This window comes from Bactrocera dorsalis, chromosome 3 (assembly GCF_023373825.1).
Source record: "Bactrocera dorsalis isolate Fly_Bdor chromosome 3, ASM2337382v1, whole genome shotgun sequence".
NCBI lineage: Eukaryota > Metazoa > Arthropoda > Insecta > Diptera > Tephritidae > Bactrocera > Bactrocera dorsalis.
Genome location: NC_064305.1, coordinates 68135905 through 68424262, shown reverse-complemented (window position 1 = coordinate 68424262; position 288358 = coordinate 68135905). Strand labels below are relative to the sequence as shown.

The 288358-nt window shown below is 32.5% G+C and overlaps 15 protein-coding genes across 38 annotated transcripts in view; 10 read left to right on the top strand and 5 right to left on the bottom strand.

Annotated features, from left to right (window-relative positions):
• Positions 1 to 51785, top strand: part of LOC105228901 (inactive serine protease scarface) — a 68587-nt gene extending 16802 nt beyond the window's left edge. Inside the window, exons 1-7 of one of the 2 annotated variants that reach the window (XM_011208906.4) lie at positions 10062 to 10212; positions 17817 to 18188; positions 35251 to 35418; positions 47747 to 48640; positions 48711 to 48865; positions 48930 to 49198; positions 50649 to 51785. In XM_011208906.4, the coding sequence (XP_011207208.2) occupies positions 17868 to 18188; positions 35251 to 35418; positions 47747 to 48640; positions 48711 to 48865; positions 48930 to 49198; positions 50649 to 50947 (2106 nt within the window). In that variant the 5' untranslated portion in view covers positions 10062 to 10212; positions 17817 to 17867 and the 3' untranslated portion in view covers positions 50948 to 51785. Of the gene's footprint in view, positions 1 to 10061; positions 10213 to 17816; positions 18189 to 35250; positions 35419 to 47746; positions 48641 to 48710; positions 48866 to 48929; positions 49199 to 50648 lie in introns of those variants that run through there. The other variant, XM_019991315.3, reaches the window with a different exon arrangement.
• Positions 51786 to 53039: 1254 nt separating this feature from the next.
• Positions 53040 to 54411, bottom strand: LOC105228902 (probable GDP-L-fucose synthase). Its single transcript, XM_011208907.4, has 4 exons — positions 54216 to 54411; positions 54033 to 54147; positions 53406 to 53963; positions 53040 to 53335 (listed from the first exon to the last, which is right to left on the bottom strand). Exons 1-4 carry the CDS (start codon positions 54335 to 54337, stop codon positions 53168 to 53170), a joined length of 963 nt encoding a protein of 320 aa, XP_011207209.2. The 5' UTR covers positions 54338 to 54411; the 3' UTR covers positions 53040 to 53167.
• A 2290-nt stretch (positions 54412 to 56701) lies between these two features.
• On the top strand, positions 56702 to 95408 carry LOC105228903 (zinc finger protein 608). Of its 6 annotated transcripts, XR_007422076.1 has the most exons (15): positions 56702 to 57120; positions 63354 to 63908; positions 65237 to 65344; positions 68800 to 68897; positions 70062 to 70217; positions 71116 to 71247; positions 71301 to 71537; positions 71615 to 71743; positions 72388 to 72517; positions 72991 to 73113; positions 73537 to 73626; positions 75424 to 75547; positions 76100 to 76407; positions 77171 to 79494; positions 80811 to 80997. XR_007422076.1 is itself a non-coding variant. In XM_049450935.1 (14 exons), exons 3-14 carry the CDS (start codon positions 81003 to 81005, stop codon positions 94741 to 94743), a joined length of 6915 nt encoding a protein of 2304 aa, XP_049306892.1. In that variant the 5' UTR covers positions 78143 to 78427; positions 79272 to 79494; positions 80811 to 81002; the 3' UTR covers positions 94744 to 95408. The 6 variants fall into 6 exon arrangements, 4 of the variants coding, with proteins under 4 accessions (XP_049306892.1, XP_011207213.2, XP_011207212.2 ...); XR_007422077.1 differs by lacking the exon at positions 56702 to 57120 and having other exon boundaries at positions 63271 to 63908; XM_049450935.1 differs by lacking the exons at positions 56702 to 57120; positions 63354 to 63908; positions 65237 to 65344; ... (8 more) ...; positions 75424 to 75547; positions 76100 to 76407 and adding exons at positions 83286 to 83463; positions 83612 to 86213; positions 87521 to 87638; ... (6 more) ...; positions 93401 to 94599; positions 94670 to 95408 and having other exon boundaries at positions 78143 to 78427; positions 79272 to 79494; positions 80811 to 81053.
• A 15364-nt stretch (positions 95409 to 110772) lies between these two features.
• LOC105228910 (longitudinals lacking protein, isoforms F/I/K/T) lies at positions 110773 to 237419 on the top strand. 13 transcript variants are annotated; one of them, XM_049452372.1, is made up of 7 exons: positions 110774 to 111545; positions 123292 to 123726; positions 123799 to 124222; positions 124475 to 125032; positions 125152 to 125232; positions 190700 to 190876; positions 191522 to 194289. In XM_049452372.1, the coding sequence occupies exons 2-7, from the start codon at positions 123553 to 123555 to the stop codon at positions 193021 to 193023; spliced, it is 2916 nt and encodes a 971-aa protein (XP_049308329.1). In that variant the 5' UTR covers positions 110774 to 111545; positions 123292 to 123552; the 3' UTR covers positions 193024 to 194289. The 13 variants fall into 13 exon arrangements, with proteins under 13 accessions (XP_049308326.1, XP_049308329.1, XP_049308323.1 ...); XM_011208922.4 differs by lacking the exons at positions 190700 to 190876; positions 191522 to 194289 and adding exons at positions 175165 to 175470; positions 177775 to 182006 and having other exon boundaries at positions 110775 to 111545; XM_049452374.1 differs by lacking the exons at positions 110774 to 111545; positions 190700 to 190876; positions 191522 to 194289 and adding exons at positions 114355 to 114746; positions 175165 to 175470; positions 177775 to 182006 and having other exon boundaries at positions 124478 to 125032.
• LOC105228909 (ras guanine nucleotide exchange factor Y) lies at positions 125239 to 145482 on the top strand. Its single transcript, XM_011208916.4, has 2 exons — positions 125239 to 129563; positions 143786 to 145482. The coding sequence occupies exons 1-2, from the start codon at positions 129530 to 129532 to the stop codon at positions 144856 to 144858; spliced, it is 1107 nt and encodes a 368-aa protein (XP_011207218.2). The 5' UTR covers positions 125239 to 129529; the 3' UTR covers positions 144859 to 145482.
• LOC105228907 (uncharacterized) lies at positions 169687 to 173487 on the top strand. Its single transcript, XM_011208914.4, has 2 exons — positions 169687 to 171960; positions 172560 to 173487. The coding sequence occupies exons 1-2, from the start codon at positions 171924 to 171926 to the stop codon at positions 173075 to 173077; spliced, it is 555 nt and encodes a 184-aa protein (XP_011207216.2). The 5' UTR covers positions 169687 to 171923; the 3' UTR covers positions 173078 to 173487.
• On the top strand, positions 212132 to 213878 carry LOC105228906 (longitudinals lacking protein, isoforms A/B/D/L). The gene is made up of 2 exons (XM_011208912.4): positions 212132 to 212609; positions 212955 to 213878. The coding sequence occupies exons 1-2, from the start codon at positions 212606 to 212608 to the stop codon at positions 213581 to 213583; spliced, it is 633 nt and encodes a 210-aa protein (XP_011207214.2). The 5' UTR covers positions 212132 to 212605; the 3' UTR covers positions 213584 to 213878.
• A 749-nt stretch (positions 237420 to 238168) lies between the features above and the next one.
• LOC105228913 (peflin) lies at positions 238169 to 239645 on the bottom strand. Of its 2 annotated transcripts, none has more exons than XM_011208925.4 (4): positions 239488 to 239645; positions 239229 to 239436; positions 238737 to 238880; positions 238169 to 238666 (listed from the first exon to the last, which is right to left on the bottom strand). In XM_011208925.4, the coding sequence occupies exons 1-4, from the start codon at positions 239497 to 239499 to the stop codon at positions 238440 to 238442; spliced, it is 591 nt and encodes a 196-aa protein (XP_011207227.1). In that variant the 5' UTR covers positions 239500 to 239645; the 3' UTR covers positions 238169 to 238439. The 2 variants fall into 2 exon arrangements, with proteins under 2 accessions (XP_011207227.1, XP_011207228.1); XM_011208926.4 differs by having other exon boundaries at positions 239229 to 239355; positions 239488 to 239627.
• A 538-nt stretch (positions 239646 to 240183) lies between these two features.
• On the top strand, positions 240184 to 241473 carry LOC105228912 (translin). Its single transcript, XM_011208924.4, has 5 exons — positions 240184 to 240348; positions 240413 to 240500; positions 240557 to 240653; positions 240732 to 240847; positions 240913 to 241473. The coding sequence occupies exons 1-5, from the start codon at positions 240274 to 240276 to the stop codon at positions 241251 to 241253; spliced, it is 717 nt and encodes a 238-aa protein (XP_011207226.2). The 5' UTR covers positions 240184 to 240273; the 3' UTR covers positions 241254 to 241473.
• A 3857-nt stretch (positions 241474 to 245330) lies between these two features.
• Positions 245331 to 254014, top strand: LOC105228914 (carnitine O-palmitoyltransferase 1, liver isoform). 3 transcript variants are annotated; one of them, XM_011208928.4, is made up of 10 exons: positions 245348 to 245534; positions 249089 to 249268; positions 249336 to 250073; positions 250143 to 250681; positions 250793 to 250858; positions 252180 to 252239; positions 252661 to 252793; positions 252860 to 253108; positions 253209 to 253568; positions 253639 to 254014. In XM_011208928.4, the coding sequence occupies exons 2-10, from the start codon at positions 249128 to 249130 to the stop codon at positions 253783 to 253785; spliced, it is 2433 nt and encodes an 810-aa protein (XP_011207230.2). In that variant the 5' UTR covers positions 245348 to 245534; positions 249089 to 249127; the 3' UTR covers positions 253786 to 254014. The 3 variants fall into 3 exon arrangements, with proteins under 3 accessions (XP_011207231.2, XP_011207230.2, XP_011207232.2); XM_011208929.4 differs by lacking the exon at positions 252180 to 252239 and having other exon boundaries at positions 245331 to 245534; XM_011208930.4 differs by lacking the exon at positions 250793 to 250858.
• LOC105228915 (pre-mRNA-splicing factor 38) lies at positions 253906 to 255589 on the bottom strand. The gene is made up of 2 exons (XM_011208931.4): positions 255160 to 255589; positions 253906 to 255093 (listed from the first exon to the last, which is right to left on the bottom strand). Exons 1-2 carry the CDS (start codon positions 255480 to 255482, stop codon positions 254454 to 254456), a joined length of 963 nt encoding a protein of 320 aa, XP_011207233.2. The 5' UTR covers positions 255483 to 255589; the 3' UTR covers positions 253906 to 254453.
• A 551-nt stretch (positions 255590 to 256140) lies between these two features.
• On the bottom strand, positions 256141 to 258150 carry LOC105228916 (charged multivesicular body protein 4c). Its single transcript, XM_011208932.3, has 5 exons — positions 257831 to 258150; positions 257137 to 257314; positions 256975 to 257072; positions 256718 to 256909; positions 256141 to 256653 (listed from the first exon to the last, which is right to left on the bottom strand). The coding sequence occupies exons 1-5, from the start codon at positions 258006 to 258008 to the stop codon at positions 256610 to 256612; spliced, it is 690 nt and encodes a 229-aa protein (XP_011207234.1). The 5' UTR covers positions 258009 to 258150; the 3' UTR covers positions 256141 to 256609.
• A 481-nt stretch (positions 258151 to 258631) lies between these two features.
• Positions 258632 to 260030, top strand: LOC105228918 (exosome complex component RRP42). The gene is made up of 5 exons (XM_011208934.4): positions 258632 to 258837; positions 258892 to 259088; positions 259165 to 259330; positions 259386 to 259674; positions 259724 to 260030. The coding sequence occupies exons 1-5, from the start codon at positions 258781 to 258783 to the stop codon at positions 259903 to 259905; spliced, it is 891 nt and encodes a 296-aa protein (XP_011207236.1). The 5' UTR covers positions 258632 to 258780; the 3' UTR covers positions 259906 to 260030.
• On the bottom strand, positions 259917 to 260962 carry LOC105228917 (ER membrane protein complex subunit 7 homolog). Its single transcript, XM_011208933.4, has 3 exons — positions 260396 to 260962; positions 260203 to 260331; positions 259917 to 260144 (listed from the first exon to the last, which is right to left on the bottom strand). Exons 1-3 carry the CDS (start codon positions 260834 to 260836, stop codon positions 260028 to 260030), a joined length of 687 nt encoding a protein of 228 aa, XP_011207235.2. The 5' UTR covers positions 260837 to 260962; the 3' UTR covers positions 259917 to 260027.
• Positions 260963 to 262510: 1548 nt separating this feature from the next.
• Positions 262511 to 287824, top strand: LOC105228920 (putative ferric-chelate reductase 1 homolog). 3 transcript variants are annotated; one of them, XM_049451062.1, is made up of 11 exons: positions 262511 to 262666; positions 279998 to 280382; positions 283249 to 283406; positions 283476 to 283801; positions 284781 to 284932; positions 284997 to 285153; positions 285219 to 285445; positions 286531 to 286774; positions 286839 to 286951; positions 287061 to 287198; positions 287280 to 287824. In XM_049451062.1, exons 2-11 carry the CDS (start codon positions 280077 to 280079, stop codon positions 287406 to 287408), a joined length of 1950 nt encoding a protein of 649 aa, XP_049307019.1. In that variant the 5' UTR covers positions 262511 to 262666; positions 279998 to 280076; the 3' UTR covers positions 287409 to 287824. The 3 variants fall into 3 exon arrangements, with proteins under 3 accessions (XP_049307019.1, XP_049307021.1, XP_049307020.1); XM_049451064.1 differs by having other exon boundaries at positions 262512 to 262666; positions 287079 to 287198; XM_049451063.1 differs by having other exon boundaries at positions 262617 to 262766.
• Positions 287825 to 288358: the final 534 nt, after the last annotated feature.

The following is a 288358-nucleotide window of genomic DNA, read 5'->3' as shown; positions in this document are numbered from 1 at the left end:
TTTCTCTCGAAAACTCGTAACGACGACTCATCAGATGTTGTCATCGTCCTTTCCTCGGCACGATATAGCAGGACGGGAATACTGACTTATAGTATCTGGTTTCTATTAGACGAAAGAGGACTTTACTTCTCAATTGCCCACTCAGTCCGAAGTAGCAACTGTTGAAAAGAGTTATTCTGCGTTAGATTTCGAGGCTGACATTGTTGGTGGTGTTAATACTGGTTCCAAGATAGACGAAATTATCTACAACTTCGAAGTTACGGCTGTCAAGAGTGACCAGAGAGCCAAGCCGCGAGTGCGACGATTGTTTGTTTGATGACAGCAGATACATATATCGTCTTGTCCTCGTTCACTACCAGAATCATTTGCTTTGCTTCCTTATCCAAAGCAGAACAAATGGCGCGGTTGTTGAGGCCAGCGATATGAATATCATCGGCGTACGCCCACAGCTGTAGACCTTTATGGAAGATAGTAGCTTCTCTATTAAAAATCGCTGCTAGAATTATTTTCTCAAGGAATAAATTGAAGAAGTCGCACGATAGAGATTCGCCGTGTCTGAAACTTCGTTTGGTATCGAATGGCTGGGAAAGGTGCTTCCCGATTCTGACTGAGCTTTTATTACTCAACGTCAGTTTAAACAGCCGTATTAGTTTTGCGAATGTTAGAATGCTATTTCTTTCATTATCTGAGTCAAAGCAAGAAAAGAGACGAACTATTATATAATTTTCTTCAGAAGTAACCATAGCACCATGTGACTAACCGAAAAGGAAGATCGATCAACATAAAAAAAAATCATTCTGCGTACAATTGGTGAGAACTCTCTACAAGTAAAAATAGTGTTATTTTCGAGATAAGCGTACAAGTCAACCCTGTCAAGATAAGATAATACACATATAAACCTCAAAAAGTAAGTACGATGCTTAGGCAAAAAAATGTGTGTATGAAATCTTTAGAGAAATTAAAAATTTGAGTTGTAAAACGGTAGAAATTGCTCAAATGGTTTTCGACATGTTTCATTGCAATGTTTTAATTCTGTAAAATTAACGGGTTGCGTAAATCTGGTGTTAAAAGGCTCTCTGTCTCTCTCTCATTAAACCGAACCGTTATCATTTCAGACGTTTATTAGGTCAGGTTCGCCTCTATAATCTATTTTTAATGAACTTGTTTCGCTTGATTGGAAAATCTCCGAAACAGTAAATTACCGGATGCATTTTAAAATGGTAGTGAAGAAAATATTGTCTGGGCATTTAACGAAAACATCTGAAATTATGTACTTACCATACAATACCTTACCGTTAGGTGCATTTCTGTGTTCGAGTGTTTGAGCAAAACCAAAACAGAAGTAAACACGTACGCTATGGGCGAAACGTCAACGAATGTCCATGTTGATATGGTGAATTAATTAAAACTTGTTTAACTAGTCTTTTTTCAAATAGCAAATTTTACATTACCAATTTCACAGAAATTAGTGGTAATTATTGAAGCTAGAGCTAGAGCTAATATGATTCAACATAAATTTTCAAAAATAACCACAAAAATACATTAGTAAATGTAACACTTTTCATATTCCCAAACAATGAGCGCAACCGTGAATTTACTAGGGTGATCTAAAAGTTTTTCAATAAAGTTTAATATGTGTGCATCCCTCTAGCTAGTTAAAGTTTTCTGCTCCCTAAAACTGTGATTTTTCCGATTTTTATACTCTTGCAACTTGTTGCTACAGAAATTCGGGTGACTATCTGCCTGTCCGTCCGTCCGTGCAAGCTGAACTTGGGTACAATTTGAAATATCTTTATGAGACTTGGATATAATCAAGCCCCTAGATACCAAATATGTGGGCCCTAGTATCAATAGTTGACTTTTGGCCGAAAATATCGGTCAAGGTATGGGAAATACAATTGAAATTCAGACAGAATCCTCTCTTTAACTCATTCACTCAGCATGATTCTTCAGAAAGAATCGATCAATCTGGCAAAGGCATCAAATGTGGTAGTTACACTGAGGAACATTTTCGATCCATTTATTTAGACATGAAAAAATAGCGGCAAAACTTAAAGTTGACAAAGAAAAACAAAGAATCTGCGGCTGACAAATAAAACGCGAAAATTTCTGCGTGAGAACTTGCGAAGAATGCTACAAGATCTCAGTGCTTATTCCTCTATTACATACAATCGGCACAAATTTGAAGACGCGCTTTTCTAGAGAAGTATTGGATGGATTTCAACGCGCTTTTCTAGAGAAGTATTGGATGGATTTCATGAGTTTGCTGTTTCTAGAAAAAGTATATGCTTTGAAAATCAAAGAAATGGAAAATCTTATTGACTGCTTAATAGATAAATTCAAAGGCCTTTTGAATAATAATAACGTCGTGCGACGTTTGAAACTCAAAGGTGAGCTTGATTACTGGCAGTGTCATTGGAGGCAGAAAGAAAAGTCAAAAGACAACAAGTTATCGACTATTGCATTGAAAAATTTGAAGATGCAGGCCTATACCTCATATTTCATACTTTTCTTTGCATATTCTGCACACTTCCTGTGAGGGATGCGAGCTCTGAACACTCTTTTTCGACACTTCGCCGCATGAAAACGTGGCTGAGGATGAACATACTTCAAGAAAGATTGATCGGACTGGCGTTGCTGCACGCGCATCATGACATTGATGTCACTGCAAAAGAGTTCTCCAAAGATTCTAAAAACTTGGGCCACATTGTTTTGTTTTGTGAAAATTTTCTATTCAATAAACAAACTGACTACGGTATTATACATTGCAATAAGTGAATCGTACCCGCACTTCTATGATTTATAATTTTTTTTTTTTTTAATTTAGTAGGTAGGATTTCATATTGGATGGTCGATTTTTCTACGATCACCCTAATGAAAATGACGGTACTAAAAATATGCATTCGCTAGTAGCATACACACGTTCACACACTCAGTTACAAGCTCATAATGGTATATTTAATTGCAAATGCATGATTGTATAACAAAATTAAGGGCGCTTTTGATTTTCACCTTCGGCTGCGGGCTCTTATTTTGCTGTATGTATGTTAAGCGCTTTACAATGATCACCACAATGCTCACTTCAAATTGGATTGATTTTGCATGCCCTCAGTCATACGTTCAATACATATTTACATATACATATGTATAAAGCTGTATATTTAAGTTGCATTTGGTCGTGTGTGATAAGGTGAAGCAAAATTTTGAAAAATAAACTATTATACCACTATGATCAAATTGAATTTTTTAATTTATACTACGCGTGTTTCACGTCAAAATATTCATTAGTATTAGTCTCCTAAGCACCTTTCGGGTTCTTACATACTTCGTGGCAAATTCTAAGTACTCACTGTGATTGAGACGATTTTATAATTATTTGACAAAAAAAAAATTCCCTGAAATTTGGGCCCACATTAATGTGCTCGAAAGCCTTGTCTATTGTTATGGGTACTTAGTTTGCTATTGCTGTAAACCAGATATCTTCAAATAGTTGATTTACTTTGATTGCAAACTGTTAATCCGAAAACAAGAAATTATAGAAAAAAACCGCACAAATAAATGATTCGAAAAGAAGACGGAAGAAACTTGTGGTAGAAGAAACCACGAAAGAGCAGCGTCGCTCAAGACGACTGATTCATTCAAAAATACTTAGAAAGCTGTTGGCTAGGTGGATTTGCAAAAGTCGTCTGAAGCTCTGATGTATCATAATGCTCTCAATAAAAGCGTTCTTAGTATGATTTATGCGCCCACATATTTCTATATTTCTGTGTATATGTATGTATGTATGTTATGAATAATTTTTATTTTCTAATACTATATAATGTCAGGCATAAAATATGAAAGCTCTTACACCTGTTTAACATGTTTATTTTAATAAAATTCTACAAAGCAAGCCAGTCAGAGTTGGGCCCCTTCTTCGATGACGTCTATGGACGATGCACTTTTTAATTTTTTGTGATTCGACAAACATGCTGACTTCTTCTTTTATTTTTGCTATGAAACATTCAACGTATCACCATTCAGCATTTCGCTGTTAAACGCTGTTAAATATTATTATTTAATAATTAATTAACTGGTAATTCAGCGCTTATGAAGCTGGCAGCAATTACTTAACTCGTTTTTTTTTTTATTTATGAGTTGAATTTGCATTATTTAACAAACACATATGTATGCATTTAGATATACTGAATAATTTTTTTTTAATAATCGAAATATCTTTGGAGATAGTCCTGATACATATTTTATAATATTTTGTTGTTATTTCGGTAGAAACATAATCAGAACATCATGGAATTTGACTTGTTTATATAGACGTGAATTTAGTGGTTCGTTAAAAGTATCTTTTGAGGCCAACTTAGCATGTTTGGAATTGTGTTGCGAGTAACTACAACCTGAGTTTGAAAGGTCACGTACTAAATGCAGGACTTTCAAATTAAGTCTTTTCGCCGATTCATTAAGTTTTTGTAAGTTTAGTTGACCATTATCATTTGAAAGCATTTAAATTTTCTCTCGAGATATACTATACTCAACTGAATAAATAAGTTAAATATTGTCCGCAAACTTCATCCCTACTGATTGAAAATGCTGATTGATTCTTAATTCACTCTGGATTACTTGAGACACTTCCAAAGCTTTCCAAAGCTATTTTAACAGTTTTGTAATACTTACGTCGGAAGTCAATTCTCTCAACTACGACATCAAAGAATCCATCCACAGTTTTTTTTTTGTAAATAACATAAACAGGGGTTTAAGAGGCACATTTAGTGTGAATACCTAAATCCTAATATTAGTTATACAAGTATAGAGACTAGGTCAACTTTCCGACATTTTTTTTTTAATTTACGCACAAAGATACATCGATTTTGTCCGATATATGCTGTATAAAGTCACCAGGAAGTTTGAAAATCTTTATATTGGTTATATGGGAGCTCAGGGAATTATTGACACGATTCAACCCATTTTTTAGAGTTATTATTGTCAGGAAAGGATTCTCTCTGAATTGCAATTGTAATTCCCATACATTGACCGACATTTCCGGTCAAAAGTCAACTATAGATATTGGGGTCCACATATTAGGTACATAGGGGCTTGAACAGATTTGGTTGGATTTGGAAAATTTTTGGTCATGAGGTGACATATTTTATAAGAATTAGTAGATTACAATTTTATCCCGTTAAACTAAGTACTTCTTGAATTGTGTACAAAAATTGACAAAATGGTTCACGACACCAAGTTAAGTTTTAGGCAAAATTTTGGTAAATTTTTTCCTAGTGATCCGATTTGAGTAATTTTCTCAGTATCTTAGAAAATAAACCATGCCAAATATTGTTAAGATATCTTATTAGGTTAGATCGTAGGGTTAATCTAAAATCGATGGATCTCAAATGGACAGATATTTGTCTTTTGTGTTATCCATAAACTCTAAAAAATGGATCACCAGATCTTCATTAGGAGATAGTGAATGATGATTCCACATTTATTTTCTTCACACAGCTTTGGCCAAAAGCGTCCGACAAAATATTTAGCCAATCAGAAAACCAATAATTGAGGCTAGATTGGCTTTAATAAGAGCCAGTAGTTTGGAGGACTTACGGTTACTCTGGGCCAGAACGATGTCGCAGTTGCACAAGTTTTCTCGACCAGCGCTTGCTGAGCTCATTGGAGGATCAAAGACCCAACGCCAGAATGCAAGAAGACAACGGAGAACCGAGTCGCTTCCAATCTGATGAAATTATTTAAAGGGTGTCCTCCTTAGCAAACTTATCGGCTTTGCAGTTACCGCCGATTCCGCTGTGAAGGGACATCTATGCAAGTCTAATATGGAAGAAGCTTTAAACTATTCCTAATGAGGTCATGCACACTGTATGAGCACACAGTCAGCGAGCTCAAGGTCAGTAAAGCCGCTTGGCTATCTGAGTGAATGCCCACCTTTTTGAAGAAAACTGCACTTCGGAGCAGTACATCTAATGCTACCTTGATGAGTACTACAGTGATCTGGTAGACTGAAATAGAGTTAATGGGGAGCTCCCGACAGAAGACTTCTTATCTTCGCTCCATCCGTTAAGGAGCTCACTGTAACTCTTTCTACATAGAATGACATTAAATACCATTGTTGGGTTAGTCCTTAGTGTATAGCAGGCGCCGGTTGAGCACCATTCTTTGAGCTCGCTTTAGCTACTTTGCTAATATGGTTTTACCGAGCCCCCTCCACCAAACTATGACCCCATAAAATATTATTGGCTTGATTACGGTTTAAATGAGTCAAAACACTACTTTTGGTGAGCGGCCCATCTCTTTCCAATTGCCCTTCCACAATAGTAAACGGCTACCGACGCCTTCTTCACTCTCTCTTCGATGTTTGGCTTTCATAAGAGCTTGCTATCCAGGATAAGCCCCCAGTACTTCACTCTGAGAATAGAGTAACCTCAGCGGTTTTGTATCTTCCAGCTTTTGGTCCACTTGGTAACCACATTTAGACACTCTTGTGTTAGATAGTAAATGATGTTCTGGAATGTTCCTTACCAAAAGAACTAGTACATCGCCAGCATACTCGTAAGCAACCACCAAGCAGCCTCTTTTCTTTAGTTTCTTCAAAAGATCGTTCACCACTAAGATATTTTATCAAAAGAAGAAGTTCTCCATACAGGCACTTGATTCCAATCGCTCAATTTGTATGGCAGCCGTATGCTGTAGTGATCTGGGGGTTGCGACAATAGAGTATTTTCTTAGGTATAAAAAGGACGAAGAAAAATTTCAGATCGATGAAGAGTATTATAGCTTTGGTTCAGTTGAAGTTAACGTTCTTTCTTGTTTCTTTTTATATTTTTTTCGTTGTAGCTGTTGGAGTAGTAGAAAATATTTCTCCAAATAATTTTGGAAAAGCTGCCTAGTTTACAGACCTAAGCCATATATAGATAATGGAAATCCGGGTGCGTTCCGTTTACTTAGAGCCAAATGTAGTAGTATGAACCGTTACTAAACGGTTCTTTACCAATACTTTCAATTAAAGTAATCGAGAAATCTCTAGCATTTCATACTGTCTTTGAGTTATAAAATGACTGACGCGCCGTCATTACTGATTACATCTGACTGCGACAACATACTGAGATTTTAAAGTGATGCATGTACCTACATAATGAGTTTACTGAGCAACTAATGCGCTCGCTTTTAATTAATTATTATTTTCGTATTAGTTTTAAGTGTGTTATAAAAAAGTAAATTGCTTAAAAGAAACCGTCGTTGGCAGTCTTAAGTAAATTACGAATTCTTTATATTGTAGCCTTGGTTGTTTGCCCCAAGAATTAATTTAACCAACATTAAATTTAATAAAATGTCTGCAGGCGACTTTTTGTTGTCTTGTAGAAATTAAGTCCGAACAAAATTACAATTAAAACCTTTAATCATTTGTTAAGCTATAATTTTTAGTTAGTTTTACATGGCTTTAGTACAACCACATAGCAGGTAAATGTCGAAAAGCTGTTCTGTTTTAGTTCCGGATATTAAATTAAAAGCAATTGGCGACGAAAAGAGAAGTGTTGCTATATCACATACATACAAATAATATTTATATATAATATATATATAAATATGAAATTTTTTAAATCTCGCATTGAAAATAATTAGATAGCTACTTCTTTTTTCTAAAGGCAGTTTAATTGACGTTTGTTTTTAATTGTTTTATAATTTCAATTCAATTATGTGCTGATGCTCACCTAAGTTGAACAATTAATCTCACCTTAGCTACTGAATCGACTAATAATTTAATCGAATAAGTACCGCAAATTATTTGCGCATACTTGCAAACCGATAGCATTGTTGCTCCAAAAACGTTCCAAAACATTATCGATAATTATTTTCAACACATAATTGTATGCCTCACACTAATTAATTGTATAAAAAAGCATCCGTAGTTACAAAGAACATATATGATTTATCAAATATAATTGATTAATCAATAATTTTTGTCAGTTTCTTAGCAGAATTATTCAGTGAATGATATTAATGACTATAAAAACTAATTATTACTTTACTAATAGTGGTTTTATGCGAAACTATCAGTCATATGCGCATTTAACGTACATAAATTTTAGTTAAGAAAAAAAAAAAAACACTTAAAGCCGACGTAATTATTAATAATACTTTTAAACATATATTTGTTAATTTAAAATTGAATTGAATCAGCAAATATATGTATTTTCTCAATTATTTCATTTATTGTTGTAGTTATGTTTTTTAGGGAGTAAAGGAAATGTAATAGTACAAAAAATCGAAAAATTTATCGGTTAAAGTGACGATACATCCTTAATATAAAAATCTAAATATAGAATAAAATTGGTCGAGAAAATCTGTAATCCTAACGCCACGTTGAGTCAATTTCGCTATATCCTATATCCGTCTAAATATATGCAAACTACTCTATCAACTTATGACTTACCGACCAGATATTTTGCACACGTCCTTTTCTTCTCAAGAAACTGCAAATTTTGATCCGCCGACATCGAGGAACTATAGCATATATGTAGCTGCCGAACGAACTCAAGCTCTTGTATAAAAAACCTTTTAATTTGACAAAGTATCTTTACCAAAATTTGGCAAATATTACAATTGAAGTCATCGCTATAATCTTCAAAGAAAATATTTAGATCGGTATGTTCACGATATTCGGCATAGCGTATTGTCTAACTTACCACCAGACTAAGTGAAATGATTATTAAAGGGCTATTATACAGATAGAATTTTCAAAAAATCGGTTTTTTTTATTTTCACAGTGCTTAGAAGTACAAGACCAAACTTTAAACGCGGTTTTCTCAAAATGGTGTTTTCAAACTGGGTGACCAACCTTTAGGCAACGATTAGTCTCAAATTATAACACGAGCGTCTTACATATTTTTTTAGTAATTAAACCAAATTTTTCTTACCGATAAATATTTGTTTATAAACAATTTAAGCCCGAAATTTTGGCCAAATTTTGAATTTTTTTTAGAAACCGCCATTTTGTCAAAAATTTATTTTACTTATTCCTTCGATTAATTGCTAGATTTAACATTACTTTAACGAATTCTGTTTGGTTTTTTAATTTCAGAGGATCCAATTCAGAGATATAGTGAACACTGTAAAACATCTTTTTTAAGAGGAGTTCCCGGAGTTGCTCCTTTCCAAATAAATATTTTTATTAATACTAAGTCTTATAATACAGTAAAAGATACCATAACATGAATACAAATTCTTAGAACAATAAATTTAAAAGTGTTCGCAGAAAAAATTTTGGAAAATCTTCTGCTACACTAACAACACTTCTACTACCATAAACAAAAAATAGTTTAAAGAAGCAAGCAAATAACAATAAAGTTGGAATTTTAAATAACTTTACATTTGTATTACATAAATTTACACAAATGTATGCATGTTTACATGTAAATATTATTGAGAACTGATACCACAGTGAGCAGTTAGTCCGCCAATATTTGTTGACATGTTTAAATTATAGCAAGCTGGAATCGGAATCAATAGCAAACTTCTATTACAAAGGAGTAAAAGAAACCCACAAACACAAAAACACACGCACACAAACGTATGCGCATCTTCTTTCGTATACATATATGTGTGTGTGTATGTAGCTGGTGGAATTTGGCTAGCAAAGCATCCGTAAAACAGATTAATTAATGTAAATAGTTTGCTCAACGAATATATTCGCAGGTAAGCACACAAATATATACGAAGCATATCTAAGACGCTCACAAAGAGCGCGATAATGCTCCAAAGCCATACACTAAGAGAGCGCGAGAGCGACTTTCAGTTTCAGATTGTTAACGATCTGTCGCCAACAAAGCTTGGAGCGAATAATTTTCGTTGACTGAATAAGTGGTCTATACCACTCAGTTGTGTTGTTGTTGCTGTTATTTTGTTTAAGTCTCCCAGCAGTGGTATTTTCGGCGCCGTAAACTTGTGGCATGTCAACCGCTGCCGCTGCCGTTGCCGCTGCCGCCGTTGAAGACGATGATGATGATGATGTTGTTTGCGATGATGATGCAGACGTCTGTGCTGTGAGCGCTGCTCACCCACAAAATTCCGGTGTGGCGTATAAAAGGCAGATCTTACGAAAATATTGATACAAACGAAAACAAGTGGTCTGTTTGTACGATCGTGTCATTTAGTTGAAATCAAAAGTATTTTCGCAAAATCAAGAAAAATTTCAAACAAACACAACAACAAGTGAGTTTAAAAAAAATTTCTGTTTTTAATTCGCCCAACACAATTGTGTGCATATGTATATGCAAAAGACTTTGATTAAACGAAAATATTTTAAGATTGATTACTGAGTATTTAATTACAAAAATAACAACAACGAAATCAAACGGATATCAGTGTTTTAGTGCAGCAGATCCGGTAGAGGATCCACACAGTGGTTACATCACAACAGGAGTGCATTCATACATACTTGTATACATATGTATGTGTATAATTGACGAAGGACATGCGATTATGACATTATCGATACGCACACATATAACATATATCTCTGTTTTGTATAGTGAAATTGTTTTTATGGCTTTTGGTGATTTATGACCGTATTCATAGTTGTCGAAATGTTTTATAATTAGCGCTGAAATAATCGTGAGCTTCAAATAAAATTAAATGTGGTTCATAAAATAGTAAAAAACAATATATTTGCATTTATCTATGTATGTATGCATGTGTGGAGATTTTGTTTAGGTGCAGTGTTCCTCGAGCACAATTATTGCAACGTTTCTTTGCTGTGACCTATTAACCATGAATTATTCGATTTAGTTTTGTTTTTGTTTTCGTGTAAAAGTGGTATCAGCGTAAGAAAAATGCAACAACAGTTCATTAAGTGTTGTATGTATGTCCTTGCAGTACAATTTGTTGACAAAAGCGATTTGATTAGAGTTTGAATTGCGAAGCATGCTCAACTCAGGATCTGAAGAAATTTAGTTACTTTCCAAAGTATTAAATATGCATGTGTTTGTATGTATTGCTCAATATGAAAAATATTAAAATATTGTGACCTACAGTATTGAGAATATGTATATATTTTTTTTAATTTTTGTTCCTCGTTCAATAAATCTTTTGTTTTTCAAAGATTTTAGTTCTAATTGGTACTTTCCATGACTTCTATTCAACAAAAACTTTTGCTCTTAAAATCACGATTCGAAGAAAATATGTCTTCAATAAATGTATTCTTCTGCATTTAGTACACCTTTAAACAAAATATTAAAATTCTTACTTGAAAATTGTAGCAAAATAATATTTGAAAATAATTGTAAAAGGGTTTTAAAAATATACAATTTTGTTATTTTCTTGTTATTGTTGTCAATAGGTTTTATTTAACAAAAAAAAAATACAATTTGTTAAAAAAAAATTTTACTTATAAAAATTTACTTTTGAAAATAATAATATAAAATGGTAACGAATTTGGAAACAATTACTACTCTTAACGCCTTGAATTAAAAAAACAAATATTTTATCTATAAAAATTTATTTTTGAAAATAATAAAATGGTAAACATTTATGAATTTTTTTTTTAACCGAAAAAAGGTCTTAACGCGCTGATCTTTAAAATTTGAATATCTAAAAATACAAATATAATTGAAAATTTTTAAAATTGTTTTGATAGACTTACATAAATTTGAAAAAAAAATTGATAGACTTACTTCATAACAAAGAATTAATAATTATTCATATAAAATTTGTTTTTAATATTTCAAATTTGTGTTAAAAACATAATTTTTTAAGAAACCTTTCTTTGTTTTTACATTATTATTCATTTTTGAAAATCTTAACTTTTTAGTAATATTTTTTTTTTATTTTCTGAAGTATAAATTTTTATGTGATAAATTTACAAATTTGTTTTTTTTTTTAATTTTACTTTACATTTTAAAATGTATGTTAAATGTATGATTTAAAACATTTATTAATTTTTATATTTGAAATATTTTTTGAAATTCTTGATTTTTGAATAATACATTTATCTTGAATTTTAATATTTTCAAATTTTTAGATATAGATAAATTTTTAAGGAATACAAATTTTAGCATTCATTATTTTTTTTATTAGTAATCATTTTTGAAATCCTTTATTATTTAATTATTTAAATTAAATTTTTTTTATTTCAAAATTGCTAAGTATATTTATTTATAAATTTTTTATTTTTTTATTTTATGAAAAATGCATTTATTTTGAATTTTTATATATTTTAATTTTTATATATAATTTTGAGTAAAACTTTACATTTTAAAATATTTAATAATTTTTGTTTATACATTTAATTTTTTTAATTATTATTTTTTTAGTAATTTTATAATTTTTTTAAATTTTTAATAACTAAAAGATTAAGACTTTCAAAAACAATCAATAATTTAAAAATTAATAAACGTTTTGCCTTTTTTGATAAGTTTTTAATATTTTAATTATTTTTAAAATATTTATTTTTAACAATGAAAATCCTATAAACATTTGTAAACTAAATTCTTGTGTTATACCATATAGTAATATTTTAAAAATTTCAATAATTTTTGAGATAATGAATTTTTAAATATAAAAAGAACATTTCAAATTTTTTATTAATTTTAAAATTTTTTTTAGTGATGAAAATGTATGAATTTTGTTAACTAATATTTTAAATTATATATTAATAATTAACATTTTAAAATTGCTATAAATTTTTATGTAACAAATTTTTCTCTATTAAAATATGTTCATAATTTTCATGAGGTTAGGTTATGAGCTCGATCATAGCAGGGATCTCACTTGTTACAATTTCCTTTAAAAAATTTATAATTATTATTTAATGAAGAAAACTTCAAACATTTACTAATTTTTACATATTTTAATAATTTTGAAATTCTTAATTTTTGAATAATACATTTATTTAGAAATTTATAAATTAATTTTCGTAGCATACTTTGCGCACACACACACAAAGTGAATGGTTTTATTTATAATAAAATTCCAGCTAATATTTTTCCTATCTGTAAAAAATCGGTAATTTCTATTCTTAGGTAATTTCAAAATAAAACTCAGTAGTCGATGATCTAACATAAATTAAATAAATGTTAAAGACAAAAAGTAAATATATCGTATTTTAAAAGAAAAAAAGCAATGAACTTTCAGTTGTGAATGAGTCAACGTTAAATAAATATTTAAAAATTAAATATTAATAAACCAAGAAACATGCGCATGAGTCAAAAGAACACGCATAGTAGAAAGTCACCAAAGTCGCGGTCAAATACCTAAAAAGGTTAAAAACAACAAATAAGCTTTTGTAATTCTATAAATCCAATAACAAATGTCATATTTGTCCCATTTCCAACTTATTGCTAAAACAAATAAATAAACCAAATTATCTTGCGCTTATAACGGTCTTTACAAAATAAAACCAAATACATATAAACTTATTTATATTAATTTGTTTATATATATATATACTTGTATATATACAATATGGCATAATTGCCTAAATATGTTGTTTTAAATGAAGAGGTTTTCCCTTAAAGCCATTTTAATAGAAATAGAAAGTTGAAATTTTTGCGAAACTGGAATTAAAAAAATTTGAATTCTAATTTAACTCAATAAATCAAACGGCAAAAAATATTAACAAATTGTCATTCGCACACTCACACACGCACACACTCAGCGTGGCTTATAAGTTTGTAGTTGTGTTTGTAGTAGTTGAGTAATATGCTTAATAGTCAAGTGTGTTGTCGTTGTTTTTGCATAATTTGTTGCTAGAATAGCTGCGCATCGTAAACAATATTTGATTCCTACTCATTTTAAATAATCTACATTCAAGCGTAAACATTTTCGAGACAATCACACCAAATGTAGTAATAACTATGGTATTCTCTTTTATTATACACACACAAAAGCACACACACCTGTTTATGCATGGCTATTTTTAAGTTTGACTTAATAAGAAATTTAACACTCTTTTCGCATTTATAAGGTTGTCTGTCCGTCCATTTATCTTATAGTCTGTCGGTTCGTCTGGTCTGTCTGCCCGCTCTGCCTGAATCCAATCTTGTTTTTTGCCAGTTGCTTTGAGATAATGAGGCATTGGTAGAACAGATGATTTATATATACGTATATATATATATATATATTGTGTATTCTTTTTGTGCGCATATATATGTTTGCGTCTGCGTTTGTACTTGTGTGTTTAAGCCAATTAATTGTTTATTGGTGATTATTATTAAAATACTAAAAGTATTCTAGTTGTGGAATTTTTTCCTTTTGTTATAATATTTAAAACCGCACATACATACATACACATACATAAAAACTTCTAACAAATGTAAAAATATAAAAAATACAGTTATATATTTACAAGTATAACAGTGAGTGGCATTTTTTGGTAAAAAATTTAATTTAATTCCAGAATACAATCTAGTTTGGTTGATCTAGTGCTGGTTGTGCTAGATTTTAATGGAATTAAATTGTTTTTAATTAATTTTTGAGTTTTAGTTATTATTGTTAAAATATCATAAATAACGTTTGTGGCTGATAAAGTAGGATAGCACAGGCTGTAATTAGTTTTTAATTATTTCTTTCATAAAATGAGGAAAAGTAACTGATTGCAGGCTTTTTTCACATGAGCTTAAGTATGACTGTGTTTTTGCTTCATTTTGCCGCTTAAAATATATGTAGTTTTGTATTTTAATTTTAATTTAATTATTTGCAAGATTAATGTACATATTTACCGCAATAAAATATTTTTAATTATAATGCAAACATTAAAAAGTTAATAAGCCAATTTGATTATAATAAATGACCACTCAGTTCATTAAAAATTAAAAAAAAAAAAAATAAATAAATATAAACATAAAATAATGAAGACATACCGATGGGTTACGATAATTATGTCATAAAGTTTTTATAAAGTTAATTAACAAAGCATACATTCATCAATTTTATTAGAAATACAAGAAACTTGTGGATTTTTGTTTGAATAAATAAGCAGAGATTTTTTATTATTTTACCCAATTTATTTTTTCCGTTATTTTTTTATTTATTTTATTTTTTTATTGAGCTTTCACTTGTGGATTTTTTTGAAAAAAACTAAAAAAATAAGCAGAAATTTTTATTATGTTTTCGTGTTTTTTTTTTTATTTTTTTATTTTTGTTTTGTTTTTAGAAATACAATAAACTTTTGGATTTTTGTTAAAAAAAATAAAATATAAGTAGAGATTTTTATTGTATTTATTAAATAAAGTTTTTTCGTTATTTTTTATTTATTCAATTATTTTACTTATTTTTTTTTATTGAGCTTTCACTTGTGGTTCAAGAGATTGTACATACTTGAGGTTTAATTTTGAATATGTTCATAGAAATAAATTTCATTGGAAAAAATAACGAATTTAAGGCTGCTTTCTCAACGTCTGGTTACCAGCCATTCTGTCTAGTTAATAGAGTTGTCCGCTTAATATAGCGTCCATTTAATAGAGCTTTCACAATATTTTTTATTTTTATGAATGGTTTTTACTCAGTAGCTTAGGAGTCTATCGCAGACAAACAACGTGACACGTAATTTTATTAATTATTTTTCCCAATCCAATAAATAAATAGTGAGACAAATTAAATATCAAACGTAAATATATCAAAATCGGATGCTATATTTGTTCTAAACTCTAATTTTGGGAGATAGTTAAAATAACGCAGATTTTTCTAACATTTTATTTTTCATTAAGAATAAATTATTACATATTTATTAATTATTAAAAATCTATTAAAACTTTATTAAATGAAAAAATTCTGGCAAAAGGTTGCTAAAATATTAATACACACCCTACTACACATACACATCAGGCGTTATTTCTGATTGATAACGATCAAAATGTTTGGAAATTGTGAAATTCTTGTTTAACACCAGCAACGCTTGACTTTTACAGCGGTGTTCACACCTTATTTGTTACTCCACAGCATGTATGGTTCCTCCTGCCACTTTTAGTAGTTAATCTGTCACTCAATGATGTAGTGGCTGCCAGAAGTGCTCACTCAAAACATAAATAAAAATAATAAAACAAAATTAAGGCATAAAAGAATATAAAAATACAAGAAATCGCGCACACTTGTCTTGTTAAGTGCGTGTGGAATACAGAGCGCTGACAGTTTTAGGCCGCACTTATGTGCTCACCAACGTCCCACTTTTTCCACAAAGCCACTTAATTTGCCCAACTTTCAACTTGCAGACTCACTAACGATCATTTAATCGATATTTCATTGCCAATAGATGAATTGTAGGTACCCCAAACACCTTCCGTTCACTAATCATTATTAATTACACACTCACTCAACTATGCGCCTGAGCTGACTATGCACACAATCACTTACATACATCACAGCGGGTTGGGTGAAAATTAGCTGTGGGGCATTTCGGGTATATTTATTAGCTGAACCATTCAATTAATACTTTGAAAGTAAAAACAAGAGGGAAAAACCCAAAATACTTTAATAATTTATTAACTTTTTGTGCATTTCAAAGACTTTCACGGCACAACTTAATTTCGGTGCGATAACAAATTAATTTGTTTACCTTTTATTTCACTTTCGAAAAAATCTGCTGTAAATTATGGCCTTAGAGATTTCAACACAATTCGCCGCGTTCATTTATCAAATCAACTGCTTAGTCGCTAAATTGAATTTCGATTATCCGGGTTATGTCTAGATCCAGTTTTCATACGGTAGTATATAAATTTAATTAAGGCAATTAATGTAAAATTAATATGATAAGCGAACCGTTACATAACTGTTACAGCAACAGAAAGGGCGCTTGGCGTACGCGTATTTTGTACGTGAATATGCAAATGTGCATAGGTGTTGGAATTTAATAGAGGAACTAATAAAATAAAATAAACAGTTAAAAGCGGCATAAAATTATTTACAACAAAAGCGCACACATACAAACTTTTTGAACCAACAAAAGGTCGTACGCTGCCTAATTGAAACATTTGTTTGCACATTTTTTTAAAAGTTGCCAACTGTTTGAAAATATAATTTACAATCGTATGCAAATAAGGAAATAAATATAATATAAAATTGAATAAATGAATGCTTAATCGCGGAAAATATAATTTTACCAGACTTGCCACCTCACGGAAACGACAAATATGAAAATATTTTACGAAATGAATATTTTACAAAATAAATTTTTTTAAAATATTTTTTTTTTTTCAAAAATTATTTAAAACTTTAATATCAAGTTTTTCTTATTTTAATCAGATGGCAAAATTCCAAAAAATTACTTGGAAAAAATTTATTTTGTAAAATATTAATTTCGTAATATATTTTCCTATTTGATAAATAAAAGTTTTAGTATTTAATTTTTCTTATTTCAATCAGGTGGCGACTTTTGAAAAAAAATATTTTGAAAAAATTATAAATTTTATAATTTTTAAATTTTATAAATTTTGAATACTTCAAAGTTACGTCTAAATTAGTTCCCGAATATGCAAACTTTCAGCTTGTAATAGTTCGGCTTATCGAGGTCGTACTGTACTCTAACACCACAATAGACAATCGCTAAAAGATAAAAGCATATAATTGTTTACCGTTATGTACGAAGTCTTGGATAAATAATTAAGATTCAAACAACTAGTTGTTGTAGCACTAATTTGCATTTTTATGGGTAAATAATAGACCACTTTGAATTTTTAATTGGATTCCAATGTGATCATAGCCTAACATTGTCAAATAATTTAGCTAATATTTTATTTGTTTACTTAAATCTTAACCTTATTTCAAAATGTAGCAAAATATATTTATTTTTCCCATCTTTCTCTCTCTCTCTCTCTTCATTACAGTCTCTGCATTTGTATTTAGTCGCCTTAAATTACTTAACCTAGAAAACTACAATGTTGCGCTGTCAGCATATTTTGCTCGGCCTTGCGGTCACACTGTGTTGTGGCGCCAGCTTCGCACAGTATTCGTCGAATATGTTCCTCAATGGTGAATATCAAAATGGCATTAAGGCGAATCCAAGTAAAACGAACGCAATAAATCCGGCAACAAATATCTTTTTGGAGCATGCAATTATCAGTCGGCAGGCATCACCGTTCCAAGGACCCACATATTTACCACCTGAGGAGATTCTCAAATGCTCCGCTGGCAAACAATGTGTTTTGCAGGGGCAATGCTTGGATGGCTATTTTTCGAATCCATCGTTGAAGGCACAAGTAAGTTATTAGAAAATAATTCAGATACAAATATCGAAAAATAATTTAGATTAAAATATAAAAAAATTATTGAAAAGATAGATTTGATATATATATAGCTATTTATATATCGACAAAACAAAAATTACATCACTCCAAACAAAAAAAGTGTAGAGAGAGAGGTTTTGAAAAAAAAAATTAAAAGGAATCTTACCCTATGTGCAGTGGGGAGCAAATGAGTATAAGTCTGTGCTTCGTGTCTTTATATCTGCATTAGTATAGAAGCAGCAAAAAAGTTTGAAATGCCTTACATGCCTTTAGTTCATGTTCCGAAAAAGTGGTTAGTAATATAAAAAAATAAAATATCGAATTCTAAGAAAAAAATAAATAAAACCAAAACAACTGATATGTACTCAATTTTGCACATTACAGAAACTTTCAGAAAATAGCTTATTTCTAGTATAAATCCTTAACCCTTTATCACACAAAATGCTTTGTACAAAGTTTGGTATACTTTCGACCAATTTCTGTATAAATTCATTTAGAAGGCTATGTCATTATTCTGTACCCCTTGCCAGAGCTCGTCCAGATTCGTTGGGGTTGATCGGTATTGTTCTAACCTTCATTTGACGATTGACCATATATACTTATAAAATTTGATGTAAATGTGCCTTCTTGCGTTCCAAGCACATGGTATTTTTTCTATTTAAAGTATGAAGAAGGCAAAATTGTTTCGAATAAAACAACCTAATTTTCAATCAAAAATTCTCATGTCAAAATATCACATTGTTTTAAAAGGTTAGTAGAATCCATAATTTTTTAAATTTTGTACTATCTGTTGGCTTAAATATAATAATATATACAAAATTTTTTTGTTTTAGTTTTTGTTTTTAATTATCTATCCTGGGCTAAAGACAAATTGATAATTTACTCATCTATTCTGTTCTGGGAGGATGAACGGTATTTTCAACAGAGTTCTATAATCTATTTCCCATATGTTTTATGGTGCTATAACAAGAAATACAACAAAAATAGTCCATATTTGTTTTCAGCTGATCTCAAAAAAGTAATCTACTTATTTGTTTTTGTAATTTGAAAAGGTCGACAGTTTGTTGGTCTAAAATACGCGCTGAAATACAAAAGAACATTTTATAAATTCGTATACAAACAATAGATTTGTATATCCATGCATATAATATACATGTCTAAGGTAGGTGTTTCATATGTTAAAGCAAGCCGTAGGAGGGAAATAGATACTTCAAAAACCACAGAAATCATCTAAAATGCTCACGCCGAACTAAGTTGTTCAAAGGTTACTATTTATAATTTATTTAATTGTTTTTCAAACCAAAAAACATTTAACAAAAAACCAAACTGAATTCCATTAGCATGGCTCATAGTTTTCGGAAGCAAAACAATACTTAAAAATTATAAACAAAAGGGGATAAGCGTGTAGTTATGAAATTCCGTGATTTACGCATTGATTTTTAATCAGAAATTTATTTAAATGCTGCTTTCGCAACAAATCGCAAATGTCTACGTGCGTCGTGTGTGCTGTGTGCGCATACAATTTGATCGGTCACTGGCAAACGAAAGACTTAAGCAACGAACTTGTTCTGTATGCAAACGTCTGCAGCGACTTGTGCACATACTTACATACATTTTAAACATATGCATGCTGCGGTAAATACATATGTTTATATTTATGCATGTAACCAATGTTGTTATTGTTGGTTTTTGTTGTAAAAATTTGAATCTACAAAGAATTCGAAGAAACCCAATTGCCGCACGCTTGTGAACTCGCCAAACGGAGGCATACAAACATCAAAAACAAACACATAAGCAACAACAACAAGGGCGCAAGCGTAATGTAGTAAGCAAATGCATGCATAAATGAGTATATACAAATGTAACTGGTGTGCGCTGCTGAATATTACCCTCGACGAGTGCATATATTTTGAGCAAATACCGCAAACACATGTGAGCAAGCATGTTGGTGGGCATTGTCGTAGGCGCTGATGATGCTTTGTTGCTGTTTTTTTTTTTTGTATTATTTTGTTTCTATATATTTTTTATATATGTACATATAATACTTTATATATTGCTACCTTTTTTGTTTTAGTATTTAATTTGATTTTGTTACGCTGCCACTTATGGGAATTGGCTGCCAAGCTTCAAGTGTGTGTAGAGTCATGGTTTGGCTTTTTGTAGCAGGCAATTTGCCGAGCAAACGAATATAATGTGAACAGGGAAGTTGGCGAGAATTAAACTTGACTTTGTAATGAAGCAATTGCCATTGTTGTTAAAACGTAATTTGCCTTTAAATTATTGCATTTCAAATAAAAAATGTTTATATATATAAATATATAATACAACAACACTAATAAAGCCAACAACACTAAAAATGGCAACAAAACAAGCGTAAAATTACAAAAAAAAAGACAATAAAAGAAGTTCACTTTGATTGCAACGAAGCTATAATACCCTGCATAGGCGTATTTTTTAATGCAATTATGTATATAAATAAATCGCCATGCAACGGTAAACGTTTTGCTAGCTCACTCTAAGCACGTTGTTCGATTTAGATAACCTTCAAGTCGATTTAAGACGAATAAGAAAAGAAAAGAAATTTTTATGAAGATCTTTTAATGATTTGGATCAGTCAATTTGTACGGCAGCAATATGCTATAGTGATCCGATCTGAATAATTTGTTCAGAGAATTTAGCAATATCTTGGAAAGTAATCTGTGTCCAGTTTCGTAAAGATAATTTCTCAAATATGAAAGTTTTCCATATTTGAACTTAATTTGGATTGGTCGATTTGTATGGAAGCTATATGCGATAGTGATCCGATATGAACAATTTATTCAGAAAATGTAGCAATGCCTTGGTAAATAAACTCTGCCAAATTTCGTGTATATATCTTGTCAAGTAAAATACTTTTTGATATAAAGAATTGATTTTGACCGACCGGGTTATATGGCAGCTGTATGCTATAGTGTTCCCATAAGTGGCAGCTCCTTGGAGTAAAAAGGACATGTGCAAAATTTGAGAACGATATCTCAAAAACTAACAAAACCCACATAGACCAACATGCCAAAATCGAAAACTTCATAATGCCTCCCACATTTCTTTCTGTGTTGTTACAAAACTTGTGACAAACTTAATGTACACTGTTGAAGGTATAAAAATAAAATAATATATCAAATGAACAGCACCCCACCAGCACCAAAAGTGGGGGTTGTTAAGCGCAAGCAATGCCTTAAGAAAATGCCAAAGTGTTGTATTTTGTATTTTGCAATTTCATTGCTAATTCCAACTGTGTGTTGTATCTGATTCACACGTTTAATTTGTGCGAAACACATTATTAGACGCTTACACAGTCGGCACTGTGAGAAATTCAATTCATTTGGCTTTTGTCTACTGCAATTGTGTTCCAATTCATGCATTAGGAAATGCCCACAGCCCACGCCATGCGGATCACAAGCCACGGCTGCTGCTGCTGCTGCTGCGAGCGCTTGCCAAGCCGTTTCTAATGCAATAGAAATTTATTTGTGCGATTCTGTTGCCACTCAAGCTTTTTTAATGGTCTATGACGAATGTTGAGAAATTTCTAAACCCACTATAAGGTTTTGCATATGCATATATCTCTCAACCGCAGTCCGTCTCTACAATATGAGAATTATGTAGATGTAAAGAAAAAAAAGATTTTGAATTCAATTCTCAGCGCATTTTAGCTCGTGTCAAATTCAGGTTTTCTCATCACTCAATTTTTTTGCCGCTGAAGGTCCAAAGTATAAAAATTCATATTTGATTTGGATCATCCGGCTCATAGGAAATCCGGAATGTGATTTGGGGTTTTCCTTTAAGACATTTCGTGTTTTTGGTATTATTTTTAACAATAAACAGTGATTTGTTGCCAAGAAAGCAAAGACAGAAGACACGCAATTGTCGTGATTGTTGCGGTTTACAAAAGAGCTGACATTTTTTAAGAATTGAATAGAAATTAAAATTTTTGTTTTGTGTGCTGAAGGAGTTTTTTTCTTTTTCCCCTTTTGTATGTTGTTGCGAACTACTGAAAGAAATCAAATGCTGGCAAAGCAGTTTTAACAATTGTTAATTTACTTCAGTTGTTAACACAGCCGAGTTTCACACCCAAATCACTCAGCTGTTGTGGTTTAAGACTAGGATTAAGACGTCTTCTAGGAAAAATTAAAAGTTTTCAGTTTTATCATTTCAATGCTTATTAGATAATGAAGATAATGAATAATAAAGAATATGCAATTTCTAGCTCATCTAGGTTTGTAAAATATATTTTAACAATGTAAGTTCCAATTATTGAGGCTAGAATTGGAACTCTCAAAAATATTAAGAGTTCCCACAAAAATTTTGAAAAATTTAAGGTTAGAATATAATTTTTAAGCAGAAGGAGTTCAACTGATAGATGTTAGCTAATAAATGATCTAACATATTACATCATAAGACCTCAATATTTAAAATCTATAATTTTGAGATTAAGATCTTACTTTTGACTGAGGTTAGAATATACATTATCTAATATATTAAGACCAGCCTTCAAAACCTATAATTTGAGATTGAATTATGATTTTTCAGGAAAGCAAGTGTTAACTAATTGATATCAGAAATTTGATTTTCTAAGTTCTCAAGTTTGAAAGCTGAAAATTAATCAACCAAAATTATAATTTGACTTTTAAGAAATTTTAAGTTAATTTATTGAGATTATCAGCCATATTCTATGGCTAATTTGGATTTTTAAACCAATGTTCAAAATTTGTGGCAAAAATAAGTTTCTTTCAGATCATAATATCAATTCTCTTTAAGCTAAAAGTTTTGAAAATTAATTATTTTAGGTAAGAATTTTAATTTTCAGAAACTCGAAGTTAATTTATTGAGGTTAAAGCCTAGATGATATAGCTTATTTGCATCTTACATTACCAATTTTATGGGAGAATACATATTTTTTTTAACAAATCAAGTCTAACTGTTAGAATCTGAATCCTGTAACAAATTAAGCTTTAGGCCCCTGAAAATACAAATTTGAGTCGGAAATATGATTTTTCAAGAAAACTGTTTTGAATTTTTGAAGTTAGGATAATAACTTTTATTAGCTTAATGGAAGTTAATGCTTTGGTTGCATGTTGAAGTAGAAAATTTGCTGCATTTCCTAACAAAAACATTTATTCGAAAAAAACTGCAAGCATTACAGCAACTATTTATATATTTGTTTCTTTAAGTGGATTTTTGCGGTTTTGTAGCTTTTTTTCTTATACAATTACTATCTCAAGGTCATTCAAATAAACGTCTATTTCAATGATGACCTTAATTGACCTTCTGCAAGAAGCAAATTCACCCTGAATGCCAGTGCTTAGTCACAATATTTAAATTGACCGCTCAACACAATGTCAAATACTGTTTCAACGTGCCCACAAGATTGCACTTATAATCAGGTGTCAGTAGTTATGACACTCAACACACGAATTTCCACTTCATATTCAAAGATTTATGTAAAATGTGTGGCTTCCGCTTAAATGGAGCTGCCAACTCACGCATTTTCATTTTACTAACGACCTCATTTCAGCGACCTGTTCATTTGACGTCATTTATGCTGACGTGACCTCAACAGAATTTAGTAAATCACACTTTTAAACAATAAAATGAATGGTGCAGCCGCACCTGTCCTTGGTGGTGATGATGGTTTTTCTTGCACAAAGCAGAGTACTTAATTAACTGTTTTTATTTCTCACTAAAAATTTGAGATAATGTAGGTTTTCGACGTGATTTCAATAGGAAAAATAAATTGTTCGCCACTTTAGTTTTAACACGTAATAAATTACGTTTGAAACCAGGAAACTAGCAGCGTCTACTGCATATTTGCTATCGAAGCTGTTCAAACTCCTTTGAGGCACTTCAAACGCTGAATTATTGTAATTACTTTGATTTTTATTGAAAGGTAGTTCACCTATTGCTTATGCTACTATATTTCAATGGCACTTAACCTCATATTTCGGTGGCAGAAAACGTGATCACTTCAATTTGAATGAGGCGCGCTTAAAACTCAAGAAAAGTAGAAATAAAATTGTATGCCTTTTCGCTATTTTCCTTTGTTTTGTTTCGCCAGTAAATATAGCGATGAGCACATGTATTTTCAAGGTCGTATAATTAGTGTCCGTTTGTAATACCATATTTGTTGTAAACAATAACAGGATTTGGCAAAATATAAATAGTTTAGAACTATTAAAATTCCGTTTCGTTTGCAGTTAGTCACCGAGATAGCGCGCTCTAGTGGCATACTGCCAAAAATCTACCCCAAACATATGCCTAATGCATAATAATTACTAAAACAATACTTTTTTCTAATGAATACAAACGCTAGCTGTCATGCCGGACGTGTTTTCATTTTTTCTGATTTTTTTTTTTTAATAAACATTTCGTATTACATCATAAATTAATAACGTATTAGAGAGCTAATCGTTCATTACCTCATAGTTGTATTACCAGTATCTCTTCTCGACCGCGTGTAGCTAACGCTGTTGCTGGTTGTTGCCGTTGTTGCTGGTCAAAAACTGGATGGTAACATACTCTATTAAGTCAGTGAGGCGTAGGTTCTAGCAAATAAATATTTTAATTAGCATTAGAGATTGGAGATTTCAAAAGTCATAAATCATCAAGTCTACTATCTACCTAGAACTTGTTGCTTGTTGTCTGCTAATCGGCAGTTGTCTCGAACGCTACGCGTATAATCACAAGTGGACATTTTGTCTGTCAAGCGCTTGTCAAGCGACAAAGCACGGCATAAACTTGATGATATCGCAAAGCTTAGAATGATACCAAATTTGAAGCGTCAGAACAACAGTTAAGCCGACATTTGAGAGAGCCGAAAATGCGTGAAAATATAACACAACGCATGTGTGTGTTGTTGTATTGTTGCTTATGTGCAATTAATATGTCTGAACAGCATTAGTTTTACGCTTATAGTAGTAGCGTTGCCTAATTTTTAGAATATGCGCACATGATCGATTCTATTGACGAATATAACTAGTCGCTCATTTTATTTTAGAAGTTTGCATAAATTTCGAGTTTTCACTGGTGAACGAGTAGCCAGCGAAAGAGAGTGCTGACTCAATTTAGTAAATAACCGGTTCAATTATTTTGATTAATCACACGTCTTCCTTAGTAATAAAGCAACACTAATCATAATTTAAATAAATTTTTATCAAAAATTTTAAATTGGCATTTAATGCTATTATATTCATCCCTAAAACTCAATATCAAAAACAAAAAAAAAACAAAGAATTTAGTTAATCAAAAACTTAATTAATAAATATGAAAACAATTTAGTGAAAGAATAATATGCTTTTCAAACAGGCGCTTAATTTAGTCAATTAATAATTTATGTTTATAGATACCCTGTAAACGAATAATTTATTGACTAAATTGATAGAACATACATACCTATATGCAAATTTGATTAGCCACCGAGCTATGCCCCAAGGTTCTATAATGTATAGCATATTATTAGTTATTGTTAGAAAACTTGTACCTATGAAGAATATTTTCGGTGCAGCCGAAGTTTACGTTTATTTTGTTTTAAAATCTTTTTTACAATGTCAAGTATTTAGACTAAATTTAAAGTAATTTCCAGCATGCTTTTGTAATCACGAAACTTTATTGTGTCAGTTATTGATTATAATGATGGATAATATTTTGTGATTTTTCTACAAAAATGAACAGAAGTCTCATATTTATTTTGACGATTATCCAAAATAAAAAAGTTATGAAAAACACATGTTTATTTAGAAAAATTTCCCTGAAAGTTATAGATCCAAACAATACACTTATATATCAATACTTTCACGTCCATTGATAGTATTTTATAATTTTACTCTAATTGAACTAATTTGTGGAAGATCATTTTTGTGACATATTTTAACCTTTTAACTTTTCTGCATATGTGACCTGGTCTACGGAAAGGGGACTTAGGTGTCAAAAAATCAATTTTTCACTTTTTAGTAGATTCGGATGTTGAGTTGAGTTGTTTATTTTTAACATTTTTTTTTCAAAAAAAAATTTTTTCGCACGTTAGCTCTCTTTTCATAGACCAGGTCACATATATGTTTTTGGCGCTTCCCCAAACAGATGTACCACAAAATCATATGAAAAGGTTATAACTGAAACATATTACCTTATATAACATATTGTTAATTCCTGTTCCGAATCTTTGGTTAAACCAAGTCACAAAATTCGACTTATCTACAATTTTAAACTGAATAAGTACTTTCACAGCTCACCCAAATTGGTGCTAAAAATATCAATTATAAATATAATAAAATTTTAATAAGCTTGTTCCCACGCTTTTCCGACTTTACTAAGCATTAATTACAAGTTTTCTCACAGATAATTGTTAATGGAAAATGATATGAAAATACTTTCTAATAAAAACAAGCATTTTATAATTATTATTGCCATAAAAATATAAACAATACATATAAGCAGCAGATAACATGTGAATTTTATATCGTAAAGTACATAAAAGTCACGAGCGATGAAAATTGAACATTTAAATATTTATGTATATGTAAATATGAGTGCATCAGCTTAATAATTACAAATTCATTCTCCTAATTTTCACTCTACTATTTATTGAAATTTAATATTGTAACTTAAATTTCATATTTTAACTACAGTAAAAATCTCTCAAGATAATTATGTGCTATATAGTATCGTATATTTATATATATTGGCTAGTCGAAAAAGTCTTTTCGTATTTCTAATCAAACTTCAACTTATTTTTTTATATTTATAATAATAAATAAATAAACAAATATGTACCACTTTTTACCATATTTCCGCTATAGACATTATTCCATCAGTGTAAATCGAAATTTCGAAATTTCCAGATTAGTGGCTTGCGTTGCATTCTTCCCTTTTTTATACAAAAATTTCAAAATATAGCGGATTTCTTCATTTTTTTTCTAGTTAGCCGCAATTATATTAAACGTTTTTTTGAGAAAATGGCGAGAACATATTTCCTACAAATCTTCTTTAGAGAAATTGTCACCTCTACTCTCAACTGCACTCATAAATGAAGGGTGATTCCGTTCGTGGTTTTCTACTTTTCAAAGCGGGACTGTTCGCAAGACTTTACACTTTACGTATCCCCACAGGAAAAGCTTTAACTGTGTGATATCACATGAGTTTGGTAGCCATAAACGTGAAATTGTTTGCTTACCGAAGTGTTCTCTCAATAAATCCATTGATTGATTGTGGGAAGTGGCGCGGGTTTCTTCTGAAAATGGCAGCTCTTGAATCTTTTCAGATTTCTCTTCCTCCCAAATGCGCCGTTTTTGCTTGTTTACATATCCATTGAGCCAGAAATGGGCCTCATCGCTGAACAAAAATTTGACTTTAAAACGTAGGATTTTTTTGGAACTTTTCAAGAGTCCATGGGGAGAAGCGATTTCACTTGGGAAGATCGAGCGGCTTCAGTTCTTTCATAAGCTATAGTTTGTACGCTATCAATTTAAGATCTCGACGTAAAATGCGCCAAGTCCATACATACATACATATGTACGTCAGTCCGAGTTGGTGCGAACGGCGCCGAATCGACTCTCCACAGTCTTCGTGGACACTCTCAGCTACGGCTGCGATATTTTCTTCACTGCGTGATGGACGTGGTCTATTCGATTGAATATTATTCAATAATGAATGCTGGTTCTCAAGATGGGTGATGGTGTTGCGAATAGTATGCTCAATAGTCCATTTATGTTGATCATAAGTTGAGCGAAGCGCATTGTGTACAGAACGTGTAAACGTTGTCAGCCGTAAGTCTTTCTACGATGAAACAATAGTGAACAAAAGCAACATGACAACTTGACACGACTCAAGCGTGATCTGTCAAAAAAGGCTATTGAAAAAACACATCTACATGGATCCCACGTTAATTTTGTTCAGAGAAATTGGCAATTCCTCCGAGAGCTATACTCTCAGAGCAATTCTGTGTAGAGAAATTGACTTATACATATATATCAACACTCCCATTTCTTATTCATATGTATAAACTTTTTGTGCCTAAATTTTGGTTGAAGACTAATAATTTCTGTACAGCACATGTAAAATATTCCTAAATTAATTTTAAAAAGTTCAAGTTTAGAAAAAAATATCCACGTTTAAAAAAACATCACGAAAAAAGATAATATACCCATAACATATCTCTCGAAACACTCTAGATTTCAAGTATATAATTTTTTTTTAGTTCAAAACAATTGTCAAAATTGTCTTCAATCCATATTAATCATAAGTTTACATGCCAACAAGTGGTATAACATGACTTGTGCACCTTCACACGCTTACACGCGTAACTTTGACACTAAATATGAGCGCTGTCAAATGTATTTAGGCGTGCAACTGTGAATTTAGCGGTATTTAATCATATAAGCCATAATAAATTAAAAACCACGGGCCTTACGGACAACTCATTTAAAATGTAAACAAAAAGTCAAGAGTACGTGTGTGTGTAACAGTGTGAGTGTCAGTGGTCGAATCGATCATACAATAAATCAAAAAGCAATTAGAGTTATGACTTCGATTATTTGCAGACGAAATATGTAAATGCAAATGTTTTATTGTAAATACATACAAATCACAAGAGGGATTAAATTAATATTTTCGTCGCCGCATGCAATTTATCGCTGGCGCTGTGGATATCTCATTTGATTTGCTGCAGATAAATTTGTATCGATTTAACAAGAAAATTGGAAAATTAAAAGCATCATACCTATCATGCATATACATATGTACATATACAATATATATGCATATAGATCGATAAATATTTATACGAGTATATGCTGATGCATTTAAATCTTTATGCAATACAATTATATAATATACCGTATATATGTACATACATATATATGAGTCTAGTCTGCACACCGGCATCCTGAGGCATGTCATCGCGCTTTAATAGCATTTTTAGAATAAAGAAGCAATAGCTTTTTCTAAAAATCTGACATGTGCCAACACCAATGGCAATTGCCCATTAATCGTTGCTCATTCAATTACACTAGCAGCAACATTTCTGGTCACAAGCTGCTGTACAAAATAGTTTTCTGGGGTCAATGTGATTGTGGTAACTTATTTACATAACTTGTCAAATATGTAGATGCACAAATGGTAAAGTGATGAACTCAAAAGTGAAAATGGCAGTACCAAGTTAAAATAGGACTAATGCGAAAAGCAACTAGTTTGGAAATAGAATTTTTGGTCTGAATATGAACTAAAAGCGACTAGTCTTGTACTTCTTTGTAGTAAACTTCCTAAGCAACAATAGGCGCCTTTCACCCGTAATAAAATACATTTTGGTATATTTATAATTTTATTTTCTTTATTTCTCTTTGCCGGCAATGTGTCTTAGCCTACGGTAAAAATTTGTTGAAAGCAAAAAAGAACACAGTAGCTTGAAACGCATTTTAAACAAAAGTTAAAATAACAAAAATGATATCAAAAATAATTTACAGGCGATTTGAGGTCGGGAAGAGAAGGTTGAATTTTTAAGCATTTAAAACGATCTATCTCGAGTTCCGGCAAAACTACGAAGTTATATGGCAAAGTTGTAGGTAATGAAGGGATCTACAACTCTGGGATTAACAAATTTTTCACATAACCTCAAAATCTATATGAAAATTTCAAATATCCCAAGCCTGTGGTTTTTTTCTTTGTATAAAAAAAAATTTCTTTGACGAAATTTAAAGAAAAGTTAACTGCTTATGTCTCAAATACAATGTTTTATTAAAAATATTAAGAAAAGAAACGTTACTTTATTTTAAAATTGAAAAATAACTTAATTTTCAATAAAAAAAATACACGACATATTATCAGTTTTTTTTTTTTAAAGTCAGTTGATCCTATGTCTTTTTAATCTCTACTTTCTGTATTCTAACTTCTTGGTTTAAGTTGAAGTAGTCTACTTTTGACCAAAGTATTACCATTGACAACATCATATAGAATATATAAAAACAATTATTTTGCATGGCAGAAGGCTTGTTGACCAAATAGTTGCACGAGCGCTTCATATTAGCTGTACGATACCTTACAGTTAGCTCATTTTATTACTGGGTTAATATAAACAATTTCATCCAACCAACTATTTGAAATAGGATATATGCATTTATAGAGACATACATACATTTTTTTAAGGCGGGTCTTTTTTGTTACATATTTATAAAATTTGTATACTCTTGCAACCTATTGCTACAGAGTATTAAGTATAGTTTTTAATAAATCGTTCTAGTTGTAAAGGCGGGTATTCAAGTATTATATAAAGTAAATTAAACTTTTTAATAAATGAAATTTATTTACTAAATTTAATATATCTATTATTAATATTAAAAATATAAATAAAATTTTTAGCTTATAAATGTGAAGCATACTAAAGCATACTAAGCGTTGAGATGATTAGTTGATTGGTTTTAAAGGGAGACGGCTTACAAGCAATCATTCGGTATATTGTCCACCCAAGTCGTAACCAATTAAGCCTTATTCAGTCACTCTGTGGATTTGATAAAATACCTTTTCTTTCTACTCAAGTTGACCAATGCTCTTTAAGGTGTTATATACAGTTAGAAAGCGAAAAAAACGATTATTTTCTGAGGAAACTTTTAAATTTATTGATCCAAAAACTTTTACACAAATTATGGTATCTTTTATCTGTACTTTAGGACTTAGAATTAGGAAAAATATTTATTTGGAAAGGAACTACAGCTGATCTCCGGGAGCTCTCCTCAAACAAGGCGTTTTGCGGTGATCACTGTGCTCTGAAATTAAAAAACCAAACAGATTTCGTTAAAGTAATGTTAAAACTAGTAAAGCAAATCGAAAAAATCAGCAAAATAAATGTTTTTGACAAAATTGCGATTTCTAAAAAAAAACGATTTTCGAGCAAAATTTCGGCCTTAAATTGTTAAAAAAAAAATATTTATCGGTGAGAAAAAATATTTAAAAAGCTCGTGTTAAAATTTGAGACTAATCGATTTAGCCGTTTTCGAGTAATGTTGGTCACCGACTTTGAAAACACTAATTTGAGGAAAATGCATTTAAAGTTTGGCCTTGTGCTTCCAAGTACTCTGAAACGCCTTTACGAGTATATATGCCCAGGAACGATATAAAATTTACTTTGTGTATTAAATATATGTATGTACGTTAAGAAAATAAAATAAAAATATACATTTTTGACCAAAATTCTAACTAAATATATATTTATAACCCCTTACGTTCGAATATTGGGATCCATGGAAAATATCCCTATGTCCTACAATCATATTTAGTTCGCTATTAGCATAGGTTAACAATTTTAATAAGCAGTAGTTAATTGATGTTTGAATTTTGAGCTATTTTATTAAAAATTCACTGTGTGTCGGAAAATTTATAAGATGGTTATGCATTTTCATGAGAGCTCTTACTGCCTTCTATTAAATTCAACTCCATAAAACCGCATCGAAGACGCCTAAATACACAACAAAATTTAATTATATTGTGACATCGAACACTTGGTAGCTTACTTTTATAACATTTTTTGTATTTTACATTTGACCCACCCTAATGCGCATATAATTTTATAATAAATTTACTTCCACACGTATTTAAATGCTTAGCAATCGTTTGCCAAATGCCTTGCAACTTGCAGCTATGCAGATGCAAATGCTTAAGCAACATTTTGCAGCATATCTGACAGCGGTAATTTGTGCATATACAAATATGTATTTGCAAAAACAAAGAACTAAGCGACGAAGTAATAAGTAAATGCCATTTTTGTGTTGGAGACCTCGCAGCGCTAGATAAAGAATCAACAAGAGCGATTTTTATGCCTCAAGGCAGTGTTTCGCACACAGGGTGTTATTGATTTGTGCATAGAATAGTTATTTCAAGCGTTTATGTGATCAAAGTGGGAAGATTGATGAAAGGAAATTTTTCTACTATATTAATGCTGACAGATTTATGAAATATACATATGCTTATATATAATACATATACATATTTGGAACCACATATGTAAATTTGAACTACATAAATCAACAGAGTGTTTTCTTATTCCTTAGCTAGTCTAGGCAGTCTAGAGATGCCGTTTAAACGTGTTAAAACGAACATTTATGTTTTACTCAAGTAAGTCAAGTCAGCTTTCCTGATTGTTTTGCAAATGCTGTAAGCTTCCTCGTCAATATTTTCCTCTACAATTCAAGCTTATACATATGTATGTGTACTTATGTATGTAAAGTCTGTAAAGTATTAATTTCCTCAAGATAGCCATTACTTCGAACTCCAATCGTTAAGTATACAAACATAATTGTCTACAAATTTTGCAAAATTATGATGCTATATAAATATGTATTTGTGGACAGCGCGCAAACATTTCATAATCAAAACTTGTAAATTAGTTTTCTGGAAATTTTATTTTTCCACAGACTGCAAGAAAAGAAGAAGCTATCAAGTATATTTTAAAGCCTTTTGGTAATTTGAAGAGGCGCTACTAACTTACAAACAAACACACTTAAGTGCTTATGAGTTTTGCCAAATTCACCATCGGACAATGAAAAAAAAATTGTTTTTGAATTTTAGCATCACGGTGGCAAAGCTATAAAATTTCCGCACATTTTCATTAATGCAAGCCAGAATACTGCGTAATACACCCTGGGAGAACGCTAGTGACCCCCAAGACAATTTATCAGGTAGTCAATAAATTGAGTAAAGGAATTTTTACTTTTCTTACAGTATCCATATATGTATGTACATATATATTTTGAATATATTGTAGATAAAATGTATTTTTGTACATATACATCTATGTATGTATGCTTTGTAAATTCATAATCGAGGAATATGGTTATTTTGTGTGGTAATATGTGAGGCAATGCTTAAGGTGTTGCACTGTGCATTGCAACAGCGCACAGTAGATCTTAGGTCGCAGTGCAAACCTCATTTATTATCTATACTTGTATATTATCTATACATTGCCACATATTGAAATCGCCGTTATATTGCAGCCCTTGACAAAGTAATTCTGTAATCATAATGGTGTTTATTTTTACCATAAAAACTATGAAAGTATGAGCTTTTCAGATTGATCTCCCTTCCAAAAAAAAAATAAATAAATAAATAACAGCAACCATGGCACCTTAACGCCGGAAGTTGCGTCGCCACGATAGTTGCTATCAGACTCAGAGAAACGGAGTTTCTGAAAATAATCGAAAATCTTTAGAAACGTGAAGTCGCCAAACCCAACTCTGGTAGCTTTTTCCTGCGTAATGAGCTTCTTTACCGATAGATAAAAGTTTGAGGGAAAGTTGGTGGAGCAGTATGCTGTCCATCAACTTCAGTTTTAGACTGTTTCAGATTGAGAATCTGCAGAAGCTGTGTGAAAGAATACGAGGTGAAAAATCTAAACACTTCCTGCATGATTGCACCGCCTTTGCGGAATCAATGTTTAAAAATTAAAAACCTGGGAACTCAGACTTTCAGATATCCTACCGAAAAGGTGGGCATAGAAATTAAACTGCTGATCAAATTTGTGTTGGCCACAAGCCGCTTTGCTAACTTATGAGGTGGAACACAGGAATTCTATTTTTATGGCATTCTTTGGTTCAATAACACAATGGTAACATGTGGTACATATATTTGAATTCAAAAGAAGGGATTATGAGGATTCGTCATTAAGTTAGTATTAACTTTAACTATCGCAATATAATGCATTTATACCAGTAATTTGTTTGATTCAGCACTACCCAAGGTCAGCCAAATCGTAGTCCGCTAAGACTTACGTTCATCGGCATATTTTAAATTATTTTCACCCACAAATATTCAATAATAATTCTAATTTATACATAATTTTAGTAGCATTGCTTGAAAAGCGTAGCGTTGCCCCACTTCGATCAATAAATATTATTGAACAATAAAAAAGATTGAATAATTGCAAAATAGCTAATGCAACACTGTTGAAAATTAAATTCACACTTGATTAAAAAGTAATTATTTATTTGCTTTTTTTTTTTTAATAAGTCATACCTCAAGATGATTAATACTCCCTTTTTGTGTTATTCAGTGTTTAAATTAGTTGCTTCTGTTTTTCACTTGTATTTTGCTTTGCGAGATCGCTTGTTATGCAATTTAATGTAGATTATATGTTCAAGGAAAAATGTGTCATCAATTTAATAAACTTATGTCAGTATAAATTAGTTTTTAATAAGCGAACATAATTAGTTTTGAGACACAACATAACTGCTTGGTTATGATTTTTAGCGGTTTTGAACATAATTGATCGTTTATTTTGTTTACAATGATGTTTTTTGTGTAAATATTGCAATATACTGTATATTTTTAAACATTGATTGGTATTTACCAACTTAGCGTTTTAAAAACATAAAAAATAGCCCTTTTAGGACGACGCTAATACTTAACAAATTATTTGAAAATATTTTAAGACAAAAGATTTTCGTATTTCGTATAATTACCGTATATTTTAAAATATTGTTTGGTATTTCTTGATTTGAAAAAAGAGTATCCTCTTTAGGACGTCCCTAATGCTTGACAAACCATTTGAAAATATTTTAAGATCAAAATTTTTCGTTTAACACGCTAATTTTTTTATATAAAAACTCATCATATAATGCAGTTAAATTATAATTTTTTTTTATAAAATGTGGCAACACTGATACAAAATTTTTGACAACAAAAGTGAACTATTTTTAAATATATCTCGAGTGATACCAAGGTTATAGTAAATCTTTGAATATTACTGTAATTTACTTGAAATTTTATATTAGGTGGCAACTGTTGTCATGATTTAGGCTGAATAAAAACTAATTATTTTAAAATTTATCTCGAGTGATGCCTTTGTATATTACCGTAATATAATTGAACTTTTATATAAGGTGGCAGCTCTTTTCATAATCTGCCTAAATATGAACCCATTTTTTCTGCTTTATACATAATATTTAATACATACTTTTCTACATATAATAGTTTGATCTAATTACCAAAATTATGTAATAATTATTTTTCCCTCCCTTTGCAGAATTGTAAGACATCAACACACACCTGCTGCATATACCGCCCACCACCACCGCCACCAACAACAACTGAACGTCCTTACGACGTTTGCGCAAAGGATTACGACTGTGTGCCAACACGTTACTGCAATAACGGTGAAATCGATTCGGCTGATTATGTACAAAAGGGCAAGGTGAGTGCTGAATAATCATTTTAGAATATTTATAAATTTATCTTAAGATTGGCGACCGCTATATATTGCTTACTATATTCGTATGGAAGAGAGAGAGGGAGATTATAAAGAGACTAAGTAGAAAATATTATTTATAAAATAGTGAAAAAATTCAAGGGAAAAGTTAGGGCTCATTACAAGTTTTGTCCTAATATCTTTCAGCACCTGGTTTCCAAAAAAAGTTTATGGAAAGCTCTGTGAAGCTCAGTCAAGCTCATGTTTATATTAAAAGCGTACATAGAATTTTAGGTTTTTTTATTTTTATTTTTTGAATGTTATTCAAAGTAAACAAAGTACATGTATATATACATACATATATAAATATTAATCAGTTTCAAAGCCAAACCACTTCAAAATAAAATATTCAGCATATTCAGCAATTTTTGCATATGCAAATCGACTTGTTGAATCGGCAACTCGCGAAAATAATTTTGTTTTGCTTTTGACACACAAAAATACGGTAAATAAGTGCCATTACATGTATGTATATCTATAAATTTATATATGTATAAACACATGAAAATGCCCTTACATATACGTATGTATGTATGGAGCAACTGCTGTAAGCGCTACCACCTTGCTTTAGTAACCCAATAGCACAAATATAGTGGACGCAGCGTGCTCTTCACACACCAATACATATATAAATACAACTATATGGACTAAGTAAGTCAGCGCATGCGCAACTGCGCTTAAAAGCGTCTTCTCGCATTACTTTGCTGGTGCTCGTATATTTGGTTGCATAATTTCGCCAGCCCTTTGCTACAAAGAGTTTTTGCCCTTTTCCGGTTATACAGATTGCTTGCGCTGTTGTTGTTGTTGTTTTAACATGCTGTGCTAAGTGCATTCGTACCTTAATGACCAATGCGCCAAGCAAAATCTGCAAAATATATACACGTATGTATGTATATTTAGTTGGCAGCGTACATACATACATTTATAGTTACTTTAGTGCATACAAGCATGCATATATGTAGTATATAACTATATGTATGTACAAATATGCATATGTAGTTGTTAGTGCAATTGCAGCAACTGTGCTGCTTGCAACAATTGCTTGGCGATATTTTGGCAGCGTGCTTTCTTAGTTATGCAGTCATTGACGCCATGATATAAATATTAAATGAGGTTGATGAATACCTTGATACCGTCATCACTGGCCAGCAGTTGTTAAAATGTTTTGTTTTTCTGTTATTGTTGACTTTTAGGATGCACATACAAATATGCATGTATAATATATGTATCTATGTATGTGTGTGCCGCGCAAGTAATGTTTTCATTTTCTCCCGTTGAGCGGCGGTTACGCAGGAATCATAAGAAAAAGAAGAGAGAGAGTGAGTAAATTTAAACAACAACAAAATAAAGGAAATAAACAAAAAGCACTACAAAATTATAACGCCAGGATGCTTGTGGCGGCTATTAAGGCGATCAAGTTTTGTTGGAAGTCATCCAGACCGAACTGTGAAAAGTGTGAAGCGGGTTAAATTCCAAATTACTGAAGAATTTCGACAATGTATAGCCGTTCGACAAGCCACCGATCGGCATGTCATGCACTGCTGCAACCAACAAGCTGCGCGATTTCAACCTACAAACACAGCTAGGAGCATATCGACACGCACACACATATACACATTCCTCCATATTTGTGGAAAGCATTATGCAGGTTAACGAAATATGCGAAAAATGCGCGGCAAGGTCGTTGAAAGCAATGTCCAGTGCCAGGCTGAAAGTCTTACCGACGACTTTGACAGCCCACACCCGTGCTTACGCACTTGTATGCATGTGCGTGCATGTGTGTATGTTGCATAGGTGGTCAGCTGTGTAACGCACAAATATTTATCCATGTCCGCTCGCACTTGCCAATGCCGCAATAACATTATTTGCATTTTTGTTGCATTTTGTGCGCAGTTGACGAACTTATTTGTGCAACGCAGTGTGCTTTTTTTTTACACACAAATGTAATTACTGGGGAGTTTGTGGCAACATTTTTAAGATTCTTTATTGTAACATCGCTCTTGTTCTTGCGAGAGCAATGCTTATATCGAGTTCAAGTATTTTCTTTTTGGAGTTGAAATTCTTTGAGGTTAAATCTAACGTTCTTTCCTTTAACCTCAAAATTTTGAGGAGAATAAACTCCCCGATTTCCAACATGGGTTTCGGGTCGACACAAACCTATGCTTCTGTTTGACTGCAAACAAGCATTCGACCGTGTCTGGTATGATGGACTCATTTATAAGCTCATAAAGCTAAACTTCCCGCAATACCTCATCGGCTTAGTCAAATCCTTTTTGTTTGGCCGTAAAATCACTGCTCGGATGAATAGGGAGCTCTCCGAAGCTCACTACAGTGCTGTTCAACAATTATTGTTACGACATCTCAAACGAGGAAAAAAATCTCACGGCACAATACGCGGACGATGTCGCTTTCCTGTACGATTCTTCATCAAATGGAGTCCTTCCACGAAACATCTCGATGTTGTCTTCGACAGGCGGCTCACAACGGCAACTGTCGAAGCTACAAGCCCCATAAATGCGTCTACTAAAACCACTCCTCTGAACTTCCCCAAGTATGTTAGAAACAAACAGATCCTAGCGAAAACCAGTTTCCCCTGTATCCAATCGCTAGTTATCTCCTACACTGGATACCTCCGCGCGCCAGTAGCGTCCTACACAAATACAGCATCAACTGTTTGCCACACTAAGGTTCAGGTTCAGCTATTCCAACTGAATAAAAATTCGTGGTTCGCTTTTTAGCGTCAGTTTCCCTTGGGGACTTTTTCCCTTCAACAGAATCTTCCTCATTTTTCTCCATCTCCTTTCCTAGGTTCAGGTACTAAGGTTATTAAATGAATCACCCAGTTAAAGTTGCTTAAATTTGGTTCACCAGCCCATGTGCTTTTCAAAAATAAATATAAAAGAAAATAATATCAAAAGACTCTTCCCTGATATTCTAAGACCTGTTTTGAAGCAGCTGGCTACAAGTAACATATTAGACTCATTATTCATTCAAATTTTATCAGTTTCCTTACTAATAATCTCTATTAATGACGGTAACGCATACTTTATACATAATTCCGGCTTTAAGTCGAGCTCATTCAGTTCTATTTTTAATACGCTTTTATTAGCTTCACTTGTATGTATGTATGTATGTATGTATGTATGTATGTATGTATGTATGTATGTATGTATGTATGTATGTATGTATGTTTGTAACTTTTTTAAGTGGTACTGAAACGTAGAATATTTGAGAGACACTGTAGGAAGGCGACAGTAAGTTTAAGCAGCTCACCAAAAATATGCAACATCTATATAAAACTAGTTTTGGTGGCATTTGAATAGCATATGCATTTACTGAAATGTATGTATGTATATCCTTAAAGAAAGTATACTTTATATACATATGTAGATACATATATGTACATACATATAACCGCGCACCAGAAGAAATAATATCAAATAATGCAAAACATGTGACTTTTAGGTAATAAAAAAATTAATACTTATAATATAATTATTGTAGTAAAAAAAAATCCGGTAATAGTTTTCAAAACGCCTCTGAAATCAACTGCAATAGAAAACTCCTTTTTTTAAACTTTGGCTGTCACGTCGATGTGAGCTTTTTAAAAATTGTCACCGAATCTAATGGCGGAGAAAACGATTTAAGTTATGTTCGTTTATATTTCACAATATTGGCAAATCTCATAGAAGAAAAACTAAAAAATTAAAAATAAATATAGTTTAAAAAAATTAAAAAACACGCTTTTAAAGCATATCAAACTAAAAAGTGGAAAATAATTCTTTGTATAAACTAACAATAATAATGAAGGAAAAATTCCTGCATTATTGTGAAATAAGCGTGGGGTGCGTTGTGTCATATTTTTCATATATGTATCGAGCATGCCACGCTATTTTCACAATAATGCAGGAATTTTTCCTTCATTATTATTGTTAGTTTATACAAAGAATTATTTTCACTTTTTAGTTTGATATGCTTTAAAAGCGTGTTTTTTAGTTTTTTTAAACTATATTTATTCCTAAATAAATTTAAAAGCGAATATAAAGGAACTATATTCTAAATAAAAGAAGAACTTGTTTTGTATTGTTCTTGATGTTAGTTGCCATAGGGCATATTTTTATTTTCCGAATATTCTATTGCTTCCATTTATAAGTTGGCTACTGTCACGTATCTTCCAAATATTAGATAACAATTCGTTTATACTACAAAGAAATTGAAACCAGCTTCTCAGATTCTTTTATTATATATTTACATATGTTAAATAAAAGGCGTTAAAAACGATAATCCATCTAGGCAGCGAAAAGAATTTATTGGTTGTGATAATTTGTTTTGTTAGTTTTGCCTTAAACTAGTTTTACGATCATATACACGTAGATTATATGAAAATTGAAAGGAAATTATAAGTATATATATATATATATGTATTAGCATACATACAAATGGACTTTTTGCATATTATTTCTATACATGGAAACTGACTTGAAAAAATGAGCTAGTTATAAAGTGAACAATTCTATTCGTTATCTAGAAAAATGGGATATGAATGCATATACCTTTTATTGAAGATAAAGATTTCGTTTGTTAAAATACCATTTTGCTAGAAATGTCGCTTTTCCTTTTCTTTGGTCAATTTAAATAGTTTATTAAGCAAATTCATTGGTCATTACTTTTTTGTCCATAAAAAAATTACAAAAAATTTATTACTTAATAGTAATAGGTCAGTAAAATCTTTCGTTATGTTTTCATATAAAAATTAATATATAAAAAATGGGGATTGTATAATTATAGCACTTTAAATCTATATCTACTTTTTGAAACACAATCAACTATGTTTTTAACACCCAAAAGCAAGGGAAATACAGTACATTGTGACAAAAAATTGGAATTTGTAAATAAAACCATATATTTGATTATTTTTCACCTGATGTAATACACTTATATCAACGATTTTTCTAGCCCTCGAAACACTTTTCATAAGCACTTTTTTGGATGGTCTTCAGCTCCTTCAGCGATTTTTTTTTTATCTCTTCGATCGAATGAAAACGCGTTCCACGGAGCAACAATTTCAGTTTGGGTAAAAGAAAAAATCACACAGAGGGAAATCTGGTGAATACAGTGGTTGATCGATGATATTCATTGCGTTTTTGACTTTAAATTCACGGTCACAACCGTAGTTCGATACAACGATGTATTATCGTCGTGTAAAATTTATGAATTGTTCTTCCACAAGTCCGGCCGTTTTCGACGGACGTTCTTACGTAAACTTCTGAATACGGCCAATTAGAATTCCTCCAGAACAAATTCATGATGCACCATAATACCAATATCGAAAAAAACACTGAGTATCAACTTGATTTTTTAGCGGCTTTGGCGTGTTTGTTTTGCCTCCATTCCGATAATTGTTGACTTGTTTGCATGTCAAACTCATAAAACCATGCCTCTGCGACAGTTATAATGCTCTCCATGAATGTGGAATCGGAATTCGCACGACCAGGAATGTCTAAAGAAAGCTATTTACGGTACTCCTTTTGAAAAAAAGTTTTGCTTTATGGGGACGAGTAGAGCAAGAAGGCGTTTTATATCCAAAATATGCATCAAAATTTTTCATTTTGCAAGGATTATAATAGATTAGCATTGTGTTGAGAAGAATTCTATTTGACCACTTCACGGTTCTTCGTGAGGATGTAAAATTTAATTATTACTATTATAAACCTGGTTGTTACTATTCATTGGGGGTGTTTTTTTACGTAGCTGGTTCCAAACCTAGTGTACAACCCTATGTAGGGGATATTTCGCTTTCTCACTTTAGCTCGCCTTCAAACGGATGTTCTTAGGCTACCCTGAGGATACTTGGTCAAAAACCGGAAGTCGTGAGCTGCTTGAGTCATATGTAAAAGAATCGTCTCTGGCCACTCCCAAGTGAATGGCGATCAGAGAACTTTCCTCACTTGCGTGCACCTCTACACAAGACTCCATCCTCCATACAAACCTACTACGTTCAAATATTTATGAAAATAACCTCACTTTTTTAAAACTATTACAATATTTCCTTTGCTTTAGTTAATTTGAATGTCTTCAATTAAAAAGTCAGATTTACCACTAAGCTAAGACCTTTTATAAAAAGATGCGGTTATATAAGAACATGTTTTTTGCCCGAATAATAGATTATAGGGGACGATATCGCTCATTTGGGTACTAAATCTTCTGGTGACGACAATATTGACTGACAATACAATAAATAAACGGAACTATAATGCTAAAGCACTTTCATATATACATATTTGTGTTTAGTATATTTGTATACAATAAAAAGATATTCCTTATGAAAAAGACAATAAGCATAAATTTTGTTCTGTCAGAACACACCGCTCAACACCGAATTGCTCGAGTTCAACAAAAGAAAATTATTCTATAGAAATCGAAGACCACTCAACTGGCACGAAACAGTTTTCCAGTTTCAACTTCTATTTCCGCATCAGCAAAGTTACTTTAAGTTGAATTTTTTATAACCAACAACAACAGCAACGGTAATAACAAATGAGTGATAACTTTATGCTTAAATACTCATCAATTTAGATTGCTTTTGATAGGCGACATAAGGCACAATGGCTATGCAAAACGGTATGTTTGCACTAAGTACAGCGGTATAGTATACGCATACATGCATGTCAGTTTGTATTTGTGTCATCGCATGTAACAGGTGTCTTCATATGTAATTAAGATTTGTAAGACATTTTCATTAGATCATCACATCATCAGCAGAAGGTTTAGTATGCATATGATTATATATATACACACATATATTATACATATATATACATATGTAAATAATGCAAATTCATGCGTTTCGTGCGTCGTCATTCTGAATTACTTTGTCTTCGAGCGTCAAAGCGCCACAGACTAAGTCGATTTACTAAAACTAAAACGAGTGAACTTTTTTACCAACAACCAACATGAGACTACATAGTCTAACAAACGACGTCATAACTCAAGGTCTAGGTCGTTTCTTGGCCTAGCGAGTGCATACACACACACACGCACCACAGTAGACAAAAATATGTAAATGTGTTTGTAAGTGCGACTATGCGATCTTCAAAATCGCTGAAGGGGAAAAGCGACTCGCCACATTGATGGCGCCAACGCTCAAGTAAATTAAGTAAAATACCACAACAACAAACCACTACAATAATAAAAAGCCAAAACAAAACAGTCAACAAAAAAATTCAGTGTTAAATATGGCATATTTAAAAAAGAATCGGTTATTATAAGAGTCATTAGGAAGTCATGCTGCGCTCGGCATAATCATCGCTCATCAGTTTAAAGCTTAAACAATTAGTCCAATGATCTGCAGTTGTAGACAACGGTGCGTACATGCATAATAACATGGCACAGCATGGTAGCGCAGCAATTTTTTTGGTCGAGATTTTCCGGAATAGGCCGTATGGCATGGCAATTATATAATAAATATAACATTTTTATTGAAATGAAGAGCTTAGATTGGTTTTCTTTGTTGAGCATTTTGAAAGCGTGACCTTCGCAACGTGTTACAACACGACTTCTTGGACAATTATTGTAATGTGCAGCGAATAAAGCTTTGTAATTCCGTTGTAGATGCTAAAGCATGTAGGCTCAATTCAAACTAGACAAGTCAATAATTTTTGGTTGGTTGGATAAATCGCTTTATCTAAGTAGTAGCACTTTTAAATACTTTATTGAGTTATACCGTTAGCATGAGCGAAATAGAGTCAAAATACTAGGCTTCCTCGATAAATCAGTGTTTTTATGGGTTAAAATATTATCTGGATAAAGCATTGTTTTGAATAATACTTTTAGTTTTTAACTCTGTCAAATACATATTTGTGGTTAAATGAATTCGTCTTCTAAAATACCCTCAAGATCAAAAACTTCTAACGAAGCTCCACAGATTTATGTATAGTATGTATGAAAACTAGATATGCCTAGTTGTGTGAACAAAATATCGTCGTTTAATTTTTACCTGTATTTTTGTTGTTTACCCTGTTGTTATTATTGTTGTACCGCCTTAAAACATTTCTTAAGTAATTTCTAGGAATAGTGCTCAGTTGAGAGCCCTTGGCCGGATAAAATTCTAGGTCCGTTCCGGTTTCTTAGACCCAACTGTCGACTCTCGGGAGGTTAGGTTCCACTTTAACGTAGAGAAAACTAGCTAATTATCAGTACTTGCTCGATTATAAGATTCCTATGGTGCGGTATTAATGACAAGAGTGTTTTTGAGCTAACTTCTTGAGCTGAACAAAATAAATATCCGTGAAGAACTGCAATAACTCGTCATAGAATACCACTACCTACCAATTCTTAGAGTTCATGTGCACAGAAAGCACAACCCTTCGCTGGATAAAATTCAGATCCATTCGACTAATGTAGAATCGGCTGTCATCGGATTCTCAACCTATATTTTTTGACTGTTGTGCTTTTACGGGACAAAAGTTCAAACAGCTTGGGTTTCACTTCTTTAGTCATCCATATTATTATATGAGATATACAAAATTTTATTCAAAATAGCACCCTATTGCTTTCACACAAGCTCTCAAACGAATTAGCCATTGATCCATCACAGCACGCTCAGTTTCTAGGGACGACGCTGCTCAAAAGCAAGATTTTTAGAGACTCTTAAAATTTCTGTGGGGATTTGGCAGGCCATGTTCTCCAACTCTGGATTAAAATCTGAACTTCCATCAGCAATGAAGCCTAATATTGCTTTTAAGCCACTGCTGAGTGATTTGGTCTTGTGTGCTGGAGCAGAATCTTGCTAGAGGATCCAATGCTGTCCATTGTAGAGATTATTGCTGAACTGTTTTACCACGCCTTCTAAAACATCCTGCTGTTACACTTTTGCTCCAATTGTAACCCCTTTTTCACACAATTGAATCGGTGTAATTTTACAAGAGACTCCCCTCCAAACCATTAGAGCAGCTAAATGGCAATAGCATATTACGAGGACACTTAATCAGGGGATTTAGGCTGTTGAGAAGATTATCTCACCAATCTTTTAGGTTGAGCAAGATTTATCCATACAAACATTTATGATATCAATATCATAAGGAAAGTTTTCTGAGCGCCATTCACTTGGGAAAAGCCTGTAACGATTTATATAAGGCCCAAGCTGCTCTCGACTTCAGCTCTTAGACCAAGTATCCTCTAGGTAACCAAGAAACATCCGCTTGAAGGCGAGTTAAAGTGAGAAGGCGAGACATCCCTCCCCAGGGTTGTGCACTGTCTTTGGGACCCGCCAAGTCAAAAACACCCCCAAAGAAAGGAAAAATTACTCTTGCGAGAAGGTCTGAAGCTAATTTACTTGAAATTTTTCTGTGCGACTCTGGTTTAGCGTCATCTGTTTGTCAGTATCACATTATCGCAGCTGTTTTAGACATTACAAAATGTAAACAAACAAAAAAATGTTAACAAAGAAATAAATTAAAAGCAATGAATCTGAATTCACTTTGCAATCAACTTCCCAAATCAACAAATGCGTCCATTATTTCCACAAAATGGAAAATAACTATTTAAATAATAAAACAGAACTGCTCCGATTACACAAAAGCGACTTAAGTTAAGTTTTTTCTAAAGCTTTTTCTTAAAGTTTCCAGTGCGTTTCCGATATCAGAATATGTATTTTAAAGTAAGATTTAGAAGGTCGGTCAAACACCCAGCAAAGGTTTTACCGCAAAACTTATAAGCCTAAGTTGAAGTTTTCCATTTAATTTCAAGCGTTCGACCAATAGTAACGCCCACTTAAATATGTAGGTGGACATGTATACGGATATCTATGTTTGCCTATGCATACTTGGGCCAATTTAGCCATACACGGCCACGGGTCAACCGAAACACCGCACTTTAATGGAATTCACATCATATTTTCGCAAATACACAACAATTATGTGCACACCTATGTATTTATATACTTATGAATGTATGTATGTATGTAAGATTGTAAATTTGTAAATATGTATGCAGAAGTAGCTGACAGATAAGCATAAAATTACTTAATATGCGATTATATGTGCATATGCATATTTGTATGTCCGTTGTATGTACGTATGTGTGTACAGCTAACCAATATGCCATTGTACACCTTCTGAACAACTTCATTAAGCAGCTGGATGTCATTTAACAATGCCATTAAAAATAACCCCTATTAACAAATTACCTTAAAATGCCTACTTCAATCTTGTCATTCGTACATATGGACAGACAGACCGACAGACAGCGCACAGTGGCTGACATGGCCACTTACTTATCACATACATACATACAATTGGCAAGTAAATTATTGTAAACAAAAAACTAGTCGCAGAACATGACAAAACGAAAAAACGGTGAGAAAATTAACAACCTTTCTTAAAGTCATTACTGCATTTGTTATCTGTCCCCAAAATGATGGATCATTTATTAAAAAAGCTCTATGCCAAATGCCAAGGAGGTAATTTTTATTGTGCTCACCTACATGTGCATACATACCTGACATACGAGCGGGTGTCCAGAAATGCTTACAGCAGCAACATATTTGCATTGAAAGTTTATTCAATTAAGATAATATGCTTATGAAGCTGGCGCAGGTGCTTACAGAAATTATTTATGAAATACTCGTAATAATCAATCCCTTTGTGGCATATTTGCCCATAATGATCAGTCAAACATTTTGATTAGTTGAATGCTATTCGATTAAACATTTCATTTTTAACGAATTTTCGTCGGAAATATAGAAAGCTTGATGGAAATCGTAGTATGCAATCCTTAATTCTCTCATTGGTAATGCAAGTGGGTGGAAACAACAAATCTTTGAAGCAATTCAAACCAAACAATTAACAAAAAAATCGTTGACTTCGATTGCACTGAAGATATAACATCCTTTATCGGTGTATTTCTACCAGCATACGAGTAAAAGGGAAGAAAAAGATTTATGTATGTCTTGATTTTATTCGGTTCTTTGCTATTGCAGCTTTATGTTATAGCAATATGACTAATGTGGTCAAATATCTTAGTCTCACGCTAGATTCCACTTTGCGATAGAAGTAGCATATTGACCCTGACCATGGTCAAAGCTACTAAAGAACTAATGGGGTGTAATCGATTGGCTGGTAAATCCTGCGACTGCAACCTAAGTATTGTCAGGCTGCGGCCGATAATCACGTATGAGGCAGTGGCTAAGGTCTCAAAAGCACCGCAGACTTCGGTAGGGGTCCAACTACAGAAGCTACAACGACTTGATTGCATCTACATGTCAGGTGCTCGCCAAATAGGGATCACATCGCCTCACTAGCACCTAGCAGTATATTGGAATTTGTCAATATGCAGGGACTAGGTGGGTCGTTGTGACTTAAGAGAGGGCACAATAGACGTAAGGTCGCAGTACAATCCTCATCTATTTATATTACCTCTGCCACATTTCGTGACGATACCTTAGTAAACAAAAAGGGTTTCCATACAAGGACTGAACTGAGACCGATCAATTGGTATAACAGCTATATGCTATAGTGGTTCGACAAATATGCTGCTTCTTGCTGAGAAAAGGAAAAAAATCACGATTCGAATGGCTAGCATTTCGGCCAATCGACAAGATATCTCCACGGAGCCATGTCTTCATGATTATTTTCACCAAATAAAACGAGATTGCTTTCCAACTACTCATGCCTCTGCGTACCTGTTCTAAAAGAAGCTAATATTTCCTATCATTCAGATTTAAATTACCTTCCTAAATTTGATGTTGCAAGTGATTTGGCGAGGTGCTATTTGGTGAAGTCTTGACGTTGTTCTTTTTATTTTAAGCCGTCTCCGATCGTTTGATTGGTATATTTATTTTTTTGAGGTCGGGATTTGGATCAAGCGGGTAATAAAGTATAAATAAGCTGTTATAATTAATAAGCTTCTATGAATAGCCATGCAGGAAATTACTCCATTCATGAAGATATGCATGCTTCTTAAGGGATAAAGAAAAATACTCTTAGAAATCTAGTGAACCTTCAAAATTATGAATGTCTTAGGTTCTTCGAACCAATAAAAACCTATATTTGGATGAACAATACAAACCATTTCAATCAAAAAACGTCCATAACAAGAAACTTTGAATCTTCCGTCAGATTTTATTACTTTTCATTTTTTGAACCAGAGAACCTATGGTACAATAAATCCATATCAACCACATTTAAGTGCAATGACAAAAGAAAACAAAAAAAACGACGAAAGTAAAGTTATAGTAAAAACCTCTAAAATTCGTGTCTTCCTTCTTTTATTACAGAGCGATCGCTGTTATTCTCCTGATGTTTGCTGTCGCATACCTTCCACCACACTGACCGATGATGGTTATGTACTGCGAACTCCAACAGTGAAATTCAACATTCCCACAACAAGTAGACCCGCTCAATATCCATCTACACAACAACAGTTCTCTTCGCCACGTTTACCAGCAACGACACCACAACGTGAATATTTGCCACCAAGCACATATCCAACCACACCAAAACCACAAACTCCACGCAATGAATATCTACCACCCACACCAACTACACCCCCGCGTCAAGTATACACACCATCTTCCTACAAGCCAGTTCCAATCCCAAGTAGGGCGCCTCCAGCACCACAACCACAACCTCAACCACAACCACGTCCACAGCCGCAGCCACTGCAGCCTGTGCAACCTCGTCCACAACCACAGCAGCCTCTGCAACCACGTCCTCAACCTCAGCCACAGCCACAACCACGTCCCCAACCACAACCTGCTCCAAGACCACAAAATGAATACTTACCGCCACGCTCTGAAAACCTACCGGGCGACTATCATGTCACTCAACCATCGAATACTGTCACCCAAACTGTAACCGCATCACCACCAAGAGTACCACAGCCTACGCCACCACAACGCGGTGAAGACATTCTCTCGCTACCACTTGACAACCGTCAACACTTGTCAAAATGTGCCTCGGCTTTGGAATGCACACCGGAAAACTTCTGCAACAGCATTGGCGTGATAACCGATCAGCCCGTCGACATTAGCCCTGCCGAAGCCGCTTTCCGCGTTCCTCTCACCGATTGTCTGCTTGAAAACGGCGCACCAGGCAAATGCTGTCGTGACGCCAACTACGTTGATCCATGGCCTATCAATTTGGCCGGCGTATGCGCCGCCAGAAATAGGGTTAGTAACACACTCGTGAATCATTTTTGAGTTTAGAAAATTAATTTTATGTATTTATTATTTATTTTAGAATACCAAACCGCAAGGTATTCAAGATATTGATGCCAACTTCGGTGAAATTCCATGGCAAGCAATGATCCTCAAGGAATCAACCAAGACTCTACTCGGTGGTGGTGCAATTATTGGCGACCAAATCGTCTTGACAGCAGCGTCCGTGGTTAAAGGGTAATACTTGAGTTTAAAATATTTGCAAGAGAACTTGAAATTTATAAATTTGCCTTTCATGCAGTGTGTCGCCAAATGACGTGAAAGTTAAGGGTGGTGAATGGGAGTTGGGTCGTGATAGCGAGCCATTGCCCTTCCAAATAGTCGGTGTCAAGTCCATTGATATACACCCTGAATACAATCCCTCAACCGGTTCGAATGACATGGCCGTATTACGTTTGGATAAGAGAATTGAATACGCTCAACACGTGAAACCCATTTGCGTTACTAATGAAGATCCCAAGCCGAATGAGAAGTGTATTACCACTGGCTGGGGTAAACAAGCGATTAAATGTAAGTATCACTTTTGGTTTTATTGTGTATTTTATTGATGCAAAGGAAATGACAGACGGGTAGATAGGAATAGAAAATGGAAAAAAGTAATGGAGCAGAAAGAACATTTGAATAATAGGGTGTAATCACCCTCCTTTTCTTCTTTATTGGCATAGACACCGCTTACGCGGTTATAGCCGAGTTTACAACAACACGCCAATTGTTCTTCCTCTTCGCTGTTTGACGCCAATTGGAGATTCTAAGCAAAGTCAGGTTTTTCTCCATCCGATCTTTCCAACGGAGTAGAGGTCTTCCTCTTCCTCTGCTTCCGCCGGCGGGTACTACGTCGAATACTTTCATAGCGTTGGCGTTTTCATCCATTCGAACGACATGACTTAGCCAGCGTAGCCGCTGTCTCTTAATTACCTAATCCTGAAATCTCCCATAAGTGTACACTAACTGGGCGAGCCTTTATGTTCGGTTAATAAAGTTGTCCGCTTAATATATTATTTTTAATAAACATCAAAAAATGTGAAGAGACTCATCATTGTGCACAGTTCATGCCGATGATCGCTTAATAGAGCGTCCATTTAATGTAAATTTCACTGAAATAATTACTTTTGTGAATATAAGATACAGATAAATATAAAAATCACCTCTTTTACCGAGACATTTCTGGTTTTCGTGTATCTGACTTACTTAATAAAACCTGCATTGATCAATGGGAATATCTCCCATCTAAATACAAGTATAAATATTTTAGTAAAGTTCGTAACCAACCAGGTATCATGATATACTAATTCTCATCCATTTTATAGAGATTGTCGAGAGAAAGATCTCGAGAAAGTTGCTAAAAATCTTTGTCTGATATCAACCTATAACCAGCCAAACTTGGTATTGGTATGAAGCCACCGCTTTTCTCAATAGATTTTTATTTTTCAACGAATTTCTTTTTATGGTTTCGGTCAACTCGTGTGCCGACCTCGGTGTAGTTAACAGTTTGATGTATCAAAAGTTCCGTATAAAGTAGTTGAACCATAACTTTTATTTGAGCTTCTTAGGCAAGTTTTTGGTTTGGGCCCCTTATCGAGATCGTTTTGAAAACATATAATAAAACGTTTTCATACTATCAGTCGTGCTTCATTATAAGGACCTCACGCATAATGCCTTGAGTCATTCCATACAAGTAGTTGGTAGCCTCCATAACCGTTCGAAAGTAAACGCTTCAATTTTTCTCTTTGCATTTTTAATGTTTTTGCGGATAAGCTATATGATTGAGGAATAAGACCTCACCCCACCTTATGTTTTTGCGGAAGAATAAGACCTCATTATCATCAGTGAATGTCTCAAATACTTGATACAAAATACTGCCTTAAACTAATACGTTTTTATTCTTCCTATTCTATAGGAAGCACAAAAATCCAAACGAGCTCTTTAATCATCTCATTAACATTAAAATATCTTCTTCCAGCTCACGAGGAGGGCGCCGTCATGCACGTCTCGGACACAATAGCACAATCGCGCGCAGATTGCGGTGCTGACGACAGCAGCGTTTGCAGTGCCGTCGTACACGATCCATGCCTATTTGATGTCGGCAGCGCTTTGGCCTGCGGCAGCGGTTCCAGTGTCATGCTCAAGGGTATATACGCCGCCGAAAATGCCTGTGGAGATGGTCAAACTGTACGCTTCTCGAAACCCGATCTCAAATGGGTTAACGGTTTCTTTACACTACAAAACAAAGACAAATTGCTCAAAAAGCGACGTGTGTAAAAAGTGCTTTAGGTGAAAAGACTTAAGAAATATTGAGTGACCTTAGTTTAGCAAATATCAAACGACATTATACACCCAACATCTAAACATGAGTATCACATTCACACCACCACCACCACAACAAAAACAACAACACCAATCATACATACACACATATGTATATGCGTGTTTGTGCGCCTACAGCATTTAACCTCTTGCTTTAAGCATTAAAAACGAAAATCTCAATAGTTTTAACCCGTCATATTCAATTCAAATTGGTGAAATGTGTCAAATGCGACTCTTTTAAGGTTTTAAGTATAAAATTTATTTTATTTTATTTTCGTTCTCCACGCGTAACTTCTCATTGATATTTTCTTTTATTTTAATTATTATATAAAACAAAAACAAAATTAAATAATTATGCTATCGTAACCTTAGTTATATGCCACTATCGTGTAATGAACTTAAGTGTATAGGAAAATTTACATTAAACGAATACCTATTAGAGTTTTCCGTGTAGGCATTGAGTTCAGGACACTTTTTCGCTTTTTTGTTTAAATAAAATATAATTTAGTAAGTATGTACATAACTATTATGTGCCTGATTCAATGATTAAGCTCTTTTATAATCTTGTTTCAACAACGTTTTGCCCTTTAACGATTTCCCTAAAGGCAAAACAAAAACAAAAAACAAAAAAAAAACACGAAAAACAAAAAGCAAAATGACAAAATGACTCCTATATAAATAAAATATTTATAACTAATATTGTATGTATTGTATGAGATTATGTAAAATTTATGTAAAATATGTATATGATAAATGTATTTAAATAAAACATGTTATATAATAATAAAATATATACGAAAAGTGTTTTATGCTAGTGATGAGGGCTAGAAATTAAAGAAGGCAAGGTTAGGTTAGGTTTGGTTAGATGCCTGATCAAAGATCGCCATAAAAAAGAAGAACGCCTGTGTTCAAACTATAACTTAGCAGAATGTTTAATAGCCAATAAAAAGAAGAACGCCTGTGTTCAAACTATAACTTAGCAAAATGTTTAATAGCCAATACAAATTTGCACAGAAGTTTAATTTCCGTTCCTGTCAGCTCGGTGGGATGACTGAAAGTATGCCCTCCAAAGTGTTTAAATCTTGACCTCCAGAACGCGGTGCAGTCAAAAAGGAAGTGTTGAGTTGTTTCCACCTCTTCTTCCATACATTTTATGCAGATGACATCTGATAGGCCCTATGACGACTGGAAAATTCGTTGTCATAAGTGTATTGCAGCGAAAGAGGAAATGAGGAAATGAGATGAAATGGACAAAATTCACCTTTCAATTTGAGTATGCTGTAAAGTGAAAGAATCAGCTGGAATTTATTGTTACTGGATTGTTAATATAAAATTTAATACTTTTGCACATTTATTCAGTAAGTTATCACACTTTTACGAATTTTCAACATAACCGTTAGTGGGCTTGGTTATTATATAATTTTACCCTTTTTCAGAGTATATGAAGAAGTATTATAAAGAACTCTTCTCAGCAAGATTCGTTTGTTAGCTTCATCCGTTTGGAAGAAATGTACATATAACCATTTTTATAACCACTACTGCGATCCCATGTACTTAATTACACTTCAGTATTTAGAGCTTAGTTAAGACATTTTATGGGTTTTCGTTAAATTGCGTTTTGTAAGCGTGGTCCTATTACGCCCATCGGAATGACTGAAATTTTTATGCGGCAAAGAACTGTCAACTTCGTAGCAGTCCTCAAAATTATGCGATTTCTGTTGTAGTTGTAGGAGTCATTCCTACTTTATATAGGAAATATAATCACACCCGAAAGCTAAAGATTTTGACGAAGAAGAACCATAGAGAAAGACGTTCCCACAACAATCGGATCTAAGTAACCGGAATGGACCCGGATTATTATCCGACCAAGAACTTTCAACTCGGCACCATTCTTCGAAATTATAGTTTTTCAGGAATTTTTTCTGCCGCTACAACAGCAACGTTACGTGCAAATAGGTTTTCAATATTGTACAAAGACCCGTAATATATCGAAGTGAAGCCTACATAGGCAGTGGTTCAATGTGTCATAGAATCAAGAACGCATTAATTATGGAAGCATTAACTTGTTTATTTAGGTAAAAGTTTCTTTGTGTATAATATTTCTCAGAAAAGTAAAAATGTGCATAGACAAAATAAAGGCTTTAAAAAGAAAAAAAATAAACAAATAAATTGTAATTACTTCCTAACTTTGTCTATATTATCAATATACCAATAAACAGAGGCTTTAACGCCTTTCTCAAAATCGGTGAATTGGAAATCTGGTAATAGACTACGCAACTTCCGATTCGAAGCGGTCTTTTTATGTTGACCATCAGCTTTGCTGGTATCACAAATAAGTTTGCCCTAAAAATGGAAAACAAAAAATATATAAATAAGTTGTATGACTAATTACTCGAGGTAAAAAATGACTTACTTTAAAATCAAATGCCTTCGCCACAGCCATTGCTGCTTCGTAAATTGTCACTTCATTTTCTTCATCCACACTCAAAATCAGTGGCTCTATACTATCATAATTATCCAAAACCCAAATTATTAGTCTCGCCAAGTCCAGTGAGTATATGAATTGTCGCAATGGTGTACCACTTCCGTAAACAGTAAACACTTTTTCACTTTCGGGCACGTCCGTATTTTCATGTATCAAACTATACATGCGATTGATCATGCCCGGTATAACATGGCTCACTTCAGGTTTGTAATTATCGTGCGGACCGAAGATATTGCACGGAATAATTGAAGTGAACATGCAGCCGTGTTTATCGTGATATGCATGATTTTGTATATCGATGAGCCTTTTCGCATAGGAATAACCATAATTGGAAGGATGCGGCGGGCCATTGTGCACCATTGTCTCATCAATTGGATAACTGGTTTTATCAGGAAAAATGCATGTGGAAAGGCAGGATATTACTTTCACACAGCCATGTTCATAAGCATTTTGTAGCACATTGTCGTTTATTTGCAGATTTCTACGCTAAATTAGTATTACCAACTATTAATAAACATTGTGCATTAAAGCAGTATACATATATGTTGTAATTACCAGAAAGTCCAAGTTGTTGTTCATATTATGGAAGAGGCCACCAACCATCGCTGCCAAATGCACGACATGAGTGGGTTTCACACGCTCAAACAGCGATCGTGTTGCATTGTTGTCACTAGAATTGTTAAGACATGTATGTATGCTTAAGTGATAAGATTGCGAGTCAAATGTCTATGTACTTACGTTAGATCGGCTTGTGACGATCCGACAAATATCCATTCATCTCCACTTGCACTTTGGTCAATAATTGTTTTAAGGGCATTCCCCACTAAGCCAGTGCCACCTGTAACCAAAACTTTCTTCATTTTTTGTCGCTGATAAAATATTAATGTTTATTTTTTATCAAAGTGTTATAATAAAGATGGAACACCGGAGGAAAGCATTTATCGATTATACAATGTTGCCGTACATAATTAAAAATATATTGTACTCATATCTTTTAATTTATTGTTTTTATTTCGGGCTGAAAACTATTTCAATAAAAGTGTATCTCATATACAATTTTATATAATATGTGTTATAAACAACAAAACCTGTTTTAAAAACTTTTACGAAATTTCACGAAACGATTTCACAAAAAATGGCAGCACTGTTGGCTATTTAGTGCTATTCACTGCTCACAACAGATGTCGCTAAACTTAATTTCACTTGGACATGAAAATTTGGTTCAAATTTAAATCCGTTATTAATTTTATTAAAAAACAAAAAACATGTATGTACATTTTTGGCTACAGAAGCTCTAATAATATTCACATCCTGATTGCACTAAATTGTTAAGTAAGTAAGACTAAAATAGATAAAGAAGATTCGATAACAGCTTCACTTCTTCTGAAAGTTATCACTGTTGGTTATACATACATATGTATGTACGTAGATTTGGAACAAACACTAATACGTACTTTTATGGTGCGCTCACCTCATTATAAAACTACTTTCTGCCCAATTTAAGTTTAATTTTTTTAATATCATAAACTAACTTTAATAAGAATTTAAAATATGATATATGTATATAGCTGAAAAATTGAGAAATATCAAATATATGTGGTGAAAATTAATCTTTGTAGAATAATTAGTTGTTATTTCTTCTTTTCATTGGTATTGCTTTTGACGTAGAGGGTCTCAAACCCAGTTCACAACTCTGGGGAGTGGATGTTTCACCTTTTCACTTTAGCTCGCCATCAAACAGATGTTTTTTCGCTACCCGGAGGATACTTGGTCTAAGAACGGCAGTCGTGAGCTGCTAACCTTATGTAAAAGATTATTTTCTGGTCATTCCCAAGTGAATGGAGCACAGGGAGCTTTCCTCACTTGCATGAACTTCTACACATGGCTCCATGTCGTCTGAATAGAATAAAACACTCCAGCTCAGAAAGTATTCGACGCAGTATCCGCCGGAATAGCAAAGGAAGAGGAAGACCTCTACTCCGTTAGGAATATTAGGTGGAAAATGCTACACGAGGAACCTCCATTTGGCGCCAAACAACAAATGGGAAGAACGACTGGCGGACTGTTGTAAATTCGGCTATAACGCGTAAGCGGTGTCTACGTCAATAAAGAAGAAGAAAAGAATCTGTTGTCATACATTTTCCGAAAAATATCTATCTATAGGTTCAGATCTTTAAATGCTTATATACTTGCAACATTTTGTAACTGAGTATAATAGTTTTATTCACCTGCAAGTTGTTTTTGACATCTAAAACTAATAGTGTTATATATGGGGTATTCCATATAATATCGACCACTTTTGAACCCGACCCCTTTAGATTTTGCTGAAACTTATCCATCCTTTTTTACCCTTTGAAAAACATTTTTGAGAATTTTTTCAAATTTTCTTGTCCAACTTCAAAAAAGTTATGAATTTAAAAAAAAAAATTGCTTTTTTTATTTTCAAATAGCCATAATTTTTGTAGAAATTTACTTTTGGGGACCTTTTTTTTAATTTTTGTTTTTGAATGAACTTTCCGAAAAAATACAAGAAAAAAATTTAACACGATCAATTATATAAAATAATCGGTAAAATCGTCATTTTTTGTAAACACACAAACCGCCATTAACCGAAAACCTATAAAGTGCCATAACTAAGCACTTAACCAAGATATGAAACTCTAATTTGGCACAAGGGGCACTAAAACCACTACAACCAAATTTGTCTAGCGCATAAATCATAAGAACTCCTACCGTCAGTGTGAAAATGGATGAAATCGGGAGATAAGCCTGCTCACTCCCCAATATAACTACAAAAGCTACTAAAGGCGCAAATAAACCAATAACCAAATTTTCCAGAGACTTTAAAATTTAAACTTCGAGATGTCATGAGAGGTCCCATAAAGCGGTTGTGAAAATTTGACAATGGGCATGGCATTACTTTTTAGAGAAACCACACATCTCAGGACCCGACCGACCGACCAATTTCGACTAAATTTAGTACGTACACAAATCAAAAAGTTATCAATATTACGGGAAAAATTTTTATTCTTATAATTCCTTTAAAGTATGCCTCCTTCTAACTAAAAATCCAATCAAAACTGTTCAAGCTCCTAGGTACCTAATATGTGGACCCCAGTATCTAAAGCTAACTTTGAAACGAAAATATCGGTCAATGTATGGGACATATAATTGAAATTCGGAGATATTATGGTTATAACATAAAATAAACATAAACCAAAAATTATCCACAAATTTTCTTGATTTCGAATTCCGAAATACAAAAAACAAAAATTACCATTACTATATATGTATGTACATACTTAAAATTATAACACATTTTGTTTAATAAAAAAAGTGGTCCGCTTTGTGTCAAGTGTTGTAATTTATACCCAACACACACGTGCTGATTGTCAGTGGTGCGTGTGTAGCTCCAACCAGCATTATCCTTTGCGTATAAATTGAAAAGCGCAACAAGTTCATCCTCAGTTGCTGTCGTGTCCTCTTCGCGTGTGGTTAACAAAAAATAAGGAAAATACTCAAGTGGAAAGTTTTAGAAATTATTGATTTGAGTGTGTAAATTTTGGACAAATATAAGAGTGGATTTATACAAATATTTTCTTGGGTGAAAAATGGAAGGATAAAAATGAGAGCAATTAAAGCAGTAATACTATTTTGCCCGAGAGCAAAGTGTTGTCAATAAACATGCAAAGGATATAAGTATTGACAATTATACATTGTTAAAGAACTCAAATATTTTTCCAAGCAACGGAACTATTTGCGGCGATTAATTACCGTACATTTTATTTCAAATCGAAATTATATTGTAAATAAAAAAATGTAGTTGAATTAGTTTACATAAAAAATTAATACTTGATGAAATTAAAATAAAAATCAAAAATTTTTTAATCATTTTGTCGATGTCATTTGTGAAGAAAGAAATGTAGGGACTTCAGTTACATACATATAAGTATATACTTTTTTATATAAAACAGAAACAGATTTTGAAAATATATACTTGATTTTTAGAAATATATAAAACAAACGGATCAGAAAATAGTTATAGAAAAATAAAAAATATACATAAGTGGTCAAAAACAGTAAATATCTAAAATACTAAAAAACTAAAAAACTTAATTCAAGTCAAGTTCTGAGAAATAGTCGAGGAAAGCTTTCAACCATATAATTGATGAATAAAAGCAATGAATTATATATTTAAAAAATATATTGTTATTTAGCAGCAAAAATGATGCCCAAATAAATGCCGTGTTGACCGCATTTGATGAAAAAATCTGGATTCGTCAGGAATACGTATACCCGACTGTTGTGAGAGTTTTTAGCATTGATAGCCAATATTTATTGCCTCGCCTATATCTGTGTAACGACTATTTAAATTTTTTGTTTTAGTTTTTTTATTAATTATAAGTTTATATTTTCTTTATTTATTTTTTATTAATAGACATTTTAGAATTATTAATTAATTTATTTTCGAAATTTCAACATTTCTAATTTTTTAATAATTTTCGAAATTTTTGTTTAATATTTAAATTATATAAATTCGGTGTTTAATTTGAAATGAAAATTCAGTAATCTTTAAAGAAAGTAAATAATTAATAAAAAAGGTTGAAGTCAAGGAAAAAATTCAATATTTTAAATTAAATTATGATAATTTATATAAAATCCTATTTTTAAACAAAATCTGAATAGTCCGATTTCTAGCCATACCCTCAACCTACTCCAAATTATATTAACAGAACTCATTGGGGTCGAGTTGCTATGCGAGCAACATCATAAAAATGTCTTCAAAATGGCAACAAATTATCGAAAAAATGGCATACTCATGTAATCATATGATAAAAAACCGATCCAAATAAAAACCCGTTTAGAATGTTCTAAACTTTTCTGCAAAACTCGTACATTTTTAAGGATTTTAGCTTATGTTGTAAATCATTTGTTGAAAAAGTACGCCAGTGTTTCACTCATCCAACATTTATAACTCGATTCATACTTTCAATGAGATTGGAATGTATTATTCCACAATTAATTTAATATAATTAAATATTTCAAAATATTTTAAAATAAAGGAAAATGCAGCGACGAGAATTTTTGAAACCAAAAAAGCATAGTTGAATGAAACCCATTGATTAAGGAAAAAAAGATATGAAAAATAACACAGCTTTATAAAACTCAATTTTTTTGTTGCTCTAGCTGTCTTATCAAATTTTGATGCTTTCCAAGTGTTCATATTACGGCCTTGTTCATGAAAGTAATAATCTAAGCTCCACTCTTACAAAAAAATATTGGGTCTATTGTGCCTTCTCCTAAATCACAAAGACTCGCCTAGCTCCAGCAAATTGATAAAATCCAAGATACTGCTCGGTGCAAGCGAAACGACGTGATCCGTATTTGGAAACATGGATCCAAGGGCCCTCAAGCTGCGTATGTAGATTGTTATGTAGCAGGTGCTCTGGTTTCAGAACCCCCAATTTACGCAGGACGCTAGGTTCATGTTGTATAAGAGCTTTTTCAGCTTGCAGTTCCAGTATAGAAGGCGATAAGTAGCCGGAATTTATCCCTTGGATGGTTGATTACATATTTAAACCAGCTGAAGTTGTAACCCTCCATTAGCTCTCTCTGCCTACTCCTTCTTCCTTTCGGAGCAGCTCCTTTATGGTATGGGAACCCAACGCGATGAAGGGTTCAGGTCCTATAATGTTAGTGGATGCTGCGGAGCGGGTGAACTCATCAGCCAATTCATTCCCAGGTATACCTCTGTGACAGGGCACCAAGATGAGATGCACTTGATTACGTTCCGCTAGGCAATCCAGCCATTATCTACACTCCTACATCAGTAGGCAGAGATTGCTTTAAGTGCCACTTGATTAACGCTCAGAATGCTAATACGTTCGTTGCGATAGTTGCGTTGGAGGTTTATCTCTATGCATTGATTTATGGCAAAAGCTTTTGCCTGAAAAATACTCGGAAAACTTCCCATAGGAATGTAGAGTTTGGTACGTGTCCTGCGTCTCCTGCATCAATTCCCTTCAATGCTTTCCAATACTTTCAAGCCATCAGTGTACCACTTGATTGCAATATCCCTAAGCAGTAGCTCGAGTGTGGAGTCATTCCGCCTTGCTGCTAAGGGTAACCTTGATCTTCTCATGCGAGTCGTTGTAGCTTCGATAGTTGGAGCCCTACCAAAGTCTTTGAAGCTTTTCAGGCCCCAGGCACCGCATCATTTATGATTATCGGTCTCACGATCATGGTGTACAACCACCTGGCAATCCTTGGCTTGCCCCCTATTAATGCTTTACTCGCTTTGATCATTGTCATCGAGTTAAATGATATTTGGACGTGAAAAATTTCAAAAATTTGGGTCGTTTTCCGATATTAAATCAAAACGGGTTAAATATTTTGAGTAAAAAATACAGTGTGTTTGATACATAAAAAAGTTAATTAACCCGAAATTTGGTGAAAGAAAAAGGAAGAAGAAGAGAAATAAAGGACCAATCCTTTTCCAAAATAAAAAGTAAATCGAAAATATGGTACAGGATACAAATAAATATGTACATATGTGCCTCAAAGTCGGCTTAACACAAGCACCAAAGCAATTGACATGAAATGGCGAACAATAATAACAAGCAGCCATAAAAGCAGTCGACGCGTCACTTGGCATTGCGAAAAAGTGCAGAAGTGCAAACGGGCTAAATGTAGCTTTCAATGTAATTCTGTTTTTAATCAAACGAATTATCACGCATTCATATGTATGATTATGATTATAAATAATGACACACCTAAGTATATACGACATGTGTCCATATGTATACGCGCCCACCCCACGAAGAGTCAATAGACAAGCGCCGAGAAAAAAACAACATACTATTTGTCTAACGTTGTGTTTTTACGCACAAATATTGATATATACATACATATGTATAAATATCGACATATATGCATATATGTATGTGTCACATGTGGATAGCTAAGAGCAGAATTCACCATAATCACCTTGATGAGTTGATTGGTTGGAAGAAAAACTAGTCATCCTGGCAGTAATACTATGTACATACATACATATGTGTATGTATTAAAAACAAATATATATATATGTATATGTATGCTTATATATTCAAAAAGAGTTTGCTGTTTTTATAAAGGGCAATACACTTTAGATAACCTTCCATCAAATAGATCGCTTGCGGCGGCAGCGTCAGGACCAATCACTAGGGTGACCCGTAGATTTGACAGGCAAAAAAATTACACCGAAATTTAAAAATAATTTTTTTTTGAATTTCAGTCAATCCAATCTCAAATTAAATATCAAAAGCAAAGTTCTTCTAATTGAGCTCATAAGGTTAGTTTGGGTTAGGTTAGATTAATCTGGTAGGACAATAAGCCACGCTTAGACCAGTTTTGTTCCTTTGCGATATCAGATGGAGTTCAGTTGCTATGTCCATGAGGAGTAGTCATCCTTTAAGGTACCTGCGATTAACGCAGATTTTAACAGACTCTGGGGTCTCACTATCGATACTTTCTTAAGTGTATCATACTGTGGGGACCATAGATGCTTACAACGTAGTCTTACCTATGCGGGACAAGTGGTCAAGAGATGCTCCATTGTTCCCCTGCTGTCTTGCTCTAAAGATTTCCCGTAGTGTTTTCGATCTGTCAGCCCCATTCTGCGGGCGTGTGTCGTCACAGGAGCTCACAAGAAGCTATAAAAGCTTTCAAAGCGAACCAAAAACTGAAATGTGGATCGCATTTTAGAATCCTTCAAAGATGTACATTCATGTTTGAATGACACATATAGTACATAGAAATATATTACTATATATGTCAGTAAGTTTTAGGTTATGTTACATTGATTGATAACCGCGACGAATATTACAGTAATCTCACTTAGACAATTGAAACATCGGTCCTTTGTGATGCCAAAAAAAAACTCATAAGTATCAATAAAAAGATGCTCATGCATTGACTAAGCATTTGAAGCCGATTACAAATTTATTGAGACGACTAATACCGAGTCCAGTCAATTATTCCGATGCATGGAATGTGTAAGATTTAAGATATTTCAACCTCAGTTTGCCAGGAAGACACATGTTTACAACTTGCCTCCAGATCAATTTGACATTTGGAATCCCGTTTTTAGCATCAGTGCTTCAATGGAAAGAATTCGGTTCAAACGCCTGCAACTGTAAGGTCAAACTTGCTGAGTATAAATAGTTCTTTGGATTTCTAACCAGAAGGGTTCTTCCAAACTTTTTGACCGCTAAACAAAAGTGGAGCTCCTTCCTACAGGTTCCCAGTCTGGATTTTCGGGTGAGAATACTCTTTCATACCAGTTCAACGACTTTAGAGTGTGTAGAGATAGCCGAGTTTAGAGCGTCAGTCGTTCTTCCTTTTCGGTGTTTCGCGCCAATTAGAGATTCGAAGTATAGCCAGGTCTTTCTCCACCTGGTCCTTCCAACGAAGTAGGGGTCTTCCTCTTCCTCTGCTTTTCCCGGCAGGTGCTGCGTCAAATACTCTCACAGTTCGAGTGTTTTCATCCATTCAGGTACGGCCTTGGCTTGTTACTACTTTGTATTTTCACTCCGTCTTGACATTTTATCGCTAAAATAAATAACCGTCGGCAGTTTGACACTACCTTTTGCCGTTATTCGTTTTTTCGAAATTCATTTGAACCAGTTTCGAACACATGACGTTGCGGAAGTTAATAACACACCGTTAGAAGGTTTCTCAGGGAATTTAACTTGTCTTACCATATAATAGCAGCAAACGGTATTTACTTTATATCAGCACATATGAATGAATGTTTGTGGCTGCGCGCCACATTCTGCAATTCTTTCAATTTGTATAATTGATACTAACTGCACATGCACATCTACATATAGTACAAAAATACGCGCTAGATAGAGCAGCGTGCTAACCTATTTGACAGGAATTCATCACATAATAAACATATGCGTGCATATGGCCATGCACTCATTCATACATGCATACATACATATGTATATCTGGGCAAGGGAATGTGCAACAAAGTTGATTTCTACAATGGAAAGTGGCTATCAAGTCTTATCCGACGCATTCACACGTTTTCTCCATTTCCGCGAAATTTATAAATAAATATTCGATAGCTGGGGAATTATTAGAAGCCTAACATGGAGGGTAATAGATGTCATTATGCTTAATTAATAGTTGGTGAGGTTGCCCTTACTAGAATAATAGGGTGGCGGATGGGGAATCAGCCCGTAATCTAACTTAACCAATTTAGCAGTAACTATGGGCGTGGTGTGAACCGGAGTGTTATTATGGCAGAACAGTACTTTTATACAATTCGGATTCGAATCGTGCCACTAATACAACATGGTAGAGCGCTGTAACCGTTTGGCCCTACTTTAAGTCGATGGTATAGATCACACCTTTCTGTCCAAAAGGACAGTATTCGCCTTTTTCGTAGCAGGTTAGCCGGGCGAGGTTCACTGTTCCGACTGGACGTTTAGAGGCACCTGAATGTGACTCGCCACTTTGAAACTCGAACCAATTTTTAACGATCGCCAGCGAAGGAAAAGAGTCAACAAACAGTCTTGATTTTCACTGTGCGAGTTTCGTTCCAAATACAAGAATAGAATCTATATTGGTCGTTTTTCATTTCTCTAAACCACATACAAGCCACTTTCCCCCGCGGTAGAAACAAATCTCCGAGTCCGAGAATGCACTACTGGATATTAAATATCTCTAGCATTAGTTACCCCATTTCTATCATTCTTTAATTGTTAATTGTCTGTCATTTCCGTTGTATTTAAGAATATCCTACGTGGCCACCAATATTTCCGGACTTAAAAATTAGATCGACCGGTACCAGTTATGCAACAAGTTCTGTTTATTTTCTTACAGGATATAAACAATTTCGAATTAGTTTAAGACAGCATACTTCCGCATTTCCAGCATCACAAGCGTAATTACAATTGTTAGAAATCAAAAGTTAATCCACATATTAAGATGGCAACGCCACCAAGAACCCAAGATCGTCATCCACGAAAAGATATGGAGGTCGCTATTACCACCTCTGCTGATGCACAACGAAAATTGGCACGAAATGACGCTGGAGCAGGGTTATCAAGTATCAAAATTGACATAACCGACAATAGTTTTTTTCAAACTCCCACCTCGCTGCCTGAGGGAAAAACGCTTAATACGAGCACAAACTCTAGTTTAAAGCAGTATCATCCTAACCACGACAATATGCTAACTGATAACACTTTACACAATAACATACAGCACAAGCATCTGCACATCCAGCCGAATCTACAAGTGTCCAACCATTTGGATAAAATGTCCATACGATCGGTCAGTTCGGAGGATGTTTCGACCGCGGTGGAAGGCAAATGCTGTAGTGCAGCTGCACGTAATCCGGCAATAAAAACGGGACGACGCATACAGCTGATGCAAGTAAGTGCTCCCAAATAATGATTTACTTTTAAACTTAGTATAAGGTGTGCTTAAATTCGTCTGAACTTCGTTTTGAGTGATACTTCTTAAGGCGCGGTGTTTTTGATATTGATCATTCAAGTTTTTATCGTTATGAACTTCAATAGGAAGTTAGGTTAATTTGTCAACAACTTTCATTCTTCTTCTTTATTTGCGTAGACACCGATTATAGCCAAGTTTACAACTGAGCGCCAGTCTTTCTTCCTTATCGCTGTTTGGCGCCAATTGGAGATTCCAAGTATAGTCAGGTTCTTCAGGTGCTTTCCCCGGCGTGTACTGCGTCAAATACTGGCAGAGCTGGAGTTTTTTTCATCGATTCGGACGACAGGACCTAGCCAACGTAGCCGCTGTCCCTTAATTTGTTGAACTATATCATTGTCGTTGTACACTATACCACTATCTCGTACAGCTCATCGTTCCATCAAGTGCGGTATTCGCCGTTGCCGATACCATAAATCTTCCGCAGAACTTTTCTTTCGAAAACACGAAACGCCGACTTATGAGATGTTGTCATCGTCCATGCCTCTGCACAATATAGCAGGACTAGTTGGCAAGAACTATTCTGCGTTGGATTTCGAGGCTGATGTGGTTGTTGGTGTTAATAATGGTTCCAAGATAGACGAAATTATCTACAACTTCGAAGTTATCACTGTTAACAGGACGTGCACAGCGTTATTTTGTCTTGGTCACCACCAGACCCATTTGCTTCACCTCTCTGTCCAATCTACAGAAACCTTTGTCAAAAGCTGCTTGGAAATTGACGAAAAGGTGGTGTGTGTTGATCCTCTTTTCACTGACCTAGTTCGGCTATAAATGGCTACGAAATTAATATCAAAGCTCCGTACCTCCTTGACTCAAAATCCACGACTTTTGGTCGAATGTGAAGTTTTTGCTTACTCTTTTCTTCGTATACATGTACATAATTTATTACTTTAAGGATCCAAAATAATATAGATGAGACAAAAATAATTAGGAGAGCAAAAAATAAAAGACAAACCTCTTTCTAAGCAAATTTTTGTACGAAAAAAATTCCGAAGAAAAAAAATAGAAGTCGAGCCTATCACCGACTCATGACAATTGCCTATAACGGCTTCCACATGTATTAAAAAAACTCTCAAACACATAACCGCTTATAAATTCTCCCATTACAGTTTTTAGTGTTGCCTCTTTATTTGACTATTGTATTTTCTTTAGAAAATTAAAACGATTTCTGTCTCTCTCTCTCTCTTTTGGATATTGAACTAATTAATGAGAATTTATTACTGATTTTATTTGTTTGTGTATTTCAGATGATAATTTTGCCATTCATTCCAATACTTGCGCTGATTGTTCAAACATCAGTTATTTTGCGAGAAATTCTTGACTACAGAGCAGAAGTGGCTGACATTGAGACGCAGGTGAGTGTTACCTTGTCGCAAGGTCCTACGTGTTTGTATGTTTATATGTATGTACCATATAAAAAAATGTGGTAAGAAGTTAGTGGTAATGGCTTTTCTATCACTCATTGTGACTGCAGTATGCTGCCGACTAGACGTTTGCCACTTGTAAAGTAAATGTCCGTCTGTCCAAACTTTTTTTTATATTCTCGCAACTTGTTGCTACGGGATTTAATAGTTTTGTTCACCTAACGGTTATACGTATAACTTTAAACTAAGCGAGATAGATATAGGATTACATATATATAAAAGATCAGGATGAGGAGAAAAGTTGAAATCCGGGTAACAGTCTGTCTGTTTTTTCGTCCGTCCATCGTCCGTCGGTGCAAGCTGCATTTGATTAATAATTGAAATATCTTGATAAAACGTGGTAGGCGGGTTCTTTAGTACAAAAAACTACGAGTTCGTAGATGGGCGTAATCGGACCACTGCCACGCCCACAAAACCGAATTATTAACCAAAAAACTATAAAGTGCCATAACCAAGGACCAAATTATGATATAAATCTACATGATTAGTACCTTTGTATGAAATCGGAAGATAACCCCATTCACTCCCCATATAACGGTTGTCTTAAAAACAACTAGCCAGAGACATTAAATTTTACCTCGGATATGGTATTAGAAGGCTTAATGGAAGCCGGTGTGAAAATTGGACGATGGGAGTAGCACCGCCCACTTTTTGGTGAAATCCCATATCTCGGGAGCCAACCAACGGATTTCGACAAAATTATAACATTATTCTCTTATTCTTATGTCTCACTACGAAATTGGACGAAATCGGACAACAACCACGCCTACTTGCCATATAGTATAATACAATGATTCTTTCATTTTCCACTATACAAATAACGAATAAATTAATAAAATAATATAAACTTTGCACGAATAATACCTTTAATGTATGCCAACTTACGACCAACAATTTTTTAAATCCGACATAAATTATTCCAGCCCCTAGGTACCGAATATTTAGACCCCGATACCTATAGTTGATTTTTGATCGAAAATGTCGGTCAATGTGTGATATATATAATTGAAATTCAGGAATAATCCTTCTCTGACAATAGTATGTCTGTTTGTCAAAAATGGGCAATCAGGCTAATACTTCCCTAAGCTCCCATATATCTAATATAAAGATTTTCGAACTTCCGGGTGACTTTGTACCGCATAAATCGGTCAATATGTGAGTTATCTCAATGAAAATTAGAGAGCGTGTTTTATTCATAACAGTGTGTGCCTAAAATAGATAATTTTGAGCGAAAACTTGGCCTAACCCCTATGTAACTAATATCAGGATTTACGAACATCCGGCTGGCTTTACTCTACAAGTCTACTTATGATTGATTTTTAGTAAATAGCATGTTAATAGTAGGTTATATTGGGAAAAAACGCAAAATCCGGTCGATACTACCACAACTTCCATAGACTACATATAGTTATATAGAGTACATATCGCTCATTTGCTACAAGACCGGCATAAATCAAAAAACGTGATTTTTGAGTTAATGCTGCAGAATTGTTCGTTATATCATACTTCATGTTGAGTGAAAAATTCATATGAATACCTCTTATATGCTCCGCTTGAGAAGAGGTGTAAGGTTGGAGTCACCGTGTAAGGTTGTAGTCAGTTGAAAACTTTAAACGCGTTTTTTGGAAAAGCGATTTTTTTGACTTATGCCGATCTTGCAGCAAATGAGCGATATACATATGTATATAAAAAATTGCTGGGATTTCGATCCTCTGGTTGACGTTTTAAGTATTTCACTTTGATTCTTGCATGTGTATAAAATGTTCTTTTGCACCGGACTTAGCTCTTGCTTAACTGTTTAATATAAACGATTGGCGAGAACTGGTGGAGATAAGCAAACGGAGTCATAGTCACTTTGACCAAATTTGAATATTTTTTTTTTCCATTTTAACATCACGTCGTTTTCGTTGGTAGACCCTGTCTTTATACTCGAAAAAGTTATTCGAAAAATGTGTACGTAGCGTAAGGACGTTGAGACTGTAAAACAGTTTCTAAAATATCCTATCCTACTTTGTAGGTGCTTTAAACCGGTTAGTACTTAAGACTAAACGTCTTGCAATTGTCCCTACAGAGATTTTTCCTCTACAGTTTTTATCTTCATTAGTATTGTACAAAGAATGATGAGGCAATACAATCAAATTAAAATTTATCGCTCCAATCGCGCCCTTCTGTACATATAGACATAAGTATTCTTCTTTGCATTTATGTTTGTAACTTAGACTTTGCCTTACAGCAAAGTTAAATAAGACTGATTGAAGATTAATTAGAAAATCAAATAGAAAGGTTAACTACAACTTGCAGCTAAACACGGAGAAGTAGTAGATATACATACATTCTAATATTTATATGTAGGTATAGTAAAAAAATCAGTTATTTTTGCAGTAAATTGAGTGTTAAATCAATGTAGTTTGAATGATCACTTTGTGCCAATTGAATGTATAAGAACCTCCCAACTTTGCTTCTGGCTAGTCACTATCGATGTGTGCCCTGGTGCTGTCCAGATGGAAGACAATTACTCGCCTAAGCTTGCCGGTCCTGAACGATTATTTCTTTAAGACGATCCAAGTTCTAACAGTACCGGACAAATTAAGAGTTTGGAGTTGCGGTTTCCCTGCTAATCCCATCAAACACATAGCACAACCTTCATGACTTCGTCATCGTTTTCGCGGCCTCAGCGCGTTTCGGACAACCGTTTTGGTTTCATGTCGAAAGTGATCCACTTATCATCACCACTAACTAACCGCTTCAGAAATAGATCGAATTTGTTGCGTTGAATCGCGATTCGCAAGTGGAAATTCGGTTCATGACGTTTTAAGCACTTTTTTTATGGATCCAACCTTATTTAAATAGTTACAAACGGTTCTTGTGCTTTAGCTCAACACAATGCTGACATGATGGTCGGACGCGACGATTTTCAATCTTTTATCGATTTTCGACAACTGGCTTTACAGAGCGTCTTACCTCTTTAACATATTATCAGAACCATAGATCCTATTCACATTTTTAACCGCCATTCTTGCGTTTACTCTCTTATCGAAGAAATACTTTCTCTTTGTTGATGTCCATTTTTAGCACGTACCCAAACAATACTGAGTCAAGTAATCACAAAACTATCTGATACGTTTTTTAACACGAAATCTTATCTTTCTAATATCATATGTAAAGTGTAACCTCATAGCACTTATATATATAAAACGGGATAAAGGTTACATTCGAGCAGCGATCTCGGACTTATGAACCAACCCAAATTAGAATAAAAGTATGGACAAATATCTACAAAAATCATATTTCTACTCTTTTCACAATTTCTTTTTTTTGTTTATCAATAATGATCTTAACATTTCTCATATTTATTTTATTACATGCTTAACTTTTGTTTTTGAAAGGTAACAATAGCTACAAACTTGGGAAAAGTTGTGACTCGTCTACAGCTGGAGCGTTCAGAAGTGTCCTTTTATATCTTCACCAATGGCAATATAGAACGGTGAGCTAATTTTTATAGGGTTTTTATCGTACTATAGACTTTATGTATAATATAGCTGCCATCTGAACTGATCTATAAAAAAAGTCCTGGTGTGGAACACTTTTGTATTTGACAAATTATCTTCAAGTAATTTTGCATAGATTTTGTTCAAAACATCATATGAGATCGGACCACTATAGCATATAGCTATCATACAAACAATTCATTCAAACTCAAGATAAAGATGCGTTTCAGATTAGCTGCTAGTATATGCCAGAATGAATGGTCACTCATTATCCGCTTTCTACAAGATGCAGAGGCATGAACGACGACAACATCTGGTGAGTCGGCGTTACGAGCGTACGAAAACCTTCTGCGGAAAAGACTATAGCGCATTGGCAACGGCGAATACTGCAGTCGATGGAATGATGAGCTGTAGGAGATATACGAAGACAGGACATAGTTCAGCGATTTCAGAGACAGCGGCTACGCTTGCTAGGTCGTCGTTCGAATGAGTGAAAACACTGAAGCTCTGAGTAGTACTTTGCCGGGGGAAGCAGAGAAAGACCTCCACTTTGTTGTGAAGGATCAGATGGAGACGGACCTGGCAAATTTGGAACCTCCAAATTGACGCCAAACAGCGAAAAGGAAAAACGACTGGCGCGCTGTTGTAAGCTTGGCTATAACCGCGTAAGCGTTGTCTGCGTCAATAAAGAAGAAGAAGATATCTTCGTGTTCGCCCTCATAGCTCAAAGTAGTACCTGTTGGCAAGTTTTCGACAGACATTTTCCCGCCCCCATTATATAATTGAGAAATAAATATAATACGAGTATAGTATTCTTAATTTCTAATGATATCAATAGACACCAGTGGTTTTATATATGTACATGCATATTGTATGTGCTAGATATATGATCTCTCAACCTTAGAATAAGAAAGAGTTTAGTATCAAGAAACTCGGGTTGTTCCAAAATGAGTATCAAAAGCACTTATCAGATCCAATCTGCCAATAGACAGTTTTTATGTGTTAAAAGGATATTGCCAGCCTTTCGACTTAATCAAACTATAGGACGTCAATTTGAGCCTTGAGACTGCAATGAACTGATAGTTTAGTCAAATCTTACATTCATTTGAAAATATTTTCATACCAAAACTTAATCAAGCTGTTATCAATAATTTTAATAGATCAAATTTAACACGGAGATTCGCTATAACCGACAATGCTCTGAATAATCTGACAACATGGAATGAAGTTAGTGTACCCACATTGCCAGATGAAGATGAAGATTTTGAGGTTATGCTTAATCGGACGGAATTTCAAAATCGTTTAAATGAATTCAGGTAATTCTATCAATGAAGATTTATTATTATAAAAATATCTTTGAGAAGTGCTTGAAACCTGTTTTCTGTCAAAAGACGTTAGCCGGGTCATTAGCAACTTATCGCATATTATTTTATATCTGCGACAAATAGAAAAATATATAAAAAGATGGGTTCAGAAAAGTTTTCATTTAAATAATTTTAGAAAATTAAATAGTTTGAGTTACCTATAAGGTTGAAAATCACAAAATCTTTTCGAATAGGAAAAAGTTTTTATGACATTTCATTGGCCAAACCTATAGCTATTCGTAGTCTCATTTAGATACTATTTTTCTATCATAAAAGTAACACACGCTGAGTGATTTGTACCTGAGAATAAATGAGCCATAGCTCTCTCATTAAAATGAAGGTTTCTGCTTTTAAGGATTGCTCTAGTCTCTGTAATCTGGTTGACCACGAATTACTCGATTTGAGCACATACATTTTAAGATGTTTGAAAATCACCTAACTCGGGAAGTCGTAATGGTAAACACGCGAGTTTTAAATCTTCCTTGGGTAAGTTCAATTGCACGCAAAGCCTTCCAACAAATTCAGTAGCACTCAAATTCTCAAAACAGTTTAAAATTACCGTCGGGGGAGTCAGTCTGTAATTCCTCGAAATAATTGTTAATAATAACACCTAAAATAAGTTACTTCCGAGTTCAAAAAACATAGTAACGTTGACGTAGACAGGCCTAACATTTAACATTTTCCGAAGACAAAAATCCACCATCGGTCACTTGTTTGGGGACTCAATAGATAGAAAGGAGAGCACCAACCGAATGTTCAAGTTAAACCCACTAACACTTTAGGATTTCATCTGAAAAAATACTTTTTTTTTCTAATATAACTTTCTTTTTCGAACGATTATAACGTTTAGAGATCGTGTGCGCTCAGAACCCGAAGATAGTTCAATAACGGATGTTATGAATTGGTACACGGCAATAAATCGCGCTCTACTGCATCACCTCACTGAACAAATAAAGGAAACGGATAACAGTGGCGTTTGGCGGTAAATAACATCAATACAGTTATCTATCATAAAAAAAAATTTATTTTCATTAGCTACCTGATTGGTTTCAAAAATCTCTTAAAAAGTATTGAGTGTCAGAACATTGCTGCTTCTTTTGGCACTAAATATTATGGACGCGGTTACTTGGGCTTGGATGCGTTGGTTTCCTTCATTCGCTACGAGTTTTTATCACGTGAACTTATCAACTCAACGCTAAATTATGTGCCCAGTTTGAGGCCAATGTATATGAACATAACCAGGACCGACAAATACAAGAGGCTGAAAGCGATGTTAGTATTATAAGGGCTGCAAAATGTACATATAATTAAAATATTTAATGAAATATATGCTCTTAATTCCTTTACAGGAACATAAATGTTTTTAAAAACAAACAAGGTGTTTCAGACGAACGGAATGCTATACAATATTACGATACTATGCACAATTTTACGGATGATTTACGGATATTACAGAAGGCGCTACGGATCAAAATCAAGTAAATATATTAGTTAAAGTAAGGCGGGTCGTAAAAAAGTTATATTTAATTCTAAAAAAATAAATCCAATCTATTACATCGAGACCGGATTTGATTCGATCGCATCGATTAAAAATTTGCTGACTGATCGCTGGTAAAAAAAAAGAGGTGTTTAGGAAAATTTTTTGCGTTACGTAAAACTGTTTGAAAGAGCTCAAAGCTCTGCATTGCAATTTGATTCGGTTCTTAGATCTTAGAATCAGCTCGATAATCTTCAGCGGCAGCGATATAAACGCAAGAGATATGGATATACGTACTACCCTACGTACCAAATAGAAGACCACACATTCGTTATTTTAGCACAAAATTAGAAGAGACATGTCTTTGGATCTCAAGCTTTCTTAAGTCGTTGTATTCAATCACTAGTCTTTAACTTTTCTGATTCCTATTAGGATGGATATACCTAGAGACTGTTTGGAACAGTAGAATATAATATTATCCATAGAGACTTCATCTCTTTAAACTAAGGATAGAACTGAAACAACCAAAGACTCGTTAAATTTAAGTTATTTTGGATTCTTACTTCGGTTATGAAGTATGTAATAATTCTACAGAACTATATTATATAATAATAAAAATACAAATATAATTTTTTTAACCAACAGAGAATATGTCGATACAACACTCGCGGAGGCTGCTAATAAAGAGGCGGTGGGCATAGCTATCTTGGTCGTCGTTCTATGTGTTTCGCCAATTATTATAATCTTAGTCAAGAATGCTGCCGCAACTATACAGGTAAAAAGATATAGTTAGTAAAGTGATAATCTTTTTCCTCATAATACTAGTTTTTATCACGAAAAGGATGTATTAAGTTTGCCACGATGTATATAACATTCGAAATGATACGTCAGAGACCCTTTATGTACATATGTATATAAGTGATCAGCATTATGAGCTGAGTCGATTAAGTCAAGTCCGTCTGTCCGTCCCTCTGCCTGTATATATGCGAACTAGTCCCACAGTTTTTGAGGTATCTATCTGATATTTTGCACCCGTCCTTTTGTCATCAAGAATCTGCTCATTTGTCGAATCATTTTTGTGATATCGGACAACTATAACTTGTATGTATCAGATTAGACCACTATTGTATATAGCTGCCATACAAACTGACCGATCAAAGCTCTTGTAATTTTTTTTTTATATTTGCGTTTTTTCTTGTTTTACTGTCATTATAACCGTTATATTTCTTGTTCGATATTTTCTACAAGATGTATGCCGTCAATCTCGCACAGAAAGCCAAGGAATTGAAAAGGGAGAAGCGGAAAAGTGATTCTCTACTATTCCAAATGCTCCCGCCCAGTGTTGCCATGCAGCTAAAACAAACACAACAGGTAAAACTATCATTCGAACAGCCGTACACAAAAGATGAAAGTATGGTAGTCATAAACAATACCTACATATATATCATGTATGAATTGTTGATAAATTGAATTGATACTGACGCTGAAGGATAGACTTTGACATTTGCGGAACAAAAAACATATTATTTAAACCAATTATTATTTATATCGAAGCAAGCTTCGCTGAAAAGCGGAAACAAAGTTTTTTTTATGATATTTGAATGTCTAAGAGAATCAAATCACGAGAAACATGAAGTTGAACTAGAGATCCAAGAGAAAAACTCCAAAAAATCAATTAGTTATGTTAAATTAAGCTAAGCTAAGTTAATTTATCTGATAAGTCATAATTTATAGTTAATTGCTTAAATAACAAATAATTTTATATCTTACGTTGCTATTTTACTCCGCTCTCAGGTACCCGCTGAAATGTATGAAGCTGTAACCGTTTACTTCAGCGATATCGTCGGTTTCACAGAGATAGCTGCAAGATGTACACCTTTGGAGGTTAGTGGTAACTCCTTCTATGATTTCAGTTTTTATGAGGGTTATTCAAAGGGGGTGAGTTTTCTTCAAAAATATTTATGTGTTCGGCAAAAGAGTTCCTTCAAAGTCTCATGACGATGCTATAGCCGAGTACTTTTAAGTGTATCTATAGTATTTTCTTCATAGATCAGAGATAAAAATTTTGGTCGAAGCTAAACTCATAAGTTTTGGAAGTATTGCTGAACTTTATTCTAAGGTGAAAATTTTTATTATATGTAGAGCCACCCGGTTTTCTAGTACAGCGCAGATCCTAATCGGCTTTAAGTATTTCAACCATTAGTAATAATGATACTTTCATATTTCGCCACCTCATAAGATCTTAATAGCTATAATTCTAAGATTAGATCAGATCAAATTCGAATGACTGTCTCAGGCATAAAAAATACTTTGTGCCGTTTAAGACAAAATTGGATAAAGTAATAAAAATAATTGTTGTTGTTGTAACGCTTATTTAGTCCACATTGGGATGGTAAGGTTCAGATAATATGTCATCGATGTCATCCAACGGTAGGCCCATGAAAAGTGCTGTTTCGGCAGGGTTGGTCCATTGGAGGTGGAGTGTCAGGTGTGAAGGCTTAGCTGGGCATGCAAAGAAGTGGTAAGTGTCTTGCGGGTACTCGTTGCTGATGCATTTCACTCTGCACGCTGGACATATATATAATATGTCGGGGTCGATTCTGGATAAGTAGGAGTTTAAATTGCTACAGTATACAGAACGAAGCTGAGCAAGGGTCATTATCGACGGCAACTCGAGTTCGCCGTCTGCAATTGATGGTGGTTTGATTCCAAGTACCCCATACACTGAGAGGAAGTCGGTGAAGGTGTTTATGGCTCCGCTGTGAATGGCGGTCAGTGCCTGTCGAAAGTCAGTTGCGTCCGAAGTCTGGTCGGCATATTGTTTTGTGTCGTCGACGTAGTTGACGTGGGACTTCTTGATGTTCCTAGGAGTTTAACTAACTAAGCTATATAAAACTGGTCCATAGCTTTATTACTGTTTTTATAGCGACAATAAATATTCCTCAAATGATTTGTCGTTGAGTCAACTCAACAGTGACAGTACTTACAAAGTCCGTGTCCGTTCCGGTAATATAGGCTTGACTCACGTGAAAACATATTTTCATATTTTCTGATACCTTTCCTTGGAATATATTATTACTAATTAATGAAAACCTTAAGGTAATGCTCAAACGGAAAACGGAATCTCTGAAATAATTATCTAGTTTCAAGCTATCGATGATAGGTTAGCAGCATATCTACTGCTCCGGAGTGCAGCCTCTTTCAGAGAAGTAACCATTCACTCATATGGCAGAGCTGCGATACTAGCCTTGAACTCTTTAACAGTGCGTTCAGTGTTGGTCGAGGAGTACCTAACCTCGCTATCAATAGCATCGAGTGGCTTTGTGATAAGACTGGTATGCGTGCCAGCGTATAGTGTAATCGCAAGAAATTGTAAAGCTGATGAGCTAGCACTACTAAATAGATAGCTGGGCTTCGCGGAAGCCCTTTGAAAGAGCTCTTCAATTAATAAATATATATGTGCATTAGGATGGGTCAAAAACATTGATTTTTTTTCTTTTCGTACTTTATTTTTCAAATATCAAGCGCAAAGAACATTATTTTTCTAAATCAACTTGAAAACTCATCATTTCTGAACTAATCCCACTTTTTCGATCTAACCTAATACATTTATTTATAGAAAGATAATTTCACATATATCTAGGTACCTATATATTATATAACCGAATTAAAATATTTTAGGTCGTCACTTTTCTGAACTCAATTTATCGTGTTTTTGATGAGCGCATTGAATGTTATGACGTTTACAAAGTGGAGACAATAGGCGACTCCTATATGGTAGCATCAGGACTGCCAGTCAAAAATGGTACGTAACTGTTATAAACATATTGGCATATGTATTTACACACACTCTGACGTACATATGGACAAATTTATATAAATTGCATCACAAGCAAACATAACTTTCAGAAGTTTATAAAAAAGTTAACAGTAGCATAATTTAAGCTTACAACAACATACTATATTATGTATTTGTAGACATGTCTATACATATACAGTTAATTTACATTCTAATTCAGTTCAAAGGCACCAAGTATCATATGCTCACATAAATTGGTAATTTGTACATACATACATACATGTGTGTATGTGCGCTTGATGTGCAAGTAATGAACTTGTTGGAAAAATTGTCACTTTCTGTAGAGCGAAAATTATTATGCACTCAGCAACACCCCTTTTTCTTCTTTCTTCTTGATTTTTTCTTGTTTCTTGTTTCGTCAACACTTCACGTTTGCCCTGACAACCAACTATAATCTCCGCATCCGGCTCGCTGTCTCCACCAATGGCGGACCACACATACACCTTTGCTTATATACACACACTTACATACATACATACATATATGTGGGTTGTGCAGGCGAAAAGCATGTTTCGGAAATTGCCACAATGGCGCTTGATTTACTAGACGCATCGTCTTTTTTCAAAATTCCGCGGTCAACGGGGACGTTACAAATACGCTGTGGCATCCACACTGGTCCGGTGGTCGCTGGTATTGTCGGCACGAAAATGCCGCGCTACTGTCTATTTGGTGACACGGTCAACACAGCGTCACGCATGGAGTCTACCGGTGAAGCCCACAAAATTCACATCACGGATGAATTGAACGATGCACTGCACAGGATTGGTGGCTTTCGTACAGAGCACCGCGGACTCATTGATGTAAAAGTAAGTAAATCACAGTTTTTTGCATTAAAATCTAAAGGACTAGGAACAAAATCACATATACAATACATATGTAATCGTAAATTAGGATGTCCCTCCCTACAAGAATATCTTTTTTCAGACAAATAGTGGTTTCCACCAATTCGAGGAAACTTCATTTCATTTTATGTTGTTGTGAGAAGCAAATTTATTAGTCACACGTACTGTAGAGAAAGGCGGAAAAATTGCCAAAAGTTTAATAGATAGTCTCCGTTTCTGTTAAAAATTATGTTTCTGTTATGAATGCCGTAAAAATGCTAGTGTTCATTGAAATCCGTAAAAAGTATTTGATAACTCTTTTAAGTATTACATTAAATGTAACTATTTTGTTTCTGGCTAAAAATCTGCTCTGTTAAAAAATAGGTTTCTGTTAAAAAAAACCATTTCTGTTTAAAAATATCTTTCTCTTATTGGTTTTCTGTTATGAATTGGATTCCCTTAAAGGAAGTAACTTCTCAGGTTCTGTTATAATTTCTGCTTCTGTTAAAAATTTAGTTTCTGTTAAAAAACTGTTTCTGTTATAGGTTCTCTTTTAGTTTTCATTGAACTTCCAAAAAGCAGCCTAATATTAGAATTATGTACTGAAACCAAAGTAAATGGCAGTACCCTACCGCACCAGAAGTAGAGTTAGATTACTGTTATCAGTATTTTTAATAATTATTTTTAATAAATATAAAATCGTATAAATAAATATAATATTAGTAATATAATATTTATCTTATTTTAGGGCAAAGGTCTCATGAGCACTTACTGGCTGACTTGCAAAGATGGTCCGGTGAAGGCTCGTTGTGAAGAGATTTCCTGGTTCACTGACATGCAACCAGTGTTTTTGGAAAAACTGAAGTCAGAACCTCTGCTAAAAAGCGATAGCAAGCGAAAATAATGTCACGTGTTGTAGTTTTATTCTACATACATACATAAGTATGCATGTTTAAATGTAAAAGTACATACAACATTTAATCTCCATAAAAAATAGACATATTTTGTTCGATAAGAACTACTTATATAATAATAAAAAGTACAATATTTATCTCAAATATAATTTCGTGGTAAATATGTTATTATAAGGGGAAATACAAATAAATCAACGTGCGTAAGTACATACTATGTATGTTAAAACTTTTGAGCTCAAGCGGTTCTTTTTCGCGTTCTCATTTATGTTTTCTCCAGTGGTACATCCGCCAGAACAGAGTTGATGAAGCAATGCTGTTTTTAACAGTTGTATTTGCTCGACAATTTATTTACATTATATGTATACGTTTTTTACTTCTAATGACGTATTATTTGCTTAGTAAAATGTGCACATTTATGAAATTATTATGAATAAATACTTTTATACACACATGTTTGGTCTTTCCAGTTCTGCTCGATAGGTGCTTCCTTCGGTAGAAAAAATATTGATGCAGTGTTTTTGTATACTCCAGGCGGTGTATTCCGCATTGTTTCTTGTATAATATTTGTTTGTTTACCAGCTAAAGTGTTAATAGTTCATGGAAATTTTCTTTAAAGTATTATTTATTTTATTCAGTATCACTATAACCAATGATATCGCATTAAATTCTAATTTGAACTAACTTATATCTAAAGATTTCTTCATATGGCCATATTGGACGAAAATGAACTGTGGACAAGGCACCATACAAAAAGCTGACTAGTGTGAAATTCACAGTAACGCATAAATGAACTTGCATTGTATTGAAAAGATTTATATCGAAATTAAGAGAGTTTCGCCAATTCGCTGCCAATTAAAACTATTTACGGTGCCGAACATATAAAATTGTGCAAGTCTATTGACTTTACACTTAATTTAACTACGTTAAAGCAAAATATATTAATAAGTTTGCAATCATATAACTGTTTAATTCTGCAGCTTTAATTAAAAACTCTAAGTTACTACCAGCATTTTGGCACACTGAGATATTTGGCAAAACTTATGTCCTTGAAACTAAACTAAAGCAAGTGAAGTTGGCGAAATGTTATGAAGGTTTGGACGACTTATGCATTAATTTATGTGTTGTTTTGTCCAAAATAAAAGTAATTCACCTTACCTTATATTGCTGCACATAAGTGAACCCTAAACATCTGAATGTGTTGGAAAAGAGAAATCGGTAATTTTTCGTGTGTGCAATCAAATTGTATCGTAATTTTCAACAAAATGTATCCTAAATCCAATGAATTGTAATTTCAAAACTTACAACGTTATAATATTAGTAACTAACATCAACAGAATTAAACAAAGTTTATTTAAAAGAAATCGAATTTTCCATAAATACGCCACCTAAGTCCACATACATATATCGGTGTTTGCACATACATATGTACTTACATAAGTATTAGGGTTAACATTCAATGGAATCATACCGTATAATTGCAAAACACGTTAATTGCATCCTCAGCGCTTTGCTGCAACAAAATGGCAAGAAATGTGATATGTCGTCAGCGTATAGTGTATTGATTATATTGATAACGGAGCCAGCTCGCTGAATGTAAATAATAATAAATATATTAACCGCATATTTCGTTTGTTTCGCGTTTAATATGCAAAAATACAATACTCTAATTGGTTTGCTTTAAAATTCAAAAGTGGCAGCTCTGAGATTTTCTCTGAGTAATTGGTAGTGGGAAAAGAGAAATTTTATGTTGTATTCAGTGGCGGCTTTTGAACCTGAATATTCTACTGAGCCTGAATAACTGCTCTATTCATACATTCACAAATTAATGGGAGGCGAACATTACGTGAGTGTGTGATTGGTTCATTTGATCTATTAAATATAAAATAATTTTCAAAAGATTATCAAATAATTAAAGTGATTCGTATTTTATAAAAGTGTACTGTGTTTTTGTCGGTTGAAATGAATATTCAGACTAAAGTTTGTGTTCAGTAAGTTAAACTTAAACAATGAACGCGAAGAGTGGAATCGCAAACACACACATTCAGAATTAATTAAGACGAAAAGTGAAAAATATCCACAACCACATAGTTATGCGAATTAAATGTAAATTGAAATTGGAATAAATTGTGGTACTCGGATTCGCAAATAATATTGAAATGTAAGATATATACTTATTAGTTCGCAAAATAAGAAAGTTTTTTCTTTTCAATTGAGACACATAGTTGAATAGAATTTGTAGAGTTTAATCTATCGTGTGTGTACATACATATATTTGTATGTATATGTGCATATTATGTTTAATTTTAATGTAAGAGCTACCTCAAATCGGTAAAAATTTGGGTTTCAATTATTGTTTGGAAAAAATTCTTATACAATAACTGTATACATATGTGCCGAAGTACGAAAAATTTGTGACAAAAGGGCGTCAAAAAATAAAGTGCTAGTTCAGAGAATAAAAGCTCCTATTGTCTCTCTATTGAAGAGAATAAAAGTTCCGAAATTTGAAAAAAAGGTGGAAACTTCACAACTATATTATTCGAAAAATTAAATGCAAATAACGTATGTATGAACAGATGTATATATGTATATTATAAAGTGTAAATTTTATGTGTGCACGAGTATTCGGGAATTATTATTATAATTCAATTTGATTTAATTAAGAATAATAAAATACGAATATTTCCCAAAGTGTAGTTGTTTTTATATTCACTTTTCAACCTTCAATGTTACTGCGCTTTTAATTAAGCGTATCAACGATTTTCCTTAATATACATCGATAAATAAAATTTATATTTTAATTGCTATAAGATATTGAGATGTATAATGTAGCTCCCAAAATCCTTCTTACATTCTAATTTAAAGATTTTTCCACCATACACTATCAAAGTCAAATTGAACATCCAGTCAGGCTATGCATAATCTCCGGCAACGAGGAAGAGTTACCGTTCATGACCCGCATTTTTATCCAGCCAAGGATTGTCAACTCGGCACTATTCCTCGAAATTTCTTCAGGAATGTTTTCTGCCGCTACAGTTAAAGCAAAGCCAAATTTAAAAGAATTACGTAAAAAGCCGGTGACGGAAGACGGCGAGCTTAAGATACATATGTGTTAAGGGCATTCATACATATGTATAGTATATGATCTTCAACTCGAATAAATTTTGGTATATTGTTGGGAAGTAAGGACGAGAAGATCTGTAACTTTGTTTCCGAAACTATCAGTTCACCCAAAATGTAAATGGTGTCTGTAACAAAAAAAAAAAATTATTTAATACTATCGAATGTCTTAGAGAAAATTTATTAAATTAAAATAATAATTTTTATCGAATGGGATATTCAACAATAAAATCTTTTCGAATAACGTTCATTTTCGATAATAATATGATGCCCACACACCAAATTAGTATACTTTTTATTTTAATGTGTTTAAATTTAAAAAAATATATAATTTTCATAAATTTTTTTCTATTTCAGATTAAAAATGAATAAATTGGTCACTGGGCCAAGGCCCAACTCAGTTAAAATTCAATGGTTTTGCAATGATTTATTGTCAGAGTTAAATTATACCTCGAAATATTTGAAATATTATCAATACATTTATGTGGATGAGGGAACGTTGCATTGTGGGAACCCGCAGCAAGCAACCACCCTCACTTCTTGGACTGCATGGAATCAATGAGACGCAGTGAGGTGAACGTTAGCCACCACCCGAATAAGGTAAATATGGGTTTTAAAAGTTATTAGTTCTGATTTTATTAAATAATGTTTCACAAAGTTGAGGTATTACAGAAATGTATGATTTTTTTTCGATCAAAATAGTTTTCCCTATACTGTGTTGTTGAAATTTTAAATTGTTCATTAAGTATTTTTTTTTTTTATTATTTTTTTATGAACAGGTTTATTTTAATTACAAAAACGAATTATTAGACTTAGAAAATTGTTGCAACTCTGTGCATTGTTTTCGTGTTCTTGCATTCTAATGTCATTCTGACATGAAAAGGGAACACAAAAATAACGAGCAAACACTCTTCCAACAGAGAACATCTCTGGTTTGATGGCGCAGGCAGATTGTATCGAAAGAAATACGGGAGTGAACATTATTAATTGGTTGATATAAAATTTTAATTGAATATATGCATAGTGTAATTAAGAAAACTCTTTGATTTGTGTATTTGTGTTAAATGCGACGAAGAAAAAAACCGGCATTGGCCGGACTTTAAAGTGGGAAAAATTTAAAAGCTGAAATCTATAAAAGTGAATAGAAGAAGCGTCGCAGTAGCAAAAACGAAAAGAAGTGAAAGCAGAGAAGCGTGTGTTTGCGCAGCAGAAGCAGTGATGACTAGATACTATTCAGGTATCGATACATTAAATTGAAAATTATATTTATTAGATTGTTTTGCAAATGCAAACTTTGCAATTTTTTATGAAACTTTTGCAATATGAACATTTTCATAGATAATTTCTATTAGTTAGTAAATGATGGTTTTGTAAGTGGTTTCGGCAAGGATATTTAAAACAAAATTCGAACAATGGTTTCGCGAGAACAAGTATATTTGCTACTTCGCTGCTTCGGTCGGCGTAACATTGGCATTCATTCGCTTTCGTGCGTTCATCTTGGGCCACTTATGTTCGGCTCGTTTGTAAATGCGAGTTTTTGTTGTTGAAATTTCTATATGCGTATTTATGTGAATAGTGTTATCGACATCCCCTTGCATCGTTGCGCCGGTTTTTGAGCGTCCCTTGGGCTTTTTTAACATTTATCGGTTGTTCGTTGCGTGCGCCTGGCACCGATGCGAGCCTTGATGTATAGAATTTATGAGTACTCGTTTATGAAAAGATTTCTACATATCATACCTAACTCTACTCGTATATATGTTTATATAAAAGTGTATGTGTGTGTGTTTTACATCAGATAGACAATGATACATATTGGCTATAGATCTATATATAATAAGGAATTTAATTAATATATTGCCTATTTAACTATTTATTAGTAATTCGTTCATATCAATAAATTATTATATGCAAGTATTCAATTAAAACGAAAATGTTAACGTGATAAATGAGAGAAAAACAAAATATATTAGCTGTTTATTAATTAACATAAAAATGAGAAACAAACAAAGAGATTAAAAATGTTTATATGTTAAGTGCACAATTACAAAATGTCATAGATAACTATTATATATTTTTGTTTCATATCGGTTATGGGGTTGTGTTGTGTATGACCCAAAAATTGGAGCCAAATTTGCTCACACACAGCATTTGATTTCCTAATGCAATATTAAAAAAGTAATGGTAAAATATTTACATTTTAAAAATGGTTCCGTTAGTCCTGGTGTCAAAAATAACAATTCAAAGTAAGGAGTGTAGATTTGTCATCATAATGGAATGTATACTTTATAAAATATTTAATTGAATAGAATATAGAAAATTTACTTTCAGAATTGTAATTAAACGCAGCCGATATGGTTAATCATACAAAACTTTTTATTCTAACAACTATTATTTACATACATATGTAAATATAACATTGCGGCGCCAACAAAAATAATGTTTTTTTTATAAAGGTTTTTAAAGCCTCTTCATTAAAGTCTGCATATCGTATTATATATGTATGTATATTTCAATTATTTCTTTATAAGGAACCCACTCTATACATCATATATTTTTTTTATAACTCTTGAGTAGATTTTCGCTGCATATTTCTCTCCGTCTACCAGATTGCTCATTTTGATAATTACAAAAACTATAGTATATAAAAAAGCCGCAAATTCAGAAATAGTGAAAATATAAAAATATACAATATTAATTGTTCGAAAACAAACTGAACTCACTGATACAGCGACGAAGTATGCTTATATAATTTTTGTTCCAAAAAAATTATAAATCATATTATTTTTAGTTTAATATTTCCAATATCTAATGAATCCAATTTTTTTTTATAAGGTGGCCACTAATAAAAGCGTAGTTACGGATAGTAATAAACACAAGTTGGTAGGAAGCACAAGTAATACTTTGGTTTCACCTGCCTCAGATTTAAATAAAAAATTGTCATCGTCTTCGCACAAGCATCATTACCAAAATTATACAAAACACAACTCAAATAAAAAGGTGGCAAGTTCAAGTAAGTACAAACAGATAATAATAAAAACTTAATTTATTTGCTTTTACAATTATTATATTATAATTAAATAGAATGAGCATTGTATTGCAAATACTTTACAATTATTTCAAAATATCCAGATAGTAATAATATAATTTATAATCACCAGAACATTTTGGACAATCGAAATCGCATTCAACACAGTCCAGTGGAGGTGGTAGCTTAAGCAATAGAAGGGCTAGTTTCCCAAAACCATCTGGGAAAGGTGTTATTGTAAATGCAGTAGCCAGGAATAGCCCTGTAGTACAAGAAGCAAATTGTCCGCCATCATCAATTTCCAGCGAATCAAAGGATACAAATTTTGAATACGAAGACGAATGGGATATTGGTGGAATACCTGAGTTGCTGGATGATCTAGATGCTGATATTGAAAAATCTTCGACGGCAGCACAAAATTTAACAAAAACTTACAGTTCTGGTGGTGGCATCAATGAGCTTGGAATAATATCATCCAATATAAAATCGACATCAAAGTCGTCATCAGCAAATAAAGCAAGTTTAAAATCAGAAAAAGGCAAATATGCAAACTTGCCATTGTCAAGGTCGTTGAATACAGCAATAACAGCACCGTCAAATGCGACTGCTACAAATTTTCCAGTTAAAAGTTCTAAAAGAGTTGCAAGTCCCAATAACTACAGCACAAACCCAAGTAAACGTTCAGACTTAGCCGTTAGCAAGAACAGTAATAGTTCCCAACAATTAAAGAATTTCGAAAGCAAGTATCAACAATCACGCGAACATATAAATTACAAAAGTCAACAGTCCACCTTTGAAGAGCAAAAGGCGGATGGTGGCTTTAGCAAAAAAATTGGTTCTGTTGCGACTAAATCATTACAATCGTCTTCCCCATCATATCCATTATCGTCTTCTGTATCTCTTCACGCCACACCTGCTACCTGCACAAGTGAGGGTAGCCAAAAAACTAATACATTAGCTGTATCGACCTTTGCTGGATTTTCGAAAGGCGGTAATCTTGTGTCGTCATATAAAAATTCCCAAATACCCAAAAATTTAGTTGGCGGTTCTTCGCTTCTACTTTCGGCATTAAAAAACGATTCACTATCGAATTCATCAAATCATTCTGCAAGCGGCATGTCATCGCAATCCAGTGGTAGCAGCAGTAATAACAGTAGTGCGGGCGGTGGATCTGGCGGTGGTCAGGGTGGAGCCCAAGGCATTGGCGGTTCCGGTGGTGGTAAATCGAACTCGAAAATGTCCATTGATCATCAAGCGACACTTGACAAGGGACTTAAAATGAAAATAAAGCGTACCAAGCCGGGAACCAAAACGTCAGAAGCCAAGCATGAAATTGTCAAAGCCACAGAACAACAACAACAAAATGGTTCCTTAGGTGTCAATAATCCAGGTAACTTGGATGATAATAACAGCGTCAATACTAGTTCGCATTCCTCATCTTCATCAGGTGGTGGTAGTAACTCAAGCGGCTCATCACAAAATGCAAGTAGTGGCAGCGGTTCGGGATCAAATTTAACCAATATAAGCGGCAGCAATAAAAAGCATCTAAGTAATATTTCCAGTAGTAATAGTAGTAGTCAAGGCAATAGCCACAACAGTATGAACAGTAATAATTCGGCCTCTGGTGGCGGTTCCACTGGTTCCGGTAACAGCGGTCAGGGTACTCCTCAAAGCAACAAGCGTGGTAGTTCAGGTCACCGGCGGGAAAAAGCTAAAGAGAAAACCACACATTCCAATCGTTTAATAGCGGATAAAAACGCTTCCACTTCGGCTGAAAAAGATGGTCTCACCAATGTGAATGACAAAGGCATCGCATGTCATTGCAATATTGACACTACAAATGGAGCTGCGACTAGTGCTTGCACCAACCATTCGTGTTCACGCCGCTCAGAAAGTGCTAATAGTTCATCAATTAGCGTTTTGTCCCAACGTATGGGCAACAATACAGCCAATAGTAATGTTAATAGTGGTTCTGTGCCACCAGGCGTATTTACACCATCAGTGGGCTCAGCCGCTGGTGTAGTAACTGCTGCTGCAGCTACAGCGGCCACACTACTAGCAGCCACATCGGCTGCCACGACTACTACACCACAATCAATGGGTAGTAATAGTACACCAAATGCACCCGGTCCACCGGGTAAGGATGCAACTAATTGTGGCAACATTAAAATCTCCTCACACATTGCTGCACAATTAGCTGCAGCAGCAGCTTCCACCACCTTTAGTAATAGTGCAACAAATTCGTCTGCGAACAATTTGAGCGGAAATAATGATAGTAAGTCAAACACTTCAATTGTTCCTGTTGCGCAAGCAAAACTTATGGCTCCCGGTATGATCTCAGCGACTGTGCACCACACTATTTCAGTTCCCGCGAATTCCTCTTCCAGTACAACAACACAATCGTCCAGCAATAGCGGCCCAAACAGTAGTAATGCTGGAGATGATGGCATCAAGTCACCACCCGCCAAGCGGGCAAAACATGGTGACCCTTCCTCGAATGCAGCATCGAGTACTTTAGCCAAAGAAATGGTTGATATTTGTATTGGTACCTCAGTGGGAACTATAACGGAGCCAGATTGTTTGGGCCCCTGCGAGCCGGGAACTTCTGTAACGCTTGAGGGCATTGTTTGGCATGAGACAGAAGGCGGTGTGCTTGTGGTGAATGTTACATGGCGCGGCAAAACTTACGTTGGCACATTACTGGATTGCACACGTCATGATTGGGCACCACCCAGGTAAGTTGTGTAGTGTTTAAGTGCGCGTAAATCTATATATCATTTCTCTATAGTCTGTTATATTAGGCAAAGCGATCTGAATTTATATTTAAACAAAATCTATCACCCTCTAGAATTTCTTAAAAATAATTTGCGCTTCTTTTGTTCCTCTTACAACAACAAAAACTACGTATACATAAGTAAATACATAATACAAAAGTTAGCTGTGGCAGTTGCTTTGTTATATTATTTGTCATTTATGTCACCATGTGTGGGGAAATTCCATTTTATGCATAGTGACAACCTACCTTAGTACCTACAAATTCTATTCAATGTCGAGTTGCATAGTCAAACACAAAATTCAGCCAAACAACTGCCAAGGACACTTAGCTAGGTTACTGTTTTTATGGTCTAACAAAAAGTCTCACTGTGCCGGTAATCACGTATATATTTCAAAGGCTGTATTATTGGTAAAATGGCTACAATATGTATGAAGATTTACTAGGAAAGTTAAAACAACAAATATGTATTTAGTAAAATAAATAATTAACGTATGTTGGGTTGTTTGATTATAATTTTTGGCTTGATCGATAAAATATATTTTTTAAGCACTAATGACACCTTTTCAAATTTGCATCCAACAAACGTCTAGGTTATTCTTTTATAACAAGCAAAATAGAAATAATCAGATTTTTTATATTATTATTAATAAAACGCTTAAAATTTCAAGAAGAAATTGTGTGTTCAATTTGCTTTAATTTAAAACATATAAAAATAATTAATACCTGTAGTTGATGGCAACGCTGCCGACCTTTATTCCTTTACCAGCTGATGTTCGTTCACATTTTTAAGATAGTTTTTTGTTTGTTTTTTAATTAAAGCTAAATGTAGCCTAATCGATATTATGTTGTAGTTTGTGGTAAAATTCAGAAATATTTTATTAATTTACGGTTTAAAATTAGCGGAAATTTTAATAATTTTCAATTTGAATAATAACTATTACTGTTAACTGATACAGAGGTCCTTGATTGATCTGTATCCGAAAGTTATTTTTGAGCAACTTTAAAGCATATTGTTATTGTTGTTAAAGTATCCTTAAATAATTTAAAGCTAATTTGTTATGTAAATTCTGCTTACCTAGATACAAAACCCAAGTCGGCTCCCATTACATAAAGCCGATAGTTTGGAAACAATCACATAATACCCACTTGTTTTAAATAAAATTCCCAAATAGTTAAAATGTTTAATCACATTATCATAAACAACAATTGAACAATAAATAAATTTTATAATAAGCTTATTTTTCAAATGGAATGTTTAATTCTTAGATTCTGTGATTCACCAACCGAGGAATTGGACTCCCGAACACCCAAAGGTCGTGGAAAACGAGGACGAAGTGCAGCGCTAACACCAGATTTAAGTAATTTCACCGAAACAAGAAGCTCGGTAAGCACTCGCCTATAAATTGTATTTGTCACCTCTAATTGAATTTTAATATCTTTTATAGATATATTTTTCACATGCGCAGGTGCATTCGAAGTTGCGTAATGGTACAACGAAAGGTGGCCGCGGTGCATCACGTACTTCAATTAGTGCAACCAGCACATCAAATACCACAACGACAACAAGTAGCTCTTCGTCGGGGAATGGTGGTGGAGCCACACCGAGCACATCGCCAACAGCATTTTTACCTCCACGTTCTGAGAAGAGGAAATCGAAAGATGACTCACCGTCGCCCATTAATGGCGACACCGAGTGTACTGCAAATGTAGCAAACGCTAGCGGTATACCGATATCGGCGAGTGGAGGTGGTCTTGCTACGCAGCCTCAAAGTCTTGTCAATCCTGTGACTGGCCTTAATGTACAAATAAGCACGAAGAAATGTAAGACTGCCTCACCGTGCGCCATATCGCCGGTGTTACTAGAGTGCCCGGAGCAGGATTGCAGTAAAAAATATAAGCACGCTAACGGACTGCGTTACCATCAATCTCATGCACATGGTAGCTCATGTTCCATAGACGAAGATTCTTTACAATTGCCCGATGAGCCACCCACACCAACCTCATCACCGGTGCCGTCGGCACAAAACAACCGTGCTACAACGCCAACTCCTGCAGAAAGCTCGACATTGGCAACTGGGGCTATGGCGATAACATCACCGGTAACACCGCCAATTAATGTAGCTCCAATGCCAACGGCATCCTCTACTGAAACACCAACGCAACCAGCTGCTATTTTGCCGCCATCGACGCAACCCACAGTCACCGATGGTGTCGGGGAACCAGAACCTGTGATTGGTGCTGCCACCACACCCACACCCGGCACACAAACTATTTCTGTTGCGTCGCTGACTGCATCCACTCCATTGTCTACTGCGTCATCTAGTTTATTGAGTGCGTCTCTTGGCGCTGGTGGCAGCGGTGGTGTTGGTGGTGTTCTAGCAGCCTCTACCGCACAAGCGCTCATGCCACAAACACAACAGCAGCAACCACATCCTGTTGCCGGTGGCAGCATAACAACGGGCATTTCGGGGCAAGTTCTTTGCCAGCAACAACAACAGCAAACGCTTGGTATGCCAAATGCTGGCAATCCACCTGCATTACTTTCCGAAACATCTTCGGCATCGGCACTTGCACAGCAGGGTGGACGTGAGTATATCAGTATTTTTACAAAAGTCAAACAATTATACTTATTCATTTATTTTCGTTTTACAGTAAAACCGGGTGTATTGAGATTTGGTCCTCAAAGCGATGCATCCAATTCGGGTGCCCCACCGTCAATATTAGCATTGCAACAACAGGCAACGCAAGGAGTAAACCCGCAGCAGAGTGCTATATCGGGACAGAGTCCTCAACGTGCACCACCGCCACAATTATCGGCGAATTTGGAAAGTGTACAACAACACCCATCGGCAATAAGTACTTATACCAGCTCGCCGGTGTCCAGTGGACAAAATTTACAAGGTGACATTTTTTAAAGCGCCCCTCTCTTTACTAATGGAGCTAATTAAATTATTTTCAATTGAAGGCATTTCATTAACCACGAAAGGCACATCTGGCTTTGCAGCGGTGAAGCAAAAGAAATGTCGAAAGTCGCCCGGACCTGTAGAGTACGACGGTGTTGTAACAAGAGAAAATGTGCAGAGTCCTGCCTACAGTGACATTTCGGATGATTCCACACCAGTGGGCGAACAGGATATTTTAGGTAACTGTATTTGTTGTGAATTTTATGGTTTACAGTTATATAACGTTATTCTTATATACACCCCCACAGATAAGTCACAACCTAAGCTCATGGACTTGCCAAACAAGAAACCAACTGAATTGGGTTCTGTGGGCTTGGGAAGTGGTGCGCCGGGTATACCACCCTTAGGCGGCTACGGCATGTATCAGTTTTATCAGCAGCAGCAATATTTGGTGCCTCCCACTTCTTCCGATCAGCAATCGTCACAGGCGGCCAATAAGGGCTTGTTGCCCTCAGCTCTAGTACAGCCAACGTTAACGCTTCCACCGTCACAGCAACAGCAACAAGGTGCAATACAGTCCTCCCATTTAATGCAGCAACAGTCACATCAACAACAACAGCAATCACCACATTTGTCCGACTACAGTAACAAAAGTAAAGATCCGCCACTAGATTTAATGACGAAATCATCGCAACAGCAGCAGCAGCAACAACAGCAACAAGCTGTTAGTCTTCAGCAACAATTGCAGTCGCAAGATGGCAGTGGTAATCAAAAAGATAACCCCACGGGCCAACCACCACAGTCTTCGGTAAATTTAAGCAATATCGGTCCGCCGAATAATGGCTTACCACCAGGTATGGGCTCCATGTCATCGTTGGGACCATCAGGTGTGGGACCGGGCGGGTTGCCAGCACCTACACCCGCCAAATCCTTATCACATTTTTACCCCTTCAAGTAAGACTTCACCTTCTAACCGCATTAAAAAGGGACAAAGCGTTGAAAAAACATTTAATTGTTTTATTTTCCAGTTACATGGCTGCCGGTTATCCTTATAATGTAGAACCCAATTATGGACCTGTATCGATTGTATCGTCACAAGATGATCCAGTGAAATTGAGCGCCCACGGTGGTTTACCCACGTCACAGTCGCAAAGTAATGCATCTCCACATCCAAATTCCGGTGTCATTAAGGATGAACGCCTCAAAGAAAGTCCCAGTCCACATGAAATATCCAAGCCAACACCTCAGCAGCAACAAGTAAGTTCACAACAACAACTACATTGACAAATACATTGAATATACATATATGTTTAATGTGAAGAGTCCCCAATTGTAGTTAAAGAAAGCTTCTAGTCTTTCTTATTCCCATTTCTGAGGCTTGCACCGCGACCTAAGGTCTATTGAGGTTTCGCCTCTGTTATATTTTATATACTTCAGAAAGACAAAGTTATAGTATACTGAATACTAATGATTATTTTGATGTGACATTTAGCACAGATGTCACTGACGGTCATACCAACCTAGAAAAATATATTTCGACGAATGAGTTTTCGCGCGAAATTTAAATTAAAAAGTCTTACCCTCCCCGAAAAAACAATTTTTATGGAACGTGACTAAATTGGAAATCGTCATATGACTGGTTTATTGTGGGTTGTTATGCTTATGAAGATGACTTTTGTCAGTGACGCATGTCGATTCCTCTGAATCAGCTCTTCATTCAGCTAATTTATCGCACAATAATAACGGTTAAACGGTACACTATTGAATTAATTAATTGCGATTGTGAGTCGACTATATTTATATATTCTGAAAACTAGTTTGCATCTCAATTGGCTTCTCAGTTCCAAGTTTGGCGTTTATAGTCAAAGTAGACAACCTAAAATTTATGACACTCATGAGTGAGTTCGCCATCAAGCTTAATTGCTTTGTTATTTATCCAACTGGATACTTAGATATTTTACAACAATTAAAAACAATGCCAGGACTACTGATAATAGTTAAATTAACATTTATCTAAAATTCATCATAAGGTGAAATCAATGACGAAGCCGAAAAAAAGATTTCTGTGAAAGTCATGAATTCTTTGAATACTTGCTCCCTGTGCTTTTTTACTGTTTTCGAAATGGAAAAATCTGCTTCGGGGAACGCTCAATGAGTCTATTGATCCAATAGTTATATAAAATACGACCTATGAATATGAATGATAAGATACCGCTCATTACACCCGCTTACGTGGGCTGCTATATATATTTCTGGCCTAATAATGAAAATAGGCATTTGGCTCGTCTTGGAAGACCCACACGGTCGATTGCTGTTTTGTTTCGGGCTCATACGCATAGATCCATGATTCGTTATCTGTGACGATCTTATAAACGTCTTTTGAAGCACCGCGATCGTATTTTTTCAGCATTTCTTTACACAAATCCACACGAGCCTTTTTTTGAGCGATTGTCAAATTGTGCGGGATCCAACGAGAACAAACCTTTTTTACGGCCAGGTGTTCATGCAATATCGAATGTATGCTGGTGGGAGAAATGCATAGGCATGCCTCTATCTGAAGGTATGTTACATGACGGTCTTGCATTATCAGTTCACGTACGGCATCGATGTTTTCTGGCACAACGGCTGTTTTTGGACGACCTTCACGGAATTCGTCTTTGAGCGAGCGTCGGCCACGATTGAATTCGTTGTACCAGTTTTTCACAGTGCTATAGGATGGTGCTTCATAGCCATACAAAGATTTTAGTTCATCGATGCACTCTTGTCGTAATAATCCACGTCGAAAGTGGTGAAAAATAATCGCACGAAAATGTTCAAGAGTTAATTCCATTTTTTGGCCGAGATGAATTTTTTAATTCCCTGTAAATAAAGCAATTCACGATTAAATGACAAAACGTTCTGAGTGATGTTATGCTAAAAAAAATGTCAAACTTTCCAATGCCTAGTCCAGAAATATATATAGCAGCCTATGTACTTCAGTAGGAAATTTATTTGGAAAGTATTTACAAAGATTTTGCGCAATGTTCAAAGGAAAATATTCGGAACTTGGTCATTACGTCGCCATTACCGACAGTCCCCCGTAAAAAGTTGCATCCGGGTTGATAGCAAAACTTCTTACTATGGGATCATCCGAAGTAAAAAGGAGAGAAAACCAAAATGTGAAAATTGTATTTAGTACCCGTAAATTGTAAATATTGTTATTTTATCGCCTTCAAAGTTATCCTCGCGAGATGTAATGCACTTATGCCAACGATTTTTCCAGTCCTCGAAACGTTTTTCATAAGCACTTTTGGAATGGCCTTGAGCTCCTTCATCGAATTTTGTTTTATCCCTTCGACCGACTGAAAACGGGTTTCATTCCGTTGATTGCATGTCAAACTCATGTCTCATTGGCAGTCATAATGCTCTCCATGAATGTGGGATCGGAATTCGCAGGATCAAGCATGTCCAAAGAGAGACCTGTTTACAGTACTCTTTTTGAAAATAATTCAGCTTTATCGGGACGAGTCGAGCAAGAACACGTTTCGTACCCAAAATCATTCGAACGGATTTGCGAGAGATACTTTGCCAGACAATTTTCAAGCACCAAATCCTTCACTTTTTTAATGTTTTTATCAGTTGAAGAAGACGAAGTTCGTACAGTACGAGGCATAACTTCAATGATCCTTTGACCGTCTTTGAAGGAATAGAGTAAAATATTTATTTTTTTTAAGCCATAAAACGAAAGATAGCGAGATCACAGTCGTTCGTTCTCGCGACAATCGGGTCTAAGGAGGGCCCGGACTTGTATTAGGCCAATACATGTTACCTTCGAAAAATATTTTATTAATAAAATAATTTTAATAAATTATTTTACCAATTAATATATATTTTATTAGATTATTTACAACAACTTTGGCTAAACACAAATATCATTTTAGTTGGTTTCGACGAAACACATCAAAAGCGAGCCAATGACAAAACAGGAGATAAAGCAAGAGCACAATCCGCCTCCGCAGTCTCAACAACAACAGCAACAACCGCCACCGCAGCAGCAACAACAGCCGCAACAACCACACGCACTGCATCCGAAAGATTTGCAAAGCTTGGGCACATATCCGAATATATATCAGCGTCATCCCATGACCTTGGCCGCACAGCAGCACTTGTCACGTGAGGAGGAATTTAGGAGGTAAATTATTCGAAAATTCGCATGTTGTTAGATATCACATATTAATTTTATATGCACCCCCGTTGCCTTCAGGTACTATATACTCTCGGACGAGCAACAACGTCGCCAAAATACAGTCGCAGCTCTACGAGCGCAAAATCCCTCCAACAGCGGACCGCATGGCTCGCTGCAAGCACAAGTCATGGGACAGCATAAGGATGACACAGGCCCATCATCACAGCACCAACAACAGATGGCAATGGCACAGCAACAGCAGCAGCAACAACAACAACAGCAGCAGCAGCAGCAACATCAACAGTCGCAAAAAAGTAAATCACAAAGTTGCTCGAGCAGTAGCGGCGGCAATTCCGGCAGTGGTAAAGCAACAAATCTCACCAAGGAGAGCTCTAAGCAAAAGCAACAAGAAGAAGAAGTCAAAGTTAAACAGGAGGGACAGAAACCCACAATGGAGACACAAGGACCACCACCACCACCGACATCACAATACTTCCTGCATCCATCATACATAGCGCCAGCACCGTTCAGCTTCGATCCCAACCACCCGATGTATCGTAATGTATTGATGTCTGCCGCCGGCCCTTACAATGCGGCGCCGTATCATTTACCCATGCCAAGATATCATGCGCCTGAAGATCTGTCACGTAACACCGGCACAAAGGCACTCGACGCGCTACACCACGCCGCCAGCCAGTATTACACTACGCATAAAATACACGAGCTAAGTGAGCGTGCACTGAAATCACCGACGAGCGGCGGTGGTGGTGGTGGCGGCAGTGGCGGTCCGGGTGGCGCCGTCAAAGTCAGCGTATCTAGTCCGAATGTGGGTATGCAGCAGCAGGGTGTTAGTGGCGGTGGCGTAACTGGACCAGGCAGTGGTCCGAATACGGTACAAAATGCACCCAACAGCGGCGGTCATTTGCCGCCAACAAATCAGTCGTCTGTGGGTGGCGGCATGCCATTAAATCTTCAACCGCCACCTACGGGCATGAGTGGCCCGCCAAATAAGTCTGATGTGCTGGGCCAAAAGGTGTTGAGTGGTGGACCAGGCGGTCCGGGTGGCAGCTTGGCGGGCGGACCGCTAAATATCGATGCACACAAACAACAGGGTGGTCCCAGCGGGCCGAATAGTGGCGGCGGTATTGGCGGTGCTCCTGCCGGTGGTAATAGCAACCCGGCAGATTCACGTAGTCCGCCGCCACAACGACATGTGCACACACACCACCACACCCATGTGGGGTTAGGCTACCCCATGTACACGGCACCCTATGGTGGTAAGTTCAATAAACTATGACATATTCGGTTATATTGTTTAATACCTTCAATTTTTATATTGTCCTTTAGCTGCAGTATTGGCAAGTCAGCAAGCTGCTGCCGTAGCTGTGATAAATCCTTTTCCTCCCGGACCAAACAAATGAGAAACACAGAACGAAAAGAATCCATATAACATGAAGACATAATGCATTTGTCTTGCTAAACAAATACCCGCATTTATTGGCAAACACGTTGGCTATGATGGATTCGTGATATTGCGTGCGTTCATTGCAGTTGCAGTTGTGAAGAAAAATAACTTCAAACAGTTTTAAATCAATCAAAATTGTGTAAAGTCTAACTACCAACGAGTAACGAGTGCGGGTTGGAGTATATGAAACGTATATGGATTATTGGTTTAAAAACCAAAACAGGCGAAAACATGTGAGGACTAACGTAAAGGAATACTTATGTATTTTAAGCATTTAAAGAAACCACAAAATCAATAATTTTGACATTTGTTTAATATTTTAACGAATCTGACTAATTACATACTGACTAACACCATACAACTAGGCAGTAATGTTTATAGCAGTACAAGAGGGTGCACAGCCGAGAATTAGCTATAGAGCGTTAGAGAAAACAGAGAGGGCGTGAGAGCGTGTGTGCGTAAGCAATGCGGTGCACATGAAAAGAGAATAATTCGTTAACTAATTTGAAAAAGAGTTTTAGAAATTAATAAGTTACATTACCAACTTTAATTGTAATAAGCTGCACTAAACTATTTAATTATAACGTACCGAAAAAAAAAACAAACAAAAAAAAACACAAACACACTATTATAGAAAAGTTAAAAATAAATCGTTAGATATATTACAGATAAGGTAGTATATATATGTGCGATAAATCACTGTAACCGAGAACTTGATAATTAGAATTTAGTAAAACCACACAAATATAACTATATATACTTGGAAATATATATACATATATATATATATGTATATATAGCAATATATACTATATATGTATATTACAGTAGTTTTCTAAAGCAATGCACGCGAACAATACCATTTGTAGTTAAATTATTTCACAAACTTGTAGCTTAAGCCAGCTGATAAGAACTGTTGGGAAAAAAAGCAGAAAACAAAAAAGCAAACACAAAACAAACAAAAATTATAATAATCAAAATACAGTTCAAGCAGTAATGTAACACACTCGCATTTGTAAAAATTTATTATTTAAAAATAACTACAACAAAAATACATTTAACAAAGCGACTTTATTTTTAAGCAAAATTTTTGAACAAAGTTACATTAAAAAAAAAATAACATGTAAACATTTTTTTTTATTAATTTTATTTTATTATTTCTTATTTTTTTGTGTCGCTTGGCGCTCATTATTGCACACAATGTATGTATACTATGTGTATGTGTGATGCATAGTAATAATGCATTTTCATTTTCGAACACACGCCCCATAAAAAATATATTTTTCAAATATGAAAGCAGAAATTTCACAAAAAGATGCCACTTCAGCAGAAATGTGATCGTATCGGGTTGCGAAGAGAATTGTAAAAGCAGGGGAAACGAGATATATAGAGAGATAAGAAAACAAAAGGTTTTTCAAAAAGAAAAAAAGGTTCAATGCCAGTTAACAACATCCAAGCAGGGCATAGATAATTGGTGCAACAACAAAAATGCTATGTGGGCAACAGGGTTGTGTATGTGTGCGACGTGTTTTATGAATTAACGGTTGTTTTGTACGTGATTTTTTTTTATAGTTAACTTTTCCTAATTAAATCAGTGTGCAACAACTTCATTTTTGTTCAGCAAAACTGCATTTTAATGCCACCTACCACCCACATGCGTGCATACACATATTTCTTTTACATTTGAACATTTGTGTATGTTTGTTAAAGAATTTCCAATGCAAATTTTCGCTTAGCGATCGTAACGTTATCAATTAAATGCGACCCCTCAATAAAAAGTAAAATAAAAACAAAAAAAATATACCACCCCAAAATTATCTGACTAAAAGTACTCATAGTTGTATATTGCTAATATTAAATCCTTATTACAATGATATATATATGTATGTATGTATATGTACACACAAATATATATATAGTATGTATTAAACCTTTACTCGTTTTAGAGCTTATACATAGATTGATATAAGTTAATTTGTTAGTAGCCTGTATGTATGTAAGCTTGTGTATAACTTTGCCACCCTTTAAATTTTTATTTAAGTTTTTTTTTTTAAATCGTTTTGTATGTACATTAATGTTAACTAAATAACGCTGTGTATTATAAATACTAATTAGAGAAGCTACACAACACACATTAGGGGCAAATTGAGCAAACAGGATGAGAGGGGAGGGATTATGTAAGAAAGCAAGATAAAAAACTAACTTTTATTAAGGAAATTGTATATTTTTTGTTTTTCATTTGTTTAATAATTTTACTTTTTTAAGGATTCTATTTATTTTTTTTATTTTACTTTGTATATTTTTTGTTTTTAATTTGTTTCATAATTTTACTTTTTCAATGACTTTGTTTTTTAAAAATTGTAAGTATTTTATTTTAGTTTTGCTATTTTATTTTTTTTTTTTAATTTTGGCTTCTTTTTACCATTTTAAATTTTTTACCAGAATTTTAGTTGAGTTTCTTATTTTATTTCATTATTATTTTTTTTATTTTATTTCATTATTATTTTTTTTATTTTACTTTTTATATTTTTTTAAATTTTTTTTATATATTTTAATTTTTTTATTTTATTTATTTTATTTTAATTTTTTTTTATATTGTTTTTGCGATTTTAATGTTAATGTAATTAATGTTTTAATGTTGCTGTTTCCTGTTAATTTTCGGTTGCTAAAACCGAAACTGAGAGTAAAAATGTTTAACACATGTTATTTTTGCGTTGTAGTCATGGGATAGAAGGGGTCAAACAACCACCATTTACTAAAATGACAAAAATATCTGTACGCGATGCAAAATTTTTGATTTCAAATTCGTAATCAGGAACTTCAAATACCCCACATATCTCTTAACACATCAGTCGCAAATTTTTGTTCAGATTTGTTGAGTGGTGATATTTAATTTTTTTGTCAATTAAATCATTTTAAATTTTTTTTTTTAATTTTTTAAGAATTGTATTTTAATTTTTTGTAATAATTTTTATACTTTTGTAATTATTACAGAGTTTTTTTTTTAATTTTTGTTTGTAATATTTTTTTTAGTTTTTTTGTAATAACTTTTTTATTTTTTGTAATATTTTTTGTTTTATTTTTTTTTTGTAATAATTAGTCTTAATTTACTGTTTAATAACTTTTAAATATATTTTTTTATTGTTTTTTTTTTTAATTTTTTTTATTTATTTTATTTTTAGTTACGTATTTATTTTTCTAAATGTGTTTTTTTTATAGATTTCTAATAATTTTGTAACAATTAGTTTTTTAATTTTTTTTATATTTTTTTTTTAATTTTTTTTTTTAATTTTTTTTTTTAATTTTTTAAATATTTTTTTGTACCTTTTGTCTAGCACCGCTTTCATATATCATGTTAATAGTTTATCTGTTCTAAATGTATAGGATCCATATATAGTATATATTTTTTATTTTTCGTACTTACTGTAATTGAATTTAATCATTGTAAGCCCTTATACCAATGCTTATAAATGTATGTAAAAATATAATTACGCGGTAAGAATACATTCTACAATTCAGATATATATCTAACTCGATTTGTGTAGTGAATAAATGTTAAGATTACAAATTACTTATATACAAGCAAGTATATACATACAATATATGTATATTGGACGTAAATTATGCGCATATAAATGTATTACCTAACTATTTATATTAATAAGTTATTGACAAAGAAGCAAGTAGCGATCACATTTATGTGAAGAGCCTAGATTTAGACACTTATGTAATACCCTAAGATTCATTATACACGTTAATCCAAGCAGAATGGCAAAGTGTGTTAGAGATGTAATGCTTAAACCGCTACAGTAATATATATATATATAGAAGTATAGTTTTGAAAAGTAAAAAGAAAAAATATTATATAAAAAAAACAACAAAAAACAAATGAACACAAAATCGCAAAAGATTATTGAAGTTATTTATTTAAGCAAGAAAACAAATCCACACTTCTATCACAGTTCATTGACAAGCAAATGAATATTGATATGAAATAAGTAACACTATATATTAAAGTAAAACAAACAACAAAAAAAATATATATATAAAAAGGAAATAAAATTTTTTTATTATAGCCAAAAAAATGTAAGTTTGTTTATATTTTCTACATACATACATATACATGCGTATGTCTATTGTGCACATAACTGTCAAATTTAATGGCGCTGATTTCTGTACTATCAAATCATGAAGCAATTAAGTGAAGTCTATTTTATGTAAACATCATATGTTCGATCACTGAAGCTGCGAACTGTAAGACCACTCAACAGAGCAGTAAATGTTTGAAGAGTAGCATTTATTCAGTTCTGCTATCGTTCAATTTAAGAACTGCAAGAGAGTGGGAGGAAGAAAGAGAACCGTTCCCCATACAAATGGTTGTGCATAACCGGATTTTTATACGGTTAAGAACTGTGGCATCATCCAAATTACTTCATCGTTACTTTCTGTCGCTACAATGATACTTTATTTTAGAAAGCTATGCTATGTATAGGGTTTGTCCGAAATGTAATAGGATTGAGTCGATTAAAAAAAAATTTTTTTTGAACCAATCGTTACAATTCTTTAATAACTTTCAAAATAGGCTCCTTCTCGATGTAGCGCTGCCATCGCGACCTTCAAGCATTGAAGACGTCACGGAAGGCTTTCTCCGGAATAGCCTTGAGAGCCGAGGCACGTACATGCTGCTTGGATCACCTCTGTCGATAAAAAAGTTTGCCTTTTATCGGCCTTTTCAGGCAAGGAAACAAAAAAAGTCCAGGTGTTACATCTGGGCTGTGGGCGGCTGCGGCGGCTTTGGGATGCCGGCCTTGGTTACGTAGCTGCTCACAAGAAAGGCGGTGTAAGTTGGGGCGTTGTCGTGGTAGAACTTCCATAAGGCTACGATGTCTTGTCGAACCCGATTGACCCCACGTTTTAGTCTCTCAAGCACTTCCACGTAAAACTTGGCATTGACGGTTTGTCCAGGTGGAATAAATTCATGGTGGACGATGCCTTTGATGGCAAAAAAGACAATGAGCATCGCATTCACTTTGGATTTGCTCATTTTTCCCTTTTTTGAGTGAGGAGACGCCAACGTGTGGCACTCGGAAGATTTTTTCTTTGGGTAAGCCTGCGTGATCATATCAAACGTCTCTGTCGCAGATTTACCGAGTTTCACACAGAAATAAATCACGTACCTCTGCTCTAACGAACGCTGCATTTTCGGCTTGCACCACTCACAGAAACACGTCGCGCGAAAATGTTTTTCCTGACTCTCCAGGTGCTCGGAGATAACTGACCAGCCGCTCGTTCGTTAGCTAGGAACGACCTCTACCGGATCCAGTCGGTGCGTGCATGCTTCGAAGTAAATACAATCGCGGCGGAAGAAAATCAGTCCTATTACTTTCCGGACAAACCCTGTATATACATCTTTGAGTTGTTGTTTTTGTAGCAGCAGAAAACTTCTCTGAAATTATACATATTGGGAGAGTTGAGTCTTGAGTTGACAGTCTTTCGTCTGATAAAAATCCGGGACCATGCCAATTACGCAGATCCGTCTGCCGGGAAACGGATAAGCATATCTTCTTCGAGATCACTGATGGAACATTTTATGCTAAGCACACGACAATCACGACCGAAGAAGAAAAACCGTGCCCATTCGCTCGAAGGTGTACACCTTCAGTCTTTCGGGCGCTAATTGTCAAAGCTGTATGGAACTTCGTCTTACATAGTCCAGCTTTTGCAAGATATGTAGGAACATCTCGACGGTCATATTTTCGCCGAATCTGGGGATGGAATGGCTATAAGCCCCCTCAACAAATTGGTGACAGTCGAGTATGTAGGGATCACAATGGACGGGCGTTCGCAGCTATACAAGTGGGATCTTTATTTTGGACCCACTTTTTAAACTAATGTAAACCATGACCGCCGAATCTTCTCGAACATGAATTTTTATCTGACCAAAAAGAAGAAAAAGAGCGAAGACATCCTCTAAATTGGTAAGTCACTACGTTTAGTCGATGATCAAGTGACCATTTATTTGTCACAAATTCTCCAATCAGTCTTGTCAGTCCTTCACTCACTTTCAAAATTCATGATGTGGAGTTACCACGATCAAACAGTGCTATATACCTCGAAATTTGGTTCATTGTTCGTCAAATTTTCATTTTCCGATCAGAAAATAACATCCGTCGTATATCTCGTACAGCTCATCGTTCCATTTAATGCGATTCTCGCCGTTGCCAATGCGGAAAGGTCCATAAATATTTCTCAGAACCTTTCTCTCGAAAACTCATAACGTCGACTCATCAGATGTTGTCATCATCCATGCCTCTGCACCATAAAGCAGGACAGGAATAATGAGTGACTTTATTTGTCGAAAGAGGAATTTATTTCTCAATTACCTACTCAGTCCGAAGTAACATCTGAAGGCAAGAGTTGGATTTCGAGGCTGACGTAATTGTTGGTGTTAATGCTGGTTCCAAGATAGACGTTAATTTTCTACGACTTCGAACTTATGACGGTCAACAATGGCGTGGGAACCAAGTCGCAAGTGCAACGACTGCTTAGAGAGGTCCTTCTCAATCTTGACGAAGCTTTTGGTATTGCTCAACATCACTTTTCACAAGCGTATTAGTGCAGAGACAGCAAATTCAGACATAGCAGTAGCTCCTTTTCGTGCTGTCAGAAGCAGCTTTGAAATCTCGAAGAGTTGGTGTGTGTCGAACCTTTTTCCCGGGTGAATATCTGATCAGTTGTAGATTTTCCAGGCCTAAAGCCACTCTAATAAGGTCTATTCAGTTTGTTGACGGTGGGGTTTAATCTTTCACACAATACACTAGATAAAACCTTACATGCAATGTTGAGGACACTTATCCCACGGTAGTTTGCGCAGATTGAGGGGTCTCCCTTTTTGTGGATTGGGCAGAGCACGCTTAAATTCCAATCGTTGGGCATGCTTTCGTCCGATCATTTTTTTACAAAGAAGATGATGCGTGCTCCTTATGAGTTTTCGCCGCCGTATTTGAATAGCTCGGCCGGTAATCCATCGGCCTCGCCGCTTTGTTGTTCCTACTTATTGTTAATCCAAACTTATTGTACATGTTTCAAAGCGGCATCATCAGCTGAAGGATGCGTTCGATATCGATTTGCTGCTGGCAAATTTGAAACCTTCAATCCTCTTTCTCTAGCAGTCACATACTCTTAGCAACGGGGTTATGGCGTTCTTAAAGTCAGCTGATCCGCTGAGGTGGTGGGCATGACTTGTGGCTATTGAAGGTCTTTTTGTCCTAGAATATAAAGCAAAATGTTCATTAAAGTATTTTTTCTCCACAAGGCTCATCTTGCCGCAGTTGTAAGGCGATGGGGAACAGGTCATCTTACGCTAGACTAAGTTTAAGACATTTCTGATATCATACCTTCGGAGAAACGAGCAGTGTGATATGTTGAAAGCGTTTCGTCGAACAGTGATGATATTTTAATCGGTAGTTAGGAGATTTTAATTTTAAAATGGACAGATTTTTCAAGTGTTCAATTAATTGGCTTCGCAACCTAACCAACTTTAAATTGGCAACAAAGAAAAACAAAAACTCACACACCATCGAATTAAAAGGATATTAACTGAGAATCCTCCTATGGCTTAGAAAATGGTAAAAAGCAAACGCTAGTATATATAATTGTTACGTGAGTTATGGACTATATTCCTTAATTTTTGTCTAGATCTCTTTAAATACCATAGCCTGTGGTACAACTAAGTACGCAAAAATCTTGAATCTGAACCACAGGAAAATGAGAGGTTTGTACTTATTCGAACAGTTTTAAAAGCTGCTGTGACTTTCTTCTGTAAAACCAAAGTCCAAAGGACTCTGAAAACTTTTAAGCTCCACATTCTCAAAGGTCATTAAACGCCTCTTTTATTCAGGAGAAAACTGCACCTAGTTTTTGGTTTTCCAAGTTGTTTAAGAGAGAAGTTTTACAAAATGAGCTCGAACAACAAACACTCCCCAGCGGTCAATAATAAAATTCTTCGTAGCCATTGCATGCATGGAAAGCTTCCAAAGCTTGCAGTCCTTTGAACGCCTTCCGAAATTGCGAATGATAGTTGCAAAGCTAACGGCAAATACTTTAAGTTAAATTGCCATACACTACATGTGTATAAGTAGATATGCATGTGTATATTACACGCATACAATGATCGCACGTCAATATTTGTTATCGAAAGCTCTTTATCTGTGATCTCTATGAAATTGTAGAATTCGACAAGCAGTTGAAGAACACGCCGGCACAACCTGTTCGACAAGCACAACTCTCAATAAGATACGGCTATAACTGGCTTCTAATGGACTTGTGAATATAAAGCTTTTTTTTAACTTTCTAAATTTAAATATGTACATATCGCCTCTACGCTAAGCTTCAACACAACAATCTTCCCAAGAGAGCGGCATGCGCGTCATCTTACATTTTTTTTATAATATTTACTTTTTTTCTAAACTTGTACAGTCTCAGCAGCATACATACATATGTACATACGATCGGCGCACGTAAGTGATTGGTAAAAGCACTGCTATCCAGTATTGGACCCAGTCGAGCAATGTGTGCTAAGCAGGCAAATATGTGTTGTTGGGAATTTCCAATTTTTCTCTTTCAGGTTTTCGCTATTTGCTGTTATTTGTGGCGATTTTTATATCCATCAGCGCTCACTTTCGTATAACATACATATGTGTGTGTATGCTTATGTATGTGCTTATGCAAACAGTTATATAAAAATACACATAACGACGAAACGTAAAAAAAAAACTATGCAATTTTCAATTCGAGATTTCATACAAATATTTAACAAAATATCTGAATTCGACTTACTATATTTTAAGTATATGCAATATGCTTTGACCCTGTAAGCTGCAAAATCACTAAAAGCTCTTTTAGCGATTTTAGTATTATTTTGTTAAGTATTTTTTAATTATGCTAAAAATAATTTTTGTGAATAATTCGAGAAGTTTTCATGAAGCATACATACGAGTACATTTAGCTTTATCTGATTGCGAACATTACTTGACTGGTAGACGAAAACACAGCTCAACCAACTGCCTTCCGATTATTAAAAGCTCGATATGAGACAGCAAATTCAGGACTTTGTATTCCTAAAACAAAATATTTTAATGGTTAGGCGCGCTCAATCCAAAATCCATCCAAATTATACAGTGTGTTCCAAAATCTCGACAGTGTGTTACATATGTATTTGATCTTACTCTTTTTTTTAAGAAACTCACCTCATTTTATTAAAATTAATGCGTCTTGGTTTAATAAACTAACAGATCCAGAGGCAGTTTCAAACGAAGCGTCATCATTAAACCAGCTAATCTTGTTAATCTATTTTTATATGTCTAATTATATTCAAGGTTACAGAAGGGCTCATACACTTCTTCATTTCAGCTTTACTGATGCTTACAGCTTCACGAACCTATTCACAGATCTTTCTTAAAGTAGTTCGCTGGAAGTCTGATCACATCTCAGCAGATTCTACATTTAAGTTTCACCCATACTTGCAGCTTCACGAACTGGATCACATCCCAGTAGATTATGTCAAATATTCACGTAAAGCTCGACAAAGCTTCTCGAGCGCAACCAGGAGGGCAGAGGCACCTTCTCAATTAAAGACCGGAAATTCCAGGTGCATGCCTTCAAATCGTAATCTTTAATGCGCTTGCCGTGGTCGTCATCAAAAGGGCGTCTCTCAACCGAGGCTGTTGTTTCCTTTTCATTAACTTGGCGGGCCCCAAACCCATCGCACAACCCTGAGGAGGGACGGTTCGCCTTCTCACTTTAGCCCGCCTTCAAATGGATGTTTTTTGCCTATCCAAAGGATACTTGGTCTAAGACCGGAAGTCGTAAGCTGCTTGAGCCTTGTGTAAAATAATCGTTTCTGACCACTCCCAATTGAAAGCCGCTCAGAAATCCATCCTCCGGTTATGCTGGCTAGATCATGTCGTCCGAATGAACGAAAACACTCCAGCTCTGAAAGAATAGGGTGTCTCCCAGCTTCAAATGTTAAATCAGCACAAAGCTGGGGAATATCGATCTAATTCTTATCGTGCATTTATTGAGTTTGTTTTTATTATTTAAGATATTCACTTAATCAGGACTAAAACGACGACGTTCAATCAGCCTGAAAGCGAAAGCTTGATAAATTATTATATCGATTGGAAGAAGTATTGAAGATCGTACAGAGCTCAACTAATTCGGTTTAGCTAATTTTTCTTTTGTTCTAATGGAAAAATTGGGAACAACAATTCCAACGTGCAGTAATTGGCGGTCTAGTCTTATCTTCTGACCTAATAAATCGTTTATTGGTTCGAATATTGGTAACGCATAAAAAGATCACCAGACCTACCAGAAAAATTCCTTCTATGACGCATTGGATATAGATTTTTATGTAGATATTGTTGTTGTTGTTATAGAGGCAGAATTCTACCGAGTTGACAGTCCTTGGCCGGATAAAAATCCGAATCCTTCCGCTTACGTAGACCTGACTGTCATGGGAAAGGTGTTTATGTACATAAATCGTTAAACGGTGTTTAAGGTATAGAATTTCGGCCTCGAAAAGGAAAGTGATCTTAGCAGCTTTTGACCTATTCATATATTTTTTAAACTTTTTGAAGCGGTCTTGCGAAAATAATAATTCCATCGTCCTTCCGACGCGGACGATTTCCTCAGCTCATATAGTTTTGAAAGAAATTGAACACTTATGGTAAGACAAACTTAAAATGTGTATCAAATAAAAAGAGCTGGTGGTTATTTGGGACACGTCCGTATGTATTTGGGTATACTATTAACACTGGAAATTACGGCTTAAGTTTGAATGCTTTCAGTGAAGCGTGCATTCGACTTCCTGCTTCAACGAACCAAGCGAATAGTAAAGCTGCTGAAACTAGATAATGACCGCAACGAAGATTCGAGCTCCGGAGAGTGTCTTAAATTCTAGAAATATATCTCAGATCTGTTTACATAAATACAAGTTCCTAAAAGTTCGAAACTTTTGATTGGACTTTTATAAATGAAAGTGTCATTGGAAATACTCTATGTACATATGTTCTCTATGTATGTATGTACGTATGTATGTTCTCCAGTAAGTGCATATGGTATGAGCATTTCATTACGACTAGCAACCCTTATGAAAACAACCTTTTTTCACATTTCGGTGTTCCATTTCCGCAGCAAGGATCAACGCCAAAACCCCTGCGAAGCGCAAAGCTGGTGGTGGGGTTCTCAAATTGCGAAAGCAACAAAAACACAATAACAACCAACCTTTCAATGATGCTTTTGATGTAACGAAAACTAGAGATTAAACATATTTTTAGGCGTAGCAACCGTACTCAAAGTGCACTGCTTACATACATATATACGTGTGTGTGTGCACTTATAACACAAACTTCAGATCGTACCCTGAGTTAACGCACTTATTCACTTCACCCCCAACGCCATGCGACGAACCCACCCTTTCGTGCAACGTCAGTTACATACAGATGTCTGCATTGAGAGGGTGTACTGGCCACCCTACGTGACAAAAGGGACGTGATCTGGGCAGTGCGCTTGATTCGTGGCATGAGCGGACCCCTTCCGCTTCCATACATTGCCTCATTGTCTGCGTCATCGGCAACGGTTCGCTTTTATGTTCGTTTTGTTGTCAGCTTATTCAAATGGGTGTATGTGTGTGTGTGTACGCATTGTTGGTAGTGCCGAGCAGACGGCGCTCTACGTGTGGCACGTCTTTCGCCCCTAATAGCTTGGGTTATTATTTCCAGCACTTTGGGTATGCTTGGGGGTTTATTCGGTTGCAGCTGTCATTGTGCCGAACCAGCAAGTAGCAGCCCAAAGAACGCATGCGTTGAGTTACAAGACTGCAGTCGCGTCGTTTTAGTGAGGGGATCACGCTATAAACTCATCGCTCGATGCGGTCGTTCATATACATGTACATATGTATATATGTACATATGTACTAAGGTCGGTGTTCTCCCCTTGCAAGCGTTCAGGCTTTCGTTGGCCTCACCGCAGCGGGCAAAATTTCCAGTTAACACACAGTGCGTCGGTCGTTCGGCCGTTCGTTCGGCCGGTTGGTGGTGGCTTTTGCTGACATATGCACTCGGGCGTTGCGACTGATGTTGTTCATCAAACGAATACATACACGAATGCGATTGTTTTCAACCCCCTCACTATGTAGATCCGAGCGCTTGATGATTGCTTGTTTGCTCCCATTATTGTGTTTGCTCCCTTCTTAGGCCGTTCGTTACATGAGCCAAGTCAGCCAGACCAGACCACTGCTGTCCCATTATTGTCCCTTGTGTTTATTTAGTTTTTCTCTTATTTAATGTTTTTTGTTTTTGTTGTTTTATGCGGAAAATCAATAATAGGGGTGGATCACGGTTATGTTACTGTTCGTTATTTTATGTGCCAAAGAAAAAACGAATTGGTAAATGTCATTCAGCTTAATATTTTCAAGTATAACTGTACCACGATACTTGTAAAAAATTGCGATCTTTTTACTAGCATATGTACGTAATTATAATATCACCCTTGCAAACCAAGTGGAGAATAAATATACATATGTATGTATAACCTCAAAAGTTCCTCCTGGCATTTTCGCAAATTACAACTAAATTTTTTTTACCGCTAAGCCAGCTTTTGCTGCTCAAGTTCATGCTGACGAAGTTCTGTTCCATTCTAACTAGTCTGGAGTACGTGGTTTATTGTTGTTGTAGGATCATAGAATCTACTTCAAAAATATTTTGAGAACGATCTTGGCCTGACAGCGCTTAAACGAATATAAAATCGAATTCCTTCCAGTCTACAAATCGCACATTTCTGGAAAGTGAACTCTTTTATGCCCTTATAAGATACCCCCGAACGTTGAATGAATATTTTCAGAAGGTTTAACATGAAAATAAGATAAGTTCCCACCGAACGTTCAATGAATATTTACAAGAAATGTTATCAAAAACACACATCCCGACCTTTAATCAACTTTGACTACCGGCAGTAAGCGATTAAGAACATAGTCGTTGATTTGTTTTCCTAAACTTTTCCCTTGGATACCAGACATTTATGTATGTATATCTAACCCTAAGTAGTCGAAAACCTTATTTTAATCAAGTTTCAGCCCGTGTCATCAAGAAAGCCCTGAAAGACCTGAAAGTAAAGCGTATGGCTATTTCCATTCGAAGAGGGATCAAGGTTAAACAAAATGACTTCGGTCAACAGTCAATCAATCTCACGCAAAATCTTCTCATAATTTGATTATGAAGAGAGAGTAAATAATTTCACAATTCTGGACGTCCGTCTTATCTGCTCTTATCAATTTTGGGTAATCAAGCAGCTAATAAATTAAGTATATTCTCAGATGCAAGATGCAGAACTGAATATACCGTCTCAGATCAAATTAAATTTTGAGATACATTAAAGACAAGAACCTAATTAAATTTTTTTAGCAGGCTCAGTATATTACCTTCAGTTTACCCATTTATTCATAAGCAAAATCAACACATTTTTCGAAAATGAGCCGATCCTGACTAATGTAACGTGGACAAGCATTTATTGGAAAGCAATATCAAAAAATGTCTCGAAAATTAGCCGATCCTGACTACTGTAATGTTGGACAAGCAAAAATGGGTTCTTAAAGATCAATAAAGATTTTGTTAGATTTGCACACTGCCACTTTGCAGAATATGGCTTTCATCCCCCTTCGGAGCGCATATCAAAATTGTTACTTTTTTACAGGAGTTTCCTTTTGATCAACGTGAAAAAATATGCTGCCATGAAAAAACTTCTCAAAATCTCAATCGGAAGAGGTCTTTAACATGTAGAACCCTCGATTTAACATTCCTGATCTTGTCTCAGTAAGTCTGTAAGAACTTTCTTAATGGATTTTGGGATCTCAAGGGCCACTGGCCGGTATTTAATCCCTACATCAAATCTACTGAACTTAATAACTGTAAAATCATTGAGATTCCGAAAGCTGGTAACGTTCTTAAATTACTTACTAGTTGTACGTCAAATCACAATGTGATAAAATATTGTATCTTTCTATAAACGAAGATTGTAGTTAGCAATAAATACTGGCAGGGTTATATACATACATATATAACTTGCGAGAATTCAAATAATTTTTAGTTATTTTTTTCAATTTCGAGTTTACAGCATAAGTACTCATGTACATATATTTGTATGTGGGTGTATTCAGCAGCGGTTATCAGCTGAACTCCGCTAGTTCCGCTAAAAATATAAAATACAGATTTAATTTTGAGTGTGCAGATGTTATACGCTATATGTATGTACATATGTAGTTTAAAAGCTATCAAAGCGCGTATCGGTTAGTTGTTGTTGTTTCATAAGTTGTTGTTTCTAACGAGTGACGAATTAAACTCACTAATTGCTCAACGCTGACGTAGGAAAATTTAATCTTTGAACAAAAAAAAACAAATACAATTCCCGACGTGCTTTTCGAGTGTGCCGATGTACTTCGTGTAGCTTTTTGCGCATATTTGTTTTTTTTACATATGTTTATAGATTTACTTAACAACATGCCAGCAAGAGTTCTTTCAAATAAATTTATGTTATCGGTGAAGTGCTTAGTGAAAATTTTGTTACTGGCGCAGTATGTGCTCATAATTCTAAACAAAGCTTAATCAAAGCTCTATCAAGCGCTTTTTTCTTAGCATTATATAACAATTTGTACTGAGTTTGGCTTATTTTTATATTTTATTCGATATTTTCATTTTGAAACGATTTTGCAATTTCCGCTGCATTTACGCTCATTTCGGCCAGCGTTGAAAATGGCGTCGCTTAACAAAAGCTCATCACGTATAAGCTCAAAAGGATATTACTGACAAATAATCTACGCTGATTATATAATTTATAAAAAAGTATATATGTATGTATGTACATATGTAATAATTATGTATGTACAATTACACGAAATTAAAATTTTCCACATATTATATACTCATATAAACATACATACATATACATATAGTAAGTATGTACATATGTAAATTTCTAATTGTGAAATTATAGCCAGTTGAACCTGTAACCATCGTCAAATTCGTAATAAAATATATTTTTATAATGACTTCGTTGATCTACATAATACATAATGTCTACACATGAAATATTTATTGTATATTTACACACATGCATACGTAAGTATGTGTATACTCACCCCCTCTATGGCTGCTCGAGTAATGGTGCAACTTTCAAAGTTATAAGAACATGCTAAATACGAAAATGAATATGTGTACATATGTATGTATAATTAAATATATCTGTACGTGTGTTTGTGTATATATGTGCGTGCCTGTCCAACTCGCAGATACATTAATAAACCAGTACATATGCTCATAAAATTACATACATATATACGCTTGTAAAATTACTTTTCACATACATACATATATACATTACAACCTAGTGCACACTTACAAACATAAATACACATTGTAGATATGTGTTCACTTATGTAGGCTGTGTATTTCATTTTTGCTCGAATGTGGGTGTGAGATTTCTATTAAAACTCTGAAAGAGATTTCGTAGCTTTTGACGATCAATATGTTCGTCACACATAAGTAGACACATACATACATGCATGCATACATATGTACATATGTGCTTATGTATATTCATACAAACAACAATTCATTATTCATAGTTTTGGGGATATTATGCACACAGGCAGACATACACATGCACAGAGCAACCTTTCAAATTGAGAAGAGAGTTGCCGCGCTACCGTGAGAGCGAGCGAAATCTTGAGTGTTGAGGTGGTAGGCGCCTTTACCTACACCTATTGGGGTGGCTTTAAGCCACATTCATCTCGTACAATATTGCATGTAGTTGTTGTTGTTACTATTACAATTGTGTTAACGTCGTGTATATCGTGTGCTTTTGTGCCCCTCAAATGTGCAAAGTTGTCGAAATGCCTGGCCTGACGCATTGGAGGGTTCGGACGATATTGTGCTCAACTGGCTGCCGCAGTAACAATACAAGCTCTCAGGAATACGGTCGGTCCAGCGGGTGGACGATAGTTGCTTACATTTTTACTAAGTAACTAAGCAACACCAATATTGTTACTAGCGTACATATACACATACATACATACAAAACCACAAAAGAAATATACAAACACACACGCTCTAAAGTATAGAAGGAAAAAGATTATAAACGTGAAAAGCGCAAATTGCACGTTCGTTCAAAAAGAAATAATAAAAAAATAGAAATAGAAATACTTACATGCATACATATAGTATACAATATAAACGTATTAAAGCTAGTGTGCGCTACTTATTTATGTGTGTGTGTGAAATTCATAAAGTAAAGAAAAACTGAGAAAAATTAACAAAACAAATGAAAAAACGAAGAAATATTTAATAATAAAATTAAACAACATGACCAAATGCATAACCATTAACTGCTAAGTGTTAAACGTTTTCGAACATAAGTATCTGTGAAATCGGTACGCTTTTTCGCTTCTGTATGTATTATGTGAGGTATATTGGAACCAGAAATTGGGGAAAATTCGTGCATGTCAAGCAAAAACAGTTGGTGTTAAGGTCGTGCGGAAAGTGTGACAGTCAGTGAAGGGTGCATGACAAATGCACACATACGAGCATATTGTAACAACAAAAATAAAAAATGTACGCAAGTTTGACAGCTTAAGAAGTGCAGCGCTAGAACCATAACATTACCTGATGCATCTCTTCGCAAGAGAACTGGAGAGAGCGTGCCTAAAAAGTAAGTTTTGAAAGTTCTATTTTTTTTTACTTTTTTTTAATATATACATATGTATGTATGTTTGCATATAACTGCATACAAATATGTAGGTATATATAAACGTGTATGTTTTTAAGTAGCTACAAATTGAAATATACCAGTTTAGCAACGTTATTAGTTAGTAATTGCAAGCCGGTACCGCGTGACACCAAATACAGTTATTTTTTCGCGATGTCATAACCGAAAAATATTTCAAATATATTTAAAATACGTTTTTAAATAATAAAATAATGCCAAAAGTAAATGTTTTTTAATATGTACATAAACATGTATTCCTTTACGAATAAGAGAAGTAAAAACTTATTTTTATACTTAGGTATTATTATTTTTAGAACATAGAGTGACATGACACCTGACTAAAGTATTACAAAAAAATTTATTTACTTAAATACATACAACTCGTATATGGTATACTATTTTTCCTCTATGAGTGCCCTTTTATTTTATAAAGTATAGTGCCAGAATGGTACCAGAAATCTTAAATTACTATTAACTCCATATTAAATAAATAATAAAGCTGTTTTCTCAACAAGCAATTCCAAAGACGCGTACCAACTTGGGATTGAAAATTCGGCAACAATTTAGAAAACTAAAAATTTAGGAAGAGCTTGGGTCTTTATAAAGACAACAACAAAACCGAAATTTTTGCGTTTATTGTTGACAAAACTAGTCCCATATTCGATGAAAAACCTCATACTTCGAAGGGTAAATATTTCTGACATAGAAAGATTTTGTTTTCAAAGAACCAGCTAATTGTCGAAAAACATTTATATGGACACGCAAGTAGAGGCCAATATATAACAAGTTTACATTACATAAAAAAATACCTTTCTCCAGCATCCCAACGTGTGGGTAATCAGGAAATCACTTACTCTATCTCTTACGTTGTAGATTCAAAGGAATCATTTCCTGTTTTGGTTTACATGTGTACGTAAAGTCAAATTCAAATCAAAATTGTAGCGGAACACTATTGGTATTTAAAAAAGATATACATAGTTCCGGTTTAATAAATTTCTTTGTATTGAAAAAAGACTATTACTATATTGCTATTCTCTCGAATACTATATTGCTATTCTCTCGAAATTATCATGAAAAAATGAACTAAGTTGGTCTAAACCAGTACCTTTCATTAGTTCCCTTTAGCACACATAAAACGCTGTGGCTCAATTCCCAGAAGCCTTGTATTTTTGGATAAAAAAAAACAATATTCAAAATCATACCATAAGCACTGAATTGCGCCGACGCCAACTACGTACCTCTCTTTGGTTCAACCGAAGCATGGCGCATAAAAATCGATCACATTAGCTCAACCGTAAAAGACACATTTGGTTTGGTTGGCGTTCACATGAAGTGCAAGTACAAATTCTGCTTTGGATCTATGGCCATAGTTCTAAGAGCGATGTTGTTGTAATTTTTAATGAAAAAAAAAATATTTAAGGAAATTCACGTCACTTCGTTATGTTTGCCTGTTTCGAAGAAGACAGTGACAGGATTGTGACTCGCAACGTCATGAACGAAGCGTACTAACATGTAATTTAAATAAGGCTGTTTAACGCCACACGTCACGTGTATTTTTCTGTTAAATATAGTCCAAGAAGAGTACCGGAATGAAATCGTCGTAATTAGTATTTTTCTCATTCTCGGTTTCCACCAATTTAAGAGATATCTAACTGATTGTGCAATGAAATTGTTTGTTCAGATGTGTGTTTTTCTATAACAAATCCCTTAATTTAATAGATAAGAGCACGAAAGCTTCTAAACCTTATGTTAATTCTAATTAAAATAGCTTTGAGTAAATGTTTGTTATCTAATTATTTATTTTAAAGGACTTTCTAAGCTTTGTTCTATCAACTGTAGCGATTTATATAACCTGAATAAGGTATATAAAGTGTAGCACCCAGAAGGACACGTCGGAGATAGGGTCTCCCTGACCAGTGTGACGAGCCGAGTCGTTTCAGCTACATATGTATGTCCGTCTGTCTATCCGTCTGTATATTTGCGAACTAGTTACTAAGTTTAGGAAATATCGATCTGACGTTCTTTTCTCCCCAAAAACTGAATGATCGAAATCAAGTGCTTTTTTGGAAAAGCTATCTTGACGAAATTTGCCACGGGTTATGATCTAAAGCAATAATGCAATCACCAAAGAAATGTTTAGATCAGATCACTGTAGCGTATAGCAGCCATACAAACTAAACGATCGGAATTCGATCCCACGACAGTCGGGTGTACATAACCGAAATGGACTCGGATTTTTATCCGTTCGAGGACTGTCAACTCGCCAGATTTCTTCCGCTACAACAACAATAATAACGATCGGTATCCAGTTCTTGCCTGAAAAAACTTTTTCATTTGGCGAAAAAACTTCAAAATCAAGTTATTGTAAGGAAACTATGTTATAACTTCGGTGCAGACGAAGTTAACGTTTCTTCTTGTTTCTGGTTTTTACTTACATGTACTTTGTACATTGATTGCTAAAGATGTTTACAGTTCTTTCTGACACTACTATAGAAAAATTAATAAAGAGTTAAAACACAATATTATTATATTATCAATAAAGTTGCAGAATATTTTTCTCAAAAATTAACAAAAACATATGTGCATATGTATGTACGTACTTGTAAATAAATTAAACATTCCGTAAATGTTTCAAAGTTTTGTGAAATATGTATGTAATGTGAACATGGACCTGTCATCAAATACAAATGCACTTACGTATGTTTCTACTTACATACATACATACATACGTACATATGTAAATGTTAATGTTAACAATAACAAAATAAATTATTTCGTTGCTTAGCACCTTAGCGCCCGCATACTCGCACTTTGCTTTTCCTTACCGAAACTTTACACATAACGCTTTCAAGTGAGTTAACTGAACGTGTTGGTGAGAGCGCCGAACAGGTGTCCATGTGTGCGTGGATTTTCTCTCATACATAAACACACACACGGAAGCAAGCACACTTGACAGTGTATTGAATTTTTCGAAGATGGAAACGAATTTGAAGTTCTCAGGTCGAAGCTCGTGCTGGCATGGCGAACTTTTGCAGTTGAAGCGACGTCGTGCATGATTAAAAGCGTTTGGAGTCTCAGCTCCGCAACGGGCGTTGGAAAAACTTTCATACACTTATGGATACAAAAATAAGGAGCTAAAAAGAAGTAAATTTCTGTAAAAATTAAAAATATTTAACATATTTGTTTCTATTTTACATACATACATCTGTATATGTGTTAATGTATGTATGTATATAATGTTGAAAAAATTGAAAACTTTCACGAATTTGTGCGGGTTTTGTGCAGGACAGTGAAAAGCAGTAGCAAAATTACTGGAAAGTTTCACAATAACCATGAAAAAGCATATTTAAAAAGATGAAATCGAAAATTATGTATATGCATGCAAATATGCCATGTACATATGTGTTTGTGAATTTATGAAAGTGTGTGTGTGAATGCAGCTGGCGAACATGGAATAAAAATTTTGCAGTGCCGAGTTTAAAAATTACACATGCACAAGCATTTTTACTTACATACATTAATAAAAAAAAATATGAAAAAGTAACAAGTAAAAGCCAAAAGCTGATGGCATTCGAAAAATTTCTGTGCGCAAGTAAAACATGATCACTTCAAATTAAATTATTGGGTGTGCCAATAGGTTTTATGTGGCATATCTATGTAGATACTTATATATATTTATGTACGTGAGTGTATGTAAATGATGACCTATGTGGTTTTTATGTATGTGAGCACTTACAATTATACAAAAAATTATACTAAAATACGTATACTTGCATATGTATGTATTTGAAGCAGGCAGCTGTACTTTTTCTCTAATTGGTACATTTGCACATTTATGTACATTTGTATGTAGATATGTAAATATTTGCATTTTCTCTGCGCCCGTGTATTGGTGCAATGAGCTAAATTAATGTGCATGTGTGTGGGTGAAATGAGAACTTAACCAGTGGATTCCCTCATACGTATGTATGTACATATGTGCAAAGCATACTTGAAAAAAGTAATAACAGCAACAACAAAACAAAATATGTGTATTCTGCATAAATATTTAAACAAACATTCATGCAATCATATGTACATATATATGTATGTACATACATATGTATTTTCGTAAGTTTGTGACTTATTGACGAACAACGACAGCGAATGCATGGAGCAGCGCAACGTGCGCTCATATGTTCATACAGCGAGTGAATCCCACAATAAAACAGTATTTCTCATGAATAACAGAACGCATGTGCATATTTATGTATGCACGTGTGTACATTGTATGTATTGCTGTGTGCAAATTTGTAAATGCAGTGCAAACAATGAAGTGTGACATTCTTAAATGCTTTTTGTTTTTTTTTTTTCATTTTTGCTCTCGTTTTCAAACAGTATTCCAACCAGTGCTACTAATTTGTTTAGAAAAAAACACTTGGTTTTGGTGCCTGTGTGTTTCGGAAACAAGTTAATTAGTTGAAATTACAAACGGTTCTTAATGTTCGAAACGCTTTTCAAATCATCATTACATAAGTGTACGTTTTGACGACTGCACTTGCGTTTTGTATGCAGATACACATGCATATGCATACAACAAACACACACATGAGCGCACACAAACATACATTTAAATGACAGTGCGTGCGTGTGTGCGCTGTCTCCTTGCTCAATAGACGCGAAGAGGAAACTTCTTAAAGTTTCACTTCGTAAATCTGATCTTAAAATAGAAGTTAATAAGAATTACGGGGAAATTGGAGAGAGACCTTATTTATTATTTTCCTTTTTTTTTGAAATTCGGCCAGTAGCGGAGACAAACAATGGAAATGGCAGCCATTTGTAAATTGTCTGCCACCGGTGCGACGGCAGCCATTTTGATTTTTCCGCGTACCATTTTCATCATTGCGAGTCTGTTTGTATGTACATACATACATACATATGTATGTGGTGAATGTACACTGTCATTGTCAAATAACCCACAAAGCTATGCTTGTGCATTTATAAATGTAAATGTAACTTTAAAATATAAATAAATGCAAATTTATTTAAAGTTTTTAATGTTTATATTACAAATTGGATATACTTATGTACGTGAAGCTTTCTCCAGTTGAAAATTTGCGCTTTTATAGGATCAGAATTAAAAATGGTGTGCGTATTACAGTGCTATTTTCGGTGTAATTGCATGGATGTACATGCATATGTACATATATACATACATACATATGTTTATTTGTATCTTTTGTTTTATGTACTGTCAAGTGTACAAATTAACATGAAATAGGTAGGAAAAATCGATTTCATGCTTATGTGTGATCGATACATAATTTGTATAACTATTTCCAAAGCAATTTAATATAAGTATGTATGTACATATTTTAAATATTTCTGTATACATATGTACATATATGTACATACATTTATGAACAATTATGTTTATGTTTAATTATCGAATGAAAGTGCAGCCACTACTCATTGCAAGTTAAAACTTAATTATTAGTGCATTTTAATTTGTAGTTGTGAAGGAGGATATCGAGAGACTTGAAATAATTTGAATTTGCAAGTTCTAAAAGTTTTTTATTTATTTTTATAATCTTGTTATGGCTTAGGGAAAGGAGATTGGTAATGTAGTATAAACTAACTAAAAGCAGCGCTAGGAATATTGAAATATGCGATATTTTCTCACTTTTGTCCGTATTACTCCTTTGTTTTTTAGCCACTTGGTTTACATTATCTAAATTCAAATCGAACTCCTAACCTAACTTTAGAACCTTAAGCTTTCAAAGCCATAAAAAGTCTTAAAATATCGAGTTCTACGATTTTTAGAAGTTTTGTACGAAAAATAATATAATAACTTATCGATAAATAGACAACTCACGCCCATAAAAACAGAAACCAAAAGTCGCATCCCTAATTTGGTACGTACCTTGAAGTTTATTTGCTATAAATAAATAAATTAATGCTTATCCTGAAGTTCTGTTACAGAACTTGACTTGGAAGCATATTTTAACAAATTCTTTTCAAAATAACTGAAATCAACCTTTTTGTACATACATACATACTTATGTATGTAAGCAAGTATATTCCCAAATGGCCTTGTATCCAAAATCTGTTCTCATCTGTATATGTATGTGTGTATTGTATATCTCTTCATATTTTTAATAATAAATATTTTTTAAGCGGACCGTTTTGACTAAGTCGATAATTGTTGAACTAATATCATAGTATTTGGCCTTGAAAATAGGAAAAATACTTGGTAGTGCATTTGAAAAACGATCTTTGTAGAAAGCCATTATCTGGACTCATGGTCAAATGAATTCGTATATGGTATTTGGAGGGCACAAATGCGCACACATATTTAAATATCTTTATATGTACATATGTCCAAGTGTACGTTGAAATCGCGATCTTAGGTAGTTAGATTTTTTCAGGTACCAACGTAAAAGTTTTTTTGTTTGCTCCACGCAGAAAAACAATTTCTCCAGACAAGCGGAGATATGATCTTTGTTGGGACGGTATTTACATACATACATATGTACATGCATATCAATCGCTAACGCAAGTCTCCAGCTGTCTATATTTCCACTATATAGAACCACAACAACATGAAAATGTTTGGTAAATTATTCGTGCCACTATTGTGAAAAAGCTTGTTCAATTGTTCACAGAATATACATATGTATGTACATATGTACATACAAGATATTAGATTTGCCACCACTTTATATTAGTGTGGCTAATTCAATAATTATACACAAAGCAAATACACATATTCATTAAATTTTAAGCAAAAATATACATATGTATGTATGTATATGTACGTACATACATATGTACATTCATAAATAAACAGCTGATAAAATCGTTAAAAATTTATTGAACTTCGTAAATTTTAAAGGTAGTGATGTCATAATAAATTTGAATGATATGTAGATATCAAATGACATTTATTCATGCAAACATGCATACACATGTATGTATGTAAGTATGTATAAAGCATTCCGCTTTTAACATTTTCTTTAACTTTTCTGTATGAGAGTTAGAAAAAATGTTAAAAGGGAAACAAAAACTAAATTGCTTAGTTGATCTCTCATAAGTGCAAGTATCTCCATACATAAGTATGTATGTATGTATGTATCTCTGGAACATGCATGCATACATACATACAATCACGTTGCAACGCTCTCCACACTTTCCAGTTCAATCTCGCAAATTTATTGAAACTCATTTAAATGTTTTTAAAAAGGAACTGCATGCGCTCACCAGCGATGGTAACGTCAGAGGTCTGTCTATGCGTAGCCTTGACGAACTTTCCACGTACATACATATGTACGTGGCAATTTTTTTATCCGGTCGTAAATGGTCATTACATAAATAACACATGTATGTATATATGTACATGCATTTGTATGTAAATAATATACATATATACATGTACCAATGGTTTGAAAACTACCCTAATCTCGCGAAATTCTCGCAAAACTTCAGGGTGAATTAAGGCTTCTTTTAAAGATCCCCATGTACACATAAATACAAACATACATACATTCATGTAAGCACGAGCATGTGTAAGCATAACGACGGCTCTTTATATTGATCGACGCTGTGTAGGCATATACAGACATACGCACGTACGTTTATACGTTCAGATACAGCTAAGTAAGCATGTTCTCAAAACGAAAATGACTGCAAGGGTGCTTAAATTTGTAAATAGGTTCGTATATACATACATACATATGTATATGTAGGAGAGTTTGTAAAATAATAGCATGGGGAGAGAATTTAGAACTCTGCACACTACAAGAGGGGAAATGTAATAAAGTAGGGGTAAGGAAGAGAATTTAAGGCAATAAATATAGCTCATATGATTACACACACATATCCGTCCATTTGTCGTATGCATACATATTTGTGTAGATGTTGCAAGTTGTTAGTGGGTTGATATTTTAAAATAAATTTGAAGCATAAAAATGGAAAATGACTGCTGGAGAGTTGAACTTCGCAACATTTTGTATGTATGTATGCTTCATTGATGGCGATAGCATACCTAAACGCAGAGAACTTGAAAGACTTTTCGTGTTCTCCGCTGAAAAAACCCCAACTTGTTCGTTACTATCGTTTCATTTTCAACAGTTTCGTCGTTTGCGGTTGTTTTCCCATCAAAATTTCGTGTAAGTGGCCAGATTGAAATGCGAAATTGATGGAAAATTTCAGAAACATACGTTGAATATGACAATATAATCCTGCTTTAAGACGAATTTATAATTAAAACGGATAGCTTTAAAAATCTGTCACTTGTGTAAGTAAATTTTGGAAAAAACGTTTTTTCCGGATATATATGTACATACAATTATAAAAGACTTTGCTTTACAAACCACGATCATTGGCACTTATGTACATATGTCCGCTGTAAGAATATATAGTGTTTTTATTAGCAAAAATCAAGAATGAAAATTTTATAATTATGCTTATTATTATTATAAAGCTAAATTAATTAATACTATGATCTTTTTCTAAATATGATCAATCCACCGATTTATCTAAGAAACTTTTAAATTTTTGCTATGAAGTAAAAAGAAAATTCGAATATGTTATCGTTATCCATGTTTTGATCCTTAATTATTTTTATTCGCTTAGCAATTCTTTTTTCAAAATGTTGGTCGGGCTTATGTTTTTCGCTTTAATGTGTTCATTTTGATATCAGCTAAGCTACTTACAGATTTTCAGTTTTCCATGTATGATGGCAACCTTGACGGAAATTCATGATTTTCTTTTTGATTCTCTTCGTGTTCACTTCTGTTTCAATTCCACCAGTAATAAATATGTTTGCATATATTTATATATGTGTATATATATGTTTTTTTTTTAATATTTCTACATTAAATAATAGCAGAGTTGTGCAGCAGTTAGCAACCGGAGGGTAAACATACATACTTACATGTAGAAAAAGGTATATAAATTTACATGTAGATAAAGTAGTTAGTACATAATTGTGTACCTGAATATAATATAGATGTATGCAAGTGTAGAGAACGAAACGAAAATTCCCCTTACTCCATTTCTTCCCTCGTTTGCGATCGTGTTCATATTACGTACCTGAGTATGCTGCTTCAGTAGGAGAGAGAATCTATGATTTCCCTTAATATGTTTCGCACGTAAAGCTGAGAAATTGAGGGACAGCGGCAAACTCGTTATTATATTATATGGCGTCGGCTATTGCTATTGCTGTATTGCTGGCTGGCCTGTTTACCTCTCGTTTGTGGATTGTCGTTCGTGATGCGCCAGTTGAGTTTAGGCTGTTGGAGCTTTTGTTTGTGTCTGCTTAATTTTTCGCGGTTGTTTTGGTGAAAAAGAAAGTTGAAGTCTGGAAAATGTGAGTTATTTAAACATTTATGTTGTACTTAAATACATACATATGAAGTGTATGTGTGCTGCTTTGGTTTTTTTTTTGATAAGGAAATATGTGTTGATAAAAATATTTGTATTTGAAGAAATACTTTACATCTTCGTATAAAAATAATCATAAGTATATATATGCATATATGTATGTGTGTATATGAGTACAATATCGAAAAGTACAACGTGGAGTGTTAAAGAAAATCAAGTGAAATTATGCCAACTAATTGATATGTGTGTGTATACGTGCATCAGCATAATAGTTTCGCTGCTTTGCATGATATTCTGAAGGTGTTTTTTCTCTCCAACTATGGATTATTTCACAAAATATATATGGACATTTATGATAAATAATTATTAAAAAATCATTTTAAAGAAACTGTAATTGAAAAAGATCTTTGCATGATGTTTTAATTTTGAAGTACATAATTATGTCCATAGAGACTTTCGGACACCACAGTAGTGGTAAAAAAAATCGTTGGTTGGTGAATTTCCTCAAGGAAAGGAAAGTGCAGAATAACGGGCGTTATTGGCAAAACAGGCAAAATTGCTTGCTTAATGAAGAGAATAAAAAGTAGCAGTGGCAACACTGTTGGGGAGGAAAAGTAACGAGCGCAAACTGTACGCTAGCTACGAAATCGAACGTCGGGCGGGAAGCCGAACAATAATTTCGCGCGGTGGTGACAGCAAAACGAAGTCGAGACATGTTGGTTGTTTAATCTATGCTATTTGTTGTTGTGCTGGTCGCATTTGAGCTGTTAACGGTGGTAGTAGTAATTTATCCCCACATTCATATTAACGGTGCTTCCATTTTGTTCGAATTTTTCTTCTACTGTTCTCACAACATGTTATTGTGTTATACATACTAGCTAGCTGACTCGGCTGTTTGGCTGCTAATCATAAGTTTGTCCTTTGAAGATTGTATATTCTTTTGAGTTGCTTCTATTTTTGATATATTTAGCATATATTCCTCAACTATTCGTAGAGAAAGTGCATTTCAATCGATACAGTGAAGAGTGAACTAACATAGTGACTAAAAGTATTGAAGGTAGATACTTATACATATAAAGAAGGTATTTGTGTACAGAAGTTATATATTTTGCTGTTGCATACGCTAATGCAAATCAAGTTTACATATCTGTTGCCAATATTATCGTATAACAAACAAAAAACTGTGTGAATGTATTTTTTAATAACAAATGGTGTATTATTTAAACAAAAATATTGAAGAATTTTCGTTCATAAATTTTTGTTGGTGTGAACCGTGGTAACTTTGGGCCATGCTTGCATTAGAAAAGTGAGAAAACATTGCCTTGTGTTAGAAAGTCACATGCTGCGCCACATGCAGATACATTTATGATAAATATTAAAACGAGATAAAGCAAACATTAAGTTTGGTTCGATGTACATACATATATTATATATGTACAAACCTTTATTGACAGAATATATTATATACAACATTGTTATTGTAGAACAAACAAGATATAATATATATTAATAATTTAGTATTTCTGGTTTTTTAATAAATGTTAGATTTTTAAAGATCAGTATACAATTTCTGGTTAGGTAGCTGGGCGGTCAGTATATGCAAATTAAAATAGATCTGCACATAAATATAGGATAAATATTGTTGAGCTCCCATGGAATTGATTGAATCTTACTTCACTTTTTCAACATGATCAGCTGTAATTCTAAATTTTTCAGAGGAACATAATATTTTCTTAAATCATATTTCATTACATGCTGAACAGGGTATATTGACTTTGCCACGAAGTACATATGTTACACCCAGAAGGGCACGACGGAGACCCCATAAAGTACCTAAGGAGGTACATTTATTAATGATGAAATATAAATATGTATCAGAGTAACTAATTGATTTAGCCATGTCCGTCTGGTTATATGCAAACCTAGTCTCCCAATTTTTGAGTTTATGAACGTTCAAAAGCATGATCCTCTGTAGAAAACTTTTTAATTGACAAGATATCTTCACCAATTTGACATGGATTATTGGTTAAAGCAATGGTACGATCTCCAATGAATTGCTCAGATCGCAGTATTATTATAACAAACTCGCTCTTGTATCGTAGTTAACGCTTATTTTTAATATTAAATAATTCGGATATTCCGAAATTAAATAGAAGTTATTAGGGTAGCCGGTCGAATATTTATTTACTCTACTGCTTTGCGGAATAAAAAACAAAAGTTTATATGATATTGTTGTGTATATACAAAAAGTAAAGAATAATATTTGAAAATAAATACTAGAAAAAAATCAATATTTTAATCTTAATTTATTCTTTTTATATTTCAGTTACAATTACTGTTGCAGTTTCAATATTGTGAAGGAATTCTCTAGTTATAACATTTTGGTATTACATTTCTAACTACATTCATTCAAAGTCTACAAAAACAGAAAATTGAGAAAACACTAAAAACTGCAAAATTATAATCTGTTGCGGGATTGGTTTCCCCATATAATTTTCACCATAAATTGCCCATCATTAAACAATACTGCTTTTAACATTGGCGTCATAACTACATCCTCGTGGGACCATCGCTGTCAGTTGGCGCCATGGAGGACGATCAGCAGTTTTGTCTTCGGTGGAACAACCATCAGAGCACGCTAATTAGCGTATTCGACACTCTGTTAGAAAATCAAACACTTGTCGATTGCACATTAGCCGCTGAGGGAAAATTCCTTAAAGCTCATAAAGTGGTGCTGTCTGCATGCAGTCCATTTTTTGCCGTAAGTATATTTATATACCTTAGAAAATTGCAATTTTCAATTGATTAATGTGTTTGTTTTGTATATTTTTAGACTTTACTGCAACAGCAGTATGATAAACATCCGATATTCATTTTGAAGGATGTCAAATACCAAGAATTGCGTGCCATGATGGACTATATGTATCGTGGGGAAGTTAATATTTCGCAGGATCAATTAGCTGCATTGCTTAAAGCTGCGGAATCACTGCAAATCAAAGGTCTGTCAGACAACCGCAGTGGTAGTACGCCGAAAACAGAACAACACCGTGGTTTAAATGTACCTGGAAGTGGTAGTAGTATCGGTGGTGGTGGTAAATTGAGTGGTTATACACTCGAGCAGACGCAGTCGAAACGTCCTCGTGTTGGACCATCCCCCATGGAGACTGCCGATATATCAGGTTCCCGCGAGGGCTCATCTAGTCCATCTAGACGTCGAAGGAAAGTTAGACGCAGGAGTGTGGAAAATGCTATGTCCGGTAAGTATCTTAAAAGCAAAATTTGAATATAATATTGGTTTTCATAATCTCAAAATTCCAAACAAAAAAAAATTAATGAGGAATAGAAAAGTTTTATTTGGATTTAACAATATTGCACTCGATTTTAAAGTATTAATATATTTGTGAAGAATTCTTAAGAATTATTTTGACACAATTTTAAAACCCAATAAAATATCTGTATATCATACTTAAAGTAACATGAATTAATTCGAATATTTTTAATGTTTACAGCAGACATACATGACAATTCCAACTCTTCTCAAATCAATCAATCGTCACTTCAACCACAACAACAACAGCAACCACAAACTAATGCAAGTCTAACTGGGGTTGGGGCCTTAGCGGCAGCCACCTCTTCACTTCCAGTTTCGGCATCCGCACTATCGACCGGTTCAAGTGGTGTTTTAGCAGCAACTGGTTCCATAGTTAGCACACAAGGCACTACTCAGCAAATGACCACAAACATTACCAAAAAGACTGAAAGCGTTAAGGGAGCAAGCGATGCCATGAATTCAGAAAATATACCAACAGTGGGTGTAGTTGGTACCGGAGACGAACAAAATGTTGAACATCTTAAGAGTGAAAAGTCCAATCACAAACAAAAGTCATCGGCACCTGGTGTTGCTGGTAAAGAAACTGCCGAAATGGTAATCGAACCGAAAAGTGAATATGAAGAAGAAGGCAATGAGGAAACCGTTGAAGATTTAACATTAGACGATGAGGAAATGGGTATGGATGATTTAGATCAAAATGCCGGTACAAGTCAAGCTGGTGAAGGATCGAGTCAAGGTGAGACAATGTCAAATTTAAATGAACTACAAAAATAATTGCATGCAATTTTACAATTTTGTAGTTTTGTAAATTATACGTTTGTCTATAATCTGTTTTTGTGTTTTTCTTATTTAAAGGATATGCACCGTGGCAACATGACAGATCTCAGGACGAGTTATTATTGGCGCCACAAGAAGCACAGCAACGGGATCCACAAGGTGAGCTAGTGTAATAAGTCAAAACAAAGCATATATGAAAAAAGCAAAGAAAGCTAAAAAGAGCACGACAGATAAAATGCCAAAGATTGAATGAACAATATTTTTTTACAAACACTATTAGTTGCAAAGTATTAATGCGAAAATGGATGCAAAATGAAAACTTAACATCCACAAACAATAGCAATTAGTGTAATACGGAAAAATGGGCAACTAGTGAAAAGTGAAAGTTTACATATTTGTTTATATTTTTTGCTTTAGTTTTTGTTTCTTTGATTGTTTAACATTTTTTCTTTACATTTTGCTATGTATGTACATGCGTAAATGTACTTATACCATATAATTTATTTGAGTTTGTAGCTTAAATGGTTTAAATTGATAAAACAAAAATATTTAAAATTAGGAGTTACAAAATTTATTAGTCGTGCTCAAAGAAGCTACTATTGCTGTGTCACAGTGACAGTAAATTCTAAAAATCTAGTAGATACATATAACAACGAAATTTAAGAAAAGCGTTAGAAAAGAATTAAAAACAAGCAAATTAATTTTGATTATACTTTAAAGTACATAGAGCAGCATGTAAGATGCGAAGAAAGGAAGAGTGGTGCTGCTAAATATAATGAGTTTAAAATTTAATACTTACATTAACTAAAACCAAAAATGTGCTACATATATATATACAACATATATTTGAAAACACAAATATGTTTATTTAGTTAACATTTGATGTGAATAGCAACAGCTATGCAATGCAGCCCACTTCCACTGTCTTTCTCTTTCTTTGTTTAGTTAGTTTTGTTAAATAATGTTTTTTTTTTGTATTAACTTTGCAAGTTTTAAATTATTGTATTTGTTATTGTTCTTTAACACCACACAACTGTGTTTACTTACTTCTTACTTACTTACACACACAATATAGTACGTCTGATTTCATTTTGCTTGACAAACTTACATATATACATATTTATGCTAATTTTTGTTCGTTTATTGTACTAATATCGTTTACTTATAGTAGTTTTTCAGTTTTTGACTTTGGTGCTGGTGTAGAATTCGTTTTGTTTTATCATTTATATTTGAACAAACATGCCCTTAAGTTATTTACTTATACATATATATGCTATTATTATTTATATATTTTTTTTCGAAATCATTTACAAAATATGTACATTTGCCGTTTAACGAAGTTGTTTAGTCGAGTATTAGTTTTTTTCGTTATGAATACCAGCTTTGATGCAAGTAGTATTGTCACATTTTTCACTTCATACATACATACATATGTATCGAAATTCATATATTCATTGATATTTATTATATGTTTTATGTATCTATGATACATACATACATTTATGTATAATTGAATATTAGTGATCATATATTAGTGCAGTCAGTCTGTCCGTCGTACGCGCACAGTAACGAAAATGTGTTTTTTTTTGTTTCTGATTTCTATACACATTTTATATATATACCCTTCATGCTCACGTCCACTACATATACCTGTAAATCGCTTACATTCAAAATGTCACTCTCAAAAACTCATTTCATGGCTTCTCATATATAATTGTATATTTTTTTTGCTGTATTAACACAAAGCATTTGATTAGCTGGTAACTAAGCTGACATTATCACCACATATTTTTTTGTTTTTAGTATATTTTCTTTTGGGTGAATATTGAGATTTTGTTATTTGAAGTGCAGGCTTCATTTGTAAGAATTGAATTTTTTATGGCAATTGCCTTTGTTTCATATGTTTTAATGTACGTAAATAAGCAGTAATGTGTGTAAATTGTACCAACACACACTCTCACACACAACACACAAGCACACACGTGTTTATAGCGTTGTGTACGTGCGCAGGCGGATGCATGCTAACTCTTCCTGTGCATATACACAAGCTTAGCTATGGCGTAAGCCTTGTCAGAGATACAAAGTGTTATATAATTTTATTTTATTTTTTACATTTTTGTATTTAAGTTATATAATTTTTATTTTCGTTGGTTGACGGGACTCAATTGTTTAGTTTATTTTCTATATATCGTACATAAATATTATTTTAAGTGGCAATTTAAGCAAAGTATGCGCTAAAATCTTAGGACACGTGCGTTGATGGACGCTGTGGTCGTGCTTAGTGCATGGCACAGTGCTGTCAAATACTCGTTACTCTTTTCGGCTCGGTACACTCGTGCATTTGCTCGCGTTTTATTTTCAACTACGCGACTTTCTGCTTCAAAAAGTCGTGTAATTTTTTTTAAAGTTTTGTTTAACGGTGTTGAAAGTGTAAAAACAAACAAGTGCTAAAAAAGTGTTGATATGTGTGCGTTAGAAAATTTGAAGTTCTGTTACCTGCACAATTTGGCTGGCTGTTTTGTTGGACATCTCGTTGCCGTGGCTGCCGTAACGTTTGGCTGAAACATGTAGCTGTGAGCATGCGTAAAGCATGCTACAGCGAGGTACTGTGCGTTTCATGCCACATCGTCATCAACATCTTCATCGCCACATCGTTAACAAACATTACTAGCAAACAAGCAAGCTGTCGCCAAATCAGGTGAGTATTCTTTGTTCAACGGTATCGGTTGGACAAGGTGCACATTTCAATGGAATATTAATGTATATTAAAATTTCATTATTATGCTAATGCATCCTGTCACACACTGTCTGTATTTTGAAACACCAGCATATATACAATATAATTCCTTGTATGCCATTTTCAAGTACCTGTAATCCTTGCTGCTACCTTCCCTACTACATCATATCCCCTCTTTTCATACATTCATACATACATACAAACATACGTACATATCACTTCACCGTTCATTTGAATGTTGCCAGTTACAGTTTTTGCAACACTTTATGCATATTTTAAGTACAAAATAAGCGAAACCGTGTAATTTTAACGGTGCATTTATAACATTAAGTTTATAGTCATGAACAAAATGACGTTTGGGTTGTAAAATACGATTTTCTCTTCGATGAATTTTATTTTCGCGTTGTAAACCTCATTATCGACGTTTGGATTGGTTGATTTAAAGCTTCCCCAACTATTATGTTATTATATAAAATAATTAACCAAAACATTTAAGATTGCAGTACGAAATAGGTATTTTTCGCGTGGGAATTTTTCTCTAAATCGTCGGAAATGTAAAATTTTTATGAACAGGTTGGTAAATCTTACGAAATCCTTATGCTGTGAGAAGTTATGACGATCATGTAATGTTAGACACCACCAATACTCTTTTTCCGGTCAAATACGATAAGCAAAACCCTGTTTTGGTGCCTCATGTTCGAAAATGAAAAAAAAAGAATCGAAAGATTTTGAGTTTTGATAGCTTGAGGATTATCTATTTTTTTGTTTTATAATTTTGAAGAGCAGAAATCGTTCCAAACATAGAAACTAAGAACTATTAATTTTTTCGACAATTTTCGGAACATCTAAAACTATTTTTTTCGAAATTAATCAAATTTTATAGCACATTTTCAAAAATTTTGAAACGCAAAAATTGTTCCAAACATTGAAAGAAAGTACTTCAATTAATTTTGGTTTCATTATCTTTCTTAAACTATTTAATAACTTTTTCAAAAGTTTTGAAACTAAAATATTTCTGAATTGTGAAATCATGGCATATCTAATAATTAATTTCTATTTTGAATATTCTACCAAAAATATTATAACTCAACTCATTTTCGAATTTTCGAAATTCATACAATGATTCTGAACATGGAAAGTATGAGGAACAATTTTCGTTCCTATGCAGTTAATAAAATATGAAGGATTTTTTTTAATCAGCTTTCGAATATTAAAATGCATTTAATCAGCAATTAATTTCGATTTAAAAAATTTTTTTTTTTTGAGATATTGAAATTAACTTTAGACAGATCAGCTTATAAACAAAGTTGATAAACAGCGCTGTATCGTGTATATTATAACCTCAAAGCTTTTTTTCTTTAATACAAACACAGCGATATTTTTCTATATTTATTCAACTCTCTTCGACTCGTCGCTGTAGCAAATTTAAAAATAGATTATTTTTGAAAATACAGCCTCGTTATCTTACATATACATGTAGCTCATAAATCAATTGTTGAAATTACTGCCTTACCATAATTTCTGTGAGGGGGGCGGTGGTTGGTCACTATATGCGTTCATTATATTTTTGAAAAATCTTATTTACGAATTCTGCGTCGATACAAATGCCAAAACTGAAGCTGCATATAGAAACGCGAGAGTTGCACATAATTGCAACGCTGTCAAAAACTACACGACTGCTGGTCAAATGTGACTACTGCGCGACACGACGCCGGTGTTATGACGAAGTATCGTCATGTACTCAACATAATATGTAAGTAGCTTATATTTATTTTATTATTAAATGTAGACCTTTTACTTATAAGTAATATCAAATATTTTAAATATAAGTGAGCTTCAAAAGCATATACATATGTGTATGTATATATACATACATTTGTGTGCATATGTAGTTATGTAAAACTAAAGGATGTATTTTGTGAAGGGAATGCCGATGATGACTTGAAGTGAATTTCAAAACCCGTTTTCGTTTTTCGTTTCAATTAGTATTTAACAGTGTTTAACATACATACAAACATATACTGCTATGCATACATATTTGGAGAAATTTAAGTTGGAGGTTGGTTAATATATATTATTTGATTGGTATAACTGGTTAAGCCAGGCTATACATAAACAACATACATACATTTGTATGTGTGTATGCAGCAGTTAGAACCGGCCGAAAATCATATGGAATCAAAATGTTCCACACACACTATCTGTGTCTATAGCTATCTATCTTTTCATTGTCTGCGTCATTCGAGTGTCTTGTATTGTATTCGAATTTTAATTTTAATTTATCTACGGACGCATAGTGAATGTCGCTTAATATTCAAGTGCTTTTTGTTGTTATTTTCGTCGTTGTTGGTGTTGTTTTTTTTCGTTGTATGTTTGTGCACATGCATAAAATGTGTTCGAGACAAGTTTAAAGACGGCCAAGTTCAAGGTCATGGTTTGTTGAAAAATTGCTCCAAGTGCGCCGCGCTTTGCCTCCTCTCCGCTCTCCCTTACACACAACACCACACAAGCAATGTTTAATCGACTCTAAGCTCATCGCTTAAAACATCAAGTTCTCTTTTATTGCCAAAAATATTGAATATGCTATGCGCTAGTAGTGCATACAACGCAACAACAATTCTTCAACTGTATTTCTATTGCAGTCATTTACTCATACATAAATATGTACATACATATATGCATATATTTGTATAGCAAATCTATGCCGTTATACAAGTTTGTCTCAAAATTGACGCATACATGCGATTTTTGGTGAATTGAGTAATGTAAAAGCGTTTCAGTGACGGAACCAGCGCATAATTTGCTATGAGAAATTTGCCTGTAACAGCTGACGTTTAGTATTGTAACTAAAATTATGCAACTAACGGTATGCAACTACTGGTAAGAAGACAAACGCGAGTCCTCCTAAACGGAGCGATGCAGATTCTGTCCTGCCAAATCGGCTGCATTTTATTTATTATTTACAACAACCACAACAACTAGTTTAAGCTGTATTTTCAGATATTCAAACCACAAATAAATTGCAAAGGACTCAATTTTCGACCAGTTCGAGTCTAAGTAACCCTAATTGTACCTTAACTTGTACTCGATTAAGAACTGTGTAGGCTCTGGGCATAATCAAGAACAGTAACAACAGTAACCTAACTATGAATAACTTTTTTTGATCAATTTTATGTCTTGTAAACTGTAAGCACCAGCAACTATGCATTTTTGTACATCTCCCGACCCCGTCGAAACAGCACGTTTCCTGAGCTTAGCGTTGGTTGACCTCGATGGCATCCTATCTGAACCTTACCACCCTAACGTGGACTAGCTAACCATTTCAAAAACAATAATTTGTATTTTTGTACCGTTTCCACCATAGTCGGGCCTAAGTAACGGGCATGGAACCGAATTTTTATTCGGCTGAGGATTGTCTATTCGGCACCATTCTTTGAAATGTTTTCTGTCTTTGCAACAGCAGCAACATTTTGTTTTTTTTTGTAACTCCAAGCCAAATAATACATAAAGTCTAAATGGTTATCATTTTCGGTCTAAGTAATCCTAATGCAACTTCATATTGATGCCATCTAGTACTACGACGTCTTGAAAAACTTTTTGCTTTGTATGTTTTACACTGTTACAACAACGACAACAACGTGCCAATTTGTGTGCCATATTAAACATAACCTATACATATTAAGAGATTTTCGTCTTTTTTTAAACAATTTTTTACCATTTTGTTTATAATTATATATTTGTATAAACCTATACACATACATACATATACATGTGCTTTACAACAAAAATATTGTTTTTTGTCGTGTGCAGTCTTTGCTGAAATTTTGAAAAAAAGAATAGGTTTTCTGTATACTCTTATAAATCAAGCATTATTTCTCTAATATTTATTTTTATATACATACATATGTATTTACGTATATACTTTTCGTTAAGCAGTTGTATTTATTTAATACGGTGGAAGTGTGCAGCAGCAAGCTCTTAGGTTTTTCTCATTATAAATGAATATGTATTGTCTTTCGAATTTATGCCACTAGTTAGCCCAGTGTTAGTTAAATGAAAGCTCAATAACGGTTGAAAGTAGCTTTTGAGCATGTACATAAAATTCAAAATTCTTTTTTGCTTGTTTTTTTTCGAAAACTTTTCAAATACTTTTTTTTCAAAACTTCTACACAGTAAATTTTTGATAAAAAAAAGCCCTTTGGTCCGTTAAACAATTAAAAAATGTCACGAAAAATAGCGTATATTTGTCTTTTCCCTCCTTCCTATTTGCTCCGTTTTTGAATGGACAAGTCTGAAAATTTAACAAATTGAAAAATGAATATGACCAACATCTGCGCTCTTTCTCTCTTCTTTCTTCTGCAGAATTGCGTGAGTCAAATGTTAGACGTACGAAGTCGAGAAGAGCTAAAAGATCTGTGAAGAGGAAGAGCTTTGCTAATCAACCGGAATTAGGCACCTCCATTAGAGCGCAGAGGTAAATAATAAAACGTCCCTTTACTTCTTACGCTGAAATATTGATTCTCAATGCACAAATGAATAATGCGCTTTTCTTTTCCTCTCCTCCCTCACTCTCCATATGATATATAAATAGAGCTGTTTCTGCTGCTGCCGCCGCCGCTGCAATTGGTAACTCAGCTAACCCGTCAAACACCCGTTTGAAATGTCCGTTTACGTGCTTAACTTGTGGCCGTGTCTATCAGAGTAACTTCACACTAAAGCGTCATTTGACTATCGAATGCAATCAGCCAAAACGGTGCAGTTGTTACATTTGTGGGCGTGGCTTTCATCATAATTTCAAATTGAACGAACATTATAGGCGCATGCATAGAATGTTGCCACCAGAATAATTAGTTTAAATTATATTTTCCTAAATGTACTATCTATACATATAGTTTATGTATGTAAACGTGTCTAAATATACCGTTTTGTGCGTATATTGAAATTACGAGTTTTTTTACATTTATTTTTAATTTCTTGAACTCCATAAGTAAGCATATGCACCCTTTTTAAGAGTACTTTAAACTTATTAAGTTGTGTTAAAGAAACTAGTAGCCACTGCTGCTCATCGGGCGACATTTATGAGAACTTGCAGCATTTCAATATATTCCGTTACCACTCAATACTTTAGTTTTCGATTCGTTCATAAGATCTCATTCAATTTTGTATGGAAGTCTGCTAAATTTAAGTCATTTTAGCTTGTGGATAATATTTATAAAGGCGTTAATTGGCATTATTTTGCATAAATGAAGTACAGCGAGGCTCTCCGTATACATACATACATATGTATGTATATAGATTCATACGGAAATTATTTTTTGAATAACATTCTCTTTTTTTGTTCATTGAACAAGTTGATATGCTAAGTTTTTGTATAACACTTCAGTGAATGCTTCTTAAAATGTTGAGACAAAATTTTATTTAACAAATTTTAAATCCCGCCAAGGCTACTCGAAGGCTTTTAAAAGTATTAGGCATTTATTTTTGCATTATTATCTCTTTTAAATATTGGCCGCGGCTACGTCTGAGGCGGTCCATCCGTTGAGTCCAAGTTTCGATGACCCGTTCGAGCATTTCGACTGGTAACTGGCAATGACACGCATGAGGTTTTGCTCCAATGCCTGAATCGAAGCGGGATTGTGTGCGTAAACTTTAGACTTTACATATCCCAACAAGTAAAAGTATAACGGTGTGATATCACATGATCTTGGTGGCTAAACGACCGGCCCAAAACGTGAAGTTATCTGCTCATCGAAGTGTCCTCTCAATAAATCCATTGATTAATGCGATGTGTGCGAAGTGGCGCCGTCTTTATTGAAACTTAATGTCGCTGAGATCACGAGCTTTCATGTTTGTCATTAAATAGTCGGTTATCATGCCACAACAACGGTTGCCATTGACGGTTACGTTTTCACCGTCCCACAAACCACACAAAATCGTTATTTTCTGGATGAAATGGCAGCTCTTGAATCCCTTGGGCCTCATCGCTGAACAAAATTTGGTTCGCAAACAACGGATCTTAGAACTTTTCAAGAGCCCATAGAGCGGAGCGATGTCGCTTGAGAAGATCGAGCAGCTTCAGTTCTTGCACAAGCTGAATATTGTACGTTTTCAATTTAAGATCTCGAATGTGCCAATTCGTTCCATACGTCAGTCCGCGTTGCTGCGGACGGCGACGAATCGACTATCCCGAAGGCCCTGGACATCCTCAGCTATGGCTGGTATATTTTCTTTATTTTCTTCATTGCGTGCTGGACGTTGTCTATTCGGTCAAATATGGGTGATAGTGTTGCGAATAGAACGCTTAGTAGCCTCAATACGACGTTAACCATAATTTGAACGAAGCGCACGATATACAGTCTTTACAGAACGTAAATTTTCGTAATAAAGTTGTACGATTTGTAAACGTTATTCGGGCGTAAGTCATTCCATGCTGAAATGCCAAACAATACTGAACAAAAGTAGACAGCTTGACACGACTCCCCGTAATCTGTCAAAAAAAAAAACCTATTGAAAAAAGTACCTCTACTTGGATCACCCGTTAGTATTTTAGCCATATCGCCATCGATTAAAAAAAACCGACAATCTTAATGCTTATTTTGGAAGGTCACTTTATTCAATAAATAATTTGTTCCGTATTATCAGTTCATAAAGTATTCAACCAATCTGGTACGTTGGATTTCCTTTCTTTTCGTTGCGAAACAAAATTTCGTGTCCATTTAGTCGAAAAGCTTATACAGTTCAACTATTAGCAAAATTTGTCTTTCGAACGACCTCAGAGCCACTTCAGCCGATTTTGTTAAAGCTGACATTTATACACTCTGGAGGGCTTATACTATTATTAAAGTCTTTTGTCTTTCAACAACTCTTGAGTTTTGGGCATTGAAAAAAGTTACAGTTGATATCTTTAGAGTATCAGCTACATCGACTGACTTTTACGTAACCAGAATGGTTTTTATCTGGCCAAGGACTGTCAACTCGACAGCATTTTTCAAAATTATTTCAGATATATTTTCTGCCACTACAGCCACAACCTAATTAATTTTACAATCAAACAAAAACATTCCCTGGATTTTCTTTTTGATGTTTTCATTCATAACAGATTAATTTAGACGTCATTTTTCTGCTTATTGTTGTCAGCAGCACTTTTATGTAAATAATAGCGTTAGATTTAGTGCGAAAGAACTCCAAGCATCCTTCAAAATGCTGTAATTCGTGAACCAATCACCTCAGTTGCGAATTTTTTCAAGCGCATTTTGAAGGTTAGGTCTAATGACAAATAAAATGCATTAGCTCTACTGGTAGAAGCCAATCGTAAGTGATCTGTTCTGTGTGAAAATGAGATTAGTCACTTATTTTTATTGCATAGCACTGTAAAACACTTTCAGTGTACCCTAACCTCAAATAAAAAACTGCAAATATTCAACAAATATTTTAAGTCCTTAGTGAAATATTAAAATAAAAATTGCCTGAACTGTTTTTGGGGTTAAATTCAGTCACTATCGTACTCTTTTTGAAAAAAAAAAAAATCAGCTTTATCGGGACGAGTCGAGAAAGAACGCGTTTCTCACCCCAAATATCCACCAAAATCAAAATCGAACGGATACGCGAGAGATGTCGAGCTCTCTTGCCATCTCTCCAACAGCTGCCTGACTACTTTCAAGTAGCATATCCTTTACTTTTTAAATATTTGCATCAGTTGAAGAGGTCGAATATCGTACAGAACGTCACATATCTTCAACGATCTCTCGATCTTTATGAGGGCTTTGGTATCACTCGTAGGTTGTGGTTTTGATAAAACTGAATCAGCCTTTTTAACGATTCCGCACACAAAATTTGAGACAAATTATTTGATATACATATTTATCCATTGTAAAAATCGCAACGTACTACTGAGGTGTATCGACTTGAGCAAGCAGCTGATGTAAACACTGGTTGACAGATCGTGCTCATATTTGGCATAGTAATTAAGAAATAGCAAAATATATTTTTTTGAAATATTATTTACCCGGGAAGTTTAATTGCCTAGACAGTTTGTGCGCTGTTTAAATTCGCTAACACGAGCTCATAATAATATGAATTTTTGATAAAAATAATACCAAGACCACTATAGTATTTTTGATATAAAACATAATACATACATACATATATTACTAGAAAGCATGTTAGGTACTTTTTTATTGTTGTAATATTTATTACAATTTAAACAAATTAGTTTTGTTGATCTTTGGCTATGAAAAATCTGCTCTTTCTGCTTTTAACCTTGCTCTATTCTATGTGCTGTGTTTGAAAAATAAACAAGAAAAACTAGACTTATACCAAAAACAAAACACCCTGTTTTCGCAGATCTGCTTCATCCCGCATTCGATATTGCGCGCAGCTTAAATAGTTTCCTCGATGCCACAGCCACAACTGCCAAATCTAGGTAACAACAATACACAACTATTCTCGCCTATATTTGTACATAATGTAGAATAATTGCCAAAAACATTTTCAGTCCCTTTACTACCGGTAACGATGCTTTACCGACTTGCCCCCACTGTGGAAAAGTTTACTCGCACGTATCCACCATGCAACGGCATTTGAAAAGTGGCTGTGCCTCTGGCAAAATCAAACGTTTCATGTGCAAGATGTGTAGCAATAAATACGCGCGCAGCGACACCCTCTCCCGTCACATACGCACCGTGCATGCCAGGGATACGGAAAAGTGTCAATCGCGCGCCTAAAATGGACTGCAAGCCTTACGACGAGCCTAGTGCATAAATACATACATATGTGTGTGTATATATCTTAAGCTGCGCTTAGCTGCTTGCATTGCTTGAAACCACGTGTTAAAATGCATAAGTTTGTATTGTCTGTAGTTCTCAAGCGTATTTTGTACATAGAACCAATTCAGTTTGTATTGCGTAACATATTAGATTCAATCATTATGTCCTTTGTCAATGTGTAAAAGAAAAATAAATAAAAAAGTATGTTAAAAATTTGATTTTGAAGTTAGTTTTGGAGATTATGTTGCCTCAGAGAAGGATCTAGGCATACTGTAAGACTTTTTGTAACAAATTTTCCAAGAAACATTTTTATAGACCGTTGTATGAACTGATAAAAAGTTTCAAAAATATTTTTTTTTCTAAAATTAAGGATGTATGAAGATTTTCGAAGAGTTAAATAACTTTTTACGTTATGTTGAAACATTGCTTTTTGGAACAGATATAAATATTCTTATAACACTACACAATTTAAAAAAAATCGTAAAAAATTTTTAAAGACAAAAGAACAAAAAATGTTATATTGCGCTCGCAATGTCCATTACTTTTACTTGATCTGCTTTGAAAAATTGGCTCTTAAGATTTCTAAGCCATGTTTTCAATAAAAGCGCTACAAAAGTTTTTTTTTTAATATTCGATTTCTTTGGCATGGCCACCACGGGCACGCTTGCAGAAGTCCAGGCGCTGAACCCAATTTTCGAGCATAAATCGGCCGATACTGCTCCAATTTCTCGCTCAGTATTCGTACGAAGTTCATCAATTAGCCCTTGCTTTTTGGCATAGACTTGTATTCCCACAGGACATAGTCTAACGGCGTCAAATCGAATGGCCGAGGCGGCCAATTGACTGGGCCATTTCGTGAGATAACACATTTACCAAACTTGGGTTTCAGTTAAATCGATTGTGACATTCGTTGTGTGGCTTGCGGCGCTGTCCTGTTGGAACCACATATTGTCCAAGTCCATATCATCCAATTCGTCCCAAAAATATTCGGTAATCACTGTGCGGTAGCGATTTTCTTTCTCAGTAACGTGCCGGTCTTGATCATCACGGAAAAAGGTACGGCCCATAAACGGCACCAAACCGTAATTTTTTCGGGATGTAATGGTGACTCGTGGAGTACATGTGGATTGCTGCCTGAGCAATAACGCATACTCTGTTTTTAACGAAGTCATTTTTCGATAAAAATCCGGATAATTTTCAACTGTTGCTGAGCCCAATTCACGAACATACGACGATTTTGGTGGGCAAGTGGCTTCAGTTCTTGCACCAATTTGATCTTGTAAGGATGTAGGCTAAGATCTTTTCGCAAATAAAGACGTCGCAGAGAACGACGTGTGATGCGCTAGCGGCAGCAATATTCTCGACACTGTGGGCACTTCTTTGTCTCACTGGCACGGGAACATTTTGTAATGTGCCTGTGGATTAAAATTTTTCCACTAGACGCTCAATTGTTGATCTGAAACGACGATTATGACGATTAGAGAGAATTTCTTTTGCGTTCGCTTAATGCTCGACATATTCAAGTCGACGAAAAAGCTGTCGAGATGAAAAGTTTAATTAATTTTGTAAGTTTCTTTCGTTTTGTATTTATATAGGTTAGGTTAGGTTATACCGGCCAGCTTGCACGCCTTACATAATGATTCTATGAATATATTCTAGAAAACATTTATTAAAAAGTATGTTAAACTTAGCTGACTGACCATATACAAGATTTTCTAACCCAAAAAATAATATTCTTATTTTTCTCCAAAGCCACTGGTATGAACATGTTTTAATATTTTGGTTTTATTTTTATGTAATCAAAATTCAGCACAATCTTCTTTATTTGAACTGTGCTGTTCCTGGAAATTTGTACTGCCCGCGATGTGGATCTATACTTACAAGGTGTGTTCCAAAGTAAATAGGACTTAAAAAAACAGAAAAAATGGTTTTTTCGGCAAAATCAATTTATTTTATTCAAAGCAGTCTCCTGCTTCAATACATCTTTTTGCATGGTCCAAAAGTATGTCGAACGAGTGTTTTAGCTCGTCTGGCCGGTATGGCCGCCAGTATGCCGGTGCAAGCCTTTTGAATTGCCTCCTTTCATGGGCAAATGAATTTTTCCCAACAGGAAGAAGTCGCACGGTGCTGTGTCAGGTGAATACGGGGAGTGGTTAATGGTTAAAATGTGATTTTTGGTCAAATAATCGGTCACAAGCGTCGATCGTAATCCCAAATGTTCGGTCGAAATGCGATAAATCGATGTTTTGAAGATGTTCAATTCCATTTCCATGAATTTCAATGATGATTTCGACTGATTTTTGATGAATTCACGCACAGTTTCGATGGAGTTTCCGCTGATAACGGATTTTGATTGGCCCACATGTTGATCGTCATTTATGTATGTCCTCACGAACACTTTGAAAACGTTGAAACCACTCGTGCACTCTGCTACGGGATAGGCAATCATCGCCATAAACTTGTTTCATCAATTGAAACGTTTCGGTAAAAGTTTTACCAATTTTAAAACAAAATTTAATGTTGGCTCTTTGTTCGAAGCTCATTTTCGCACCGATAGCACAAACATACTGACACTTAAAACGCAATAACTTCACTTCCAATCAATGAAATGTCATGAAATTCTCACTGAACAATCGATAAAGATAGCAGATTCTAACGTTCCAGTCGACATATAGATGGCGCCAACAGGAGGCGCTGGATTCAAAAAGTCCTGTTTAGTTTGGAAAGCTCCTGTATATTAGACCACTCTTTCATGATTCTTTTTGTTTTGTGAGAAACCAATGTCTCGATTTTAATTCGATTTTAATATTTTTATTATGGAGAAAAATATTCTCAAAGCCCAATTTTTCAATTTTGATTATGACAAGACCTGAAACTTATTTTGAGAATTATCGGCTTGTTAGTAATTAATTTAGTAAATTTTGTTTTTCGGCCTTCACGTGATCCGCAATCTTAGATTCCTTACCGAAGATATGCAAAAAGTTGAAGGTTTTATTAAAAATCGTGGATATATGTAGAATAACAGTCTACAAAATGTCTCGCTTCCGTTTGAAAAGTAATTCGCATGGACTACTAGAAACAAAGATGCCGCCAAATACCTAGATAGGTACAGTCTACCAATGGTTGTAAATAAGAGCGAAGTTATTTGCCCAAAATGAACTCAGGGATTTAATACATGATCATGTTAGAAATGATAAAACAATTTGTCAAAGCGGTGGGCGTGGAAGAAGGATACTGTTTTAGTAACGTTTGTAAACAATTTAAGAACTTAGGAAAGCAAAATACGGCAAGTAATGACTATTTGATTACATCAATGTTATAACTGTTCCGGAAATTCAAGCTTGGAAAACTTTTGTGTTATAAAAATTTCCCAGACAGCCAATTTTCCAAATTGGAAGTAAATTTCTTCAAATCTTTAAAAACATATTTCTTTGAAATCGATGGACCAATTGAATATGGAAAAGGGTTTCAAAAATGGATAACCTTAGAAATGTGTTATGTTTTTTTATCATTCAAATATTCTTTAGTGGATTGAGCTTGAGGCAGGTTTTGCTTTCTGAAAAAGCTTCTCTAAAATTATTATACAATTACATTATTATTGTCCTGAAGAGTAGTTCACTCAGTTCGTTAATTCCGTACATACATAAGTGTGTTTGAAGCGAATTATGTCACTCGCAATGCTTTTCCAATGAGTTTTTGTAGAACATTTACGCCTTGCAACCGCTTTACTACATTCACTAATAGCTCGACAAATATATGCAGACCGAATCCACCACAGCTTGGTGTAGACGGTTTAACAAAAAGTAGCATTTTAACACATATAACCTTATTAACCGCAACTAAAACGTTAAATGATAAAAATAAAGCAACAACAACAACAACTTATTAACACAGGCGGCTTGTGCAACCCAGAAGAGAATGTGCATTGTGATTGTAAATTTGTTTTCGGCCACGGCGAACGCTCTAGTAGCAGTTCCTTTGTGGAACGGAGGCGGCGCTCTGGCTTTTTAATACATACACATATACATAAATAAATATTATTTATAATAAATATTGGCATGCCTAATATACTGACCAAAGCAAACTATACTATGCTAAATGCTACAACAAATAAACACACGCACGCAACTACATACATAGATATTTCGTAAGATTTCATTCAACTTGTTCCACTTCAATTCAAATATATGTACTTGTTTTGAGATTTTCAAAGTTTGAAAAAATGCAGAAATGTTTTTGAATAGCTCTTACCACAAGGCAAATTTGCAAAATAATCAAATAAAAAATACAAAAACCAAAATAACTAAAAGAAAAACTCAAACAACTAAACAACAACAAATTTCAGGATATTTCCCCTCATACGTTCATTCAACTAATACCACAAGCATCGCCAACACCGACAACTCCAATTCAAATTTACGCCCAACCGGCAATGCATTTACGAGACAACAACAACAACAACCATCCCACCATCACTCACAACAAACGCTAACCGCCGCGAATATACTCCTAGATAACAACAATAGTAACATGTTTACAAATAATCCAACCGAAGACAACCACCCACACGACAACAACAGCAGCAACCACAACACAGTCGAATGCACCGATGCCCTCTACAGTGGCAGCCTTGCATTGGCCGGCACGCACTATCAGTTGCACGAGAATTCCGAAGAAAATTACGAGTGTCCGCAATGTTTTCGCACGTATCGCCGTCACGGCACCTTGCGCCGTCATCTGCGTCAGGAGTGCGGCAAGGGCAAGAGTATGGTGTGTTCGGTGTGTGGCCATCGCACCAAGCGCGCCGATCATTTGCGCCAACATGTGCGCAAGAAACATCCCGAAATGGCGATACGTTCGTTTTTTCGCCGACCCACCGCCGTAGTGGACAGCAATCATGGTGTACGCGCACATGGTTACGCACATCATCGCCTCTCGCCGCAACAGCAACAACGTAGCGTTGACGGTATGCAACTATTGTCATACGCCGTTACACGCCCGCGTCCACAAGCGTCGCCGGACGCTACAAAAGCGCTGACTTACAATGCGACTGCAACGGCGGCAGCGTCATCGGCGGTCAGGTTTATGGGTGTTGATGATGTGGTCGATTTGGATGCCGAGGAGGACACAAGAGATGCTGATGAGGATGACAAAAGCGTTTCCGATAAGTTCGATATCGATAACGAGGACAATGATAATGATGACAATAATGTGCTGCGCACAGCAGCGGATGCAAATGTTGTTGGTGATAACACTGTAGACATCGATGTCGCTTATAGGCAACATTTGCAGTCCCAGCAAGCCTTATACCACTTTCGACATCAATTTCAGCATCAGCGCCAACAACAACAAGTCGATGCGTTCAAGTCGGAAAATACGGATTAAATGTATTGATATTTAACTTTTTCTCCTAATACGCAAGCACCGTACGTCAAATTAGCATACATTTGCTTTAATTTGTATTGTGGTAGCATTTTTGTGCAATATTTACGTAATTCATCGGCCATTATTATCTAACCAAAGAATTCAGTTTATCGACCAAAAAGCAAAATCGCCATTTTCATTTAATTTTTTCCTCTTTTCATTGCGTGTTAACAAACCAAGTTTGTGCTTTATAATAATACTCGAAAATGTACAACAAAGTCAATGTATGTAAGCAGTGTAGTTTTAAGGTTAGAGTTGTTGTTGAGGTTAGGTTAATTACTTTTTTTAACTCTTATTATATTTTAGTACATACGTATATACGCGCTGATTTGTTTATGTGTGTATACATAACAGGTAAGCTTTTCGGCAACGCGAGACTGTTCTAACTTTAGAATTCCAACGTTTTGTTTACTACTAGTGGCATATAACCTGCATTTTATTTATGTATACGAGAAAAGTTTGCATATTTTTATGAAATTCGTTTTACATGAAAGTTTTATATTTAATTTTAATGGCAATACGTATTTGTTTTTATGACAAAAGAATTATATGTATATATATTTTTATAATATACATATTTTTATGAATATATAATTTATCTATAAAAATAGTATATATATGTATATAAATAAATATATATATTTATATATACATATGTGTATATTTATATTTATTTTAATATAAATTTTTATTTACATTGCCAAAGTAATCAAATTTATATATACATATGGTATATACATATGTATTAGTATATATGTACATATATTATATATTGATCTTAAAAAAAATATGGAATTTGTTAAGCTCATCTTTAACTAAATAAATATATAAGTTTTTGTGCATCTATATATAATAGAGTTTTTAATTTGGTGTTAGCATAACTGTATAAAATGGGCTGCTTCGTGTCTAAAAAGTAAGGTTTTCTTGTTGGAATTTTGGCATTTCGTGCGTAATTCAGCAAAAAAAGTACTATATTATATTTATTTTTACCATTATGGCTATTGTATATAATTGTTTATACATAACTACATAGTACATATGTATATTAGTGACTACATATGCTATATAAACGTGTAACAATTCAAGTAAGTTTTTTTATTTTTTGTATGTATTTATGTATACACATAAGTATATGCATAAGTCTGTATATACATACATATATGTCCGTACATAATCTATATTTTATTAAGTTAATGCGTTAATAGTGTAAAGCATACACGTGTCAAGGGCGGTAAATAACATTTTCTGTTTAATTAAATTGTTGCTACAAACAAATATGTACATACATACATATATAAAGCAACATGTGCATACGTAATTGTATGTTTAATGATTGAGGTTTATTAAGCCGCTAGCTGCTGGTATGTATATACATATGTATAGTACATGTTCTATATAAAATCTCGTAATCACTAAATCTGCTCTACTACTGTGTTATTAATTAGGGTTTAACGGCATTTGTGGTTAAGAAGTGTGTGCTCCACAGCTGGGTTGCATTCATTTGTGGGTACTTTTGAGGCGCATTTTTACAAACTGCTACTTATATATGTATGTACTTATGTGCTATAAGTACATATATACCGTTACTATGTATGTGTCTTGCCATACTTATATATTTCATTATCAATTTATTACCTATATATATTGATAAGTACATATATACATATGCATAATAGTATTGAATTAAATTCTTAGCGCAATGCAAAAATAAGGGGCGTATTACACCCAGCAAAGTCTAAAAATAACTTAAAATCTCGTTGCCAATGCGAAATCATCAATTTTTCAGATTTACGGACATTGTATAATATTGCCACCGCAGCGGCAGCGGTCGTCGCAGCAGCCTCTGCAAGCAGCAATGCGGTCCACATCCACAATAATATCAATAACAGTAATAATAATAATAATAACAACAACAACAATAGCAATTACAACAAACAGCGCCAAAGTAGTATTAGCAAAGAGCGCAATGAGTGCGCCAAGCATAGCGAATTATTAGTTGCCAAAAATCGCCTATTAACTGGCCTGACAGCGGCGGATGTAACTAGCGCGCTGCCCGCCGCCTACGCGCCCGTTGGCGCAATGTCCAGCGCATCGACGCCGCCCACGCAAAGCCCCGCGCCGCCGAACGTAAACAAGCTGCTGTGTGATGTGCTTGAGCCGGAAATATCGATACGCTCCATGTACAAGTGTTGTGGTGGTGGTGGTAAGCGGTTTCTGCAACAGGCGCAAACGCAACAGCATCAGCAACAACACCAGCAACAGCCGCAGAAACAACATTTACACATCATACAACCGCATGCTATGACAAATGCCGTCGCAGTAGCAGCAGCAGCAGCCGCAACAATAACACCACCACCGCTAACAACAACAACAACTAGCCAGCCAACGCATGCAACAACGACATGCTGCACACCAACATCGTCCAGCCATCACAGCAATTGTAGTGGTTGCCAAATAACAGCGGCCGCCTCCATACAGTTGGCCAATTTGATAGGCAGCACAATGTTGTTGCCACAAACAGCCGCAGCAATGCAAGATGTTGCCACGAAAGCCGTAGTAGCAGCCGGCGCAACGGTAAATGTAACGTCCGAACATAATGCTAGCAAGAAATTACATGCCGCCAACACTGCAGAGAATCTGCTGTGTAGAGGAGGCGGCGGCAACAGCGTATTGGAAGCCGTGAGCAGCGCCAGCGCCGGCTCCTCCTCAAATTTAGTGTCGCCACACACGGTGGCCGCAACAACAAAGAAGGCCAACGTGCAGTTCCACTGCGAGTTCTGCGCTTTCGCCTGCTCGTGGAAGTACGACTTGAAGCTACATTTGCGGCAAAAACATGGCATACACAACAAGAAAATGTGAACTGTACGCGCTGCGTGCCGGCAATGACGTGCCAAATGCAAGCAGCATACGCGCTTTACTGCATTACAGTTGCAGTAAGCTGCGGTTGCGGCCTATTTGTGTGTTTATTGTTAAACAGCTTTTTTGGAAATCAACTTTAAGTGTGCGCGCGTTTGCTTTTCAGCCTTTGAATTGTTGTGTTCAGCTATTAGGCTACTTGAAGTTAGCTGTAGTTTACGGTTAGGCGCGTTTATTTAAATATTTATTATTATTATTATTATTTTATTATGTACTGTATAGCATAAATTGTACAGCTGTAAGCGCGTAATTGTAGTTTATAATGCTATATGCCTATGAAAATGTTATAATAAAGAGCCCAGTGTGATTGAATATCTGTGTATGTAAGCATTTAAATTTAATTTAAACGTCATGCAACGCAAAGTGCATACACGCATGCATGTATATGACATATATGCAATTAACTAACGTATTTTTTAATGTATGTACAGCAGTGTTAGCGTCATGTTAAAGCCAGGCAACTGCAGCATATATATGTGGCAGCAACAAGGATTTATGGCATTCAAAGCGTTGCTGCAACCAAAAAATTGTATTAATTAGCCGAACACACATGTACATACATATATATAAATGTGTGTAAAAAAAATAAAATTTGAAATTCGAATTCGAATTCGAAAAGTAATGTACAGCGTTTACACCTACGGTTTGTTATAATTAATTGCTCATAACTGATATTAGTTTAGTTAGCTTTTAGCGTTGCAGTTGTTTTTGTAATGTAGTTTGATAATATTGCTGAAAACACAACAATATTTTTGTAGTTTCATAGTTTAGCAACACTTTGAATTACGAAATTTGTGCACACTTGTATGTAGGTGTACATATAATTACATTATTATTGTAAACTTTAGCTAATTGATCCTAAAAACATTATATAAACAGCAGTACAACGTAATGTACGTAGTACCAGTATGTAAGAGTAGTACTCCTGCCGTCGCAAGGACTTTGGAACCAGTAATTTACCTTTTTGTCGTAGACAACAATGATTTGTGAGTAAAAAAAACAACAATTATGCTTAACTTGTATTTTATTGTATTTATTACTTGTAAAAAAGCAGAAAAAATTGTTTAAAACTTAATGCACATTAAGATACAAAAAAAAAAAACAAATTGAATAATAAAAATAAATGTTTTTACAACTAAAAGTGTTTATGTAGTTATTGCAATGTGTTCTCTATTACATTATATAATTTTTTTTGTTTCCCCTTTTTGTTTTCATTTCATACATCACATAAAATCTCATTACACGCACGCACACACACTCATCAACGATGCATTTGCAACAACCGTTACGTCCACATTAAACCACAAATAAAAAACGTATAACATAAATTTCAAAAATAAACAACAACAAACACGCCGCAAAACAAAACATTAAACAGATTTAAAGTACGACTTCAAAACCACAATGCTGATGACCAATGAAATGTTCGTTGATAATCCACATGAGCGTTTCCCCTGCGCTGTCTGCGGCAAAAGCTATTTGCGCAAGCGTCACCTGCAGCGTCACATGCGCGACGAATGCATCGGCATACCGCCACGTTTCAGCTGCGAATTGTGCCCTTCACGTTTCCGCCGTAAATATCACATGGTGCGCCATCTAACCTCGAAGCACGGCATACCGCCGGCCGTAGCGCAACAGGCAACTAGCAATAGCGGTGGCGGCGCTAGCGGTTACCGCAGCAGCGGTGAGAATAATGTGAGTCACACCAATGACACGTGTAATGGCGCCGTACCGGAGAATTTATCATTGAAAAGGGAGCCTTACGACTCGGAGAACATGCCACATAGCCCACAGACCGCCACCGCACCACCACAAGCACATGCTGCCAATGGCACGGAAGTTGATGGCGCTGTAAATATGGAAGCGGCTGTGTTGGACAAGAAGCCAATTTATGGTTTGACTGGTGCCATAACTGCCATATCGGCCGCAACAGTGATGAGCGAGAGTAATGGCCCGGCGGTCGTTAATGAGGCCGTTAATGAGGATATCGCCCGCTCGTTGACCGCCGCTAATGCTGATAATAATGGTGCTGCTGGACAAATCGCGGCCAGCAAGGCTTTGGATGCTATTGGTGAGGAGTGGAAAATGAAATTGGGCATACAGCTGATATCGAATACGTTGTTGAAGGAGCGTCTTATCAATACGATGCCATTTGCTTACAACAACAATTAAGCAAGCGCTTAATTGTCATACAAGGATTTTTATTATGTATTCAACATGCCAAGGATATTTAGCATAAAATAATACTCATTTTATCTATTTACTTATTTATTTATTTATTCACTTATTCACTTATTTATTTAATAATTCATATACATATATATACATACATTTGCATACAAAAGCGCAAGCTGTATGGCAAGAGTCACCGATACGCACAATACTTTGTTTAAAGCACCAAATGTGCACCCTACATTTACATACATATGTATATGTACTATATATACATATATGTATAATTACGAAACATTTACCAAAAAGTATTAACATTTGACAACTTTTTGTTCATAAATTTTTACACACAATTTTATTTTACTCATATACATATGTATACCTAAAATAATTTTAGTAATTATTTATTATTTATTTGAAAAGTGATGCATTATCACTACCACTACCAAACGAAGAAGCGACACGAAAGCCGACTTTGACGGTATTTTAATGATTTTATAATTTACATTTTGTAAGCAAACATACCAAAAGATATTTTTATTTTTTAACGCATATTCATCTAGTATTAACTATACAAAAGTTAACCAGATCTCCAGGGAACGACAGACAGTCACAGTTACTCCCAACTAGATTATAAATTATTTATTTACTTATGTATTTTTCGTCTAAGTCATGCGTTTTTGTGGACATGTTCATTCCAAAACGCCTATGTGGCGCGGTTAGCGTCGATCAGGCAAGAAAGCTATATAGTTTAGCGTTGACTACCGTTAGAAATTTAGTGCGCACGAAAAACAATATTTTGAATTAAAAAAACTTGGAAATATGCTTCAAATTTGCAAAAGTCGCACCTACTTCGGATATTGAATTAATAATTTTTAGATTAGTGTTTTTTAATTAACTTTAAACAATTTTTTAGTGTGTCCAGCAGCATATAGTTGAAAGCTGTTTAAATATTTAAGAATTTTATTGATGAAAACAGGGACTACTACAGAAAGACAGCCAGTTATCTTCATGGCACCCAAATTTAGTTTAAGAGCTGCAAAATTTGCATTTTTAATATTTTTATTTGCTTGATTTTAAACATTTGACCATTTACCATATACCATATAAGTCCTACCTATGCCAAAGCATATACAAAAAAAAAAAACATAAAACATATCAAAACAAAAACACCAAAATAATTATTAATATTATAATATAATATCATCAGTAAAAAAATAAATAAATAAATAAGTGATGACAGTTAAAAATATATAACAATATAACTAAAAGTAAAAAATAATAATGTATTAGAAAAATTAAGCCACATAAAAGATATAAACACTAATTATATATAAATTACAAAATTATTACCAAAATGAAAGTATGAAAAATAAATAAGTGAAAATTAAAAAAAAACAAGGATTAACAAAATAATAAAATATTATATAAAAACAAAAAAATAAATTAAAAAAGTTACGATAATTAATAATGCAAATAAAATTAAAAAAATATATAATAAAACATAAATACTCACATAATAAGTAAATATAAAATACTAAAAATTAATATATTAAAAAAAATAAAGTAAGAAACATAAAATAAATAAAAGAAAAATAATAATAAATAAGTTCCCAAAACATGCCTAAACAAAATAAAAATTTATGAAAAATATAATTATAAGAACATTTAGAAGAAAATTTAATAATAATAGAAAGTAAAACACCACAAATCAAAGAATATATTAATCATAAAAACGCTGTAATAATTACAAATAAAAATAAAACTTACAAACAAAGCACAAAAAACTAATAGATATTTAAAACTAAAAATTATGAATAGATTAAAATATAAAAGAATTTAGTAATTGTTACCACAAGGATAAAAAAATATTGAAAAATTAAATTTAATTAAAAAAAAAGATATAAAAAAAAAGTAATAAAAAATAACGAATAATAAACATAATAAAATATAAAAATAATAACAAAATATAAAAATAAAAGTATTGAAAATAAAAAATAATAATTATAGTAAAATATAAAAAAATGATAAAAAAATAAACGTTATAAACAACTGACAAACAACAATAAATGAAAGTAATACACTATTTGAAAACAAATCAAATATTAAAAAAAAATGAAAAAATAATAAAAAATAAAATTAATTAAAAAAATTATATTAATTAAAAAAAAAAAGAAATTAACAAATTAAAACAAAAATAATAACAAATAATCGTAAAACAATAAAAGCAAATAACATACTATTTTAAAAAATGTTAAAAAAAAAAAAATATTTAACCTATCAGGTACCGTGTCGTAAATTGATGTTATTTAACATTCTAGTCTGGCGCTTATGTATATGTAGACATATAAACGTACACATAAACGACTGTAGAAATATTACAATGTTACACTTTCTGATAATTACATGTGTATACACATATATAAAAGATGTATATAATAGCTATACATATTTTTTATATAACACCTACATACAAACACAATATATACGTGACAAAATTATATTTATACATAAATGTTAACCAAAAGATTACGAATTTTCCACATACATTGTATTGTAGTTATGTAAGTTGATGGATTTGTGTTGTGAACATGCTGAGAACCAAAATAACATGCATACAATTTAGTATATGTGTATTACCAAAAAAAAAATATATATAAAATTATTATACATATATATTATTTAATTACCTATTAGTATAACAGCTATTCATTGTTAAACCGCGAAAACAAAATGCCATGTTCTTGTACATTAAGCGTTGCATGAATTTACATACATACATATATACACATAAATGAGAAGTATATATACATACTATATACGCATATACCATATAAAAACACAAAATGATAATATATTATTAAATAAATACTTAAATGCAATAATTGTATTCTTCTTTCAGAAAATGTTTTAAAAATGGTTTGTTTATCTACACTTTTTCTCTACTTATGTTATTTCTACTGTTAAACTGTGTCAATTGCGTGTGTGTTTCTACAACAACTTGCGTTTGTATGTGTCATCGGCAATGGTTTGTGTTGCCTATAGGTTGCAATAACCGTTATTATTTGCAATTTTTAAATGTGTTTGTATCAATTTGACTAATCGATTTGCAACTAAGTCTCTTCTAGATCTACTATATAATATCGTCTATCACAACTTTACACCTACCGTTAGTGCTACTATATCCACTACTCCTACTACCACTACCACTATGTACTCTTCTACTACTACAACGTCTTTAACTGTAATGCGGTGTGCAGGGGTTTCGGTGGCTCTTCACAAAAATGAAAGTAAAAAAAGGAAAATATTATTATATTTAAAAACAAATACAAACGCACGTCAACTTCTTCTCTTTATTTTGTTTTGTCAGGATAACTGCAAACCGCTTTCTTCCATCCACTGCTAAATCACGCAATCATTTTCTCAAGTTTATCCAAACTACTACTGTGTTTCCATCAGTGCCTTGTGTCGCATTGCCTCTTGGTGTTTTGTGCTATCGTCATTTGTTTGAGCGTACATAAATATATATTTTCGACATACTGCATATGTATATTTTTAAACATATAAAACAAAAAAAAAAGAATAATTATAATAAGCGATTGTAATGTTTATACAAATACAAATACAAACATATATAGTTTAAATTGAAAGCAAAAACAACAAAAACTGGCTGTTAATTTACTTTATGTTTTCAGGACTTTATGGCATTTATTATGCACTGCATAGTTATGTCTCATGTTTTTGTTTTTGGTTTCCGTTTGGGGTGCTTTTTGCGTTCTTTTAAAAGTGGCGCTTGTTTTCCTTTTTTTATGCCTTTTGTGGCTCGTCAATCTCGCTTGCAGTTTTTTCATGTTTTTTTTTTGTTTCAACACTTTGGTTACCTTATGTACGAGTATGCTAGATTTTAACGGTATACATATGTATGTATGTATGTAGTTAGGTATATGTATGTATTTGTATACAATATATATGTATTTATTGTGCCATAATGCTTGCTATAATTTTTTTCAATTACAGATCTTTTTTATAATTTGAAGAGACATTTTTACGTATCTATAATTATAGCGTGTATGTTCGAAACAATTTTATTTTTAGCAAAATTTGGGTTTTAGTCACAATTCTGTGCATTTAAAAAATTATTAAGAAATAAATTATCGTTTATAAGTAATTATTTTAAATTTTTATGTTTTTAATTTATGTTAATAAGAAAAATATTATTTTGTTGTCACTGTAATGACATAAAAAGGTTAAGGTAGTTTTCAAACAACTGCGGAGTTAGAGATTTACTATTTAACGAAAAATATAAATAAATGGCAATGAAGAGACGTGTTTGTCAAAGAAACTAGGTGAAATATGTTAAAATATTTTTTTAAATTAATAAATTGTTATTTTTTTAATAAGCAACCAGAAATAGCCGCGGCAATTAATATAATTTCTTATGTGTTATTATTTTTTTTAAATTGTTTTTTTTTTTATATATATTTTTTTTTATATGTATTTTTTTATACATATATATTTTTTAATTGCTTTTATTTTTTTAATGATTTTTATGTTTTTTGTTTTTTATTTATTTTTCAATTTTTTTTAATTTTTGTTTTTTGAATTGTTATTTTTCATTATTTTTTAATACATTAAATTTTTTTAATAAATTAAATAATTCATACAAAACTCGGCGCGACTGTTAAAAAATAACTATTTCTCTTTATATCTTGTATTTTTTTTTAAATAATGCATACATACATATGTATGTATGTATTTTAAAATATGTATGTATAATTGTAAAGAATAAAATAAAATAAAAAATATTTTTATTATTAGTTTTTTAATACATACACGCGACTGTCGACTATGCAAAAAGTTCTTAAAAACATATTTTTTTTATTTTTGTGTGTATTTAAAATATTTTTTTTTTTATAATTTATTTAAGTATCGTTTTTATTTCTTTTTTAAACATTTTTGTAAATATTATTTTAATACTTTTGGTTTTGTTTTTTAATATTTTTTATTTGAATATATAAAAATTTTTTTTTTTAATATTTTTGTTTTTAAAATTTTTTTTTTTAATAATTTCGTTTTCCAATATTTTTCTAATATGTAATTCTTTCATTTTTTTATTTTTTTAAATATATTTTTTCAATATTTTTTATTTTTTTACTTTCTTATTTTTCAAATATATTTGTTCAATATTTTTCGAAGCGTGATTGTCGCAGAAAAACATTGAATGTTTCTTAATGGTTTTTTGTGTGTGTTTAAAAAATTATTTTTATAATCAATAAATAATATATTTCGTAAAGCGCAGAGAATTGAGCGATTTGTTTAATTATTATTACGGCTATTGTTATTATGTAGTACCAGCACTATATCTTTTTGTTAAAATTTAGATTTATGTTTTTAAATTTTTTTTTCGATAAACATGTTGACATATTAATTATATAAGCTAGTAGTTTGATGAATTAAGTATGTAGTATTTTTATAGAAATATTTATACATAAAATCAATGGAAACTGCAATTTTGGTTTTTGTAAACTTAATTTAAAAAAAATAATTTCTTAGCGTAAAATATTTTTTTCTTGTTGTTTTAAGAGAATTTCTTGGCGTAAAACTATTTTTTTTTTGTTGTTTTTTAAAGCCATACAATAGTATTATATGTTTTTTTGTTACGTTTATCTATTTTGTAAATAAAAATTTCACTATTGCTCATCAATCCATCATTGTTCATGTGTATATAGTCGCTAGTTACTTCAATCAACTGCAAAAAAAAAAACAATAAAAATATATAATAATATTTAACATCGGTTTAAGGTATATAAATTGTATCATATTATCTTCTTCTTCTACTCCTTGTTTGAAAAAAATCTCACCTCATTTACACCACATTCAACCATTCATCACGTCACAACAACAATACATACACATTCTCAATGGACTAACAACAACGCAACAACAATATTTTGCCGCATCGTCAATAAATTTAAAAAAATATCTCTTATATATACACAAATATAAATCGAAAACGGGCGCATTCTCTCGAATATATAGATTTCCTATTAACCTGGTATCAACACGCTTGCGATCAATGCGGCAAATCGTATAAGACGCGCAAAAGTTTGAGTCGTCATCGTCGTTTCGAGTGTCGTTTTACCACCGAACGACCGATATTCCAATGTCCCTCATGCAATTACGCAGCCAAACGTAGCGATAATCTCACCAAACACATAAAGACACATTTCGCTAAAATGCAAAAGGAATTTTTGCCGTTGGCGGTGAAGATGCAAAGCGCCATACAGAATCAGCTCGAGACCGTATAAAGAAGATGAACTGCAGTGAAAAGCATCCGTATAGGCATGACATGCTCTGGCATGCACACTTTTTGGAAGACCAATGCACCGGAGAATAGAAGAGAAAGAGATGAAAAATCGAAACTTAAAGTTGCTTACAATTACTGGATCCAAGTATTTTGTAATCTTGAGAACTTGAGGAGCTACTAAACACTGGATCCAAGTATTTAGTATTCTTGAGCACTTGAATTTTTGTTGAAAACCGTTATACGGTTTTATTTTGAAATGACAGCGAAGCTTACGCGCTAGTTCAAGCTTTTCAAACTTGCATAAGCATAGCCACAATCTACAAACAAGCGAATACCACTCAAAGCATTCAAAAAAATGTATAAAATGTGTAAGCCAGCGCAGTTTGAAACAAGCTTGTTGCAACTACCTCAGCGAAGGCATCGGAAAAAAATATAATTTTGAATCGCCAGAAACGCCAAAAAGGCCATTCAAGCACGGCTTTTTACGGCAATTATTAAAAACTATTGCTATAAAAATCAAGCTATAATTTATTGAGCGTCTAATTTATGTCAACTATGTATGAATACTCGTATAATTTAAGTAACTATTTATTATCAAAGCGATTTAGTACTTTGGTTGCATACTAATATTGATAGTTTTGTAGAAATTCTCCTCATTTCTAATACCAAAAATTATTTCATAAGTCAAAAACTTTAGCAATACTATAATCGTATACATATATAAATATGCTTTCGTTAGTTTAAGTTAAAAAATGTAATACATGCTATGCAGAAAGCAATGATTACTAGTACCAGTGACTCGGCTAACCGAAAATTCATAACCAGTAGGGTGTATTTTTTAATCAAAGCAAGTATTATATTTTAAGGTAGTTATGATATTTTTAACGTTCAAAATCTTACTATAAAGATATCTATCGGCTATATGAATTAAGATAGTGCTCATAAAATAGTTTCAAACGGCTCGTAGCACGGAGCAGGCAAGCCAATTTTGTGCTTGTGAAGCAGCTCAGGCATATTATATTATATTGAAGAGGTTAGGGTAGGAGGTATTACATATTAGTTATTTAACTTATTTATCTATTTTGATCGTATCTAGTCATACTCATACATAAATTCAAAGCTTACCTAACTTTATAGCTTAGTAGGCGCAAGCGAAAATTTACATAAATTGGTGTTATTGGTAAAAAGAAATTGTTTAATTGCTTTAATTCTTAACGCGTAAAAAATTCGTATTCCATCTTACTAAATGATTCACTTTCCCATTTGCTTATAAGCTCATGAAAGCACTGAGGCATTTACAGAACAGAAAATATTGATAGCACTTAATAGATGGAAATTTGGATAACTTATCGAAGCTACGGAGTCTAATCGTATATTAAAGTCTGTTTCTTGAATTAAAATATTTAAGTTTTTAATGACTAAAACTTTTCTAAAAATATTACATACGTTTCGAATGCAATTCACCGCAAAAACATAATTTAATTACAAGTCCTAAGTCTTAGAAATCTATTTATAGAATTAATAATTTTTGTTCATAAATTAAAACAACTTTACTCATTTATCGATAAATAACCGTGTTTCTGCAATTATAGTTGTCTTCGATTCGCCACTTCTCAGCTCGCTAAGTTTGAATTTGTCGGAAAATTTGATAGCTCACGTGTCAAAACCGCTTGTATTCCAGCTTCAAGCTAGTCTCTTAAAATTATACAAATTTATAAATTTGTATACCAGTTTATTGCATTTATACCAATTTATAAATTTTCATACCAGGCGTATTGCATTTACATATATCGTTTCGATGCCAATCTACTGCATCTATACCAATTTACAAATTTTATACCAGTTCATTGCGTTTATACCAGTTTATAATTCGTATACCAATCTCTTACATTTATACCATTTTCATGCCGGTGTATTGCATTTATATCGGTATATTCCTTATACCAGTATATTAAATTTATACCAGTTTTTTTCGATTCACCACGCGCTAAGCTTTTGTGCGTTGGTTAGCGAGTTTGTTCATTTCGATATGGATAATTTCTTTAATTTTTTTGATAGTTTTCATAACACATACTGTGTCTAGCTTTTATGAGACCTAGCGTGTGAGCCGAGTTCACAGTGGATATAAAAATGCGATGCGTTTAACCTAAACAAATTTTAAATTGGTTATTGTATTAGAAATATTCTACGTTTTTTAGGCAAACGATTATAACGATCACGCTGTTGACTTTCAAAATGCATTTACGGGGTTGCCACTGTACGAAAAAGTTTTCCATAAGAAAAAAGTCGAAATAGTTTTCCAAATTTCATGATCATCACCGATATTATCTATTGAGTGTTGAAACTATTAAGAAAAAAACCTTAAAAGTGTATGTAGAGTGCTAACACTGATAGATCCTTTTATTTATTTTATTTTTTTTCTTTGTTTTTGTGAAAATTATGTCGAAGAAACTTTCATTAAAACAATTTTTGTTGGAATGGATCTCTTCAGTTCTAAAACTATAAAAAGTCAATTTATACTATTTAAATATTCAAATAATTTAATAATTACTTATTCAAAAACAGGCTTGAGAACTTTTGCCGATCTCCTACTTATTGTTAGATACTCAAAAATCCAATTAAAAATTACTAAAATTATTTCCCAATACTCGCGATGCGCTTAATACTATATCTAGAATTGATTTTCCTTGCGTCACAACAGAAACTAAACAAAATGAGTTCCTGTCGAAAATAAACAAAGTGCATTTGTCCAAACACTTTGTCTATATCCTTTCGATATAGTGATATAGAAATATAAGGCATGCGTTTGAATAAGCTCTATAAAACATAACCATGACAAAAGCATAATGAAGGTTATGATAAAAATCTCGTACCCTACTCGCATACAAATATGCCTAAACCGCACAGCATCCTTCGTGAATGCACGAAGTATACCGATATTTTGACTAAAGTACAATGAAAGCAACAAAACCAACTGATATACAAATACATACCTACAAACAACAATGCATAAATACATATATACATAGAAAGTTAAGTTTGTTGACATAAAACTATTTTAAACACTAACTAATACTAGAAACAACAACAACACGAACCTAAATAAAAATAGTTGCAAGCGAATGAAAAGTCAGTATTTAAAGTACATATGTGTGACTACAAAACATATTCGATACCATTACATAAGCGTTTTTTCATAGGAGGATGCGGAAACTGCCTAAGTGCACTTTTAAAGGGTATGGTTTTTGCCAAAGTACCGTTATTTTGGCTGCTAAATGCGACATAACGGCATATTATATATGTAAGCAGCTTGGCAAAAGCGAATACTAACGAAAACGGGAACTTTTGAACTCAAACCACTCACCTAACCTCAAAACCTCCGCTGACACCCTTTAAAGCGCTTAGCGAGTTTTCTTGTCACCCTATAAAGCGCCAAAAATTTGAAAAATACTTAATTATTAGATAGTATGGCTGGTCTGTGTTAAGTTTAAAGCGTATATATAGTTATACTTAAGGCAAAACATACAAATATGTTATATAATAAGCAGCTGAGTATATACTGCATACATACATATAACATTATAAGTATGTACATATATACATGTATTTAGGTACATAAAGTATTTGTAATTGAAACTTTTCGTATTTATATTTGCCAACAAGCATTTTTTACATACTATATACATATATTTACATACATACATACATATTGGAAAACTACATAAATAATATTTATATTTTTATACGGTAAATATATACTATATATATATTTTTATACTTGAATAAAAATTGAATGTCCTAACAGAAAATTTGTACTTTTTTGCTTTTCGGCCGCACAATGTACATACATATATACTGTAATAAAGTATATTATATATACACATATATAAATATAACTATATATGTATGTACATTACAGCACCAAAGACACATAGACTTAAAAACCAAATTTTTTTCACTAAAATTAACAATTCTTGAAAGCTTCTCTTTGAAGGGCTATTTACAGCGGCGACGTGTGAATCGTTCGGGAATTTTGGGCAAAGTTGTTTAAGAGAGGGAAAGAGGGAGTGAGAAAGAGAGATAGAGAGGGTAGTGTGCAGTGAAGTGCAGCAGGAGAGTGTGTGCAAAAAGTCAATTGGCAACTCGGCTAAAAAAAAGAAAGTTAACCGCACACACACACATACACACACCATGTGTACATATTGTATATGATAATCATCTGTAACGCATAATCAATCGCAATTTCATCATCACATAGAATTGGTCCTTAATAATAATCGTATGTATTGCTATGAATGAGTATCGCATCATCATAATAGTCATCATAATCACCATATATAACTACTATCACCACTACCAAAAACCATCACTACCACCAACAACCAACCAACCACCACTACTACTACTACTACTTCTACTACCATCACCACCACAGTTATCAGTCAGTCAATCAGTAGTCAGTCAGTACTAGCAACAGGAACAACAGTAACACCAGCATTCAGTCCAACAACAAACACAGCCATAATCACAAGGTCATCATCTCCAACTAATGCTAGTCGTCTGGGAGTCCTTACGCACGCCAAATCACGGCCGCATATATACATACATACATATGTAATAGATACCACCAGCCTGTTTGTGTCGTTTGCTCACACACACACATGTACTACTACTACTACTACTACAACCGACCGCCTCCTAGCCGGTTCTAGTGCCCACAAAACGTAATTGTAAATATTTCTCATTCATGTTGTTTTTGCTTTTTTTTTTACATTTTGTTATTCAATACATTTTGACATAGCTACATACATGTATAAAAATTTCGAAAAATAATGTTGCAATAAGTTTTACTAGTTGATTTTGCAAATTACTTGCTTGTTTTGTTTGTTGTTGCATATAATAATTATTTTTTTATTAAACAAAAATGTTTCATAACGCAACGCTTTAATTTGCTTCTTCGCTAATTAAAAATAAAAAACAAAATATCAAAAACAAAATTAAAAAATGAACTCCAAATAATTTTGAAAAATCTTTTATTGTATTACTTGAATACAAAACTACAGTTACCACGCAAGTTAAATATTATACTCGTATCTATAATTTTCAAAGTCGCCACTTGCAATACCATACCTACTCACATACATATGTATGTACATATGTGTTTGAATAAAATTATTATAATATTTTTTTAAAAAGTGCTGTATTTATTTTACAAAATTGTATTTTTTTCATTTTTGCTTATTTATAAAGGCTGTACGACCAGCTCATCGACAGCATCCAGCCAAACGCCGCCCCCACCCCAACAAGCTCTAATACGTGACTACTGGTACGAGTTGAAATTCTCCGATCTATTCAAGTTTATCAATCCGGATGGACGCTATCAATGCCCGAGATTTAATTGTCTTAAGAGCTACAAGGATGCAAGTTCACTTCAGAGACATATCAGGTGAGTCAGCCAAAGCACAATTTTCAATAATTTCAGTTGTGTATAATACATTGTATACATACATATCTACATACATATAGAGAAGCGTTATAAATGGATTGTAAACCGTTTGCTTTTTTGGTAGAGAAAAATACTTGCACGAGAAGTATACATTTTGTCAAAGATTGACTTTATAAGTGTTCGAAAATGTTTACTATATCAATAAACAAATAAAACAATTATCATCGAAACACCGAATTAGTTACACCATTTTAACTCAAGTATGACTTGACCGATTTTGATGATTTTTGATCTGTAGGATTAGTGTTCATTCCAAATAGCAGAATTACTGTTAAAGTATTCGTAAGATTCACATAAAAGAGTACCAAAGAAAGTTATGCGAATACACAGAAAATGCAAGAATCGAAACGGAAAATAAATTGAAGGGAAAATTCTCAACGATTCTTAAATCGATTTGTCTCAATAATTGCTGCAGCAGACGATACAAAATTCTACATAATTTCAAATAATACTTGTTGGTCTCAAATTAAACTTAACTTTATTCATTTATCGATAAATAACCATTTCGCCTTCGATTCGCCACTTCTCAGTCCGCTAAGTTTGAATTTTTCAGAAAATGTGATAACTCATGTGATAAAACCGTTTGTATTGCAGCTTCAAGCAAGTCTATTGCAATTAAACTAGCTTACAAATTTTTATACCAGTTTGCAAACCCCAAAACCAACTTAAAAAATTTATATCAGTTTATACATTTTTATTCCAGTTGATTGCATTTATAAATTTTGATACCAGGTCATTGTGTTTATACCAATTTAGACTTTTCTCATGTCAGTGTATTGAATGTATATCAGTTCATCTCTTATACCAGCTTATTAAATTTATACCAGTTTTATTTCGATTTACCACGCACTAAGGTTTTGTGCGTTGGTTAGCGTATTTGTGTTTTTGAAAACTTCTAACCAGTTTTTTCATTTAGAATAGCAAATAATCTGACAGTTTCTGTGTCTAATTCATTGCTGTATGAATTTTCCATTAGTAGTATTGCCCGTTTTATTGTTAGAGCGATGTCTACACATATTCGCTGGGCGGTGATTTGAAGAACCCGAACACGGGTTACAAGAAGAGTCCAAAAAAAAAATGGCAGCAAGAGCCTTGGTATCGATAATATGTACCATATCTGACCCACTAGTTAAGTATGGGTTACCAATACCAGAATCTCACTACATTAGCTTTCAACACAAGAAATCTAAAGCTCAAGTTTATTCCGTTATAATAGTTATCACTTTAAATCATAAACTAGTATCGTTTTTTTTAGATATTTCGTCAAAAAATCTTTGAATTTTCTATGTCCATGACAAACAGAGTGACTGTCTACCATCTAAGCGTATTAAAAAAAGAAACATAGATATTTACAAAAGATTTTTCAACTGTAGCATTATTGCTTTCGAAAACTGAGGATGATCCAATGGAAGAAATCGTTGTCAATTTAACTTACTGTTACAAATCTTCTTTAAAATATCAAAATGAAAACTGTTAGTTGTTACAAGTGTTACTTTTCAATTATTTGCAGCCATTCCCAAACTTTTTTATATTGTCTAATAAAAAGCTTTAGTAACTAGTTTTTAAAATTGCACAATTTGGCAAAAAAGCTAAATTAGCTCATAGTTCAGTTTAGTTGCCTCAAAAAACATGTTCTAACTGATATTGATTTGTTTTCTGTTGATCGCTTGTATTCTTGCGTTATAACTCAATTAGTGAGAGATGACCTCCCAAAATTTTAGTCTAAAACACGTTATCACATTTTTGAGGATATATACGCGTACTGAAACCTTTGCTTCTTGTATAAAAATCTATGTTCTTTCATTTATTCAAAGAACAGATTCCATTACAATATATAACCTTCACTTTAGCCCCAAAAATTATACAATCTAAAACACGTTATCATATTTTTAAGGGCATACGAGTCTTGTTAGAATGTCCTTGACAATGGCTTTTTGGCAGAAAGTTTTGTATAAACAAATAATAATAAATAAGTTCATACTAACCCTTAGGAAACGAGAGGACTTTGTTCGACATTTGCCTTTTAACATTACTATTTTTTTAATATTTTAAAATATTTCAATATTTTTAATACTATTGTGCCATTAGCCTATTTAATTTGCTATATCCTGTTCGCGTCCTGTCCGAAGATAATGCAAATTCTCACATTTTCTATTTACTCGCTAATCTAACGGTTTAGCCATAATGAGAAAAACCAGTTAATAATTTGTATACCCTGAAAAGATTATATTAAGTTTATACCACTTAGAAGGAACGTCGTAGACTTTAAAAAGTTAATACGCAAGTATAAATGATCAGCATGGTGAGCTTAGTCCCTCAGTTTTTGAGATATCGATCTGAAATTTTTAACACGGCTGTCATGTAAATTGTTCGATCAAAATCAAGTGCCTGTTTAGAAACTTTTATGGTTGGCGAGATATCTTAGCGAAATTTGTCATGGATTATTTCCCGAAGAAACGGTAAAATCTCCGAATAAATTGTACAGATCGGACCACTATGGCATATAGCTGTCATACAAACTGACCAAACAAAATCAAGGCCTTGTATGGAAATTTTTTTTATTTGGCAATATTTGTTTGCGAAATTTGACATGGCTTATTGTCCAAGGCAACGGTACAATATACAAATATTTTATTTAGATCGGACCACTATAATATATAAATTGATTCATGTAAATCAAATTCCTGTTTGGAAACTTTTTTGCTTGGCCGTTTAGAGAGTTTAAAATGCAAATTCCAACTAAAAAGCGTTTAGCGAAATCAAATTGGTTTTGAGGTTAACATAATTCCACACTTTCTGAAAGCGCACCTAACCTAACTATTGCCTAAACTAAAAATATATATAGCATGTAATCAATATACATAATTACTATCGATAAATGATTGCGATGCTTGTTTTTATGTTGTTCCAGATATGAATGTGGTGGACAGAAAAAATTTCGCTGCCTCATGTGCGGTAAAGCATTTTCACAAAGCTCCCACCTAAAGCGACACCTGGAATCCGGTGTTTGTGTCAAATACTACTTATGAGATAATGTTTTCTTTAAAATCAAATAGAGCTAGTGCGTTCAAAACGGCAACATGTGCAACACCAACAGCAGAGTATCGTAGTTGATATATATATACAAATATATATATATATATAAAAGTAGGAATTACATATGCACTACGTACATACAAACATATGTAAGAGCAAGAAAATACCAACCAATATGTATACAATGCATGCGGTTTACATATACAATACATACATACATACATATATATATATATAGTTAATACATAAAAGCAAAGAATGAAAGATACATATGTATATTAGGAATTTCATAGGATTTTAACCTCAACCTCAGACCAAAAATCTAAAATTGTTGAAGAAACAAGCAAAAAGTGTGTGTGTGTGTCGCACGTAAGGTTACTTACACACACACCCACACACACATACAACAAACATATTTGAAGTATGAAATACTAAAAGTAACAACAACAAAACCAAAATAGCAAACAATAAGCAAGTAGGATAGTTGGGTGCACGGTCAAAAGCCCAAAGTTTTTAAACAATTTGATACCAAGGGGAATAAAATATAAAAATAATACAAAAAAAAAAAACAACAACTTATAACCAACAACAAAACGAATTTATTGGATGCCACATCATTTATTTACATAGATAAAATATTTGATGATATTAAGTAATTTAGAACAAATATTCAAATTAACTTGAATCTACATACCTACATAAATACAAACTTATAAGCGTACATATGTGCGAGTGTAAACTTGTGCATATGCCTGTGTACATACATATAGTACGTACTATGTATTAACTGACAAAAAATACTTATTGTATTACATACAAAACAAAAACAAGAAAAACAAAAGCGAACAACAACAAAACGTGAAGAAAATAATATTGCAACAAGTGTCATATTTACATACACATAAATATATATTAAAGTATATATATACACAAAATTTGTATGTATGTATAAAATTAGTTAAATTTGTCTTAAATGCGTAAAGCAGGCGTTGTTGCATTAACAGTAGTGTAATATTAATATTGAAACGTGAATACAAGTACACAGAAAAATTAAATAATACGAAATAATTCAACAAAATTAACAAAAAAAAAACAGAAAACGAAACTTAGGGTTCAAATAAAAGAGTAACAAATTTAGTCAAACTAACCAAGTAACTTAAAAAAAAAATTAAAAATTAACAAAGAAAACAAATTATATATACAATATATAATAGTAAACCAAAAATGTGGTATACGCTGGGTGTGGAATCCACTACGTCAAATGTTTGACAGCAAATTGAAAATGTTGAACAGGAATTACATAATATGTAGGTGTGAAGTTGAGAAACGTACTGTGTTTATTTGTTGCCAAATATCTACATGCACATATATGCATACATAGATACATAAAAAATAAATGCATATACACACATACTACATATGTACGTAATATGCATATGTTAGTTAAAAGAATATATAAAAAGTATGTATATATGTGCCTATGACAAATATATTGTTGTTTTATATACGTGTACACACACAAACACACTCATACACACACACAACTTTATATGAAACACAATAAAAAAAAAATAATTATAACTCAGAATCTTTAGGGATTTAATAGGTATTCGTATTGAAATTGTAGAGGCGTTACATACCTACATACATACACACATAACTAGCAAAGCACAGAACAAAGCAACTAACAGTTAATGTTATTTAAGTTAAGTACATTGCAATATTGGGTGCTGCTTTAAATATTTTACTGCGTTAGGCTTTTTTTGGTCTTAACTACAAAACTATTTCTTATAACCTATTTCTTTTTTGTTACTTAGTTTTTTTTTATAACCTACAAATTTTTTTTAACGAAAATTGTTTGTTGAATCATCGATAATATTTTGTTTATTAACCAAAAATGTTTTTTTAAGCAAACTTGGTTTTTATAACCATTTTTATTAACCAACTTTTTTCTTTTGTATAATCTAAAAAAGTTTTTTACCTAAAATTTATTTTTAAAACATTGAAAATATTTTTTATAACCTAAAAATGTTTTTTGTTTAACGACAATTGTTTTTGTGTAACCTTAAAATTATTTTGTAAGCTAAAAAATGCTTTTTATTAACCATTTTTTTCTTCTTTTTTTTAATTTTTTTTACAAAATATGATTTTAAAAACATCGAAAACATTATTTTCCTAACTTTTTAACTAAAACTGATTTTTATGTCATTAAAAGGCTAAAGTGCTGTTTTAATTAATCAAATTTTTTTTATAACGAAAATTGTTTGTTGAAGCATAGATAATATTTAATTTATGAACCAAAAAAGTTGTTCTTTTAACCAAAAAAATTTTTTAAAGCTTAGAAATTTTTTGTCAAGCTAAAAATAGATTTTCATTAACCAACTTTTTTTGTTTTTTTTTTTTATAACCAATTAAAAATTTTTTTCTAAACATGTAAAAAAAAAAAATTTAAAGCATCGAAAATACATATGTTTTTATTAACCTAGAAATGCTTATTTTTAACTAAAACTGTTTTTTTTTTTTAACCTAACAGTTTTTTTTGTTTAGCTAAAGAGTGCTTTTTATTAACCTAAAAGGGTCTTTTATTGAAAAAATGTTTTTTTTTTAATACAAAACTGGGTTTTATAACCCCAAAAATATTTTTTTTTAGCTAAAAATTGTTTTTTTTTTTTATAACCTAAAAATGTTATTTTTAACAAACAATTTTTATGACCTGAAAAATATATTTTCATAATCGAAAATTTTTATAACAGACAAATTTACTTTTATAGCCTGCGATTTTTATAATCTAAATTTTTTTTTTATATTTTTGCTATACAACATTATTATTTTAAGCATTTCCACCCAGCAATGATTTTGAAAACTATTTGGAGGCTTTAGCATTAACTGCTAACACACGTGTGTACATATGCACATACATATATATGTATGTACATAACTTTGTTATATACTCCAAACGAAATACTTGTGAAAATATATATATATATATGTATATACTAAGTATATATGTATGTGTTTCCATGTTGATACGAAAGCTAGACCCAATATTTTAACTGAAACTTCTTTATTTTTTAACCCAAAAGTGCAAATATGTTAAAACTTGCTTTGCTATAATTTATAGTAAGCGTCTAAAGACTACTGTTTAGCATGCAATTAGTTATACTACATAATATACAATTATTTTTTCAGAATTCAAAATTTCATACAAAAAACAATTCGAAATTTGCGTCGATTTTTAAGAAAAATAGACGTAAAACGTTAGCTATAACCGTCAAAGTTGCTATAAATTGCATTTAACTTGCATACTTACACAAAAGAAAAGCTACATAAATATGCGAGCTATTGTTAAAATATGCATGTATTATTGTTTATACATATGTGCATTATTTTGAAAACGAATGTGCTCTGTGTGCACTTTTAAGGAATTATATACTGCTATAATCATATAGCTAAGTATATATATCAAAATTGCATATTAATTCGAATGAAAGTAAAATTTTCATTTTCCATGTCAACATGTCTTGGTTGTTTTGTAACTGTTGTTATTTTAGGTATTTTTTCAGAAAATATCCTGCTTTCCGTCGGTTATAACTGCGTTTTTAGTGTTCGATATCGAATTATGGTTTAACCATGCAGAAATACATACATACTTAGATAAATACATATATAAGTGTTTTTTAAACAAATTTGTATATATGTTCGTAAAGAAACTCATGAAATAGTTAAAACACAGAGAACTTAACTGCTACTAGTGCCATTATAACCAAACTATAAAATAAATTTAAAAAAATATATACATATATTACTATAAATCTTAGTCAAATAATTTGTACCTTAGATGCTACGAACGGGTTTTTAACAAATATTTTTTCTTGTTTTTGTTAAAAATAATTTAAATAAATTGAATTTATTTTTTTAATTAACATATATTATAATTATTTAACTTTTATGTCTGGCTACAAGCCCATCTGCTTAGCAAAACAAATGTGCGTATTTTAAAGCGAGGAAAAATTATGATTAAACTTTTTTTCAGATCAATGTATAAACCTAACCTCAAATTCGTAATACATAGAAGAATTAATATACTTAACCTTAAAATTAAAAATCAATAACGTTTCGTTTGTAGCTGTACAGCCACTTGTCTAACAAATATTGTTTCGAAAAGATTTTTTTATGTTAGGTTTCCTTAATAACGCAATATCTAGAATATAAAAGCATTACTAAAATGGAAAAATTGTCAGTACTCGTATGAGTCTAATGCATCAAAACTAACGTGCTTAAAATATGACACTTCCTGAATATCGTTTTTGATATTTTTTGAGATTAGGTGTTCGAAAACATGAAAAATATGCTGTTCTAATATAATTTCGTTTCGTTTAAAATATGGCACTTCTTGAATATCGTTCTTGACTTTTTTTGAGGTTATGTTTTCGAAAACATGAAAAAATTCGTAAACTAAAAAAAATGAATATAATTTCGTTTCGTTGAAAACATGTAACTTCGTGAGTGTCGTTGTTGATATTATTTTGAGGTTAGGTATTCGAAAACAATAAACGAAAAAATTAAAAAACCTGAAAAAATTCGAATATAAATTCGTTTCCAAGTTGAAAAAGTGGCCATAAACAGTTTAATTTGTCGAAGATTATTTTATATGAACGTGTGAAACCCGTACATAGATGAGCTTAGCTGAAAACTCTGTATATATTAAGTTGATATTTTATCTGTAACTAAAAGCTAATTTATTAGTCAAATATTCAACTACGCCAATGGAACAAAATACACTGAGATGTGCGTAACTAAGTAGGGCGGCAGTTAGAGAGCTTATGTTAGATACAGTTAGAAATTTCGTCGGTTAAAAGTCGGTATATATGTATGTATAACAAGCTGAAGCCGAAGCTAACCGTCGAGATACGCCTAACCAAAGACGAAATGAAGTGAAATATTGAAAGGCCTATGCCATATAACGGGAACACTAGTAGACGTCTAAACTTGACAATGTTGTTTGTGCCATAGTACCGTTAGCACTGTACTAAACAGCTACTAAACGAAGAGAATCTTATAAAATGTTAATGCATTGCATAATATATACATATGCATATGTAAGTGTAACTAAGAAATTGTTAAAGTTTGCTAATTTTATTATTGTTAATACTCGTTAACTTTTAAAGAAAATTGAATTATGTACAATACTATGAATATATATGTAATATGAAATTAGCAACAGTGCCAAGTTCAACTTGGAGTTATTAATTAGTGGAAATTATCTTGGGATTGTCTTATTACATATGTACATGCATATATGTATGCATATGTCAAAGAAAAATTGATGTGTGAATGTGTATAAAATACAAAGAAAGTTAAAGTACCTACAAGTTCCAAGATATGAAAATATTTTATTAAACATTTTTTTTAACATTGAAATATTTTGAAAAACAATTTTTAAAATTTCTGTTCAAAAACAATTTTTATTTTTTTTTTCAAAAATAAGTTTTATTTATTTTACTAGAAACAATTTTTTTCAAAAACAATTTTTATTTTATTTTTTCAAAAACAGTTTTTAAATTTTGTTCAAAAACAATTTTTAAATTTTGTTTAAAAACAATTTTTAAATTTTGTTTAAAAACAATTTTTAAAATTTTGTTCAAAAACCAGTTTTTGCACTTTTGCACGGCAGGTCCCACTTTTATAATTTGTTACTCAATGTGCCAATATTTTCTTTTTTACTTTTTTCGAAAAATTATTCTGCAATCATATGTATATACATACATACATACATACATTAAGTCCGCCTATGTGCAACGTCTTGACCTAGAGACGTGACTTAGTTTCATATCTAGTCAATGTGTTAAGAAAGTACACTTTATTTATTGTAAGTCAATCGACTATAATTTAAAAGTGCAAAGTTTACCTGCATATATGAAATATATAATAAAAAAAATTGTTCAAAACGCTAAACGGGAACCTGCTGCTATTCTAATTTAACAATAAAACATACATACAAACATATAACAATACTTATGCGTTAGTTACCTTAGTTGAATATATATTTTAGGCGAGATGCAAATGTACTCGTATATCTAACAAACATTCGTATACATACATACCGATTTATGTATGTATATTTGAGGAAAATGCAAATAATAATAATAACAAGGAGAAGCAGAAGCGTAAGAGTTGAAAAATTTTTCTAATCGTAACGGGGAAAAGTGTGTTAAAGCGTGACTTGCATAGGCTATGTGATGGCAACAGATCAAATATAGTTATAGTTATAGGGCGATCGAGCAAGAACAAGCTAAATAGGTAGTTAATGTGTATGTAATTCCTAACGGTGCGTTATTAAACATATACTCGTATATATAAAAAAAATATATTTTATAATTTTAATTACGACGAAGAGATTAAATCAATTTTACAATGTAAAAATTAAAAACAGAAGCTAGAATTTTTAAATAAACACACACACACACACTTCCACTAATATGCACAGTTTATATGTGTATGTGTGTAAAATACAAGCATGCATATGCATATGCTGCATATTGTTGGCAAAGCTATTTCTTCTCCTTTGGACGCTATTAAGTTTACACATTGCATATTTACACCGTTAATTTGTTTTTTATTAAGTACTACTTATGCGTACTTTTGTAGCGTAGTGTTAGCAATTTTATTGGTTTAAGCTTAATTTTACGAAATTTATTATTAGATTTGATTTTTGTGGTACAAAGTGAGTTTAGTTTGTTTTATTTTTAATTTAAGTAAACTAATTTAAGTTAATTTTTTAATTATAACAATATTTTTTTTTTAATTTTAAGCACATTAATTAATTTTAATTATTTTGTTTTTGGCTTTAAATAGATTTTATATGTAAATATATGCATATTATTATTTTATTTTTGTTTTTGTTGGGATTTTTATAATTTTTAATGTTGTAATTTTTTGTTTTAATTTGCGATATTTTATTTTTGATTAAATTTTTCGTAGTATTTTATATTTATATTTATATTTAAAATTATAAGTTTTTATATTTCTTAGTACTTTATTTTCGTTTCAATTTTTCGTTTATAGTTTTATATTCGTTTATTTTTTATTTTGTTAAAAAAAATTTATTAGTGGAGTTTTTTGTTTTAATTTTCAATAACATTTGTGTATGAATATATGTATGTATGTGTATTAATTTTTGTTTTATTGTTATTTTTTTCTTTCACTTTTTATAATATAATTTTTTAGTTGTAAATATTTTATTTTTGATTAAATTTTTCATTGTATTTTAGTTTTTTTAATTTTATATTTTTTATATTTACCAATTTAATCTTTTAATTTATTAAAAAAAAATAGTTTTTTTAATTTTGAACGCTTTTTTATTAAAAACAAAAATAATGTTTTTGTATACATACAATTTTATTATACAAATGCAATATTTATTCTTTTAACTTTCATATTTTTTTGTTTTTTTTATCTGTTTTATATTTTTATTTTTTTAAAAAGATTAATTTTATAAATATCTTTTTTATTTATTATTTCACATTCTTTTTGCTGTGTTCTTCTTTATTTTCTTTATGTTTTTAGTTTCGATTTTATTTAAATATATTTTTTCTTAAATTTTTAATCGTTTTTTTATTTTTAGCTCTAAAATTTTTTTATTCCAAATTAATTTTTTCATACAGAATTTTTACTTACTTTTAATATGTAATTTTTATTTATTTATTTGTTTTTATTCTTTCTATACTTTTATTTTATTAAAAAGGTTAACTTTTTTTAATTTTTTTTATTTTAATATATTTTTTCCTAACTTATTTTTACATTTTTTTAAATTTTTTGTTTCCAAAACTGTTATATGCATACAATTTTTAGCCATTTTTATTATATACATACATATATTAATTATTACTTATCCTTATACTTTTTATTTTTAGCTTTACATTTTTTTAATTTCCTTAAATGTTATACATACATACATATGTATGCCTTGTTAAACCGTTTATTTTTGTGCTGCGGGCGGTGAGTTGCAACCAAATTGTTGTTGTTGTTGTAATTTTATAGCATAATGTTGCGCGAATTTCGTCAACTAATTAAGAAAACTTGTTGGTACAGTTGAAACTATACATATACATATATAAATATATATGAAAATAGTTATATATACAAATAAATGAACAAAATATACTCCAAAGAAATCAACCAAATACATAGGTATACACTTATTAAATGCATACATGCATATACATACATAGCTCTATGAACAATATGTATACATTTATATTTATATGTATATACATAAATACATATGTACATATAGGCAACAGCATATATTAATGTGCGCTTGTTGCAGTTTTTGGGCGGTCAAAGGGAGAAAGCTAATAAATAAAACAAAAAAATTTATATAAATAAAAATAACATATGAAATAAAAAATTTATAAGCGAAATAAATAAATAATATGTGAATTACCAACCATACAGGGTCTATTCTTTAAAGTTATTATTTTTGTTTAAATAAAAATAAAGCATGATCCACAGCGCCGCATTGAAAGTGCAACGAGTGCACATAAAATAGATGTAAATAGTCTTATGTACATATAATATAATATACAAGTAAGTTAGAAAAAAAAGAATATACACACCTAAACACACACACACAGTTATACATACACACACATATATACAAGTGAAGAAGAAATCATTATTAAAAAGGTTTTGCCAACGCACGGCAGAGAGAGTCTAATAAATAAGAAAATAGATCTATAAAACTTGTTATATACATATAAACAAAAGAAGTTATTTGTGAGCTTGAAGGAAGCGAACATTTTTGCCATATTACCATATTAGAACGTATTGAAATAATTGCAATTAATTGACTAAGAAACAAAAAACTGAAATGAAACGAAAATGTTTTTGTAGGCAAAATTAGACAAAAAATTATAAAAAATAAAAACAAAAAAATCGTGAACATAATTCAAAATAAAAACACAGACGTTTATTGAACATGTATATGTATATGTTCACAATATATATACAATATAAAACACTGATGCATATACACAATACAAAAGGATAGGTATATATTTATTATAGCAATAGTTGCCCGTCTGTTAAGCGGAATTTAAAATAGTCTTTAACTGTTATTTCGTTTAAGAAAAGCGTGGCGTAGCCAAAACAAAAAAATAAAAATAAAAAGAAAAGAAATTAAAAAAAAAGAAAACAAATAACCGCAAAGAGCAACATGATATTTATATATACACACACTAAAACGTTTATGATGATATTTGTTAGTACCTAAAAGAAAATATATATACATACATATATATATGGAATAATACTGTAATAATACTGCGATTAAATTTAACAAAAAACAAAAGCTAGAAAAGAAGTAGTGGAAACGTATTTATAATTTTCACCAAAATCGAATTGTAATACCACAGAGCGCTAGAGAACAGAACAACAACTAAAAAGTGTACGAATAGGCTGCGCATACATTTACAAAGCCAAACTGATATTTTTGCCAATTTATATTAAAAACAAATTACATACATACATACATACTGTAGCTATGTAACTATGTTATACGTTGTTTTTGTTGAAAGATAAATATATTAATAAAAATTAATTGTAAACCATTTCGTTTTCTTTTTTGTTGTGTTAACTTGTATGCCAAATGGTATTTAATTACAGCAAATTGAAGTACACAGCAAATAACATAAGAAAACATAAAAGCAAGAATTACGTTTGAAGTTAACCGATACCGATGCAATAGCCGAAAAATATACATAATAAATAAAAATAGAGAAAATATAAATACATAAGACGAAACTATGAATATTAAAGCGTTTATATATATACATACATATATATAGCATAATTTGTTTAATGAATGATGATGCCGTTAATAATGAATAAAATATTTAAATTGGTAAGAAACGTAATGAAACGAAAAACTCAAAAGCATATGTGTTTTATTTCGATGATGAGAGAGGGCGTGAATGTAAGCGCGGGATGATGAGCAGGATGCTGGTTGCAGAAGCAATGCTATGTATGTTAAAAAAAATTATTTTTATATAACAACTTGTATAAAATAACATTATAAATATTTATATTATTTTATTTTAAATATATTTATGATATAAAAATTACAAAAAAAATAAAAAATATAACAATAATAATATAAAGAAAACTAAAAATTAAAATAAAAATAAAAAAATTATAACAAGTTTAAAATAAAAAAAACAACAATTAAAAAAATAAAAAATAGTATAAAAGTAATAACTATTATTTATATATAATATTTATATTGTTTTATTTTAAATAATTATGATATAAAAATTATTTATATACCGATTTTACCGATATTTTTATTACATTTAATATTTATATAATTTTATTAAAAATGTTTATTAAATTTATATTACATTCGACGTTTTTATTATTTTATTATAAATATTTATCACTTTTCTAATAAAAATTTTACAAAGTAACAAAATTTATAAAATTAAGTTTTTTTTAATTAGAATTTTTAATTAAAAAAATTTGAAAAAAATTTATAGTGAAAATTATAATTAAAAAAATGCTTATATTTTTAATGATTTCATTTACTAAAATGTAATTTTCTTTCTTTTCTCTCACCAAAAACAGCTAAACTGGAACTGCAGCGGCACGCAATCTTACCATCCAATCAGCAATTGGCTGCCACACCCAGAGCAACAACCACTACAACAACATTGAGCAAGGACTATATATTTTGTGAGCAAAATATGGATAATATTGATATCGCCGACTATATTGAATTGTCAGCGGAGAGTTTTGAGTTCATAGAAACTGCAAGCACCGACGTGTCCTGTCTGGAAATCGATAATATTGCAGAAAGCTTTGCTGATATGAGCGAAGAAAATGAACAAACTGTTGATTCACTGATAACTTGTTGGGCGCCAGTGTCAACACCTAAAAGGAGTGTGAGCAAAAATCTAAACCTAACTAAAGCTATAGGGGAGAGCGCGCCAGCGCCGAAACGCGAAGTGGTTTCGTATCAACGTTACGGTCGTCAAAATAGCAAACAATTGCTACAAAATAAATTTAAATGCCACTTGTGCGGCTTTGGTTGTGGCTTCAAGGAGACGCTCTTGACACACTTTAGACGGGAGCATCCTACCTAGTGGTGTGGTAGTGGTTGTCGCAATAATTAGCATTTAAGTTTTCCAAAATGTAAATATTTTTAGACAAACACTTCTGTTTCGTTTTTGTAAAGTCAGGTCAATTATTGTGTAGCTGGTGATATGCATTTATTGCCATTTCAATAATTGCTACCGTAAGCTAACAGTAGACGGTACTACCTGCGTCTGTTGTTTTTATCATTTCCGCCCTCTACAATTCAGTTTGTCAACTATAACTCCACTATAACCTAATGGGAAATCCCCTCACGTTTGTGTTTTGTTAATACATCAATGTTATGATCACCTAATAGATAATGGTAAGAATCTATTGCTGAGAGATTAACATTTACATAACTACATACATACATTTGTAGTATTATTAGTGTTGCAAATTAAATTAAACAATTTTGGCACATGCAATTGAGTGTAACATAAAATAATCATAAAAAATATTGAAATGAAAATTAATTAAAAAAAAACAATTAAAATAAATAAAAAAGATATTCCTGAAAAGAATTGAAAATTAAAAAAAAAAGAAATAAAAACTAAAAAATGATACTTATATGTATATATATTTTTAAGCAACATGTTGCCAGAGTGTAAAACACAAAAAATAAAGAAATAAATAAAAATTAAAAAATATTATCAAAAAAATTTTTCTTACAAATTGTATGTACATTTTTATATATTTTATCGCAACATGTTGCAATAGTATCAAAATATTTACATAAATAATGTTAGCAAGCGCTTTAATAGTCATATATATGTAATGTTTGTATTATCTTACTATCATGCCTAAATATATAAATAATTAAATAAAATAATGTGACAAATAATTTTTAGTGCATATTTTAAATAGACGCATCACTTTTTCGTTATTTATTTTTTACTTTTATTTAAATTTTTAATTTTACTCTGATTTTTATTTTTGCTTTTACTTTTATTTTTAAATATTATTATTATTTTTTATTTTACGCCTTACTGACTTGTACTCACCTATTCCTCTCTCATTTTCTCTTTTGCAGAAAATTATTGGGCGCTTTCCATCAAATCTGTGACGTCATTGAACAATATCGCTTGGAAAGAAATACTGAAGAAACGCCATAGCGCAGCCGCTTCTGCACAATGCACTGATAGTTTTAATGAAGAAAAGCATGATGCGCTAACACTCTCTTCCATAACGGATCCACACATTTGTCCGCGCTGTGATAAAATGTATGCATATAAAAAGAATTTGTCGCGTCATTTGCGCTTCGAGTGCGGCAAGCAGCCCTCGGAACGCTGTCCGCATTGCTCTTACATAACGCGGTACCGGCACAGCCTCAATACGCATATGAAGTCGCAGCATACGGAAATTGACAGAGCGCAAGCGCAAACTGAGCATACTTAATAAAGTATAGAATTACAAAATTTACATAAATAAATGTACATACATATATATAAATATGTATGTCCACTTTTGAAAGCGCAAGCCATAAAGCATTTGGACAATTCTGAGCGCTTCTACATAAGTATTTTGAAATGAAGTTAGCATATCTACGCTAGCGTTGACGTACGTCTTGAAAATTAACAAATACAACAACAAAAATATGTTTGCCTTCCTATTTAAAGTTTGTCGTATTTTATTATAAGCGCATTTTCAGCCTAAAAATTGTTGAAAATGGTTTTGTAAATTTTGCTAGGTTATACATATAAATATATATTATATAGGTTTTGAAAATAAATAATTCCAAAAAAATCAGCAATGTGTCATTTAATGCTATATAATGAATCCAACGTTAATTATTTTTCCAAACTTTTCACACACACGCACACAAACACCTACATAAATCATTAATGTAAACTACAGCCACACATCACAAACACTAATTTGTTGTATGTATGTATGAAAACTCATACACATATGTACGTACATACACCAACATATAAATACATTTTTTTGTTTATTTCGAAAGAATTTGCTTGTTTTCGATTTAATTCTTCTAATGCTATAACTTTTTCATTTTATTTTTACCATAATAATAATTATAGCATAAATTGTATTGAAAAAAAAATATAAAAAATAATTTTTGTGATATTTACTTAATTAGTTAAGCATGATAAATCGGAACAGACGGACATTACACCCGAGGAATTCGAATTGGACGATTGCCTGCTGGAGAGCAATGACATCGTGATTACCCAGAACAAAGATGGCTTTGTGTTGCATGTGAAGAAGCTGGGTAACATAACAACTGCTAAGATTGCGCCCACAGATGATGAACAAACAGTCGCTACCAATGTTAGTGAACTCAATGCTCAAGCGCATATAACGGATGTGCAAAATCTTACAGATGTCAAGCCGACATTGGCAACGTTGACGAGCACCCCAATCAAGTTACCTTCCTCCGAGTGTGGTGAGTCATACATAGTACATCTTAATAATACAGTTATTTATATTAAGTTATATATAAACTACACATATAACGTTGAGGGTAGTATATATTAAGAAAGATTTAAATATGAAAAATGGGCGTGTTTGGCTTAGCTCATTCTGTGGCTTGAAATATTGAAATAAAAGATCTTAATTTGCTAGTGAAAGCATTTCAATGATTTTCGCAAAACGACAAGCCGAATTTGAAGTGATTCTTATCATAAAAAGTTCAAAGTTAAAGTAAATCGTGTGATATATGGTAATTCTGAGTTGGTTTTTGATCGAAAACTGTTGTACTAGTAAACCAACTGCACTATTGGAATATAGAGCTTGTATGGAAATCTTTTTCTTTTTACCAAATATCTTCAAGAAATTTCGTTTAAATTATTGCCTAAAGAAATGCTGCAATCTCCGAAAGAATTGTACAGAACGTGTTATTATAGCATACAAGCTACCTTACAAACTGTCCGATAAAATTCAAACCCTTGTATGGAAAGATTTTTCATTTAATCTGATCTATCAATGATGCAATCTCGCAAGAAATTGCGCAGATCGTGTCACTAAAGCATATATCTGCCTTATATGTAAATGGACCGATTTAGGTGCTTTTAAGAAATATTTTCTAATTGTGAAGAGCTTTTGTAGAGAAGAGAGAAAACTCTTGTTACTTTTTTTTAATAGATGGCTACTATTTTACAATATATGTTAAAATTGACCTGAAGATTAATTTTTCCAGCAGGTGACAATACTTTCTTGATCGCCGTATGTTTCGAACATATATTTTGTATCCATGTTTGTTCTAAAATGTATGAATTAATTTTGAAAATATTTAAATGCTAAAGTTAGCATCGGATATTTCTGAAAAATTATCCTAAACGTCCATTAGTATATTTGTCGCTCATTTGAAATCGCTCATTTAGACTCCTTATAAGAATAATATCTAGTTATTTCAAGATAAGTTCACATTGATGACCACCGAGCAATTTCCAGAAGCCTTCTTAAGTGTTTACATGGGTTTCCTCGAACAAATAACAAATATCATATAAAAAGTGTAATGTTTTGTTCCAACTTTGTATTATTCCGAAGATATGTATTTTACATATTGTGAAATTTTCAAAGAAAAATATTCATAGCTCGGCCATTACGACGTCATGTCGAGCAATCTTTCGGAAAAACGGTACCTCCGTATTGAGAAAAGAACTTCTCACAGGTTCATTTGTTGTAAAAAGAAAAAAAAATATGTGTTTTAGTTAGGACCATAAACTAGTATTGGATGAAGGAAAAACAAAAAAGTAATATATTTTACAAAAAAATGCAAATTTTGGTGAAAATTTGTCGACGCTTCTTTTTAAATAGTTGCAACTGGACCAAAATCTTCTTTCAAAAACAATGTGCGAAATTTCATTAAGACTGTTTGAGTAGTTCGCGAAAAATCGTGAAAACTGTCTTGGGAAAACACAGTTTCAAGAAAAACGCGATTAACGTTCAAGGGACTATGTAGCTGGTCTGGAGCTACACACGGATCAACTTGTGCTTTTAGAGATATCATAGAATTAAGTTATTATAGATTTAAAGGGGATAATAAAAAACTATTTTTTGAAGCCGTCAAACCGATAAAACCGATGTAACTCTTAACTTAAACGCCTTATATTTGGCTAATTATTTTCTAATCCAAAATAAATCTTAGTGAAAGACTTTCAAATATTTTCCCAAAAGTCGTTTCTAAATGTCTGTGGCACAGGTCTTGTACATATTTTCAGTTTTCAAAAGGTGGCAACTCTTTTCCACCAGAAATTTAAGTTTTATTGAAATTCTATTGAAATTTTAGTAGTCACTCTTAAATACTTGAAAAACATAAATTTTTGGGCTTTTTCAGTTTTATTTTCCCAAAAGGTGGCAACCCTTTTCTACAATAAATCTAACTTATATTCTATTGAAATTTTTAGTAGTTTCGCTAAAATGCTTGTACAACATATTTGGTTTTATCTTAATTTTTTTCTCAAAAGGTGGCAACTCTTTCGCGTACTTCTTGAGTGCCTTATGTTTAATATCAATGTTTCATTAATTTTTCGCACGAAAAGTCATTGTAAAATCGCTTTTAGTCTTACTTATCGTGTCCACATTAAAAACAACAAACACAGCCGTTCTGTTCTGCAGTTTTGATGATCATAGGTTTTTTTTTGTAAATACAATATAAAAGAACCACTATTTTTTTATTCTTAGCGTATATTTTATACCAATTCCTCCTTAACACTAACAACCTCAAATGCCCTGCTATTTACTTTAGAACTTATCAATTTGAAGAAGATAATACCGACGGTCTCGCCAATCGCGACGCACCAAACTTCGGCCACGATCATACAATCACACCAATTCGGACAGCAACCGCATACATCACATCAGCAACAACATCAGCATACGCAACAGCACAGCCATGAATTGGAACAGCAACACCAGCAACAGCAACAACAACATCAACAAATCCAACAATTGCAAGCACATCCGCAAGTACAAAGCATCGTCACCACACATCCACCACACCACACACAGACAATCAATTTGATGAGCCTGCGAAATGTACAAATCGCCGAACAAAAACCGGTTGCATCGCGTATCAAATATTCACGTGGCAAAATAATAACACCGCAGAGCACCACCGCCACCAGTGTACAAATCGTGGAAGCACACGATGCCGAGACGCAACACCACCACCACCACCACCAACTAACCGAGGGCACGAAATATGAGATAAGCGAAATCGATTTAAATAATCCATCGGCCTCGGCGGCGATCATCAGTGATTTGGTGAAATATGCAGAAATCGATGACATCGAACTGCCGGATGGTACGAAAATCGGCATCGGTTTTGCACCAACCGAAATCACTGAGCACATACAAACCGGCGTGCCGACAACGACACAAGTGACGACGGTCGACGAGGACTCCGAGCAGGCGTTGCACCATCATCATCATCACCATCACCATCATGTGCAGCATATACAGCCATCGCAAGTGCATCACATACATCCGCAGCAGAGTCATCATACGCAATTGCAGCTGCAGGAACAGGACGATGCCACAACGAGCGTTGAGGCGACACTCCTGCCCGACGGCATTACACTGCACGAACAACCGACTATCACCAAGAGTTATACCATACTGACAACGCGACCCATCAAACAGGAGGGCGCCACCAGCATTGACGGCACCACAACAACCACATACGAACTCTCGTTGAGCGATTCGTCGATGCATCAGGATGATGCCGACTCGAAGTATGTGTGTCGTCATTGTGGCAAGAAGTACCGTTGGAAGTCGACATTGCGCCGCCACGAAAATGTCGAGTGTGGCGGCAAAGAGCCGTGCCACCCATGCCCGCACTGCTCCTACAAGGCCAAGCAGCGCGGCAATCTCGGCGTGCACGTGCGTAAGCATCACCCCGACAAGCCGGCATTGGAGAGCAAACGCGGCCGCAAATAAGGTGCTTCGTATTTTTTACGGAGAAACGGAACTGTTGCTAGTACAATTGTTGGTTGGGAGAGAAATCTTTAGTTTTCCACTGTTTTCTGTACATAATTCTGTGTATGCAATGTCAACCGACAACCTGTGTGCTGGTAAATATGTATGTACAACGTGCTAACTGCGTATGTATTGTAGTAACTATTTTTATTTACTTACCAAAACTGTTTGGTATTCAATTTTTTTTGCAATTGATGAGCCCAGTAAAGAGTCTTCAATTAATTTTCTCATTATTGTTTGCATATCTAAATTTATTATTGAGTTTTGTTTACAGTTATTGATTTGAAATCAATGAATGTTTTCTTGTGGCAATAGGACAGCTTTAATTTGGAGTGTCCAATTTATTTTTAACTCTATGCTTTAGTAATAATTTGTATTAAATAATTATAGCACTGTAAAAGCGAAGTACTCGCCGAGGTGTTAGTGGAGAGAAGAGAGAAACAGCGCAAGCTTTATTATTGCTGGTTTTTTTGCAATTAAAAGGCGATTCGTAGAGTAAAAGTTCTAAATTTCAAAAATTTAATTTTCAAAATTTTGAATGCAAAATTTTTTTAGAAGATAAATTCAAAAAATTTATATGCAAAAGTTAACTTAGCAAAATATTATATACTTTTTTTTTGCAAAAAAAAATTACTTAGTAATTATTTTTATTTACAAAAATCAAATTCTAAATATAGTTTTCAAAAATGTTACATTCAAAGTTTTGCTATAAAATATTTTAAATACAAAACCTATGTACTTTGTAAAATATTTTTTAATGGAAGTTTTTCTATGAAAAGTAAACTCAAAATTTAAATTTTAAAAATTTATTTTGAATTTTGTTTAAAAAAAAATTCCTTCAAAAATCGTTTGCAAAAAGCTGAAATTTACCAAAAATTAAATTCAAAGTTTTGCTATAAAATATTTTAAATACAAAACCCACTTTAAAAAATTATTAATTAACTAATTAAAAAATTATTTGATTTGCCCAAAACAATAAATTCATTGTTGCTCTTTGAAGAAGTTCAATTTCAAAATCCAAATACCAGACAACATTTTTTTCTTATATAAAAAATTAATTTTTTGCTAAAATTATATTTCGGTTTTCTTGCAAAAAGTTTTAAAATTTATTTTTTTTTTTTTTTTGAAAAATTTAGATTTAAATTGTTTTGTATAGTAAAACTGTAAGTTAAATTTTGGGCAAGAAGAAAAAAATTGAAATTAGTATTTTTGGAAAGCAAATGTTGAATTTAAGTTTTTTTTAATAAATTCTTTGGATTTACAGTTTTCTGAAAATAATTCAAATTCAAAATTTGCTTTGCCAATAAAAATAATTGTTCCTCTTTGAAAAAGGCCAAAATCGAAATGTAAATGCCAGATTAAAGGCTTTTCAAAAAATTTAATTTACAGTTGTTATTTACAAAAAATTTAAAATCAAAGATTTTTGAAAAAATGAATTTTCAGAGATTTTTGCAAGAAAATTAAAATCTTCATTTTGGAATGAAATTCATTTTTTTATATAAGAAAATTTGAAAATATACATTTTTTAATTAAAAAAACTTTCAATATAAAAATTACATAATATAAAATTGGTTTTAAAAAAATTTAATTTGCATGGAGAAGTGTAATTATAATATAATTAAATTCAAACTTTATTTTACAAAAAATTACTTTAAAAGTTTGCTTTGTAAAACCTTTAAACATATATTTTGTGTTCCAAAAAACTTAATCATCTTTTTGGTTTAATTTCTTTAAATACAAATCATTATTTGCAAAAAATGTATGTTTAATTTAAGTTTTTTGAAAAATTAAAGTTTATATTCAATGCCTTGTTCTTTACAAAAAATAAGAAACAATGTTTTCCTTTGAATAAAGTTTTTAATTCAATATTAAGCTAAAAAAAAAATCATTTCACAATTTTAAATATTTAAATTAATTTTGCAACAACAAATTTGTAATTAAAATTTGCCTGAAACAAATTAAATCAAAATTTTACTTTTAAAACTCATAATATTTTTGGATTTTTTTTTATTTAAAACATTTTTTAAATTTTAATAATAAAAAGTTAAATTAAAATTTTAATTTTAATTTTAAATTAAAATTTCGATTTGCAAAAAAGGAAAATTAAATGACAATTTTGGTTTGCAAAAAAATTTGAATCAAAATTTTGTTTTGCAAAAACAAAATATAATTTAAAATTTTATATGTGCAAAAAAAAATTAATTTAAAATTCGAAAAATATTTGATTTCAAAAATTTCTTTATAAAAAATTAAATTTTCTGCCTCTGCCAGCATCGCGTTTATATATATTTTTAACATCAAAAAATTGCACATAAAAAGCCAACGGCCATTTGAAAACAAAAATGCCGTTAGAAAAAGGCTTAAAAGTTGCGCTAAGTCTAATTCCAGGCGCGCATAGCAGTCGTTGGAGGTGAAAGTGTAAATGTGTGAGGGCATTACAAAAATACTTCTTTAATAACAAAAACAAAACTACTTACTATGACGTAGAAAAGCTTTTTAAAGTACTAACTAAGCAAATCTTAGCTGTACAGTTATTAGACATACTTAAATGCAGTTTTTTGAAGTTGTATAAACTTAGCATTTTTTGAAAACGTTATTTTTTTGCTTGATTATAATACTTGTAAAAAATGTTTAGTGAATGTTGACGCATATTAGCAAAGATTAAGTATAATAGCACATATGTATAAACAGATATATGATTTTGCGAATATAAAAATTAAAAAAAATGCACAACCAAAAGATTTCGCTCGCTCTAGATTTATGAAAAATCTTGTGTGGACGTAAAAATGGAACAAATAAAATAATTACATAAATTTATGTATAAATATATTCTTATAAAAAAAAACCACAAAAAAAACATGTGTTGTGTGTAAAGGAATGCAAGTGGAAGCAAGAGAAAAGAAAGTAAGAGTAAAGAAAAAAGTAAAAAAAACCATAAAAACAAAAAAAATAAAAACAAACCACATGCATTAAACGAAAGTTTTAATTTCAAAAAAAAAACTGTACAAAAAAACATAACACACACATACATACATACACATTTTTATTTGTATGTGAATTACGCAATAGTTAAATAACTAGTTTCTAATTAGATCACTCTTAAGCTTGTGCACAGAAAACAAACAACAAAAAATTAAGCAAATGAAATAAATTAAGACTTACTTTGCTGTTTCATTCGTGTACATAAATTATATGTGTACTTTTAAATATTGTATTAGTATTAATTCAATATTGAGAAATAAAGTTTTACTAAGTAATAATAAAATTGGAAATGTGGGCGACAACGTGTTTGCTTTCTATGGGTCTCTCATTCACACACACATACACGCACACATATTAAGTTTCTCGCATTTTCTTCACACATATACATAATATGCATCATATAATTTCTACACCCTCCCCCCTTTATAGCGCGCCAGTCCATAAGCGTCTCATTTAAATTTTTACTAACCTATTTTTCTGTATTTACAGGTCTAAAGAAGCCTAAGTGCGGATGCAAGTGGTAAAAGTGTCGTATATGGTTTGTTTCGTGTGGCTTTTGGGATATGAAGTGCGCCGTTGCTTAAGACCGATGCTGGCTCTGCGCAATATTAGTGCTTTTATGCATTTTGCTGTTGTTTTTGTATGCTTTTCGATTAATATATTTCTCTTTTCTTAAGGTATTGTCGCGACGCTGTCAACTGTGCGGGAGTTGTGCGTGCGTTGGAGCTAACACAGAAGCGCCAAAACACTGCAGGGGTCTGCATATTGGGTTTGCATTGGATAACAGTGTACACTTAATATATTATTAACTGTGCTTAGCTCTTAAAATATTGTTCATTTTAAAAACATTACTATTGTATATGAAATAGTTACATAAGGAAAGTACCAAGTGTGGTCTGTTTTTTCGAAACAAAATACCAATTGAGCAAGATCACTTTTAGATTAGGTGTGCGCAGGTGGTGTTTATGTTTTGTAGTCTATATATGTATATCTATGATGATTTATCTAGTGTTATAAATATAATTTATTATATACATATTGAAGTAATATTAAAGAAGTCACATATGTATATATATATATATTTATCAGGTGCACATGCGCATAAAAAATTGCTATTTCAACAAGTTTCAATATAATATATTATATACATATTGAAGTAATATTAAAGAAGTCACATATGTATATATATATATATTTATCAGGTGCGCACGCGCATAAAAAATAACTTTTTGTGTATAGATTTAAGCGCGCGCCTTCATACATGCCTTGCGCCGCGCATTTAGGAGTTTATATATTTTTAAAATTTACGAAAAATTATTTCAGATTCAGATTGATTTTTTTTTAATGCAGTTCGATCTGTTGTGCAAAGCTATGTATTTATCGTTACTTAGTTTACTCAACGCTTTGTTAGTTTGTATTTTTCAAGTAATTTTATACCGATTTTTAATACTCTTGCTTATTTTTCAACATATTTTGCCACTTACGCGCGTGCCTACTAGTTTATGACGGTTAAATGTAAATTTTATAGCAATTTATTATAGTACTTTCGCTGTAACATATATTTTATAGCAACATTATATAGTACTTTCGCTTAAACGCTTACGTTTAACTGTAAATACCAGCTTTTCTTAGGAACACAACTCAAAAAGGGCCTTCATAAATACATACATAAATAAATATTAGAAATTAAACTCATTGCAACTATGTATTGATTCATATAGCCTTTGCATTTTGTACTTCACCATCTGCTACCTCATACGTTTACATTTCATATGCATATGTATGTATCTATAATTGTAACTTTATCATTTGGATGTGGTATTCATTCATACTCGTATCGCTTCATTGGCATTGGCTCGTTATTTGTTATTATATACATACATAGTTTAAGCGCAAATTATTATTTAAAGAACTATTTCTCCTCTACTTAAGCGATTATTAGTTGCTATGTACATAAATACACAAATAGATGCTTCACTTGGACTAGGTATTGTTGCTGTCAGGTTCACATTGTTTTTAGTATGTATTTTAATTATTATTATTTTTTTATAAATACTGTTTTGTATTTCTTGATTTGTGCCAGTCCAAACTTAATATTATTTTTTTCTCTCCTTTTTTTCTTTTTTTTATTTTTCTACTTTTTTATTTTCATATAATTTGACAACAAAAACACACACGTAAATTTTTACCAACTTGACCACCAACATCACCACAACGCAAATGTAACATACTCTCCATTAAAATATAAAAAAATAATAATATGCAACGGTAAAACACGCCAATCACGTTAATCAATTTACACACGTAAAATATGTCCGATATCAATGCAGATTTAAGTATTACGCGCATAGCGGGACTCACTTGGAACGAGTGGAATGCGCGTTTGGCCATGCCATTGGTTACACAATTGCGTGAAGGTGTCAATCCGTTAGTTTTTCCCACCGATCTCTCCATAAATACGATGGACAAGGCGGGCGGCGGTGCGCTTGGCGGTGGTGTGACACCCACTTTGGATTGCAAGTCACCGGCACCGGAGACATCGAATGACATGACTAGCCTTAGCGCCGCCACTGATGCGCCCCTAGCAAATGCAACGCTGAATCGTAGCAGCTCCAGCGCGAGTGGCATAGACAAGCTGGGCGCCGCCGCTGTTGCGACCGGCAGCGTAGGTGGCAAAATGAAGCACCTAACCGAAGAGGAGGCCGCCATATTGATGTTGAAGGCAACAGTGGAGAAGTCCACCGCCGCCGCTGCCGCCGCCAATAATAGCGGCAATCTGAGTGATGCCAGCTACGGTGAGGATGTCGCTAATGCGGGCAGCAGCGCGATCAGCAACAGCGGCGAATATCATACAGCGCTCAGCGGTGCCGCCGCCTTCGCCGACATCAATATATTGAGTAATATTAGCGCATTGAACAGCTTAATCGGTGCTGGTGGCAATGGTATAGGTGGCAGTGCGGCGGCTGGTGCCGGCGGCGGCGGTGGTGGTCTGAGTGTCAGCGGCAGCGGTCATCCGTGTCCGGAATGCGGACGTGTGTATAAGCTGAAATCGTCGTTGCGCAACCACCAAAAGTGGGAGTGCGGCAAGGAGCCGCAATTCCAGTGTCCCTTCTGTGTCTATCGTGCCAAACAGAAAATGCATATCGGTCGCCATATGGAGCGCATGCACAAAGAGAAGTTCATCAAATTGGAAGATTTGAAAAGTTTCACCGGCAACAGTGGCGATGACAGTGGCAGCGCACCGACTGCTGCGGCGCTGGCGGCCAATACGGCCAGTGAGCTGCGTCAGAATTTCTCTTAGCTTGCAAGCTCGCATGCATAGTTGTTGTTAGTGGTGTTGCAAAGCGTGAGCGCAACACTGTGTCAGAGCCATAAGATACAAAAACGTTCGTTACAATAAGCAGGGCCTTACAAATAGACCGGTGTGTGCAACTCGAAAATGTCGGCATTGAGTATTCGGGTTGTGCATGTATGCACGCAAACATACATACATACAAAAAAAAGAAACAAAATAAGTGAATGTAAAAATGGAATCAGAGTGCCAAATTTTTAAATTTAATTTTTATTGATTTAATTATTTTTTTGTTTTTTTTTTCATAGTTTTAAAGAATGCCTTTTAATGTTTATACAACGATGTCGTTAAAACTGACAGCTGTGACCGTGAATTAGATTTCGAACTAAGCAAAAAAATTAGAAAAACTTAAATCCTTTGGAATTTAAAATTTGCCATTAAACTTTTTTTTTAATTATAAAATTATACATGCTCGTACATACATGCATACGTATGTATATAGGAGTTAAACTTCTGCTAACCACAAATAATTTCAAATTATCGTTGGCAACAAAATGTTATTGAATTCAATTTTATTATTATGCTAAAATGACAAGCGCTCATTTGTGTGTATAAAACAAAGTTAAAGCTAACTGTACCATATTTATTAGTTTAAATGCGAATTTTACAAATTTTTTTGTTGTTATTATTGGCAACATAAATACATACATACAACATACATGTGTGACAACAGCGCAGAACAGCCACAAACCCGTTATTACACAAGCATTCCAGGCGCCAAAGCCACAATATTTTCCAACAACATAAGTTCAAAAAATAAAACAACAATGCGCAAAAATCACAAATAGAGCTATAATAAAAGCGCATTGCGCAAAATTTCACAATATCCAGTTAAGCTGTTTCAAACAACGTATTGCACCAACACCATAAGCATTCACAGCAAATTAACTTTTACGTTTAAAAAGTACAACAACATTGTGCAAAGTTGACAAAAATAATTCTAAAAATCTCTTATGATCAGTTAAGTGCTGCTTTACTTCACATTGGCGCAAAAACACAATAATTTACAATAATTACGTTTTTTTTTTTTAAATTAAAACGCAATAATTACGAATAATAATTCTAAAAGCGCTTTTCTCACAATTTTCCAATTTATAGTTATGTTATGTGAGACCTAAAATTGCACCAAAGCAACAAAAATTCGAAATAACTCAACTTTTAAACTTAAAAAGGACAACAACAAAGCGCACAAATCAGTAAAAGCAACAAAAATAATAAACGTAAAAGCGCATAACTCAAAATGTTACAATATCGTGTTAAGCTGTTTTGTACGCTGTTAACACGCTGTATACATGTAAGCACATATAAAACAATTTAATGTAGCCAGTAACTTGATATACCCCCCCGCCCCACATAAATTAGTTTGCAACAAAAAAATGCTCAGGTGTACTCAGGTGCTATAATAGTCCCTGTGATAGTACAAATTGAATATTGAATAACAGATTTAATACTTGTTGCTTCACATGTGGCATACAAACGTAAATATATGTATGTAGTATTTTGGTATTATTTTTTATACGCAACAATATTTTTTGTAATTTTTTTTTAAAGCCGCGTTAAACTAATACAATTGCACAATATTAAAACAAGACACAATTTAAAAGTTATAAAAATTCGTTAAAAATGGCATTAATACGCCAAATAGTTGTAAGTGAGTTTTATACATACATATTTACAGTGTTGAAACATTCCACAAAGCGTCGAAGCGTTTTTTAAAAGACATACCAACTAATACATGCCTACTTATACAATTATATATATCAATATACAAACTAAATATATATTAAATGAAAGTATGTGGCACATATGTAAATATAGTTGCCTATAGACATATATATATATATGTAAGAAATAGCATATACAGCATACAGCAACAAACTCAGTGAAAAAAGCTTCAAATTTAGTCCTTGATTATTAAGAAATAATATTTATATACATAGTTACATGCATATATGTACATATATGCATACAGCGAGTAGCAAGTAGCGAGTAGGGCGCCACAACAGTTTTCACATGGCAAGTCAATTTGTTTGTGATATAGCCGACGAACATACTACGCAGGCATAGTAGAGAAAATGTGAAAAGACAGGTGGTTAGACAAAAGACAAATAAAAAATATTACAAAAAATTAAAATAATAATACATGATACACAATATCATAATATATAGTAATGAGGAAAAAAACTAAAATTTAAATAAAAATAAAAAAATGATAATAACAATGAAAACAAATAATTTAATATAAAAGACAAAAGCCAACATGCAGCGTGTGACCTTTGACTTTGATATAAGGTTACTGCGCAGATAAATACTTTATAGACATATATACACATATATATATATATTTATATGTAGTTTTAATGTTATAACATTTTACCTCAGTTATATCCGCAAGTGTATTATCCAAGAAATTGAAAGTTGTGAAAAAAATTTGAGGTTATACTCGTTTTTTTTGTCAAAGCAAAACCGAATTTTGGATATACAACGCAGATACAGACTAACAAGACAACAGTTGTACGCAACTTTTAGTATTTATGTGTAGGTGTGCACGTAACTGTATAGTCAGAGAAACATATGAAAATAAAAATACTATATATATATATATTATTAAACTAGTATGTCATAAATAATAACGGTATTTATATGACCACATACATTCCTCTAGAATGCATACAATAAAAATACCGTTATTTTATATATATGAATTAGTGTAGTATAGCGTTAATGATAGCAGGCGAAGAAAGCGAAGTTATAGTTAGTTGCCTAAGACAACGAATATAAAACTCAGGTACTTAGTTGAAGCAATTTTGAAATTAATTACGCTAAAACAAAAACAAAAAAAAATATACTATATGAAAATAAATAAATATTAAAATTAAGAAAAAATTATTGTTGCAACAAGTAGACGGTTTAAGCATTTTTATACATACAAACATACATATACATAAATATAAACTTTGTGCCAGTGAGACAATTTATTTTAGGTGTGGTGCTTCCGACACTGACTAAGTTTTTTATTAAAATTAAAATATTTTTTATTTTTGCATATTTTTCTTGTACGAAAAATGATAGTGCTTTCAAGCAGAGCTTGACACTGCCATTAAGCTTTTGACGAAAAAAACAAAAAGAAACTTTTAGTAAATACAAAAAAAAACATTTTAAGGACATAACAATAAATTATAAATTATATTTGGGCACAAAATGCGACATTTTGCTTTTTACCACACTCATACATATTTATATACGCCTGAAATAAAATAATTTAAATTCTTTTTTTTTAATTTTTTTTACCTTGAAATTTACAGCAAAAAATGAATTTTGAGTAGAAAATTTTCAGTGCTAAAAGTAACAAACACTTCAGTATATACTTTAATATATGTATATACAGCCTATAACATACATATATATTGCTATGTATATGCATATGTATTTGATATATATATGTTTGTATGCATTATGCATATAATAAATTGTTTTAAGCAACGCACGATATTATTTAAGCATAAAATTTAGAATTTTCACTCAGCGAGACCAAGGATCGCTCTAAACAAAATTAATAATTAAAAGCAAAATTAAAACAACAAACTGTTTCTAACCGAGCAACAAAAAGTGAGGTTATCAAACAGTGGCCACATAAATTTGTTACAAATGCACGTGGAAATTTTCAAAATTTTTTAAAATTAAAAAAATAGATATATTTATACAATATATATGTATATAAAAACATATTTACATACATATATATGCATATTGTGAATATTTAAATTGAAATAATTAGTGATTGGCTCTTTAAGATAAATTGGTGACGGGTTAGTTCTGAAAGAAACAACAATAATAAGGAAAAAAATAAACGAAATTTATGCAAAAATGTTAAAAACTTATTATAATTTTTTTTGTACAACAAATTAAAAAAAACACACACAAACGAAACATTTCCTTAAAACATTCTAATAGTTTACAATTTTTTTTTTATAATTTTATATACAATTTTTGCAAAGCAAAATTTACAAGTTGATATACAGTTACAAACAAATTTTAACAATATAAAAACAAAAATTATTAATTTAAAAAAGATTAATTAATTAAAAATAATTTAATTAATTTAAAAAAATTAATCGAAAAAAAAAATTTATTGCAAACAAAATATTTTTTAAATATAAAATGGCAATGGCGATACATGTGTACGTGCTTAGCCAAAATAAAAAACTAGTTTTTAGGCAGAAAATTTATTTTTGAAAATGTGAAAAATACTCATAAATATTATACAATTTAATAATGTGCTAAGCAAATTGAAGTGCAGTGTCATGCGTGTTAGCGTAAATGCACAAAAACAAGAACAAATGCAATCAACCGTTAACGCTGCATTTGAATTTGCCTTTAGTCTATCTTATAAATAGAATAAAGTTTATTGTAGAAATAAGGTCGTTGAAACAACCAATCAGAATGAAAATAAATATTGTATTTTGTAAAAACCAAGCCTGAATGAGTTTGAGTATTCCTCTGCACTGCGCTAAAATCGGCCACTTGTTTTTTTTTTTAATTATTATAATTTTTTTTATTTTTTTATAAGGTGTTTTTCGTGTTTATTGCAATTTTTGTTTTATGTAAGTTTACTGATGTTCATTTTCAGCACTTTTTTAGCATAGCTTTGTTGCCATATACGTATTTTGTTGTAGCTTGTTTATTAAAAAAGTAAGTACATTACAAGCAGTTTTATATTTTATTACTATTTTTTACTGAAATATTTTAATTTATTTATAATTTTATTTCTTTTTTTGTAAATTTTTAAAATATTTTCTTTAACTTTTTAATTTTTTTAATATTTTCTTAAAGTTCTTGAAATTTTTTTTTTAAATATTTCTTTATATTATTTTTTTTTGTAGTTAATTTTTTTTGTCTTAATTTGTTTTTAATTTAATCTCGAAATTCTGTACATTTTTTTTCTGAACTTATTTTAAATTTTTTATTTTTGAAAATTTTTTCTCAATTTATTTTACATTTTTTAAATACACTTTTTTTTTAATATTTTCGGAATTAATTTTAAGTTTTTTTTAATACCAATTTTTTACTTTTGTTATTTTTTTATTTTTATTTAAATTGTAATTTTTTTTTATTTAAATTGTAATTTTTCGGAAATTATTTTTAAATTTTTTAATACACATTTTTATTTATTTATTTGTTTTTTGTTTTTATCTAAAGAAACTTAAAATTTCTTATACAAAAACCCATAGAACACACAAATATTTACAGCTGTACTATTGTGTGTTAATCATTTGTTTTTTTTTTTCAAATGACTTAAGAAATTGTGCATATAATTTATATATTTTTCTAATAGCAAACGTTTTTGTTATATTTACAGATGATGTGGCAATTTCAACATGTTCAACTGGTGTGGCACTTACCTCAGCAGCGGGCACCAACGTCTACAGCGCCGAAGCACAAACTCAGTCACAAAGTGAATCACGTATACGCGTGCGCGACTGGCTGATGCTGGCCGATCAGTCTATATTGCAGAAGTCGATAGAACAGCAACCAGGTATTTTCACTACACACATATAAACAAGAAAAATATACTAAACAAGTAATTATATATTTAATTTTAAATTTTTTATAATTTTTTTAATATTTTAAAATTGTTTATTAATTATTATAAATTTTTTATAAATTTTTAATAACTTTTTCATGATTTATATAATTTTTAAGACTTTTTAAACAAATATAATTTTATAAAATTTATAATTTTATTTATATATGCGTATTTAAGTTTTTTATGTAATAAAATGTGTTAGTGTAAGCAAATGTACTTACATATGTACTCACATTTACATATACATTTTTATATATTTTTAATTATAATTATTTTAAGCCTTTGTTGTTGTTTTTATCATTAATTTTTTTACTCTCTTTGCAGTCTTTATTTCGTTTTGTTACCACTTACTACTTTATTATTTATTTTTTTCCTCTTCCACTGAGCTTTTCTGTTGGTCGCAACGATCGCTATCAACACTTCAAACATTTAACCAGACAAAAACAAAAACAAAAACAAAAACAAAACATAACCAAATTAATATTGCATAAATACTAACCTTACTTATCTTTTCCCTTCTTTTTCACGCTGCATTTTTCAATTTGCAAAAAAAAAAAATAAAAAAATTTATAACTCACCCAAACTAACCGTCAGACCAAACACTAACCACAACCACTAATGCGGCCACTAACACCGTTACCGCGGCTACGGCACTAAGCAATGTCGATATGAACGCACATAACCTAGCAAACGCAACGCCGGCAATTGTATCGTCCTCATCGGCCAACGCAACGCCCAATAAGCAGCCGACAATGATGCGAATCGGCAGCATTGGACGCACCACAATAACCTGCGTCGCACCGGCGGCCAGTCGTGATGATGGTGAAATGAATTTGTTGAATAACGGTAATATGGGCGTAATATCGGCGGCAGCTTTGGCCGCTGCGGGTGTTGAACTCGAATCGGTGGACGAAAGCATGACCGAGGTGCTGGTGAAAATCGAGAATTCCTCATCCTCAACACAGGAGGAAGATGAAGAGATGGAGGCGGAAGGCGAAAATGAGGGCGAAGGAGAACTCGCCGAGGACGATGATGATGATGATGATGATGATGAACAACAAACGGGTGATAATGGCAAAGAGTCCGATTTCAATTATGAACTAAAGCTGTCCAGCCCCATGTCGTGGGCTTTTGACACAGTGAAAATCGAGAATGAGGAGGAATTCGAAGATATACTCTCCGGCGGGCAGGACACCACCAATACCGAGGATGAGGATGATCTGTTGACCACAGCAGCGGCCACAACCAAACAAGCTGCCGCCGGCTCAACCGAAAACAATACACGTGTAAACACAAATGTTACCGAGTGCGCCGAGTTGCCGGCAAGCACACGTGAGACAGCAACGCATAAGGGCGGTCAGCAGCGTGCCGCTGGCAAGCGACGCACACTGTTGGAACGTAAAGAGACGACGACATTGCTGAGCAAGCAACAGCAACAATTACTTCTGGAACAACAACAACACTTGCAACATCTGCAATTACGACCGACGCAACAGATGCTGCAATTCAAGCTCGCCTCCATACCAGCAACCATCACCTCAATAACAACAACAACAACGACAGCGGCTACGGTCCAAAAACACAACAGCAATGGTGTTAAGGACGCCGTAAGCGTTGGCGTTGGTGCTGCTGCTGGTGATGCTGTTGGTGGCATTATTGTTAGTACCGCTGGCAACAGCGAACCGCATGCGAAACTGCTTACCGCAAGCAATAGCGGCAAAAATGGCGCTAATGCCGGCGATTTCAAATCATCCGTTTCCGATGATAAACGCTATCGTATTCTGGTGCAAAATCAGCGCATGCGCAAGGAGTCGCTCGAACACTCGGAGGATATGATCTATAATGCGGACATCGAGAAGCCATGGGTGTGTCGCAATTGCAATCGCAACTACAAGTGGAAGAATAGTCTTAAGTGTCATTTGAAGAACGAGTGCGGCCAACCGCCACGCTACTTTTGCAGCAAACTCTGCGGCTATGCCACGAATGTGCACAGCAATTTGAAGCGTCACTTGAACACAAAGTGTCGCGATCGCATTGAGGAGGATCAAAAGAACAACACCAGCACCTACACGCTCGTATTCCAGCAAAACGAATAAACAGCCGACCGGACGCACGCGCACACGAACCGACGTTGCAGTTATGTATAGTGTAGGCGTTCGGCAACAGTTCGCACACGCTCGTTTTTATTAGCAACTTGTCAACGTTTGTATATTTAACTTATTTATTTATGTATGTATTAGGCGTTTTTTTTTTAAATTTATTTTTATTTGTAAAAATGGAACATTCCTTAATTTCGAATTTAAGTTCGGATTTAGTTCGAAATCCAAAACGACGCTAGTCAAATTGAACGGCACATATAAAATATGTTTGCATAAACGTTCATGCATATACATATATATATATATGTATGTATATATATTTATTGTCGTTCTTATATATTTATAACTTTTAGTGCGTAAATCTGCATTAAATTTTTTTTTTTTAATTTAAAACATTTTTATTTAATATTTTTGTTGTTATTTTTTGTTAATTTAGTATTTTATAGTGCGAGAGTCATGAGAAATAGTTTCTCACGCTCTTATACGTGCATATACATACATACATATAGTCGTGTGTATATGTATGCATATAGGAGCAACACAAAAGTCATTAATGAAACCTTTTCTAGTCAAATGATGATTAAAAGTCTTATAGAAAATTTAATTACACATAGATATTTATTCTAGCATATGTACGTACGTATTTAATATTGCAATTAATATACATATACATATGTTGCTGTCATTTTAGTTTAATAAAAATTTAATTGTTTTTTTGACGCAAAAAAATATAAATATTAATATAAAAAATTATATAAAATAAAATATTTTCGAAAATTTATGTATTACTATTATTTTACGTATTGTAAAGCTTATGTAAATGTAATATAACATTACTTTAATGCAACATACATACATAACTCAACGTTAATGTGTATTTATTCTAATCTTTTGTGTAATAATGCTTACGGCAAACACGCTGAAATAGGCTTTTTCGAATTGAAAACTGGTCAAGTTGCAATAATATTGTAAAAAAATGAAAACTTTGTAAATGCAATTAATTAGAAAAACAAAGGAAAACACAACAACACACACATTCACACATACACACTTAAAACCGCAGTACTAATGTGAAAAGAATTTGTATTTTGCCAATTCAAAGCCATTAAAGTCATTTAAATATTTATTTATAGTTTTAACTTTAAAATGCTTACACAAAGAATGAGAGTATAAATAATTTGAACTAAAGAAAAACTGTACACCCGAGCATAAAATTACTAATAAAACACATTTAAACCAATTTAAGGCGGAATGTAAACGAAATTTGCAATTTTATTGAATGTTCTCATTGCAGCGCGCATAACGGAACGGTGACACACTACGCGTGTTCAGTAACTGGTGTTGAATATTGACAGAAAATTAAAGAACATTTTTTTTTTAACAAAATTACCTTCTTTTCAGCCCACTTCAAAAAAAAAATAATAATATTAATAATAAATAAAAACAAAAATAAATAAATAACAAATTTAATAATATTTAAAGTAACTTTAACTATTTCAAGAAAGTTACTTAAATAGAATTAAATGATAATAATTATTATATTTTATTACAAATATAAATAAATATTTTATATCATCCTTAACTTTTAAAACAAAAATAAATTTTGTTTAATCTTTAAAATATTTGAAATAATTTTTGAATATTTTAAGAATTTGTTTAAATAAACTTTCCTCCTTTTCAGCTCAATTCAAAATAAAATTAATAATAAAAAAAATGTTAAAACAGAAATAAATAAATAACAAATTTAATAATATTTAAACAAACTTAAAATACTAGAAAAAGATTGAATTTTGTTTAATCTTTAAAATATTTTAAGAAATTTTTAAATAAAATTATCTCCTTTTCAAAAAATAAATAAAAAAAATGGAGACAAAAATAAATAAATATCACAATTAATAATATTCAAAAAGCTTTAAATACTTTAAGGTTTTTTAATAAAATTGACTCACTTCCAGCTCACTAAAAAAAAAATAAATAAATAAACAATAAAAAAGTTTGTTCTTAATACAAAAATGAATAAATATTACAATTGCTGCATTTTCTGCTCACTTCTAAAAAATAAAAAAAAAAATTAAAAAGTGTTTTTGTTTTTACTATAAAAAAAAAAAAAATATTAAAATTAATGAAAATTAATTTAATATTTAAAGTGTTACATATAATTTTTTTTTTTCTAAAGACCTAGCTGCGACGTTAGACAGCAGCCCTACCTACTCCACATATAATTTTTAAAATATTTCAATAAACAAATAAACTATTTTTCAAAGTTTTTTTTGATATATAATCTTTAAAATATTTTAATAAAAATATTTATTTAAATTTTACAATATCTCTTCCATTTCAGCTCACCGCACACCCTCATTGCTAACATTTTTACAAGCATAACTGTTTACCTACAACCTATATACATATATAAACATATATTCTAGCAAATATAGAACTCTTGCTAACCAGTTTTCTCTTCTAGGTTTCTGCTGGCTGCCGGCGGTTAGTGGAGTGCCATACAGTGCCCAAACAAAGCAGCGTTTGCTAAGAAACTCTGAAAGAACTTTGAATTTTATTAATTATTTATAATTTAACGAATAGCAACCAAGAACACAACAATAAAAGTAAAAATTTTGGTGGCGCTTTGTTACAAAAGAACGTAGATGACAACTAAAGCTAGCTAGCAAGCAGCGCGCCGCAGAATGTCGTATATAATTATTTGACATGCATATACAATATGTTTATAGTATATATATACACATATACATATATAATATATGTATGCATTGAGATTTATAGCTTAGTTTATATTTGTACTTCTTTTAATTTAATAAGTGAAAAAAATATTAAGTTGTAAATTTGTTATATTTTACATATTTTTATATACTTTACATAGTGTTATTTATACATACATACATCTGTGTATATTAAGTACTCATATGTTTATATATTTATATTTTTAAGTAAAATTCTTTTATATTTGCCAGTTTAGCTAGTTTGGCTTGTGATTATGCGTTCACACACGTTTACTATATAATTATATGGTTTTATGTAATGTAATATATAATAAATTGAATTTAATTAGTTTAAATATACCCGAATTATAAAGTACTTTTAAATGCATGCGTAAACTTATACAATTTTTTATATAAGGTTTTTCATATGAAGAGTGAAGTTTTTTTTATTTATAAAAAGTGATATTTTATAAAAACAAAAAATATTTTTTTTATATAAATAATAATTTTTTACATAAATAATATTTTTTTACATAAAGATTGAAGAACAAAATTTTTTATGTGAAAAAATTTGTGTTGACCACTTTTTAAGCAACACTGTACGCATATATGCGCAACTCTTGTGTATAAATATATATAATATATTAGAAATGTATATGTATGTATGTGTGCAGTGTTGGTGCGTAAAAGTAGTGTTATACTACCAAGTGTGATTTAAAATATTTTTTTAGAATTAAGTTAAAGCACAGCCTAGCCAAATCGCAAGTTATAAGTGAAATGGTCATCTAGCCGTTGCACATACATGTTTGTATGTATGTGCATGCGATTTTACTTTATTTCCAAAAATAGTTGTGCAAATTTCCATAAACTATGAATTTATATCATAGCTATTGTTTGGAAAATTTGTGCTACACACATATTTTAAACTAATAACTATACACATTATATAAGCAAGCATATAAACAATGCAACGCATACATATAAAAACGTATACAAATAACTGTTATTTTATTATTAACAAATTGTAACTAACTTTCTCACATTAAATTTGCAACATGCCGCGTGCGAGTTAGCAAATGCTTTACTGCTGTGTGGCAGTTCCTTTTTTATGCAAACAAATTACATATTTATATAATATAATTACATAATGATTAAAAATAATAATGATAATAAAAAGGACAACACATAGTTTGAATGAATATTGTTATTAACCAATATGTGCGTACAAATTTATACAGTCTTTTAAACAAAATATTCGAATAAAAATCTTTTTACTCTATTGCTAGAGTATAAAAATGTATCAATTATTAAAAATAAATTATTGAACAAAAAGTATACATTAATTAAAAAAAAAATAAAATAATAAAAAAAAAATTATAAAATAATAAAAAAAAAATTATAAAATAATAAAAAAAAAATTAAAATATATATTATAGAAACAGAAAAAATATTTTAATAAAAAATATACTACTTAGTAAATAATATTTAAATAAAAAAGTATAAAATTTCTAAAAAAAAATTTGGTCCTTTCAACTTTTTTCTTTTAAATTTAAGATTAAAAAATATTTTAATAAAATATAAATACATTTTAATCAAAATATATTTTACTCTTTAATGTTGCTAGAGTATTAAAAAAATTTAACAATCATTAAAAAAATTATAAATTATTAAAAATGAATTTAAGTAAAAAATTGCAAAGTATTAAATTAAAACAATAAATATAAAATTATAAAAACAGAATTTATTTTAATAAAAATATAAATATTAAAAAACAAAATTAAGTAATTTTAACTTATTATTCTGTGATTGCGCAAATTTCTAAATACGGCTTACAAAATAGAATTTTAAACATTATTCTATGATATACTTAAGATATACTAAAGTTTTTTTGATGAAAATATGTGTTTATAAAAAAATTTTACAAATTTAAATAAAAATGTTTAAATTTTGATATTACTTAATGTAAAAATATATACATATTTCAATACAAAAAATATAAATTATTTGAATTAAAAAAATAAACATTTAAATTAAAAAAAAATTATGATTATACTTATTAAAAAAATTATCAAAAAATATAATTTATTAAAAAATAGAATAAATAATTATATTATAAAAAATATTAATTATATAAAATAAAAAAAATATATTTTATCAAATATGAATTTATTATTATAATTATTAGAAAAAAATGATGAAAACATAAATTACTAAAAAATAAATTAAATAATAATCTAAAAAATAATTAACCTATCAGCTATATCACGTGCGCAAATTTCCATAAACAAGTAAAAAGAAAAATATCAATGTAAACTTTAGTTACATAGTACGAGTATAAATGTAAATATATTTGCAATATGGAAATTTGTGCAACGTTCGACAACAATTATATTTTTTTATTACAAAACGCATAGTTTTCTCCTAAATTCAGGCTTAAATTCGCACAGTTCACATAAGCAAACACACTAATACACACGTACATGCGGACGCACACACATAAAACGAAAAAATAAAAAATATATAAAAAAAATCATACCAACCGATTTGGAAACATTTTCAAGTAACAAAGCAATTAGCAAAATTCAAAAGCAGCCCATCATCATCTTGCCTAAGCGTGTATGCATATCATCAACACCTTGTCAACACCACTACCACCAAAACCACCACCACCACCACCACATTCGTCACCTATGTATGTATGTATGTTTGTATTTACTCATATTATGCCAGTCAGTGATTTAAAAAACAACAAAAATATTAAAAAACAACATAATAAGCGAAGTGTATGCAAAAGCCAAAAAAAGAAAAATCGGAATGAAAAAAAAAAATAATTACAATTTTTCATTTTCTTTATTAAACTGTTTTAACAGTTGCGAAATGCAGTATTTAACATATATTTCTACATATATAATACATTGGTGTTTTAAATAACATTATATATATGTATGTATATTATTTGTAAGACTCCTTCCAATTGAATTCAAGCATAAAATGAATTATTTTTTAACCAAAGTGACTGCTATTTCCTTTCGAGACTAAACTATTTACAAATGTATTTTAGAAATTTTTTACTTTTACCCACTAAATAGCAAAACAAAAAAAAAACTAATTTAATTTTTTTCTTTTATTACCTCTCTTTTTCAATGGTGACTCCGTTGCATGCCACACGCTGTACGCTCCACAACACAACAACCAATAAATTACGTGCGCGGTCCACCAGATAAAGTTAATGTCGCGAGCGTATTCGCTGCCGCCGGCACACATCTGCGGTCCAACTTGCGCGTGAAAGCCAGTCCGCCCAGCAGTCGTGTCTGCACACCGGTCATAAAGTACGAACCGACGTCCACAGCCGATGACAATGAGCATGAGGGCGATTTGGCCGGTGTGCCTAGCCTTGGTTTGGTCACGCAAAGCGGTGCGATAACAGTTGGTATCACTGGTGATGGCAGTGCCGCATTGCCCGGTGACTGTACCGACGACGAGCAACCATGTGATCTACGCTTGAGCGCTTTCCCGATGAATCTGGTGTCGATGGCGATACAACGGGCTGCACTACAGTCAATTGCGGCCGCACCGTCCACCCACCTCTCGTCCCTGATGAACTTCCCGCATCCGCACGCCAGCGCACATGCACAATTGACGACGCAAGCAACCGGACAACCGCGCGCACTATCACCAACACGCCGTTACAGCATCAGCACTAGTACCGCTACGGGTAATAATGCAACTGGCATTGGTGCAGGCGTAGTGCCTTCAAATAGAGCCAACACGCCACCGCTTACGGGTGGTGGCGTAGGTGTTGGTGTTGTTGTTGGTGGTAACATCAACACTGTGCCGCTAACTACGGGTGCAAGTACGCCTAGCGCCACCTCAGGCGGTCCATCTACCTCGGCAGCGGCGGCGGCGGCGGCAGCAGCAGCAGCAGCGGCCGGCAACACCGCACTCATAGCAGGCAGCAGTTGTGGTGATGAGGCCGGTGGCGTATTGAGCAACAGCGGTACTGCTGCTGGTAGTAGTCACATGGCGGCCATTGCATCTGGTACAGGTGGTGGTGGTGGTGGTGGCACCTTCGGTGGCGCCTACACATGCGAACGTTGTGGGAATTCGTATGCGCGACCGCACAGCCTAAATCGGCATATGCGTTTCGAGTGCGGCGTCGAGCCGAAATTCGAATGTCCGATTTGTCACAAGAAGTCAAAGCATAAACATAATCTCGTTCTGCACATGCGCACACATCAACATCGATGATATAATCAGCCGTCACGATATACGCAATGACCACCGATACTCCGCCAACGCATACTACGACTACATACTGGGGAATTTAGCAAAATTAGCAGCAACAAAAACAACAACAACAACAACGACAATTGGTGCAACAGCAGCGGCAACAACAACAATCGACAGTATGGATTCATCACAATTGCAAAGAATATTTTTTATATGTTGCTATGAGCAGCGCGCGCACTTACACATACACAGGCGCATGCGCATGCGCACAACCACCCACTTCGCCACGTTGAGTTCGACGCTTTCCTTTGCTATTCGCATATAAATCTGCCTACAGACACACACATAAAACGCATATAGCGCAGAGCACATTCCAACGCATAAGTATGAAATTGTTGAAATCGTTTTTATTTTAGCGAAGCACGCACGCCGTTACAGTGGTAAATACATACATATATAAATAGTGATCAATTAAGTTAAAAAAGTGTGATAGATTGAGGGTTAGGTTGCGTTAAAGATGTTGATGACAACACAAAGAAACACACACACACACATACACGAAACACTTTTACACTCACACACACACAAACACACAGAGAGACATGCATGCAGATATGTAGGAGTGCAATTTGATGAAGGGAGTTCTCCAAGCAAGCAACACACACATTAACTAATTAGCACGAATGTGATTTAATTCTTTTAAACATAAAGAAGTCTTATAATTTTCCAAATGATCTTGAGAACTTAGTCGTTTTTTTATTTACATTCATTTATTTTTACAATTTTAACTATAGCTTAAAAGTATACTTTTATACGAACATATAAATATATATATTATAAAACTAATATTCTCTACAACAGTATGTAGACATGCACACATACAAACATACATACTTATATAAGTAAAAAAAATGTATATTAAGTAAAGCCTGTATGTCTGTATGTATGATTAGAAGTGAGAGAATATTAAATAATTAATGTAAATGTAATTGTATATGTAGTTTTACAAAAACAAAAAAACAAAAAATAATATGCAAACAGTCAGCATATTTGAATACTTGTTGCATATACATAAAAATATTTTGGCTGTTACCGTTATGGCCGCCACATTACAGCACAACTAAGCATGTATGTAAGTGGCAGCCAAAATTTGAGGAGGAGGAGACACAAGAAGTGATATTTGAAGCACAAAGTGATATGGACAGTGGTATATGGAGTACATAAGTAGTTATGTAGAACGTATAAGTTGCGATGGTATTAGGGGACTTTGTTAAAATGGAGTAAAAAATAATGAAAATGTAAAAATAAAAATAAAAGTAAAAATAAAAGTGAAAAAAGCTTGGACTTGAGAGGAGCAATTGTATGTTGACAGGAGAGAAAAGCAAAAACTAAACAAGAGAGAGGAAAGAGGAAGCGGAAAGTAAGATAGAAAATTGAAACGGAAAGATGAAAACTAAAAATAAAAGCGACAAAAGCTTAGACTTGAGAGAAGCAATTGTATGTTAATACGGGAGAAGCAAAAATAAAACGAGAGAGAGGAAAGAAAGTAAGATAGAAAATTGAAACGAGAAGGTAAACAGAAAAGATAAACGGAAATAATTAAAATGAATAATAAAAATAATACATAAAAAGAAAACATAGAAATAATAATTAGAAAAAAAAACAATCAAGAAAGCAAGCAAGCAAGCGAAAAGAGAGTGCAGCGCGCGCAAAAGTGTGAAAAGAACGAAAGTGTAGCGAAAATCAGTAAACATACAAAAGTAATAGTAAATAATTAATAATGATCTCAGTTATTTAAAATTACGAAAAAGTAAAAGAAAACAAAAAGAAAATGTAAAAAAAAATTAAGAAAACTAAGACGCATTTCAAAACAAAAAAACGACGATAACGACATTCACATTGTTGCATATTTATATAAAAAAAATTTTGTACTAATATTTTGTGAAAAAAAAACACATTATGATAAATTAGTGAGCGTACATACATACATACACACACATGTATGTAGAACAAAAAAAGAACACACAACAAATAAGATTTCAAGCAAAATTTGACAATTTTACGTTTCCAAAGTAGTTAAAGTGATTTGCTGTCGTAAATTTCAACAACAGTTACAACGGTAATTTTTTTTAACAATTTTTACTTGTTTGTTTGCACAATCATACACACGTGATAGCCGTATATCGACGAGAGAGACTGCAACTTTTAACATTTTCGAGTTGTCCAACACAATGGAATGGTTTTTTGTGGTTAGAAATGCATAAACAGGCATGTAACGGTAAATGTATGTATGTATATAGTGGTAGATTTGTTAAAGTAATGATTTTTGCTATATAATATGCATATGCATACTTATATATAAGCTTTTTTTCATATATGTACCATGGCGCACGCTTGTTTTTGTAGTGCGTTCATTTGCTGTTGTTAGTGTAAAATATGCTGTGCAGCATAATAACAACACACTTCTGATGTTTTTCAAGCACGCAAAATTCATGTTTGAAAATCGCGCACCCTACAACAACCGAGAAAAATGCAACAAAATTTCATAAAGTTGTTACTATTATATACATATATACATGTATACACTTAAATTTCTGTTTAAGCTTAAGTTAAATTGACAAGTGTGTCAGCAAGCCGGCAAAACAGTTCTTCTTACCCCCGCCCCCCCTTTGTATGGTTTTGTAGCATAGGTTTCAATACATACATACATATATACATGTGTATGCGCGTATATGTAGTCAACTATGTGCAATAAGTTAGTTAAACGATTTTATTTATATAGGTGTATACATACAGATATGTATTTGCAATTATTAGTCATTTGTGTAAAAAAGAGTTTGGAATTATGGAGTACACGAAAATGCACAGTTAAAAATACAGTTAACTGAAGAGTTAAAATAATTGTGATCTGCGTTTGAAAAACGACTAAATAATTATTTAAAACAACAATTATATATATATATATATATATATAAATCTATGTTATGAGTATGTCTAAAACATAGAGCTCTAAACTTTAGTGATACACTTATGAAAAACAAAAACAAAAAGAAAAATGTGAGAATACAGTTCTTAGCTAACAATGTTTAACAATGAATTCGAAAAATTGATAAATCTTATGTGATATTTATTAGCGTAAAACACTCAATAAAATTGAGATGAGCTTGTCTGGCAACATCAACACGTCAATTGTGTAATGGTTTGACGGCATATAACGGTAGTGCTTGAAAAAGCATTAAATAACCGTTAGAGAGTCTTTCGAAGCTCCCCAAAATGCTGGGCATTTGCAATTGACTTTCAAAATTTATGTCTCAATTTCTAAATGTATGCAATGAAGAAGAAGTAGAATTAAATGAAATGAAGATAAGCAAAAACTAGTCATTAGTGCTGAGCGTTGAGTGAGGAGTTAGTGTCGCTTGAGAAGTAACGATTTGTGCATAGGTATTTTTCTGTAATAAATTTTAAAATTTTTTTTCTTAATTGTAAGTCATTAGTTACGTATAGCGGTACATTAGTTGCACTTGCATAAAATTCACTGTCATTCATTGGCAAATTCTTTCCAAGTGGAAAACAGATGCTCATGCCGGGTCCCATCAGCGCTTTGAGGATAAAATTTAATTTGCGCAAGTGGTTTATGTTTTATGCAACTGTATGGACCTTAGAAAAAAATTCAAGCTGGATCTCTAATGTGTAAATCTAAAAAAACTAGTTATTGTCATGTCGTTTGGTAGCATTCCTTAAAAGTATACGGTTTATATACATACATACATATATATTGTGATTCACTAAAGGCACAACAGGCACCGGAAATGGAAATAATAGTAAACATTGTGTATGTAAAAATTATTAGACAGCACAAAAATGTAGCAAATGGAAAATTGAAAAGTAACTTAGTAAATTATTTGTTAAATATTACGAAAATCCGCATATGTACATATATAAGTACATATATTGAGCTTAAAATGAAGAAAATGAGCAAAAAATTGAATTGCGTACTTAACACATACTACAAGTTGGCTGGCAATAAACAAGAAGTGTTTTGTTGTATCTTGCAGTTGTCGGTAGAATACATACATACATATATATAAACTTGTAAATGTTTACAGACATCAACAAAATATAGCATAAACCCTAAAAATATATTAGTATACAGTTTAGGGTTTTCAATTTTTTCAATATAAAATAATTTTAAAAATATATTAATGCACAAAACTTTTATAATTTTGAAAAATATGCGGTTTAAACATATTTAATTAATGTTTATTAAGATTTTTGAAAAGCGCAGCTGAGCGCATTCAAAATTTTGATCGAAATTTAACAAAATTATTTCAGAATGATAATCTTAAGTTTCAAAATATTGAAAAGTATACCTTTGATCACTAAAATATAATTTTCAAAATGCTAATTTTGAATTTCAAAATATTCTTTCCATCACTCTTTGTATTTTTTGAAGTTATAAAAAGATTAATAATGTAATAAACATTTAAATTTTTTTAAAATATATTTATCGATATCTTGCATATGTATATGCATATCTTATATTTTTTAAATAAAAAAATATTTCAAAATCATTCAGTTTTCAGTAAAATGGAATGAATACAGTTTTTTAAACTAAATGATTTTTCTTTTTTAATTAATTTTTTTTTTTTTTAACTAATCTTTTATTTTTAAGATTTATGTTGCTTTCAAAAAACCTAAAATTTAAGTTTCAAAATATTTTCTTATTCGCTTTGTGGTTTTTGAGATAAAAAAACATATTGTTAAAATATAATAAAGGAAAAAGTATTGAAAAGTAGATATCTTTTACATAATTATTAATAAATCATGATGCAGAAATCAATTCCTTGTTAAAAATTATAATTTGCCTTAAAAATCTTTACCACGAAGTTGTAAAATCCTATTGGAAATGTCGGAGACCATATAAAATATATACATATATAAATTATAAGTACGATGATGTGAGCGATTTAGCCATATCCGTCTGTCTGTTGGTCCATGCGTTTGTCCGTCTGTCTGTAAATACGCGTACTAATCCCTCAGCTTTTGAGATAACGAGCTGAAATTTTGCACACGTTCTTTTTGTACAAGAAGCTGCTCATTTGTCAGAACCGCTGATATCGGACCACTATATATATTCATATATGAACTGACGGATCGGAATCAAGTTCTTGTAAGGGAAAATCGGCACAAATTATTATTTAAGGCAATAGTACCGTCTCCGAAGAACGAAAAAATTGTATAGATCGGCTCAATAAAGTTTTTGTATGGAAAGTTATATTTTTGGAGGACGTTATAGCTATGGTGCAGCCAAATTTAATATTTTTTTTTTTTGTTTAACAAACGATTATTTGCATTATTTTTCCGCTCAACTAATTTACATATTTTATTTTTGCTGAAAAATTCTAAATGTCGGTTGCTCTTAAATTTGAAAAATTTTATTTTTAAAGTAAAAAAATTTTATTTTTACACTTAAAAAAAATTTAAAATTTAAAAGCAACGGATATTTATATTTTTCCATTTTCACTTCGCAAAAAAATTTTTAAAATTAAAAAACTAAATGTTTAAAATTAAAAAAATATATATGTATATTTTATTATTTTATAAAAATATATATATCGGTTGCAGTAAAGCTTAAAAACAAAAACAACATATGTAGTTTCTCTTAAAATTTGTTTTATTACTGTTCTATTTTTTTTTTTTTGTAAAATATATATATAAATATGCGTATATGATATGTATATCGATAAAATTAAACAAATAGTCAAAAAATAGTATAAATTTGCAAATGCAATGAACGAGTTGACACTGTCTGTCTGTATGTATGTATATTTTTGTTTAATAAAAATAAAATATATGTATATGTATATGTATGTATGTATGTAATTGTGCGTTATGCAATCGTATTGGTATGTGATATAAAAATAAAATATTAGTTAAACTTTTTTCACTTCAACATAAATATATAAAAGTCCATTTGAATGATAAACATTTATTGCGTTGACTGGCGACTGATGTACCCCTGTTTCCACTCGTCCTCTTTATTTTCATTAATGAGCTCACAAAGCAAAACGCAAACCTGCAACAACAAAAAGTCATGCGAAATTTAGCAGTATATACGAATTTGAGCACACACACACATAAATCTACGCGTATATGCTTAAGTTTATGCAAAAACAATTGTGATAATAAACGAATAACTAAATTTTGTAGCTTTCCTTCGGCCGTGGGGACTAATGAAATTTTAAAGTAGTAACAAAATTACCTGTTTGGAAAAAAAGTGCAAGAAAAAAGTATAAATTAAAAATTATTTAATTAAAAATAAAAAATTTAAACAGAAAAAAAAAATTATATGAGAAAAGTGCATATTTACTAAAATTTTACGAAAGTTACTTAACGCATAATCGAGAAAAAGTGAAAATGTGAAAAATTAGAAACAAAAAACCTATAATTTGGTCAGTATTTCAGATAAGATGTTATTTTGTAAATTTTTTTTTTGTAATTTTTTGTGTTATTTTTTGGTTTATTTTACGTAATTGTATGAGAACTGTTGTTAAAGGCAATTGAAGGTAGCACCTACATTTATATATATTAAAAAAATGTTATATCTTTAAAAAAATAATATTTAAAAAATTATATATTATAAAAAAATTATATATTTTAATAAAATTTGCTTGATCAATTATACACTTTTGTTATAATAAATAGTTTTGATAAATAACTAGTCAAATATATAAATAAATAATACATTGTTAGTAACAACTCATCTCATGCTGCATTTTCCACACCGCCCTCCACTTACCCTTCACTATATACTAAAATATATTGTATATTAATTATTAATTTTTTTATAATTATAATTAAAATTAAAATTTATTTTCCACACATTTAATTTAATGCTAAATAATTAACTTAAGTTCTTAAGCAAATGTTGCTCTTTAAGGTTGTGGTCTTTTCGTTTGTTTTAATTTAAATTTTTATTTTATTTTTTTAATTTTTACTATTAATAGTAATTGTTTTAAGCGTGTTTTACTTGCTTATTGTATAACAAAAAATATATACATACAATATATATATAATGTAAATAAATATTTAAGTTGTGTCCTTTACAGCGTTTCTTACCTTGCTGGTCTTTTGTCAGTCAAATAACTAATAGTTTTGTTGTAAACAATTTTTTTAATTAACTTTGTGCAATCTTTTTTTTTTTAAATAATAAATATATGTACATACATACAAGCATATAACAAGCATCACATAGCGCTGTTGAAAATTTTCTTTTATATATGTAAAATATATAATAATAAACTATTTATATACATAAGCTATAAGCCTATGTAAAACAAAAACAACAGAAATTGTAGTCAAAACCGTTATAACAGCATATTAATTAAGTGCAAACTGTGCAATAACGCGAATATCTATGTGATAATCTAAAACTATTTGTATTTTTTGCAAAACAACAAATACAATAAATACTAAAGTCCAAGTTATATAACATAACCACTATTGCTAGTAAGCGCATATATACTAAATACATACAAACATGTACGTAAGTTAGTCGAAACTTTTTAAATGATTTTCTTTTTTTTATAGCAAGTGTTGTTAAAGTTTATTATAGCAAAGCAAAAAAAAAAAATTCTAACAGCACAAATTTAACAAACTAATAGTAGAAAACGCATATGTACACCGTTATCTATGCATATGTACATGCTTTCGTATGCGAACACGCGCCAGCTAAATTCATTCAAGCAAAACTACTGAATTTTGACGATTTATTTCACCATAATAGTAGATAAATGCAAATATATTTTCAAATATACACACACACATTAAATATTATATATAGATAAAATAAAAATAAATTAAATAATTATAGCGAAAATTTAATTGGCAGACAAAATTTCGATGATTAGCAAAAATGAAATGAACAACACACAATTTGAGTGAAAAGCAAGTCAAAAAAAAAAAATAAAATAGAATAAACCGTAAATAAACAGTATATTATAGGAAAAAAGTAATGTTGTATTTTATATTTTATGCATAACACATTTACTGTATGTCGATATGCCAGCAGCGCTTGCACTTGCATAAACGCACATACATATGTATGTATATGCATACATATCGTCACCTAGAATGCAAAATAACGAAAGAAAAACGATATAATATAAACCACTAACATTGAAACGAAATTTGAGTTTTGGTTATAAAATGGTTATATGTTGGTTATATAGAAGTTATCATGTACTCATATTGAAACAAAATTAGAGTTTTGGTTGTAAAATGGTTATTTATTGGTTATAATATCTGACAACGATTTAGATTTTTTTGATGCTACGTTGTTTTGCATTTTAGGTGATGATATACATACATATGTATATATTTATATGCATGTATGTATTTCGCATGTGTGTGCGTGCGCCTGCGTTTACTTTAAAAGTTACAACTTTTTGTTTTGCAATAACATATTTAACCAAATGAGCTGTGAATATAACATAGTGAAATAAGCAAACGAATTAAACAAAAACAAAAAAATCCTAGCATTAAAAGAAAAATAATAACTTATGTGATTACACGTATGTGATTGTAATGGAAACTAGAAATTTCACATAAATTTAAATTTAAATAATTATAAAAAAATATGTATGTATTTGTAATTAGGGATGTACGAAAAATATATTAGCACATACATACACATATAAAAATATATGTATGTGTGAAGCGACACATATACATACATATATACACTAAATATCGGCTAATGCAATCGAATAGCGTATTTTTTTTTTTTACAAGTACTACATATGTAAATTTTGGTGATGCTTAAATACACTTACATATGTGCAGAATAATTGGCACAACTTTGTGTGTGTGTCTTCGTTAAGTAAAATTGTCAATATTTTGAAGCGCCGCCCAATTCAGCTACCAACAAGCAACATTTTCTAGCTACACGCAAACACACACTACATACCTAATTAAAAAAAGAAAATAAAACAGTAATAAATAGTTAAAGTAACAGTCGCTTATTTACATCTACTATATTTATATATGCATTTGTGTAATTGTTAGTTGGACACACAGCAACATTTATTAAGTTTGTTAAGTCTTTAATTGCATAATGTACGTATGTATGGCGCATAGTTTAATAAAAAGGAAATGAAATAAAAATTATAATAAAAGTGAAAAAACGAAAACTTTTTGCATAGTTGTAATGGCCCACCCTTGTGAAGAAATGCCTTTTGAAAACTGTGAAATTGCGATGTGCAAGAATTTACACACAAAAAAACAACAACAAAATTTAATAAAAAAAAACAATAACAACAAATGTTGCACATAAACGAATTGTTAACTGTCTTAAGTAGCTGTTGTTGTTAATTAAATGCATTATGCAAAGCCGAAAATTCAAACTAAATGAAGAAAAAATATAATAATTAACTGTCTATTTGGTGCAAAAACAGCAAACAACAAACAAATTTTACACTTGTATGAATTATTTAGATAAAACATAAATCTATGCAAAAACAGTAAACACAAAAACAACAAATAAACCGTTCCAAAGTTGCTTGCACTAAAGCAGTACCGATAATAAGTAATTTAAATAAAAAAGAAATTAAATAAAAATTACAAAAAATATTAATACAAAATTATTGAAAATGTGAAAATTTCGAAAAATACAAACGACAGCGTGTAAAACACAAAACTACACTGTAATACAAAATTATTAAAATATATAAAAATAAAATTTATATTCTATTGTTAGTAGCCGCTGAAACGAAAGTAACTATCTAAAGAGTATGCCTACTTAAAACAACAACAACAACAAAAAAACGAATAAATATAAAAAATGCAAAAATGTTTATTGAGTTTTATTTTGAACTAATTTTTAACAGAAAACAACAAAAGCAAACGAAAAATGGTTGGAAAGTAAGCACGCAATACATATACATACATATATAAGTACTTATATATTTTTGTATAAAACAAAAACATATGCATATATCTACAAAAACAACTAATGAATTTTGCTCTCTTTTGCAGCCAGCCTCTATACAAACACAAATTGCAATTTTTCGAAATTTTTTAAAACTTTAACTAATTGTTGTTTCTTTTCTTTTAGGTACTTGGCTCACAACTACGAAGCGTTCTCCATGCACAGCGGTGGCGTAGAGCACACAGCTTGCCTTACTATATATGCATATATCTACATATATATGTACATGTGTATGTAGCTTTGTATGTGCATAAATGAGTAAATGTGTGTATTGGCCGTTTGAAAAAAGCAAAAAGCAAACACAAAAGGCAAGCGAAGCAAGCAATTGTTGTTATTAACTAGTTTTGTTGCCTGAGAAAGCCTTTAGCATACTAATGAAATATACTATACATACATAGACTTACTTACTTACTTTACTTATGAATTGTTATAATTAATGCTAATAAATTATTGACTTGAAAGAACAAATTAACCAAATATCCATTTATATTCAAATGAACACCGTGGCAAAACGCAAAAAAAACCTTAGAAATATAATAATAAAAATAAACACACACACACACACAAATACAATCAGTGCATTATTTATTGCATATTTAATTAATGCTATTAACACATATGCAATGCAATGTTGTTGGCTGTTATTAAAATGCCAAGAATATAAAACACGCTTGAGTGCATTTCTTGCACATAAGTGTTGGTGTAGTTATGTATACCTGTATATATATGTACGTATGAATATTTGTTTTATAGTTTTAATTATTCTTAAAACTAGCAATTATTTGCATTAATTTTTAGTAAAAAAAAATATTTGAAATTTGTAGTTTTGTAATTATTAAACTAAATAAATGTTTTTTTATTTATAAATTTAAAATTAATAAGTAATTATAAAATTATTTTAAAATATTTTTTTTCTAAAAATTAATTCAAACTAAGCACTACATAAGAAAAATTCAATCATTTAAATTTTTATAATTAAAAAAATAATTCAAAATATTTAGAAAATATTAAACTAATTAAATGTGTTTTTGTTCAAATTTTTATTTATGAATTTAAAAGTAATTAGTAAATATGAACTTAATTTAAACATTTTCTTCTAAAAAATTAAAATAAAAAAAATTCAACAAAATATGCACTTTAGAAGAAAAATTCAATAATTTATATTTTTATAACTAAAAAAGGAAACATTTTTCTAAAATCGGTTTTTATGTTCATTAATTAATTTTAAAAACTTTTAACTTAAAATTAATTCAAAAAAGGAATTATTGGGCTAACTGATTGTTTTTTATTTAATTATAGTAAATTTTTAGTAAAATATATAAGTAAATAGGATATTTTTTTTTTAATTATTTTATTACAATTAATATTTTAATTTTTTTTACCAATTAATTATTTTATTAAAATAAATTTAAAATATTCACTACCTTAAAAAAAAAAGAATTTTAAAATTTTAATAATATTTAAACTAATGTTACATCAATTGATATAAATTAATGAAATAATTTTTAATTTACAAAAGTTAATTCAATTAATGGGTAAACAATTTAACTACTATAAAATACTGAATAAAAATTTGTTTTAATTTTTGTATATTAAAAGTTTTTGAACCTTAATTACAAATAGTAATAATTAATTTTAGCAAAAAAAGTATATCCATATTTTTTATTAACTTTTACTAAATGCCAAAAATTCACTGCCTTTCAGTAAGTTTATATTTAACAGTTTAATTTTGCATTAATTTAACATTAAATAAAATATTAACTGAAAACTTTTTTTTTTGTATTTAAAAATAGTAATAATTAATTTAGAAAAAAAATCATGTGCATATTTTTTATTAACTTTTAATTACCAAATGCCAGTAATTCCCCGCCTTTTGGTAATTTTATAACTAAAAATTTAATTTTTTACTAATATAACATTACTTCTAAAATTATCTGAATACATTTTTATTAACAATTTATACAAAATATACACTACCTGGAAATATAAATATTTTAAATTTTAATAATATTTAAAAATGTTTTGATACATAAAAATATAATTTTATATATAAAAATATAATTTTACATTTGTTAAAGTTTTAATTTAATTCCATACCCAAAAAAAAAAAATTAGTAAAAAAAAATAATTAATAATATTTAATACGTAATTAAATGTTTTTTATGTTATTAAAATTCCAAAAGAATATAAAACAACGCTTGAATACATTATGTATATTTTTTTAAGTGTTTTTGTAGCAAAGAAAATATAATTAAAGCGAAAAAGTTATTATTTCATTTTTATTTTAATTTATTTATTTTTATTTAAGTGCACGTGATTATTTGCAGACACAATTTTTACACGCTTAAGCATATATAGGCATCAAACATATAAACAAAGTACTCATCAACATCATCATTAGCTATTTAACTATTAAATACAACAAAAAATGGAACATTTTCAACAGCAAAATGGGTTTTTAATGCCTCATCAAGCATATATACAGACATATAAAGGTCATGCGTGTGACATAGATACATAAATCATATGTATATATATAGCACATTCATCACTTGCCCGTTACATAATCATCAACAGTACAAACGTTCATACATAATTGGTACATTTTTAAGCGTCAAATCAAGCGACATACATACATACAGTTATGGGTAATTAAATTGCATTCTAATGTTTAAGTTAATTTTTGTATTAAAAAATGTTCATTGTCTTACAACTTAACCTTACTTAAACACACAAATTTAATGAAACATAACCTCAAAACCTCCGTTACCATATACACACACCTTGAATCTCCCTAACCCTTAAGTGTTTGTTTTTTGTTGAAATTAATATTTTTGTTGTTGTACCATTTAGAAGTATTTTATTTACATTTTATTTAAATTACAGTTATGTTCTTTATTAAAAATATATTTTTTTTATTTCTTTTCCATTTGTTTTGTCTTATATTTTTTCTGTTGCCCGCCTTATACAAACATACGTCAACAACACGCCAGACATGTATCCCATACTCGGCAGTCTCCTGGGCGTTGATACGAGCGTGACCGCGTCTGGCGCCTCGTTGCCCGGCACCTCCGCCTCCCTCACAACACGCCGGCAGGAGCCGCCAGCGACTAATTTATACGGTTATTTGAATAATAATAGCAGAGGTGTGGCGTCGCAGCTGCAGCGTGAGAACTTCATGCAGTGCAAGCATTGCAACCGTTATTATAAGTCGCATCAGAAGCTGCAGGAGCATGTGCGCAAATATTGTCTGAAAAAGAAAAAGTACAAGTGCATTTCGTGTGAGTATCGATCGCGCCGCAAAGATCATGTGTTGCGTCATGCGAAGCGTAAGCATTGTGAGCTGTATGAGGCGTCACGTGACAACGAAGAGAGTCTTTATGAGATACGCACCGAAGAGGAAGGTGACGATCCAGCCCGCTATGAGGAGCATACGTTGGACTATGATGGTGTCTATGGTGAGGGCGACGGTGAGGTTGAGGGCATGCCGGTTAACGCCTTACTCGATGTGGAATATTTTGGCTTCGGCCTGGGCAGCAGAGACCTGACCATTACCGCTGTGCCCATTTTGCAGGAAAGTGATGACGATGACGACGATAACTATGATGATGAAGATGATTGAGCGTATAAGTGACGTTAAGAAGCAGGGAATATTAGTCAAATACATAATTTTTTTAAATATGTAGTGCAGTTTTAGGCGCTTACACTTATTTTGACGTGATTGTGAATTTGCAGTCTTTTAAGCTCTTGTTATTAATCTTATTAGTGTGCCACAAGTTCGTAAGTGCAAGTAATTCACGCGCATACCAAGTAAGTACAGTGAAAACTCGATATAATGAATACTTCGAAATAAAACTAACAATTTAACAAAAAATGCAACAATACATCGTCGCCATGGTTTCTACCCTTGTGATCATCTGAAAAAAACAATGCTGGATTTTGGTTTACTGCGAAGTTATCTCAAGAAGATGCAAAACTGAAAAATAAATTCATGAAATTGCGGGTACTCAAAGAAATGCCGATTTTTCATTAGTTTTTTGTCGAATTTTTTAAAAATATTACATATTTAATTCCTTAAAAGTCCTTTTAGAGAGATGTTTTCTAATATCTAATCTATCGAAGTATGAAACAATATATTTTTCTTTTTTTTTTTTTAATTTTATTTAAAGTAAACAAATAATTTTTTAATTTTTGAAATTCTCTATATATTCTGTTATATATAGAGCTAATAAAAATGATTGAATATAAAATATAGTTATTTATTTAAAAAAAGTAAACAAATAATTTTACATTTTTAAAATAAACTTTTCACTATATTTTAATTATTTTCAAAAATTATTAAAATTTAAAAGAAAAAGTAATAATTTAATAATTACCACTTATTTGGATTAATTTAGAAGAACATTTTTGATATTGAATAATTTAATAATTAATAAATAAATATAAATAATTAATAAATATAAAATTAATTAGAAATATTTTTCTAAAATCTAATAAAAAATATTTAATAATTTTTGCTTTAACTAAAAAATACAGAGTAAATTTTATAATATTTAATATTGCAAGAGATTTATTAAAATTAAAAATGTGAATATGAGTAATATTTAATATTGAATAATTAATAATTTATATATAAATATAAAATTAATTTGAAAATTATTCTTAATTAATTTTCGGTTATTTTTTATTTTATTTTTAGTAGCTATTATTATTATTAATATTTTAAAATTTAATGCTAAACTTCTGATGGAAAAAAATACGTTATTAGGAAAAATTTCGCAAAAAGGCTTTAAAGGGTTGTAGTTTTTGTTTTTATTGCAATATTATTTTGAATTAATTTTAATTTTTTACAATCGCTTTTTAATAACTTTTAAAAATTTAATATTAAAAAAAAGAAAACACACAATGTAGTGCTTTAAAAACATGTCTGAACATTTACAAGTTTTTTTCTAAAATTCTTATTAGTCAGAAGGCATATATTATCTTAAAAAATTAAAAACATTCCCAAAATAAGTTCCCCATATCGAGGTTTCACTGTAAATACTTGTTGCGACTGTAGAGTGGCAAGGCATTAAAAATAAATTTGGGTTAAGACTGCGCTCACCAATTACTAAACGTGCATTTAGTTTGGTAATTACTTTATAGTTATTCGAAAAGTCCAAAAACAACATTGTATGCATTTTCACGAACTGCGCTTCAAATTCTATTCACAGAAATTTTCAAATTTATTCTTAATTAAAAGTAATGCTTTGGCGCCGCTGATATGTTTATTTGACACTTTGAAGTTCGTGTATAACCTGAAATTTCATATAAAATTTTTACAACCTCTAAACATTTTGTGGTACTTTAAGAACTCAAAAATTGAGATTGAGAACACTAAAAACAACTGCAAATTTTTAAAAAAATTTTAAACTTTTTATTTGCGCATATTTGTACAATATTGAAGCAAAGCGTATGGAAGCGAATACGAAGCGACGCTAAGCTTTTGTTCTCTTCGTACTTATTTCGAATAAGTTCTACCTACAGTAAACTACATTTAACTTTAATTAAATTTTATAATTTTATTTTACAGAATATTAGTTTTAAAACATAAGCATATATGTACATAAAAAACATATATGCAAATATTTTATCGGTTCTGCTGATCGCTCAGGAATTTTAAGGCTCCAATTTATAATTTGTTAATCAATATGAAACGTAGGCTTGCAAGCATTCTATGTAAATATTTTTGTAATTTTGCTATTCTTTTCACTTAATTTTTGTTATATGCTTTTAAATGACATCTCGCTGCAGTGCGAGTGTATTCAACGTATTTGCTTGACACAATTTTAAATTTATACTTATTTTGTCAAATCTCAATGAATCTTGCCATTTTTTTTGCTAAACATTGTTTAACTGTTATTTATAGCCTTACAAAATGTATAGGTACACGTATGTATGTATAAATAAATATTTAATTATTTTTTTATGTGATAAGGCCACACTCGAAGTGTAATGTCAGGCAACTTGCCGCAAAATATGCCCTGTGAAAACTAACCTAACAATTTTCGCGTGCAATATTTAGACTGTTTGCTACATATTTCTTTTCTATGGATAATGAAAGTTACAGTAACTGTTGTTCCATTTTTTTTTAGTTATTTGCTATATATAATAATATAATTTTTTGTTGAAAGTATAATGAAAGTGAGAGTAATAATTTTATTATTTTATAATTATTTTTTTATTAATTCTTATATTATGATTTTTTATTTTTTCATTTCATTTCATTTTTAATTTTTTATTATTTTTTTTATTTATATAATTTCAGTTAATCGAATTGGCTTTCTAATAAATAATATAAAAAAATGTATTTACAGAGCATAATTAGTTTGATCTTAATTTTAAATATCTCAGAACTTATGAAAACACCACCAAAACATTAATTTTTTTAACTATACATTTTTTGTTATTTATTTATTTTTATTTTATTTTATTTTTTTTTGTTTTTGTTTAATTTTTATATTTTTAATATTTATTTTTTTATAAAAACATATGACGACACTACAAAATATTACTTTTTTAAATAGAAAAATATATATTCTATTTTTTTATTGGTTTAATTTTTTTGATTAATATGTATTGTTTTATTTTTTATATGATATCTAAATGTATTCAATGCTGGAAAATTGTATTTGCATCTAGGGCGGCACAGTTTTTTTTCTTAAAATTTTAAATACTTCAAAATTTATCTTTTTATAAACTAAAAAAACCGATTATTACTTTTATTTTATTTTTTTTTATCTAATATCTGACAACAAGTATTTTTGTATATTCCATTTCAGTTAAAATTTTTTTTAAAATATCGATTTTTTCCTAATGAATTTTTTTAATTTTAAATATTTCTAAATTTACCTTTTTATAAACTAAAGAATTTATGACAACACCAAAAAACACTAATTTTTAAATTTAAATCTAATTTATTTTTTGTTATTTATTTGGATTATTACTTTTTTATTTATTTTTTATCTAATATTTAACTTTTTTAAATTTCAGTAAAAAATTGCTTAAAAATATCGATTTTGTTTATATTAAAATGTGGAAAAAATAATTTTAATTTTAATTTTGAAGATTTCAATATTCATCTTTTCATAAAAATATTACTTTTTTAATATAAACATCTCCAGTCTATTTTCATTTGCCAATTTCTGAATTGCCACAGCTGCTTAACAAGCAGTTGTTAACCATAATTTATATTATTATTATTTTTATTTAAAAAAAAATTGCTACGAGTGCGTGATCCTTGCCACAGTTCTTTAATAACAAATAGTTTTCGTATAGGCCTGGGTTTAACTTAAGAAAATATTTATATATATAAGTTAGTTTATAAATAAAAAATATTTTTTGTTTTTTAATTAAAATACAGCGAAACACAAAATGTTGTCTCAACATAAGTATGTGTGGTACTTTTTTAAGGTTTTGTGTATGTAAATGGTAAAGCTAAATAAAATAAATAACAAATCAAATAAAAAAAATTGTCTTACAGTTGCAAATTTTTGTACTATATATATATGTATATTTCAAAACAAAAAAACATTATGAAAATATGTGAAATAATAAGAATAAGTAAGAGTGTAATAAAAAGTAAGGTTAAACTGGAAAGCCGAGCTCTACTAATTTGCCATCTTTGCAAGTCATTCAAATATTTTTCACAACATTTGCACATAGCTGCAAACGTATCACCCATTCATTATTTCCCGCATTTTAATGAGATCATTTATTTTGTTTTGTGTAAATTTCAGGCACTTCCGATGGTTATTGGACAATCTTGGAGACAGTACCCTATTCGTTGCAGAACACCGCCACCAATGCGGCCGGCACCATTTCCAGTGTGGCGAATACGCAGTTGCCGGTGCATCAGCACCAAGCGCTGCACCACCAACAGGACGAGGGTAACTCCAGCGAGGCCAATCTACTGGCCGGTGCCACAGTTGTGGTCGAAATACCCACAGAAACCATGCGTAACGCCATTAAGTACACTATACCCGAGGCGGACCATCAACTGCTACACACCGCGGAGAGCACGCTAACCACCGCCGGTACCAAGCAGCGCATACACATTGTAAAGGATATGCGTTTAAATCCCACGGTGACGGTGGCACAACAAACTAATATCACAGCCACGCACGTGGAACAGTCGAATCGCCAGCAGAACACACAACAACACTTAACACTGAATGATTGCCTCAGCACGGGTGTGGTGGTGCAGCAACATCACCACCATCACCATCCGCAGCGGCAACAGACGACGCAGCAGCAGCAGACGGAGTTCATAAAAATCGACACAATCCAAGAGAAGATGATGTTGCGCAACGTTATACAATACGATGCGGTGGATGGCTTGCCGGCGGACACATCGCAAGTCATCAACGCATTGGTGGAAAGTGAGAAGCAGCAGCAGCAACAGCGCCAACAGCAACAACAACAACAGCAACAGCAGCAGGAAGTGTTGCGCAACACGCGTGAGCTGGAGTTGTTGGACAAGGCCGCCATTGAGGCGGTCAGCGACACGGTGCTCAACGCCTTCGAGCAGCAAGAGGCGGAACAAATCGAGGAGCACAAATCGCAAAATCATGATGCGCAGGACAAGCAACTGTTGCCGCTTATGCATTGCCCCACAAAGATACTGGTGCCCAACGCCAACGAAGTTCAGCTGCAGTATGTTTGCAATTTGTGCGGCAAGTCGTACAAAATTAAGGGCTCCCTGAAACGTCACAAGCGCTACGAGTGCGGTGTGGCGCCAACAGTCGCGTGTCAATTCTGTCCGCATAAGTGCAAATACAAATCGGATTTGCGTAAGCATGTCTCGCAGAAGCATGCGGGGCAGAGTGGTGAAGATATGCTGTTGGACCAACGTTTAAGCAGCGAATAAAATGGCGGTTTCTAGTAGCATTTAAATTACTTTTAAATGAGAACTTTTGAAGTAGCAAAATCTTAACGAATTAGTGCAAATTAATTTATATTTAGTAGCCAGTTGATAGCTGTAGTTTAACGGTTTATTTATTGTTGCGTTTAAGCGACACTTCCCAAGCACACACACTGGTGTTAAATTAAACCTTGGGGTATCGAACTCTTTCTCTTTTTGTTGATGAAAGTTTCAAAGTTTTTTGTTGATTATTTTTAATTGAATGTTCATATACTTTTTTATATATTTTTTTTTTTTTAATATTATAAATGTTTTTGATGAGACTTGGTATTTATTTGAAATATATTTTCTATTACAATTGCTACTTAGCATATTTGAAACTTACCAACTTGAAACTATGAGGCCCATATAATGCATTAAAACTATTTTTGTTTGTATGCATTACTGATCAACAAATCATGCTGGTCATATTTTCAAAAAATCTGCGACACTTGTACAACATATGGTACATGACTGTTCAAGACCAGATTTTCAATTTATACCAATTTTTGGTATAATAAAATACTTTTGATTACTTGAAGCTTCTCTGTCTAGCTCGAGTTTATATTTTCAACATTAACACGTTGGCTCCCAGCGTATTACCGGTGATCACGACAAAAATCTACTTCCATTACATGTTGCGCTTTAGCCTAAGCGTGTATCACCAGAGATACCGTTGCGCCTGGGGCTGTTTTGTGTCGTATTTACTAGTGAGAGAACGGGAAGCCAACGTGTTAAAATATTACAAATTTATTTAACATTTCCTACTTAATTAAGTTTTACAAGTTTCTCATATATGAATATGAACTATAATGCCATTTGTGAACAAATTAAATGAATACAGAAAGTTATGTGAAAATACTTTGTGGTTGAATTTTTCTACGGTTATTATTATATTTTATTAAGTGTAATTTTTATTAAAAGTCTTTTAAAACTTAGTGTTAATTTTGCTGGTCTTTATTAATTAACAGTATTCCAAAAGATAAAAACAGTATTTATATACATATATTTTTTTAAATTTTAACTTAAATATTTTATAGTAAACCAATGTAACTTTTCATAACATATATTATATTTTATTAAGAGCATAATTTTTATTACAAAATATTATTTATTTCTTTTTTTTATAAATATTTATATTTAATATAAATATTTATTTTTTTTTTTAATTTTTTTTTAATATTCTTTAATTTTTACTGTAATTTTTTATAGTAATTGAATGAATCTTTTCATAAGAAATATTAAATTGAATTACAATGCTTTAGTTAATTAGTATATTGAGTTTTCTTTCTTAAGATTATTATCATATATTTTTTTCAATATTTGTTTATTATTATAGAAATTTTAATTATATAGTATATTAAATTGTACTATAATGCCACAAGTTAATTATTATATTTTTTTAAGATTATTATTGCATTTTATTAAGCGCATAATTTTATTTACAAAATATTTTTTTATTTTAATAAATTTTTAATTTTTACTGTAATTTTTATAGTAAGTGTATGAAACTTTTCATAACACATATTAAAAGGAACTATAATGCTTTTACTGAATTATTATATAGATTAATTTTTTAACGGTGAAGAGCTTAATTTTTATTACAATTACTTTAAAACAGCTATTTTTAATTTTTTACACTTCTCAAATATGCTACACATACTACTAGTTCTTATTAACAGTACTTAAAAATTAACAAAAAAAATATATTTATATTTTGAATACATTTTTTTTCTTTAATTTTTTTGTATTGACTATTTTTTTATATTTTTTCCATTTACACTACCATACGTGTATAACTTTTATTTACAATTCTTCAAAATATTTTTTCCTTTAAAACAGTTTATTTTAATTTTTTACGCTTTTCAAACATCTAATAGTTCTTGTTTAAAAAATTAAATTCTTATTTAATAATTTTCAAATTAAAATATTTATGTTTTTAATACCTTTTTTTAATTTTTGTGCATTGAATATTTTTTCATATTAATTAGGGGTTTCACATAGTCTCATAAAGCTATAAGTTATAACGATCCAAAAACATAGCGTTCAGAGTTGTATTTGCGTAAACTTGTTTTAGTATGCAATCCAACAACAAATTTTTTAAACTGGTATAAAAATTAATGATTCTATGATTTTACGATGCTTTATGACACGTTGTGAGTATCCCAAATATATTTTTATTAAAAAAATTTCAAAACATAAAAAAATATTTTTTTTTGCTATTTTAACATCCAGCTTACTAGTATGGTTATTATTATAAACGAACAGTATTTTTTTCTATTTTCTGTTATATATTTTGTCGTATAAATTATATATATTTCTTATACTGTATTATTAAAATTGTTACTATTTTTTTTTGCTATTTGTCTTGATTAATTATATTTTGTTTTAAATTTATTTATTTTAAATTAACAGTATCTTAATTTTCTATTTGTAAATTAATTTTTTCATTTATAAATTATATATTCAATTAAAATTGAAAGCATTTTAATTCATTTTATAATTTTATTTTTTATTATTATTTTATTTTTATTCATTATGTTTTTACTATCTCGACCCATATTTTACTTATATTTCGCCTTTGTCGCTCGAAATCCTTGTTTGTATTTACCAGTGGCTATTCTAACTATTGTAAATACTAATGTAAAAATTATTTATTATTGATTACTATTTAAGAATCTGTGTAATATGTAGACTGAAGTAAAACATATGTTTTAAAATAGACATATGAATTAATCGAAGTAAACTTAACAAGCCAAAAAACTTAAAATTAAATATTTTAAACATTAATAATAATAATATTATTAATTAATAATAATACTTTAAATAAATGTACTGATGTGTGTGTATTGAACGTAAGCCTCTGAGCAGTTACAACTCCACAACAACAATAAGGCATCATAATTTTAATGTAAATAAAAAAAGAGAAACAGCAATATATTATAAAATACGATATTTGTATGTATGTGTATTTATAAGTAAGTGAAATTCACCAACAAATTCTGTGCTGTTTATTAGTTAACTATTTTTTTTTAAGCTTGGTCAATATTGGCAGCTATTGTGTCGTAAGACGTCAAAAGGCAGCGTTTTATGCATTTATTTAATATATATGTATTTATTGATTGAAGTGTAAAGAGGCATATTTTCTTCTACAAATACATATATAAAAAATCATTAGTGTTAATAGACGAGTGTGATGTTCAAGCAGTTACAAAAATACAAATAAAATTTAAACACATATGTACTATGTATGTAAAAGCGAGCTTTCTATTTAATGAACAGGGTGTGGAACGTAAATAATGTAAATATGTATGTGAATTACTTGTTGAAATGTGTAAAAACAATTTATGAATGCAAAACTAATATTTGTCTCTCTTTTTTAGGTATCAACACAAAACGAGTTGTGAGCTGGACTTTCGTGTTTTTGCATTTGGAAATGAAACAAACACGTGGCTGCATATTTATTTATGGGATGACTGAAATTAACACTTTACTTTAAGTATTATTTTGATATTAAAAAAATGGAAGAATGTTGTATTATTATTTTTGTTTGTATTGTAATAGACAGTTACTACAATTTATGCATATAAATATATATACACATATGAATTTACTGCTACCTAGTGGACAAATAATGGATTTTCATATGAGGGATTTTGGTAATTTTAGATTATTTTAGCTTGAGAAATTTTTTTTTATTTTACTATTTAGGTCTATGGTCATTTGCATTGTACAGTAATATAAATACCAACAAAACAAAAGACTTTCATGCTTTGAAGGTCAAGGCATTTTGTTTGTTGTCTTTCATTCTACAGTGCAGTACCTGTCTCTTAAATAGTTACACTTTCGAAAACTAATATTTTTCAACTTATGTGACAGGAACTTAAAGCATACGAGTAAATAATGTCAGAATCGTTGTATAGTTTTTTGTAAAATAAAATGCACTTTTTTGATGATAAAAAAATATATACATATATTATATAAAGTTACAGCTTTTTATTGTATATGTACATACATATATCTTAAAAATTATCGTAGCAGTCAAGTAATTGTTCACTTTGAGGTTGCAACTAGGCTTACGGCTAAATAAAAATGCAATATTTATGGAATAGTTATTGACTTTTAATATAAATGCTGACGGAAAAGCTTTTAATAACAAAATGTTTTGGAACTATATATTTCTATTTTAAAAAGGTTGTTTTGGTATTATTGAATTTATTATATTAATTTAAATCTAATTTAAATTTCGATCGAAAAGCTTTGAACCATAAAAAGTGTAGATATTAAAATTTATTATTATTATTTAAAAAATAGTTTTTTGTATTTAATTAGGTAAAAGAAAATTGCAATAATTATAAAATAATTAATGAATTATTATAACATTAAAATAATGTTGACCGAAGAGCTTTTAAGCACAAAAAGTCTTTGATTTACCTTAAATAGTGAGCTTTTATGAAAATTCGTTTTGATTTGATGATTAGGTAGAATAAAATGTTTAATATAAATATTAAAAAAGCTTTTAAGCACAAAAAGTTTAAGAATTTATAATTTTAAAATTAAAAATTTTGTTATTGTATTTGATTAGGTTAAATAAAATTGCAATAGTTATAAAATAATTAATGAATTTGGGATATTAATGTTGACCTAAGAGCTTTTAAGCACAAACAGTCTGTGATTTACCAAAAATAGTGAACTTTTATGAAAATTCGGATACTTTAATGTAATTTCTTAAAAATTGGTGTATATAGGCAGTTATATATTATATAAAAATATTTATTTACATTTTATGTATGTCATTTCAATATGTGTAATATAAAATATAATGTGTGCAAACTCTTAATTTTTTGCTTTCTTATTTTTCTACGCTGTCGCTCATTATTTTTTCAATGCAACTACATATTTAAATTGATAATTTTTTACTTTATATTTTTTCATACTTACGTAAATTATTTAAGCACATGCTTTTATATATGTATATATAAATTATATATATGTAGGTACATATTTATACTTATAATTTTACCAACACTTAAATTCAACAACTTTCTGCTATTTTCCAGACACCATCTCCTTGGACAGCATAACGATCACCACGAGTAAGTACAATTTGCGCCGCCAAACACGACGCGATTCGGCAAATCTCGGCAATGCAGCGACCAGTAAAAGCAAATTGACAACGGCGGCATTGGCTGAGCTACAACAACAGTCATGCCACACCAATTACGACAGCAGCAACAGCAGTAGCGGCGGCTCGCTCATAGAGGCACAACAGAATGCATTGAAAGCCGATTTGCATGTGGGCACATCGTTAACCGCGGCGGCCGACGAACAAGGCATCGCCAACAATCCAACCGCGCTCATTGCACTACAACAACTGGCCTCCATTTCGTCGGTGCAATCGTTGGAGCGCATCATGCCGACTTTGCGTAAAAATCTGCTCGTCAATACAGATAGTTTATATGCAAATCGGTCGGGCAAGTTGCCGCGACAAAGCTCGAAGCGGCTTTCGCAATTCGAGACCAATCGTTGTCCACTCTGCTCGCGTGTCTATCGCTCGCAAGCTTTTCTCAATGAGCACATGCGCAAGGAGCATTCGGTTTTGATATAAGCCACCGATACTATTACATACATATGTACATACGAGCTTTGGTATAAGTACATACATACTTGCCGCGTGTTGACTAAATAAAACAGCTTTAATTAAGCCACTGAGCGTAACTTAAAATTAAAAATTAAATAAAATTATAATGCATTTTTGTTTTGGGGCCTGTGCGCAGACAGAAAAAAGCATAGACCAACATGCATACTCATATACTTATTTTGTATTGTAGAACATTTTAGACAAAAATGCTAAGAATTATTTCAAGTGATATGTTTAATTTCACACTTTAGCAACGCCACAACAACTTACATATTTTTACATACATACACATATAGAAAGTAATGAAATATGCGTAACAGTGCCCTGTAAACAAAACAGAATGTTTCAACTATCAAATATATAACTGTACTATTATGAGCAAGCCAAATTTGTTACAATGGCAGATTGTTTAAGTTTTTTATGTTAATAATAAAACTTGAAAAAGTAAATTTTATAAAATTGTTGTGCGAGATTTATGTTATTAACGAGGTAGTAGATTGTTTAACGGTTGTTTTGGAAAATTTTATAGTTTGTATTCGTGAAAGTGCTGACATCTATTGAAGTTACATTAATATACATACATATGTATGTGTACATTTTTGGTTGTGTTTTATGTTTTTCTTGTTGTAGTCGTCTAATTAAGTACTATTTGTTCCGCAAGCTTTAGTTTATATATATATGTATATGTTTATGTCTGAGAGTCCTTATGTTCCACCTAGGAGCTACGGGAAAATATATATATATACGTATATGTTTATGTATAATTTGATTTCAAAATGAAATAATACTGCTGCCAAATGTAATGAAATATATATGTACATTCTAATAAATGCATATATATACATTTGTACATACTTTATGTAAGCAGGGTTGCAATTTTTTTATAAAAAAAATTTGTGTTCAAAAATTTCAGTTTTTTAACGCCATTTTCGGCGCGACGAAATTTAAATAAAAAATAATAGCTTTATAATTATAAATTACTAGCAAACCCGGCGAACTCCGTTTCGCCACCAGATGGCTTCGTTTTATGTAACATTTCGTTTTGATTAAAATATGTAGAACATTTTTTTTTTGCTTTATATTTGAGAAGGAAAAATTATATTTCATTTCACAACAGGTTTTTGTATCGGTTCCAACTCACGTTCATTTTTCGTCCACTTCGGATTTTATAAATTATTTTAAATGATAAACTTGGGATATTTATTTGGGCTAAAATGGTTAATTTCTCAATCTCAATTCAAAAATAATAATAATAAATAAAAAAATAATAATAATATTAAAATTTATAACTATAAATATAAATGATTTTAAATTAAAAATTTGAATATTTATTTGGGTTAAAAAATTTATTTTTAATATTTTAAACCGGTATTTTGGTTTAGCAATTTCATAAATATTTTTTTATAAAGTTTTTTCTGAATTACATAATAACATAATATATGTATGCATATACAAATGCTAATCCAATTATTTTTTAACATAACCCTGCTTATAAATATGTTTATCTTGAACAAAAATGCGAAATAGAAACAAATTAAAAGTAATACAACCTAAAATAAGTTTTTATATACTAAACTATATATGTACGTACATATGTAGGTATATGTATAGCATATATTAAATACCAACAACCAGTAGTTTGTAGCAAAAAATTAATATAAGTGTGCATAATTTTCAAAACTTTAAACAAACATACAAAATCTTTGCACGGAAATTGAAAATTCTGCACGTTTAAAAAACAAGCTCAGTTAAATTCCGCTAAAAACAGTAATTTTTAATATTTTGGCCAATAAAACATATAAAATAAAATGAAAAAAATGAAAAATTAAAAACGAAATTTTAATGAAAAACTGCAAATTTCTGTTTAAGCATATGTTTAAATGCATGTGCAATGCTATTTGTACACATTTCTTTGTAGATACATACACTTGAAATATAAATATATACATACACACAACTTATGTACACACACAACTGCCTACGTAAGGCTTTGAAAACTATTTTCCAGTTTGCCAAGTTTGTCTTTGGGCACATTAATCGCGCTGCCTCACTGTATATGTAGCTACACTTATACGCTACATACATACGCACGTACTGCGATGCATACAAAAAGGATCAACAGTCGGTTTCTTAACTTTTGCCAACTGTGCTCATGTTGGAAAATCGTATCGAATACAACGAAAATCGTAGATACAGCCGTCGCAGAAAGGCAGCAATTCCCAGAAATAGCTGCAATTGTTTTCCAAATATTCTAGTACCTACTAGCTGCCTACATCCAAACACAAATGTGCACTTTTGCTGCTGCATATGCATGTGTATGTGTGTGTATATGTGTCGCCTGTGCTTGAAAACAACAAATTTGAAGTCGAAACGCTGCTTGCAAAGGCTTATTTGTACATTTGGAAAATGAACACACATACATACATATGTATGCATGTATGTATGTAGGTGTATAGTTGCCTTGCAGTTTGGAAAACATGCCTCACTTTGCCGATCCTGTCGCATGAACACTTGCAACAGGCTTGCAAAGCGTTTTTCCTGCTTGCATTTCCATTTATTTAAACATACATGCATACATATATGTGTGCTTGTGTGTATGTATATGTTTTAGTTGCAGGGTATATATGGCGCATGCTCAAACTTTCTCTCTTTCTCTTATGCTGGTGTCAAGGATAACTTCAGACCTAGATTTCGGTTTGTGTATACATGGAAAAATGTTTATATATGTATATATGTATGTTTACATACAACATGCAGGTATTTGCGATAAAGTCAGGCGCAACAACAACAACAATACAACGGCAGCTGCTTGCAGCGGTGCAACAGTGTGTGGACACCGCCTGCGCATATACAGCCAGATTTACTATGCAGCTAGCTAGTTACATATATGTATATGTATGTGTGTGTGTGAATTTGGGTGATCTTTGCAGTGTTGTGTATATCCTCTGTGGCAGGACTGAAAATAGCTTCTGTGATCGACGTTATTTTGTCTCCGACCTTTTTCTATATGCATGTTAGTGTGCGCGTGTGGGTTTACGTTTGAAATGCATATATGCAGGCTTTTGTATGCACACAGCGCCGCACATGCATACATACAAACATATATGAAGATATACTTACGGATGCATGCCTGTGATTCTACGAAAATCGAAGTAACGCTTAGAAAATTAAGTTAAATATTTTTTTCGTAAGCGCAGTGCTGAAACACGAGTGGTACCGTAGCGACGCTTCTTTACGTTTTGTGTGTAGCTGTGTGTCGTATGGAAATAATTAAAATTAACTAAAGCTTCTGGAGCTTTAAAAGTATAATACAAAAATTATTTTCATAATTTAGAAAAAAAAAAATTATTTGGTATGAAGTGCTTTTAAAAATTAGTCTAAAACAATTATATACAATTTTTGACAGTAAAAATATTATTTAATTTGTTTTAATATTACAATAAACTTTTAATTAATTAATTACGGTGCTTTCGTATAATTATTGTATGAATAAAGTTTATATATTGTTTAAATAAAACTTTTTTGTGTAACAAAATGCAAAATAAATAGTGAAAATATAAAAAAAAAACCAAAAAACAAAGAGTGTGCAAAGCCTACTTGCGAGCTACAAGTGCAAAAAATATTTTCAAAGTGCAGTGATATATAAAAAATCAGAAAATAACTTATAGTAAATAAGAAATAAATAAAAACAGTAAATAAACTATTTGCCGAGACAATTTTGTGCATGTAAAGTAAAGAAAAATACATACAGTTATTTTAAAGCACATTTTTTTCAAACAAAAACACATTTTATTCAACAAATGAATTTCAAAACTAAATATTGAATATTACATTTTAAAATTAAAATAAAATTTATATAAAAAAAATTAAAATTGTATATAAAATTATTACTCATAGCAACAAAATTTTGCCCACATCAATATTTTCAACTAAATTAAAGTAAATAAAAATGCATTCATTGGTTAATTAAGCCGAATCTGCAAAATAAATGCATTTCCAAACTGAATACTCACAGCTACACACCGAGCGTCAAGCAGCAATCCTGTGTTTCAGCACTGCCGCCGTGCCATATGCATAGATACACAAACACATTTGTACAAATATCTATGCATACACGCACACATACACATGTTATAACACCGTTCTAATCTATTCTCTTCTCTATCTTTCTATTTTTCTAGGTCAAGATTTAGCGTTACGTGCCAGCGAAAGTGACAACATTGTGAAACCGGTTTCAGTACCTTAGCAAAACTAATCTATTTTCTCTTTTGTCTTTCTTTTTCGCAGGAAATTTCGAAAACCAGGATAAGGCAACAAGCTCAAGCTCTACAGAAAATCACATATTTATATATATGTATGTAAATGTATATATGCAACTAACAGCGTTCAAACTACCTGCAGGCGTTATTTGACTCGTAAGTTAGTATGGGAATAAGCCTTATGTCGTCGAAGCATAGCAAATTAACAACAAATCATCTGATCATATAGTTTGCACAACTTCCATAGTGATTATCATCCAAATTGTTGCATACATTACTATATTTAAAGCCAAAAACTCGCACTTGAACGAAGTTAACAGGGAAAAGATATTTAAATATTGCAAATAAGTATAATTTTTTTCTAAATATTGTATTTAACGTAAAATATCGAACTTCAAGCGTAAAGGGCTGTATTTTTCATAGCCAAGCGTAACTTGTTGCACAAGTGTATTTTTCACCTGTACTTTCAGATTTATATAATATACATACATACATATATAAAAATCTAAAATCTGTTGTAAAATTTTTGCAATCTATTCGTTAGCAAACACTGTTACAGCAAATAGAAATCACGAATTTGGTCACATATATTGTATATGTTCCACAAAACGCTGAAAACCCCCCAAATCTCAATATTTTTCTTAAAAACTCGACTTGTAGTAAAATCATATCAATTATAAAATGAGCGTGGCAGCGCTTAATACTATATAATTTTATGAAAGCTTGCTACATATGTTCCACAACTTCCACATAAGTGTGTTAAATGAAAAAACTCAATATTTTCGTAACAAAACACGGCTTAGAATATAATGATGGAAATTACAAATGTACTATATGTCGCGAAGCTTAGTTTTATATGTTTTTACGGAGGCTTGCTACAAATGTACATGCATATATGTTCCACAACATATATTTTTGAAAAATTCTTGAAGAATGTGTTAGTCACAACAAGCACAAAAATACAATTTTAATACAGGATTCACTTAAGAAAAAAATAATAATTTGCGCTGAATTGCAGTTTCTTTCAAATATTTATACTCTGAAGAGGGCATACACGCGAACTAGTGCCTCAGTTTTTGAGGTATTAATCAGAAATTTCGCACATGTGTTTAGCTCCTCAAAAAGCTGTTCATTTGTTGGAACTGCTGATATCGGATCACTGTAGGATATGGCTGCCATATAATTTGACCGATCGGTTCCTATAGTAGGGTCGGGTCCACGACTGGACCAAGGACTGTCAACTCGGCACTATTCCTCTAAATTACTTCGGTCATATTTTTATCCGCTACAGCAACAACAACCTATCGGATTCAATGCCTTGTATGAGAAGCGTTTTTATTTGATAAGATTTCTTCAAGAAATTTCGCATGGATAATTATCCGAAGCAACGATACAATTTCCGATCGGAATCAAGTGCTTGTATTTGATAATATTTCTTCAAGAAATTCCGGAAGGATGACTGCCCAAGACATCTATGCAATATTCGAAGAAATTATTGTGATCGGAATACTATAACAAATAGCTTTTAAGCTAACTGAACGATCGAAATTTTATGAAAAGCCTTTGTTTTTGACAAGATATCTTAACAAAATTTTGCACAGAAGAAATTGTTTAGATCGGACCATATATAGCTGCCATACAAACATACCGAACAAACTCGGGTTCTCTAAGGAATATTGTTGTTGTGGAAGTGGCAGAATTCTGCCAAGTTGACAGTTCTTGACCGGATAATAAATCCGGTTTCATTCCGGTTCCGTAGACCCGACTGTCGTGGGGACGGGGTTCTCTAAGGCATCTTTAAATTACTCAAAGTGATCTGAGAGGAGGGACTTCGTTAAAAATATTTTCTAATCTCTGAATATAATTATTTTATTTTTTATATTTTTATTTAGGTTATTGTTATTCCCACGTTATTATTATCATGATTATATTTTTGGCTATTATTATTTTATTACTATTAATTATATTAAATAGTAATAATAATGAAATAATAATAGTATAAATATTATTATTTTCTTATTATTACTGTTTATGCTATTATTGTTATAACTGTTATTAATAATTATATTATTTGGGCTATAATTGTATAATTGTTATATACAGCATTATTGTGTTTTAAGTAGCAAGCAGATTAAGTTAATATATAAGTTATTACAATTTCTTTTTTTAATATTTGTTTATACCTTAAAATTGATTTTATAGCATTTATAACATAATTGCAGGTTAATTATAGTCTAATTAAACATTCAATTTCAATATCTTTTAAATTTATATTTATTTCATTATTAATTATTTTTAATTATGTTTAATAATTTTTTATAATTTTTTTTTATATATTTTTTTTTGTGTTATATTCGATAAAATCATAAAAACTATATTAAACATTGTAAAAAGTTTAAATTTATTTATATTTATATTCTTTTGACAAAACACCAACATTCATGCGATTCATGCTGCACTGTGCCATAAAATATATTAAATACATAAAAAAAATCACGACATTGTTGTTTTATTTTCATTTTAGTTATACAACATTTTTTATATTATATAAATTTTTATAATTATATTTAAGCGTTTTTATTTGTTTGTTTTTATTTTTGTATTTTTATTGTGCATGCGAATTTTTGTTTAATTATTTGAATTTAATAATTAATATTTTTTTTAACTTTTATTTTTATTATTGTTAATGTTTAGACATTCATAGTTTAATAATAATATTAACCAATATAATTTTTTTGTACACTGCATGCTTAACCCCTTCACTTTACATACGCATTTAACCTCATTTCTTCACGCAGCATCAATTTCATACACATTTACATATATGTACATACATATGTTTGCTTTAACAGAAATTTAATTTTCATAAATTTTTAATCACACAATTTGCGTATTTCAGATTTTAGCCGCAAACCAGCGCAGCCGCACAAGGAGAACACCTCACCGCAAGGCGTCTTGATACAGAAATCATGTCAGCGTTCCATACTCAACACACACGGCGCCAAGCGACTCAACGTGCGCAACGCCAGCACAAGCGCCAGCGCCGCCATGCCGCCAGAAACTGCGACCGGGCTTGTCCCCGGATTGTCGCCGCAAATGCAAGCCGAGCGAGTTACTATGCCAGCGAATTTGAGTCGGAAAAATATGTCCATGACGGATGTGTCAGATATGCTCATCAATCTGTACAAAGCAAACGTAGCTAATGCACCAAAGAACCAACAGACTGCAGCACCCAAATTTAGACAAACTTCGCCGACGTCGGCTGAGGGTCACGAGCCATCGAGCATAGCGGCTATTGCCACCAAAGGCGCCGCCGCTGCAGTGAACGAGCCAAAAAACTTGCAAAATGATGAAATGTTGTTCGCTGCGAAAGAGGAACAACAACAACAACAACAACAGCAAAAGATGGCGGTACCGTCAGAGAATAACGGTACCGTTGAGCATGCAGCATTTCATCAAGCTACTGACAATGCAAATATAATGCAAGCTACAAACACAAACGCCGACAATAATTTGTACGGATTTGCTGCCGGCACAATGCCACCGTTAAATGCCATACCAACATCGGTAGTGGTGACACCGAATGGTGAGCCGCTCGATATAAAACCCGTTATAAATCCGACAACCGGACAGGTGATGCCCATGCTACCTAATGCGGGTCTCGGTGTCGGCTCCTCGGTGATTAAGCCAGTGCCCACATTGACCGATGCCCAAATCCCTTCTTTAGCGCCCTTGAGTAGTGCTTTGGAGCGCGCCAATGCACTCAACAGTCAAAATAATGGCTCACCAGCTGGTGTTATGCCCGCCGGTTGTGATGTCTTGCCACCGGCGGCCGTGCTGGCCGCAGCACTCCTACGTGATGGCTACAATAATTTCCAACAGCAATTGCGCACGCAAGAGCTGCTGAAGATGAACGGACCAGTCAATGCGAATAATGGTAATGTTGGTGATGCGAACGCCGCAAATACGTTTTCATCGAAAATATTGGAAAATTTTTTACGTCAACGACGTCTCAAATCGGAAAGCGCAGCCGAGAATACGGCAAATGAAATGGACGCCGGCGATGGCGATGACGAGGATGATTCACGCTATAACGGTTTCGAGGACATACACTTGGTCGAGGGTACCAAACCCACTTATAACAGCTCTTCCATGCCCGGTGTCTACCAACCGAGTGGCGCTTCTTCGTCCTCACCACATTTAACAGCCTCAAATACCGATTATATGTCGGACGACTCGCAAAAGTTCATGTTCGGTGCACATTCGCAGGCATTCCGCCATCTAGAGTACACGCTCGGCGTTGAAAACGGTGCCAACTCGTTTGGCGCGACGAGTAGCCAAGAGGGCGGCAATAACGAAAACAGCAATGAGGGTCCCGAACCCATTTACGAGTGTCGTCATTGTGGCAAAAAGTACCGTTGGAAGTCGACATTGCGCCGCCACGAGAATGTCGAGTGCGGTGGCAAAGAACCGTCGCATCAATGCCCCTACTGCCCGTACAAGTCGAAGCAGCGTGGCAATCTCGGTGTGCACGTGCGCAAACACCACTCGGATCTGCCGCAATTGGCGAGTAAACGGCGCTCGAAATACTCAAATAAATTGGACGGTGGCAATATTAGCGCAAATGCATCAGATGACTCATCGAGCAAATTGATCATTGATTGCTCGAAATAATGTTATAACGGTTAACGATAACCGAAAACGAAGAGACTGCGCGCATTTAATGTGAAACTTCAAAATATTAAAAAAAAACAATTAAGCGTTAACGGCACTTAAAATACCGTGAGTGTGCTGCAGTTTGAAAACTGCGGCCGCATAATTAGATACACACATACTCACACATGTATGCGCAGTTGCATACTTGTTGCATTTTCTTCAAAAATTTATATGTTATTCGTCGTTATATATACTTACATACATATAGACTTACATGCAGATATGCCTACATATTTGTGTTATGTAATTTAACGAAAATTTAAGACTGTTTACAATAAGTTTAACAATTAACTGAACCGAGATTATATACTCACTTACGTGCATACTTACATATTTTTGTTATACTAAGTTTATTACATACATACATTCAAGCATAATATTGTATGTTTTTCTTGAATTTATACTCATTACTTAACATTTTATGCTCTAAGTCAGTCAGTTGCAATAAAAACACTTTTTGCTTTATTTGACTGCTACTACATGCATGCATACGCACACACACATACTTACATGCGTGCATCTTAAGTAAGTGTCGTCAACTAGTTATGTGCCTTTAGTATAAGTATTTACGTCCATATCACTAAAGTAAGTGTTGAAGTCTTTACCTTTCGCGACAGTTTTTAAGATTTTATTACGCTTACCAATATGCAAGGCATTTTCGAATCTTTTTTTATAACTGTAACTTCATTTAAAAGCAATTCGAACGCAATAGTTGACTTGGAAAGTGAAATTGAGACATATTTCTCGAGCTTCTCGAGCCCTTAACAAGAAAGATTTAGCTACTAAAGTCGAAGATTATGAGGAGAAGAAAAAGAAAACAAGACGAACAGCTAAAATTAGTTTATTTGCAAGGTGCTTAGAGTATAAACAACATGATTTTAATTTTAGTAATCGATAAATACCTTAAAATGCTCGCTCTGGAATTTCGAAAATTCGTATTTGACTGTTATGTCTACATATTTTAAACGCGAATTAGTAGCATTCTGAACGCGTACATACATACATGAAGTCTATGTTGTTGTACATTTGTAATGTAAAGTGAATCGGAATCTGCTTAATAATAGAAATGTTTGCTGAATTACCTTTTCTGAACAAATGTTGCATGAAAATCGGTAAATTTTTGCGGTAAAAAAGATAATAATAAAAAATAATAATACAAATTTATAAAAAAAAATACAAAAAAAAATTTTTATTATTATAATGCTACTTAATATTTTAATAAACGATGAATTTTTGCAGTAAAAAAAATAATAATCATAAAATTAATTGAACACTTAATAATCGATTTCTCTTGTAAAAAAAAATAAATATAATAAATAATAATAATAATAGCAATAATAATAATAAATTATCAGCAATTGATTAACTATTTTTACTTAAATTAAAAAAAATTATAATTTATAATAATTAATCGGTTCTTACATTTTTTATATATGTACATATGTACATATAATAACCACCATAAAAAATTCATAACAACAACAACAATATCAGAAAAAAGAATTAATGATAAAAATAAAAAAATATAATAACATTTGTGTCACCTAAAAACTAAAAAAAAAAACGCATGAATGTAAAAATAACTGTAATAATGAAAATGATAAAAAATATTAATAATAATGAAAACAACAATAACAATTTATCACTGTTTGTTTATTATTTTTTTTACTTAAAAATTAAAAAAATAAACAACAATAAAAATGTCATAAAAAACAAAAATCAAAATTAAGATAAAAATAATAAAAAATGAAAATAAAAATTGTTATACTTAAAAAGGAAAAAAAAAAATACAATGCAACTGACAAAAAATATAAATATTACTAAAAGCACAATAAAAATTTATCAATTACGGTTTCTTAGTTTTTTAATATTTTTTTAATTTTTTCTAACTTAAAAATGCGAAAATAAAACAACAATAAAAAATAAATAAATAAAAAACAAAAATCATTAACACAGAAATCGTTCACATTTTCGCTTAAAAAATTTAATAAATATATACAAAAATTAATTAACGATGATAAAAAAATATACAATAACAAAAAAGAATTAAAAAACTAATAATAAAATAGCATTTATTTCATTTAAAAATTGAAACAATAATAATTATAAACTTAACTTTAATAATAAAACTGACAAAAAATAGTAATTATAATAAAAACTATAACACAAATTTATCACCTATGGTTTATTAAATTTTTCACGTGAATATTGAAACACTAAAAATGAAAAAATTAAAAACAAAAGTCAATAATAAAAAATCGTTCATTTTTTCGTTACAAAAAATATACATAATATGTATATGTATATGTATACATACATAATTTAACGATAAAAAAATATACAATAACAAAAAATAATATTAAAATATAATAATAATAATGAATGTAATAATATTAATAACAATTATTTAACTTAAAAATTAAAAAAATATTGACAAAAATAATATTAAAAAATAATAATAATAAGAATAATAATAATGAAAATAATAATATTAAGAAAAATTGTTTCATTTAACATTTAAAAAATATTATAAAAATTACAAAAATAACGAAAATGATTAAAAGTAAACTAATAAAACAACAACAACAAAAATGGTTGCCATTATAACTGATTAAAATTTCCACTGAAAATTAAAAAAAAAAATAATTATGAAACATAATAACAACAAGCAAAACAAAATAAATGAATAAGTAATAATTAAAACAGCAACAATTGTTTCCCCGATAATCGATCTTCAACACAAAAAAAATTAATATAAAAACTAATGGCAATAATAAAACAAGAAATAAAAAATAATAATAAAAGCGAAAATATCAAAAATTGTTTTCCTTGATAATTGCTAGTTTTTTGACGTAATGATAAAAAATAACAATAAAATAAAAATCATTATCTCTTATATCGATCTTTAAGACGAAAAAATCAATATAAAAAATAATGAAAATAATAAAAAAATTAATAAAAAAAAAAAATATAATAATAAAAGCAACAATAACAAAAACTGGTTTACTTGATAATTGATAGCTTTTTCACGCAATGATAAAAAATAACGATTAGTCCCTCGGAAATGACGAGGACATTTCATAGACTTCATTACAGTCATTTAAAAAATTTTAAATGATTTTTAACATATTCAGACTTAAATATATTTTAAATCTTTATAAATTTCTAATTACCACCTAAATAAGCTAAAATACATGCATGTACAAAAGTAATGCATTCGAAACCAAAGCCCAGCACTTACATACATTAATTGGGAGATTTTTTTTTCATACAAAATTATATAATTAAAATGAAAACTTGAAAAAAAAACATTTTTAGGTTAAGTACACTGTTGCAAGTGCAAGTATTATACTCATTTAAACATATATTGAAATAGTGCTTCACCATAAATAAATACCTTGTCGATTACGCTCTCAACGACTATAAATTTATAAGCATAAATTCAAAATTGTATCTACAAACATATGTATATGTAGATATTGCAAACAAGAAAAGCACTATATATTGTATAACCACTATCATTTAAACTTAAGTGATCTCTATGTAAAAATGTTGACTGAATTTTATTATTTATTAACAAGCAAGACTGAATAGCCTCTTTATGGCGCAAAAAAAAGTTTCCATTTATACATACTATACATACATACATATGCACAAATGGACATACATACATGATGAATGTCTCCACAAAAATTAAAAGAAAAAAAATTATATGATTTTATATAACTAGACACTTAGGTGTATGCATCTATGACTCTGAGTACGTGTGTACTAAAATTTATGTAAAACACACTTATGATTAAAAAAATACAACCAAATACATATGTTAATGTCGCTAAGTTTGTTTACCGCAAATAAATATAACTTTATTGAAATGTCTTTAATAAAGTATAAAAATCAATTAAGTCTTAAGTATTCTAAAATAAAAAAATCTCATTAGTTTCAACAGATGCACGACCACTTGAAACCTCCAAAAAAACTCTCCTTAAGTTCATTAACCGCATACTTTCTGACGCTGAGACTGCTGCTGCCCCGAAGCGTTACTATCATCTTTCGAGAACACATAACACCCGTCTTACGCTGAATTTATAATTCTTGAATGGACTTATAAACGGCTATCTCTCCGACTTTTCTCGCTTCCGCACTGCACGCAACTTAACACTCTCCCCCACTAAATCCACAGCGACCATATTCACAAACTGGACGTCGAAGGCAGTCGATGGCGTTAAAATTCCGACTATCAATAACCCAATTAAGGAGAGTAATGAACTCCTCTTCAGGCAGTTTCTGCTGGGGTGCTTTCTGCAGTCACCTGTTGGGGCGAAACCGCTTCCTAGAAGCATCAAAAGGTCGATAACATCAAATACGCCGACCAGACTTCGTACACGAATTACTTCCAACAAGCACTGACCGCCATTCACAGTGGAGCCATAAACACTTTCACCGGCTCTCTCTCAGTGAATGGCGTAGATGGAGTGCTCAAATCGAAGTAAACAAATGCGGACAAATCGTTCTTCATTGGTCATTACTGTGTGGTTTTCTTATTGTGATTGTTATGGCGATTCCATCCACACCGACGTATACAATGCGACATATTAATTTTGGCCCAACGATATTAGTATTCGAATATGATATAAAAATGCAAGATGCTTTGCTTTTAGCAGTTTTTTAATTGTATTTACAAACACACCGTTTATAAGTTAAAGGCAAAGGTATACATAAAATAATACATATAGATAACACATTCATTTAAAGTATGTATTTGAGATTATTGATTTAACAACGTGCATTTAAGATGAAATATAAAAATGTTGTATTTTGACTTGTTGAAAGGCGCAAATAGTTACGGAATGACATTTACTTTCCGGAATATACGAAACGGACTGTGTTGAGATTTGTACTGGTTTCTTTTCACTTATTTTCAATAGGAACATCCAATAGCAATACTAAGGAAATCCTCAAATCCGATTGTTATCGTGCCGTTTTGTTGAGTGTCTCGTTGTCTAAATGACTCCGTAAAGCGTTGAATTTGCACACACAGAACAATAAATTGATCCACAGACACTTCTTTATGATCTCTTGGATCGCTCTTTTTAACCAGAAAATTGATGAATTCTGGCGTGAATCTGAAGCCCATCTGCGAGAATGCTTTTTTATAAAAATGAAAATAAATTAATTAAAAGTTATTTTTGGACTTTATTCAGATGAATATGATTACCTTGAGTTAGTTCATTTTCATCTATGTGACCGCTGCCATCTCGATCATAGGTTTTAAACACCATTAACCACTGGTTTATGTACTCATAAAGCTTTTCGAATTCATAAATATCAATTGTACCGCTAGCGTCCTTATCGAACATGCCTGTTTAAAAGATAAGGAATTCAAATTATTTACAGACATTGTAAGCTAAATACTTATTCAAACAATTAGTCATGAATTCGATTAAGCCTCAACGATTTTTAATAGCAAAAATATTTTGTTCTTGTACTTTACTCTTTCAAGAATACAATGTGATATCCCTGCATACATTACATCAATGATTCAATTATTAATAATAAAACATATTAGCCAATTCGTTAAACTTTGTGAGAAATTCAGCATAAGGCATTGTCAGATTTGCAAAAATTATAATCAATATTGATAATTAACAGGATTTGGCCTGACTCATTTTTCTAATTGTCTGAGATGCGTATTCAAATATTTACTTACTAATCATTAACTTGCAAGCATTATCTGAAAAGTTTTCACCACGTCCATTCACCAATGCTGCTTTCAGTTCACTGGAATTTATTTTTCCGGAACGATCGCGATCGACCATATTGAACCATTGCTGTGCCTGTGGCGAGACTTGGGCGTTTTGTGGCGGAAAGGCACCGGGAGGTGCAGAGTAAGGATTGTAGCCACCAGGATAACCACCCTAAAATAATGTAATTAACTGCATAATTCTACTCTTAAAAATGTTACTTACGCCGTAAGACATAATGTTAAGTGTTAAATAATTGTTCAATTATATACAACAATTAACTTTCTTTAAATTGCCAGATGAACTTTCCGAACCAATTGTTTATGCCGAAAAATTCCTACGTAGGGTTGCATGTAGGTGATTAAAAGTTAAAACTAAAAAAAAAAATGTGGAACGTGTTAAAACGTTTTGGCAGCACTCCTAATAAATTTGATGGGTCAAGCATAATTTTTTAATTTATGATAGAAAAATTATAAATTCTTGCAACAATTCAATTGTTTTTATTTCATGTTGAAATTCATTAGTATAGTTTTTGGTAACACGAAAATATTGGTTGAAAATCATTACTTTGATAACATTTAGAGTAGATTTTCTGAATCATCCTATGATAAGTGCTGCCATTTCTTTTCATGTACATAAATCGAACAAAGAGTCGCATATAAGTACGTAGAAGTATCGATAAATATATTAAGATAAATTCGTTTAAACATTCAACTTTGTATTTGTTTTATAAAGATTTATAAATGATAAAATTTTTTAAATATGTATTTTTATCTATAGGGATTCACATTGATTAACCTTGTTTTCAGTTGTAAAATGTAGCATTATTTAATATGTATTCATAAGATAGAATCGATGAAAATCGATAAATTCTTGTCGTTTTGTAGTTGGAGATAGATTGTACGATTTTTGGTACTCATCACTATTTATTATATTTGAATCAAAACTTATAAACCACATCAAATCGTGTATAGCTAAATTTGTTAGTGTTCGTAAAAACTGTTTGTGAATATGGCAAATTTTGTTAATTTAGAAGTGTTTTCCAACTATCAGAAATATATCGACAATGAACAGGAAATTCGAGAGGTGGGGAAAACAAATTTTCATTGATATTTGCAACCTGAATTATAAAGTCTTCTCTTTTTTGCAGAATATCAGAATAAAAGTGCGAGAAATCGAGCAATTGGCCAAAGAAGCTACAATCCAACTTCAAATCATTCATTCAGATTTATCAAAGAGTATGTGTACATATTTGCTAATTTGAGAGATATCTGTATGAACATATTTTTTATAGTTGATGGTGCATGCCAAGCAGCGCGCAAACAAATAGCGTCATGTGCCGGTGTCTACAAACAATTGTCAGAGATCATTCCCCATGGACAGTATTACAGGTATGAAATTTGGCAAATACAAATTTACAGATATTTATACATATTTTCTAATAACAAAATCATATATAAAAATGAAAGGTACTCTGATCACTGGACATACATAACACAGCGTCTAGTGTTTTTAATTGCGATGGTTGTATATTTAGAAGCCGGTTTTCTGGTAAAACGCGAGACCGTAGCAGAAATGCTGGGTTGTAAGTAAACATGCTGTGCTATCTATTCACAATTTTATATTAATTACATTTTTCAATTATCACAGTACAAGTTAGTCATACAGAAGGCTTTCACTTGGATATAGAGGACTATTTAATGGGAATTCTTCAAATGGCTTCGGAACTATCTCGTTTTGCCACCAATTCAGTAACCATGGGCGATTACGATCGCCCCTTGAATATTTCACATTTCATGGCGAATTTAAATTCTGGCTTTCGTTTACTCAATCTAAAAAATGATGGTTTGCGCAAGCGTTTCGACGCCTTAAAATACGACGTAAAGAAAATCGAAGAAGTTGTTTATGACATCAGTATACGTGGTTTGCGCAACGAAACGACACAACCCACTGCAGAAGATACAGCCGCAAATGAAACCACCAGTGCGTAGGCGAAAAGTGATTCATGTGACATTGGTATACAAAATTTTATTAATTTCTCACACGTCTCATAGGAATTAAAGCAGACTTATTTTTGTGTTAAAAGAATAACTTGACAACGATTTGTGTTTTTTTTATATGTAATAAAATGATTTAGCTAACGTTTATTAAAAATATTGCTTTATAATTTAAACAAAAAAAAATTTTAAAACAAACAAAAATAAATAAAAATGTAACTATATGCAGCGCAAAATTTGTGTTTATATTCATGTTCGCCTTTGTAAAGTGTTTTCATAACATTTCTCCATGCGATAACCGATTTTAACCTTTTGAAAATTTAATGAAAAGATTATAGCTCTCATTACGATTTAAGAAACATTTTTCAAGTTCCTAAAGGGGTTTCAGAGCCGCTAACAGAAAAAAAGTATTTTTATGAATTGTGAATAATGCGAAATAAATAAATATATCTAAAAAATGTTGTATTAGAAAAAGAAACTAACACGCGAATTATTATAACATACATTACGGCGCTACACTCAAAAAAATGTTTAATAACATTCCGTACAAAATTTTAAATTTGAAACCTATAGCATCTCAAAGAAACAACTAAAATTTTACTATATTAAGCTTCTTTATAATCTATTTATTTGTTGTCGTATAATTGTATACAATAACCTATTAATAATATGTTAATGTTTTCCTTTGTTTTTGTAAAACTTCATGTGTGTTCGAATTTATTAATAATAATCAGCTTTAGTCACAATTTTATTGCAGCAGTTGCGCACTTTCTAACCGATAAGAATAAAATAATTATGTTCGTAATCAATGTTCTAGGTGAATTTTAGAGACTTCAGATTACGAATACGTATGTATGTATGTAGATGCTAGCGTAAGCGGCGTGACAATGACCAGCGCAGTTAGACTGATGCGTAGATACGAAAACGTGAAAGCCCTTTGATCTCTAGAATATGCATTGGAGTTTACCAACTATTTAAAAGGGTCAAAGATGCATATTTAATATTAGTATATACATATGTATGTGTACATACATATTTATGTATTTTACACTTACAACACGCGTCTTTTCTCCCAACGGAACTCAACACAAAATCGGTTACATTTAAAAAAAAAAAAAAAAAATTGAAGTAATATACATATGTACATACATCTCTTTTTACGTATGTACGTTTCATTTTGTCTAATCACAATCAACTACTCTTTAAGATTCAACAGGTTCAGTTTAATTTACTGTAACGTTGAGATGCTAAATTATATAATACATACATATACCAGTATACAAAAAGCTAATCCTTCTATGGCCTTTAGCAAATTTGTCATCACACGCAGATTTGCAATTTAGTTTCAAATTCAGCATAGCTTAATTAATAAATAATAATAATATTTAATTCAGTTTTCATTTTAGATAAGCATATCATGTGCCATTATTTTCAAAATACACACCTCCAAAACGAAGTAAGGGCAAACAAACAAATATAGTAAATATCTTATCCAAGTTTGTATGTATGTTCATAAGTGTAAACAAGTATGCGTCCATCGCAATATTCATGCTTTGAATACAAATACATCTTTAACGTCTATTCAGCTTTATTATATATACATATGTACATATAAATTTGTTTATTTTCTTGTTTGTCAGAAAAAACAATACTTGTCAGAGTTCAAAGTCCTACTGTCTTCTATGCATGTATGTGCATAAAATGTATATTTGCATGTAGTTATGTATACAGATCTGTATATGTATATCTATTAGCAACTCATACATCTCAATTGTTTAGTCTTCTCAACAAGTGCGCGAAAACCTCAAAAGTGCGATTCTCAAAGAGTAAACGCGTTGGTTGCTTTTGAAAATATGCGAAAGATTGCTATTGTTGTTGGTATACGTATTTCTAAACAAACCCTGCAGTAAATTAGACTGGCGCGTTGTTAAGTACTTGTTGGCATGAGTTTAAGCCTGGATTTTTAGCACTTTTGAATGCTTTGAACAATTTTAAAAATTATTGTATTATTTAAAACTTTTTAATTTTTATTTTAGGTTACAAAATTTTTGATCCCAGTTAATCCATATTGAAAAATTTCGTTTTATATCAGAAAAAAAATGTATAGCTTTTATATCAACTTTGTATTATTATTTCACATTCCAATAGCTAAATTTTCCATTTTTATTAATTCTTCATAAATTAAAATTTAACTTTGGTTGATTTTTAGGTTATTAAATTTTTAATATTAATAATACCATAGTTAAAAATTCGTTCTATGGCAGAAAAAGTAATTATAGTTTTCTCCAACAATTTTATATGATTAATTATTGTAAATATAACTATGTAATCTTATTAATTTATATTCCAATACATGAATTTACCATTTTTATTATTTTTTCCAAGCTTTTCTTATTATTTATCACTTTGCTAACAGAAAAAAATTATTATTTTTCACTCAATCAGCTGGTACTTTTTATTTCAATTTGCATCTAACTGGTCATGTCTGCTGACAATCACTATAACCATACCTTTTTGTCAGCTGTGCCAACCAGGTGTTAAGGAAAAAATTTTAAACAATTTTATGACAAAACGGCCTATAAATTGCGAAAATAAAGCAAACACAATAATATCCGACTTTATATATAGTTCTCGTTAGGGTATTTTTAACTTGCATACATACATTTGTACATGCACATGTACTTCCGCACGTGCATTGTGGTAAATGATGTGAAGTGGGAGTCGAAATCTTTAAGCAGATGTGCGATCTTGTTTAGGCAGCAGGCTTGAGCGATTTTCATTGCGGCTGAGACTTAGTTATAATTACAACGTTTCAAGGTGCTCATAATTGACTTAAACCTTGTAAAAACCTTCATTTGTAGGTTAAACTGAGTTTTACTACCAATAAGAATAAGTTTGGTCAAACAGTTAATACATGTATATATGTAAATATTAATGCATATGCATATACATACATACATATATGTTAATATTATAATATTATATACAATTTTTCCATTCTCAGTATAACAACTTGCCAAAGCTTTTAAATTAGTTTTACAAAAACAAGGCTTAACTTTTGTTTACTTTTATCAACAATTATTTACCAAAAGTCGTGCTCTTGTAAAGGAACTCAATATGTGTATACAACACAACAATATGTGACTTGCTTGAATGCACCTATAGGTAAATATATGTACATACATACTTATGTATACATCCACATGCTTCCAAATAGATAAAAAATTAAAGACGAAAAACTCAGTGGCGTTGTAAATGCACACGTCGTTTGCATATATGCACATAAGTATGTTTGTAAAGATGTAAAAATCTACATATTTACATACATACATATGTACATATGTATGTACTCGTATGTATAGATAGTATGTAACAGAGTTCTTATCTTCTAATAAAATTCTCACAAACAAACTCCGCCAACAAATTATAACGTATTATTTTTGCGCTTCAAACACATTAAGCTCAATCCTAGTGGTCTACTAGATACATATAAAATATATTTTAAGATGCATGGAGTACACAAAAACATACTCTCACTCCAAATACATCTGCCTATTTTAGTGGCAAACAGGAAAAACGAACTCGCTGTATGCCAAGCAGTAAAACCGACTGTGTTAAGGCCGGTGGAAATTCATATTTATACAAGTATGTATGGATGTGTAAGTAAGTGAGTTTTCATACACATTTTATTAACATAACTTTTAAGTTTACTGCTTTGCGCCATTTTGTTTTAATTATCAGCTATTTTTAATGTAATTTGTCTATGAAGCCGCTACCTACGCACAGCTAGCACGTACGCATAAGCACATTCATGCACACTGTTGCATATATGCACCAGTTTGCAGCGGAATGCAACGAGGGTAGTATAGAACTGACTACTCATTTCTTTGGACTCGACGAATTTCTACAGCAGGTAACTGACTGAGAGCGATGTGCCGAGCCCGCTCGCAAATACACAAATAACGCTTATCATATACATAAATGTATATATGTATGTATGTATTTCTACATCAATACTAAATACATATATCTATATCTATATATGTATATGCTGTCAAAGATCTAGAGGCTCGAGCGTTTTCGCTGGCGGTTAGTAAGCCTTTAGCAGCCAAACGATCAAGTTGGTTCTTTCGAGTGCAGACGGATTAATTAATACAGGAAAATCAAGTATATTGAAATAAAAGAAAATACGTGCAAACATATATACACATATTTAGAGTTGAAGAAAAAAGTGTATAAATTAAACAAAAAAAAATAGAGAGGCGCATAAAAGACGTAAGTGTAAACAACGGTAAATTACAAATAAACAAGATATAAAACAATGACGTTAAGCAAGTAAAGCAAACGCGACCTTCTAAATATGTAATCTAGTTTATGAAAAATTTAGTGTGAATGTGCCGAAAGCAGCGGTGCAGCAGTGGGTTTTCTTCTGTTTCCTACTAGACAAACAAACACATATGTATGTACAACATTTAAACATACTTGACCGAGTTTTGAACCAACAACAAAGCACTTGAAATTGCTTTAACTTGTTTTCTAAGTCACACATGTTGAATATGCGTGTGTATTTGTGTATATACATACACATTTACATGCATATTCAGCGATAAACACAACTAGTTGTATATTTGTGAGTGCATGTGTGCGAGTTTGTTTGTTGCAAGGCTTAATAATAGGTTGTTGCTGCGTAAAGGTGCACTTTTGAACGGTCAAGTCGTTGAAAATTAAATATATTCATATTTTAATATAGATTTAATTGCGTAATAAATATACGACAAGTCAAAATACGAATGTAAATGCAAACATACAAACACATACAAATACATATGATTATATGTCTACATACATACATGCATAGGTGTAGAATACCTTTATCAGTTGAATGTTTTGATCCGATTGCCTGCGCGATGGGCTTGTTGTTTATTAAAAAAACCGGTCTGCTCTGTATGTAGTTGTTGTTGTGAGGTTTTGATGTGACTTTTGCTTTTTGCGGTTTGTTTATGAGATTTTAATGAGAGAGAGTTAAATAACTGCATTCAATACAATGTTTTATTGGTGTGTCTATCTTTGGGAGCTTGCCCAGTGGGAAAGTAATTGCGTTTTTTTTGTAGTTAATTAACTGAGAGAATGAATAATTCTAGTTTTCATAATTTTGCTAATTAATAAAACATCAACAATAATTTGACACTTGGACTTTTTGGCTGCTCATGGCGTTTATTTTGAGGTTAAGCTGGGAAAAAGTTGTTGCTAGGGACAGAAAAAACAACTAGTTTAGACCCTACAACAATTTATTATGCTAATATTTAAAAGTAAAGTTAAACTTACGAATAGTTTAAGCTTATATCGGCTATGAAAAGATTTAGTGGATTTTAGTTTAACTTTTCAAAGATATAATACAATTTTGTACAAAACTTTATTTAAAGTTTATTTTAAGAATTTTCTACAGCACATTCTTGACTTCTCTTTTTATAAAATTTACTTTTTGAATTCAAACCAATCGTTTTTAATTCACATTTGCAGCAGTTTTCAGTTCTTATTTTGAAATAATTTGACACTGCTTCTATGGAAACATATACATATGTGTGTACATACTTATGTTACTAGTTGGGAGTGCGTTTCAAATACAATTGGTTAATTTTCACTACAAAGCACTCTTAAGGAAAATACACCTTCTACTCTATTTATAACTTATTTGCCGTATTTAGAGGAAATATGTATATTTAATATTTATACCATTTTACAAATTTAAAATGCTTGCACAATTTGCTCTCCTTTTTACACCTCACGTACCCCAAAATTATCTTGATGTAAAGTGGACGTAATCAGAAGTTTTTCTCACGCTAGAGAAATACGAAATGGCTATATGCAAACCTATAATACAAACACAGTGTTTTATGTATCTTCCTCTGAGAACGTGCCATTTTTACAACAGGGCATGAATGAATACTCAGCCATTCGCTGGCGCTCTGCAACATTCCTATATACGTACTATGTTTAAAACCTGTATACATCCATATGTATGTATATGTGAAAACAAATAGAGAAACAAATTCTCCAAAAACGCCATCTATTAAGAGTGATGGAGGCAAAAAACTTGTATTTGGACTTTGCACCTTTGTGAACAACAAATTAAGCGCAGTAACTGTAACAGCATGTGTGTGTTAGAATACGTATGTATGTGTATGTGTATTGATTCACTGAGGAAAAAATAAATAAATATCTTTCAATTTTATGATACAACAAACAATTGAGCAAAGTGAAGCATGTACATATGTGCATCCATTCGATATTTTCATAACAACTACGCCTTTTCCAAACGCAATTCTATTTATTAGTGTAATTAACGATTTGTTGCGAGTGAAATAATATAATCAATGTAGGAAATATTGAAATATTTTATGCAAAAGTTTTGCTGTGAAATGTACATATGTATGTATGTACATCTATTTTTATAGTATATACATACATATATGCACATATGTATAAAACAAAATTAGATTAAACATTTTAATGTGATCTCTAAATGGGTCAGAAATGATAATGGCGTTGAGAAATTAGAATGGAGTGTCAAAAAATGAGCATCATAAACAAAAATTAAGCTGATTTACTTACCGAAATTCATGCGTTGTCATAAAACTACGTTCTCTAGCATAAATTTGTACATACATATGTATGTATATTTCTAAATATGTATCTATTCTATTTCAAATCAGCTGTTTATGCACTATTAACGCCTTACGCGCTGATAGCGGATACATTCAAAAATATCACGGATAAAATATTTATTTAAATTGCACGTAATAAAGTATAGCAAAAAATAAATAAATTAAAATTAAAATTAAATTTTAAGGTTAAAAATATAGCAAGTATAGCAAAAAATAAATAAATTAAAATTAAAATTTAAGGATAAAAAATCTGGAATCGAGTATATGGCGTTGAAATTTATTTATTTTTTTTATAAAGTTTGATGAACATTATGCAATGAAAAACTATAAATAGATTCCGCACCTGGATACCGCATATCCTATTAATTCCGGTTTTCAAGTTCCGTTTTTAAAAAACAACAAATAGTAGCATATATTTCGGCGCATGTGCGCAACGATCAGCTTTGTCCTCGCCGCTAATGCACCGAAATTGTATAATTTCGAAATAATGTTGTTAAATATCGACAAAAATCTTTAAAACACATAATAGTAAGAAAATATATTAATTAAATTTAAATAAAAATGTTTTAAGAGATTTTTTTCTGGAAGAAAAGCGCAATGGAAAGAAAGTTATGTTAAATAATATTAGTTATGAAAAATAGGAGCGGATTTCCTATGATTTTGAAATTTAAAAACTTTTATAGCCGCCAAGCTCAGAAATAATTTTTAAATAAATATTTTTCTTAATAAAAACTTTTTTAGCGATAGTTGTACGGAGTTTTCAAATTTGTTTAAAACGTTTTCTATTATTAAAAAATTTTTCATTAAATTAAATGACTCACAACGATGTTTGAAAGACATTACAAAAATTTTATCAATGAAATCTTATTTTTCCAAAAAAAAAAAAAAATTTAATGGACCTGATTCGTAACAGGTCAGTGAAAGTAGTTTATATAATTAGAGCAAGGGACGCTTATTTTTTTGGGTGAAAATTTTGAGGTTAGGGTCAAAGTCAAATTGCTGTAATAATAAAGAATATAAATGTTGTTGTTGTAAAACTTGCAATGGTTTCTGGTACGTCTGGAAAAAATTACGAAACCGCTTATAAATTCTAAGCATACAGTGCATACATACATATGTACATACAGTATTAACCGCTAAATTTGTTTTCTTCTAATTCTACAGATTGAAATTATTTTGTGAACGGCTTAATTTGCCTGTACAATGGCTGAAGCCCATTCAGCGGTGGCATTTTCCTTCGCCATCACCCATGAAGGTTTCGACATCAACTATGACCAGGAGGTACTCAATCTCGTCTGGAATTCCGGTGTGCGTTCGTGGAAGAAACGCTTAGCACGCGCACGGGTAAGTCTTCTACGCACTTTCTTCACACGTGCGAATTTTACAAAACCCGCTAAATTTCTAATTACAGAACGGCATACGTAACGGTGTCTATCCGGCACACATACAAAGCTTATGGCTCATTACGGCCATTGCCATGGGTCTGCATTTCTCTGGTTTTGCAGTGCCATTCGATCTCGTCCATCGCATTTTGGTGCATCTACCAGCCAATACAGTCAATTGGCAAGTGACGGCGTGCTTTGGGGCAGCGCTAATTATTTGGCTTTCCATATGTTTCACAATGCGTTACACGCTCAAATTGCTGCTAATGTACAAAGGTTGGATGTATGAGTCGCGAGCGCCGGGCAGTAAGGTGTCGTTGAAAACCAAAGTGTGGGCGGGAGTCGTTAAAGTACTCTCCAGTTGGAATACACCTGGTCTCTACAGCTTTCAAGGTTCATTGCCAAGACTACCGGTGCCCGCGTTGCACGACACAATGCAACGGTATTTACGTTCTGTACGTCCTTTACTGGATGATGAAAATTACTCACGTATGGAGGGTTTGGCTAAGGAGTTTGAGAGTACAATTGGCAAGAAATTACAATGGTATCTAACTTTGAAAAGTTGGTGGGCCACTAATTACGTGTCCGATTGGTGGGAGGAATATGTTTATCTTCGCGGACGTAGTCCTTTGATTATCAACAGCAACTTCTATGGCACTGATGCGATCTTCATGAATTTGACTAATAATCAAGCAGCGCGCGCCGCAAATGTTGTGTATTTGTTGTTGGGATTCAGACGTTTGATCGAACGCCAAGAATTGCAGCCGGTAAGTAATATAGGTTATGCAAAAAAATATTACATCCTATTTCACATACACACTTTACATTTCACACAGATAATGGTGCAAAACATGATACCGCTTTGTTCGTGGCAATACGAACGCACTTTCAATACAGTGCGCGTACCTGGTTTAGAAACTGACCGCATCGTTCATTATCGCGATTCCAATCACATTGTTGTGCTGCATAAAGGACGTTACTTTAGGGTGATTATCTATTACAAAGGACGCATTTTACGCCCATGTGAGATACAAATACAAATGGAAGAAATCTTGAATTTTAAAGGCACACCGTTGCCATGTGAAGAGCACTTGGCGGCGTTGACCACAATGAATCGTTCGAAATGGGCTGAGATACGCAACGCACATTTTGCGCGTGGCGTAAATCGCGTTTCACTTAATCTCGTAGAGTCGGCCGCCTTTGTACTGTCGTTGGATGATGAACCTTATGAATTTGATTTGGCACGTCCTGAATTATTGGATAAATTTGGCAAAACATTATTACACGGCAATGGTTACAATCGTTGGTTCGACAAAAGCTTTACGGTGTGCGTTGGTACGAACGGACGCGTGGGCTTTAATGCCGAACATACTTGGTAAGTATGCTTTATTGTAGTTTGTAGTTTTTGAACACATTTCAAAACATCGCACTTATTGCTATGATACAACTTTTTTGCAACTTGTAAAAATGTTAAACCTTTTAAAAGGGCCGATGCTGCTGTAATGGCTCACGTATGGGAGAATCTTGTTATGGATGATGCGACCACCAACGGGTAAACAAGATTCCTTATGTTAACAGTAGAAAAGACATGCTGTTTGAGCAAGTCTTAAACTTGAACAGTTGTTGTAAAATATTTTTATAATGTAAAATGGTGAAGGTTTTCTATTTTCTACTTTCTGTGCACTTATTTGGTATTTGGTTAGCTTTGTTGACAGTTTACTTTGAAAATTCCCACTTACTACTTTTTAAATGTGTCTGCTTCAACTTGTATTTAAATAGCATTTTAAAACTAAACGTATTACTTTTTCAGCATGACTTCAGCTCCCTTTCCTCATGGTAATATTTGTATGTAGGTACATATTTATATATGTATGAAAATATGTATAACTCAAATAATAATGATGAGACCTTTAAAAATACACTTACAGTATTATATGTAGCCTATAATATTTTCTACAGTTACGATTTAGTAAATATTTGATTTATATACATTACATACTATATCTTTACTGACCTTAAAGTAAGTTGCACGGTGCCTTGTTCTCCAGTGTATGCAATATGAATTCTGCACAAAAAATGAAATCTGATAAAGATGAGGAAACAGATTTCTTCCCAACCAAAGGGTTGTTTCTACTAATCTCTTTGCCATGTTAGCATAGCTGTAGTCAAAAATCTAATCATTTTTGATTGTATGGACTTCTATTCCTATTCTTAACATTTACTCAAATTTTAAAAATTGTTGACTTCGACTCCTCTGTTCGCTAACTTTGTGCTGAATAAGATTCGTGCTTTGAAATCCCTTTGCATAAACACGACCAAAATTTAAAATATTCTCCACATTAAACGCTCGTTAAATTGATTGAGCACTTAATTTTATTTCTTGTCGTGAAATTAATACCAACTGTTTGAACTATTTTATTTATATATTATATAAACAAAGCATTTCTATCTGTCAAAAAGAATTGAAAGACAAAAATGGCTGATCATGTCAATTTACAATTTACGTGCACACTTATTTGCATATTCATTTGAACATCCAAATTACCCATTTCTCTATTCTGCACAAACCTGCATACATACAAGCACCTGTTCATAGTTAAAAATCTTTAAAATTATAGCAGCGTTCGTAAGAAAATTAAATCGAACGCTCATAAAATGGCCAACATGTGTACGGACCAGTTATCCTATCCGCAGCGCATAACATATTTACAAATAATTTTTTCAGAAAAGTTAAGCACGCCTTTCGCAAATAATTAAAGTATTAACAATAATGCAACTTTAATATTTGCACACTTACATACATACCTTTGTAAATATGTATGCAGATACTTATTGAATGCTGTTTGAAGTAATATTTCTTTCCAAATTTTTAGGGCTGATGCACCGGTTATGGGTCATCTTTGGGAATATATTTTCGGTGATGATATTTATGGGTAATGGATTTGTGCACCAACAGAAATTCCATAACATGTTTATACATATTTGTTTACTAAATGTTCTGTACTCATGTAAATGTGTTTAGTTTTGTGGTTGTTAACATTTATGCTTAAGGTTAATTAGTTAGTATTTGTTTACAATTAACCGCTTTCATATGCCTTCTTATTTGTGTGCATGTATAATTAGTCAATAGATAAAAAGTAGTTTGAAAAACAACAAACGTCACTAACAAAAAAGTAGTTGTGGTCATGCTTACATATGTACATGTGTACATACATACGTGTATCTTATAGACTTCTTCACATCTAAAATTTACGTTTCACATTCGTTCAATAGTCTTATATAGCATGCATTTGTACATATATACATACATTTGCTTATTATACATATTAAACCTTATTACTGTATAAATACTAGATATGATGAGGCTGGCAACACAAAGGGAATACCCGAATTTCAGCCACCGTCACCGACACGTTTGAATTGGGATCTCACGGCTTTGCAACCACAAATTGAAGAAGCGACACTGGACGCTACCAAGCTTATAAATGTAAGTCACTTCATATAAGCATACACACAGCTATACATATATATTAATAAAATTTTATATGTGTAGGATGTGGACTTACGCATTCTTGTACATAACGAGTATGGAAAAGGTTTCATGAAAAAGTGTCGATTATCTCCGGATGCATATATACAAATGGCCTTACAGTTAGCTTACTACCGTGATGCTGGTCGATTCTCATTAACATACGAAGCATCTATGACACGTCTATTCCGTGAGGGTCGTACAGAAACCGTGCGTCCATGTACAATTGAATCTGCAGCTTGGGTGAAAGCAATGGAAGACAGCAATACAACAGTAAGTGCATAATTTTATTATTTTAGTTATATTCTTATAGATATTCTCACATAATACTTTCATTGTTTAAATTATTTAACTTTTTTCTGATCTTGTTTAGAGCGAAGAGCGCGTAAAGCTTTTACAGAAGGCTTGTGATCGTCATCAATTGGGCTATCAAGATGCCATGTGTGGACGCGGTATTGATCGGCATCTGTTTTGCCTCTACGTAGTTTCTAAATACTTAGAAGTTGACTCGCCATTCCTCAATGAGGTATTGAGCGAGCCGTGGCGCTTGTCTACCAGTCAAACACCGCACGGACAAACGCCGAAAATGGATTTGAAGAAACATCCAAACTGTATAAGCTCAGGTGGCGGTTTCGGACCGGTCGCTGACGACGGCTACGGTGTATCTTATATTATAGCGGGCGAAAACTTAATATTCTTCCACATATCAGCTAAATTAAACTGCAAACAGACGGTGAGTAGTGTAGAATAGAAATTTTGCATTTATGAGAGTTTGCATTTTTCTATTTTCCGTTTTAATTTAGGATGTTCATCGCTTTGGTGATAATATCTGTAAAGCATTGGCCGACATACGTGCAATGTTCGAGGATCATTTTAAAAAGCAAGGAGAATCTAATGCCAAGAACGGGACTGCCTCAACGAAGCCAAATGTGGCGAAATTAGAAAAATAAATTTAACTACATACGTACATACATGCATACTGAAATTATTGTTAGAACTTTTAGAACTTAGTTTTAAGTGTTAAAATATGATAGTTGATTTGTATCATAATTATATTTTTTATATACCGTAAGCAGTGAAGTCAAATTATTGATTTTCTCAAAAAATTAGCAATTTTAAGACGTTATTTTTTAAATTTATTTAAGAAATTTAATAAAACAAAAATAAAATAAAAATTGATATATAGAGTTTGATTAATTTTGTTTTTCCAATTGTAATGCCGGAGTCCAAAAATACATACAGATATGTGTCCTGTATAGAAATTCCCAAATACTTGAAACGAGAAAGAAGTGATAAAAATTATATTAAAGACATCTTAATAACGGAATACTATTCAAATGCTTAATGTTGTTGTTGTAACGGCGGAAAGCATTCCAGAAGTAAATTCGAAAAATGGTGCCGAATTAACAGTCCTTGGCCAGATAATAATCCGAGTCCGTTCCCTTTACTTAGGTCCGACTTTCGTGGGATGGTGCAAATGCCTAATCATAGTATACAGTGTTGGGATTAAAGTACCAGACTAGCAATTAATTAATAAAAATATAACTCATTGTTGTTTTTATACTATTTTGTGTATTTTTTTATAGTTAACTACATACATACAAAACATACAAAGTGATTAATGCCGCCTTCTATCTCGATCATTTCGAGAGTCGCGGTTGTCATAACGCCGATCTTTATAATCGTCTCGCCTGTAATCATCTCTATAATCATCACGCCCACTACGATAATTATTTGTTCCACCAGAACGATCATCCCAATGACGATTACTGCTTGATGCCGAACTGACACCAAACCGATCTCTATCTCTATCGCGTTCACGTTGTCGACTATAATCTTCTAACTCATTATCATAATCACGCGTACGACCAGTTCTTTGCTCACGCGCAGCAACAGGACTACGCGAACGTGAACGTGAGTGATCTTTGCGCGATCTTTTCTTGGAAGAAAACGATGATTTAATTTTGTCATCATCTCGATCTGCACCACCCTCTTCATCGCTAACCACATCATCATCTAAATCCTCATCGAGTGAGGATATTTTCGGTTCCAGTTCGTTATTCTCTTCAAGCACTGCACGTTTTTGTATACGCGGTAATATTATATCACACACACGGTCACTGCGGAGCAACTCATCTATAAAATCATCCATGTGAACAATTTCATATTGACCTGCCCTGTTTTGACGGCGGAGTTTACGATTGTCGTTATATAAAGGTTCCAAATACTTATAACAATCCAAAGCACTGCCAGTGAGACTATAAATACGAAAAGATAAATAATTATTGTTCATTACAATTATTATATTTTTTTCATGAACTCACCGCAAATAAAACGCTCCCAGTGCACGAACGTATTTAAACTCTTCATTCTTTATGAACTCCACCACAATATCCTTTTCTGGTTGAATTTGTAGCATTTTAAGTGTGAGGCAAAGAAATTGTGTTGGCTTTATATTTCCGCCGAAGACACCACCGATGAATCGGAGCTCCATAGCTTTATCCACCAACAGTTCGGCGGTGAGCGCGAAGCACTGTTCCTTCCAATATTTCGAATCATAAATGCGAGAACGTATAATTTTTTCAACAAGATATTGTGGATTTGTTCCATGAATATTTTTGGCTTCTTTCACTGTACGATTTGCCATTATGTTATTAAAAACTTATTCACTTTCGCATCCTAAACTGTTTTAATGTGATTATTTTGTTTTGGTTGTAAAGTGTTGCAAGTAAGTTATCGATAACTTTAAATTGACGTTTCTCAAATACTTAACGAAAGCTTAAGATGTATTCACATGTACAATGTTGGAAAGACTTGACAAGCTACTTGGTTGTTTGTTAAATTATTTTTTATTTAATTAATAGCCCACAAAAAATTAAATATGTCAGTTACTTCTGTGTGGAAGCAATTATTTTAATAGTTATTATGTTCAGATGTTATTTTCAGAACGGCTTTTTGTAGTTCTATCAGTACTAAAAGCACAATTGTTTTATTGGTTTTGGCAGCACTGAAAAAATGAACGAAGCACTTGGTGAAAGAAAATAACCGTTAGTAAATATTTAAAAATAAAAAATTACAACATGAAGCAAATGTAAAATTGAAAATCATGGACTAAAATAATTATAATTGAGCTACATGTTGTTGCACTTACTTATAAAATTAGCAACTCGCAAAATACATCATTTCACTGACAGTATTTTAAACTGGTAAAATTCTTTAAATGTGCGAGATCAAGGTATAATATTCCAACAATCTAAATTATTGTTCATGACTTATATTCTGTTCGGAAAAAACTTTCAAGGGAATATCTGGAAATTGCTTTATTTTAATATACTTTAATCACAAGAATGCAATGTATTAAAAAGAAAATATATACTTTTAATTTTTTCTGCCCGAGGGTTAGCAGTAAAACGTATCTAGCTTTATCTGTGTCCTAGTCAAAAAATGTACACACGTCATTATTAAAGCATAAATGTGCCGACATATTTATCACAATTTTGACTGTAAAACATATTTACTAAATACACGCTATTCCTGCAAGCGCAAAGTAAAATACAAATAGGCGATATGTGTTTCAAAATTAAAAATTAATATTTTCCCCATTAGCAAGCAATTGGAAATATTATTTGGTAAAGTATGTATGTGTCGATTATTTTACTTTTCCATCTTGTTTCGTACAATAATAGAAACAACCATTGTGCATTTGTTATTTAAATTCAAGTTGCTAATCCATACACAATTGTCACACAATGGTTTCAGAGATTTATAAACTCATCAATTGGCCCAAGCAAGCAACTGTTTCATGTCTGGGTCATTATCTGTAAAACAGTAAAAACATCATTGAATTTTTTGTCGCTTTTTCGAGCATAAGAAAGTATTTACCATCATTTTCCTGTGCTGTCGAAGCAGGTGCAGTGGCTTTCTTTTTCTCAGGAATTTTCTCCGGCATTTCGTCGGCTGGTACTTCGGGTAATGTAACATTTGGCTCCGGTATGCCAATAACTTTTTTATCGAACTCTTCTTGTTCTAATTCATCCAATTCACGCTCCAGATCCTCATCATCAAGGTCAGCACCTGCATATTATATATAGAAGCGTAAGCCAAAAAAGATACTTTAATGTTTTTGTTAGTATACGAACCAAAAGCAACTGGATTTGATATAGCATCGGAGATTTCGCGGGCAACATCTTGTTGTTCGGCAATATCATCCATCATATCATGAACGTTATCCACATCCCTAGAATATAATGAAAGGATCATTGCTGAATTTGGTACAAATTAATAAATATTTATGTACTAACATATTTTTATGTGCAGCTTTGAGTGCATCAGCCGCATTTTTCATTGTTGTCAAGACGGCTGTATTTGTATTAGCACTCTCCAATGCTTCGCGTTGCATTTCAATCGTCGAAAGCGTTCCATCAATTTGTTGTAGCTGTTTTTCGAGCCGCTTCTTTTTCTTAAGCGCTTGCAATGCAACTAAAAATATAAAGAAATAAGTATGATGTATTTTAAAATATGGAAATAATGTATAATACGATAGGGGTTTCTATAGTATAATTTGAAATTGTTTAACATTTCATTTCCCTATAAGTGTACGAATACATACATATGTAGCAAGTTTGCCAATGTTCATTATAAAACTTCAGACGATAATTTTAAATTGCCGCGGTGTTTGTTGGTTGGACACATAATAATTGTGCATAGATAATATATATTGATTAAATAGTTTTATATTTTAACATTACGTTCTAATCATTGGTAGAAATGGATGAATTCCGGAATGGGAAGAATAGTACCCACAGTTGTTGCATTATTTTAAGAAAATGGAAGGAAGAAGACAAAAAAGAGATGTTTAATAGTCAACAATGAGTCATTTCTTCTTCTCTGTTGACAATTCGTAAAAGATACGCAATTTACATGAACATTCTATAAATGTACTAATGCAGTTGTAAAATAATAATTCCTGTCACTGAAATACAAAAAAAAGCTCACCTCTTTTGTTTTTCGATGCATTTTTCCTGGCAATGTTCAACTCTTCTTCTATCTTTGACTCTAGAAATTCCTGTTTCTTTATAAGCATGTTTTCCGTCTCGCGCAGCTTCTGTATGGCTTCGCCAGTAGTGGGCGCCACTTCCTTTTTCCCACCGAACATTTTTCCGAAGAAACTCATTTTTTCCAAATTTATCCTTTTTACACACTTAAAAATAACAAAATATCAATATCTGGATAATTTTACTCCAATTGCAACTTTTCTGCTTCCTTTCTATATAAAAAATATTTTTCGTTTTGACATTGAGTGCGTCATCCTCATCGTTGCCATATCACTTTGTACTTCTAGTCTGCTTTTTTTTGAGTTTGTGTCAAAAGCTGCCAGGGTTGCCGATATTTATGCCCTACACAAAACAATGTATCAATTTGAATCGAAAATAGTAAGATAATACTAATATAGAATTGATGACATGTAAATTACACTTATTTTAAGTACTTAAAAAATTGCAAGCAAAATAAAAATAATAAGTATTTTTGCTTTATAAATTTATTTCAATATGTTTTTGTAATAATTTTGCCGGTGCCCCTTTTGTCTTTATGTAAGAAATCAACATAATAGCAACAGATTTATTTTACTTATTTAATTCAAATATTTATATTCATAAAAATTACAATGTTTCTTAAATAAACTTTAAATAATGACCATATGAGTTAACGAATTAAATTTTTCAGTTCGTATTGCCAAATGTAGGGTAGTCGATAATAAAATATCGATAAAATGGTAAACATATGGTGAAACACAATAAGTTTCTTTATTTTACCGCACATTTTATGATCTCAAGCAATTTGTGGTCAATATTGGAAAACAAAATAATTATTCTTGTTTTTTTTGTCACAAAATAAAATTAGTTTTATTTAAATCAATTTCGTTTTGGAAATTTTTTGAATAGAAAATGGCAAATATTTCATTAAGTGAAGCGGAGAAAACTTTTATACTACACGGCGTAGAGGTACTTATTTTTTGTAAATAATAATTGATGTTATTACAATCTCGAAGTTTGCAGGAAGACTTTCGTTGCGATGGGCGATCACGACGAGACTATCGTCCAATGGAACTGGAAACCGATTTGGTTAGTAATGCCAGCGGTTCTGCCAGATTACGTTTGGCAAACACCGATGTATTAGTTGGAATTAAAACCGAAATTGATAAACCAAATTATTTAACACCAGACCAAGGAAAAATAGAGTTTTTCGTTGATTGGTAATTTCCAAATAATAATTTACGTTGTCACAGTTTTCTAATTTGTCAACATACATTTAAAATATTCTTTATGCAGTTCTGCAAACGCTGCACCGGAATTTGAAGGACGTGGTGGTGAAGAATTGGCCTTAGAATTAGCCGATACTTTAACAAATGCATATGAGTCTCCAAAAGCATTTGATTTGAAAACCCTTTGTATACTACCGGGTCAACAATGCTGGAAACTTTTCGTCGACATTTTGGTAAATTCAAATACAGTTTTTAAAAAATACTAGTCTTATTAACTTTTGTTTTTAGATTTTAGAATGTGGAGGAAACTTGTTCGATGCAGTTTCTTTGGCAGCGAAGGCAGCTTTATTTAATACAAAAATACCACGCGTGACGGCGGCGCTTATGGATGCCGGAGAAGCCGAATTGTTAATATCGGATGATCCATATGATTGTACTCGTATTCAGATTGAAAACTTGCCTATTCTTGTAACAGTGTGCAAAATTGGTGATTCGTGTGTTGTAGATCCCTCAGCAGAGGAGGAAGAGTGTAGCATTGCTAGTGCTGTAGTCGGTGTTTCAAAAAGAAATGGAAAAAGTAAGATTTTAAATTATAGTTTGCTTTTTATAAAATCTCTTTTTTTTAGATTATATATCTAACGTACATACAATTGGGGAAGGTTCTTTGCACAAGGATACTATGCATAATTGTATATTACTAGGCCTGTCAGCAGCTGAAAACTTAAATAACGAGTTGGTGAAAGCATTGAAACTCGAAGAAAGCCGCGTAGGCTCTAAACACCGAAATACCATAGGTTTTCTTAAATAAAATTGCAAAAATATAAACCCAAGTACGCCGATAATTTATTTGAGGCTCTTAATACTTCTATTAACTTTACATAATCATTGTATAATGGGTAATTAGGTTTAATATAATAAAGCGTACTTAGTTTAGTTCCGCTTTTTGTTTTGTTTGGATGAAATTGGTTTCTTTTCCTTCTCGGGTGGTTTGGCGCCCGAGAAAAACGATGTGATCATTTCGCTGATCTCTGGCATCTCGTTACTCACCTATTAAAAGAGTATACAAATATTAATATATGAACAGATTTAAAGATTTTGTACTTACTTTGGGAAACTGAATACTTTCAATTTCCTTTTTGGTTTCTGGATCATTGATCATTTTTGGTAGAACAAGCATAACTAAAAGTGGTAGAACCATCATCAAGACCATTGGATTGAACAAGAAATCTGTGATCTGTTGTTAAGAGAAAAGATTGCCAATGAATGCTTATAAGGTCTCGTAAGTTGTCACACATTACCTTCCACTGCTCACGTGTCTGGAAGTACTTGAAGCGAGTAAAAGCTTTAAGTTTCAAAGGGTATGGCACTTGTATGATTTGCGAAGGCTGTACATAGTTTACTTTACGAGCGCGGAATTTGCCCTTGGGATTAATCTCCACACGTACAGGCTCATAATAAAAGTCGGGGTTGTGTACTTCTAACACATAACTTCCAGATGGTACACTGCTTATAATAAATGTACCATCTTCACGTAAAAATCCTTTATATTCTCCACCATTTACAGATATTGAAGTCTCAGATTGTCCTTTGGTTTGTGTCTCCGGAGCAAATACTTTTCCTTCAATTGTAAAAAGGCCAGCTAATTCCTCGCTCAAATCGTCTTGACCAATAACCAATTCTGCATTGCTTATACTAAATAGAAATGACAGAAGCAGCCATAATGTACGATATCGAGTCATCTTCTTAAATTCTACTATATATTTCTTCGCAAATTGCTACTATGTCGAATTAAAAATAAATTGTTAACCACATAAAATCACAAGAAAATTGTGGTGATACTTCAATTGAATGAGTTTCGATATTAGCTTCTCGATATATTTATAAGATCGTAAATCATATGATGCCAGCGCTGCCATTTTTGAATAAATAAATAAAAACATAAAATAAAATTGTTAATTATCTTGGTTCGATTTCAATTCTAAAGTAATTGAATAATTTTAAAAAATAAAAGAATAAATTTGATTATGAAGTAAATTCCAAGAATTGTCCCGAGTTGGTAGTTAGTATCTGATTACATACATATACGATTGTGATCAGAACTTTATATTACATTTACAAGAGGACTAATTGCATTACAGGAACTGTTACGAATATAAAGTGTGTCATCATGGTCTTTTCGTCTTTCCTCGTCGTCCCTCGCCTACCATTATCGGCGACAAAAAAGTCCTTGTATGAACACAGTTTTAAGAAACGCAGGAAGTAGTCAAGTGGATTGCCAAGTTTTGAAGTATTATGTGGTTGATGGATTAGACCAATAAAATAATAACGATATAATAAATAAAACACCAGGTTTATTGAAAATTTAATATTAAATTATTAAGGATGTAATAATAGTGGTTTACAAATTCGTGTTTTATCATCAAATGTTTTAAACAATTAACGTGTTAACAAATTTTTAATTGAAAAGTGTTAGTTATCGTTGAAAAATCGCATTTGTATATTTCTCTAGTTGGCGCTAATTTAAAGCACCCATCACTATTTTGTTTTATCACCGACACGGAAATGTCCTACATCGCTTTAGCATGTTCAAGCAGAAATATGTGCACCTATGTACATGTGTATGTATATCGGAATATATTAACCTAGAATTTGTAGTGATGAAAAAAGTGCTCTCTTTACCGTTTTTCCAACATAACCGGAACGGATCCGGATGTATAAGAAGTGTCGGTCTAGCAAGATTCTTCAGAACTATTATGGGAAAGTTTTATGCAACTACACAATTGAAAACAAAAAAAAATCAAGTTTAAAATGAGCTGCATTTGCTCACAATTATAGCCAATAGTTGGCTGCTTTATTCAATCAAGCCTAGTATTTTTCACCTAGAGTTATGCCGGCTGATCAACTACGTGGGTGCTTGAATTGTGACCATAGATCACCAGCTTTGGCAGGAAAAGGACACATCTTCTTTGGCATATCGTTGTGTATTTCAACAGTTTGTTAGAACTCATTATTGATGATCAAAATAAAATAAAATGTCTATGCTATAAGGAGGTGGGCTCAACATCATCACTACAGAAAATGCTGCGAGCCTAACTGTTGCCTTAACAGCATAATAATGACAAAAAAGTAAGTAGAACTATTGATATAAATATTTATTTATAAAATAATTGCAATTTTTTTATCTTCAATGTTAATATGCATTCAAGCAAACATTTGTGTTTCAAAAGTTCTTAAGAGTACGACTAAATAAGCTTTTCTTGAATATACTTGTACGAGTATGCACATACTTACACACACCTGTATACATGCATAGCTATTTATATATATACCATTAGCCGCGTGTGATTGTTGTTAGCAAGTCCATACAAATGTACACATCAATGTTAAAACGACAACGACACTCACATTCACCGTCACTAGCAAAGTTTGATTTGCGGTCATATTGTCAGTTAGAGCGGCTCGAACCACTTGGAGTTGTCTTCAGTTTGTGGTAGTTGCGCTTCGCGAGTGGTTGAGCCAGTTGAAAAGTAGTGACATACCTGGTGTACATATAAACTTAACATTGGCAAGTGCGTAACCTAATAAAGTTGATTTGTATTTATTTATTTTTTTATTTTTATGGAAGCTATGAACTAAATTAAATGTTAAAAGTGCAAAAGTGATACAAGTGTGAGCAAATATTTCAAACTAATTTGTGCTTAATTAAAAAAAAAATTAAAGAAAAACAAATATCTCTTATTATGTGCTAAAAATATGTAGTTAAAAGTATTTTTGTTTTAATTTTTTTCTTATGAAAATTCTTGGACGTAGCAAAGCTTTACCACGCCCTCGGTGTTTAGTTATGCAAAGTGTGTATTAGGGTCATTTGCGATTATAATTGAATTTTAAAGACATTAGTTGATCTGGACAGACATAGACACATACATCTGTACATACATATTTGAGTGAATGAGCTTGTAAGCTGTGACGTCACACTGACTGTCTGCTCCAGTGGTAATCCCAGAATATCTGAAATAGCCTATATATGTATATTAGTCATAAGATTAATCCAATGTACTTTACATTTAAGTTAAAGCAAGCTCAGTAGTGTGAATTTCATATAAAAAACATATACGTGTATGTATGTATGTATCCACATTTGAAGTATGTACATAAGTTTGTTGTAAAAACTGGTTTAAAACTCTTTCTCACTTCTCGAAGTCAGCAACATCAACAAACTTTGTGACAACAGCGTGCGATCTCGACTTGTCAGAGAGTTTTTAATACTCTCACTCCCTTTATAGCATATAGACAGACCGTTACAGTGATCGCCCATTGCAAGCATTGTTTAAATATTCTTTGTACTTTTCTTGGAAACTGAGCTTAACTTGTGTGAGCATAATTTTGAATTAGTATAGTATAACTTAAAGAAAAACAATCTAGGTTAAGAAATTTGGGAAAAAAGGATCTTGCCAGGTTTTATTGAAACGAGTATGTACTGTAAATTTTGAAATTTTATAGAAATTGCAAACAGCACGAAATTGTCACTGGTTTATGCTGCCGCTGAATTAGTATTATACAATTTTTTTTATAAATAAAGAATTTGCATCAAAAGTGGTCAGAGGTTTAATGATGAGGTTTTCATACAAAAACTTTATTTAAGTCTTTCGGGCAAACTTAATATACCTTTTTCAGGGAAGAAATTATGCTTCTTTCATTAAATTTTATTTCTTGTTTACTTGTTTATGTATGATTTTTTCATAAAAATTATATTCATTATTTATTTGTTTAATCGGGCAAACACTGTAGTTGAGGGCATGCACCATATACTTGAGTTTCGAGGCGTGTATCAACAACATCTTGTACGTAATTCGCAATTTGGCGGTAATGACAAAGAAAAAATTGCACAAAACATACACATATACATATATACAATGTACAATGTACATATGTATGTGTGTATGTATACACCTGAATAACAAGTATGTGGAACACCTGTTAAATATTTCGTTTTACATTCAAATAAACTGCAATTTTTTAGCACACAAATATTTTGTACAATATTTAACATTTGTATGTACATACATATACTATACATAAGTACAAATATATGTACGTTTAATTGCTTGAAACATCATTTCATTGTATGCATTATACGGTTAATGCTTCCTTAACCAATATAACGTTAAACACATATGTACATATGTACATACTTACATAAGTACATAAGTATGTTTTGTTGTATTTAAAACCCTGCAAACGGTAGTCACACTTTTTTCGAAAATCACGAGAGTGTAAAGATGTGATCGCATATTTTCTTTGAGGCGTTCGTAAACTGTGCTCGTGTGTGTTGTTGTTGTTGTTGTACCGGTTATCAGAGGGAATCTCAGTTGGCTGTTTAGTTTTTTTTGGTTTTTTTTTATAAGCAATGTGTTTTTGACAATAATGCGACAAGAACCAACTTCACACGTGTTTGTTTGACATCGGAAATCGGACAGCGGTGGGTGGGCCGTATGCGTGTGGCACGGACACGGTTTATATGCAGACAGACACTGTTATTCATGAAATGTTATTTACAAATTATATTTTTGATGCTACAACAACAGTAATAAGAGTAACAACATACAATTTTGGAGTTATTAATGTTTTTGTTGTTATTGTTGTCTCATTTTTTTATTGTTTTTATGATATTACAACAACACTAACCTAAAACATACATTTTTTAAATCATGTTATGTTGTTGTATTCTATTTTTAGTATATTTATTTAGGGCTTGTTATAGTGTCATAAAGTTATAAGTTATAACGAACCGAAAACATGGCGTTGAGAATTGTAATTGCGTAAATTAATGTTTAAATGTAATACAAGTACAACAACAATTTGTTTAAACAAGTGTAACAATTTATGATTTTATGAAAATTTATGATTTTACGATGCGTGATGACAAGTTGTGTGTTCTCTAACTGCTTGCATTAGTTTTTGTGATATTACAACAACAACACTAACAAAAATATATATTTTTTTTTGAATCATTTGAATCATGTCATGTTGTTGTAATGTTTTTTAGTATATTTATTGTATTGATTAGTTTTATGATGTTGCAACAACAACAACCAAAAATATTTATTTTTGTTTTAGCGGCAGAAAACATTTATACATAAATTCGAAGAATGTTGCTGAGTTGCCAGGCCTTGGCCGGGTCTATTCCAGTTACGTAGACCCGACTGTCGGTTGTTGTTATTTTTGTTGTAATTTCTAATGTATTTATTGTTTCGATTGGTTTTTAACAACCACACCAACCAAAAGCATTAATTTTTGATATAATTTGTTTGTTGTTATTATTTTTTTAATATGAAATAATACTGTTTTTTGTTGTTGTTGTTTGTTTTTCGATTAATATTATTATCATTGTTGTTATTATTCTTCTTATTATTATTCACCTATTTTTCAAACTCCAATCATTGCATATATGCATTATATGTGAGTAAATCATAAATCCATGCCATAATTTAAATAAGTTTCGCCCTTCACATAAACAATTTTGCCTCAATTAGTTTACTTTGCTTAAATGTGTCTTAAAAGCAGTTTACAAATGCAGCAATTACTTCACCTCATTCAATAAAATATAATAATCGATAAATGTAATTAACCGTTTACTCGCCTCAGCTTAGTGTCCGAAGTAGTTGAAGTTCAAAACGAAAGCGAAAGTCAAACACTTTCAAAGATTGTAAATATGGCAGTTATCTTTATCTGTCTGTATGTAGGCGCATTCCATTTTACATACATATGTATGTATATAAGTGTGTGTATGTATTTTAATATACTGGTTTTTCCAGCAACACTTTCATTGACTCATACACCGCTTGAAAAACAACAAATTCTGCTGCAGATTCATGCTTAAAAACTTGTTTCAATGCGAAGATCAATTCTCGATGCTGTTTGTAATCCATACAAACTTGTATACATACCTATGTACATGTACAGATGTATGTGACTATATAAGTTTAAATTAGACCGAGTAAAGCAAAACCACAACTCTTGAGAACTAAAACCAATAGTGAGAACTCGGATTCAGTTTCAATTATGCTTTTCCTTGGAAATTAAATAAAAGTATGGGAAATTAAACTTGCTACATTAATATATAATACACACACACAACACACCTCACGCTTGTCGCAAAATAAATCCATTAATGCATATATTAAAGTACAGTGGGTACTTGCTTAAAGTAACGGCGAATAAAATGAAAGTGTATGCAAAAAAATAAGTAAATAAATAAATATATTTCTCACTGTTTATTTAAATATGGTTACTTTCTATAAAAAAGTAAAAACATATTTTTAAAAGTTCATTTTTGTACATTGACATTTTTTGCGAATAAAAACAATATACATATTATTGACAGCTGGTGTTTATTTTAAAGTAAAAATTTATTTAAATTCATTAAAAAATAAAATTTAAATAAAAAAAATCTTTAATTTTAAATTTTGAAATTCTTAAAATTGAAAACTTGGAATTTTAAATTTTATGTATTTTTTTTGTTTTCATAATTTTTTATAAAAAATATGTTTTTAAATAAAAAATAAATTTAAGTGCTTGGAGCATTTTAGAGTAGAAACTAATTTAAATTATTCAAAATATAAAAAATTTAATAATAAAAAATAATTTTTACTTAATTTTAAATTTTGAATTTTTAAATCCTTAAAATTAAAAAAATTTAATATTTTTCAATACAAACTAAAAGCTTATCTCGAAAGTCAATACCATATGAAGTACACTTATTCGAAATACCGTTATACGTATGTATGTATGTTAAGCAAGTACTAAAATGCTCAATTCCATATATGTGACCTGGTCTACGGAAAGGGGGCTTAGGTGTCAAAAAATCAATTTTCACTTTTTAGTTGATTCGGATGGAAGATGAGAGTTGTTTATTTTTAACAGCTGTTTCCCAGAAAACTAGTTTTCGCACGTTAGCTCCCTTTTCGTAGACCAGGTCACATATTTGAAAATAGTTCTGAAGGAAAACGTTTCTTCAGCCACTCAACTTGATCTATGAAAAATAAATATTTACCATAAGTGCATGACTAAAAGTCAATATTAAAAATTTCCAATTTTTTTAATGTTAACACACTTATAATTAGGTGTACATTTTCTAATCTGTAACACTCTACTTGCAAATTATGAAAAAAATTATACAATATCGAGTACCTACTGTACTTACGAAAATTTGAGCTTATTGTACTATTGTTCTATTTGCCACACAAATGCCCTTTTTATTTCATGTAAAACTCAAATGAACTTTTTCTAATACTTCCTTCAATGACCAGAAACATAATAAATTCGAGGGCGGTTTCCCAAAAACTAATAATTCCAAGCCAACTTGGCCTAATTTACATATGCGTGACCACCATTTCAACCAACACTGCGTGTGGCAAGTTAACTGCCAGTCGAAGCAGTCGTAAAAGTGGCAAAGCTTGTGCTTAGGTGAAGTTGATTCAATTTTTTTAAACATAACCTCAAATTGCGTTTTTAAATTTGTACTTGTTGACCACAGTTAGGTAATAGGACGAATGTTTGCATGACGCCACCCGCACACATCATTTATGTGCATGCAACTCACATTTGCCACTAAAATGTCCTGGATTCGGAATTTGTACCATTAAGGCCAATACAATCCCACACATAGTTGACTGACCTCAGCGATAATGAGGCTTAATTCATGCCTTAGCGCTCTGAGTCATGAAAAAAACGATTAACCGCTGAAGTGAAAGGTGAAATATTTCATAAGCAAAGGCGGACGAACATAACGTCAGCAGTGATTTGACACTTATTTTAGCAGAATTAGAAGCGTGGGCTACGTTTGAAAGCTACTTCCTGATTTATTTTAGTCAATTGAATAATTTAATAATATGTTGTTCTATTTCAATTAGTACTCTATTTTTACTTATCTGCTCACAGTTTGAGGTTAGCTTTTTTGAATCAATTTACGTCAATTTTGGTTTGGTCAACTGGCCTAATTGGCTGGAATGAAATTTAGTCGCCTCAAAGGATTTGCCGTAGGCTGAAGACACTTTGTGGATCACAAAGAAACGTTATTTTAATTTTCCAAGTGTGGTCTCTAAGATCTGCGTAGCAAGCCTCAAACCCGAACATAAATGTTTCAAACTCAATCCTATTGACCGAAGCTAAAAACTGAGGCAGTTTTTTCCACGATATGACCAAACTCTTCTTCTTTATTGGCGTAGACACCGTTTTCGCGGTTATATCCGATTTTAGAACAGCGCTAGTATTTCTTCCTTTTCGCAGTTTGGCACCAATTAGAGATTCCAAGTGCAGCCAGGTCCTTCTTCACCTGGTCTTTCCGTAAGTGTGAACATCTTCCTCTTGTTCTGCTTCCCCCAGCGGGTACTGCGTCGAATACACTCAGAGCTGGAGTGTTTTCAGCCATTCGGACGAAACGACCTTGCCAGTGTAGCCGTTGTCTTTTAATTCGCTAAACTATGTATGTCAAAATCGTCGTTTATCAGGTACAGCTCATCGTTCCATTGACTTCGGTATTCGCCGCTGCCATAGCACAAGGGATCATAAACCTTCTGCAGAACCTTACTTTCGGAAAACTCGTAGCGCCGATTCATCAGACGTTGTTATCGTCCATGCCTGTGCACCATATGTCAAAATCAACCATCAATTATGACGGAAACCTTCAATTGGACTTCTTAACATATAAAGTGAAGTATACCATTGAGATAGTGCAGATAAAGTTTAGTTGGTATGACCAAGGTTATGGCTGAGTGGATGGAGTGCTTTGTTGAGACAAAATCAAAAATAAATTTAAAAGTCATTGCTTGGAAATATTAAAAATTTGGCCAATACGACGTCATTTCCGACAGTTCCACGGAAAAAATACCTCCGCATTGACAGCGAAATTTCTTAAAATATATGGCGTAAAAAGAAAAAAAAAATGCATTAATTAAATTAATTAAAATCATAAACCAAGTATTGAACGAAGTTTTGGTGGGAATTTCTCGACGCAATCTAGACAGTTTCGAGAAAAATGTTTTTAAACTTCAAGAGACAATAAAGCTGATTTTGTGCGATCGACTTTAAAAGCTGTATATCCAAAACTATTACACGGCACCACTTGAGCACTTAGGACAATATTTTGGAGATGTTACTAGAAATAAATTAAACAATATTTGTTTTGAAACGATGAAACCTATGTAACCCCTTAAGCGCTTTGAATGATATATAGTCGTATTTTGAACAATAATGTATGTATTATAAATAAGTGCGGGCACTAATAGCGGTACAAATTTCGGCAATGTTCTCTTACCCTTGCCAATATAGATTTGTGTGTTTAGCCTAATCGAATTTTAGGAAATAATTCTAACAGTTTCCAACTTCAGAAGAACAATTTGTTGGATTTCTGGGATTATCCACTCTATTGATCATCAGTAAGCTGTCTTGAAATTTTTAGCACAATCAGCTCAGTTGCAATGAGTTCTTAAATGCTTAATACACCTTAAAAATCGCTGGCTCAAAATCGGTTTTAGGCCCGTAGTCTCTTAGGCTAGGTTTCTCTGAACGATCTCACATACGCAATTTTATAGAAAAAAATCGACCAGCTCTAATACGCATACATCTCTTAACGCACGCAAAATTTGCTATTCTGATAATAGAATCATAACTAAATTTGATATACAATATCTAAGTGCCATGAAACGTGCGAAGTGCTTTCAAGTGCTTCTATTAATACGCGACTAATGATAATAGATTACGCAAGAAAAGCTACAATAAATTAGTGTTGTAGGAATATGTAAAAGCAACAACAACAAAATAATTTTGTGTTCTTTTTAGGCTGATTCATTAACCGCTAATCTAATGAGGTTCCAATTTGCCAATTATAATCATAAAGAAGAAAAAGTCGTTCATTTCGGCGGAACTAAGACTATAGTACCCTTCAAAGGTGCATTCCTTTTAAAAAGTGATCCATTTCGAGGTTCCTTACTTTTTTAAAGAAAAATGCAGAGACTTCAAATTTTATGGGGAATGTTTATCATTCGAAAGAACATTCTTTGTCATTTATTTTGTGAAGATTATCTCTTTCAAATCTTGGCCGTGGCTACGTTTCAGATGGTCCAGATGGTTTGACTGGTAACTGGCAAATGACACGCGTGATGTTTTTTTCCAAGGCCTGAATCGAAGCGAGATTGTTCGCATAGACTTTAGACTTTACAAATCCCCAAAGCAAAGAGTCTAACGGTGTGATATCACACGATATTGGTGACAATCGACCGGCTCAAAACATAAAGTTATCTGCTCACCGAAGTGTTCCTTCAATAAATACATTGATTGTTGCGATATTTGGAAAGAGGTGCCGTCTTGTTGAAATCAAATGTCGCCGAAATCACGACCTTCAATTTCAGGCATCAAATTGTCGGTTATCATTCCGGTTTAACGGTCGCCATTGACAATTACCTTCTAACCAGCAGCATTTTTGAAGAGATATGGACCGATGATTCCACTGGCCCATAATTCATACCAAACCGTTGTTTTTTCTGGATGAAATGACAGCTCTCGAATCTCTTAAGGTCGCTCTTCGTCCCAAATTCAACAATTTTGCTTGTTTATATACCAATTGAGCCGGAAACGGGCCTCATCGCTGAATAAAATTTGGTTCGAAAATGTCGGATCTTGGATCTTTTGAATCTTGGAACTTTTCAAGAGCCCATAGAGCGAAGCGATGTCGCTTGGGGAGGTCGAGTGGATTCAGTTCTTGAATAAGCTGTATTTTGTACGCTTTCAATTTAAGATATCGACGTACGACTTGGTGCGTTCCCTACGTCAGTACGAAATGCTGCGAACGGAGCCGAATCGGCTCTCTACAATCTTCGTGTACACTCTCAGCTATGTTTGGTATATTTTTTTCACAGCGTGCTGGTCTATTCGCTCGAATATTATCCAATAATGAATGCTGGGTCGCAAGATGGGTGATAGTGTTGCGAATAGTACGCTCAGTAGGTCGATTTGTTGACCATAAGTTGAGCGAAGTGCGCGAAACAATCGATACCTCAAAAAATAGTTCGCGTACACACAAACAGTCAGACGAACATGGCAGTTCCTCATGCTGATTATTTATATGCAATATATAGTTTATAGGATTTCTTCCTGGGTGTAACAAACTTTGTGGTAAGCTACATTACTATTAAGCTTAATGCTCAATGCTGTTCAGGGTATAACGATGTGATATTCCACTTGGCACGTATTTAAGAATGTCTGTATTTATGCACATATATTAGAGCACATTTATCATAATCTACCCATATGATAAAAATTTATTAGCAGCACCCAATTTCCATGCATTGATATGTTTTTATGGAGTTCCAAGTCCTAACTAAGCAATAAGAAATAGTAACAGTGGTTTTACCCATGATTAAAGCATAGTATACATATATATAGTCTATGTACTATACTGTAACCTTTCTTCATAAATACTTTTTCAATTAAATGATCACAAACCGAGCATTTCTGCGCTGCTTGCAAATCGTGTCTGTCGCGGTGCTGCTGTAACGAGCATTTAAAGTGTATGCATCACCATATCGATTCAGCGGTTGGGAAAAGCAACTTTGCTCATAAATGCAATTACTTAAATTTATGTGTGTGTATGTTTGTGTATGTGTGTACTATGTACTTTTGTACCAGACATCTGGTTGTTGGCAATATTACAGATCAGAGTCAAGTGACAAATGATAATGGCACAGATATAAATAGTCATTTTGACATACATACATATTTATATATTAGACAGTTGTGCAAAAACAAGTGGCAGTCTAAGTGGCTATTGTTCACAAAACTTAAGAATTTATTAAAAATGCAGTTGGTTACTTCTTATGAGCTTATCGTTATCTTAGCTAAACAGTTTCATTAAATTTTTTTCTAAAGACAATATTCTTTTTGTACTCCGAAACTTTTTTGGGAAGCTCTGTTGCTATGGACGTGTCAAATATATGTACATCTAAAGGATCTAAAATACACATTTTTGAATGAAACGTGGATAATAACATAGGATGTGTTTCATCGTTTCTCTCATGCCTACTTCCCTGTATTTAATGCACGTATCGTCGTCCCAAATTCCCATACGACTCGCAAGTGATGTTCGTTAGTTGTGACCCGTCATGAAGCCAGAAACCATTGTGCCGTTCTTTTCAAACACAGATTCGTCTCTCAGTCTTTTCAAGAATTTCATTGTATATCGTTTTTAGCGACTTACGTATTTCCTATATTGCTTCGGTACCTAGACGGATGGCATTTTTGGCAGTATCAACAATTATTTAGTGTCTCGGAATTATTTTATGGCTTGGAACGCAGTATATATCCGGCCGCTTTCCGACAGCCGTTATATCTACTGCCTACTTGCTTCTAAGGACATTCTTTGACGTAATGCGATGTGAGAAGACTGGCTTAATTGTCCCCTGCTTTACTTTCAAATTGTTTTCAGAACACGTGACAACAGGAGTGGTGACAGTACCTCCCTGAGTAGTTCCTTTTACACAAATCCGATTTCGTTTCATACCATATTAATCCTCTTGCAATATATAAATGGAAGAACTCAATCCACAGACCCAAAAATATTGTAAAAAAAATTTTCACGAAGACTCACCGAAAACAAATAAATTTTCTGAAGTCAAATTTCCTGTTTTGATTTAATTGTTTTCATTTTTTTGTTCGAAATCATGAATTTGCTATCATGAATTTCGACCTCGGCTTTCAAACCAGCATTAAAAATGTTTTAAGTAAAATAGCAAACTTTGAATTACCTCTCAAAATATCTAACGGTAGTTTGTCGGCGGCTTAAAACTTGCAGGAATATTCATTTATCGAAAAAAAAAAACACACTGCTAATAAGAGTAAATCCTCGGTCAAGCGACTAGCAGAGCTGCGAATTTGCGGATTTTGACATTTCAGCGTCGTTTAATTGTCTTCAATTAAGAAACACTTATTGATCTGTGAGACAGTGACACTCAATTTTGTTACATACACTGTGCTATTAAAACTTTATCTTATATTATCAACAACGAGAGACGAATGAAAGCGCTAATGACAACAGACAACCGATCACAATTTTAGTATTTTAATTCGAATCAAGACAATAAAGTGAACAATTTCATTTGTTAACTATTCAAATTAAGATGGATCCACGTTATAAATAAGTGCTGATTCATCAATTTGGTGAAGTAAAATTTTAGCCGCTGCTTTATTATTTGCGACTTTGGAGGTGACGTTGAGGTCATCGTAATACCTTATAAAATTAGAAACATTTTTTTTTTTGATTTTTATGATGAGTGAAATAATTCAACTAAGAAGTGTCATTAAATTTTGTGTGCGGAATCAAATTTCTGGTGACGAAGTCTTCAGAATGTTAGAAAAGGCCTTCGGTGATTTTTTTAGTCGCGAAAAAGTCCTTCTGATTGGTACAAATAATGCAAAGAGGGTCGAGAACACGTTGACGACGAACCAAGCAGATTCGACGATTAAGTGTAAGAGATCTTACTGGCGTCGTTGGAAAATCAAAAGGATCAGTGAAAACCATTTTGAAAGATCATTTGGGCCTAAGAAAAGTGAAAGCAGGTTTGGTTCCAAAATCACCAAATTTTTTCGAAAAACAGCTTGGCCTTAACGTTTAACGCTTTCCGACAACCAGGATGTCGTGAAACGTGTTTTTACTGGCGATGAGTCTTGCATCTCTGCTGAGGACTCGGAAACATCGGCCAAATATCGTGGTAAAGGGGAGGTTAAGCCGGAAAAATCACATCAAAACAGGTCAAAATCAAGGTTATGTTGACAGTTTTCTTCGATTACCGAGGTGTGGTGCACTCCGAATTCCTTCCGACCGGCCAAACTGTCAACAAGGAATACTATTTGAATGTTTTTCGTCGTTTACGTGAAGCTATTCGTAAACAGTGGCCGGGATTATGAGTCCACAACTCTTGGTTAATGCACCATCGCACTTCTTCGTGAGTTTTACGCCAAATTTTCAACCAGTATCATGCCGCTACCCACATATTTGCCTGATTCCGCGTCCGTGTGACTTTTGGCTATTCAGCAAACTCAAATGACCTCCCGGGCAAACCATTTTGAGTCAATTGAAGGCATTATACGTGAATCCCAACGCGCATTGAAGACTATTCCGCAAATTGACTTTAAAAACAGTTTAGAGGATTTGAAAAAACGTTGGCACCAGTGTATTAGCCCCAACGGGGATCACATAGATTTAAATGAAAAGATTAAGATTTTTTAAAATAATGAACTAGATCTTACTATTTTTGCTCATATTAGTATATTTATATGTATTTAAATCTATTTCCAAAATACCTGAATTTCTTAAACATTATTTGGATCTAGTCGCTTTGCATGAATATCTCACCTTTCGTATTTGCCAACTTTCATAACATAACCGTTAATATTAAATATAACTGTTAACGATTGGTGTAAAAGCCAAAATGGGTGTTTACCTCACCGTTTTGGTAAACTTAATGAAAGTGCTGGCGCTAAGTGACTTTCACCTATGTAAGTTAACGCCAAATTATCTCTAAAGCAATTTTAAACAAATTACTAGTAACTGAAGAATGCGAAAAGACACCACAACAATTATATAAGTACTTTGCTACTTCGGTTATGTTTGAAAAAGCTCCAAATAAGTAACTCGCTTTGGAGCTAATCCGAGAACAATTTTGAAGTTAATAAACGTTGTACTTGGATTATGTATACTTATTTCATTTAATAGAGTTAAAAAGTATTTTCAAGAAGGAGAGAGTTTTAATGTGAAGATCAGATGATGACTAATAACAGCCATGCTTTCACAGACTCCTTAGAATTAATGACTAAACTAGAAGTTATTCATCACTCCATTTGCCGTCTTGTAACCTACATGGACATGATACCGACTCTGACCCGGCTTTGAAAATTTATAATATCTGTCGTATACTATGGCCGATGTTATACATCATTGAAGTGAACGCGAAGCGTGGATGGTGCCCATATTTTTTACTTTTTCATGAACTTATATATATTACGCAATTATTAAGCTCAATTTTGGAGTCAAATATTTATTTCGATTTTGGAGGTTAATTTCAAAAAACTGTGAAACTACTGTTTAACTTAGAACGCAAACTGAACCTAGCTCCTTGTGCAAAATGCCGGTTCTGCGAAGGGGAAACAGAAACTCCAGATCACCATCTAATTGAGTGCATGCAGTATGCAGATGCAGGATAAAGGCCCTTGGATCCATGTTTCCAAATAGGGATCATCGCCTCACTAGCACCTACGAGTTTATTGGAAATTATCAATTAGTTGGGACTAGGTGGGTCGTTTTGACTTAGGAGAGGGCACAATTGACCTTAGGTCGCGTTGCAATCATTATCTATTTGTCTTGTCTTAGAACTCAATCTATCGATAAAATTTGGCTTAGTTCAATACTCAGAAAAAAGGCGATTCTGCCGTTGAATATATGCTGATGCTTACTCGAATACAAATATCACTTCTGATACTAACTTTTTGCTATAGTCTTGAGTTTGTAGTCTCTGCAGCATTTTATCTCTAACCCCACATAAGCCTTGGGTCGATCTCAGTACCGACAAACAAGAAAAGTTTTTTTTTTGTTTTTTTCTATTTTTTGTCTTTCCTCAGTCGTTGAAAGGAGATTCTAGAGTATATTTACATAATTTTTTAAAGGTGAAACGATTCGGATTCGGTTTAATGAGCTCGAAACCTGAGAGAAATGAATAGACATTTATTGGATTTACAATAATGCTTACACTATAAAGGAAAGAAGGAAGACGGTTAACTATTTATCGATATCAATATATTTATATTCTATACTAATATTATAAAGAAGTATTTATTTGATCAAAGATGATAGATAAAAAAGAAGAACTCCTTTGTTCGAACTTATAAATTTGCAAAACGCTTAGTAGCCAATAAAAATTTTCACAAGCGTCTAATTTCCCAGCTCGATGGGATGTCTGAAGGTATGCGCGGGCCTTACTGAGGGCAAAAAGATCACTAGATATCTTACGATCGATCTCTGACTGGATGGTCACTTCTCTGTAGGAAACTGCACTTCGGAGCAGTAAATCTACTGTTACTTTAACGGTTGCTACTCCGGCCTGGAAGACACTGCAATAGTTAGGAAGTATGAAACTGGAGTTGATGAAGAGCTCCTGACAGTAAACCCCACCACCAACCTTGCCACCAAGCTTTGACGCATCCGTGAAGAAGCTCACTGCTCAAAATGTATAATTTTTTGTAGATAAAATACTTTTTAAACATTGTTCGATTGGTGGATTAGCGTCATGTCTCTTTTAAACGCTCCAAACTGACTCACCATTTAAAAGATGTTTCGTCACATTTTTCAAAAAAATCGGATTATGGTTTCGTGCTGTTTCGTAGCCTTGAAAGATTGCATATGGATCCACCGAAACAGACAGCTGACTAAACACTCAACAGCTACTTGTGGATTTTTCTCTTCACCATAAAAGGTGTGACTAACTGCCAACAATTACCGTGAATGATGTTAGTAATGATTCGCTTAAACAGAGCTGGTTTTGAGTAGAAAAATTCGGACTTGCCACACTAAACTCGTAAAAGCGTAAATGCAGTACTGCAAAAATAACAGTAAAAGAGGGCAATGAAAAGGAATAAAATGTCTTGCAGGGACATTCAAAAAAGTTTCGTACTTTCGAATTTTTAAAAATGCCTTTATGTACATACATACATACGTGCGTACCTTCAAACTTACATATTTTCATGCCCGTGCGCGTACGAAGACAAAAAGCTTTGTACTCGATTAACATTCCATTTTATTGTAGTTTGATGTGAATGGATATGTGCTGAATTGAATATTATTTGATCTTGAAAATATTTCATTGTCTCAGCACATAAAGTTTCAAGGTAAAAACTGACGATTAGATCACGAATTTATGAAATCTTACTGTAGAATGAATTAGACTTTTATACACGTACAAGTAGATGGGTGTATGTATGTATATAGCTACGTAGGTGTGGTGTTTTTGCTGCTAAAAATGCATTGTCATTAACATAAAACATTGTTTTGCAACTATTTCAGAACGGCTTAATAATGGCGAATTTTAAATGAAAAAAAATTAATAATTTATAATTTTTTTGTTTGAAAATATTATTTTCAAACCTACTGTACCGCATATTGTTATCTGTTATTACTAGTGTAAAATTATATATTTAATATTTATGATCGATTACCTCAACAAAATAATATATCTCGCGAGAAAGTAGAAAAAAGTAATTGTTCAGCGGCTACTTTTTTGAAGCTTTATGACGGCAAGCCGCAGCCACAAACCACACTACGGGTATCGCCTATTTATGGAATAGTAATTTTTATTATGCTATTTATATGCCATACGTTTTCTACTTGTTCAATAACATTATTCAACAAATTGAGGGGCATTGTACCGGGCTTAATCCAAACCAACCACAAGTGTTATATAACATGCATATATTTTACAGCGACCACAAATGATTAAAGATAGAAAAATCTTGTGGTTTAGTTTGGATTTTTTCTGCAAACTTATCTAAAGGTCAATGGCGGCGGCAGTTCAAGGGTTAAAAATCCACATTGAAGCATGGTTAAAGACCATAAATTAAAAGTCAATAATACTCGTATTGCCTTGAAGTTTTTACCTCTCCAGCTGCTAGCTCTTAAGATTTTTTTTTGGCAACTTAATATCGGAAAAATCGATTTACGAAGAAGTTCTATGGTCAGAGGTTTCAGCAACTTATGCTCTGTGGATTTTGACTGAGAAAAATAAAGCTAAAGGGTGATCCATTTTGAGGTTCAAATTTAATGGGGAATGCTTGTTATCTTCCGAAAGAACAGCCTGAATCGAAGCGAGATGGTACATATAGACTTTAGACTTTACATATTCCCACAGGAAATAGTCTAACGGTGTGATATCACACGATCTTAGTGGCCAATCGACTGACCCAAAACGTGAAATTATCTGTTCACCGAAGTTTTCTCTCAATAAATCCATTGATTGATGCGTTGCGTGGGAAGTGGTGCTGTCTTGTTAAAACCAAATGTCGCTGAGATCTCGAGCTTCAATTTCAGGTATCAAATAGTCGGTTATCATGGCGCGATAGCGGACACCATTCACTGTTACGTTCTCAACGGCATCATTTTTGAAGAAATATGGACCATAACACAAATCACACCAAACAGATCTTTTGGCAATTCTTCAAAATCTATTGAGGTTGCTCTTCGTCCCAAATGCGTCAACTTTGCTTGTTTACATACCCATTAAGCATCATCGCTGGTCAAAATTTGGTTCGAAAACATCAGGTTTTCTTGGAGCTTTTCAAGAGCCCATAGTGCGAAGCGATGTCACTTGGGCAGGTTGAGCGGATTCAGTTTTTGCATTTTGTACGCTTTCAATTTGAGATCTCGACATAAAATGCACCGTTCGACTTGACATGACTCATGCGTGATCTATCCGAAAAGAGCTATTGAAAAAATTTACTCTAAACCTTCTAAAAAAAAGTTTTTCATACAAGGACTTGATTTTGATCGATCATTTTATATGGTAGCTATATGCTTTAGAGGTTCGATATCGTTGATTCCGACAAATAACCAACTTCTTGACAAGCAAAGAAAATATGCAAATTTCCTTCTTCTTTATTGCCGTGGACACCGATTACGCGGTTATAGCCGAGCTTGTAAGAGCGCAAAGACTGTTGCTTCTTTTCCATTGTGGACGTTTTTTACATGGCGGGTCCCAAACCCAACTTACAACCCTGGGGAAGGATGGGTCGTCTTCTCACTTTAACTCCTCTTCAAAGGAATGTTCTTTAGCTACCTAGAGGATACTTTGTCTAAGACCGAAATTCGTGAGCTACTTGATTAAAAAAAATTAAATAAAAAAAAATTAAATTTTTTTCAGTTCTCGAAACATTTCTTGGGATGGTCTTCAGAGAAGAAGAAAAATTACACGGACCCAAATCTCGTGAATACGGTAGTTGATCGATGATATTCATTGCATTTTTGGCTTTAAATTTGGTTACACTCGTGACTCGATCCGATGTTGCATTATTGTCGTACCTCTGGAACCAATTCATGATGCACCAGACCACGAATATTGATTTTTGAGCGGCTTTGGAGTGGTTTTTTTGGTTTCGGCCAAATTTTTTCCCTCAATTCCCATGATTGTTGACTTGTTTGCATGTCAAACTCATAAACCCATGTCTCATCGGCAGTTCTAATGCTCTCCATAAATGTGAGATCGGAATACGCTCGATCAAGCATGTCCAAAGAGACCTGTTTACGGTACTCCTTTTGAACAGCTTTTTCGGGATCAGTCGAGCAAGAACGTCATTTTACATCCAAAATATCCACTAAAATTCGAATGGGTTAGCGAGAGATGTCGAGCTCTCTTGCCATCTCTCTAATACTTGCTTAAAGATTTTTAAGCACCAAATTCTTCTTCTTCTTCTTTAGCAAATCCTTCACTTTTTTGAATTTTCATCAGCTGAAGGGTCGAAGGTCATCCCTTACTATCAATTTCTTTTAAATACCATTTACACGAGGAATTGAAATTTTCATTTTTGTCACAATGTACATACTTATATTGAATAAATTTCTCAGAGGGGTCATAACTGCTATATATATTACAAGCTCATTAAGTACGTAATTAGTGCACAAACCTAATTAGGTACTTGAAGAAAAGCACCAAAATACCAGTTGGAGTATTATGCATCCATTTATACATATGTACATACTTACATACATATAATACATACGTAATTTATTAACGCACTCGATTGTCAAATGTTTACAATTACCTACAGCTAAATATGTATTATATAAAAAATATATTTTTTATTTTCAGATTGAGCGACACTCCTACTTACATACCTATATTGCACAATAAATAAACAGATACCCTCGTCAATATTATAGTCTATAAGATGTTTGCGCATAAAAGAAGCAGCCTGGCGCTGAGTGTGGTGCTAATCGCAGTGCAAATGCTTTCATGGACACCGACAATGAGTTTGCGCCAAGGTGCCCCGGAAACAGTGTGCGACACAATGTTGCCATTTCATGGTGGTGGCATACCGCCGCGGGATTCTTTGCCACCATTTCGAATAGAAACGTCGTCATCGGTAATTGGACAAGGCCAAACGATGCGTGTGGACATTGTCGGCGTTCCGCCTGGCTTAAGTTTTGCGGGATTCGTGGTGCAGGCACGCAATCGCAACTCGCCGCATCAAATTGTGAGTTATTAATTATGCTTGCAGCACACAACCAACTAATTATATATACATTTTAACATTAGTATGTATATTAGGGTGGGTGAAAAAAAAAAAATATTTTATTATAATTCCATAAAATCATTTAAATTGCAAAGCTCATAGATTTTATAGGAAATTTTCTGCGCTATAAAAATGGTATGCATAATTTTTCGATTAAGTTATGCGTTTACGAGAAATTCGTCGTTGTTGTTGTTGTAACGCCAGAATACTGCCGAGTTGACAGTCCTTGACCGCATAAAAAATCTGGGTCCGTTCCGGTTACATAGACCCGACTGTCGTGGCAACGGAGGTATTCATCGTCAAGCATCAATGGCTATCAAAGAAAAACAAAATTAACAACAACAAAAAAGAAAAATATAAACCATAATAATAGTTTAGAAAATTTCTTATAAGACTATGAGCTTTGCATTTAAAACGATCTTTTTTCATTGAGTTATAGAATTTAAAAGAAAAAACCAGTTCAACTGTTAATATCTTTTCTTTCCCATCCTTTCGGTTAGGTTTACGAAAAAATCGTAAGAGATCGTTTCGTAGAGCATTCTATTACATTTCAATTTCCTACAAAATTAATGAAACGAGATATTTTTCCGCAGCTAAGAAAAGAGTTATGAATTTTTCTATCTGATGATAAGAAAAAACGTTAACTTCGGCTGCAACGAAGCTAATATACCTTTCACAGGTGCATTTCTTTTAGTAACAATGTGTCCAGTTTGTATGGAAGCTATATGCTTTAGTAATCCGGATCTGAACAATTTTTTCGGAGATTATGTTATTACCTTAAGCAGTATTCCATGTAAAATTTCGTGAAGATGCCACAATCGTTCGGTTTGTATGGCAGCTATATGCTATAGTGAGCCGATCTGAACCATTTCTTCGGAGATTACATTGTTGTCTTAAAAAATAATATATATCAAATTTCGTGAAGATACCACGTCAAATGCGAAAGTTTTCCATACAAGCCCTTGATTCCGATCATTCAGTTTGTATGGCAGCTATATGCTATAGTAAGCCGATCTGAACAATTTCTTCGTATATTACATTATTATCTTAGAAAATAACCTGTGCCAACTTTTGTGAAGATACATTGTCAAATGTGAAAGTTTTCCATACAAGAACTTGATTCCGATCGTTCAGTTTGTATGGCAGCTATATGTTATAGTGGTCCGATATCAGCAGTTCCGACAAATGAGCAGCTTCTTGAAGAGAAAATGACGTTTACAAAATTTCAAAACGATATCTTAAAAACTGAGGGACTAGTTCGTATATATACAGACAGACAGACGGACAGATAGACGGACAGATAGACAGACAGACAGATAGACAGACGGACATGGCTAAATCGACTCAGCTCAACATACTGATCATTTATATACATATATACTTTATAGGGTCTCCGACGCTTCCTTTTGGGTGTTACAAACTTCATAACAAACTTAATACACCCTGTTCAGGGTATAAATATAAACCCGTTAGTTGGATTCAATTCCCGTTACAATTAAGGTCTAATACTTGGAGAGCCTTACCTAGAGCTGTCTACCAACCGATTGTTCAGAGTACTAAGTGAAAAAAATATTCGGGTTTTTTACCCACCCTAATGCTCTACTTTCCACACGAAGAAGTTCAAGTACTTTACATACATATGTATATAAGTTTGTATATAATTATTAGTGCTTGCTTGTCTTTGACGACATATTTCATTAATTGTAAGATTGTAATCTTGCGTTTGAATTAATGTACTATACTATGTATGTATTTATGTATGTAGTATGTACATATTTGAATGTACGTTACAAGTTACAAGTGGCGCTACTCTTTTCCACAATTATTTCTTTTTTATGCCCTGATTAGGGTATATTAAGTTTGCCACGAAGCATCGGAGACCCTATAAAATATATACATAATTGATCAGCATAACGAGCTGAGTTGATTTAGCCATGCCCGTCTGTCCGTCTGTCTGTCTGAATATACGCGAACTCGTCCCTCAGAATTTTGCAGTCGTTCTTTTCTCTCCAAGAAGCTGCTCATTTATCGGAACCGCGTAAATCGGACCACTATAGCATAGACCCTGAATCCAATTTTCGACGGTTTTCAAGCATAAATCGCTCGATACTGTTGCAATTTCACGTTCGACATTTGGACGAAGTTTATCAATCGCTGGCTTGTTGCCATAGACCATAGACTTGACGTAGCCTCGCAGGACATAGTCTAACGGCGTCAAATCGCACGACCCAGACGGCCAATTGAGTGGGTCATTTCGTGAGATAACATGTTCACCAAAGTTGGTTTTCAATAAAGCGATTGTGACATTCGCTGTAGGCTTTTGGAGCCGTCCTGTTGGAACCACATATTGTCAAAGTCCATATCATACAATTTGGACCAAAAGTATTCGGTTATCATTGAGCGGTAGCGATTCCCATTCACGGTATTGTGCCGGTTTGGGTCATCACGGAAGAAGTATGGCTCATAAACTGGACGTAGTGCTTTTAAAGTTGAGGCTACTGACTTCGAATTACGGTAGTAAATTTTAATAATTTCTTCTCGTTGTTTGATCGTATATCTTTTCGTGATGAAATGGCAAATCTTACTGAAGAGAAATGTCAAAAGGGCTGGAAAAAATATGGCGTCGTTTGTTGCCCCTATTGGTCTACTTTTGAAGCGTCCCTATTGAAAACCCCATTATTATGTTTGGGGCAAGTATGACCCAAAGAACATCTGTACAGTTCCCATCTTCCTCTTAAACTTTTACCAAAAACTATAGTCACATACTAAATACAATATGTATGTATGTATGCATATGTCACATTTATGTTTTTCAAACTTCTTTCAGATCGGTCAATTTAATCCACCATCTGATGGCAGCGCTAAGCTGATGAACTGTGAGAATTCAGTTGGAAACTCAGTTACGCACACAAATCCAGGACCGAAGCAGTCCGTGAGCTTAGAATGGCTTTCGCCAGTAGACTTTTTGGGCGATGTAGTCTTCAAGTAGGTCAAATATGCAATAATGTACATAAATAAATTACTTATGCTTCGTTTTTAACTCGTCAATTTCAGCGCTACTGTGGCTCAAGCTTACGATTCGTTCTGGGTCGGTATACCATCAGACCCGGTGCAGATTGTACGACGCGACACTACAGACACATATCCACAGACTACACGTAAACCTTATGTAACACCGCCACCACGTGGCCCTTACACACCACAAACGGAAGTACCACAGGTGAGAGCAACAGCAGAGGATCCGCTCTATGCTGACTGTGGGGTTAGTAAAACTTGCTTCGGCTTTCCGGATGGCTGTATTGCAACGAAGTCCTGTAAAGCTATGTCAGCGATTACGGTGCGCGGTGATGTGTACGAATTTGAATTGAAAACCGGAAGTGGTGAGTAATGAAAATTTATATTTTTGTAGACTTTTTCTAGCGTTCTGTAGACTTTATGGATATCGGTTAGTTAGTTACTTTGTTTACTAGACTTTTTGAATCTTACAAACACAAAAAAAAAACTTGAGATCTCTTCGAAACATAATCCTAACATCAATTTGCTAACCACAATAGAACCACCGCTTTCGGAAAAATACGCTTCAGTGGTCCCAAATATCAAAATTTTACTCAAAATCTTTTCTGTAAATAACCCGGTGCTCATTTCTCTGAATTTCTTTATCAGTAATACATTTTTGGTGGTGCTGTAAATGTTTCGATCAACAGTGAGAAAGACCGAAACTTGTATCCTGATAGGAAATTGAAGGTGTTAGCTTAGGCGATCTTCAGTTTAATATGGACTACATACCATATTATTAAGATTCCATGACAATGAGATCAGCCCATTGGTAAGCCACGATTCTACAACACTACACCTTTCCTTTTTCTTGGGTGTCTTGTAAGCCACTAACAAATCCAAACCTTTTAGGGAATACAGAGCAATCCATTTGAAGAGGAATGAGTCAGAAACTGTGAGTTTGAGATGTGAACCCTTGAATATTAGTGTCGTTACACTTAGGTAATCCCAAATATTCGAACGAATTGGCAAACTTCATCTTTTGAAGTCGTCGCATGTCCAAAACTATAATTTATATTACTCAGATTTGGAGTTCTTTTCCAAGACTTTGAATGCAACAGGCACACCTTTTGTTAAGTTATATAACTTTATCGAACATTTTTAACCGAGATAAGAAACTCGAGACCCGAACAATGCTTTTCTATTTTACCTACATTTAAAAATGGACTCAGTACTGTACCTCATTCTTCAAACCTCAATTGGCACTGCAAGAGTTGGCTCTAAAGGCTTACGTCCACCGAACTGAACTCCCTCGTACCGTATTTTATATGTATATTTTCTATTAAAAACTTTCGTTTTTTTAAGATGGTGCTGCCTACGTTGCACTGGGCCTATCGGAGGATGCTAAAATGGGTGACGATTTAGTGACAGAGTGTGTGCCACAGAATGGTCAGGTGAATCTATATTCGTCATACACCGCAGGTGCTCCAAATTATGCCGCAAACAGAGCTAATGTGGTAAGTTTATGAAATTCATAATTATGATCTCCAAATCTTAACATTATTTGATGTATGCCCGCAGCCCCAGAATAAAGCGCGTTTACTGGAATCGTCGGTTGTGGACGGTATCATCTATTGCAAAGTGCAACGAGATGTGGTAACTCAAGTGCAAGGCAAAACCTTTGATTTGCTGAACAACAATTATCACCTTTTGGTAGCGAGTGGAACCGGACTCAAAGGTTGGAAATTTGCAATAAAAATATAAAAATGTATTTATTAACCGAAATTTGGATTTTACTGACAGAAAATAGCGTCGGCTATCATGACATTGGACGCTTACCATCCGGCAGTCCAATAAATTTGGCTGTTGTGCAGGATCTCTCTGGTTCCTCGACGTTGTTGTTGCGTTTACATGGTGCTTTCATGGTGATAGCGTGGATTGGTACAACGTCTTTGGGTATTATTTTAGCGCGTTACTTCAAACAAACTTGGGTCGGTAAACAGATTTGCGGAAAGGATCAATGGTTTGTGGTAAGTAAAAATTAAACATTTCATTGGCATATTGTCACTGGGGTTGAACATAGCGTACTAAAAGTATAAAATAACGACAAAAAAAGTTTTTAGGGAATGATACCGAATTTATGGTCGTTGGATAATCTCTGATCCGTTCGATCTGGTATCTAGATATTCAATACAGAAGTTTTAATTCCGTTTTTAGGAAGTATTACTGTCTTGTCAGTCCTTTTTTGAAAATGCATTCGGGCCCGAGAATAAGTTTATATACAAATATACTTCTCATCTGCAATTCTGGTATTCTGACATCCTCGACATCATTCACACGCAAAAACAAACTTTAGAATATTTTTGGAACCGTACTATTATTGGCTATTTTCTGATCAGTTTGTGGTTTGAAATTTTATGTAATCATAAACATCAGCCTAATCGACTTTGTTCTGTTGCGTGATAAATAGGGCTTTAGGTTGGGCAAAGAAGCGATACAAATAGGTTTGGTAGTGAACGAGGGCAAGACAAAATATCTCCTGTCATCAAACAAACAGTTGTCGAGACTTGGCTCTCACGTCACTGTTGACAGTCGTAATTTCGAAGTCGTAAACAATTTCGTCTATCGTGGAATCAGTATTAAGATCAACAACAACGTTAGTCTCGAAAGCCAACGCAGAATGACTCTTGCCAACGGGGGATCTCGGTGAGCAAAGACCAAATTCTATAAGTCACTCATCACGTCCTGCTATGTGGTGCAGAGGCATGGACGATCACAACTTCTGATGAGTCAGCGTTACGAGTTTACGAGAGAAATGTTCTGCGGAAGATTTATGGTCCTTTGCGCATTGGCGAATACCGCGAGATATACGACTACATAAGCTGGCTAGGTCATGTCATCCAAATGGATGAAAACACTCCAGCTCTGAGAGTATTCGACGCAGTACCCGCTTGGGCAAGTAGACTCTTCGGCAAATTTATCAGAATGATCCGTAGAACATTTCCCGCATACGTGATTTTATAGGAAAAAATAGACTCTCTTTAATATACTAATATATACACTCAAATTTTTTAACAGCAGATTTAAATTTCTTAATTTTTCGCAATAATTTTAGTGGCATCGTGCTTGCATGGTCACCACCTGGTCGCTGACGGTCGTTGCCTTCATCATTATATTCGTCGAAATCGGCGAATGGTCCGGTGAGCGTAATCCCCATGCGATACTCGGCACAATAACGACCATCATATGCTTTATTCAACCGATCGGTGCACTCTTCCGCCCTGCGCCGAATTCCAAAAATCGCCCGCTCTTCAACTGGACCCATTGGTTGGGCGGAAATCTGGCGCACATACTATCGAGTAAGATTACTTAACTTTTTTGTGCTTTTGTTGTTTGTGTATTAATTGCTTGTGCTGTTTGCAGTCGTTACGATTTTCTTCGCTGTCAAACTGACCAAAGCCGAACTGCCCGAGTGGATGGACTGGATACTCGTCGCATTTGTGGTGGTGCATGTGATTGTGCATTTGATTTACTCGGTAAGTACAGCGCGTTTGTGTATATTTATGAATACTACTTTCCTCTTTTCTATTCACCTGAGCAACTGTCTGTGCATTTCTTTTTCGCGACATTGTTTTCATTTTAAAGATTTTTTTGTGCATGCAGATTGCCGGTTGCTTCGCCGATCGCCAGCAGACGCAAAATGTGAACGCCTTCCAGATGAGCGACATGGGTCATCATGGCATGCGCAATGGCCACCGCATGGAGCGCAAAATGGATGCGCCGGTATGCACACTCACACACATACATACTCGTTTACATTACTTTTTTGTGAAATTTCTAACCTTAAAATCTCTTTGCTTGCAGTACGCCGGCTTCCGCAAGGGTCTCTTGGCCGCCTACATTATATGTGTTGTACTCTTTGTTGTTGCGCTGGTGTTGATTGTGGTGCTCGCACCCATTGAGGAGACGTTCAACAAACTCAAGAACAACTAAACCCGTCACGGTGCATTAAGTCGTAGCGTAGGGGCCGTTGTACTTAGCTCAAAACTAATCTGGAAAACCTGAAATAATAAATACCAAGGGAATTTGCTCAAGTTTACAATATACTCGTATATGTTAAAGTGCTATGTATGTATGTACTCGTATGTATGTTCGAAATCCCGTGTTGCAATGGCGCAATTTGTTTATAATTCAATGTACTTGTACCTCAAAGCATTTGTTTTAGCGTAAGTCCTTATCATATTGATTTTTATGTACATACATATACTCGTATTGAAGTTGGTCACATTTCAGTTGTTTTTCTTAAGAACTCTTCTGTTGTACATTGTTAAAATAATTTATTCCAAAAGATATTTTATACAAATATATATACTATACATGTATGTATGTATATGTTTTTAAACTTTTAAGTTTATTTGATTTTCATTTCAAGGTACTTATTTTCGGGCTGTGAGCTTGGATGCTTTCTGTTTACATTTAAAGTTAAAAAGTACCGGTATAAATATACTTATATATAAGAAGTTCAAACATTGTCCGAATAGTTTGCGGAAAAACTGTTAGAGCAGAATTTGTACGCAGGGTGGTAAATAATGCATAAGAAAAATAATTGAATTATAATTAAAAAATAAAAATATAAGAAGTAAGGAAGGGCTAACTTTGGGGAAGTAAGCGTGGTTGTAGTTCGATTTCCCTCGTTTTCGTACTGGAGCATTGGAATGTCAAGGTAATATTATATACCAAATTTGATTTATATCGATCGAGTAGGTCCTGAAAATGGGGTTTTCGCCGATCTGTACCCCGACCATACAATTTTGACCCCGACTACAATTTTCACTGCCGTTTCTACAAAGTGCTTGTCGAGGTTGCAGGTCTCCCAACACGGTCTTCATTAGCGACCTTTTCTCGGCCCTGCAAAAAGGTCTGGTGCCACCGAAACACACCAC

Excerpts from the sequence above, each read along its gene's own strand:
- LOC105228902 (XM_011208907.4), bottom strand. The coding sequence starts at position 54,337 with ATGAAGAAAGTTTTGGTTACAGGTGGCACTGGCTTAGTGGGGAATGCC. Across the intron at positions 54,148-54,215 it reads TCGTCACAAGCCGATCTAAC|TGACAACAATGCAACACGAT; the intron begins GTAAGTACATAG and ends TAACAATTCTAG. Across the intron at positions 53,964-54,032 it reads ACAACAACTTGGACTTTCTG|CGTAGAAATCTGCAAATAAA; the intron begins GTAATTACAACA and ends ATACTAATTTAG.
- LOC105228903 (XM_011208910.4), top strand. The coding sequence starts at position 81,003 with ATGGAATCAATGAGACGCAGTGAGGTGAACGTTAGCCACCACCCGAAT. Across the intron at positions 86,214-87,520 it reads CATGATTGGGCACCACCCAG|ATTCTGTGATTCACCAACCG; the intron begins GTAAGTTGTGTA and ends TTTAATTCTTAG. Across the intron at positions 90,112-90,185 it reads TCACATTTTTACCCCTTCAA|TTACATGGCTGCCGGTTATC; the intron begins GTAAGACTTCAC and ends TTTATTTTCCAG.
- LOC105228910 (XM_049452366.1), top strand. The coding sequence starts at position 123,553 with ATGGAGGACGATCAGCAGTTTTGTCTTCGGTGGAACAACCATCAGAGC. Across the intron at positions 123,727-123,798 it reads CATGCAGTCCATTTTTTGCC|ACTTTACTGCAACAGCAGTA; the intron begins GTAAGTATATTT and ends GTATATTTTTAG. Across the intron at positions 124,223-124,474 it reads TGTGGAAAATGCTATGTCCG|CAGACATACATGACAATTCC; the intron begins GTAAGTATCTTA and ends TAATGTTTACAG.
- LOC105228909 (XM_011208916.4), top strand. The coding sequence starts at position 129,530 with ATGACGAAGTATCGTCATGTACTCAACATAATAT. Across the intron at positions 129,564-143,785 it reads TCATGTACTCAACATAATAT|ATTTACGGACATTGTATAAT; the intron begins GTAAGTAGCTTA and ends TCAATTTTTCAG.
- LOC105228907 (XM_011208914.4), top strand. The coding sequence starts at position 171,924 with ATGATGAGCAGGATGCTGGTTGCAGAAGCAATGCTAT. Across the intron at positions 171,961-172,559 it reads GGTTGCAGAAGCAATGCTAT|CTAAACTGGAACTGCAGCGG; the intron begins GTATGTTAAAAA and ends CACCAAAAACAG.
- LOC105228913 (XM_011208925.4), bottom strand. Across the intron at positions 238,881-239,228 it reads TGCTTGCAAGTTAATGATTA|GCATGTTCGATAAGGACGCT; the intron begins GTAAGTAAATAT and ends TCTTTTAAACAG. Across the intron at positions 238,667-238,736 it reads TGAAAATGAACTAACTCAAG|CATTCTCGCAGATGGGCTTC; the intron begins GTAATCATATTC and ends TTTATAAAAAAG.
- LOC105228912 (XM_011208924.4), top strand. The coding sequence starts at position 240,274 with ATGGCAAATTTTGTTAATTTAGAAGTGTTTTCCAACTATCAGAAATAT. Across the intron at positions 240,501-240,556 it reads TCATTCAGATTTATCAAAGA|TTGATGGTGCATGCCAAGCA; the intron begins GTATGTGTACAT and ends TATTTTTTATAG. Across the intron at positions 240,848-240,912 it reads CGTAGCAGAAATGCTGGGTT|TACAAGTTAGTCATACAGAA; the intron begins GTAAGTAAACAT and ends CAATTATCACAG.
- LOC105228914 (XM_011208928.4), top strand. The coding sequence starts at position 249,128 with ATGGCTGAAGCCCATTCAGCGGTGGCATTTTCCTTCGCCATCACCCAT. Across the intron at positions 250,859-252,179 it reads GATGATGCGACCACCAACGG|GGCTGATGCACCGGTTATGG; the intron begins GTAAACAAGATT and ends CCAAATTTTTAG. Across the intron at positions 252,794-252,859 it reads ACGCTACCAAGCTTATAAAT|GATGTGGACTTACGCATTCT; the intron begins GTAAGTCACTTC and ends TTATATGTGTAG.
- LOC105228915 (XM_011208931.4), bottom strand. The coding sequence starts at position 255,482 with ATGGCAAATCGTACAGTGAAAGAAGCCAAAAATATTCATGGAACAAAT. Across the intron at positions 255,094-255,159 it reads CTGGGAGCGTTTTATTTGCG|TCTCACTGGCAGTGCTTTGG; the intron begins GTGAGTTCATGA and ends TCGTATTTATAG.
- LOC105228916 (XM_011208932.3), bottom strand. The coding sequence starts at position 258,008 with ATGAGTTTCTTCGGAAAAATGTTCGGTGGGAAAAAGGAAGTGGCGCCC. Across the intron at positions 256,910-256,974 it reads ATCAAATCCAGTTGCTTTTG|GTGCTGACCTTGATGATGAG; the intron begins GTTCGTATACTA and ends TATAATATGCAG. Across the intron at positions 256,654-256,717 it reads GACAGCACAGGAAAATGATG|ATAATGACCCAGACATGAAA; the intron begins GTAAATACTTTC and ends ACTGTTTTACAG.
- LOC105228918 (XM_011208934.4), top strand. The coding sequence starts at position 258,781 with ATGGCAAATATTTCATTAAGTGAAGCGGAGAAAACTTTTATACTACAC. Across the intron at positions 259,089-259,164 it reads ATAGAGTTTTTCGTTGATTG|TTCTGCAAACGCTGCACCGG; the intron begins GTAATTTCCAAA and ends TTCTTTATGCAG. Across the intron at positions 259,675-259,723 it reads TTCAAAAAGAAATGGAAAAA|ATTATATATCTAACGTACAT; the intron begins GTAAGATTTTAA and ends TCTTTTTTTTAG.
- LOC105228917 (XM_011208933.4), bottom strand. The coding sequence starts at position 260,836 with ATGACTCGATATCGTACATTATGGCTGCTTCTGTCATTTCTATTTAGT. Across the intron at positions 260,332-260,395 it reads AGACACGTGAGCAGTGGAAG|ATCACAGATTTCTTGTTCAA; the intron begins GTAATGTGTGAC and ends TCTTAACAACAG. Across the intron at positions 260,145-260,202 it reads AAAGTATTCAGTTTCCCAAA|GTGAGTAACGAGATGCCAGA; the intron begins GTAAGTACAAAA and ends CTCTTTTAATAG.
- LOC105228920 (XM_049451062.1), top strand. The coding sequence starts at position 280,077 with ATGTTTGCGCATAAAAGAAGCAGCCTGGCGCTGAGTGTGGTGCTAATC. Across the intron at positions 280,383-283,248 it reads GCAACTCGCCGCATCAAATT|ATCGGTCAATTTAATCCACC; the intron begins GTGAGTTATTAA and ends AACTTCTTTCAG. Across the intron at positions 284,933-284,996 it reads CCGCAAACAGAGCTAATGTG|CCCCAGAATAAAGCGCGTTT; the intron begins GTAAGTTTATGA and ends GTATGCCCGCAG.